Source organism: Solanum lycopersicum, chromosome 5 (genome assembly GCF_036512215.1).
Source record: "Solanum lycopersicum chromosome 5, SLM_r2.1".
NCBI lineage: Eukaryota > Viridiplantae > Streptophyta > Magnoliopsida > Solanales > Solanaceae > Solanum > Solanum lycopersicum.
In genome coordinates, this window is record NC_090804.1 from 67,914,597 (window position 1) to 68,120,797 (window position 206,201).

General features: G+C 33.5%; 20 protein-coding genes, 1 non-coding gene and 1 pseudogene across 56 annotated transcripts; 10 read left to right on the forward strand and 12 right to left on the reverse strand.

The window, feature by feature from the left end:
- Positions 1–2,948: 2,948 nt before the first annotated feature.
- LOC101255400 (receptor-like protein kinase HERK 1) lies at positions 2,949–5,516 on the forward strand. Its single transcript, XM_004239714.4, has one exon. It carries the CDS (start codon positions 2,949–2,951, stop codon positions 5,382–5,384), a length of 2,436 nt encoding a protein of 811 aa, XP_004239762.1. The 3' UTR covers positions 5,385–5,516.
- A 1,563-nt stretch (positions 5,517–7,079) lies between these two features.
- LOC101255099 (protein RDM16) lies at positions 7,080–11,360 on the forward strand. Of its 3 annotated transcripts, none has more exons than XM_069297585.1 (7): positions 7,080–7,711; positions 8,090–8,173; positions 8,251–8,374; positions 8,709–9,167; positions 9,257–9,451; positions 9,565–9,725; positions 10,360–11,360. In XM_069297585.1, the coding sequence occupies exons 4-7, from the start codon at positions 8,751–8,753 to the stop codon at positions 11,234–11,236; spliced, it is 1,650 nt and encodes a 549-aa protein (XP_069153686.1). In that variant the 5' UTR covers positions 7,080–7,711; positions 8,090–8,173; positions 8,251–8,374; positions 8,709–8,750; the 3' UTR covers positions 11,237–11,360. The 3 variants fall into 3 exon arrangements, with proteins under 3 accessions (XP_069153686.1, XP_010321364.1, XP_019069414.1); XM_019213869.3 differs by having other exon boundaries at positions 7,457–7,711; positions 8,256–8,374; XM_010323062.4 differs by having other exon boundaries at positions 7,130–7,711; positions 8,090–8,374.
- Positions 11,361–26,809: 15,449 nt separating this feature from the next.
- Positions 26,810–30,051, forward strand: ABCG13 (ABC transporter G family member 13). Its single transcript, XM_004239712.5, has 2 exons — positions 26,810–28,013; positions 28,091–30,051. Exons 1-2 carry the CDS (start codon positions 27,270–27,272, stop codon positions 29,597–29,599), a joined length of 2,253 nt encoding a protein of 750 aa, XP_004239760.1. The 5' UTR covers positions 26,810–27,269; the 3' UTR covers positions 29,600–30,051.
- Positions 30,052–32,275: 2,224 nt separating this feature from the next.
- On the forward strand, positions 32,276–33,406 carry LOC101254491 (stellacyanin). Its single transcript, NM_001366478.1, has 2 exons — positions 32,276–32,479; positions 32,993–33,406. Exons 1-2 carry the CDS (start codon positions 32,314–32,316, stop codon positions 33,382–33,384), a joined length of 558 nt encoding a protein of 185 aa, NP_001353407.1. The 5' UTR covers positions 32,276–32,313; the 3' UTR covers positions 33,385–33,406.
- Positions 33,407–33,974: 568 nt separating this feature from the next.
- On the reverse strand, positions 33,975–50,250 carry LOC101254205 (SAC3 family protein A). Of its 14 annotated transcripts, none has more exons than XM_069297592.1 (15): positions 49,840–50,121; positions 48,777–48,845; positions 46,854–47,235; positions 46,393–46,755; positions 45,171–45,611; positions 43,071–43,172; positions 41,647–41,744; positions 41,014–41,176; positions 39,456–39,950; positions 39,201–39,341; positions 39,005–39,064; positions 37,901–38,031; positions 36,684–36,817; positions 36,389–36,603; positions 33,975–34,534 (listed from the first exon to the last, which is right to left on the reverse strand). In XM_069297592.1, the coding sequence occupies exons 3-15, from the start codon at positions 47,043–47,045 to the stop codon at positions 34,433–34,435; spliced, it is 2,637 nt and encodes an 878-aa protein (XP_069153693.1). In that variant the 5' UTR covers positions 47,046–47,235; positions 48,777–48,845; positions 49,840–50,121; the 3' UTR covers positions 33,975–34,432. The 14 variants fall into 14 exon arrangements, with proteins under 14 accessions (XP_069153693.1, XP_069153696.1, XP_069153694.1 ...); XM_069297595.1 differs by having other exon boundaries at positions 41,014–41,173; positions 46,387–46,755; XM_069297593.1 differs by having other exon boundaries at positions 39,456–39,884; positions 46,387–46,755.
- A 1,178-nt stretch (positions 50,251–51,428) lies between these two features.
- On the forward strand, positions 51,429–55,325 carry LOC101253688 (serine/arginine-rich splicing factor RS2Z32). Of its 2 annotated transcripts, none has more exons than XM_004239708.5 (7): positions 51,429–51,536; positions 52,421–52,532; positions 53,183–53,222; positions 53,371–53,466; positions 53,894–54,090; positions 54,188–54,277; positions 54,704–55,325. In XM_004239708.5, exons 2-7 carry the CDS (start codon positions 52,426–52,428, stop codon positions 55,092–55,094), a joined length of 921 nt encoding a protein of 306 aa, XP_004239756.1. In that variant the 5' UTR covers positions 51,429–51,536; positions 52,421–52,425; the 3' UTR covers positions 55,095–55,325. The 2 variants fall into 2 exon arrangements, with proteins under 2 accessions (XP_004239756.1, XP_004239757.1); XM_004239709.5 differs by having other exon boundaries at positions 51,475–51,536; positions 52,951–53,222.
- A 3,866-nt stretch (positions 55,326–59,191) lies between these two features.
- LOC101253381 (MAR-binding filament-like protein 1) lies at positions 59,192–64,667 on the forward strand. 7 transcript variants are annotated; one of them, XM_069297598.1, is made up of 6 exons: positions 59,719–59,834; positions 59,917–59,972; positions 60,977–61,266; positions 61,371–63,315; positions 63,396–63,602; positions 64,124–64,667. In XM_069297598.1, exons 3-6 carry the CDS (start codon positions 61,004–61,006, stop codon positions 64,436–64,438), a joined length of 2,730 nt encoding a protein of 909 aa, XP_069153699.1. In that variant the 5' UTR covers positions 59,719–59,834; positions 59,917–59,972; positions 60,977–61,003; the 3' UTR covers positions 64,439–64,667. The 7 variants fall into 7 exon arrangements, with proteins under 7 accessions (XP_069153700.1, XP_010321358.1, XP_069153698.1 ...); XM_069297599.1 differs by lacking the exons at positions 59,719–59,834; positions 59,917–59,972 and adding an exon at positions 59,192–59,428 and having other exon boundaries at positions 61,374–63,315; XM_010323056.4 differs by lacking the exons at positions 59,719–59,834; positions 59,917–59,972 and adding an exon at positions 59,267–59,428.
- Positions 64,668–65,185: 518 nt separating this feature from the next.
- Positions 65,186–71,669, reverse strand: LOC101252881 (deaminated glutathione amidase, chloroplastic/cytosolic). Its single transcript, XM_004239705.5, has 9 exons — positions 71,468–71,669; positions 69,838–69,974; positions 69,410–69,538; positions 68,098–68,156; positions 67,132–67,244; positions 66,960–67,052; positions 66,564–66,666; positions 65,528–65,610; positions 65,186–65,451 (listed from the first exon to the last, which is right to left on the reverse strand). The coding sequence occupies exons 1-9, from the start codon at positions 71,642–71,644 to the stop codon at positions 65,413–65,415; spliced, it is 933 nt and encodes a 310-aa protein (XP_004239753.1). The 5' UTR covers positions 71,645–71,669; the 3' UTR covers positions 65,186–65,412.
- Positions 71,670–72,924: 1,255 nt separating this feature from the next.
- Positions 72,925–79,876, forward strand: LOC101252586 (peroxisome biogenesis protein 12). The gene is made up of 10 exons (XM_004239704.5): positions 72,925–73,256; positions 74,624–74,729; positions 75,113–75,261; positions 76,231–76,480; positions 76,862–76,971; positions 77,611–77,685; positions 77,932–78,018; positions 78,154–78,240; positions 78,951–79,088; positions 79,614–79,876. The coding sequence occupies exons 1-10, from the start codon at positions 73,149–73,151 to the stop codon at positions 79,683–79,685; spliced, it is 1,182 nt and encodes a 393-aa protein (XP_004239752.1). The 5' UTR covers positions 72,925–73,148; the 3' UTR covers positions 79,686–79,876.
- A 661-nt stretch (positions 79,877–80,537) lies between these two features.
- On the forward strand, positions 80,538–83,793 carry LOC101252285 (multiple organellar RNA editing factor 2, chloroplastic). Its single transcript, XM_004239703.4, has 4 exons — positions 80,538–81,221; positions 81,537–81,634; positions 81,723–81,788; positions 83,394–83,793. Exons 1-4 carry the CDS (start codon positions 80,812–80,814, stop codon positions 83,522–83,524), a joined length of 705 nt encoding a protein of 234 aa, XP_004239751.1. The 5' UTR covers positions 80,538–80,811; the 3' UTR covers positions 83,525–83,793.
- Positions 83,794–84,727: 934 nt separating this feature from the next.
- Positions 84,728–90,165, reverse strand: LOC101251985 (uncharacterized). Of its 2 annotated transcripts, none has more exons than XM_010323055.4 (4): positions 89,879–90,165; positions 87,456–89,353; positions 85,202–85,629; positions 84,728–85,074 (listed from the first exon to the last, which is right to left on the reverse strand). In XM_010323055.4, exons 2-3 carry the CDS (start codon positions 89,046–89,048, stop codon positions 85,246–85,248), a joined length of 1,977 nt encoding a protein of 658 aa, XP_010321357.1. In that variant the 5' UTR covers positions 89,049–89,353; positions 89,879–90,165; the 3' UTR covers positions 84,728–85,074; positions 85,202–85,245. The 2 variants fall into 2 exon arrangements, with proteins under 2 accessions (XP_010321357.1, XP_004239750.1); XM_004239702.5 differs by having other exon boundaries at positions 84,728–85,083.
- Positions 90,166–94,037: 3,872 nt separating this feature from the next.
- Positions 94,038–104,390, reverse strand: LOC101251680 (serine/threonine protein phosphatase 2A regulatory subunit B''beta). Of its 5 annotated transcripts, none has more exons than XR_741636.4 (14): positions 103,659–104,380; positions 101,773–102,015; positions 101,555–101,663; positions 101,229–101,328; positions 99,907–100,012; positions 99,617–99,707; positions 98,812–98,953; positions 98,182–98,329; positions 97,888–97,997; positions 96,302–96,458; positions 95,459–95,584; positions 95,202–95,365; positions 94,297–94,565; positions 94,038–94,099 (listed from the first exon to the last, which is right to left on the reverse strand). XR_741636.4 is itself a non-coding variant. In XM_010323054.4 (13 exons), exons 1-12 carry the CDS (start codon positions 103,806–103,808, stop codon positions 95,225–95,227), a joined length of 1,623 nt encoding a protein of 540 aa, XP_010321356.1. In that variant the 5' UTR covers positions 103,809–104,390; the 3' UTR covers positions 94,038–94,565; positions 95,202–95,224. The 5 variants fall into 5 exon arrangements, 2 of the variants coding, with proteins under 2 accessions (XP_010321356.1, XP_004239749.1); XR_741635.4 differs by having other exon boundaries at positions 94,038–94,214; XR_011221470.1 differs by having other exon boundaries at positions 94,038–94,214; positions 101,555–101,660; positions 103,659–104,182.
- Positions 104,391–105,187: 797 nt separating this feature from the next.
- On the reverse strand, positions 105,188–108,567 carry LOC101251184 (small ribosomal subunit protein bS6m). 2 transcript variants are annotated; one of them, XM_004239699.5, is made up of 3 exons: positions 108,343–108,567; positions 106,430–106,638; positions 105,188–105,787 (listed from the first exon to the last, which is right to left on the reverse strand). In XM_004239699.5, exons 2-3 carry the CDS (start codon positions 106,610–106,612, stop codon positions 105,515–105,517), a joined length of 456 nt encoding a protein of 151 aa, XP_004239747.1. In that variant the 5' UTR covers positions 106,613–106,638; positions 108,343–108,567; the 3' UTR covers positions 105,188–105,514. The 2 variants fall into 2 exon arrangements, with proteins under 2 accessions (XP_004239747.1, XP_019069417.1); XM_019213872.2 differs by having other exon boundaries at positions 106,430–106,655; positions 108,343–108,546.
- A 2,090-nt stretch (positions 108,568–110,657) lies between these two features.
- LOC101250891 (cysteine desulfurase 1, chloroplastic) lies at positions 110,658–120,016 on the forward strand. Its single transcript, XM_004239698.5, has 10 exons — positions 110,658–111,002; positions 111,657–111,790; positions 112,084–112,243; positions 112,407–112,593; positions 113,487–113,632; positions 113,706–113,778; positions 114,004–114,067; positions 114,830–114,929; positions 119,362–119,520; positions 119,680–120,016. Exons 1-10 carry the CDS (start codon positions 110,763–110,765, stop codon positions 119,848–119,850), a joined length of 1,434 nt encoding a protein of 477 aa, XP_004239746.1. The 5' UTR covers positions 110,658–110,762; the 3' UTR covers positions 119,851–120,016.
- A 466-nt stretch (positions 120,017–120,482) lies between these two features.
- Positions 120,483–124,297, reverse strand: LOC101250408 (uncharacterized). Of its 8 annotated transcripts, XR_011221471.1 has the most exons (9): positions 123,969–124,278; positions 122,997–123,174; positions 122,044–122,276; positions 121,833–121,952; positions 121,582–121,678; positions 121,448–121,497; positions 121,201–121,349; positions 120,964–121,049; positions 120,483–120,868 (listed from the first exon to the last, which is right to left on the reverse strand). XR_011221471.1 is itself a non-coding variant. In XM_004239696.5 (6 exons), exons 1-6 carry the CDS (start codon positions 124,140–124,142, stop codon positions 120,815–120,817), a joined length of 687 nt encoding a protein of 228 aa, XP_004239744.1. In that variant the 5' UTR covers positions 124,143–124,297; the 3' UTR covers positions 120,483–120,814. The 8 variants fall into 8 exon arrangements, 3 of the variants coding, with proteins under 3 accessions (XP_004239744.1, XP_069154732.1, XP_069154733.1); XR_011221474.1 differs by lacking the exon at positions 121,833–121,952 and having other exon boundaries at positions 122,179–122,276; positions 123,969–124,297; XR_011221472.1 differs by lacking the exon at positions 121,448–121,497.
- Positions 124,298–130,934: 6,637 nt separating this feature from the next.
- Positions 130,935–133,887, reverse strand: TFAM2 (protein LIGHT-DEPENDENT SHORT HYPOCOTYLS 2). The gene is made up of 2 exons (NM_001374372.1): positions 132,860–133,887; positions 130,935–131,702 (listed from the first exon to the last, which is right to left on the reverse strand). Exons 1-2 carry the CDS (start codon positions 133,093–133,095, stop codon positions 131,303–131,305), a joined length of 636 nt encoding a protein of 211 aa, NP_001361301.1. The 5' UTR covers positions 133,096–133,887; the 3' UTR covers positions 130,935–131,302.
- Positions 133,888–136,470: 2,583 nt separating this feature from the next.
- Positions 136,471–136,543, reverse strand: TRNAR-CCG (transfer RNA arginine (anticodon CCG)). Its single transcript has one exon. It is a non-coding gene; the product is annotated as a tRNA-Arg (tRNA).
- An 840-nt stretch (positions 136,544–137,383) lies between these two features.
- LOC101265029 (transcription factor MYB14-like) lies at positions 137,384–139,837 on the reverse strand. The gene is made up of 3 exons (XM_004240145.5): positions 139,492–139,837; positions 138,902–139,031; positions 137,384–138,112 (listed from the first exon to the last, which is right to left on the reverse strand). Exons 1-3 carry the CDS (start codon positions 139,622–139,624, stop codon positions 137,719–137,721), a joined length of 657 nt encoding a protein of 218 aa, XP_004240193.1. The 5' UTR covers positions 139,625–139,837; the 3' UTR covers positions 137,384–137,718.
- Positions 139,838–144,902: 5,065 nt separating this feature from the next.
- On the forward strand, positions 144,903–157,633 carry LOC101249825 (inositol phosphorylceramide glucuronosyltransferase 1). The gene is made up of 10 exons (XM_004239694.5): positions 144,903–145,910; positions 147,560–147,680; positions 148,484–148,669; positions 148,840–149,003; positions 149,705–149,812; positions 150,506–150,643; positions 150,726–150,833; positions 151,230–151,497; positions 151,578–151,701; positions 157,275–157,633. The coding sequence occupies exons 1-10, from the start codon at positions 145,668–145,670 to the stop codon at positions 157,414–157,416; spliced, it is 1,602 nt and encodes a 533-aa protein (XP_004239742.1). The 5' UTR covers positions 144,903–145,667; the 3' UTR covers positions 157,417–157,633.
- A 21,227-nt stretch (positions 157,634–178,860) lies between these two features.
- On the reverse strand, positions 178,861–183,499 carry LOC109120244 (phosphoenolpyruvate carboxylase kinase 2-like; annotated as a pseudogene).
- Positions 183,500–184,018: 519 nt separating this feature from the next.
- Positions 184,019–190,112, reverse strand: LOC101249363 (serine/threonine-protein phosphatase PP1). Its single transcript, XM_004239693.3, has 4 exons — positions 189,513–190,112; positions 186,479–187,038; positions 185,864–186,082; positions 184,019–184,357 (listed from the first exon to the last, which is right to left on the reverse strand). Exons 1-4 carry the CDS (start codon positions 189,685–189,687, stop codon positions 184,334–184,336), a joined length of 978 nt encoding a protein of 325 aa, XP_004239741.1. The 5' UTR covers positions 189,688–190,112; the 3' UTR covers positions 184,019–184,333.
- A 3,572-nt stretch (positions 190,113–193,684) lies between these two features.
- Positions 193,685–198,442, reverse strand: ETR7 (ethylene receptor 7). The gene is made up of 2 exons (XM_004239691.5): positions 195,700–198,442; positions 193,685–194,621 (listed from the first exon to the last, which is right to left on the reverse strand). Exons 1-2 carry the CDS (start codon positions 197,446–197,448, stop codon positions 194,079–194,081), a joined length of 2,292 nt encoding a protein of 763 aa, XP_004239739.1. The 5' UTR covers positions 197,449–198,442; the 3' UTR covers positions 193,685–194,078.
- Between the last annotated feature and the right edge of the window lie 7,759 nt (positions 198,443–206,201).

Genomic DNA, 206,201 nt, shown 5'->3' on the forward strand with positions numbered 1-206,201 from the left:
CAAAGTTTTTGAAAGTTGTGATCGTAAACATGACATAAATTCAATGTGAATATATAATAGTGTTATTAGGAGTAAAATAAGAAGTTTAGAATTAATATTTAAATATGTAAAACATTTTTTTTAATAATGATAGACTTAAAATAAAAGATAGTGACAATTAAGTATTTTAATCAAATAAAAATGTAGTTAAAATGGGCTAATCATATATTTTTTTTAAAAAAAAAGAAAAATATCAATTGAATTATGCAAAGAATAATGATAATAGGTATTATGTCAACATTATTAAAATAGATTCTCGAATCAACCAAACACTAAATAAAATCAAGAATTATTTAAAATTCTCAATTTATAAATATGAAGTTTCTAAATTCAAGCAATATTGCAAAAGAACCAAAATAGAAGCAAATCAAATTTTCTCTAGAAGTCATTTGTCCATATTAATAAATGACAAAAAATACAAATGAAATTAAATAACCACTTGTTATTATATGTTGCTATCAATTAGTTGTTTGGATTTTTCATTTTTGTGTATAAATAAAACGCGTTTTAGTAAGCATCAAGACAAGGACACATTAGCATATAGTCCATCTCCATTTGTTTGTTTCGGAACACAAATATTCAACATAATTTTATAAACGTCTATTTAACTTTTATTAATTTAATAAAAAAATAATTCAGTTATGTCTATGCATCAAAAGTAATGAAAATGTAAATTTTAATACTAAGTTGTCAAAATTTCTTACATAATATCAGATTCATGTAATACTATCTAAAAATAAATATTTCATTTTTTGACCTACTTAAAAAGAATTTAACGACGATTTATAATATGGTGAGAATAATATCGAAATTAGAAATTTTAACTAGAAAATTTCACGATAAAAAGTATGTCAACATGTTCAATTAAATCCCATTCATTAGTTATGCCCACAAATTTAAATATATCGATTTATTAAGTCTTGATTAAAGATTTATTTTTTAATATCTTTTTATATAATGGGTATATTGTCGATGTGACTTCCTATTGTAATTTATTACTCAAAAACTTAATATTTTTTGCTTCTCTTTGCGTGATACATAAAATTTATGACTTTAGTGCAATAAATTAAAATTTAATGGCCATGGATATATTAATTCTCTAAAATTATTTTTTGTTGAAGCTTACATCAAATCAATAAACAAATAAAATTAGTTAAGTAGGTGTGAACAATCAATGTATTTTTGACTAATTTAATGCATGCCCTTTACTTTCTACCAACAAAAAAAACAAAATTCTCAATTTCTTTTCTTGAAAAATTATTTATAAAAATATTTTTTTTTGCATGTTTATAAAAATTATTTATGAAGTAAAATTTTTGAAATATAATTGGATATGGATAAAAATAAATTATTAAATTTACGTAAATTTATAACAGACGCAATAAATTTATATATATATATATATATATATATATATATATATATATATATATATAAAATTTATGTAAATTTAATAATTTTTTTTATCAATATCCAATTATATTTTAAAAAATTTAGTTCATATATATATATATATATATATATATATATATATATACACACACACACACACATAAAATTTATGTAAATTTAATAATTTTTTTTATCAATATCCAATTATATTTTAAAAAATTTAGTTCATATATATATATATATATATATATATATATATATATATATATAAATTTATAACAAACACGATAAGTTTATCTTCTAAAAGTTTTTATTTCAATTAAAAAAAAATTCAATTATTATTTTAAATCATAAATTATAATTATTAAAATTTCTGATTTCACCGCTATATTTTTCGATAATGTACTATCATTTTCAAAGTCTCACATGTAACATGAGAGGCCTTATCCTAATAGCTGTTATCCTCTTTATTTTTCTTTGTAGCTTTGTTCATAATTCTATGCACCAATTTTGCCTTTGACTCTTAAGTTTATTTTATTATTTTAAAGTTCCTTTTAAATTCTTCCTTAGGAATTCTTCAAACACTATGTGCCACTTTTAACAAATATCAAAATAATTTATTTTTTTTTGCTTTCACTTTTTTGACTTTTTCTTAAGGTAATTGCATTCTTAGTCCTTTAATTATTAATACATTTTAATTTTAATCATTAAAATATCTAGCTGAACATATGTGTTTTTTGGTCCTTTTGTATGAGAAATATGTGATACATAGACTAACTTTTGAACTATATTAACCTAAAAAAAAATGGAAATATAAACGAGGACAATAAAATGCTTAGTGTAATCTCACAAGTGAAGTTTGAAAATGATAGATTGTACACAAATTTTACTCCTATTTTAAGATATAGAAGAACTGTTTTTTTTCTTTTTTTACAGACCTTCAACTCAACAAATAACATATCGATTAGAACTAAGCACAACGCATAGATAATCGCTAAGTGATTCATTAAATTAAGAAGATAAACGATCTAAGCGACTAAACTAAAGGTTAAATGTGCTTAACTAGAAATTTCAAGGATTAAAATCTTAATTTGTTGATATTTGAGGGACTAAAATTGCAATTTCCTTATTCTTAAAAACATAATCTTGCTTGTGTAGTTTGTGTTTTTCATCAATTTTTCTCATACACCAAATTGAACATAGAAATATATTTTTTCTCTCCATTTCTTAAAATTAGACTTCCAATTCTTGAATAATAAGTGCAACATAATTACACAAAGTTGACAACTTTTTTGTTTTTTCTTCACTTTTCTTGAAAATTTAGTCCATTTGGTGGTGTTGGGGGTTATTGATATCACATATAAAGTTCATTTCAAGATTCCAATTTATTTTTTTCCAATTTTTTTTGAAAGTTTAGTCCATTTGGTGTTTTGGGGTTCTAGTGAAATCAAATTTTAAAGTTCAAGATTTCATATTTTGAACAATGACTTAAAAATTGAGTCTTTTTTTTTAGTATTATGGATTTTGCAGTACTTCATTTGTTTGTTTTGGTATTGTCTGTGTTGTGTTTGATGATATGTGCCTTAGAGTTTGATCCTGTTGATAACTATCTCATAAACTGTGGTTCATTTGAAAATATTACTATAGGTGATAGAGTTTTCTTGGCTGATAACTTGAATTCCACTCAAAGGGTATTTGTTAATACAACTCTAGAGTCTATTCCATCTAGTTATAGTTCAAATCTTTATCAAACTGCTAGAATTCTTAATGAGAAATCGAAAATCAAGTTTTCGATCAAGAAACAAGGGCGCCATTGGATTCGCCTGTATTTCTATCCGTTTTCGTATGGAAATTTCAATCTAAGTACTGCTAAGTTCTCTGTTTCTGTTCAGAACTTCACTTTGATCAAGAGCTTTGAATCATTGAGTGGTCCTTTAGTAAAAGAATACACTTTGAACATTACTAGTACTAGTCTTGTTCTTAAATTTACGCCTTTTTCTAACTCGTTTGCGTTTGTAAACGCGTTGGAAATCATTTCACTTCCTGATGAGCTCATTCCTGTTGGTATTGGAACTGAAAGTTTGAGAGAACTAGCTTTAGAAACAGTTGTGAGGGTGAATATGGGAAATGTTGCAGTGTTGCCTCGAAATGATACCTCGTGGCGATCTTGGGAATCTGATGAAAGATACTTAACAAGTAGGAATCTTTTTCAGTTTGTATCGAGGATACAAGCTGTGAATTACACACGAGGAGGGCCTTCTAGGAATATCGCCCCTCCATCAGTGTATGGGACTGCTACGAGGTTGCAAGTGGATGATCCCGGTGTTTCTGTAAACATCACGTGGTTGTTTGATGTTGATCCTGGCTTCGACTATTTCATCAGGTTCCACTTTTGCGACATAGTAACTGGCCACAATGATCCAAACAAAGTAGGTGGCGACCATGAACTATTGTTCAATGTTTACATCAATTCCCAATTAGCTTCGAGGGACCTTGATCTTAAAAAGAAGACATCAAATGTCCTTGGTTCTCCGTATTACATGGATGTTGTTACAAGGTTAAAGAACACTCACAGCATTGGCATTAGCATTGGTCCAGCAGGTGTAGATAATGCATATCCGGACGGCCTCCTGAATGGTCTCGAGATCATGAAAATAAGCAATGTCAAGGGAAGTCTTGATGCCTCAGACGCTGAGATTCAGTCCTCGGTGCCTACTTCAAAGAAGACTAAAACATGGTTGATCATTGGATCAACTATTGGAGGATCGATCATTTGCATCGTTTTGGTTGTGGTGTCTATTCTCTTTTGCAGAAGTAGAATACGGACAGCTGCTGATGACTCAACAGAGGAAAATCATACAGCAGTTGGAGCCAAAGAAGCATCTATCGTTTCCAAGTCGAATATGGGGTACCTGTTCCCTCTTGTAGCAGTCCAGGAAGCAACCGATCACTTCAGTGAAAGCATGATCATAGGCTTTGGTGGTTTTGGAAAAGTTTACAAGGGAATTTTGAAGGATAACACAAAGGTGGCAGTAAAGAGAGGATTTCATCAATCACAACAAGGTCTTGCCGAGTTCATGACTGAAGTCGAAATGCTGTCTCAGTTTAGACATCGCCATTTGGTCTCACTGATCGGTTACTGTAATGAAAAGAATGAGATGATAATCATTTACGAGTACATGGAGAATGGAACTCTTAAGGATCATCTGTATGGTTCAGACCTTCCGAATTTGAATTGGACACAAAGGCTTGAAATTTGCATAGGATCAGCAAAGGGACTTCACTATCTTCATACCGGTTCTCATAAGGCAATCATCCACCGAGATGTCAAATCCTCGAATATACTTTTAGATGAAAATCTCCGGGCTAAAGTTTCTGATTTTGGACTATCGAAAATTGGTCCAGAAATTGATCAAACACATGTTAGTACTGCAGTGAAAGGAAGTTTTGGATATCTTGATCCAGAGTATTTGACAAGGCAACAACTAACCGATAAATCTGATGTCTATTCCTTTGGTGTTGTAATGTTTGAAGTCCTCTGTGGAAGGCCCGTTATCGATCCCTCTCTTCCTAGAGAATCGGTAAACTTGGTTGAATATGTGATGAAATGTTTAAGGACAGGAGAATCAGAGGCAATCGTTGATCCTAGGATTGCACACGAGATTACACCAGAATCCCAGATGAAGTTTGTAGAGACTGCTGAGAAATGCTTGGCTGAATATGGTGCAGACCGTCCGACTATGGGAGAAGTTTTGTGGAACTTGGAATATGCATTGAAACTTCAAAAAACAACACGAGAGAACGAGTTATCGGATAATCAGTTGGATGATAGTAGTGTCTTAAGTACAGAATACAGCATGGGAAGTATGGCTGATCTTGCTGGTGTTTCAATGAGCAAAGTTTTTTGCCAAATGGTAAAATCTGAAAACAAAGACTCATGTGATATATGTTAGGATAAAATGCAGGTACATCTAATGAACTCTGCTTATGTAATGTATATTTGTATTCTCTTTTCTTTAGATTTCTATGTTATATATAACAGATACTTGTGTTGCTTCAATTGATTTGAAGCCGCGGTTATACTATACGTACATAAATTTTTCATTAGAGAGGCTAGAGTGTACTCATACCTTTTCCACTACCTCGTTGAGATAGAGAGACTGTTTCCGAAAGACCCTAGACTCAGGTAAACATATATCAAAGCAAATTTGATGTTCTTTTACTATACTTTCATAAAGTCTCCAAGATTATGCAAATATGAGATGAACCTTTGTTAAATCATTTTGGCTTCTAAAGTTAAAAAATAGTTCTTGCTATAACTCAAATGAACTTTTCATTCTTGGAATAGTCATGGGATCTCCATGAATATAATTAAATCGTATTTCATTTCGAGGTCTATCTTTCTTTTCCTTTTTCGTTTGTTTCGAGAAATCTATTAATCAATTCCGGGAAAAGGGTCTTATATACCCCTTAACTTTGTCATTTAAAGCTGATATACCCCTCGTTATAAAAATGGCTCATATATGCCCTTACCGTTATACAAACGGCTCACATATACCCCTGCCGTTACAAAATGGCTCACATATACCCTTCATTTAACGGAAATTAAAAAATTAGTTTAAATTTATATTTGTTACTTCTAATTTTTTTCAAAAAATTATTTAGGGGTACATATGATTCTTTTATCAAAGTTCAAGGTATATTTTAATTTTTTTCATACATAAATTATTTTTTGACTTCTTTTATTATAATTATTTGAGTTTCTTATTCTTATTTTGTTTTTTCTTTCATTCCTTAGTTTAAAGAAAAAAATTTAAACTATTTTTTTTTGTGTGTATTTTAATTTAATTTCGTATTCGAAGAAAAAATTTGGTCATCTATACTAAGTTTTACTAGAATATTAGTGAAACATAAATAAATTTGATTATCAAAATAATATTTATAAATTAGTCATTAAAACAAAAAAAAAGTGAAAAAAATTATGTTTGACAAGGATTAAATTTACTCATATGGGATTATATTTTTTAGAAAAAAATAATAAAAATTTAGATTAAAATTATTATTTTTTTCATTTCCGTTAGAGGAAAAGGGTATATGTGAGCCATTTGTTTACAAGTAGGGGTATATATGAGCCACTTTTATAACGAGGGATATATCAGCTCTAAATGACAAAGTTGAGGATTATATCAGACCCTTTTCCTATCAATTCCAATTCTTTCCTTTTCTCTTCTTTTTCGATACATATGTATAAATTTTGTTCATGAATTAATAAAAATATGCAAAAGCTTTATTTGCCTATATCATTCTATGAGTATCTTCCTTTCTACGTATGGCATCGTCACTCACTTTAGTGACATTTACTCATTCAGAACTTAGTGACCACATGTCGTTTTCTTGTCGAAACATGGCGATCACGTGTCGTTTTCTCAATCAACGTAACGATCAACACCCTTTTTTTCGTATTCAAAATTAGAAATTTATTACGTGAATAAAATATAACAAATATACTATTGAATTCCCTTTGTCATAGCCTTCATTTTAGTTAATTTTTATTAGACAAAATTTATTAATTTCATAGTAGTATATATTTATTTATTTATTTATTTAAAAATATATAAGTACTTAAAACCCGACCCATTAGAGCGCCAAATCTCAAATCCATAAATCAGTACGAATTTGAAAGAAAAAAAAATTGATAATGGAGAGAGAAAAATCGAGTAAGAGAGAAAGAGGATCCAGGGACGGCGACGACGACGATCACCGCCGTAATCGCCACCGTGACGAGGAGAACCGAAACCGGTCCGATGATCGGCGACGTCAAGAGAGATCGATTGAGCGTGAAGGAAACAGAGATGTAGGTCACGATCGCGAGGATGAGAATCAACATCAATCCGATGATCGGCGACGAGATTGTGAGAGTGAAGGAAGCAGAGATAGAGCTTATGATCGTGAAAGGCGTGAGAAATCACGTGATCGCGATAGACGGGAGAAATCGTTTGAGTTGGAAGTTAACAGAGAGGGTTCAATGGAGAGAAGGAATTCGCGTAAGAGGAAAGATAGAGGAGAGAATGTGGATAAGAGGAATGTCGATGAGAAGAGAGCTAGGGATTCGGAGGTTAAGAAGGATAACCTGAGAGTTGGCGATGTGAAGTTGATGGATAAGGAAGATGTGGAAATCGATGAAGAAAAGAAGGGAAAAGGATGTGAAATGAGAACTGTGAAGGAAGAACCGAAACCGGAGCCCTATGACGATGGACAGGATGTTGATACCATTGATACTGTGAGTTTTTTTGTTTCAATATTGTTCTTCCAAGTTGTATATCACATTTACATTGTTGTGTTAATTTTACCTATGTTTGTATATGTCTTGCTTAGTTCTTATTGTCATGCACCTTTATTACTGGGATACGATGCTGCATACTTCTGCATTGTCTTTATGAATTACATTTCCTAGTTGTTGTTGAAATTGCACACAAGGGTTGTGGCCTCCCTTATGATGTCTTAAGAAGTCTGTAATCTGGTTTCTTTTTTATTTTATAGAGCTTAACTCGACTAGTCTGGCACGTCTTGTTTCTCAGTTGCATGTTATTGTATATACTATTGTTCCTTTCATCAGGATGTTTGTCCTGATTTATGTATTTGACTTTCTTATTTTCAGAGTGTAGCAATGGGATCATTCAGTGCAGCATCAAGGACTTCCCCTGATAAACCTTTGACTCTTAGTGATTCTCCTGCTACCAAGGTATCTTCAATTTCTACCACAACTGAAAATAAGGGAGTTAATATTAACAAATTTCATAAGGTTCTTGGGAAATCTAGTACAGATGGGGCAGCTCATGACACTGGCAAGAGTGCAATCTTATCCATTGATGCTAAAGGAAATGCATACGAGCTCAAACAAAGGCATAAAGTGCTGAAAGAAAAGCTTAAGAGGATTCCTTTGGTAAGTTTTGCATCTAAACACACAGCATATTTCTACAGTTTGTAACTCTGTTCTCCTTTTACCTTGGCTCCCTATTCCTATCTTGTTCTTTAGTGGGAAATGAGAAGCACTACATGATTAAACCTAAGTTGCTCGGACTCTCCAAATATGTTGCCTCACCCGACATCATTTTTGAAGAGCCCGAGCAACTTAGATTAAAAGTACGCAGAAGGGCCTTAGATAGAAGAGCTTCTTCTTCTTTTTTTTTCCTTTTCCCTCCTAGGTTTAAGGGAAGCCTCCTTTGTTTTGTCAAAGATCTTAAACTGTTATTTATGTCCTCTTTTAATTTCTGTAGTTAAACAAGGGTGCCAACTCTACGAGAGATGGAAGTTCACAAATGGGTTCCAGGGAGAGCCTTAAAGCCCATTCAACCAATGTGGCAATATTGCCACCACCAGTTGCATCTTCAAATGCAGAGATATTACCCACTCCAGGTTCAGCACGTAGCACATCAACTATAGCTACCACGGTATCTGCAAATATGCTACCGAGTAGCTTGCCTCATGTTGTGGGCCTCACAGCACAGAGCTATGAAGCGATAAAGCGTGCGCAGGAGTTTTCTGCTAAGATTGAATTCCGGCAGGACCCGGAATGTCCCTCCCTCATTAACATGTTTCCTGGGCAAATGCCTCCAGAGGTTACAATTCAGCCAAAACTTGCTAAAGCCCCTGTTCTTCGTTTGGATGCATTTGGCAGGGAAATTGATGAGCAGGGAAATGTGGTCAATGTGCCTAAGCCATCTAGCACCCTTAAGGTATGGCCCATACATGTTCAGGCCATCTTTTTTAGTATTTCTATATTTATTCAAATTTCTTGTGGTGCTGACTTTGGGTTGTTGTGCAGGTAAACATCAATAAGCAGAACAAAGAGAACTTCCAACTTCTCAAACCTGAACTTGACATTGATCCTGATAAAAATCCTCATTTTGATCCGAGGATGGGCATTGACAAGAACAAAATATTGAGGCCCAAGAAGATGTCATTTCAATTTGTGGAGGAAGGTAAATGGTCCCGAGATGCAGAAATAATCAAGTTAAAGGTACTCCATGATTTGTTCTCGTTGTATTTTCTCATTCTTTTGTGATTCTCTCTTTATTCTTCTTATTACTCTTAATTTGGTCTTATTAACTATGAAATTTTTGATTTTTCAAGAGCCAATTTGGTGAATTACGAACGAAGGAGCTGAGGACAAAGCAAGAGCAATTGGCAAAGGCAAAAGCAGAGCCTGACATAAATCCAAATCTTATTGAGGTGTCAGAGAGGATTATCACCAAAGAAAAATCAAAGGAACCAATCCCTGATGTTGAGTGGTGGTAAGTTGTTACAATCTCCCTTCTTGTTACTTTTTTTGGTCTATCATGTGTTTCCCCCTCCGGTGGACCCTTCATCTGTCTCCTCACTCGATGTTGAAGCCACTATGCGTTGTGTTTTTAGTGAGTTCCACAGATGGAAGTGGATCTTGAACACTACTGGTCTTGTGTCTAATCATTGGACTGATAATTGTTTTGATGGATCTGTGTCCTGGGTGCTTCTAGTCTGTGTACATCACTTATAACGTGACTTCTCTCCTTGATGTGGTTATGGTCTCTTATCTTGGCACTATCCTATCTGCCACACTTCACACACTCTGGATGTGTTCGTGTGATGTGAATTTCTCTCCCTTTTTAACATAACCCTCGTTTAAGAAGAATCCTATAAAATTGACATCTGCTACTATCAGCGGTCCACACAACTGGTATTGTGCAATTATTATAATGTGATTGGAAGGACTTAACTTTTCCATATTTTATTCAATTTACATGATATGTGGATGATCCCATGCCCCATGGTGTGATCTCCAAATTTCCTTTATAGCTATGCTTACCTTGTTTTAATCTTCTTAATTCCGAAAAATGATGACTTTGACTAGACACCAAGTATTTCTTGTTTCTTCATCTGATATGCCAGGGAAGCTCCTCTGTTACGATCTGGTGCTTATGGTGTTATGGTCGACGGTAACTTAACTGATGATACATTGAAGATGGAGAGGATCACCATTTATGTGGAACACCCCCGTCCTATTGAGCCTCCTGCTGAACCTGCTCCACCTCCTCCACAGCCATTGAAGCTGACCAAGAAGGAACAGAAGAAAATGCGCACCCGGCGCCGTATGGATCAGGAGAGAGAAAAGCAGGAAATGATACGTCAGGGCCTGTTAGAACCACCAAAACCAAAAATTAAAATGAGCAATCTTATGAGAGTCCTTGGATCAGAAGCCACTCAGGATCCCACAAAGCTTGAAAAGGAGATTAGAAGTGCTGCTGCTGAGCGAGAGCAGGCTCATATAGACAGAAATCTTTCTCGGAAGCTCACTCCTGATGAGCTTCGTGAGAAGAAAGAAAAGAAACTCTTTGACGACCCAACTATTGCGCCAGAGACAGTAGTTTCAGTATACAGGATCAATGACCTTTCACACCCTCAATATTGCTTCAAGGTCGATGTCAATGCACGGGAGAATCACATGACCGGGTGTGCGGTTATCTTGGGAGATATAAATGTGGTGGTAGTTGAAGGTGGTAAAAAGTCTATCAAGCGATATGGGAAACTAATGCTTAGGCGAATAGATTGGGCTGCTGCTGTTAAGAAAGAAGACGATGACGAAGATGAAGATAAGCCTCTCAACAAGTGTGTGTTAGTCTGGCAAGGGACTGTTGCTAAATCGAGCTTTCGTAGGTTTTTGGTTCACGAGTGCAGGACTGAGGCTGCTGCTCGTAAGGTCTTTGCTGATGCTGGGGTTCTTCATTACTGGAATTTAGCTGTAGACTTCATAGATGATGAACTTTAATTTCTAGGGAAATCCTCACTTTGAACTCGAATCTCTAGACATTTTGTTTGACTGTGTCACACTTACATGGAAGACATTTTCTGCGGTTCAAGACATCGGAGGAATAAAACAGTAGTTCAAGACATTTTCTTTAACTCATTACAGAGGTCCTTATAAAGTTTTTTTGGAATTTTGTATTGATGCTCCAAGACGCTAGATCCATAAGCTAATACACACAAAAAACAAAAAAAAGTTGCTTAATTCCTAAAAGTTGGCTCGTAAACAAAAATACGTCTTAAAATGGTGGGATTACATATAATTGTCATAACTCAAATTACATCCTAGACGTGACATAACATATAAGACCCCGAAAGGTTATGCACAAGCCACTTGACATACATATATACAACATCATAGAGAAAAGTGAAAACCATGAAGACATATAAGTGGAAGTACATCAACGTCTTGACAAGCCCTCTATTACATCAAAAGAGTGGTTGAGACGTAGCCCGTACACCACATACACGATCTGAAAATGAAAACATAAGGATAGCAATAAATGTGGCGTTGTCCTCGAAGTATGAGGACTCACCAAGTCTTCAAATTCTCCAAGGGCAACTAGCTCGAAGGGAAGGAGAAAAAGCGCCACACATTACATTATTAAACAATGTAGGCACAAGTATACATTAGTATATGGAACATACTAAGTATAAGGGATATGCACAAAGATGAAAACATGGTCATAAACGGACATAATAGGAGCACATGATATGCATGACAAACCTAAACGTAGTAAAACTTATAAAGAATGTCCATTGCTAGGGTCTTAACGGACATCCATGAAAAATTTAAGCAAAAACAAACTGTAATTCCATATCACCAAAAATTCATAGCCCACAAAAATCAACAAAATGGGGGTTTACTTGCTCTGGGCTCGTTTGACTTTGAAAATGGGTTTGTTTGTTTGTGGGAACCAACTGACTCCATTGCAAAGGTCTTAACTGACGTCCACGAAAAATTTCGACAAAAAAATTTGAAATTCTGGATCAACAAAAATTCGTGGACTAAAGAACACTTACCTAACCTTGGACTCATTTGACCTTGAAAATGGGTCAGTTTGCCTGTGGGGACCAAATGGATCCATTGCTAAGGTCTTAACGGACGTCCATGAAAATTTTCACAAAAAAAATTCAGAATTCCGAATCACTAAAATTCATGGACTATAGCACACGAAAATCGTCAAAATCGGGGTTAACCTGCTCTAGGCTCATTTGACCTTGAAAATGGACCGTTAAAACCGCTAGGACCAATTGACTCCATTGCTGAGGTCTTAAAAGACGTCCATGAAAAATTTCGGCCAAAAACAATCGAAATATCGAATTATCAAAAATTCATGGACTATGCACATGAAAATCGCCAAAATATGGGTTTACGTGCTGTGGGGCTTGTTTGCCCATCAAAATGGGACGGTTGGCCCGTGGGGACACCCTGACTTATTTCTAAGGTCATACCATACGTCCACGATTTTTTTTCCCAAAAAAATAAGAAAGTCTACATCACCAAAAATTCATGGAGTATAGCACATGAAAATCGACAAAATAAAGTTTACGTTATCTGGCTAGTTTGACCTTGAAAATGGGTTGGTTTTCCCATATGGACCAACTAACTACATTACTAAGGTCTTAACGGACGTCCATTAAAAATTTTGGCGAAACAAGTTTGGAATTTCGGATCACCAAAATTCCATAGACTATAGCACACAAAAATTGAGAAAATGGGGATTTACCATCTCTAAACTCGTTTTACCTTGACAATGGGTTGGTTTGTCGTGGGGGTCAAGTGGATCCAATGCTAAGGTCTTAATAAAGGTCCATAAAAAATTTCGGCACGAAAAATCCGTAATTCTGGATCACCAAAAATCCATAGACTATAGCACATGAAAATCAGCAAACTGGAATTTACTAGCTCTGAGACTCGTTTGACCTTGAAAATGGGTGGGTTTGCCAGTGGGACCAAATGATTCCATTTCTAAGGTCTTATCATACGTCTATCAAAATTTTTGGCAAATGAAAATTTGTAATGGCGGATCACAAAAAATCCATAGACTACAACATCCAAAATCGGAAAAATAGAGGTTTACTTGCTCAGAGGCTCATTTGATCTTGAAAATGAGTCGGTTGGCCTGTGGGGATAAACTGACTCCATCGCTAAGGTCTTGACGGAGGTTCATAAAAGTATCGGCAAAAAAAAACTGGAATTTTGGATTATTAAAAATCCATGGACTATAGCACACCAAAATAGGTAAAATGGGAGATTTACCTGCTTCGGAAATTGTTTAACCTTGAAAATGGGTCGTTTGGGCCGTCAGGGCAAACTTTCTCCATAACTAAAGTCTACGGACGTCCACAAAAAATTTGGGAAAAAAGAAGTCAAAATTCTGAAGCACCAAAAAAAGATCATGGACTATAGTACACAAAAATTAGTGAAATGAGGAGTTTACCTACTTCGGGGCTCGTTTGACCTTCAAATGGACCGTTTTGGCCATCAGATTCAACTAGCTCCATTGATAACGTCTTAACGAATGTCCACGAAAAATTTGGGGAAAACATACATCGAATTCTATATCACCAAAAATCCATAGACTATAGCAGATGAAAATTAGCAAAATAGGGGGTTGGTTTACCTTCTTTGAGGCTCGTTTGACCTTCAAAATGGGTTGTTTTGACCGTCAGAGCCAACTAGATCCATAACTAACGTCTTTACGAACGTCCAAAAAAAATTGGAAAAAAAGACGTCGAAAATTCTGCATCACCAAAAAAGATTGTATAATATAACACACAAATATCGGCAAAATGAGGGGTTTACCAACTCCGAGGTTTGTTTGACCTTCAAAATGGTTTGTTTTACCGTCACGGCCAACTAGCTCCATATATAACGTCTTAACTGACGTCTACAAAAAATTTGAGAAAAAAGACGTTGAAATTTTGGATCACCAAAAATCCATAGATTATAGTACTAGAAAATCGGTAAAATGGGTATGCCTGCTTCAGGGCTCGTCTGACATTGCAAATAGGTCATTTTGGCCATCAGGGAAAAATGACTCCATAGTTAATGTATTAACTGATATCCATGAAAAATTTGGCAAAAAGACGTTGATCACAAAAAATTCATGAACTATACCAAACGAAAATTGATAAAATGGAGATTTTATTTGCTTTAGGGCTCGTTTGACCTTCAAAATGGTTTGTTTTGGACGTGAGGGTCAATGGCTTCATAAATAACGTCCAAAAAAAATTTGGGCAAAGAAAACATCGGAATTCAGGATTACAAAAAAATTGTGAACTAGAGCACACAAAAATCGACAAAATTAGGGGTTTACCTGCTCCGTGGATCATTTAACCTTCAAAATGGTCTGTTTTGGCTGTCAGGTCCAATTGGTTCCATAGATAACCTCTTAACAAACGTACATGAAATATTTGGACAAAAAAGATGTCAGAAATTCGGACACCAAATTTCATGGACTATAGTACATGAAAATCAGCAAAATGGGGTATACCTGCTTTGGGGCTTGTTTAACCTTGAAAATGGGTTTTTTGGCCGTCAGGGCCAACTATCTTCATAGATAACGTCTTAACGGACGTCCCTAAAAAGTTTGGGCAAAAAAGACGTCATAATTTCTGATCACCAAAAATCTATAGACTATAGTACACGAAAATCGGCAAAATGAGATATATTGACTTCGGAGCTCGTTTTACCTTGAAAATGAGTTGTTTTGATTGTTAAGGTCAACTGGCTCCATAGCTAACGGCTAAACGAACCTCCACAGAAAATTTGGGAAAAAAGACGTCGTATTTCAGATCACCAAAAATCCATGAACTATATATAACACATGAAAATCAACAAAATAGGGGGATTACTTACTTCGGGGCTTGTTTGACCTTCTAAATGGATCGTTTTGACCGTCAGGGGACACTATATCCGTAACTAACATCTGAACGGGAATCCACAAAATATTTCAGAAAAAATGACATCTAAATTCTGGATCTCTAAAAAAATTGTGGACAATATAGCACACAAAAATCTGTAAAATGAGGGGTTTACCTGCTCCAAGGCTCATTTGACCTTCAAAATGGTCCATTTTTGCCATTAGGGCCAACTGACACAATTTACAACATCTTAGCGTACGCCCACGAGAATTTGTGCAAAAAATACGTCAGAATTCTAAATCATAAAAAATCCATGGATTATTGTACACAAAAATCAGCAAAATAGGGTATACCTATTTCGAGGTTCGTTTGACCTTGAAAATGGGCCGTTTTGGTTTTCAGGGCCAACTAGTTCCATAGCTAATGTCTTAATAGATGTCCACAAAAAATTTTATCGAAAAGGACATCAGAATTACGGATCACCAAAAACCCATTAATTATAGCATACGAAAATCGATAAAATAGGGGGTTTACCGACTTAGGGCTCATTTGACCTTCAAAATGGGTGATTTCGATCGTCAGGTCCAACTGTCTTTACAGATAACATCTTAACACACATCCACGAAAAATTTGGTCAAAAAAGAAGTCAAAATTTTGGATCACAAAAAAAGATCATGGGCAATAGCACACAAAAATCAGCAAAATGAAAGGTTTACCTACCCTGGGACTCGTTTGACCTTCAAAATGGTCTGTTTTGGCCATCACGTGTAACTACACCCAAAGATAATGTCTTAATGAACGTCCATGAAAAAATTGGGCAAAAAGACGTCGGTCTAAAAATTCATGGACTATGACACACCAAAATCAGCAAAATTGGGTATACCTGCTTCGGGACTCGTTTGACCTAAAAATGGTTTGTATTGACCTTCAGGGACAACTGACGCAATGGCTAACGTTTTAACGGATGTCCACAAAAAATTTATGCAAAAAAGACCTTTGAATTCCGGATCACCAAAAATTCATGGACTATAGCACACGAAAATCAGAAAATTAGGGGTTAACCTGCTTCAAGGCTCGTTCTACCTTCAAAATAGGCCATTTTGGCTGTCAGGACCAACTGTTTCCATATCTAATGTCTTAACGGATGTCAACAAAAAATTTGGGCAAAAAAACATTGAAATTCTGGAACATATAAAAAGATTATGGATTATAGCACACGAAAATCAGTACAATGAGGGGTTTACCTGATCGGGGCTCGTTTGACCTTCAAAATGGTCCGTTTAGCCGTCAAGGTCAACTGACTCCATAAATAACATCTTACAGAACTCGACAAAAAATTTTGGCAAAAAATACGTGGAGATTCTGGATCACCAACAATTCATAGACTGTAGCACACGAAAATCTACAAAATGGGGAGTTTATCAATGTCGGGGCTCGTTTGACCTTTAAAATGGATCATTTTGTCCATCAGGGCCAACTTGCTCTATAATTAACGTCTTAACAGATGTCCACAAAAAAATTTGACAAAAAAAATTTGAAATTTTGGATCACCAAAAAAGATCGTGAACTAGCACACGAGAATACGCAAAATAAGCGGTTTACCTAATTCGGAGCTCGTTTGGCCTTTAAAATGGCCAGTTTGAGCGGTTAGAGACAACTGGATCCGTAGCTTAACGTATTAAAGAACGACGACAAAAAATTTTGACACAAAAAAGTCAAAATTTTGAATCACAAAAAATAAACGTAGACTATGGCACACGAAAATTGACAGAATGAGGACTTTACCAATTTGGGTGCTTGTTTTACCTTAAAAATGTTCTGTTTTGGCAGTCTGGGACATATTTCTCCATATATAATGTCTTAACGTAAATCCACAAAAAGTTTGGACAAAAAAGACGTCAAATTTCGGACCACTTGGCTCGTTTGACCTTCAAAATGGTCTGTTTGGGACGTCTGGACCAATTGGCTCCATAGTTAATATCTTCACAGACGTCTACCAAAATTTTGGGAAAAAAATGTCGAAATTCTGGATCACCAAAGTTCATGGACTATAGTACACGAAAATCAGCAAAATGGGATATACCTTCTTTGGAGCTCGTTTGACCTTGAAGATTGACCGTTTTGAACATCAAGGCAAACTGGATCCACAGCTAACGTTTTAACGGACATTCACGAAAATTTTGGACAAATAAGACGTCGAAATTCTGGATCATCAAAAATTCATGGATTATAGCACATAAAAATCAACTAAATGGGGGGTGTACCTGCTATTGGGCTTGTTTACCTTTAAAATGGGTTGGTTTGGTTGTCAAGGCCAACTGGCTCCATAGCTAATGTCTTAAAGTAAATCCACAAAATATTTAGGCAAAATAGACTTCTGGATTTTGGATTACCAAAAAAAGATTGTTGATTATAGCACACCAATATTGGCAAAATGAAGGGTTTACCTGCTCCAGGCCTCGTTTGACTTTCAAAATGGTTCGTTTTAGCCGTCAGGGGCAACTACATCAATAGATAACATCTTAAGGAATGTGCACAAAAATTTTAGGCAAAAAAGACGTCAGAATTTTGGATAACCAAAAATCCATGAACAATTGTACACGAAAATTGGCAAAATGGGGTATACGTGTTTCAGGGCTCGTTTGACTTTGGAAATGGTTCGGTAGGGCCAACTGGATCCATAACTAACGTCTTAACGGATGTCCACGAAAAAGTTAGGCCAAAAAGAAGTTGAAATTCTCGATCACCAAAAATCTTTGGACTATTGCACACGAAAATCGATAAAATAAGGGGGGTTTACCTACTCCAGGGCTCGTTTGACACTCAGAATGGGGGTTTTGGACATCAGGTCAACTGGATCCATTTCTAAGTCTTAACGGACATCCACAGAAAAATTGAGTTTATAATACGACGGAATTTTGGATCACCATAAAAGATCGTGAATTATAGCATACGAAAATCGACAAAAAGAGGTATACCTGCTTCGGGGCTCGTTTAACCTTGAAAATGGGATATTGTGGCTGTCAAGACCAATTGGATCTATAGCTAACATCTTAATGGACGTCCATGAAAAATCTGACAAAAAAGACATCTGAAATTTTGGATCACCAAAAGATCATGAACTATAGCACACGAAAATTGGCAAGATGAGGGGTTTACCTGTTGTGGGCTCGTTTTACCTTCAAAATGGTCCGCTTTTGTTGTCTAGGCCAACTGACTCCATAGATAATGTCTTAACGGACGTCTATAAAAAATTTAGACAAAAAGATGTAGAAATTCTGGATCACCAAAAAAGATCGTGGACTATATCACGCCTACGAAATCAACAAGATGAGGGGTTTACTTGCTTTGGGCTTGTTTTACCCTCAAAATGGTTTGTTTTGCCTGTCAGGGCTAACTGGCTCCATAGACAACGTGTTAATGGACGTCCACAAAAAATTTGGGATAAAAAGGTATCGGAATTCTTGATCCCCAAAAATCATTGGACTATAGTACACAAAAATTGGCAAAATGGGGTATACCTGCTTCGAGGCTTGTTTGACCTTGAAAATGAGTTGTTTTCGCCGTCAAGGCCAACTAGGTCCATAGCTAATGTTTTAACAGACGTCCATGAAAAATTTGGGCAAGAAAAAATGTCAAAATTCTGGATCACCAAAAAAGATCGTGGACTATAGCACACGAAAATCGACAGAATAAGAGGTTTACCTGCTTTGGGCTCGAAAAATTGAGAAAATTTACTGATTCCTATCAAGCACACATATTTTAGAAAATTTATATTACTAATACATACGGAAAAATCAAGATTCAATGATTCTTGTTTAGTGAAACATAAAATACATAAAAGAGTGATATCTAACTTTCGAAAACAATGACTATCATTTATTTCAGAAAATTCATGAAATAATGCGCAAAAAAAAAAGTGATACTCCCTTCGTCTCATTTTATACGTCACCTTTTGGATTTCAAGAGTCAAACAAGTTTATCTTTGACCATAAATTTTCGTAGATCTTTTAAACATTTTGAATTATCATTTATTGTGACTCATAGTACTTTTTACGTAGTTTACAAATATATAAATTTCATTTCAAAAAAATTGAAGATTCCATGCATAAATTTCTGATTAAACTTAAATCATTTGACTCTCAATACATAAAAAATGTCATATAAATTGAGACAGAAGAAGTATAATCTCCGAATTATGTTCTGTGACACACAAGCTCCAATTAATGATGTTCGCCTTTTGAAAACAATGAATATCATTTAATAAATTGTCGTCAACGTAACCACAAAATTTAAGCTTGACTCTACATATATTCCAAAAAAACTTAAAACCCAAAATCAAGTCGATAATCAAAATGTAAAAAATACAAAATTACTAACTTAATAACTCGATACTGATAAATCAATAATAATATTTTTTATTTAATTTACCAATTAAATCGATTTTTGCACACGCCTAACTAAAATCTATCCAAATTCAAACGTAGTCTTCCTCGTGATTCCTTTTTTTGGGTATACTTCACGTTTCATTTCTAGAAAATCTTATATATTGATTTTTATTTTTATTTTTATTTTTTGTATATGATCCATACCTTCTAATAAATTGTTCAACAAGTTTGATTTATCAATTTTATTTTTTCTACATTTAGCACCTTTCGTGTTTAAACATCTTAAATAAAATCATTAAAGTCAAAACTCAAAAGAAAACAAAAAAAAAACTATTCTTTCAGTCTGATATTTGATGCTCATATTGAAGCACTGATTAAATTCGATGCACCGCGAGTGCTGGCGGTCCTAATAAAAAAAATCATATTCATGACTCAAACTCGTGATTCCTGATAAAGGATGAAGTAGTCCTATCACTGATCCGTAACTTATGTTGGTTTAAAAAATAAATTTGGTAACATGTATCCCATGCATGAAGAGTATAAACACAAATAAAATTTTGCCAATACTTTGATGTTGCGTTTCATAATGCACATAAAAAGTTTGTTTTTATTTGGTTGCTTTTTTCTTGAATTTCAATGTGTGACTTAAACTTTCGTACTATAGTGTATAACCTACTTTTTTTGTATATACTAATTTTCTTGATAACTTGAGGAGAATATATATAACCCTTCTTTGAGAAGTCGTCGTAATAATGTAAGTTAAAAATAAGGTTTGAAAATAAGTGAATTCAACATCGACTATATATAATTATAAAAAAATTAAAGTTATAACGTATATAGTATAATTTTTCAACGAAAAAAATTAGATAATCACCCTTTCACTTTAACTTGTAATTGAAACTCTAGCTCAGCGTTGCCAAAAAAAATTAAAGAATTTTAATCAAAAATTCAAATTTACGCAATTCAAATTTAATCAAAAATCTAATGCAGACGCCGAACTACACTTACGTTGCTACAAACGTGGATGGATAATTGTAAGAAGATATGTACGTAGTTCCATGCATGTTTTTAATTTTTGCATGTGTTGGAGTTGAATTTTGATGAAATACTTTTATTGTATAGTTGAAATCAAATCAAAAAGCAAACTTGTTAAGTATCATGCCGTGGCAAAGTCAGAAGTTTCATTAAGAATTAATATTTAATAAATAACTGTACAAAATTTATATAACTCAAGCGACTTCATAAAGATATCGAAAATATTGGAAAAGTAAAAGAATACTAAGAGAAACAATTTTTTTTTTAAAAAAATGACTTAAGAAGTTAGAGAATAGTATATATTATTCAACTATAGACAATTTAAATTAGTGCAACAAATTATTCAATATGAATTATTTTTTAACGTTATAAAAATGTTTTCCATAAGAATTTATAATTTGGAAGTAACAAAAGCCGACTTAATTATTGGTCAAAATAAAGGATGAGAATACAATAATTTTGACAAGACTTTCCACCAAAAACATTTTTTGTTCAATGATTTGGTATTCAAAATTTATTAATCTAATTATATTGAAATCTCATAAAATAGACTTTCGAAATTTAAATTCGATACATTAAAGTTATAGCTTTTGAGAAATATTTATATAGTATGTAAGTGTTTTTAAAATCTTATTATACATTTAATTGTATATAACAAACATTGCTTGATAATTTGGACCTTTTGCGTTTTTTTTGTGTGGGGGTGGGGGGTTAACACTTCTCACACTTCGGAATAGAGACGAGATTTGAAGTTAATGAATTCTAAAGTTGTTATTTAACATAAATGTATATATATGTATGATACAATTTTAATTTTTAATATAAATATAAGATCTATGTAATTCGTTACAATACGCTTCTAAAATTCTATAGTCATACACTTGAGTTGGAACCATAATTTGAAACTTTAAAGTTTTAAATTCTTAAATAATTACCTTAGATGAGTGTTAGTAATTGAGTTTTAAATTAATTTTATTTTATTTAGTAAGCTTTTTAAGTGGGCGGAGCCACCTTGGTACAAGGGGCTCCTTCGACGGAATATTATGTTATTTATACGTGGTTAAATTAATATTTTATATATATATAGTAAATATCGAATCCTCTTTGGCTATTTCATCTGTTTATTTCTACGAATTTTGAATCCCTTATTGAAAATTCTGAATTCGTCATTTTGATCATGACCAATTAATTGCACTAATAATAAAGAAAATTACAAGTTAGATAACTATAAACTCATTAAATATATTCATCCAAAAAAAGCCACTCCATGCATGTGTTAAGAGTTTGAATTTTGATGTAACACTTCTTAGTTGATGAAGTATGAATATAAATTCAAATATAAACTGCATTTAACCCTTTTTGACTTTTTTCCTCTATAGGTGACGGTGATAAAATAGGGTTGGCTTCATTTATTGCACATATATATTAAAAAAAAAAATTATAAATTTTGTTTTACAATATACTCTTCGTCCGAAATTATTTGTCATGTTGCGCTTATCGAAAGTTAATTGGCCAAAGTGGAAGAGAAGAAAATGGTAGAGAGATTCGGCATGGTGCTCACTGAACCTCCGTAATATCTAACAACTCGAGTCTATGTCGGTCATATAGAACACCAACACATAGTTTGACTAATTTTCAAAGGTAAAATAAATCACATTAATTCGATATTTTAAACAGAAAAATCAGATATTCTAAAACTACATGAAAAGTACTATAAATTACAACTTTTTTGCATATTAATATAATGAAAAAAATACATCTTAAAATGTTAGTCAAAGTTTTTATAGTTTGACTCTTAAAATAGAAATTATGATAAATAATTTCAGACGGATGGAGTAGTGTCTTTAAAGTTATGTTGATTTTATTAGTAGATGTATTTTGATTGAATTAATATGGAAGAAAAAAATATTTGATACTTATATTTAGTCTTCGATGAAAATTTATTTTTATCATGTGTTTTTTTCAGTAGAGTGGGAAAATCATGTTTTATGTATAATAAATTTTTTTTATTGATTTGAGATATGAACTTTATGTACTTTATGTGTTTCGCGTTAAAATTATTTAATTTTTAAATAAATTTAATATCGATATTCTGAATCCGTCTTTGAACAAGTAATAATTTTGAATTGAAAATAATTAGAAATTGCCACATAAAAGAATATGTAATAAGTTAGCTAGCAGATCGGTTTATCTGTAATTTACCTAACAACTTTTCGTGACTTCAACAATATTTATATATATAGCAACAAAAATATCTTTCATTCTTTAATTTAAACTTAAAATTGCGATATCTATATTTAAAAATTTGAAATTTTAAAAATGTATTGATCAATTTGAAAAAAATATCGATATAATATATGAGCATTTAGAAATTTCATCATCCGAAAAAAACGTCTCGAGGGTTAGAGAAGAGAGGAAAAGTGTATATATATATATAAAAGAAATTAAATTAATTGAAGGCTATAGACTATAGTTTTTTTTAAAAAAATATTTTGTGGGATCTTTTAGATTTATGTAAATATGGGTATCACATGTTTCTTTTTACAATATCTAACAAATATGAATATATTGGTCCCATAAAGTGAACGCAAATATGAAATTGTTCTTAAAAAATATCTTTGTAATTGAAAAAAAAAAGAATTATTTTGAATCGCAACGCCACAAGTTATTATTTTAGCGGACGTATTTGGATTTCTCCTCTTCGTTGTTAGTATAAGAAAATGCAAATGAATTCAGAGATAAAAAATTATGACATATTCAGTATAATTTCATAAATGAATTTAGAGAAAGATAATGAGTATATCGTTTTACGCGCGTGTCTTTCTAAAGATAAATTGTTTCTATCAAACTAAGTATTATGACTTATTTCATTACATTTATGTAGTAATATTAACAATTAAAACATATACAATTAAGTGTTACTATATTTTTAACAAATTAGAAAACTTTCTAAACTCATGCATAAGGTTAGTTAAATAAGAATTAAAATAATAATTATTTTTGAGACACATTTTTTAAATAAGAATTAACAAATTTAAATATTTTAGACACAATAAATAAGAATTAACAAATTTAAAAGTGTACTTATTTTTGGATAATATTATCCTAAAATAAATAATAAACACTTATTCCTTTAAAGGATACTTTAATACACAAAAATAATTTTTATTACTAATTCAAAGACACTTATTTTATTTAATTACAAAAAAAAAAAAAAAAAGATTAAACACGCATTCAATCTCTAAAATAAGAATTTTATTTTTATTTAAAATCAATTTTTATCCTTTTAAAAGATCACTTGATTATATACATGTATAATCATTATTATTTATATTAATATTACTATATAATATAAGAGGTTAGAAAAGTAGTTTTTCGTCAACATGTATTTGACTAATTAACAATTGCACTTTCTCTTAATAGGGTAATTTTTCATGCCCTTTTTGTAATTTAATTACTCCATTTTCTTATATTTTAACTACAAAATAATTTATAATAAACTATCGGTAATTAGTATTTAATATTCATGAGAATAGAATTGGAAGTAACATACATTATTTAAAAATAACGTCAAAAATCTGAAGAATAAATTAAATTAATACATATAATATATATTTATACACTTAAAAATTTCATCATCTGAAAAAAACGTCTCGAGTTAAAAGAGAAATGAGGAAAATGTTATAAGTCAATCCTGAGACCTTGGTTTTTCCTCCCAATGTGATGATATATATATATATATATATATAGCATATGAGCCGTCTAACTGGACATTCAGACATTTATCTAACTGTCAATTAGACAAACAACAAACATGCCTCATAGACAATATATGGATAGCTCATAACTATATATCAAAATATATATAGTAGTAAAAATCAATCTAACGATACCTCAAATCAATATTAATTTTTAATAAATTTCAATTTTATTGGACTTGTTTCATTCCAATTATTGAATGTGATTTGTGTTAATAATATGGATGAATTAAATTAATTGAAGGTTATAGACTATAGTTTAAGAGAAAAGTATTTTGTAATTGAAAAATTTATGAAATCATAGGATTCACATGTTTCATTGTACAATTTCTAACAATTATGAACTATTGGTCCCATAAATAAACATGTACGGAATTGTAAAGGAAATGTACCAAAGAAAGTCAAATATACTCCCTCCATTCGAAATTGTTTGTCATGTTGTGTTTATCGAAAAATATATTCTCTCCGTCCGGAATTGTTTGTCATATTGTGCTTATCGAAAGTCAATTTAGCTAAAATTTAAAGGTAAAAATTCAATATTTTAAACAAAAAAAAAATAGATATTCTAAAACTATATGAAAAGTGCTATAACATATTAATATGATGAAAAAACTCATCTTAAAATGTTAGTCAAAGTTTTATAGTTTGACGCTAAAAATAGAAATCATGAAAAATAATACCGGACGGAAGGAGTAATATTTTCGTAATCGAAAAAATTTATATTAATTTCAAATTAATATTACAATAACAAAGTGTATATACTTATAAATATTTAATTAATTCTTAAATACATATACAAGATTTAGATTTTTTTTTTTAAAAATGCTCATATTTGGTCCTCTAACTCTAAATCCTCCTTATTTGTATGGTATATGATATAGATATTTTTCACCAAAGTTTTTAAATATGAAATTTGAGATAAACATTTTATTGACTAAACATTTGTTAAATATGTAAAATAAGTACAAAATTATGATATGATTTTGACCATGATCATCAAGTACAAATTTATTTAAATAGCATGATAAACCTTTTTTTAGTGGGGGTCTACATAACTATAAATGGTAACAACAAATTATTAGTCTAATATAAATAAGTTTGTTCTATTAACCACATAGTTAATCAACTTCTACTCAAGTATTATGACTTATTTCTTTACATTAATATAGTATTAATATTAACAAAAAAAAAAGTATAAACCCAAATAATTTGCTATCGCTACAAGCTCTCTGCAAACCACAATCGCTACAATCTTTGCAAACCACACAGGGAATGTAAACCGCACTATGCAAGCAATACATGACTAGCTCGACTCAAAAGATATTAAAAAGAATCGATCCAGATCATCCAATTTTTTTAGTACTAATCAAGAACACTTATTTTTTTATTTATTTTTTCAAAAAATGGAAACTTCATAAATCAATTTTGGCCTTATTTTATATAAGTAAAGCAAAGCAAAGATTTCATATGAGTGATTGAATATCCAAATAAGTATTATTTATGTAGTAACTTATAGTATGAGATCATCTTCATTAATTCATGCTTTATTTTTCCACCAATAACTATTTTTTGGCAAAACAGTAGATAACCACCCATACCTACTTTCATACAAAAGTATTCTTGTGACCAAACTTCATCCAATCACATTCTTACACGTGTCCTCCCCCACCCCCCACCCCCCCCCCTAGGGGTGAAAAAGAAAAACCAAATGTGTAGATGTAAAGAATTAGGAGATATAGGTCACCTTACTACTTATTTCAACTCCATTCCCCTTACCACACAATTAATATATATATATATATATATATATATATATATATATATATATATATATATATATATATATATATATATTTTAACAAATAGTATAGGATATTACTATTAATGTGAATTGATTTTATTATATCAAATATCAGTATTTTAGTTAAAATATTTTGATTTAATATATATCACTTTTATGTTCTTAATATTAATGGTTATGACGAGCTGATAAATATATATTATGTTTAATTAATGTAACGATAATTAAATAAGATGTTTTAATAAGAGATAAAAGATAGCTATTTAGACAAATATATACTTTTATAATTATAATTAGGATTATTAAGTATTTCTCTTAAAAACACAAAATTTAACGAGATGATTTTTAATAAGAGATAAAAAAAATGGCTAATTTAGATAAATGTATCTTTTTATGATTAAGAGTATTAAATATTTTTCTTAAAAAAATACAAAATATATATTATGGAATGGTAATCAAATGAGATCTTTTAATAAGAAGAAAGCTAATTTGGACAAATATATATATTATTATGATTAAGATTCTTAAATATTTTTCTTAAAAAGAATACAAAAAAAATAATTAAAAAGTAAAAATATATAATTTGGACCAAATATAGTAAAAAATTGAGATATATATCCTTCTTTTAATAGCTAACCCCTACCCCACCATGACCTATATATAATAATTTAATATGTATTATGAACATTAATTAAATTATATATCAAGATCATAAATCTTGGTCTATATATATATATAGCAACACATCAAGAAACCAATCAATATCTCAAACTCTTTTCATTTGCTTTTCTTGAAGAGAAATACAAAGAATTATTTTAATAGTTGTGGGGGCTTTGAAAATTGTTTTTAGACAATCTATTGAGTCTCTTTTTCACACACAATTTGCTTACCTACTTTCAATCTACTACAAAAAAAAAAAACTATATATCAATTACACTACCATAAATTCCCACAAAATTCTTCTCATTTCTTACCAATTGTTCTAATGTTTTTTTCTCTATAACCATACACCAAAAACTTCGAATTATTATATAATTCGTCGTTTAACCAAGCATCTCATCTTAACATCAGAATTGAATATTTTTTGTCGATAATTTTGAATTATATTTTTTAGAAAAAATCTTTATACTGTCAGTGTGACAACGGATGTCAAGGATAGTGGCGGAAAATATGTTACAAGGGGGAGAAAATGTACAATTTTATGATCAAAGAGTACAACAAGCCATGGAGATGTCACAAGCAAGCGCGTACACTTCACCCACCCTAGGCCAAATGCTAAAGCGCGTGGGAGACGTGAGAAAAGAAGTCACCGGCGATGAAACTCCGGTGCACCGGATTCTCGATATGAGTGATACTCAAAGCATATCATCTCACTCTCTTCCTTTTGTTCTCTCCTTCAACAACCTCACCTACAGCGTGAAAGTCCGCCGGAAAATGACTTTTCCGGCGATGCTCCGGCGACCGGCAGCCGGAGTTTCCACCGGCGATCCCGTCCCCGGAGAAAACTTGTTCACGAGGACGAAATTTCTCCTGAACAATATCTCCGGTGAGGCTCGGGACGGCGAGATAGTCGCCGTCCTGGGTGCATCAGGGTCGGGGAAATCGACCCTGATTGATGCCCTCGCGAATAGAATCGCGAAGGAGAGTTTAAAAGGAACGATAACATTGAACGGAGAGCCGCTCGATTCGAGATTATTGAAAGTAATCTCAGCATATGTAATGCAAGATGATCTTTTATATCCAATGTTAACCGTTGAAGAAACGTTAATGTTTGCAGCTGAATTCAGACTACCACGAAATTTATCAAACTCAAAAAAGAAAATGCGAGTCCAAGCTCTGATCGATCAATTAGGATTACGAAATGCTGCAAAAACAATCATTGGCGATGAGGTGCGTTTTTTAATCTTTCATCAATAGAGTGATCGTGTTTTTCTTCTCAAAAATTTTAATAATATTTTTGAAAACAGGGTCATCGTGGTGTCTCTGGAGGTGAAAGACGCAGAGTTTCAATTGGAATTGATATAATTCATGACCCAATCATATTGTTTCTAGACGAACCAACTTCAGGTCTTGATTCGACTAGTGCATACATGGTGGTGAAAGTTCTACAACGAATAGCTCAGAGTGGTAGTATTGTGATCATGTCGATCCATCAGCCAAGTTATCGAATTCTTGGACTGTTGGATCGAATGCTCTTCTTGTCTCGTGGGCAAACGGTTTATAGTGGTTCACCTATGAATCTCCCACATTTTTTTGCTGATTTTGGTCACCCAATACCAGATAGTGAAAATCGAACAGAGTTTGCCCTGGATCTGATTCGCGAACTAGAAGGGTCCCCTGGAGGGACAAAGAGTTTAGTTGAGTTCAATAAAACATGGGAAAATACTAAAAGGAGTAATGAAAATTCTGAAATGTTAACACCAACTCATGGATTGACATTGAAAGAGGCGATTAGCGCGAGTATTTCAAGAGGGAAGTTGGTTTCAGGGACGACGAGTGATATTCATACTAGTCCAGCATCAATGGTTCCAACATACGCGAATCCATTTTGGATTGAAATGGTTGTCTTGTCCAAGAGATCATTTACGAATTCTTGGAGGGTGCCAGAGTTATTTGGTATCCGTCTAGGGGCAATCGTGGTCACCGGGTTCATCCTAGCTACAATGTTTTGGCAACTTGATGATTCCCCTAAAGGGGTTCAAGAAAGGCTTGGTTTCTTTGCATTTGCTATGTCAACAACTTTCTACACTTGCGCGGACGCGTTGCCTGTGTTTCTACAAGAAAGGTATATTTTCATGAGGGAGACTGCTTATAATGCTTATAGAAGATCTTCCTATTGTCTATCTCATGCTCTAGTTTCTTTACCAGCATTGATCTTTCTTAGCTTTGCATTTGCTGCTATAACTTTTTGGGCTGTAGGCCTTGAAGGTGGATTTTTGGGGTTTTTGTTCTATTTCGCGATAATACTAGCCTCTTTCTGGGCCGGGAATTCATTTGTAACGTTCCTCTCCGGTGTAGTTCCTAGTGTAATGTTAGGTTACACCATAGTGGTCGCGATCCTAGCCTACTTCCTTCTCTTCTCGGGATTCTTCATCAACCGCGATAGGATTCCACCTTATTGGATATGGTTTCACTACCTGTCTCTGGTGAAATATCCTTACGAAGCTGTGTTACAAAACGAATTTGATGATCCAACAAAGTGTTTTGTCAAAGGGATTCAATTGTTTGATAATTCACCACTTGGTAATGTGCCTAATGCATTGAAGGAAAAATTGTTGAGTACAATGAGTAACACATTAAATGTCAAAATTACAAGTTCAACATGTGTTACTACTGGGGCTGATATATTGGTTCAACAAGGGATTACTGATTTAAGTAAGTGGAATTGTTTGTGGATTACTATTGCATGGGGGTTTTTCTTTAGGGTTTTGTTTTACTTTAGCTTGTTGCTTGGAAGTAAGAACAAGAGAAGGTGATAGAAACTACACCTCGATCGAAAGTCGTGAATTCAGAATTTGAATACAGATCGTGTGATCAATCAGAGGTGAATCTAGAATTTGAATACAGATCGAGTTACATCCATTGCTTCTATCATAGATTCATCTTCGCACGTGCCAAGGGTTGTGTTTGAATTGTAAACAAGGATGTTTGTTTTTTCTTTTCTTTTTTTTTTTTAAGTAACAATGTGTGTGTTTTCATATCTTTTTACTTCAAGTACGTTATACGTACTTTTTTATTGTAATAGAATAAATGTAATATTTTTTTGACAGTCTAGTGAATTGATTATCGCTTCAAAGTCGATGAGTTTAGAATTTGAATACCGATCGAGTTCAGGCTTGAGACATGTGATATAGAGATTCACTACTTCTAATTAAAGGGTTGTTTTTAAATATTTGTAAACAATGAATTAAGTTGGGATTTATTTTTATTTTTTGTAATGTGTTTTTTAGATTTATTTGTTTATTTTGAAGGTACTCTTTCATTATAGTTTTATTATTTTATTTTATTTTTTGACAATTTGACTATATTATTATTATGTCAAAAGTTTATTTGGTGCAAAGTAGTTGGAATTGAAAATCAAGACAAGAAAAAGAAAGTTGCTTGCTTGAAGCAAATAGTATTACCCATGCACATGTAGGTCACCAAATTAAACTGTTAATTTAAAAAAATAATTTATAATCTTATATTACAGTTGACACGTAAATCATTTTAAAAAAATTAAAATTTTTAGAAGATAATTTTCATAAGTCAATAATCTATCAAAAATAATTTATCGATATATTTATCAAAGACAAATTTAAGGTCTTCATGCATATGTGTTACTCTTCGATTCTCACTTATAAAATGATTATATTATTGTTATTTTATAAAGTACGACTTGACATGACATTTTAACAATTTTTTTCTAATTTTCTTAGAAAAATCATAGAATGTACTACATAATGCACTAATGAAGTTTGGAAATTGGTAGAATTTTTATTTTATGCAACTTTATTTGTTTGTAATTTTCCCCCACACACCACACAATTATAAATATTCTTCTTTGTATTTTGTTTTGCATTTATCTCCTCAATTTTCATGATTGTACCTTTTGGGGGTTTGTGGGGGGGGGGGGGGTACCCTTGTCCAATACATAATTTGCTCTTTTTTTTTCATTTATTAATAAATCAATATTTTATATATTCATTGAAATATCACATTTTATTTGATATTATAATTTCTTATTAGTCTGTTTTTTTAAAAAAGGATAGATTTTTAATATTACTTTATTTAATATTAAATTATTATAACCATACAAATGATATAATTTATAGCATATTTAATTATATTAGCAACATTTATATGTTTGAAACTTTTTGGTCATATGTTTATATTTATTGTCCACACTATATTTCAACATCTCAAACCAGAATATTTCCAGGCTGGAGTCACATGCAATATTATTGATTTTTTTTGTTGATTTCCTTTCGCGATATACAGTAGCGTACGCAGAATTTTACGTAAATAGTAATAGTTACTATCGTAACTTAATTTCTTGTAGCATGAGGTAAGAGTGGGCATCATATGGAGTAGTATGGTATTTGAAAGTTTTAATACTGTAATAACGATATTCGATTTTCAAAACACTATGTTATATATCAGTTTCATTCGGTAAATGTCTCATTATACTAACAATATTCAAATACAATTCAATCAAAATAGAGTTGTTAAAATTTTAACTTTTAAACATATATTTAGTTTATACTAATTATACTAGGCTGCATATTTGTTAATATGTTAATAATTTACGTATGTATATATATACGATACCATATGTCATAATATTGAAATTTTTTATATGATATGATATAATAATTTGATATATACCATACTAAGTCCACCCCGTCATATAATGACCTTTCTATTCTATAAAACATGTGTAATAAATAAGATTTACTGCACGTATAATGAAAGAAATATATATATATAACACAAATTAGTTGGATTAAATTTCAATTATTTTGTTTCATTTTAGTACATAGGAGTCTTTTAGTCATTGTCATAAACTTGTAATATATATCAGTAAAAAATGCAAAGAATACCTAGTGGCAAAGAAGTTAATTAAATTTTATAATGTCAGATCGAGTCTATCGAGCTTAAATAAAACGATACGAACAGTGAAGACTCGACTAAACATCATACGTACTTACTTTAGAACCCAACAAAGTAATAAAAAATGTTGAATCCACTATTTGGTTGATAAATTCTTTACTAGATGAAACCATAATCACATTTTTTATAGACAAAATAAAGAAATCAGATCTAGTTAGGTGTTAAACTACCCTTCTAAGAAGTTCATCCATTCTCAACCACTCAAACCTAAATAATAAATTAAGAATAATCCACATTAGTCCATCACATAACTCATTTCTAATCAGAAGTTTCATGTTCGAGCTCTTATATGAAGTTGCTTTCGTTAGGCAACATTTTGTCCTAAACTTTATCGCAGAAATCGTAGTCAGACCTCAATACGAATACCGGGTGGGAACTAAGCTATATTAACTAAATAATCTTTTTAATCTTTATGTAGTTATTAGTTAGGTAATCTAATCATAAGTCCACCTATAATATATAGTTGTATATATATGTGTGTGTGTGAATATGTTATATATGTCCATTTAATCATCTTTCTTTTAATAATAATACAATTATGGCAAAGCCTCTTCTAAATTTTGTAGTTTTGATTCTAATTAGTTTAATTATATGTTCAAGTTCAGCTACTAACTACATTGTGGGTGATAATTCTGGCTGGGATATTAGTACTGATCTTGATACATGGTTACTAGGAAAGAAATTCAAGATTGGAGATGTACTCGGTAAGTATCATCGATCATAATATTCTAATATCAGTTTAAGTTATACACGCTAATAGTTTTTTTCTAAAAAAAATATCAACTCAATTTTACGGCCGTAATAGGTTATTACATAAGTTTTACTTCTCGTAGGTCAACTTAGCCAGATATCGTAAATGTTCTTGAAAAAATAAGGATAAAAAATATCCACTCAACTCAACAAAATATCTTAACTTTTAAAATCTTCATAGCATTTTCGAGCATTTTCGATAGTAAATCATCTCGTATTTGTCCTTGATTATAACGAAGCTCCAACATGAAATATAATGGAGGTAACTTTAGATCATAAAGGGCAAATTTGGACTTCTTTTTTGAAGTTTTTTGCCACGTGGAGTCCATCCAACCCACATTGGAGCTTGTTAAAGTCAAAATACAAATACGAGACGATTTACTAACGACAAGAGTATGAATAACCCTAAAAAAGTAAATTTGATGATATCAACAATCACATCGATTATAATTCTTCTTTTTTTGCAGTGTTCCAATATTCATCGCTCCATAGTGTGTCCGAAGTAACGAAGGAGAATTTCATGGGGTGCAACACAAGCAACGTGCTCGATTCGAGCAAAAATGGCAACACAACTTTCATATTGACAAAGCCAGGGGATAGATACTTTGTTTGTGGTAATAGGTTACATTGTCTTGGTGGAATGAAACTTCATGTAAACGTAGAAAATGCAGATGGTGCAGCAGTAAGATCGCCTGCTGCTGCACCATCACCAGAGGGAGGGGCCTCATTTTCCCCTTCTTCAAAGAGCAATAATCCATCATTTGTGCCTAATTTTGCTTCCTCTAATATTCATGTTAGATTGGATTCTATGATACTTGTAATTCTTGGTCTTTTGTTGTTTACAATTCCACTAGTGTAAACTTGAGGATTTTCATTTTTCATTATTATCCCTATAGTTTGTTTATGTTTCGAGTTGAAAAAAATTACTATAATTTATCTTTGTTTGCGTTACATATTAGTCAATATTTTTCACAAATTTTACGAACAAAAGCTCTTATTTTCACATCTTATTCCTCACCTTAACTAGGATGAAGAAAATGTTGTTGACTAGTTTTATATAAAAGAGACAAATTGCTACCAAAGGAACCAAGAGAAGTAGAGAAAGGTAAAAGTTTAGTCCCACATTCATACACATTAAAGCAAGTGACTTGGTGACCAAATCTAATTAATGAAACAAAATATATTGATTAAACCTAAATTTATATCTACTTAACCTACCAATTAAGAATCTAGATTAGTCGAGCTAGTTGAAGTTAACTGGTCCGACTAATATAGATTCACACCTGCCCATTAAGAAGTATTCATTCACAAAACTCAAAACCCGAAACCTGTAGTTAAAAGGGGAAGAAATCTTATCTTCCTGCCACACCTCTTGATGGTTGGTTCCTTCCATATCATTCAATCATTTATTTCACCTTTTCTAGTAAAGCAAATATGAAGACAGGGATGGAGAATAGAAAATGGTTATTATTAAAGCTTGTCGAACCCTAACATGTCGGATCAACAAAATCGGTGAATTTCGAATCACCTTATCTTACAACTGCAGGCTAGGTAAGCAAATATACATCAAATTCTGGATCCAAACTACAGTACTGGTAGCTGTTGCTTATGATTTTGGTCCCTCTATCTCTATGTATATTGCTGTCTCTAAAAGAATCAAGAATTCCCCAATCAGAGATTTAACAACAGGATTGAGCCATTACACATACATCCCCCAGACCATTAGAAACAGCTCCTTGTAGTACACGTTTTACAATTATCCGACTTTTGTATTGTTATAAATCAACGAACCTTGTCGAGTTCCAGTATGAATACCCAGGACAGAATTTACTTTACCCTTGTATCTGGAGCAGCAGCATTGTCCTAGCATTGGATCCCCCACCATTGTCACCAAATGAATGAGGTTCCTATGCCAGATTTCGTGTCAAAAAATCATTAACAGCAAGACTGGCATCTCCATGTGACACAGCATCTTCAGGTTCTGGCATATAGAGAGTTGACACAGATGCCTGCGCATTTAAGAATAAATGAACTGTGAGTGCATAGCATTTCATGGAAGGAAAAAAAAAAAGAAGAGAAACCAAAAGGAGCGAACAAAGTTTGGACCAAGTTAAGGTGCTAATATAACATACCCTGATCATAACAGATCTACATAAACAGTTGCTAGAAGCATTCAGCCATAAAGAATACCCCTGTACTATTCAAAAAGGTCTAAAAATACCCCTCCTCCACCTATTGGGTTAAAAATACTCCTCAGTCAACCTTTTTATTGGATCTTTAATTTGATTTGGGTCAAGGAATGGGTTGTGTGGGTAGGAGAAAGTTTGGTAGGTTGGAAATTAACTTTATCCAATAGAAAGACACCACATAATAATTATTCAATTCTATATAAGTTTAAGTGTCTACTTGTGCACATCCAAAGTTAAAGGTCATAATTGTCAGCTGACGCCGAGTTAAGGGTCATGTTTATTTATGTCATTTTAATATGGGGTCCAGCATCGAAAAATTTGAATTAGAATGGGTCCTACTCTAGTTTTATGGTAAATGAACCTTGGGCTTAACTCAACCCCAAAACCTAACTCATGCGGGAAGATTGCCCAAAACCATAAGAAGAGACCAAGGACCCCTTATCCCGCCGATGTGGAACTCCAACATATTTATTGCACTCTTGGTTCATAATCTAGGTATTTACTTCATAATAATTATATTATTACCTTTACTTTCTAGTTCACGTTGTAGTCTTTATTTTGATAATTACAAGAATCTATTTGATGTTCAAAATAACTTCTTTGCGAGTCCTCTAATTATTCATCATTGTTTAATTCAATTATCATAAAGATATCTTGGTAAATCAACGTAAGAAGTTCTATCAAGTTCCATTACATGGCTAAATTCTTTGACTATGCATACAATTTCTCAAAAAAACTACATATATAACTTGAATACAAATACCGCTCTTTCTTCCCTTAAAAGTGTAATTGATTTGGTAATGAAATGTTGAAATATAGTCGATCTAATATGTGCTTGGAGGTATATTGTCATGAATTCAAAAAACGGCAAAAAATCAAATTAAGCGACAAAAACTGAAGCGACAAAAAAACCAACTAAATTGGTTTGGTTTGATTCCAGCATCTGAAAGACTGACTTAACTGGTTTGATTTCCTTTTAGAGGCAAACCAACCCAAAACCGAACCATGAACACCAATACCAGGCACCAACATGATTCAAGCTAATGACATGTGAACGATTGATTGCATGACCACGAGTGAACATCATTGAAAAGACTAGAAGGCTTTACAAAGTTTGATCTAGAGTTGCGGGGTTAGACCAATATTAAACCATGGTAGACCAGTGTTAACTGGGAGCTGACCCAGATTTGACCATTATTAGAATTTCTAGGACGGAAAGCATGGCTCCACACGTCGCACTAGCCCGAGACTCCTTTTATTATGTTAGCACTTCTATTATCTTAAGTACTTGGACTTGGGCCCAAGCCCATTGTTTAGCTAGTAGTATTAAGTCAGAGTACTGTGCATTTTTTACCCAGTTTTGGATGATATGTTTGTGAGGCCCTATATAGAAACCTTTTGGGTTCTTAAAGAACTCCTGTAAATTTTATATATTTGGATCAACTGTTACATGATTAGGATGTAAATATTTTCATATACTAATTGTGGCTGAATTCTATCAATTTGGTTCCTATATCCTATCTTTCTATCTCGTCTTAAGTCCATTCTTATTTTCTTTGTGGATTTTTCTTGTTTGCTATTTCTTTCCGTCGTCACCTATCGACACATCCATACCATGCTACTTGTAGAGTGGTTGGCATTAAGTACTTCTGTATAAATCAGGAGGCAACGCACCTTTGCATCAAACTGCATCTCTCCAGGATTATCGGAAGTGAGGCATGCGCCATGGGCTTTCAACCATTCCACACAATCCTCAACACCATCTGTGTCCTCACTTTCTTCACTTGTGAAGCCTAAAACTTGGGCAATGTAGGTGACCGGAACAGTAGGCCGATTCGAGCGAGACATACATCTAACTGCCGCATATCGCATTTTATCAGCATATAGATCTGCAAAGACAAGTACACATCATCAATTTTAGCAAAATAAATGCAATAGCTAAAAGTCCACCATTAGGAACAGAACACACCCATAAGACACGTGTTAAGATTAGGAGCTGTCTTGTATAATCTGAAGTAGGCAACATAGTTTCCAGTGGACACAGCTGCTCGAACTGACAGAGCATGTTTAACAGCATCGTTCTGTCTAGCCTCTGCTGGTAATCTGGAAAAGGAAAATGCACAACAAAATAGATTAACATTGCACGTTTGAGAAGAAGGGTTTTTCCAGTTTGTATTAAACATTTTTTGAGCAGATTTTCTCAAGATACCAGCACCCAGGTGTATGGAAATTGAAGCCAGGTATACTATGAGTTCGACGAAAATAATGGATTAGACCATAGAAAGACTACAATTCACTTTCCCTTTGTGGCCCTAGTATTACCTTTTGCAATATAAAATAAACTCATTTGAGCTATGGACTAAATGTTGCGACATTTGAGATTTCTATTCAACTTGAACATAAGTTGATGCCCTTTTTTCTTTTCTTTTTCCTAGATTCAATTGAAAGGAAATTTTCCATATTCTCTTCACACTCTCTGTCTTCTGCTTTCTCCCCCCTCACTCCCTTCCTTACTATCACACCCCCCAAAACCCATCTCTTCCCACCCTAAGTCTATCTTCTTTTCTTTTTTTGGGTTTTCTTCCTTGCATAACAAATCAAGATGAACAGGGGAATGGACACACTCCTAAATTAAGCACAAGCTTAACTGTTCTGATTTAGCCTAAACTTTGACAAGCTTATGTTCATATTAAGGCCAAAAATGAAAAGGTAATAAAGTTTTGCATAGAGGTCAGGAATTAAAATGCATAAGTCTAACTGGCCAGTGAATAGTCATGCAAACTCATGAGTCATAACTAGCAAAAGGTATGAGTTGGTGATCCACACTGGTTGAACCTGTTGCATAGCTAAGTCATAACTAGAATGAATAAACCATAGAGGATTTGTCAACATCTGTCTGCTGCAATTTAACCTCACAATCATCCTCAAGGTTGCAAAAAGCAAGGATGTCACGGATGAAATTATTTACATGCAAATCTTACTAGATTGCCTCTTCTTTTTTTCTTCCATTTTGCAGTTGCAGATGCCTAAAAAGGACTAACCAGAGGAACAGCAAAAGTACTTTGGGTGCTTGTAAGCCAAATGATAGAATAGAATGGAAGCAGACAAATAAGCAACACGAAAAGACTTGCAGAAGTTTCACAAAAAAGAAAGCAAGAAAACCAGTATAGTAAGTAGCTGACTGACCTAGACAACGCTAATAGCAGATCTCTGTTGTTACTAGAGTGCAAAAGAACACAGAGTAGATTATATGCAACAAATTCCATATCACATCCCTTTATTCCTTCTGCATAAAGCGTTTTTAGCTGCGACTGACACTGCATATGCCAGAACTAAGAGAGTAAGTAAGAGTAACACTCAAGCAGAAAAACCAATGATGTCTTCGCAGCAAATTACACATTTGTTCATGACATGTCCAAAAACTTTGATCCCAACGCAATTCAATATTGCAATTCTGCCAGCATGTACTCATTTAAAACAAGAAAAAGATTAAAAAGTTTTAAGAACACATTAAGGTAATAGTTCAGAAAAAAAATTCCCAACACAACCTCACAATTTTAGAGCGGAGGTGGGGAACATCTACTATTTCTTTGATCAAAATACATAAGCAGCTATAAATATAAATATTACTGCTCAGAACACATTGCTTCTCTGCATGTTGAAAAAGACCAAAGGAGGACACTAGCAGAAAGAATCTGCATCTAGAAAAGAAAAAGGATATAGGTGAAGCTGGAAAAATATGGGCAGTCATCCAATCCAGCAATGCCTAAGTACTAATAAAGCATCAGGAAGGAGTGACCCAACATTAGTAGTAAACAACAACAGACAATATGTCATTTATGTATCCAAATATTTCAAAATAAGGACTTATTTGTGGCATAAAGGAGACCATTCTTATACCAGCAGTGAACCCCAGAAAGGGCTGTAAGAACTATAATGGCAATACTAACAAATAATCACATTGCATTGTACCAGCTTAACTCCCCTTGCACGTGCGGGCGTATAAAAGGATTTGAACCATGGAAAAAGGTATCATAAATTTTGTCCATAGAGCACCAGAAACATTTCACCCTGATATACTTAAAGTTCTGGATTGGAAGTTCCAGTAAGGGATTTCACTCTAAACTAAATTCTATAAATTAGTTCATAAACTTGACTGTAAAAAGGATCCAGCATTCAATAACATTAAAACAAAGAAGTGTCCAACTGAACTAGCATACAAGAAACTTCAGAGAGGGATTAAGATTCTAAGAAGTTATGACTGAAAGTTCCCACCATGGGAAGGAGTACCTGATTAAATTCCGACAAGTCCCCAACTTCTATTGCCAACCGACCATGTGTTTCATACACCTAAAACAGAAGGCAGGTAAGGAAGATATTAATAAGAAAAAATAATACAACATCGATTGTAAAGAAAGTTCATATGATGATGAAAATTTTATGTCTTGTTCCATTTGAATAGTGAAATTAGCACAAGGAAATATACCTTGACTGTTAACTCGTTGCGTATGCGTTGGACTGTAAGATCTTGCCGTATTGATTTTAACTGATCACATTTGTAAAGGTAGTTCTTCGGAGAACTTTGAACCATTTTTAATGCTTTTTCCAAGACTTCTTCTGGTCTCACCTGCAAAGGCAGAATTACCTTTGAGAAATCATCAAAACTTGCGAAGTGAAAATTGCCAATAGATATGCATTCCCCTTGAATTTCAAGTAACAACAGAAAGAATTAAGAGATTACAGTTGCAGGGTCAGGTGCAGAAGTAAGACGTAAGTAGCGTTTCTCAATTTCCTGGCAGGTTCCTTTGACAGTAAGAGCATCCCAATCAATATCTTCAACAGCACAGTTACCATTTTCCTCAATGTTTCTACTAAGCACCAAGGCAGTAGCCCTCCTTGCATACACATTTCCAGCTCCTCCATTTCTGGATCGATTATCATTAGCAGCTATGCGACTTCCATGCCCTCTCTCAAAACGCTTTGATCGATTTTCACGTCTCTTTCTTTCCTCTGGTGTATCTGCCGCTGCTCCTGCAGCAGATTTATAGGCTGATTGACTTCGTTCCTTATCACTATCACTGGATGCTTCACCGTTATCTGTCACATCCATTTCATCACCAACACACTGCCTCTTAGCTGGCCTAAAGACATCAGTTTTGGGGGTTTTCCGCTGTGGTAAAGAAAATTTCACATGACTCGAATTATTCACCTTGATATCTAACTTTCCACCTGAAAACTGTATGCAATCACTCAGATGAGAGACATTTTATTTGGTCATAAGGATCTGGTAACAAACTGATGGAAGCCAAAAGATTAGAACACCCCAGGCTTTAAGAGTTAAGTAGCACTAAGCCAAAAAGACAAGTATCAGATAATGTCAATCTCATGTAAGAAGAATCATAGCTGGGTCAGGACAGAGTTCACTAGAGTACCTAAAACAACAATTTAGCACCCCTTGACACAGTAATAGATCCAATGCGATCTTGCCTAAGAAGCCGCTTTGGTTCATGCGATGCAAAGGAAAACATAGTATGCTGCCTAACCCAAAAAGTACCCGATGGTTGATTCTACTTGTATCATACTATTATGCTCTAAGAAACCTGGACGAATAGCCTGTTTGACCAAACCTTAGGGAGGCCAAAATGCGTATTTTTCTAAAAAGTGCTTATTTAGAAAAGAGTGCAAGTGTTTGACTAAGCTTTTGTGAGAAAATAAGTGCTTTTGTGAGTAGCAGAAGTTGTTTTTCATACACTTAAAAAACTAATTTCCCCAAAATTGCTTCGAGAAAAGAACACTTAGAAGCACTTTCAAAATCTTGGCCAGACGCAATTTATTACTCAAAAGTGCTTTTTAAATTTACTGGCCAAACACAAACGGCTTCTCACTAAAACTTAACTTTTTTGAAAAGCACTTTTCAATATAAGTTGATTTTAGAAGCTTGGCCAAACAAGCTATAGGAGAAAAGTTTTTTCATGAATTATGGAGGATTCTAAGAAAATATGTTGTGGACAACATTACAATCTCTGACACAATAAGTATGTTAAAGAACTAATAGAATTGAACATATTTTTTGGTTGATACTATGCACATTTAGATTAATCGATCACCAAAAAATAAGGGGAAGGAGACAGATAGAAAGTGAAGTCATGAAGCTGGAGAATCCTGGTGCGGATAAATAAACACTCAGCAACCTAGACCACCTCTTTAGATTCTTCATTTCAAGCAAGAGGCTGAAGTTGGTGAAAAATGGAAAGAGATAACTGTATAACCTTTTATCTTCAAAGGCAGAAAACTATTACCTGTTTATTCCAACTCCCATACTTAGAAGCATCAGGAGTGACTGATGCAGGTTGGACCGTTGGTTTCTCCACTTCTAAAGGCTCCCACCTACTTTTATATCGCCTACTCGGACTTCTCTTACTTTTTGGAGATGAAGAAACTGGTGCTGAGAATATTACTCTTCTGCATAGAAAAGGAAGAAGTCAAAATAGTCCTTGAATTTGACAAAAGATATCTAACTGTGAGGGAAAATTCATCAGCATAAAGGGGAAAAGGCTCATGATTATGTTCCCTAATCAGGGAAACTACACTATATACGCAGAAGTGTTTTGCTTTCAACTGTTAAACAAATACTTAAGCAAAGTAAAAAATGAATGGGAAAAGGGAGGAACAAGAAGTTTGTTTCTAACTACTGAGGCAAAAATTATTAGATTTGCACTTTGCACTAGCTGTAAGATAACTACCATATGCTAGGTGAAGTACAAATGCATAGACGAGATACAGTAATTGACATTCATGCCCTATGACAGCTACTTTGGTAAGTCACACGTGCGTGCATTGTATAGATTATTATATTTAGATTTTTGTGTGAGCCCACAGCATGTGCATGCATAAGGTTTGCAGATCAGTTTTGGGAAGACTAGATAGCATACTCCTTCTTATCAGCATCCACACTGGACATGGGGAAAAGAGGCTCGGTGTCCCAGTCTCTCGTATGAAGTGTACCGTCAGCAGTTGCCTTCGTGATAATCTGCAGATTATGGTACATTTAAGTAACAGAGGGGGCAAGGAAAGAACCATGCATCAACAGAATGACATATCATTATAGTACAAGTAAATCAAATGTTAATCAATTAATATGACTCATTATGTTGCAAACAGCTCAAACATTACCCAATGATACTCAGCATTAACATTACTGTAGATGGGACGCAAAATAATAGCTATAGTTATATAGAAGAGCAATGGAAGGACGACCGTGGCTATGAAGAGTTGTACAATGAGTAATACAAATTGTACTATGTACTTGATCATATCTTATTTCCTTACCAATTGCCTCTCGACACGTGTAATATACGTGGGTCCATTCTCTTTTATATCATTTCAATTTATTGTCCATTATAAATTTAAAATATCAAGTCATTATCAGTTTCATTCATATTTTGTGGACCCTATTTGTCATTCAAGCTTCACTAAATGTCATCAACATACTATATGTTCAATCAAATATAATAGTAATATTTTTTTTATTTGGTCCAATAATTTTTCTTTCAAACTTATATTATATGCAACTATAATTCATTTTTAAAAAAAACTCTATTAAAAGACATTATCAATTAAATCTAGATAGAAAACTTACAAACACATCTTATGAATGAAACTACATGTATTGATTTTTCACTAGACATATAAGTGACACAAATAGTTTTAAGCATTTATCATTGAGCCATGATCAAAAACTTTGAAACTAATATTTATCATGCAACAAAACTAAAACATTATTCCAGTAATAAATTACATTTTCATCTTTAAGATAGATACCATAAACGTATTTTTACTCGAAGTTCTATTATTTTGTGACGTACAAAAAAAACACTAAACAGAAATGTTGTTATGTATTAGATAAATATGGTTTTATTATTATTTAATAAGAACAATAAATTACTTGACTTAATATATTAATAGCTTATTAAATTTGCCAGTCAATTCTATTTTGATGTAGTGCTAAAAACCCATATGTTATGTACTATAAAAATGTGTATTCAAGTAAGTTATCAGTTTCAAAAAAAAAATGTGTATTCAAGTCTCTAATTCTATTTCTTTCTAAATTTTCTGGCAACATCATCATTGATGCCACTTCTCTTTTTGAGCCAGATGAGTGCTCCTCATTCTATGTTCTAGCAATTCATAACTAGGAAGTTACTCAATTGCTGCTTGCTAAACTGGCTATAAAGCATTATTATCTCCATACCATCTAAAAATTCTTCATTAAGTCTCGAATAATATCTATGCAGCTCATTACATGGCAAGAACTGGAAAACGACCGAGAGAAAATCTCAAAAATACACTAAGATACCTCCTTCATGACAGCTTGGGATGCCACCATTTGAGTATCATCCTTGCAACGAGCCAAAGCCCTTTCAACATAACCACAAAGTGATTTAGGAAAAGTATCAGGCTGCAGACAACAGAAAGATCACTTTAATTAAGCACGGAATAAATAATCTGACATTAATTTGATGCAATGCAAGAATAAATACCATGTTATGACATGTCACCATTATCCCAATTCCCAACTATTAGTTACCACTAGAATAAAATACCAAGGTTTCTCAGATTGTGTGGCGACAAAAGTACAGAACACAACCAAGGAGCAGTATTTCATCAATAAAACCTAACAGTTGAACTGTCAATCATAACAAGATAGAAGATTGCAGCGTCAAAGTATCATATTAAAAAAAGCTGCTCCTTACTCCTTAATAGTTCAGCAAAATCAGAAGTCCTACCAATATCGAAATTTCCTGTACAAGTGATTAAACCAAGTTGACACAAACCTACCAGTTTAGCCATTAATAACTATATCATTGTTTCAACATCAACTTGAAAAAGAGAATCCCAAACTGAAAAACCCGTTAAGAGTATTTCAAGAGAAATAATTGCAGACTCACACAGCTTTAACTTTTTCCCAAGTGAAATTCATGTTCAAACACAATAGACTTCCAGATAACCTTTTCCAACTTCCATCTCAGATTCTTTTTTTTTTAACTTGAACCAAATATCGTCACCAACATTAGTAATTAATAGATTTAACTTTAGCAAGCAAGCATGTTGCTTTTCACTTCAGAAGTTGTAACGATGTCGACCGTGAAAAGGTAAGTTGGCTATTTCTATTCTCACAGCTACACCTAAAAGATAATGCAATAAAAGTTCAAAAAAACTCTGTCCGGCTTTTACCATAATAGAATATACATTTACACAGAACTCGCAGACGTCTCAGTAGATTTGTTCACTAGACACATTTAAATGACCAAGAAAATGATTATAAAATAACCCATCTTCGCCAAGCTTGGAATGCAATTGTTTTATCCAAAACGAACATGTGAGCTTATCCACATGCGACTCATTGGAACAACTCTGAAGGTTTTCCTGATAGACCAATGGTGGTGAGTGCCTTTAAAAGCCCTAACTACATCGTATTAAAGAAATACACAACCTACCACCCAAGCTACTGATTCACTGGTTATCAAAATATCCTCTGCATAACTATTCCGCCAATATCACCCATAATATAAACCTTCCTTACTAAAAGCACATAAATCAGCGAAAATATGGAACTCCAGAATATTAAATTAGGTTAGTCTTGCTAGTATTGATAAAATGATACCACACCAAATACACTTGACAAGTCACTTCCCAAATGCACTTCTACATATTAGACTAATGGAGTTATTTAGAGGGCTATATTAGTACTAGATCATTCTTGTCAAGCGCATAGGATCATTTGCTTTAATAGGATTTAATTAGCATCATATCATTATTTTTGAAGAAAAACTTTGGCAAGTTATATGAGAAAGGTCCTAAGAGGTGCTACTCAACCAAGGGTGTAAAGAAGTCTAATCAATGCATATATGGAAGTTTAGAGAATGGCTGGCCCCTCCAATTGGTAATTTGGTTTAAGATGAAGTGAGTTGTTTTGTTAATGGCACCAAGTAGATGCAAATAAAGTACAAAAGATAGTAAGCATGAAGTAACACTTTTCTCAAAAAAAAAAGATAGTAAGCACACAAAAGAGTTTGTTAGCTCCATTCGAATATGTACTCCTCTCGAATTCGTTAATGCATTGGGGTTTTCGAATTTTCCCCTACAAATTATCCATAGTGACTACTCATAACAAGCATCACTTGACCAATTCAAAGAGAATCTTATAACAACATACCCGGTGCAATCCCCTAAGAGGTGGCTGGTCTAAGAGAAGCTTACAACAAACATAAAGGAACACTAGCACAGATATCTTCTAATTGACTATCAAGATGAAAGACTATCAAGAAGCAAGTGAAAAATCTATCATCTTAGTCAAGCATTTGAACTTTGTCCGTCAACTATGCAAAGTTATGTTACAAAACACAATTTATGATTGCATGTTTTACTGAAATGATCAAAGTTAAAGGTGTTTAACCTTGAGAGCATTCTCTGCAGCATTAGATGATACTTTTTCATTAGTTTTTGGTAAGGAAACGCTGACATATGCAGGTTTGGCCGCTGCATTAGTTGTAGAGCTTTGGATATCCAGCTTTGGTAAACCCATGGTCAATGTTGAAGTTATTCTAGGGTTTGTGGGAATCTGTAGTTTGCTAGCACTACCTGTATCGCCTGGTGTAACAGTTTGCTGCATAGTGGGCAAGGATGACTGATAATTATAGGGCATCTGATAAGAGGCTTGATATTGTGTGCTTGGTCCTTGGGGACATGAAGAACTTTGTTGAAGGTTTTCATGAGAAGGGGTTATGTCTAAAGGCTTTTGACCATAAGACTGTACTGGATCAGGCTGCTGATTTTGGAAAGAGGGAGCCCAATGTTTCCAGTAACTATCATGAACGTTTCCACCTACAGCAGGAGACTGACCCAAAAAAAATTAAAAGTTAAGTTCATTAGGCAAATCAAAAAGAACTCCACACATAACATGAAGGGAAAGAGAAATGAAGTTGCTTTTCTCAGTGTACTGAGTATTGAAAAGCAAAAAAAAATGAGGCACTGACTGCAATGACAGTAGATAACATCTCTTCTTCTGTGAGTAGCTGGCACTCAACAACTCGCACAAGATAGAAGTTGAATATCCAGACTATCAAACGTATAATAAACACGAATGATATTTAGACAGCAGAGTTAAAAGAGCATACAAGGCATTGCTTACCAGATCTTTAGCAGCTTGTTGAACAACAGAACAACTAAAATAGCAAATTAACCTAACATGTGAGTGTGATACATGATTTATCACCATCTTTTCCGTCTCTCTGATTGCTTAACATGGTTTTGAATTTTAAGAGGATGTTTGGATGGACTTATTCTAAGTAGTTTTAGGCTTTTAAGCTCTTCTTTATTTTTGGAGGTGTTCGGGAAAGAAGAAGTGCTTTTAACCACTTTCTTTTAGGCTGAAAAAGCACAAAAACAAGCTAAAAGCCAAAAGGCTATTCCAAACTTATGGCTTCTAGCTTATAAGCTACTTTAAAAAGTCTATCCGAACACCCCCTAAGTGAATTACATGACAACTGATATTCAAATAGGAGTCTCGACGCATGCATAAAAGTTATGTCTCTACGCATGCATAAAATTATCTATTATAAGTAAAACTCCAACAGAGTAACTCATTTGTGAATTGCATGTAAAGGAAAAACCTGCACCGCAGACAATGCGGGCAAACCAGATTCTGGCTTGCCAGGTGGAGCATGAGATGCCGGAGCCTGGACACCTGAAGCTGGGTAACCCGCCGGAACAGGGCAACTCAGACTGGATACATTAGAAACGGAAATATTTTCTGTTCCAGGAGCACAGGGGACATCATTTTGTGTATGGTTGTAATAATCGGCCCATTGCTTGTACTGTTGTTGATACTGTGAAGCAGCAGGAGCTGTGGTAGAACTGTATGCGGCATTTGAATCAGAATTGTAGCTTGGATACTGATGGGAAGTGTATGTTGCATATTGTCCTTCATGCCATGCGTTCGTCTGGTTATTGTAAGCACCACTTGTGTAACCTCCAGATGTCTGGTAATCACCAGGATTGTAGTAAGTGCTTGAATAACTTGCAGGCCCAGCATAAGACCCTGTATTCTGTAATGAGGAAAGGGGCTGATAAGGAGCACCTGTATTTTGATATGCTCCTGATGGCTGAGGATAGGATTGATTAGGTTGTTGTTGATAGCCATTATAGTAAGCAGCATATCCTGTATTGTTGTATCCATAAGGATCAGTACTTTGATAGGTTCCATAGCTACTGTAATCCTGCTGTACATTTGTGGCACCGGAACTTGGTGTAGTAGCACTAGCTGCAACATTCAATCCATCTTGAACATTCCTTGAAGGCGGTGCAGCTTGTTGGTCATGATCATAACCAGAATGTGAGACAACTCCATTTTCCCTGGCATAGCTATCTGCAGCATGAGCGCTCCATGGTGCAACTGTAGAATTTGGAGGGGCGTAATATGAAGACATGTGATGTTGGTTTGGATCGACAGCCTGATGATTCTATATAGGGAAAAAAAAGGATTTAAAGTCATATAATGGGAAATCAACTCACCTATCCAGAACAATTTATAGCAAGAGCAGTACATGATAAAGTTGCAGAAGAATAGTAAATATAAGCAAGTTAAAAGAGTTGGTGGCTGAAAGAGGAGAAGCATTTAACGCTTTCACCATTCGAGTAAAGGAAACATTTAATCAATCAACATGTACAACGACCAAAAATTATACATGTAGTGAATGTCTATCCATAGAAGGCAAGAGCACACAGTTTCGGCTCATAAGAACCAGTTTCTCAACATAAGGATAGTCGGTAGTCAATGCATCAAACATGACCTTCACAAAATCTATCTACATTGTTGCCCAAGTATCTCCACGATAAACATAAACATGACACATACCAATGTAAGTAAAGCCTTTCATACTTGTATTGATGGATAAAAGCAGACAAGGCATCTTGATTTACTACTTACAAACATCACTAGCACAAGACAGTCAATTGTGTCTCTCCAGCATCAGAGTGACTTGTCATAGCTACTTCATCAAGAACTCTGACTTTTGTGTATCTCATTACTAACCATTAACAAGTTGTACATACATTTAAATAAGGCAGTTTTACTAAGTGAAAAGTCAAACGACTTTTTCTTTAAATTTAAAATTTTCAAACAATTATTTATTTATTTTTTCGATGAGAGTGGTGTCCGGACCAGCTTTCGAGCACCTCGACTAATTCCACAAGATATTTGTCATCTCCCACCCACAACAAGTTAGATAACTCTGTCCACCAAGGCTAGGACAGATGGGAAGAGTCACTTAGCGATTGTTTGGTCTGCACTGAGTTCTGAACCCGAGAACCTCAAGGTTCTCAACCACTTTATTGACCACTAGGCCACATCCTTGATGCTATTTTTTCAAACACTTTCAAGTACTTCATAACATAAAATCTTGTGATTTCTACTGCTTCTTACAGTTTCTAGATATACAAATGTTAAATAAAATACTCTGAATCGATGTCCAAATTCATACGGACTATTAGATGACCAATGGAAGATCCAAGTACAGGTTTGTGGGTTCAGTAGAGCCCAAAGGTTTGCAGTCGAACCTTATATTTGTGTGAGAACAGGTAGAAATAGAGTTAGATGTACAGTTTAGAACTCATCCTTCCACTCAAAACCAAGTAAAACCAACAACACTTGTGTTTGGAATCTCCCACTATGCTTTCCCACATAACCCTAACACGACAATTCTTTTTGGTATTGATGGAGTAAATATATAAATAATATAAGAAAGAAAAAAACAGCAGCAGCACAACTGAAAGCCTCACTTCTCTCAGAGAAAGGGAAAAAACTAAAAGCTTTCAATTACATTGGGGCATCATCCCGCCATTATCTTATGTCATTTTGACACCATCATCACAATTTACATATATTAAGTATGTTAAAAAATAGTTGCAACAAGCAGAAATCTATTTGGACCATAATGACATACATTTTTTTCCAGAAACGAAGTTTGCATAAGAGAAGAGGAAGTACAATTCGAGTGGTTACCTCCTGTGAACTGGGATCCAAAGTGGTCACAGTGGCACTTCCTTGATTCATCATCCTCTCATTAACATCCTGCTTAACCAAACATTTCAGTATTCAGATATCTATAACAAAATCACCACAACACACAAGAAAAAAGATAGTCATAAGTTGAATTGCAGCCTAATGGTTACAACTCCACCTTCTTACATTCATAGGTGGTTCAAATCCCACAAAAGGATCCTTTTCTACACTTCTATCCCAACTATTTAAGTGCCCATCCCTTACTCCAGCAAATTTTATGCAAGAAAGAATTTAACCAGGACTAAAACTGCAGCCTAATCATTACATCTCCACCTATCTATGTCACAGCTGCAGGATTCCAAACCTACAAAAGTGGTTTCTACGTTTCTATCCCAACTATTTAAGGGCTCACCCCTCACTCAAAAATACTTCAAAAAAACAAAAGAGAACTAGAATTGCAGCATATTATTGCAACTCCACCTACCCATCATTACATGAGCAGGTTCCAATCCTATTTGCAAGACCACCTTCAACAACAATAACAACTATGCCTCAGTACAAAACAAGTTGAGGTCCAGTATGCTTTGGATCCTAACTATTACATGTGCAGGTTCCAATCCCACAAATAATGTACTCCTTAAATATCATCTTGACTATTTGCAAGTCAACCTTCAACAACAATTTACGACTCGGTACCAAACAAGTTGAAGTCATTATCTAACAACTAAAGAGCTCATATATCATCCAGCATATACTGATACAACAAATCAGTTAAACAGCAAATATCCTCCTTCTACCCATATCATAAGTGGTCTTCATCCCACTTGCACAAAATCCCCAACACCCTTAACACATCCAATAAGCATTTACCACCACAAACACTTACAAAATGTCAAATTACGGATTTGTCCATTCACCATGTTTATAGGTCCAAAAAAATGGGGAAAAAAACTAGCTAGACATGGAACTACAGCTGCAACTTTGCCTACATCAATCATACTTTCTAATCTCACAAAAAAAGGGGCTTTTTCTAATAAATTTGAGCAACAAAAAAGAAACTAACCAAAATCTGAACAAATTGAACAGCTTGAGCCTTCAAGGAACAGAGAAACAATCAACCTCGAACAAAGCAGCACCCTTATATGTATTACCAAAGCAAATTGAGACGAAAAAAAACAAAAAAAGATATGGAAAAAATTGGGAAAAAAAAAACAGAGAACGATTAGCAACGAAGAACGATTACAGATATCGATTTGGTAAGGAACTACAGTATAATATATGATTCGAAGCACAGAATTATTCAATGTTAAAGAAGAGATTTTTGATTTATGAAACTAACGTCGGTAGAGAAAATGAAATACGGAGATTTGTGTGTGTATATATATGGCGTAACTTGATTTTCAGTCGAAAAAAAATTCAACCCGATTGACTTATTCGGGTCGTAATTTGTGGGGGGGGAGGGGGGGTCGTGTTTGAGTTTTTTTTTTTTCGCATTTTAGATGTTATAATATATGATTGAGTCGAGAGAGGATGTATTCGAAATAATATTTTTATCATAAGTGGATAAGTAATCTTTATTTATATTATAATATATATCCTTCAAGTCTCAATTGTGTGACTGAATATTAATATGATGTTGTTGTGTAATATATGGTTAATTTATTGATTTCGTAAATCTGAATTATGAATTTTTAACATTTTTGATTTATTATGTTTTCTAATTCAATTTTTTTGAGATAAAATGTATGGTTTTAGAATAGATTATATATAACGTTATTTATACGAAAGACACTTAATCAATACAACGATTAAAAATTCTCATTCATATTATGCAATTTTCGCTTAGAAGAATAATTGAATATCACAAAAATAAATGAGATGAGAAAAATGAACATTGACAAAAGCTTTTAAATAGCTACAATAGTACCAAATATAATAAATACAAATCGATATACATGAATAAAGTGAAGGAAGGCGCACATATAATTTGCAGATATATTCTTTTTTTTTTTAATTGTTTTAGTGTCACGTGTTAATTCATGCGTTTTATAAAAGAGATTGTCAATCACGTGTATAGTGAGAAGCTATCCTTAATAAATGTTTGACGTTCAATTAGTCAGATTCTTAGTTTATATATATAAACAAAATAGTACTATAATTTTCTATTGTCTGAGTTTGAGTGAGAAATACATCAAGATTTTCGTGTGTTTACTCATAATGCTTTTGTTTTTCGTATAATGGATCTTGGCTCGCACTTTATGGAATTTCCACTGGGAAAAGAATTCAAACATTTCTTATGTACCTGTGATGGAAAACGTTTGAACTCTATCTCTTTTCTTTTCATTCTATTTTGCTTTCGTTCTCTTTCTTATGAATTGTTATCAGAAACGGTAGACTGCGCAGAAAAGGATTCAGGTGGAAAAGCGTATACCTTCTCTATATCCAACAACAACTAAATAAACGATAAACTTGTAATTTCTTAATTTCGATATAGATTAGATGAATACATCAAAATCGAATATTCGTGCATTCCGATTTCCGCCCGAGAGAAGAAAAAAGAGGAGGAGGTTTCACATTTGGGAGAGAACTCAAATGGGCTTAGAGTTAGAAGCCCACTCCATGAAAACAACATAACAATAAGCCCATAGCTGTTGAGGCCCAAACTTTAGTATATAAATCAGAGAGAGACCACTGTGCTATACTCTTTTGAACGAATTGGATCTAGGGTTCTTACATTTCTGTGCCTTTTTCAATTTTCAGGTAAGCGATTTGCGATTCAAAACCCTTTTTTCTCATATATTTTTGATAAAAATAGCTTTCTTCATCATAATATATGTGCCTGTGCATAATTCATCTAGAAATTGGTATTAATTCCGAGTAATTTGGATGAAATTTTGTGTTTTTTTGACTCGGAATATTCCGTAAAGAGGTGTTTTTTTTGTTACTAGTTTTGTTTTATGTTATATAGATATGGCGTTTGTGCTAAATTCATTTGAAAAAATGTAATTGAGCTGTTTTTATTATATACGTGCTAATTGGGTAGTTTCTTTTGGTATGATGTGCATTTGTAATATGTATGTGCTTTTTGACTTTGAAAATTCATTCAAGATGCCTTTTTTGGTTTTAGTTTTGTTTGATGTATATTGAGCTGGCATTTTGTGCTAAAGTGATTGGAAAATAGTAAAGGAGTTATTTTTATGTTCAAGAGATCATATAATATGGGAAAGGGGCTAATTTGGTAGTTACTTTCAGTGAAGATGTAGTGGTTTGATGAGATTTTGTATTATATGTGTTTTTTGTAGTTTCGTTTGATGTTTTATTGAGCTGGCATTTGTGTTAAATTCATTGGAAAAAAGTAATACAGCTATTTTTAATGATTAAGAGATCATATAATTTGGGAAAGGAGCTAATTGGGTAGTTTCATCCGGGAAGATGCGCTATCATGAAATTTTGTATTATATGTTCCTTTTTGACTCGGATAGTTCATTCGTTAGGCATTTTTTTAGTTCTGATTTCGCTTGATATTTTATTGAGCTTTCATTTGTGCTGAATTCATTTGGAAAAAAAAGTATATGAGCTAAAAACAAATTTATGTTAAGAGATAGTATAATTAGGAGAGGAGCTAATTGGGTAGTTTGTTTCAGAGAAGATGCCGCGGTATGATGACAGGTATGGTGGCACACGCCTATATGTTGGACATTTGTCTTCCCGGACGCGATCTCGAGACTTGGAGGACGTCTTTAGCAGATATGGGAGGTAATTTTTTAACCATTCATTACTTTTATGCAGTGATCGGAAAGTTATTGAAATTTGAGTAATTGAATATTGAGATTCCAAGAGGATAAAGATTGAGCTTTTAGTTGTTTAATTTTGTTAGTGGAATGAAATACGCCTAAGTAGAGTAGAATAGATATAAAAGATTCATATGGTTGATCTCAACTTGTCTGGTATTAGGTGTTGATTGATTGATTGCTGTACTTGGTGATTATTTTATTGTGATCATTTTTTAGAAATGATGTTGCTTCTAGTAGTTCACAGTCTTTGTTCTTTGGGGGTGGAGATGAGACACACTAGTCGTTACAGTGACCTTTGTTTTATTTTTTTAAAATTTGTAGAAAATGTGAGAGCAACACCCCGTGTCTTGGTGTTTTTAACTCGAATAATGTTTATGAAGGTTTCTATGTTTTTGCCCAATCCGGAGGTTTGTGGTGGGAGGTTGCCCTTGATGAATTGGTTCCCATTCTTGCGGAGTGTGGCGATTCTTTCTATAATGTTATTGCGTATTTTTTTGATGGAAATGGCACAATCCAAAAAGTGGTGTTTAGTTCATCTTTGAGGGGCGAAGTATCAACCCTTTGGTTCTTATGACTTGATGGCCTTACTGTTTCTGGAACCCATTTACGCAGAGTACGTGATGTGGATATGAAGCGTGACTATGCTTTTGTGGTACGCCTTTCTTCTTCTTCTTTTTTTCCTTTTCTGTTCACTTCTTCATTAATGATATTTCTTAGGGTTGTAGGGTGATCATCTAATCCTTGTTTCATATATTTGTGATTTAAGCTTCTTTCTTTTCTTCATATACTGCTAAATCTAGGAGTTTAGTGATCCTCGAGATGCCGATGATGCAAGATACGGCCTAAATGGGCGAGATGTTGATGGAAGTCGTGTTATCGTGGAGTTCGCCAAAGGGGTGAGTAAAAGTTTGGATTTGATATGTGTTCGTAACTGCAATATGCATAGTATCTTTATGTTTTATTTTTGCAACTCTAGCAAATTACACTCACATGGACATGTGCATTTTGAATATCAATGCAAAAAAAGAAAAACCAAAAAGAATTTCAGGCTTTATGCCCAATGAGTGGGAAAATATGGTGGAACTCGATTATTTCCGAGATGATGCTTCAGTTCTCAATATAAGTATATTACTCTACAATTGGCATGTCACAGAGGGGAGAAAGAAGATCTTGGTTTATCACTTTCGTTGAAGTAGTTAAGTTGCTTCAAGGATTTGTTTTCTTGGTATTTTGAGGAGTTATGCACGCCTTAATCTATCTAATGCTTCAGATTGGTTAAACAAAAAGCTGTCCTTTTTATGTTGGAGTTTACTTGCATCGCAGGTGCCTCGTGGTCCAGGTGGATCTCGAGAGTTTGGTGGCAGAGGTCCTCCTCCAGGTACTGGTCGTTGCTTTAATTGTGGAATTGATGGACATTGGGCTCGAGATTGTAAAGCTGGGGACTGGAAGAACAAGTGTTACCGCTGTGGAGACCGAGGTCATATAGAAAGGAACTGTCAGAATAGCCCCAAGAAATTGAAGTATTTTCCTAGTTGCCACCTTATTTCACCCTGTGTATTTTTTGATGTTCTAGTATACTTTAATGATTAAAGGTTATTATTTGTTTTTGAATGACAGACGTGACCGAAGTTATTCCCGCTCACCATCTCCTCGGCGTGGAAGAAGCCGCAGCCGCAGCCGCAGTTACAGCAGAGGTCGTAGCTACAGGTCTCCCCCTTTGCTCCTTTTTGGAATGCGCTCCATTTAGCTTCATTGAGAACTTCTTATGTGTTGAGATTCTGAATTGGCATTGCCGCTCATGGTTACAAGGACATATCCAGTGAAACCCCACAAAGTGGGGTTGGGGAGGGTAGAGTGTACACAGTCCTTAACATTGTCAATCATGGCTGTGAAGTTGAAATAATACTGTGGATAAGTAATTGAATTTGTCTTTTCATAGATGTATTATGTGGATAACATATGAAAGCTTGTATTGTTAGAGCTAGAAAGTGTCATTTTAAGTGCTAACAGATTCTGTTTATCTCAACTAACTGGCCTTTGTGGGATTAAAACATACATATTTGTTCCCGTCACTTAATCTATCTATACAAATAAACAAATTATTAACATATATTGTGTTTGATTTCTTTGCAGCCGATCCAGGTCTCCTGTGAAGAGGGACCGTAGCATTGAGCGTGAAGAAAAGAGATCAAGGAGTCCTCGCCATCATAGGTCATCACCACCTCCATCAAAGGGAAGGAAGCACAGCCTTTCACCTGATGAAAGAAGTCCAGTAGAGAGAGGTACACCATCACCAAGGGATGATAGGGCAACCAATGGTTCTGACCGCAGCAGGAGCCCTAAAGATGATGTTAGAATGGATGAACGCGGAGATATTAGCCCTGTTGAAGAAAATGGCCGTAGTCGCAGCAATAGCCCCATCCATAGGGAGGACAGAAGCCCAGTGGAAGACGGTAGCCCAACAGGTGACTATGAAAATCATGGTTCTCCAAGGGGTTCTCCAAGGGGCAGTGAGTCACCCTAAAATGTGCATATGATACATTGTGGCAAGTGAATGTTTGACTCACAACTATGCATATGATACTGTCAGTGTGGCAAGTGAATGTTTGACTCACAATTATCTCATCCTTGCACTTTGATTTTATAGTACTTTTTCCCTATATTCGGAAACCATGTAATTGATTTTTCTTAGAATGACCGGAATTTGAAACTGCCTTGCACATGCTGTGTTCTATTTATGAGATTACATTAAAAACTTGCTTGGTGTTATGTGTTTCAGCTTGAGTTTGGTTGGTATCCTCGGAACTCTATTTGAAAGTGATGTAACTATGTATGTCACTTCCTACATACTGTACCAAAGCATTCACCAATTGTGAAGTTGAAACGCAGCAACTGTCGTGAATTTGAGATGCATCTGGCAGATCAATTGGATATACGGTAAGACTTGTAGTTGTGTGTGTTATTTGTGTTGCTGTCTTTTGATATCTTTTGATCTGGTGTGGGGAGTGGCAGATACCAGAATGATTACAATAGACTGGTATATACAGGGGTGTGTATGTTATTTGTGCAGCTGGCTTTTGGTCTTTCGATCTGGTGTCGTGAGTGACAGATACCAGATCGCATGATTACAATGACTTCTGGTAATAATATGTTAACCAGTCTGGGGAAAAATCATGTCGAAATTCATGACATAGTACTCGTAAATTTGTTTTGAATATCAGTGTGGATGTTGTGTTGTGAATATCAAAGAACTCTGAGAGAAGCTGTTAGTATTTGGAATTTGGTTATGTATAGTCAAATATGTGCTAATACAATTTGTAAACCATAATCCTTGAATAGAACTGTTTGTTGTTATAGGAGAAGCTGCTTCATAGGGGCAAGGCAACTAACTAGCTGTCCTTGCTCGGAAGCTTGGATTTTCACTAAGGAGATTCTCATCAATATATAAAGAAAGTGATACGAAGAAACTAATATAGGATCGAGAGGGGGGATTTGTACTATGAAAGTGTCACTAAATATGTCAAAAGTTCAATTCGAACCCTAATTACTAAAACTTGATGTGGCTATTCTAGAATTTAGAATTCATAAAAATCCTAACGATATGTCATTACAAATGTAGGTACAACTATTCAAGGAAGTAAACACCAGTACATAATTTTTGCTATATTATTGATGTATTATGAAGTTATTGTATAAATTATATATACAATGTAAAGCTATTCAATACATATAAGTTGCTCAACATGTAGATCACTAAAACAAAATTTAGTACTAATAGTAGTAAATAATCAACACACATGATTCCCAATTCATACATGAAAAGGCACCAAAAGCAAAATAGTCTAATGATAATCATCATCCCATGACAATACTTCAAAATGCTCGAGAGTATTGTCATGAGACGTGGTGAATTCAGAATTTGAAGTTTATAGTTTTTGAATATGAAGGAAGAAATAATTTATTTGGTTTTGGATGAATCATATATTCATGTTAGTGGAATTCTTAACACTAATGCAAAAATTTTGGCCAAAGCTATTGAATTTTATCGAGCTTGTAGCTAGTACTCTAGCTTCGTCTTTGCATGTCATTTTTTTTTTGTACAATCAACTAGGGTTCGTTGACCCCATTGCTTTGTTGGGAAATTTATTTTAGACATGGTGTGGTCCATCCATAATAGGCTAATTAGATGATTATTGTATTATTTATCGAACCTATAGTGAACAAAATTATCAAATTCTGGTGTTAAATATAAATAAATAGTTCTAGATATTTTAACTTTGATTAATAAAATTATTTATTTTTATCTATCCTGAATCTAATATATGATAAAATAGAAGTAAATTTACTCAAATAATATAATTATATAAAAAAGAAAAATTAGAGAGCCCATCATGTTGATAAATAATATGATATTAGTGTGGAAAAGCTAAAAGTTAATTAGTCATTATTCAAGGCTTTGCATCATTATGCATCACAAAGGAAGAACATGAACATACATAATTGCCAAATGCTCCTTCCCACTACCTTATCTTTCTCATTTTATTTATACTCGATGTTCGATATCTATATTGAGACCTAATTAAATTTATATTTTCGTTAAAAAAAGTTTTATATTGTCGGTAAAAACTGAACCGTTCTCTAATAAAGATTGATGACACCGCATCAGAGAAACTCAAATTTAAAATCGGTGAAGAATAAATAAATTTCTACCACTCTATCACAGATCGTTTGGACTTTCTTTTGAACCTTTATTAACTTTTTTGCATGTTTCTTGGAACTAATAAATAAAAATATATTTAGTGAATACTTGAAGTTTAATGTTTTAACGAATAAAGTGTTCAAAATGAAAAGCTATGTACATTAGATGATAAATTATTTTTTTTTTTTAATCATATAAAACATAGATCAGTTAGCATGCTGGACCATACATTAATTATATTCCACCATAAAACCTAATAATATATTGTGTATATTTTAAAAATATGCTCAATCAAAAATTTAAATGAGCATTTAATAATATCGATTTAAAAATATCATTAATCAAAATTTTTGACTAGCTTAAAATCAAATGAATCACATATATTTACTAACTATTTTCATGATATGAATTGATTATAAACCTTCCACGAAACATAAATTTATTCACTAAATAAATAAAGTGATCATCGTTTTATTTTCACTTTGTCTATCGTTTTTTTCATTATTAATTGATCGTTTTCTAAACTAAGCGATTACGCTCTTTTAGATTTTCGTTTTTTTTATTTTTTCTAAAAAGATATCGTGTAAAGAACATAACATGTTCTTTTTTCAACCCCTTTTTTTTTTCTTCTACGCTCACTCTATCCGCTAATTCTTCAGCCACACACGGTACCATGAAATAATCGATAACAACTTCAAAAATAAGTGATCATACTTTCTTTAACTTTGTCAAATGCTTTTTCTCACTAGTCGATTTTCATAAAAAGAAACGATGCAAAGAACATAACATGATTCTTTTTTCAACTCCTTTTATTTTCTTCATACATTTATCTCTATCCACTAATTCTTCAGCCACACACGATACCACGAAATAATCGATAATATCTTCTAATATGAGTGATCATCCTCCCTTTTAACTTTGTCAATCACTTTTTCTCACTAGTTATAAATTGTTAAAAAAGATGAAAAAAAAACATTTTCTTTTTATTCAACTTTTTTTTTTCATACCATCACTCTTTCCACTAATACTTCATCCACACATAGTACCACAAAATAATCGATAACATCCACTAGTTTAAACATGAATAAAGATAGTTGTTTAAATTCTAAGTACACTTCAATTGTACTAATATAAGTCATATTATAATATGCTTTGTAGGGTTGTACAAGTCAAATCGTAAAGTCAAATCGAAAAAACACCACTTTATGATTTGGTTTGGTTGATTTGACAATTGAAAAAAAACACGATCACTCTTGGTTTGATTTGGTATTTGGAAGAAAAAAAGTTAAATCAAATCCAAACCAAACCGACACACATATATATTACTTGTTTTTTTATAGAGAAAAAAAATACTATTTTGCATACAATCTATATATTTTTGATCAGTTTATAGTTTACAATTTGAAAAAATGCATAAGTACCCCCAACCTACGCTCGAAATTCCAGACACACACTTATACTATACTAAAGTCATATTACCCCTTGAACTTATTTATAAATAATTTTCTACCCTTTTCGTCCTACGTGATACTAGCTTGAAGAAACGCGCTGGACCGACAAGATAGTGTTACGTAGGCTGAGAAGGTGTAGAAAATTATTTATAAAATAAGTTCAAGGGTAATAGAACCTTAATATAATATAAGCATGTCACTGAGATTTCGAACATAGATCGGGGGTACTTCAAAAATACTTGATAAAGAGTGTTACCCTCCGAATGAGTTCTTAATCGACACAAGTCCAAATTAATCCGACTCTAATACGAATATTGACTTCGAATGAAATTTTTTAAAAAAAAATAAGAAAAAAAAGGTCAAAGACGCTCCAAATAAGGCCCACAAGCCCAAAAAAAGCCCACTATTTCCAACCAAAAAAGGAAGAAAATAAAACGTTACTTTTATTTATTCGGCCCCGCTTTCTCCGCCACATTGAAATTTTAAAAACTTTTATTTGGACGAAAATACCCTTCATAATATATCAAAATTCCCTCTAAATACCCTATTAGTCCAAAAATAACTGGACTTAAAAAAAAATACAGTATTTTCAAGAATTTTCATACTAAAAGAAATTCTCTATCGAATTATTCTTTGATTCTTCTGAGTTGAATCGCATAGATTTCAACACCCTTTTGCCGGCTCTTACTCTGTCAACTGTTTGATTCAGTAATCTCTCTATCTTTTTTTTTTTTTTGGGTTTTACTGTATGTATTTTTTTGCAGTTTTATATACATATATGTGTTCTTTGTGTTCTGTAAGTGTTTCGTTTGGTAAAGTTGAGTGGAAATGTTGATTAAAATTGAATTTTGATGTGATTCTCAAGATGGGATTTTTTTTAGTTACTTACCATTAATGGTTGTAGACTGATTATCTGTTTTTTCAGAAGGATTTGGTAAGTTTTGAAGTTCTTTGAATTGATCTTGTGCTGTTTGTTTGTGTACTTTGTTGATTTTCAGTAGAGGGGTGATTTCGAAAAGTTCAGTTGTATAGCTTCTTGATGTGAGGTTGATTGGAAAGGGTTTATCTAGGTTGAGAAATGCAGATGGATGATGTTTGATATTGGGATTCAAGGGTTTGTTCGTTTTCTTTTATGTTCTACTTCTTTTTGTTTTTAGAGGGGATATCGGAAACAACGTCTTTTATCTCTATGGTAGGATAAGTGGTGCATACCGTCTGCCTTCTCCAAACCTCATTTTGTGGGACTACACGGGTATGTAGTTGTTGTTTGGTTTATTGATATGTGATGATTGCAATTTGAGGTGGTAATTTATGTTTCATTCTTTGGTGTTCTGATATAATAATTGATAAATTTGTGAAGTTCTTTTAGTTATCCTGTCTTAAATATGGATTATTAATAACAGGTGGATTTGAATGATTAAAGGGTGTTTCTAGGGTTTAGGGCCAGGGGTAGTGTGGTCTTTTATGTTAAGGTAGACTATCATTGTAGATTGACAGAGTGTGCTCATTACTGTTCCTGACACTCATGATTTTTTAAAAATCAAGAGTAGGAAACAAATTGATTGAAATATGTAGGGGTCTTTTGAAAAATTTCTTGCTTTTTAAAAAGGGTTGGTGAAATAAATGTTCCATTTGCTTCTCCATTGCTAAAACTTTATGGTAACTTATGTTACACACAGCAAGCTAATATGCTTTTACATTTGCTGCTTTGTGTTTGTTAGTGCTTGAAAACTAACTGATCCACTTGAGCCTCAGCACTAACAGGTAAAAAGTTGTTTCTTGGTTGGTTCAATGATGGATTCTCAGACAGATTGACCATCTAAACATGTTGAAGAAAGAACATGTATAAGAGATAATCTTTGTTTTTTATTTTGTATGTTGAAGAAGAACCATACAGAAGAGTTCTCTTGCTTTGTCTTATAAGTATTTATTTAGCTACAATATTTGTATGAATGCCTGATTGGTGAGTACATGGTTGTTTGAGTGTTTTCTGGTGGTTTTCTTGAAATTCACTTGTTGTGTCAGTTTCACAGTTGAAAGATGTTCTGATGTGTGTTAGAACTAAATCTCCTTTTGAAGTTGTTTTGATGTTAAAGATTAGCATAGCTGACCGTAGTATTTCAGATTGAGGTGTAGTTGATTGATTGATAGTTAAGGTTCAGTGTAGTGTTGTTTCAATATCTCTGCATACTCTTTAACTAGCCTCAATTAGGTTCTTTATCCTTTGAAATCTCATGGACTTGTTTGTATATGCAGATTAATGTACAGTGTCCATAAATAGAGATGAAGAAATTCTTCTTTTTCCGGACATCATCTAATGATGCAAACAACCCTTCACCACCATCAAAGGAGAAGTCATCTAACAGTATTGACAAATCACAAAGCAGTAAGGAGGCTTCTTCTCCAAGTCTTAGAAGGAGTCTTTCATTGTCCTCTGGATCCTTTTACGACAGTGGGTCAGGAAAAAAGAATTTCAGGGATCCAAGCAGATCTCCATGTCACAGTAAGAAAGTTCATCCTAAGAAATCTGGTCGTGATTCATGCCGGTATGCATCTCATTTTCTGTTGCTGCTTTTTCACACCTACACTGATGCTTTAGTTTGCATTTGCTTCTTCATAGTAATGACAAATATTTCATAACTTTTGTCAGTAGTCGTGCACGTACTCCTGAGAGGCAACCCCCAGATAATTTCTTTCAGAGACATGATATGGAAAATGGTTATTTGGTAAGGAAGCACAGTTCTGGTGCATCTTTCAGTACACACCACTATGATCCATCAGAGAGCTCTTCTCATAGCTCCAGTAATGTCTCTAGTAAGGTTTTAGATCGTTATATAGATGGGGAGCAAGAGCAGGAAAAGAGGGCCTCAGCTAACCTCTTTCCTTCGGAAGATGATCTTGAGATTGGGTATGCCTGCACACAGCTGCCTCCAAGAGTTCACCTTACAGCTCCTGGTTCGCCACTACCTGATGTCAGGAAGCAGAGACCAACGTCTCAATCTTTCAGAGAAACAAAACCATCTAAACTTTGTTTTACGTCTGGAGAGTTGGGTGATACAGGTTTTGAGCATGAATCTCCGCGAAAACTTGCAAAGAAGGTGGTTGAGAGGCTCTCTCAGTCTCGGTCAATGGCAAAAATAAGTTCAGAAGATTTTGATTCTGATGGCCCAATTACTATTGAAGATATCTACAGTGGAAATCTGAGTAGATGTCCAAGTGTATGTTCTGATGGTGTTCCCCGGAAGAGCTGTTCAGCAGATGATCCTAATGCTAGGACCTACGAATATCACCACGAAGCGATTCCAGGCCTTGATGAGAAAAACTATTTGGGAATGGAAGACAATTCAGATTTGGTACTATTGAGAAAACTTAAGGAAGCTGAGGAGCGTGCTGTGCTGCTCTCAGAAGAGCTTGAAGATGGAAAATTTCTTCATGGCAGAGGCCTTAGTGTTCCAGTGTTGATTCAGACTATTAGAAGCTTGACAGAGGAGAAGTTACAAATGGCTGTTGAAGTTTCAAGCATGCTACAGGATCAAGTTGCTGAAAGGGCTTCTGCTAAGGAAGAAGCCAGACGATTGCAGGAAGAATTAGATTCACGGACACGAAGATTGGAGATGGAGAAGAATGAGTTACAATCAGCTCTGGAAAAGGAGTTGGATAGAAGATCCAGCGAGTGGTCTCTAAAACTAGAGAAGTACCAAATTGAAGAACATAGACTCCGTGAAAGGGTGAGAGAGCTGGCAGAGCAGAATGTCTCTCTACAAAGGGAAGTCTCTTCATTTAATGAGAAGGAATTGGATAATAGAAGCAAAATATCATTCTCAGAGAAACAACTTGAAGATTTGTCTAAGAGAGTTGAGGAAGTGTCTGAGGAGAATCAAAATCTAAGGCAGCAGCTTTCTCAGTTACAAGAGGAATATCGAGTAGCTCAAGATGACCGAGAATATGTCAGGGAAAACTACCAGGAAAAGGTTAAAGAATGTGAGGACCTGCACAGATCTATTGCTAGATTGCAAAGGACTTGCAATGAACAAGAGAAGACAATTGATGGTCTGCGAGGATTTTGTGAGGATGTTGGCAAGAAGACTCCAGCAAACTATGATAACCAGTTGGAGAAGTTGCAAGTAGAGCAAATTAGATTGGTAGGTGTGGAACGTGCTCTAAGGAAGGAGGTGGACTCTTTTCGGATCCAGATTGATTCTCTACGACATGAAAATATTAGCTTGTTGAATCGTTTAAGAGGCAACGGAAAGGAGGGTGGGTTTTCAACTTTTAGGCTAGATCAGGAATTATGCAATCGTGTATGCTGCTTGCAAAATCAGGGGCTTAATATGCTGAGGGAGAGCAGCCAGCTTTGTGGAAAGCTATTAGAGTACACAAAAGAAAATGTGAGACAAAATGGGGGAATTGATGGTCAATTCTTAATTGAATGCAATGTAAAGATCCAGGGTTTTAAGAGGGGAATTGAAACTCTGACAAGCAGCTTGCAGACGGTGTCATCTGTGATAAATGAGAAGTCCCACCCAGTAAATTCAGATTCTCAGCCATCTAGCAAGGGTGATGCATTTCACCAGCAAAACAGTCAGAAACCAGATGTAAGTTGGTCCTATTATTTTGCAAGCTGCCTGGCATGCTCATGTGATGTTGATTGACCCTTTGTTTGGTGTTGTTTTAGGAAATTAAGCAATCAGAGCTCAAATCGGAGACTTTGCTGACAGCTGTGTTGAGGGAGAAGCTTTATTCCAAGGAGATGGATATAGAGCAACTTCAGGCTGATCTGGCAGCAGCAGTCAGAGGTAACGATATCCTCAAATGTGAAGTTCAAAATGCGCTGGACACTCTTTCTTGTGCCAAACACAAGTTGAAAGATCTCGAGCTTCAGGTAAGTAGGGAATATTAAGATTTTGCAGCAACGGAATATATGTTTATTTTTCTTCAGCTTTGGATTTCTCATCCTCATATATGATAGCTTGTTTACATGTTACTTTCTCTGCCTTAGCTTTTTACTTATTTTTTTACTTCTAGGTTCATCTTTGTTCTATGTTTTCTTGGTGGAATTGTATTATATGAATATCTAACATGTGAACAGTCTCTGCTTCCACTGTGGTAAATAATGAGAAATAATCCAAGGGGAGGAGAAGTCGATTAGAGTGTTACAGCCTAGGATGTCCAATTGCTGCATGTCATAGATACAGTATCCAAATGCATACATAACAAAGCTCATTATCATGAGCTAGTAGAATAAGTAAACTGAAACTCATTGTGTGTGTGTGTGAGGAGGGTGGGGGTATTGGTTTAACTTCTATCTAAGCTATGAGTTTGATGTGAATTGCTGAATGAAATGTTATTTGTGTTCTTTCTCAGTCTTTCTTCTTTTTTATGTTTTATGGTTGATTCTGGCAGATGATAAAAAAGGACGAAAATATCAACCAGCTCCAGAATGATTTGCAAGAATGCATGAAGGAACTTAGCCTCATGAAGGGGATACTACCAAAAGTATCTCAGGAAAGAGATTACATGTGGGAGGAAGTTAAGAACTACAGTGAGAAGAACATGTTGTTGAACTCTGAGGTCAACACGTTGAAAAAGAAGGTAGAGACGCTCGATGAAGACATACTTATGAAAGAAGGTCAAATCACAATCTTGAAGGACAGCTTAGGCAAACCTTTCGATCTTCTTTCAAGTCCTGATTCTACTAGAGAATTCCTGTTGGAGTGATCGATCCCCCCAAAGTATAGCATTTTGTTTATTTGACTAGTGTTCATACTTACTTCTTGTATACTTGCTGGTTTTACTCTTTCTCCTTTGCCTTTTACTTTGATACTTGTTACATAGAAAGTTTGCTCACCCCCCACCCCCACCCCACCCCGACGAATCTCCAATTCAATTTGTAAACACTTCTTTTACTTGTGAATTGTGATCAAGACAATGAACTTCCCTTGCCTCATTTGTTTTTTTGTACAGTATTTGGCTGCTTTTTCCTGGAGATGTATTTGATTTATTATTACAGGTGATATTCTACTTGTGTTGGGGTTTTCCAGATACTAAATTGGAGATAGTGTACAACAACAATCCTAGATAGATACAGCTCATTAAACATACAAATTAACTTCTCATTGATGTATTCTTTCACTAAGGTTGAGTTTAAACCTTATGTTAATTTTTTTTTTGTTCCTAAATGGATTTGAAAGAAAGAAAAAGTTCCATATATTTGACGTGAAGGGGAAACTATTCATATTTGCTCATGTCCAAGGTTTCTCAAATGTCTAGATATACCTTTTGTTCACCAACTTGCATGTATCTCGATTAATTCCATGGGGTAGCTACCTTTCCACTAATACATGTACCGTCTGTTCACCAAGACTTGAACAGATATGAAGAATCACCAAGTGTTGTTTTGGATTTTTAACTTTACCACTTCTTTTTTTTCCTTTTCACCTTGAGTAGCACAAAATTCAGGGTCACTGCGGTGAGAAGGATAGCTTTTATTCATAATGCAGATATGAGAATTCATTATCAGTAGCTGCTACTGATAGACAGAGGGATATTATGTTAAATGTATATGTAAATATGATAACAACCACATGATTAATGCCTTATGCCCTCTTTAAGCAGCATATAAACAAACGGACCGATGTTTGGCAGCAACGTTTGATTGATACAACAGTTACAGAATGACATACCCCGCTAACTCATACAGACTGATTCCAGAACTCAGCAGGCTTGCGATGCTGAAAAAGGGAAAAGATTCAACGCTATATGATAAAAAGAACAACAAAATGATATACATTTGCAGACTTCTCTTACCTTACACACTGGCATCTTTGCTCGGACTGAATCTATTAATGAGAAGTCAATATCTGCAACAGTAATACCTGTTGACGATCGATCTAAAGCAGAAACAAGAAGACAATGAATTTATGTACACTTGATAATCTGGCTGTTATGAACAAACGTGTAAACAGAAAAGTTCTATGGTTTTTCAAGACCGGACATGCAACACTAAAAGAGCATGTCAGTAAAGAAAGAATGAAGCTGCTTAATGTATATATCACCATGAAAAGGGAAAAAAAGCTGTTTTCCTTTTTTAAATATTAAGGTGGATATGTGAGAACCACAATCAAAATATACAAAATTGAGAAGTCTACTCAACAAAAAGAACTTGGTGATCTACTTCCAGTGCGTTGTCCGTCATTCCTCATATAAGACCCTTTTAAGTGGAAACAAATCCAGGAATTAAATTTCACACTCCATTGTCAGCCAAAAGGATAGTGGCCATCAGAGTTCATGTGTAGTAGTGTTTTAAGTGAATACTTACAGAAATTAATCATGAATGTTGTTCCTAAGCTAAGCAAAGCTTCCTCACACCAAATTTTGCTATTAAAGTGAAAAACTTAATGAGGCTTCCATGCAATTCCATTAGACTTTCAGAACTGTTAATCATGTGCATTAAGAGCTTGACATAACAGAGAAAAAAGAGAAATGATAGTGCTTGAAGAGGAGAGGGAATCTTAGTAGTTGAGAAGGTCGATTAGTTGAACTTCCACACATTGTTGGTGAAAGTTCAATTCCCACATTTTAATCATCTCCTCCTATGTATTAAAATAAAGGGAAAGAGGAGTGGGGGCAAGAGCAAAGAAGAATAAATTCCAAAATTACATGTTACAGGTGTTATTCCTATCACAGATAACAATGTTAAGAAAATACTTGAACTGTCTATCTAAAAGAAATGGTCCACGAATACATATTTCAAAATAAATCCAAGCTGAAGCCAAAACAATTTGTAAAAAATCAGATACTGGTTTCCATAGCAGCAAAACGCCTAAATATGGAATTAAATTACCTGACAAGCGACCAACTATTGTTCCCCATGGATCAATTATTAAAGTATCTCCATAACTTTCCCTTTTATCATTATGCTTCCCTGCTTGAGCGGCAGCTATGACCTGTTAATAGGGGTTTAGCATAATTATCCACAAGGGACACAATGGGGAAAAGGCAGAACATAATTGAGTTGATTTCACCAGAAATCATAATTGAGCTAGATTTCACTTAAATCATTAACCGGGGAGAGAAATTTTATGGTTGCACAAAACAGACAGAACATATTGTTGATTCCATGAAATTTAAGGCTGTACAACTAAATATTTGCAGTTCCAATCTAGAAAAGCATCATGAATAACCAAATCGTGTTAAAACAAACAGGTCAGAATTGAAATAAAACCGATAATTGCCATACATAACACTGTGTTTCAATTGCACGAGCACGAAGAAGAATCTCCCAATGTGCCTGACCAGTTACCGTTGTGAAAGCAGCAGGCACTAACAAAACCTGCAACCACAGGAATGTATTTTCACTAACTTATTATTTGCTCTTGGAGAAAGAGAAACAAGAGGGGAATCCATAATACCTGTGCATCATGATTGAACCTCAGTTGTTGATACAACTCAGGGAATCTTAAATCGTAACAAACGGTGACACCTAAACGACCGAAGGGGCTGTCCACCACAACAATATCCTTTCCTATGAGATTAGTGAAGGAATTCATAAGGAAAAAGAAGTTAATTTAGCTGATTATTAAATTCTAGACATGATTAATTAAAAGAATGGACCACTAGAACGTTCCAGTGCCAAGCAACACTCAAGACTGATTAATTGCGTGGCCATCTCATCGAAGAGTTACTAGAGAGAGCACACATTTATTTTCTTAATTATGTATCGACACGCTCCCTCACATGCCAAGCACGTTGAATTATTTTTTTTTGATAATGGGTGGTGGTGATACTCAAACTCAGGTCTGCTTTCAGGTATAAGTGTGTGGCCATTTCTTTTAAAAGGTCAAGTTTCATTTTTAATAATGCTAAAAGGTTAAGCATTTAAAGAGAACACACTTTAATTTTTTTAATTATGTTTCAACAAAGACAATGATCTATTTTTTAAAAAAAAAATAAATTGGTAAATTCTATTCATCAGCATTAAGGGCATGCTGGCCACTTCCAAAAGAGAGCAATTATAAGCTTCTTATCAAATCTACAATCCGATTGGCATCTTCTATATGAAGTTGTTTACACCAAAAAACTAAAGATAGAATACAATTCATTTTACTTTATGTATGGAATTGGACAAGGAAAATGCTACAGTATAAATTTAAGATAGTCCATGTTTCAACTTGGACCACTATTACTGACATGTCAAAAAATTCTGCTAATTTTAATGGTAAAATCACATATCTTTATTGCATACTATTCAATCTAAAACATACTAAACTAACTATTACTCAGAAAGCTTCGCTCATACAAGGAAACAACTTTCAAGAAGCTACGTCCAGATATTGTCTAAGGGAAATAAATGTTAGCTTAGTTATTGTGTTTCCTACCAGCTTCAGTGAAACTGCTCTCTTTATAAACTGCACCTCCAGGAACATCCACGTCAAATCTATAAATAAAGCATAAACCACAATTAGCGTTGTAGGTAGATGGAAGTGCAAAGGGTCATCTTGCATTCAGATTGTTCTCAGTGCCTCATACATTAAAATTCTGGAAAGCAAACCTAACACAATTGGACTAAAAAAGAAATCATGGCCTGCAAAGCCTTTCTTGGTCATAAAGTTAACATCTGTTAAAAATTGTTAACACTTAGAAAATATATCCATCTGACTTGTCTATCATCCCTTGTCTAAAAATTCGAGAAACTTTTGTCCTCTAAATAGTTTGTTAAATGTTTTACATAACAAATGCATTATAAGTGGTCTTTACTGGTTAGCGGATAACAATATGCATATATAAACACAAATTCCATTTCAAACCATTGTTTTATAAAGCAATAAAGAAATGTAATCTATAAAGCAATAAGGAAACGTAAAGTAAAATAGTTCTCAGATATCCTATCTGACTCTATGAGGCTATGCGTGTTAGTATTCTTTATTCGCACAGACTGCTTCCATACCTTATCTCAGGTTACCCCTTAGTGCGGGTATGGGGCCCTTCGTCAGCAGTGGTTCGTTTAGCAAGCAGTCTTATTGCTTGAAAGCACACACAGCACAGGGCAAGTTAAGAGTTAGAATTCCCCGACTCCGTTCCTATTTATTAGCCTTCTTTCTACTTCAACATCAACTTCGTTAGCTAACTAATTGATCCTCGCCCATCTTTGGCTGCCTGTTAGGAGGATTATGTTGGACCTATGCGATCTCGTTACAACGTTCTTTTTTTTTACAGAGATTTCAGCACAGATGCTTCAATAACTCAACATCTAGAAATGATGGTGTGATGCATTCATTTTGCAAGAATTTCACTTCTCTTAAAAGCCAAATGACCATGATATCTGGTATTTTAATAGAGTAATAGATTATTCAATGCTCGTAGAATATGGCATAAGACATGTAGCTCTTGAACGTGTTCTAGAGTTGCCTGGATATTAAACCAACTCTAGCTGTCCAGCATTATTTCATAAATTGGCTGACCTGTTCAAACCAAAACTCATACAGCTTATACAATCAACCTATTAATTCTCTACCACCCATACTGCTTCACTTGATATAATATTACAACCTCACATTAGAAACCCATGGCAATGATACTGACCAAACAGAAGCACAATGTTGTTTATTACTAACAGTATGAAAGTACTAAAAAACTTATGTATGACAATCTTAGTCTAACGTCTAACAAAGTCAAGTTTAAGAGTCTTACAGATGCATCTTACTGTATGTGCTCCTAATATTTCCATTATCATCAATGAGAACATGAGTGTTGCGCAAGTGTGCATTGTCACTCCCTTTTTCTTGGAATCCTCCTAGAGACAACCAAATATTTGATTCCCTGCCATTAATGGCAGAAAAGATGTCATTTGACTGAATCCACTAACACTCACTTCAAGTTCAGGAATCACCGACTAGCTATCAGGAAGAGAAAAAGAGAAAAAGACAGTAAAAGTCAAACATAAAAGGGAGTAATATGTTGTTAAGAGTAAGCCAGTATGTTGTCACATAGTCATAAAGCATTGAACAATGCCGAATAAAGAGAGAACAAGTTGTTAGGACAACACATATTAGCACTTCTAAAAACAGGATAATGTGCATTAGATGGAGAGAAAGCCAACTTCTCTCTCATGGTCACACCTTGCAAGAGAGCAGTAGCCTTTCATAATAGGTCCATCTAGGGGCTCAGCAATTTTAAGACTCTCTCCCTCTAGGTCTCCCACAAAAGAGAAATTTTCAGGAAAACATAGCAATTTTGCCCCCGCTGAAGCTGCTTCCTGGGATAGAAAATATGATATAGCAAAATAGTGCAAATATCAGTACCAATCTACATTAATTATTAAGAACATTTCAGAAGCACAAGTATGTCGCTGACTTCATTTACTCATAACAGAAAAATATGAAATATTATAAAAGATAAAAACATAAGCAACGTTAAGATATATTCCCACAACTACAATAATTCGTAGGAGCTGATAAGGATACTGTTCACGCGAATTATTCTGTATTGGATCACTCGAGAGATTTTACTTTTCCATAGCAATTACTGCAATCCAATTTAGACTACCGGCTTGCAGGTAGTTTCATTGCACCAACTCAATGACCAGTGTTGTTGAAGTTTTCAATTATTGGGAACTCATGCACATATGAAGGAACAATTTAACATTTCAAGAAACTAGAGTTGATAAGTTGAAAAAATGGCAATGTTCACAGCCTTTTTCCCAGCCTGTACTCACAATAAATACCAGCCTTTTTCTGGACTATCCCACGGCAAAAACAGATTTCATTTTCTTTTCTACATTTCTTCTATTCGAAGAAAGAAGGGAGAAAATCTGTTTTTTTTCTTTTCAAATAGATGACCCAAATGCTTTGGGATTGAAGCAGACTTGTAAAATTGATTAATGCATGTGATTCGTGAAGTGCGAGTTGCTCTGGCAAGAGAAAAGTTGCTCCAACAACATCACTAGCTAATAAGAATCAAGCAAAAAAGAAAGTCACCATCTTTGACCAACACTGCCAAATCATTTTGCTCCATAATCTAATCCTAACGAACTTTTGCAACTTTAGATGTAAGTAATCCCAAAAATTATCACCAAATTAAGCCCCTACAAATGCAGCTCCACTGAATCGTTTCGCAAATCCTAAGTCGAACAAATTTCTTCATGAAATAATTTCTCTAGAATATCACTAGACTTATGAGAATGAAGTTAAACAGCAAGTAAACCATGTTGAACAACATCCCCAAATCATTTTCCTCTATGAATTACTTCTAACAAACTTGATCAACAACAAAACAAAACCTTCCTTTAGTTCGAATATAGATCAAACTGAAAATTAGCTCCAAATTAAGCTCCTACAGAGCCAACTTCACAAAAATCATTTCACAAATCCTAACATCGAATACGTCTCTTCATGAAATAATTGCTCTAGAATATCACTAGCCTTATGAGAATGAAGTAAGACAGCAAGTCAACCATGTTCACCAACATCCCCATATCATTTTCCTCTATTAGCTACTTCTAACAAACTTGATCAACATCAAAACTAAACCTTCCCTGAGTATGAATATAAATCAATCTGAAAATTAGCTAAAATTTTCAGCTCCTCAAATCCAGCTTCACGAACCGTTTTGCAAATTTCATAATGGATTCATAATTACTGTAAATAATCCAAAATTTATGTAATTTTAAGCTAACTATCAATGTAAACTAATGAATATGCAACATTTGTATATCAAAATTACAATGTAAAATATGGACATCGGAGGTACCTTAACGAGGCGAGAGCAAGTACCGAAATTGACGGCGAGGTTATTGACGGAGGTCATCTGAGCGGCGGCGATTCTGACGGAGTTGGCCATAGCTATGGATTTTCCGGCGCCGGTGGAAGCAGAAACCACGGCGAACTTATAAGTGAAGCTCAATTGTGTATTCAGACAAAAATTCATCACAACTGAAGTGAGCTTTGGCAAAAATTCATCACATTAGTACCATAAAGTTTTAATTTATGTTTCTTTAGTACCAAATGTATATTATTTTTCACTTTAGTCCCAAAAAGAATTAGATGTATTTATAAACTCGTAAAATATATATAACCAAGTTTTTCATGTTCGAACGATCGAATTCACTAGGTTTATATTCTAAATAAGGAAAAGATCTCTAATAAATTATTTTCCAATTTTAAAGCTATCGTTCTTTATAGCTGTAATTATTGTCATGAATATTTTTTTTGTCAAGAAGTATACATAATACAATCTATAGCATAAAGATCGATGTTTGAAATGTATAAAAATTAAAATTTTGTAAAGGTTTATATTCTCTCTTTCCTAGGTATGTAATCCAATCCCTCTCGACTATAGTATGAAACTGGGAGGTAAGATTCATTTACTACATTTTAAATGAGTAATCGTACTATGATTGTTTAACAAATATGGGCCCAAATGCTACATTAAAATGAATTGTTAGCGATCGTTAAACATTTTTTTTATGTGGATGACTATCAAATCGAATCGCATATTTTGAAATATGTCGTTATATCATACACATATATATTTTTTTTTAATGTTCACATATATGTCTAAATATGGAATAGTCATTTGAACATTTTTATCCAAACTACTCTCTCCCATTATAGAAAAATCATCACATCTGAATCCAATGCGATTACTCATTCTTTCAGACCAAATACTTTTCATCCTCTTCATAAATTACTGTCTCTCCAATTAACTAATCGAAAACAAGTTCTCCGCATTTTTCTCCACAACCTATTGGGTATTATCAATAAAAATATCATCTCTTATTTTTATCAAAAACAAATTTTAACTCATTTCTCAATTATTCATAATAGTTTTTCCCCCGTCATATGTGATTGTTTCGTTTATAATAAAAAAGGAGAAAAAAGATATATATACCCTGAACTATCGTAAATGGTACGTAAATTTTCTCCGTCATACTTTTGGAATTTATCGTCCAAAAATTAAAGCATATATACCCTTTATACTAATGAATATACACGTGTCATAATCTTGTCCACAAATTCGACATTTATCAATGGATAAGATTGTGCCACATGTCCCTATTTAGTCTTTTGTTAGAGTGAATGACATATGTATTCTAATTTTTTAACGACAGAAATAATAATGTTTCAAAAATATGACGAAGGGTTTGTACATATTATTTCCGATAGTTCTAGTTAATTAAGGACTACCCAAAAAATAAATGTAGTAGTATGCAACAACATAAGAAGTAGTGTCCCTAAAATAAAATAAAGAACAGAAAAAGAAGGAACCAAAAAAAAAGAAGCAGCAGAAGAAAAAACTGTTCTTTATCATCTTCCTTCTTCCCAAAACATCTCAATTTCATCACTGAGAAGCAAAAGAAGAAGACAATCGGAGAAGCAGAAGCAGATAATCAGTTGAGAGGATAAGCGTTTTTTGTTGTTGTACAGAAGAGATGTTGTTTCAAGTAGGAGGACAAGGGACTCGTCCTACTTTCTTTGAAATGGCTGCTGCACAACAGTTGCCTTCTAGTCTTAGAGCTGCTTTAACTTATTCCCTTGGTGTAAGTTGCTCTCTTTACTCATTTACCCAAATGGGTTTTCGAATTTCATATCAATTTTGTCCACTGTTTCAGTATTTTGTTAAAAAATAAATAAATTGGGGGAGTGGATTGTATTGTGGTGAATCGAACCCTTACCGAGCAAATTAACTGAGATACTATAATTCCCATTTTGTATTTATGATAAGAAAGACAACACTAGGTGATTTTTTCGCATTTGTTCTAGCCTTGGTTGACAGAGTTATGTGGTGACAAGTATCATGTGGAATACTATGGAGAATCAGGGGTCACTTTAATTTTGTTTTTGATTATTAATTTTGATCCTACAATGGGAGAATCTAAAAAGCTGCTCCTTTTTTCTCTGTCCTGTGGTTTGATACCGTCTAGCGTTAGTTGAGGTGTGTGCTAGATAGGGAGAGACTATGGTCCAAGGGGGGTGTAATGGGTATTGAGGATTTGTATAGTGGAATTCAACTAGTTTAGGATTGAGGGGTGGTTGTTTCTTACAATACAATTATTAGTATTGCAATGAATGAATCGTGATTAATATTGAGGATTTAGCGTAATTCATTTAGTTTGAGATCGAGGCATAGTTATTACGATCGTTGCTGTGCAGCTTTATTTAGTAGATTTGTCTTAAAAGATGATATATTCGTATTAGAATGAAATGGATCCAAGTGGAATATAAAGGGTATCGAGAATTTGTATAGTGGACTAGTTCGGAATCGTGGGGTGGATTTGATTATTGTTTAGTTGTACTTATTACAAGTGTCTTAAAAGACAGATTTATATAAACAACATATCCACTGTAATCCCACAAGTGGGGTCAGATAAGGTAGGATGTAAGCAGACCATACCCCTAGCTTTGTGGTGTAGGGAGGTTGTTCCTGAGCTCAAATTAGTATAAACATAAATTATTAGTACTTGGAAGAAAAAGGTCCAAGAGGAGTGTAATGAAATATTGATGATTAATATAATTGAATTCAACTAGTTGGAATTGAGGGGTGGATTTTATTGTTGTTGTGTATCAGTGCTTATTAGATGTGTCATAAAATACAATTATTAACATTGAAATGAAGTGGGTCAAAATGGAGGGTAACTAATATTGAGGATCTAGGGTAACTCAACTAGTTTGAAAACAAAGGATAGATGTTATAATTGTTTTAGACTTGTACTTAATATATATATCTTAAGAGAAAAATTACTAGTATTGGAATGAAACAACACACAATGTATATAGAGCATTTATATTGTGGACTCCAATTAGTTTGGAAACGAGGCATCATTGTAGTTTGTTGCTGTTGTTATGGTTTAACTGTAGTTATGTGATGTGTGATGGCTAGTGTTAATTGCTGCTTGTTTGCTTGCAGGTTTTAGCTTTAAGAAGACCTTTCATCCACAAAATTCTAGATTATGAGGATGAGTGCTTTGCTTTGCTTACGCTAGTTCTTGAAACTCATAGCTTACGAACTACAGGTGCTTATTTATCTTTCCAAATACTCCTTCATACCATAAAGGATGACTGGTCGCTGTATGCGACTCAAATGATCTAAGTTTAGGCAGTACTCAGATGTTGTTCTGAATATTTCTTTTTCTAACATAATAATTAGTAATGTACACACGGTATAAAAATACTGAAGTCACATTTTTCATGTTTGAACTTATTTTTGAAATGCATAAAATGACTGCAGTTTTTGACTCTTCCAAAGAGTAATGCTGAGTATCTGTTATTGGGTCTAGACTAGTATTTTCTTTTTCATCCATTCATGTGTGTAGCCTCTGGTACTATTCTGGTTAAAGGCTGAGCTAATTATTTGCTATAGTTTTAGCAAATTCATTCCTTTTTTACTTTTTCTCAGATGGGTCTTTTGCTGAGTCTTTATATGGTCTGCGAAGAAGGGCAGTTAACATAAAAGTTAAGGGTGATAACAAAGGTCTAGACGCCAGAGAAGAAATTAATCACACTGGGTTGGAGAAGCGCCAAAAAGTTCTTTCAGTTGTGTTTCTGGTAATCTCTTACACTTGAACACTCACTTATTGATCCTCAGGGGATTAAACTGTTATACTTTCTATTGGCATATAAATATCTGACAGGACCGAAATATTCTTGGGAAACATAGGATCCAAAAGTAAATATACCGGATGACTATAACATATTCTTAACTAGTTTTTATTACCTAAATAGATTTTTCCCTCCACTTTTTCCTATCTTTCGATGGGTCTGCTTGGCTTCCAAAGGTTTGAAGATTTTTAGAAACAACTTCTTCCCCTGTGATTTTAGGCCACCTCTTCCCTTTTATCATCTTCATTTACTATGATTCCACACCTACGGACTTGCACTTCCGGAGGTTGACGTCCGGTCATGAGCAAACCATATCAAGTGACCTTATCTCATTTTATCTTTGATGTGTGCTACTTGGACCTTCTGCTAAATGTTGTCATTTTTAATCTTATCTAATCTTGTATTGACAGAACATTTATCATATGGTAACACTCATATTGTCAATATGTTGGACCTGTTTACTTAGATTTTTCCACACCTCCCAGCCTTGTAAACCTTCTAAGATTGAAATCCTAGAATGAATTTTCCCTACTCCCTGTACATTTCTGTAAGTTTTTCAGTAGAACGTTGAAGATGTTTCTAGATGTTGCATAGAGGATTTGACAGGTTTGATTTGTCTGATAAAATACAGTTGTTACTTGTTACCTTGGTTGAATAGAAGACTGTCCCTTTTCCATCTGTTGCAGAAGCTTACTTTACTCCCATCTACTGGAATAAAATACCTGGAATTGTTAGTGGGAATTGGAAGTCATCTGGCTTCCTTTCTGATCTTCTAATTGTTTCCATGACTAAGGCTATATAGCATCTAGTATGTGTAAAGCTGCGACTTCAAAAATGATTGCTTGAATCAAGTTTTGCTGAAAAGTGTACTGCTTTTGCTAAATGCAATGACATAATGTTGATGTGCTTCTTTAGGTCATATTGCCATATCTCAGATCAAAATTGCATTCAATCTACAATAAAGAAAGAGAGGCTGCTCTTCAAGCTAGTTTATGGGGCACTGAGGATGAGAGATTTGGTGACACTGACTATTTTGATGGAAATGGAAACTCCATAGTTTCAACAAGCAGTTCAGATACAGAAGAATCAGTTAGAGATCGTTTGAGAAAGAAAATCCGTAAGATCGTAGCTGTTTGCTACCCATGGATACATGCTGGAAATGAAGGTATATATAGAGTAGTTTCTGACTTGTGATTATGACTATGCTCCTGGTTTTTGTGTGTACTGATTCTGTTTCACTATTTGAAACGAGATGAATTAGGTAATCCTGTTCATTCTAGTCATGCATTAATCTCTCATGCCACCTCTAAATGGCCTTACCACCTGTCAAAACTCAAATGTCAGGACGACCCAAACCTTCATGGTGAATCTTGAGCAATTTCATCTGAAAATGTTGTCTCCCCTTTATGTGTTTGAGTTCTTAGTCCTGTATAAAGTAATTTCTCATCAAAATAAGTAAACATTATTTGCAACGCTGTCCTCTTTAGTGAAGATTTTAAGCAGGTCTTGATGTCATTGTTCACCTTCTTGTGTTTTTTTCCTGCAGGTTTATCATTTGCTTACCAGCTACTGTATTTGCTGGATGCTACTGGATTTTACTCTCTAGGACTCCATGCCCTTGGCATTCATGTCTGTCGGGCTACAGGACAGGAGCTGGTATGTTTGCAGACAGATTCATGTTAGTATCTGTCTAGGTCTGAGAGGTGTTATTAGTTGGTATCAGAAGTACAAAGCCTTTGGAGAAATTGTAATGCCTGGACTATTAAAAAATACACGTAAGGTACCAGTGAATCAGAATAAATTGCAAGAACTTTTAGGTACCCTAGCATGAAATTCTGAAAAATTAATGAACTAGTGGTACAATGTTAGTTGACTCGATATGTTGGTGCCTAATTTTACTGTGTCTCACCATCTAAATGTGTTACAAATGATGTTAAATCTCTGTATCTGAATAATCGATTGGATAATGTAATTTTCTGATGCGTGAAAGTTCCTTTCAGAAACTTCAACATTGTAGATAAGTCAGTTGAGAACTTCAGTTCTTTTCTGGTATGATTATGATTCTCATGCTTACCTTATAAAAGAAAAAAGTACTCTTGAGGAAGCAGTGCTTTAAGGCACACCCTTCATATTACCTTGAATCACTGGGTATAAGTTTCAATTTAAGTCTTTATTTGAAAGTTTCAATTTAGATCTGTATCTATCTCTCTTAACCAGTTCAACTTATTTATTGGGTAATTCCTCTTTTATAAATTTTTGTTATTTATGATTTTCCTATATGTGATGTCAAGATAGATGGATACTTCTTCTAGGATTTCTAAAATAAGAAGCCGTGAACGAGAGAGACTTCGTGGCCCTCCTTGGCTAAAGGTCTGTGTTCATCCTGTAAATCTCTTTTCTGTATTTCTATTCTTATCCTCTTCCTTCTTTTTTTTTTTTGGTGGAGGGGGGATATTTGGAGCAGCATTGTAATGTTAGTTGGGACTATGTGATTTGGTATTGATTTTACTTCTTAGTTGAGGTCCCCGGTACTTGTCCCAAAAAAAAAAAATGGAGGTGCACTGTCTCTCTAGCCAATATTCTGATTTTTGTTCTTTGAATCCATTAACATCTCAGGCAGTACAAAGTGCTTTACTAAGTTGTGCATATGGAGTTCTTGACTATGCTCAAACTGGCCTAATAGCGGCAGTGTTTTTCTTTAAAGTAAGTGTTGTTTAGCTCAATTCCTGCTGCTTTTCTAAATTGTTCCCTAGAGAGATCATTTTTCTTCTCCAGTTTTGTTGTGCTCATGTATCGATACTATGATTATATTTCCGTTTCTGTCTTCAATGTACTCAGATGATGGAGTGGTGGTACCAGTCAGCAGAAGAAAGGATGTCAGCTCCAACTGTTTATCCACCCCCACCCCCTCCTCCACCTCCAAAGGTGAGTACATTTCCATTTGGGATGGAGAGGACTAGTCTTGCAATTTACTGTTTTGAATACGTCCCACTTATATTTGTTCATGGTTCTTATTGGGTGAGAAAATACATTTGGTACTTGGTTACAAATAGATGTTTAGACTTTAGCTCTGAAAAGTGTCATCTAATACATGTTTTTTGCCTTTCTCCATTCAACCATATTCTGGAACTTTAATTTGTGGTCACTCATCTCCAACTTGTCATTTACGCCAATCCATTTAAGCAGTTAACAGGAGCTGTAGTCAAGGATCTAATATGAACATGAGTTATGTGTTAATTGATATTGTGCATTCTGTATGGGAGAGCATTACCGTGCCTATATAAATGATTGGACTTGGCCAATAAAGTCTCTATCTTGTATAAAAACTCTCTTGCTTTGGCATTGTTAATACAGTTTGTATAAATTAATACCAGTATCTGAGCCAATTACCAATTGGAAGCCGGCAAGATGGTGACAAATCATAATTTGTCTAAATCCTCAACTAGCAAATTAGTGTTAGCCTCCTTTGGAAAGTAACAACTTTTACAAACTATTTCCTGTCTTGGTGAAATGTGGATCTCGAGAAAGTTCTTTCCGTCTTGGTCTTAAAACTAGTTTCGTTATGCATGGATGAAGTAGTTTATTTCTTGTATTCCTGCATAAATGCTTATGTGTAATGTTTTTCATTTAAGCAGGTTGCGAAAGATGGAATTCCACTACCTACAGACAGAACACTGTGTCCTTTGTGCTCACAAAAGCGTGCAAATCCCTCAGTGGTGGCAGTTTCAGGATTAGTCTTCTGCTATTCCTGCGTTTTCCGATATGTCTCTCAGGTGAAATTTCAGAATCAGTTGATTGAATTCGTCTGGGAAACTAAATCATAATGTCTGTGTTAATTTGGTTTCTTTATAGTTAATATTGCAATAATTCCCCCCCCCCCCCCCCCCCCGCTAATTGCAAATGGAAAATACCTGCAAGTACAATAATTTAATTTTCTGGTATGTATTTAGATTTTATCATTGTCAAGGAGCTATTCCTATGACTATATACTACTTTTTCCTTTTTGCTAGCTTAAGTAGAATCGCGGAACTGATCTGTCTAGACTTATTCTTGATTCCTTCTCTTTTCTTAAACGAATTCAACTTATATATACTAGCATGAAGTAGTTTTTACGCTATCAATGTACTTCAACTCGTTGTAGCAGGTTATGTGCCTTATATATAGGTCTCTAATTCCACTTATTATGGATGGTTATCTGATTATTTTACACTGTCAATACGTCGAGGTTAAACTCTTTATGAATATATTCGGTGATTCTCTTACACCGTCAATTCACGCTCTATTTTCTTTCTATGCAGTATAAGCGATGCCCTGTGACGTTGATGCCTGCAACTGTGGATCATATCAGAAGACTATTTCATGATGTTTAATTTGAACTTCTGCACAGGATCTGAAGGGATGAATAATATAGGAAAATATGCTCTAAATTGAGACTCTGAGTGACACATTTTTTTACCTAGGCCTAAATCATGGCATTAGTTGAGTGTATTCCACTTTTACATCATTGTTGTAGATCAAACTTTGGAGTGCAAATAATCACACAAAAAATAATTTATCCGCATCTGGTGTTTACACTAAATTACTGTTACTCGTTCTCGTTGGCCCTTGTATGGCATGAAGTATTTCAGTGATGGAACTGTAGATCGACACAGTATGAATTGAAATTCGAGTAGTATGTGCCTTTTAGTGAAGTATATTTGTCTTGTATTTAGGTGCATTGTACGTAGTCTCTCCGCGAATGAGAAAGAAGGTCAGGGGAAAAAACACGTTTTCTCTTTGCGAGATCTGAAACTAAGAGAATGTATAGCAATTTATGAGTCCATAGGATTGAACATTACACAATGTTCTCTTGGTAATAGGCAACAAAAGACTTTTTAAGACATGTTGGATGGAAAGTGTGTAAAGTAATTAAGCTATTCATGGAGTGGAAAATATTATTATGAGTTGTAGTCGAAGAGGATTTGATTATTTAATCTTGTAAACTAATTCAAATCGAAAGAGATACGAACAGAGAGGAGTAACCAATCGATAAGAGAAGATGAAACTATTCCATTTCAATATAGGTACGAGAAACGCTTAGGGACAATGAAGTGGTTACGACGAGAAAGTAAATGAAAAGCATGTGAAATAATTTTTGATATCGTGTTTATTTAAATGTTAAGAAAATATATGATCTAAATATTAACAAAGTGAATAGAGAGTTATGAGACGAATACATCACTAACAATTTTTTTAAATTTATTCGATAAGCATGTCGATCAAGAATATTCTATTTTTCTACTTTAGAAGTAAGAATAACACGTCTACATATATTTTATCGTATTCACGTTATACTACGTTACGTTATTATTATTGTGATAAAATAATCGAGATACGGATAAATCGACTCAAAAAAAAGTAATAGAGAGTATTCACTATAGACTAGAGCAATACCCCTTACCCCCAATATATACCCATAAACCCTCAAAACCCTCAAAACTCTCAAAAACTTCATCAATGGCCTCCAAAATCACCAAATCCATTTCTAGAACCCTCTACACTTATCGTTTTTCTACTCGTTTCATCTCCTCCGCTTCATCGCCGTCGATTACTCAACCGCCGTCACTTCCTGCCGTCGGATCTTCACCTCAGCCGTCATTTCTGCTCTCACACTCCCTTCTACCTACCAACCCTAATGGCCTCAAGCCGTTTAGCCTCAATACGGTACGGTTCAGAGTTAACCGGTCCGGTAGCTCTCCTTACACTCCAGGAACCGGGGACCGAGCTCCGACTGAGATGGCACCACTGTTTCCGGGATGCGATTACGAGCACTGGCTCATTGTTATGGATAAGCCTGGTGGAGAAGGAGCTCATAAACAGCAAATGATTGATTGTTATGTCCAAACCCTTGCTAAAGTCCTCGGGAGGTGATAAAAACTTTATCTTTTTAGTTAAAAAAGTAATTTGACAGCTTATACTCCATCATGGTCATGTACATAACCATTATGTTTTTTAGTTGAGTATGTTAAAAGAGTTGATTGACTTTTAGATATTGTTAGTGTTGGTTTTCTTGTAGGGGGAGAGTATAAAGTGTGTCTAGATGGACTCATATGTGTTATTCTGTTTATGTGATGCATGAGTTATTGAGGATTTATATAACCTACCCTGACTAGTTTAGGATAAATGCGGAATAGTAGTAGTAGCAGTTATACTTATTCATGTAGTCTCTTTTGCATGTGTAGTGAAGAGGAAGCAAAAAAGAAGATTTACAATGTCTCTTGTGAGAGGTACTTTGGTTTCGGATGTGAAGTTGATGAAGAGACTGCTAATAAAATGGAAGGTCTGTTGAAAATGCTTTACTATCATTATTTTTCTTGCAATAGCCATCAGTGAATTAACGAATTGACTTGGAATGTTTGCTGCAATAGGTTTGCCAGGTGTTCTGTTTGTGCTGCCTGATTCCTATGTTGATCCTGAATACAAGGATTATGGAGGTACACATTCTTTTAACAATTGTTTGCTCTTTGTTTGGCAGTAGATTCATGTTCCATAAGGAGGTACACATTCTTTTAACAATTGTTTGCTCTTTGTTTGGCAGTAGATTCATGTTCCGTAAGGTATTAAGAGTATGACCCAATAACTAGAATCAAATAATGTATGAAAGAAGTCTACTCTTGCTTAAAGTTTCTTTAAATCGCCTTTATCATTTTTCATAATTCTGTCCAAAAAATAATCCAACCCTTAATTAGAATTGTTAACTCTATGGTTTGTCTCACCAATATGAACATCATTCAGAGGCAACAAAACATAGATCAATGTTGGGTTCTTTGAAGAATATAGACGTAGTATCTGTGGTTTCTTTTACATAATGAAGGTATGTTAGCAAGGCCAAAGAAGATCTTGGAGGGAGTATTATGTGTAGAAAGACTAGAAGAACAACCTTTTGATTGGTAGGCTCTACGAGTTGCTTGGAGATATAGTTAGAATAATTGGTAGTGGAGAGAAATTTTTAAAGATGTTTACTAAGTCAAAATAAAGAAATGACATATTTTGAAGATTTAAGTACTTGGATGATACAACTGTTTTTTCCGTAGGAAGTTGTCAATTTTTTGGTGATAGCTCAAAGCAGGAATAGGTCTAGTGAATTAGGAGAGGATATATTATCTATGGGTAAAGGATTGGTATATTTGAGCATGAAGTTCCAATCATCTGCAGCAGTAAGTGCACTATCATGCAAGTTTTTTAAAAATATATGAATTCACAATGCTGACGCATCTGCCTTAGCATACTCATCCACTTAGTAGTTTGTAGAACATGCCTTTAGAAGGATGGATTTATCGGGTGTCTAGGAGGGTATATAGCCACCCATTTCATAAGAGGGATATTAATTATTGCCAAGATGCCTTACGTCCTTATCTTTAACCCATTCACATCTTGCCCCTAATTAGCTTGCCATGCTAAGCCAAAAAAATATCAAATTTTACTTTAAACCGGTACAATTCATGCGTGTTACCTTGTGACTGTTTCTCTTGAACTTTTCAGAAGAGGTTCTTTGTTTCCTACTAATGGACTGATATTACCTAGAAGTGTTCTGATTTTGAAGCTTCTAAATTTTAGGAGGCTTCCCTGTATTGGCTGCGTTTAAGGGTGTGGTTTTTCTTACTTTAATGAGCTTGTAACATAATGAGTTTGATCAGGCATTTCTATCTGAAAATTAGGCTGCGTAGGGTTGAGGCGAAGTTGTTGTCATTGTATTGTATTTTAAGTTCACTCTCAGTTCGTGAGTTAAATGGTTTCTTCAAGATCTCCTCTTCTAATTGCGAAAAGTACAGAGATCGTCTTACTGGAAAATAGCAAATACCCCCTCCCCCAGAAGAAAAAATTAAGCAAGTCAAATTGGTTCATAGGAGAAACTGTAACGTCTGTGACATGGCCCTCCTGATTTTGTCTTGTTGCATTATTATTGTTCATTTGGCTCAAGGGTTTAGATTCATGTTGGTAAATACTAGTATTAACCCTTTATTAGCTCTTATTCCAATAACTTCGATGACCGATGTGTATGATTTTGCCATGACAATGATCTTATATTATCCTTGCAGCTGAACTTTTTGTCAACGGGGAGATAATTCAAAGATCACCTGAACGACAGAGGAGAGTAGAGCCTGTCCCTCAGCGTAACGACAGAATAAGACCCAATAGATACAACAGGCGCAGAGATAACATGCGATGAATTATATCAACGCAAGGAAGATTCAGTGGGTTTGACTCGTATTGCACGGTTGTGTGGAAGTTCATGTGTTAGAAAACTTGATACTTTTGTTTCCTAGTCGGAACATATCTTTAATCAAACTATGTGCCTGGATTTGCTTTTTATTTCTCATTTCGAACCAGTAGTCCTTCATCTTCTAAGTTGTGAAGACTTATCTTAAAATTTCCCAGATGTATATACTACTATGAGATAATTTTTAAAATCTAGTACTATTGTCTGTGCTAATATAACATTTTGTCAGTGAAACCTTTCAGTCTAAGGCTCTGCATTTTGTGACCGACGACTTGGTATAACTCCATTTTCCTATAACTAGTTATTGTGTGGAGTTATTGCCAAACTGAAATGGCAAGGGCCATTCTCTGTGTGTTAACTAGCCCAAGGTGAAAGTGGCAGCTACTATCTTACGTTAAGGGGATTCAAGATTTAGACGTAGCATTTTCTAAATAGAAAATGCTTTCTATTTTCCACCGCCTTCTTTGCTTTGTTCCAAATGAGTCTCAAGGCAAAGTGGTTTGTTGCCTACTTTACCTACTTGATGACTTTCTCCATTCCATCACTTCTTTGCTTGTTCCAATAGAGTCTCAAGGCAAAGTGGTTTATATGCCTACTTTATCTACTTCACGAAAGGGAATGAATGTCTACTTTACCTATCTCATGAAACTACTTGTAGAGTCGCAAGGCAAAGTGGTTCATATGCCTACTTCACGAAAGGGAACAAATGCCTACTTTACCTATTTGTAGAGTCGCAAGGCAAAATGGTTCATATGCCTACTTCATGAAAGGGAATAAATGCCTACTTTACCTACTTGTAGAGTGTCGAGGCAAAGTGACTCATAAGCTTACTTCATGAAAGGGAGTCAATGCCTACTTGTGGAGTCTCGAGGCAAAGTGGTTCATACGCCTACTTCATGAAAGGGAACGAATGCCTATTTTACCTACTTGTAGAGTCTCAAGGCAAAGTGGTTCATACGCCCAGTCTCGAGGCAAAGTGATTCATACGTCTACTTCATGAAAGGGAACGACTACCTACTTTGCCTACTTGTAGAGTCTCGAGGCAAAGTGGTTCATATGCCTACTTCATGAAAGTGAACGAATGCCTACTTTGACAAAAGGGAACGACAATGCTGAGGACAAGCATATATAGCACTACATTTTAGCAAAGCATTTCAAGAATCAAGATCATTATAAAAGGAAAAAAGAACTCACAAGCACACTAGGCTGTTTTAAAATGTAAAGCTCTTTACAAATTTAATCTGTTTTGGCCAAGCACAAACTAATCTCCTCTTTCAAAGTCTACAAAGAAAGAAAAATCTTTAAAACGATACGACTTGTATGTCACTCTCATGGTACTACTACTTCTCTATCAGTCACCCAGGAGTAATTAAACCTTGCAAGGATGTCCTTGTTGATTCACACGGGATTACACATGCCCCATGCTACTCGGGTCAGACCATAAGCTAGTGATAATCTCGCCAAGAAATCTCCGACTTGAATCCGCCTGATGTACTTAGCTGGAAACACTAAGAAAATGATGTTTTGTAAGCTTTCACATTAATTTATAGTACAACAATGGCAGATGATAAATACTCTGATACAAGAAAGAGGCAAACTCATAAAACTTGCACCGAGGAGCTTTACCTCTTCTTTCTATGGTAAGTAGGAGAGAAGAAATCCTGTCGCTGTTATTCTTCAACATCCTCACTAGTCTGCTGCCCATTCTCTGGATTTCTAGGGGCACTATGCTTTTTATGCTTCTTGCTCCTAGCTTTCTTGGCTTTCATTCGGCGTTTTTTCTCATTTGCATCAACCCAAGCATAATCTGAAGGTATACGGAAAGGGTCAATCTCATCCTGGAAACTGTGGTTTTTACTGTCGCTAGATAGCTCATCACGGTTCCCCTTCATCCATGAAATCCATGATGTAGAGCCATCAGATTCCTTAGACTTAGCATCTTGGAAATTTGTAGGACTTGAAAGAGGGGTTGAAAATTCGTCCACTGGTTCGAGCTCTTCAAATTTTGTAAATGTAACAAGAACTCGAATTGTTGGAACAATAGGGATAGCAACCTGAAGTGCAGTAGACTCTTGTAAGTTACAAGGAAAACTTCATCATACAGTCGCATAAGAACGCAGTTCAATTACTATCCATCAAAATTATAAGTATGAATGTCAACTGGAATGAAGGAATAGTTTCCCATCACCAACTATGATACATGCAAAAAGTACGAAAATTGAGATTCTCTGATAGATCTAACAAATTATGGTTAGGTTGCTACAAACCAAATTTAGCTTCTTACAACGACCATGACCTTGAAACTTTTATCCCAAATTGTACTGGTTATAAATTTCATGGATATAGTCATTATTCACTTAACTTTCATTGCACTAAAGTCGCCATACCTTTTTTTGACAACCGTGGTCTTAGGACAAACATGCACAACTCAATTAATTTCATGGGGTATTTGCTGCCTTCCACCAACACAAGTATCACACAACTTTGTCCAGCAAGACTTAGACAAATGGGAAGAAATAATCTAGTATCTTTGTAGCAAACAAGTCACTCAACTTTACCCAAGTATCACGTTAAGTCATTAGAACTAGGAGGATTCAAACAGAAACCTTTTATATCATACTTGGGCAAAGTTGAATATATTTTACCAACAAAAACATTAGTTTCTTTTCTTGATACTTGGCGGAGTTCTTTTGTTACAAAAGAAATAGTTTAATGACTTTGGTGCAATAAAATAAAAGTTCAGTGGCCATTTGTGAAATTATCCCTAAATTGCATAGTGATTATATACTCTGTTTTTGATATTGCAATGATAATTATTTAAGCTTATAAGATCAAGTCCATATAATAATTTAAAACTTATTTTGCCATATGGACGATTTACAAGCCAAGACATAAACTATTTCAGATCCCTATAATAAAATGTTGGATATCTGATGATAATATTAATCAACTGACAAATACTTTGAGCATCCACTACATACAATTACAATCATAAGAGGAATCTCCACTTCCATTATTCAGCAAAAAGTCAAACATATCCGGTTTAGCCATTTTTAAGCATCTTATCAGGTCAAGAGTAACAGATTATCAATAGATTTCCACATTATCAGGCAATCCCTTCTTTCTTACAGGTGATAAGTAAAATAGTTCTATAAAAGCAGCAGCAGGAAACACACAATATAATCACAACAAGAGTCAGAAAGAGCTGTTTTTTGATGCAGAGGCACAAAAAACTCTTAACATGACATATGCTCAGGATTATGACCTCAACAAAACACTTTGGCGTTCTACATTAAATTTGAACATAAATCTTTTGGTAGGTTTAGGGAGTTATTAGATTGTATTTGCTGCAAGCACAGATGAGCAGCGAGAAACAATGCTATATTAAGTTACAGGAACTTTGTTTTTAAAATAATGGCAGCTTATGGGAACTTACCTAATAACACATCAAGAAAACTTATTAATGTATAAAGGACAGGTCTTTCTTAGTAGTTAGTAGTCACTAAACCATGATAAAATATATCCTACAGAGTAACAGTAACCACTATCAGATGAATATGTTGGAAGGTCCGTCAGATAACTATTGACAATGACAACATGATCCTCAATTTCCCAGCTAAATTCAACTGTCTCAACTTGGACAATTGCATTTATGAGGTGATATAGTAGTATAATGAAATCTTTTACTTGATTAAAAACGAAACCCCCCACCCCACCCCCACCCAAACCCAAAAACACACACCACCTTCGGCATTTGACTATAAGCCATGTAGAGAAGGGAAACGACAGAGCAAAAGTACTGAAGAAAGCACAAGAACAATAAGAAGAAAATGGAAAAAGAATAACAAGATAGATCCTAGAGAGAGTGAGAATCAAGTACCTTGACAGGAAACGTGCCAGGAGGTAATTTAGTAGTTAAAAGCTCCCTTAATCTTCTGACAGCTTTAACCTTGTTGGCTAGAATGTCAAGCAATGGCAACAGTTCTTCTGTTTTCAGTGGGAAGTCCGGTGTCAACCACAAAACAGGTCTTAATCCTTTTTTATACTCACTTTCGGTCTTGGGCTCCCCTATGGTTCCTTTCTTCTTTTTCTTCTTGCTGCTCTTATCTTTGTTCCTTTTACCATCCCCAGAATCCTCCCGAGCAACTTCAGATGATGATGCATGATTGTCATTTGGTCTCAGCTTGCTATCCTCTGGGGCCAGCTTTGAGAACTTCTTTACAAGCTTTGAGTCTTCTGAATCATCACTAGTGTCTTTGGGGCCTTTTTTGCTCCAACCAAACCAACTTTTCTTCTCCTTTGTAACACCATTGGATTCACAACTCTGAAATGAACCTCCATCAGAGTTTCCATGGAAATCGTGACCTTCAGGCTCTTCATACTCACCAGGTCCATCTGAATTGCCCATCTGAAGTGCAGAATCTAACTGCATTCTTTCTTCAGCTGTTAATGCATCATCATAATCATCGTCACCACCATTCACTACTTTCTCATCATCATTCACTGTAAAGAGCTCCTCATCAGTTATAGCACCAGGAACGCGCCTTGATTTTACACTGACCATGACATTAAGCATATCATACACCTTTGCCTTCCATGTACCAACCATCTCAGACCTCTCCTGTCTCCTCCAATTTAAGTGGGGAATAAGCTCCGCCTGGGTGACATCAATGCCTGGTCTATACATATTTGTTTGGGACATCAAAGCTACCTCACGAGCAACTTCAGCTTCTGATGGTTGCACACCAGCTCCCTCTAACGCATTTGTAATCTCTTTCTCCTTGTGAGCAAGCACAATCAAAGAACCAGGACTCAAAGATCTGTTTCCATCTTCTGATGAATACCCTTCTCCAAGAAAGAGGAAAGTTTGATCTGACCGTTGAATGCGGAACCCATCAAATCCTGCAAGAGTCATATCTGCACGAAGATTAGAACCCCGTTTCCAAATCCGGTAAGTGTCTGACGGAGCAATCCGTCCAATGAATGGTATTACCGAGCTCTCAAAGTGAAAGGTTATCTCCATGTAGAAATCACGAATCCGACCAGCTGAGGCAACAATCCTAGGAAGTCTACGGCACCACTTGGCCCAGGCAAGGGGCTGATAATGCCTAGCAATAATCATAGCAATATTCTCCTCCTTGGTACACACTGCTTCCTGGAGAGCACTCCACCCATTCTCATTCTGAAGGCTCCAATCAGCACCTGCAGCCATTAAAATCTCAGCTGAGACAGGATCCCTCATCCGAACAGCAAGGTGCAATGGGGTTTCACGACCAGGAACATCCCGCCTATCAATTACTGCAGAAACAGAATCTGCATTAAGCTCAGCAGCCAGAGACTCTGTCTCAGTGTTCACTTCACCAGCCTTGGACAGTTGAGGAAGGTCAGCAACTATTCTTTTCAATGTAGCATAGTCTCGCTTAGCCACAGCCAAATGAGCTGGACTGTGAACGTACTTGGACCAATCTTCCATTGGTTTCTCTTTAACTCTACCCTCTTCCTTACAAAAGTACTTGGAATAAGCTAGAATTCACCCATCTATAACCTCAAATCATATATGACTCTGTCACCGACCTTCAATTAAATCAGTTATCTTCTTAAATCTTGCTCAGAATTGGAACTTTAGGATTACCCAAGATCAAAGAATTGATTTTTTCTTGGATTTTCACTATAGATGTCGGCTTGAGCTCCCACGTACTTCACCAATTACAGCATTGCAAAATTTTCTAAAACACAAACACCATTATGCCCTGAACTCCAGTATCACTAAGCTCAAATCTGAAAAAGGAAAAAAAGTAAATTCATCTCCCTCCCCAAGAAAAACAACAACATACCCAGTATACTCCTACGAAGTGGGGTCCAAGGAGGGTAGAGTGTATGCAGCATACCTTACCCCTACCTCAAGGGCAGAGAGATTGTTTCCGATAACACTCAACTCGAGAAAAACAGTCCACTCCACAAAAAATAAGATTATAACTATTCCAAACACACATCTAATTCCTCTTTAACCATGATTTTTCTCAAATCTAAAAAAAAACATAACAATTATAGTACACTTTTTATGCAGTTTCTAAGCACAGATTCTATTTCAAAAACTCAATTAACAAAGGGACATTATACACTCATCGATCTAACTCCACTTTACTGCTTCAATCTTAGCAACATAATTCAACAAATAAATACCTAAATCATATAAACACATACAAAACCCAATAAAAACCATTACAGCAAAACCCAAATCATACATACATCTTATAAAAACAAAATACACACAAAACCCACAAATAAAAACCAAAACTTTACCTGAAAAAATCGATTACAGCAAAAAAGGGGGTTTGTGCCGACGGATTTCCAAGATTTCTCGAAGGGGGGGTAAAAAAGGGATTTTTTTTTCGTTATAGAGAGAGAAAGTACTAAAAAAATTTCTACAATTTCTGCCTCAAATAGCAAATGGGTTTTACTTTCTCTCTCTAGAATTGATATGTATGTATAGATTTCTGCAATTTTCTGGTTTGCTGCTATACCTTACTGGCTTTTTTGTGTACTGTAGTTTTGCTGTTTCTGTACCTAAATTTAACTATTTGCCCCTCGATTTTGCACTAAATTACGGAATTGCCTTTTTGCTAATTTCACTGTAAAGCGCGTGGATTACTTTTTGCTGGACCCAGCGTGCTAATGACTCTACGAGGGTATTTTCGGAAGAATAAATTTCAATAGCCGATATATAATGTGTGTTTATTGATTAAATTAAATACATATTTAAATCATATAATTAATGAGTTTATACTAAACTATTAAATTTTTGTCAATTCGTAATAAATATTTTCTCTGTTCGGTATTATTTGTCATGGTTTCTATTTTTAGAGTCAAACTATAAAAATTTTGACTAACATTTTAAGATGTGTTTTTTCATCATATTAATATGCAAAAGAAATTGTAATTTATATTACTTTTCATATAATTTTAGAATATCTAGTTTTTTTGTTTAAAATATCGAATTAATGTAATCTAATTTACTTTTAAAAATTAGTCAAATTAACTTTTGATAAGCGCAACATGACAAACAATTCTGGACGGAGGGAGTATGTTAGTTCCATCTTAAATTTGGTATATTTTCTTCTTTTAATTGGTCATGAATTAAACCTAATGAATTTCTAAAAAACGAAAAGTAATCTTATCTTTATTAGGTCTGATAAAAATTTTTAAAAAAATCTTGTGTTAATTAGAGAGTTTTGTAAAGCTCATTAAAAAGTAAACACTTGTTATTATGATTTTTCCATTTTTAAAACTTGAACATTTAAACTCAAATTCTTATTCTAATTAAGATTACTTTTATATGGATAATGAGAACAATTTCATTTATCATAGCCATTGTTTATGGTCAAAAATTGAATTTTATTTCATCTTTAATGAATATAAAAAATTCCTTTTTTGCCTAACTTGAGTACTGAATCTATTGATTAAGTCATTGGATGCTTTTTAAAGGAATTATTTAAGACTAACTAATTCCAATAATGTCAATGTTTCTCCATTTTGTTATTTGGAAAAAAAAAATTATTATTTAATAAATAAATTAGGTGAGGCATTAATTAAATAAGTAAACCTTAATGAGCCAACTAAGCTCTCACATGAATCTAGTCATTAAAGTTGTGTATTTGGCAAATTCCAAATGAATATTTAAATGTTTTCAATAAAAAGATAATGTTGTATTTAATGTTAGATTTGAATTTTTTTATTAAGAAAATAATTAGATATAATATTTAAAACGTTAAAGATATAAACATCGAAAACCCTAGAGTAAAAATATTTCTCTATTTGTTATCTTCTCCTCTATTGCTCTATAGGGTTAACACTGTGGAGTTAGCTAGGTTCAATTTTGACTATATCTATATGGTAAATAAAGAAGTTTAAAACTAAATTATTCTTAAATATAAGATATATCTTTTCACTACTATGATCAAATTTGTATCTTTCTTTTCAAGGTGTTATGCGATAATATATTCAATTTAACTCAATAAAGTAATGTTTGAAGAGAATATTGTGGTAGAAAATTTATTTCGAAGAAGTGTTTAAAATGTCCCTTAAGTATTTGAATTGGTCAAAATTACTCTCCATCCATCTTTCGCTCCTAAAATACCCCCGACGTCCATCTTTTGGCTCAAAAATAGTAAGTAATGTTTGAAGAGAATATTCTGATAGAAAATTTATTTCGGAGAAGTATTTAAAATGTCCTTTAAGTATTTGAACTGGTACAAAATTACTCTTCATCCATCTTTCACCCCTAAAATACCCCTAACGTCTATCTTTTGGCTCAAAAATAGACTGTGTTAACAACAAATGTATTTGTGACACCAAAGGTGGATAGAGCGTAGTTTTGTACCATATCGAATAGTTAAGAGGCATTTTACACCCTTCTCAGAATTTATTTTTTTATAGAGTATCGGCTCATGAAATTATGAATTTATTTCAATGTTTTTCGATGTATAAATAATTTGTGCACGTGTGTGTTTCACACGTGACATAGTTGGGACAAAATTGATAACTTTTTGGTTGAAGAACCAATCAAGTTGGTTCTCAAAGGTTAGTTTGTATTATATTTGTGGGCCTTTTTACCCCACAAAAAAAGCTAATGTCTGGTACATTTTGTTCTGGATTTTGTGAGACCTCATGGGCTTATTTAGAGGCCCATATGTCTGTCAGCTCACTTCTCTTTCCTGGCCCACTTTTGCTTTTCCACGACACGTAAATATTTACTTGCACTCGATGTTTATTTAGTAAGAATACGTATCACTTAATCATAGTGAAGGGACAAACTCTTGTATGCATAACACAATTTTTCATTCATTTGTATGGTGTAAACATCGAAATGAGTAGGTAAGCCTTTACTATGCAAAAATAATGGTGTTTCCCTTCCATCTCTCTCACACACACTAAGAGGCGAAGATACATTGAATCAAATATAGTGTTATCCGGTACAATCTCGTTAAAAGAATTTGATTTATATGTACATAAAATAAGTACTCTCGAAAGTTTTCTTTTGATGTATGTATAAACCTTAAAATTGACAATGCTTACACAAAATCTTGTGTACAGAAACAAATCACACTCACACACAACAGTAATCGAAACTCAATCTTCATTCTATCCAAGAATCAAGAATTTATAAACGTAAAACTTAAAGAGTCCATTTCTAATCGTTCAAAGGTGATCGATCAGTTGAACACTTTTTTCTTTTTTTTTAAAGATAATACTTTATTTATATGATCAAATATATATATATATATATATATATATATATAATTTAAATTATATTTTAGTAAAAATTTTGATTGACAAATAGAGAGTTACAAAAATAGGACATGCACAGAGAAGCACATGCAATGCTGCCTAGGTATGATTGGTCCCCTCTAGCATGTGAAAATGTTCTTAATGGACAGTGTTTGGAAGCTTTTTTAATCGGCTCTTTCAAAGTACAAACCGTAACAACACAACTTTAAATATGATCTAAAATATCTTATAATTATTATTTTTAAAAAAAAAAAATTCAGAAGAATAAAATAGTCATTTGAAAATGTTACAATATATGATATTTAGTGTCAACCAAACCCTCTAAAATTCGTTAGGGGATGTTGAGTTCGTTGGCATTAATAGATGATTTTATTAGCTAAGCTTCGATAATAAGTTTACTAGCATTTTAGGAAACTTTATTTGTTGGTGAAGCGAACCCTCTAAAATTCATCTATCTTTTGAGCTAAGGGATTATCGAAAAGAGCTACTCTATCATAGAGGAAGACCTACGTATATTTTATCCTATGGACCCATATATGGTTTATTATTTCATTCAATGTTTGTAAGTGTTTTATCATATTACGACAATTTTAATCTTTAAGTTCAAGGTTAAACCTAAACCTGTTAAATAATGACAAAATCTTACATCGATGATTAATGAAATGAGTGGACTCCTAATAAGACTTGCGTGATCCCCCTCTCTTTGAGACCTAAATTAGACGTAAGATCTAATTTCACATGATATCAGAGCAAGGCCCATTCCACCCGATGTTGGGAACCAACCCCAAAATCAAAATTGCTTAAATTGCCCAAACACCAGATGTCTCACATTAATGGAGGTATTAAAGAGTGACAAAAGTCGTATATAGATGGTTAATGAGATGAGTGGACTCCTTATAAGGCTTGAGCAATCCTTCTCCCTTTGAGCTAACTTTTGAGATGTGAGTTAAGCCTAAGACTAATTTCACAAAACCCAAAACTTCCCATTTTTTGAGGTATGAATTAGACCTAAAAACTAATTTTACAAAACCCAAAACTTTCATCTTAATCAGAACTTGAGACTGACAATGTAAATTAACTCAATTTATAATTGCTCAACCAAATTCAAGGGATAATGAATGCTGATACTAGAACAAGTTTATCAGTTGTGACTAATAAATCAACAGAGTGCCAATTGACAGCAAAATTATGGCTTCAACATCCAAGTGGGAGGACAAAGAAATAGAGAAGAATATCCTGCAGTCCAGAACAAAACTATCAAAGATTCACAGAACACAAAAAGCAGATAACATGGCACATTGGCACTCACTACACTAAACCTCATCTAGACAAAGAAACGTATCTGAAACCGCTGAAAATTGGAACAACAAGAAATAATTAATAACAGTGATTTGTTACAGCAAAAGAGAACAAATGTGGAAGTTCTGAATTACCAGAAGGTACATTTATCGTCAATTGGTCATGTGCCAAGCCCTTGATAATTCATGTTGGCAGTTTTCAAGCTAGCATGGACAGATACTTCGAGAGAGTGCTCCGTGTAGACCAAACAAAATTTCCTCTGTGGCTATCTCAAAATAACATCTTGGTGGAACACAGAGATCTCTAAGAGCAGCTTATCCAACATTCATTTCTGAGCAAAATTCACTTTTGCAGCTCAAAATTCAGCTTCAGATGAAGTTCGCTGCATGCACTTCGCTGGAAACTAGTACAGATTTTAAAAACAGGAGTTCAGCCTTCTGGTATAGCTATACCCACATTATGGCCAGGGCCTTCCAGATTCACATATTTAATAAGTGTAATAGAAGTGATCAAAATTGTAGAAGACCACACCGTAATAATAGGTGGCCAAATTAGCTAAGCTAAAATAAACACACACATACCAAGATATGTACTTGTATTGCAACTGAAAATGAGATCAGAATGTATCTCCTACCACTTGGCTACGAAATAGCTTTAATAAAAAGGGATTCGCATTCACCTGGGTAGTCAATATTTTTGTTATGAATTCAGTTCCATCTAGCATTCTATATTTTATGCTCAAAATATGTATTTTCCTCATCTTATTATTTAGAAGGCGGTATCATGACATTAAAGTAAATTACACATTAATAAAATACTTTATGGTTCAGCGATGGTTAGTATCATCCAAAGGGCTTGTCACCCCAGGTGTTTATACAAGTTAAGTCGAGTACTAGCCTTCTAGAAGCTTCATAATATTAAAGAGTGGATATTTGAGTTAAAAACCAGAGAGATCTTGATAAGAAATACTGTTTCACAGACCTATCCATCTACAATATGTACTGGTTGAAGGAGATGTAATAAAATGGATAGCCCATACCTTTCCACCTTGCCAACTGAAACTTAAAAAGGCGCCTCAAGTGATTCATCCCAGACATCTGCACTTCCATTGGAGGCATCCTCTGCATCTTCCTCCATTGAGAGTCTAATATATTCCCTGTGTGCAAAGCGATCCCACTCGGTCAAATTCGGATTCTCGCGTTCCTGGAACAAAAAGAAAATCATATGAACCATTGATAAGAATGATTAAGCAATGTAGATCAAGCTCATTTACTTATTTACCAAACGTTAACTCACTTGACGTATAAGGAACGGGTCGCGGGTTTCAAATGCCATGAACTTATTAAGGTTAAAGAGAACATTAAAAACACTGCTGGATAGTTTATTTCCCTTCAAGTCGCGTAATGCAAAATAACTTTGATCCTGCAAGTAAAGAAGCTTCAGTGTTATGTATCATTCTGAAAATTAACCCAGATGGTACAATTAAAACATTATATATTGTGCATCTACTCAAACAACAAAGAGTTGAAGAATGACATAACTTGTTTCAGTTGGTAAAGAAATCGCCTACTCCTTTCCCAAAGGAATCATATATTTAGGGAAGAAAACACATCTGCTGTATTTCTTATTTCCGCATGACCATTGACTAAAGAATTTACATAGCACATTGGTTTACTGATTCACCATCAAGAAGACAAAAAATCTGCCTGCTAACCTCCACCAGAGCTTAAAAAGAAATGCTGTTCACTAACTTTTCTTTTATGACAAGGGAATCTTGCAGCCGCTACCCTTTGGGTGCGCACAGGGTAAAACCCCACTCCTATGCAATAGCTCGCAAACCACACTTCGACCCAGAAGGAAAACCCCTTGCTTTCACTGGCCAGGGGTTTGGAACTTGAGACCTCCAACATGGAAGTCCCAAGGCCCAAACCACTGGGACAATGCAATTCACTAACTTTTAACTACTACATCGCCTTCTTTCACATAAAAAAACATTCAGACAATGCAACTTAAAACTTCCAAGTTAGGTACCAAAAGAGGTCAACTAGAAGTGTTCTCTCATTACAGTAGAAAAAGCATTCATAGGACACAATCACACAACATGATAAAGATATTGAACGTGAAAAAACTGATGATTACCTCTGGATTAATCATGTCAACCATCTGGCACAAAATATCCTCAAAAAGCACTGGCTCTTGGCCCATGCATTCCATTCTATGCAACTGCTCCTCATAAAAGAATTGCATCTCATTCCTAGTCAGAATACTATTTCCATCCAAATCTATGCATTTGAACCTGCCCATAAAATAAATTTAGATAGAGAGAAGGCTGTGGTTATAAGTTAATACTTGTTCATGTCCCACAACTATACAACTGAAATTTTCTGAAGAGGACTCATCATGTTATACTATTATTATTTTGCCTAAATTCTTGGCTGAAATGAACAGAATTCAAGCATACAATCCTAATGCAAAACAATCAGCTAAATGGTCTTCCCTGACTATCATGATTATCCTGATATACTCTAAATCTTCAAAATGAAACAAATCAGCAATTTGACTTCCGACTCATTAGCATTCAAATACCAAGAAAAGCTAAAGAACAACTAACAAGGTTAGCAGAAAGGATGATAAGGAAGAAGACAGAAGAGTTTGGATGACTAGGCCCGCTTGCATTTTCTGGGTACAGTGGACATAGAAATCAGAGATACTTTGAAGATACTGCAGTATCAGCTTGTAAACTGAAATATCAACGTCTGTAATTTTTTGTTTATTCTTGGATTTCTTTTGGTATGGTCGACCCCAACTTGTTTGGGACTGATGCATAGTTGATGGATTTCTTTGGTGTAAAATATTTGATGTGTAAGATCGACACATTAGTTGACTTCTCAGTTCCCTAAATTTTGAGGGAGCTTGAGTTATCTAGTTGGTACTTGGATTTAATTTTATTTGGAACTGAGGAATGCAACACGAGTAGATGGTACTTGGATTAAATAGAACTAATTTGGTCTTTTTCTTAAAAAAAGAATAAAATAAGGCGCTAAAACGGTATTGGTTTTGTTTTGTTATTATTTTTCCCCACCTTTCCACAAAATAGTGTGTGTTTTTGGATTAGTGGATTAAGGTCCGGGAAACAACCCTTCAACTTCTTCTTTTCTGATAAAACAAAAAAACTGTTTTACGCAGAACAAAAACAATTGCTGAAAACAAAAAGGAAATATAATCTAAATGCAACAAATATATGGCTAGAACTAGAAGTAGATAATTTGCAAGGAAAATCTTATTCATACTCGTGATATCCTGGTTAGCACAAGCATATCAACCTTACAAACAATAATAGCATACACTTCCAAGTACCAGCCTCTTAGGTGATCCCAGATGCTATAAATTATTGGAGAGCCGATTTGTCTTAACCTAAACAAAAGTGCTTTTGAAGACTTACACCAACATCTCACCTCCCATTCCTACTCAATAAACTAGGAAAGCACAATACAGAAGGAAGTCATTATCCAGCTGCAGTCATAAAATTGGCATGGATGGTGGAAATCAGTGGCTCCTTAAAGAAAGAACATTACTAACATAATCTCCGCTCAGCAGGAAAAAAATTCACAAATGATCATCTTCATAAAAAAAAAAATACATATGCTCTATTACAGAATAATCAGGAGGAAAGTAAAACATTTTCATGGAACTTGAAAAGAGTTTCATGTTAATCCTGAAATTACCAGTACTCAAGACCAGGCTCTGACGTTTTATCCTCCTCTGATAATATAAAGTAAACGAAGTCTTCATAACCCATCTTTCCTTCAACTTTACTTGTAAACTTCCTCGGAACCTGACAAAACAATTGAACATGCTTATCTTCTCTCTACTAATCAGACACCACTGAAGGGACGACAGAAAATTAAAACATAAACTCTTTATAACGTGATAAGCAAGCATTCTTAAAATACAACAGTTTATTCATTATTGCAGGGAAAGTAAATTGAGAAGTGACTGAGTACATGGAAGACTCAAACCTGAGAAAATATTCTATCAACGATCCTGTACGTAAGGGCATGATTGCCATATCGAATGAGGTTCTCTTTATCAATCAGAAAATCATGATCAGTATCGAGCTCCCAAAACTTGCAATATATCACGTAAAAGTGTTCGTAAGAAAAGTATCTGCAGCAAAAAATAAGGTGCTCAAAGATGCAGCAGAAGTATTTACTTAATTGGAAGAAGTAACAAGAACTTGCCCAAAGTTATCAGTAAGAATATGTCAAGCAAAAGTCAGCAGAACAAACTCTAAAAGGTAAAGAATGTGAGAACCCAGAGTTTTCAAAGTGATCTGCAAAACATTGTGATGTGCTTTAGTAATGTCAAGCTCCCAAAAAGGATTTTGCTAATCAGTGATATATACTGCACCTTTTCTCCTCTCTTCTTTCTTTGACTAGTAAAAAAAGAGACAATTTCCTACCACCACCACTTGCCACATAAACATGCTTGTATTCAAAACACACGACATTAGACATTTTGATGGCGATGAAACAAGAACAAATGGCATCAAGTGAAGTAAAAGACGTGGATCTCCAAAATTTCCCAAAAAGCAGTTTGTATATTTTTCCATGTCTGCCTTAAGTCGATACTGCTGCAAATGTATTTACCTAAGGACCTTGTTAATATCTTCTTCTTCATCTGCATGTTGCATTGCAGCAATTAGGTCAGAACGCTTCAGCTCCCTGAGGGTAAGATGACCATCACCCAATCTATTCACGTAGAAAAATATTCTGTATATTACAGTTTCAGCTGGCCAATGCAAGAAAATTAACTGTTACAATAGAGTTTAGTAGTTTGAAACCCCTCTGTGCACAAACAAGTATTTAAATAAGATGTATTAGTCCACCTGTAAAAAACAGACTATCTACTACTACGTCCCTAAGTCCCAATAGGGTAAAAGGTTAGCAGTTACCTAAATTAGTTTGAATGGGACTCCTTTATAGAGAGCAACTTAAGGAAATTTCAAGTCTTTGTTAGATGAGAAATGCAGGGAATTAGAGTTCTCATGCTTGACATACCAAAAGCCCAGAAAAGGTAATTACTCCAAGTGAGATATCACAACTAGGAACCCTTAAATCTTTATTGCCTTTCTTCTCAACCACAGGACAGGGAGATGAGTAATACAGCACACGTGGTTCAACATATGATACCTGTCCAGTTCATCCCAGACACTCCCACCTCACTGAAAAATTTATAGCAACAACCACCATACCTAACTAGGACCCACAGCACTTCTAGTTTTTTGCTATGGTTAAATGTAACATCTCAAGATAGAAATTAATAGGGAAGTCTAACAGAAGAGCTTACTTAGGACAACGGTTATATACATCACAAAAAACAATGACGATTTCAAGGACACAGAGAGTTCTGCATGCATTAGCAATTAATGCTATGTAATATTGAGAAGGGTACCATATCGCTCTTGAAATTCGGGAGTGTTCCGTAAGAACTCTAAACCAGGATGTGTTGCCAAAAGATCTCGAAGAACAGGCTTGAAATCATCCTACAATCAAATTGCTTGAAGTTTCAATTAACGGAAGGAAAAACACAAAACCACAACCTTTCTGTTATAGAGAAGTTGCCTCTTTATAATCATGAATAATCAGACAAAATTTTAGCTCTTTTGAGATAGGATGAGTGAGAAACTACAAAATAATGTGATGAGCCGCTCAAACAAATAAAAAACAAACTAGAGAGTGCACCTGTATCAGGTGTTTGAGATCTGGCTGCTTCAAGATTGTGTAAATTTGGGTTGCTATATCTTTTGTCAACATGTTTCCATTGACCCAGTAATCAACAAAGACATCCCTACAGCCATGTTAAGCAAATAGCATCAGCAAATTCTCTTTCAAGTAGTTTCAGACATTACTAGAAAAAATTAGCACTAAATGCTCAGGTATACTATGCATCAGCATTACTAGTACCCTATATCAGGTATCACTTCTGAGTTGGTCTTTCTCTAGTGTTAGTAGTTTTAAATAAACACAGGAGAGGTGTAAGAATATTTTTTCAAAGGTACAGATGTGATATAAGTTCACAGGGGAAAGAGTTCCAGATACAGACCAAAAGAAGCTCTTTAACTTGAACTATTGAAGGAACAACTGGTAAAGATCATCAGTTCCTAAAACAGATTTTTTACACCACGAACATAAGTTCACAAGGTGTACTTCAGTTAAAAGAAAGAACTCTCCAGAATACAGCATTTCCCATCTAGTCAAATAAAATTCCAAGATGTGAAAGGAATGTTGGAAGGTTAAAAAAAAGTGAACATGTCCATTAAGGCACCAGTCACTTAAGTGGGATAACAATTACCAAAATGCAATACTATTTAAGAGAAAATCTTAGGATAATATTATTTTATTGTATGATCAAACTGTTTTATATTGTTTTTATGTACCACACTAATTCCTTTTTCTTTGGTTTTCTCGTCTATTCAATTTTTAGAATATAAAGGAGGATGAATATGCATCACACCCATCTCAAACTAAAACTGAGGCTGCTAAAGCAAACAATCCATAATAACTATGTTCTGTCACAATGCAACAGATCTGACTAACTTTAGAACCTCCAAAAAAAAGATAATACACTTCATATGTTTAAGGAAAAAACTCCAATCAAATAATTTTTCGCCTACACAAAATCAATTAAATCATGTCTTAAAACCTCTGCACGGACAAACCACAACAGTCAGGAAAGAAGTTAGAATTTAAAGATAAATCAACTATTACTGCAGAGAGTAACTACAAGATAAACTTGAACTTCTGAAGGGAGCTACTACAGTACTAGAACATCAATCGAACTTCAAAAACATATAGAAGGATATCTGTTCAAGAAAATGGATTCTTATATATCATAGAAACATGTTAGAAGAGGACGAAGAGACATAGAAAGATGTGAAAGGAAGAAGGATGGCCTTCATACCATATTTTCATTTCCACTTTCTGAAGGTGCAGATGACATTCTAGGAAATACCCAAAAAAGTTAACAGATCATCTCAAGAATTCAGAAGAAAGATGACAATTACCTTGTTATGATGCCTGTTTGACCAACATCAATCTTCCTAAAAAGAACAGTGGAGAAGAACGATGGCAACTTGCATATTTCCTTAGTAATTGGTTTGAATTCTGACAACCAAGGAATAGAATGTCAAAATGCACACATAAATAATAAATTAATAATAAGTCGCATCATGTGGAGCAACTGCTCATAGAGCATGGATAAATAATGATAAACTACTCTTTAAGTATCAAGACACTTTTTCTAATAAAAAAAATGTGTGATCCAGCTTAGTATTATGCTTATATTTGGATTATTACCCGCCCCGCCCCAAGAAACAAGGGGAAACCTTACCATCCATTTGTAGTCCATCCGTGTGACCGTAGAAAAACTGGTTTATTCTAAACAAGCAGCGTTCCTTCAATTCATTTGTAGGTGGACGGCCATTTTGAAAATAGAACTGCTATCATCATATGCATTTGATAAAAAAAAGCAGAAATCTTCACAATATGTCTGTGCAAAAAAAAAAGAAGGAGGCATCACACTAAATTAGTTATGCAACATTTCCATACCTGTGGTATTAGCTCCTTAACAGGCTCGTTCACTAATTTCAAAGGGGATCCTAACATAGAGGGGCCTGCCCTGGGTCTCGTTGTCCGCGGCGAACCAGATGAACTTCTTGGGGAAAGCGGAGGGGTACTTCCAGCCGGAAACATAGACGGCAAAGAACTGCTTGTCGCTACATTTGTGCTGGAAGAAGCTCCAGTCGCGCTCAAGGGTCCACCAGCTTTAGCATTATTAAGCAAATTTTTCACCTGCGTGTAGTGAAAAAGATTAATTTCAATTTGCCAATCAACCTAAGATCAACACCTATATTTTAAAGAAACGGAGGGAAGATGCACATATCGCTTCTATTTGAAATAATGCAAGGTAGACAGCACAAAGCATCATAGGCCCCAGTACTGAGAAAAATTCACATGGATGTTCAAAAGCCCACCAGGTTCAATGTTCATTCTTAAAAGCTCAAACACGTGTGAACATCCAAAGCACCAAAAATACAATACAATGCTGAACATCCTCAAGCATTACTATCACAGTTGTTCATCACCAACAATACAAAATTTACGAAGATTTTCCATTTAACCAGAGCACCATCACATCTCCATCATCCTAGGAAAGCTTCTCAGAGACGGTAGTTCCACGAACATGGTGATTCCATTATCAGCGACTGAAAACAAGTTGTAGTCTTATATGCATATTATTATTCAAACTCTGAGCAATGTTGGATTTTTGTTGGTAAAAAACAAGAGTACACTCAAAAAAAAGAAAAACAATTGATCCCGGAGATCCAAAGAATATACTATCATAACAAAAGTAGAAAAAGAAATCAGAGAAAGAGCACTGAATTGCAACAGACAGTTGAAATCTTTCTTCTACGCTCCACACAAAAATGGTTAATCGTGGTGCCTTCTAATCATTCCTCACCATAGAGGACTTGACAGTACATTCACTAAACATGATACTTCACTCAACAATCAACATAATATACTTACATTCTCATGAAGTCAACATATTATAGTAGTTAAAATCACTTCTGTGAGATACAAGACAGATCATATAGGAGCACATTATGATGCAATAATGCACTAACTTGAAAGTACAGCTTGTAACTACACTTAACAATATTCTTGGAAAAAAACAAAAAATGCCTTGTCTTCCTGGTACTTCAGCATGACTAGGGTAAAGGGTTGCGGGCTGGCGGGAATCGAGATGGCAATCCAACCAGTTTGAATCTATGAGCCAATTGGGGGTAGAGTAGCTAATTCACAAGGGAATTATCAATTATACCAACCACAAAAATTTCAATTTCCCTTTCACTTCTTTTCCAACTTGTCTTTCTTCTTTCTTTTATTAAAAACAGTGGTATCCAGGACAGCTTGTGCACACCTCGACTAATACCCAGCCAGCTCCCACCACCAGGTACCAGTAACTCTGTGCACTAACGCTACTAGGAATAGAAAGATATCACCTAGTGTTTTTATTCTACTTCTAGTGGACCTCATGGTGTTCAACCCACTTTAAAGACCAGCAGTCCACACCAAGGTGCATTCCAACTTTGTCATTTTGGCTACAATGTTACTTAACATGAATGTAATTACTAATGCATCAAAAAACACAACAAAACAAAAATATCAGCAAAATTAAGCACGGTGGAACTACGTAAATAGTGCTAACACTACTGGTAAGAAGGAAGGTCCAAGTATGACCACCACACATATTTCGCAGGGAAGCTAGACTCAACTACCAACTAACCTTCTACCTTATTCCACAACATCCAAACTCTCCCGAGTCCTACCTAAGGTCATGTCCTTGGTAAGCTCAAGATACTACCAAAATCTAATTCCTAATACACCATAAAATAAACAAATGATTAGCAAAATAGGCACTGTAGAACTACCAAAGGTGCCGTGTCCGGGAGCGATAGCCATTGATCAAACAGCTTCTGGGCAACAAAAGGGTTATCCTTGATAGCAAACGACGAAACATCAGGAAGCTGCAACAGTTCAGCATCAAGCCTCGCTAAATCACCAATTAAATCCACATCCATTCTTTTTACCCTCTTCAACTCTCTATGCAACGAAATCAATCCAAATCCAAATCCTCAAATCTTCCAGAACTTTCCTTATCATCAAACAAACCAAAAATACGGGCTTTCACATCACCAGAACGTCGCTTAAAGTAATCAATTTCTGATTATTATTTTCGAAGAAAATGCAAAACGATTTTCCAAATTGAGTATTTCGTTCTAGATCCTTCTAGATTTATGAAATCGGAGATGAGATTGTATTGACGGAAAACAAATTCTAGGAATTTGAATTCCGATTGAGAGATCGGAGAAATGGAGAAATTTACAGAAGCTCGAAACCCTCGAAGCAAAGTAGCATTTGTGTGTGTGAAGGAGGAAATGCAAAATGCTAAGTTGTGTAATAATTATGTAATTATATATCTAAACTCAAAATTTCGTTTAGACACTCGAATTATAACTTCCGATCGAATATCTAAATGAATTTTATTTAAATTTCAGGTAAAAAATTAGGTTTATCTGAATTCACATACTTTATGTGTTATATCGTATGAGTCATTGAGACTATATCTCTTTTCACAAAAGATATGACCAATGAAACGAATCAGTTAGTCATTTTGTATCTATTGAAATTTAAACATGAGACGTTACATCACTAAACCATAAAATCTATCCATGTTTTGGTCTCTGTTAATTTGTTTAATATATAGTTAACATAACTGGTTAATAAATGTTTGAGAATGTACGAATTTTTTATAAATTTTGAATTATAACTGTCTAATAGGAACATTTTATCACGTGTTCAAATGTTCAATTGAAGTAAACAACTGTTCAAACATCCATATAAATTTTAATTGCAAATTTAAGAGATTGTGATTTAATTATGTTGTTTTATATGAGTCTAACTCATTTACAACAATATCATACACAATGAAATTCCATTAAATGGAGTTTAGAAGAATAGAGTGTATACAAACCTAATCATTATTTTGTGAAGGGAAATTGTTTAACTCATTTGTATAAATAATTTTATTCATCAAAACTTAAATATATGAAATTTTAAAATAAATTAACTAAAATTGTATGTTATATTTCTCATGAGTTTCATCTACTTATTCGATCATTAGGCTATATGAGACTTTTGTTTAATGATGAAGGGACCCGAATGGGTGTGATACAGACAATCTATAATGAAGGAACCCGAATGGGTGTGATACAGACAATCTATAATGAAGGGACCCGAATGGGTGTGATACAGACAATCTATAATTGTAAAGTGATTGCTTCCACGGCTCGAACGTGTGACTTTTAACTTTTCAATTGGCATGATCAACGACCTTCACCAACCCTGGGTTGATAAACAAAATTTGATTTTATAACACAATAAAACAGGACATAAAAAGTGTAATAAACAGGGTGACATATATTCACTTATTTGGTGTAAACACATTCCAGTATCCACCAAAAATGGATCAATTCACTACTGAGCTTTGAAATCATACAATGAACTTAACTAATTTGTTTGCAAACTGGATTATTCTAAAATAAATTATTCTGCATAACTAGATTTTTAGGCAACAAAAGGCATGCACTACAAAATCGTTGGCCACAAGACTCCACGTAGCTTTTGACGAACAATATCATGTTCATTGAGATGGTACGACGAGTCTATGACAGCTGATCAAATTGAGAAAAAAGGGTGTGAGCACAGAGTGAAATTCATCAGCTTTCTAGACTTTGTTTGTCTCGGCTTCATTGGTATCATACTCGTCATCGTCATCGTCCTCATCATCTTCTTCTTCTTCTTCTTCCTCATTAATGTTTCTCCTGAACTTGCTTAGTTCAGCCTTGCCATCATCATCTTCACCCAACAAGTCAAATCCAAATTTGATGTCTCGATGCTTAACCAAAAGCCAACGGAGCAAGCGGTCTTCTTTGTTCAGGTAATGCAGCTCATTGTTTAAGCTGGGTGGTGTCATCACTGTCATTTGCATCAGTTGACCCTAAGAAAGATGCAATATCCTTAAAAGTTAGTAACAATAATCTAATACCGACAGAACACTTCTACTTAAGTTTGGCAGACTTCTTTTTTACTTTTTTTACTGCTTTGCAAATATACAGAAAAGGAATACAGAGGTGTGGTCATCGCAACAGTGCCTAAACGAATTTAGAGTTTAATTTGTCATGCACCAAGATATTGGAAAGCAGTACAGGAAAAAATATGAGTGGAGCTAAACAACTCTCTAACAGCAGTTAAAGAGATTAATTCTTAAAATGCCAGACATAAAAGTGAAAAATTTAAGGGCTAAAGGTCAGGTGACAATCATATTTAAAATGTTCTACGAATACTTTAAGGATTTACCTACAGTCCTTGACAAATGCATTCCCAACAGACTATACTTCTGTGGTGGTTTCTTTGAATTGATTATATCTAATTTTAAATCTTTTTTACAATCCTCAAGATGCATAGGATATTCCTAGTATTTTAGAATTCTTATGACCTACATAGGAGATTCTTTCTTTTGAAACTTTTGGATGTAAGTATTACTAGAATACTCCTTGTGTATTCTTGTCTATAATACAAGTTACCTTTCTAAAAAAATTATAAGATTACTGAAAGTGAAAGGATATCAAGAGAAACACACCTGATAGTATCTTCCATCTAGTTTCTTAATGCCATAACCCAGTTGAACAGTTCCAAATGACTTTAAATCTGTAAGGACCCCATTTTTTCGATAGACATGCTTCCCAACCTTTGCAATGAGGTCCATCATAGCCTCCTTCTTTACATGGGGTTTCAGTAACAGCATACAGTCATATAGAGGCATCTTTTGTCTTCTCTTGATTCAACCAACTTCAGGAATCACAGAACTGAATTACGTCAAATCTTGGAAAATGAAAAACTACGACAAAATGCACACTGCAGGTAATCAAAGCCAACTCAACCAAGAAGTTCCCTCATTGAAGGAATCATACTCCAAAATGTTGTAACACATTGAGAAATTTTCTTAGTAGCACTGAAGTTGGAAACAGTTTTTAGATAGTAATATTCTTTTAAAGTTCAGGGTACCCCATGGTATACAAGTCCAGTGCTCTAAAACTTATTGAAAGAGAAGGAAAAAATATTTTGAGAGTACAGGATGCTATGTTCTTCTGATAACGCAAAAGAAAACAAAGAACACTTTGTTCTTCTGATAACACAAAAGTAAACAAAGGACATTTTGTTCTTCTGATAAGCAACACAAAGGAAATTCTCAATATGTTTGTTCGAATTATCCTTGAGACACACCTGAGACTTGAGACAGAAAGAGTAAAACAGACGCATAAATGGGAATGTGACAAAACACATATAAACAAGGAAAAATATCAACTCCCAATAAGGATCCGCAAAAACACAATTCTAACCTCTTTTTTTAGACATTGGAACATTACCTAACTTAATTTTCCATGAAGCAAACTAACCCAAGAACCACTGGCTACCTATCTGAGAAAGATGAATAGCTAAGCACTCAAACCCACCCACCCAAAAAAAAAGAACAAGAGCAAAACAAGAACAAGAATAAGTTCGCATGAATTTATAATGTTTTAAGGATAAGAAATGAACATTAAATGTAGTATCTTCAATGAAAACCAAGATGGGTTTGATAGCCACAAAATCTGAATTTCTGTATTTGATAACTGATCTCATGTTCAAAGGAAAAGTCATAAGATTTCAATTCACATTTTAGAGTTACTGTAATGAGCAGTAATTAACCATACCAAACTACATTTACCCTCCGCTAAGAAGTGACTGAAGTTTTGTGGTTTGCATGAACCAATGGGATGAATTGACAAATTATTACATGGAAAGGCTCAAATTATTACTTGCTCTTGCTTTTGGTTAACTTAGGATGTACTTCCAAAGATTTGCCCGAGACTCCACAATTTCTGAATGACATGAATATAGGATTAATCTTACGATTTGCATTATGTATCGAAAACACTTGTCAACTAACCATCCTTTCATGAAAAGTCACGTGCTTTCAAAAGACACCTTTTTTAGACATATCATTTCCAAAATTTTGGTTGCAAAGGTATCATCACCAAGACGGAACGCAGGGGTGGAGCCAAGTAGGGCCAATGAGGTTCATCCGAATCATTTGGCTGAAAATTACGTTGTTTATACATGATTAAAATTACTTTTATGTATATATGGTTGATGTTGAACCTACTTTGACTTCTCTCTGAGTTTACTTTCCATATTTTGAACCACTCAATGAAGATACTAGCTCAGCCACTTACTGAATGGATGTAAAAATTGTTAACTACCAAATACAACAAGATGAACATAAATTTCAGCTGTCAGTAACTTCATATCATTGCTAATTAAACTATTTCAGTTTTCCTTTTCCTATCAATTTTAGTAACTCAAAACCGAAGTATTTGCATTTGCATGAGAATTTTCCTTACCTGTGCATTGCTTCTACACCAGAAAACTAAGAAACGTAGCAGATAAAAACGGAGAGCTGAGGATTGTGAAACTACTATACAATGAGATAAAGAAAGATAAACCGAATACCTTCAACAGAGATCGGCGCGTTTTCGAAGTCGCTGGAGATGAGATCGGCGCGATAGAGAAGTCGCCGGAGATGAGATCGTCGGAGATGAACTTCACTGGCAGTACAGTGAGCTCAGTTCTTGCTGCTAGGGTTTTACTTCTTGTTTGAAAGTTATATTAACCCTCAAACTTTTAAGGAAGTTGCAATTTCATCCATCTATTTCTAAATTTTCGTCCATAACACCCATATGCATATTTATTATTTGTGTTACTTACAAAATATTTGGTTCCAAAAAGATTATTTTAAAATTATCGGTGATAACTCGATTAGCTTAATATTTCAAAACTTTAAACTTGAAAATATACAATTTGAAGTTTGAAACGTGTTTTAAAACATATTATTTATTAATCTTTAGAATCTATTATTGAATAATTGATATACGTTATATAATTTATATTAACAGTGATTTTATAAGTATGTATATTGAAACTAAAATATATAAATCACATTTATCTTCACAATTTATAAGTTATATATATTTCTGTTGCAATCAGGGGCGTCTCGATACCTATAAGTATTTTTTAATAAAAAATAAATTATATTTTGTCTTTGTTTTAGTTTGTTTTAAAATATTAAAGAATGTTTTTTTTTTAATTTTATCAATTTTTAAATTTAATTTTTACATAACATGTTTAAGATCACAAGATTACAAAATATTTTAGTATATATATAGTTTGAGACCATGAAATAGATAAAGTGTTTCATTAAACAAAAAAGAAATGACTTTGAATTTCAAAAATAAAAACTAATCCTCCTATTTGTATTTGGCTTTATGCCACAAATTAACTTGAGCATCCACCGGTTGCAATTCATAACATGCTTAAATTGTATTTATTAATCACGATTATACGTATTGTTATAACTAAATTATGTATATCTATTATTATAAAAAATGATAATATTTTAACGATAACACTAATGATTCAAGTCCTATCGTATCTATAATGTATAAGTCATTTGTCAATTGCAATCCACAATAAACATAAATCATATTTGTTCATTAGATTATATGTATTGTTAATCAATTATAGGTCGTGTTAGTATTAAATTATGTATGCCGATAATTATCAAAAGTAATAGTAGTATTTTAACCATAAGTAGATTGATCCAAGATCTATGGCATTAAAAAAAAAGGAAAAAATTAAAATTATCTTTGAATAAACGAAATAACTTAAATATATCTTTAAACTATATTTTGACTCAAATGTATCCGTCCAGTCAAACTATTGGTTAACATCTATTCTTTTAGTGAAAAGAAGTATCACACGTGTGTGGATGCCACATGCATGTCAAACAGAACACACTTTCGTATAGACGACTATGGAAAATGGTCAAAGCTATCCTTAAGTTATTTGAAATGGCTTAGTTACACCTTAAACTATATTTCGATTAAAAAATACTCTTCTCATCTAACTATTGGACCACACTTATCTTTCTGTTTAACAAAAACATCCATGTATGAGCTAAAATGCACATGAACTCCACATGTACACGCCAAAGACACCTCGTCTCCACTGGATGACTTAAAGTCTTGATGTCACTCTTGTATACGTAATCGAATGATGCAGATAAATTACAATTCGATTAATATTTCAAATACAATAAAAGTATCATTCTCATGCATGATATAAACAAACTAATTTTAATTAATCAATTAATAATACATTATTATTTTAACTTTTCTTGATAAATTAATTTTATTCAAACACATCTTAGTGAAGCTTTCTTGTTGATTCAACACAAGACCGCAACACAAGACCAAATATACTTATCACCGAAACTTTAAGCACAAGGAAGAAGACTTTCTTCGTGGTAACTAAGATTCGCCATATCAACATGGGTGATTTCGCTAATGAGGAAAACTTGACGAACATCTGGGATGACACATTTGATTGCTATTACATCAACAAAAACCTAGCAAGTCTTTATAGATTTCTTAATTAATTCTTTTTATCAATTATCCTATTTTTGTTGAAGTTTTGAGTTTTTGAGTTTTTGTGGTTCATCAGTTAAAAGTTGGCTATTTTATGTCATAATCGTTAAAGAAAAAATTCATTCATATCATTATTGACATGTGATCAGTTATAATTCAGTCACGTTTTAAAAATATTAATTCAATTAAATTTAATTCAATTTTTTTCAAAATTATAATTTTTTATTAAAAAAATTAATAATGTGATCGAATTATATTTGATCACGTGTCAACAATGATTTTACAAAACAAAAAATGAGTCTTTTCTAAAAATTTAATAACATACTTGAGTTTTTTTCAATTATAAGATTTGGGGTCGAGTCCTAATTAAGTAAGGAGTTTAATGTAATTTCAATAAAACAAGGCAAGGATAACAACGTGTAGTAGTTGCAGTTCACACAGCCGACGATGATAACAACGACGACGCCGATGGAAGGCGCAATGCTGAAACTACCGTGTCTCCGGTCGGTTAGCCGGAACACTAATTTCACCAATCGAAGCTCCAATTCGTTCCCATGGAGTTACCGACGGTTACATATTTCAGCTTCAGCATCAGCATCAGCTTCAGCTCCATTAGTAGAAGGCCCGAAACTTGGACCCGGTTCGCTAGGGCATATCACCCGTTCCGACTTCCCTATACTTCACCAGGTCCTACCTCTTGCCGTTTTATGTATATATATGGAATTTGTTTAGCTGAATTTTGATTCAGCTTTTGACAGTATGGAAGAATTTTGGTGTTTGAGTTTTTTGGGAACTCAGTTGTTGAGGTTTTGGAGAAAGTGTTAGAAACTCAATTTTCAAAAAAGTATTGTGCAATGGTTCTTAAAAACTCTTGAGAACTTTAATTTTGCCAAAACTGTTTTTGCTAAAAACTCAGCAGTGCTGGAAATGCGTGTTTCAGTATACGCCAACTTCTTTGATGTGTGTATATGTTATATGATACATTTATCAGCTTAATCCCCAAATAGATTGTATGAATTCAATGTATTTATTGTGATTTGTCATTGTAGCCATTCTTTTTTCTTATCCGACTTTGAGACTAGCTGTGCTTTTGCACATAGGCAGAGTTAAGATCCTGTTGAAATGCTAGCATAAAACTATTATTTTGAGTGCCATAAGTAAGCTAAGTGGAAGAACCTGATACTCTCTTAGTAGGCATTTTGAATGAGTTGGTCTAGATTTGAAAAAAGTAGTATTTGAAGTTGAAGGTGAAAAAGTGTATTTGGTTGATGTTGGGTTACAATGGAGTTGATGTCGTAGGATTTTATGTTGCATGGAATGATATGAGGGTGATATTTGCAGGAGATAAATGGCTTGAAGCTTGTATATTTGGACAATGCTGCAACTTCCCAGAAGCCAAGAGCTGTGATCGAAGCTTTGCAGAATTATTATGAAGCTTACAATTCCAATGTCCACCGGGGCATTCATTATTTGAGGTACTCATCTTGAAAAGATTTCTATTCATCATCTTTTACAATTGCTATTGTAAAATCTACAAGTTTGCTGGAATTTTATTTTATCTCTCCATAAAAGATTCATTTCAAATTTTCTTTTTATAGGCTTGTGGTTAGGGATCTTCCTTTTATACGATTATTATGTACACTATGGACTTGAATACATACAAAAGATTCATAGAACCCAACACACTAATTTAGGATTGAGGCATAGTTGATTGATTGTTTATTAGATATGCGATATTGACTAGTTTGTATTATCATTTCGAACCAAGTGCAAAGGCGACAGATGAGTATGAGTCAGCAAGACAAAAGGTGGCAAATTTCATTCACGCGGCCGAAGCTAAAGAGATCATTTTTACAAGAAATGCTACTGAGGCTATCAACTTAGTGGCTTATTCTTGGGGACTCTCAAACTTGAAACCAGGAGATGAGGTGTATTTTCTTTCTTCGAAAGCTTGATATTTGTTTAATGTCTGCAGATAGTTATTTGAGAGAATTGGATCATCCATTCTCTTAAAGTTTTCTAGTAGTTGTGGTAGTTACTTAGATATGCTGCTGGTATTTGACTACAAATTGCTGTATGCCAACTTTGCAGATTATAACCACAATAGCTGAACATCACAGTGCAATTGTTCCCTGGCAAATTGTTGCTCAAAAGACTGGTGCTGTCCTGAGGTTTGTAAATTTGACAGAGGATGAAGTTCCAGATGTAGGGCAATTAAGAGACTCTCTCTCAAGCAGCACAAAACTTTTGGTCATGCATCATGTCTCGAATATGTTAGGTTGGTAGATAGTTGTTCTATAGCTTACCACTAATTTTGATTTCTATATGATAGAAGGATCTTGTGGACCTACAATTCAACCTCTATCTTAGTTTGATGGAATACTCGAGAATAAATGGCGCTCTTAGTTCAACTTTGTCAAAACACTCCTTACTCTGCATTTATATTGACCTCAAAAGGGAAAAAAGTGGTTAAATTGCTCTTTCTGTTGCATGAGCCACTCCTAGTTATTATGTCATTCTCAAATCTCAAAAGAACTACTGGTAGTCATAGTCAGAAAGAAACTAATAGAAACTGTTGCAGAATAACAGATTTAATTTCAACTTCATATACTGATACGGAAATAGTAGAAATGAACCAAGCTCGTCTAGAATTTTCCTAGACCTAGTAAAGTCTTTTTAAGCGTGGATCAATTATTGCATAAAACATGCAGGAACTGTTCTATATCAGATTCTCTTGACTACACCTGCTTTTCATAATTTTCAAGTTTGTGGCCCTCTCTGATTTAGCTGATATTCTTAAAAGGATTCTTCATTCCGATTCTCCCTTTTTCTGTTGCTTAATTGAAAGTTGATTGGGAATAGAACAACTGAAAGATAATGATTAGTTTTGTATGATATATCGGAATTCTGGGAGGGATTGCCTCTTCACTTATCATTTTATATTGCTCTTGGTGAAACTTGGTGAAAAAAATATAGAAGTAAGCAAACAAGTAATTCATACACTTGGACCTGTGAGAAAAAGAAAATGAAAGCTAGCAAATACTTCATGGTTGAATTTGACTCTAAAAAATCAGATAGACTCTCTCTTTGTGCATTTAATTTCCCATATTTTTATTCATCTGTTTCTTGTCCATTGGTCTCTTCTTAGTGCTACCCCCATTTTATATGCAGCTTCTGTTCTTCCTATGGATGAAGTCATAAGTTGGGCACATGATGTTGGAGCAAAAGTGCTTGTAGATGCTTGTCAAAGTGTCCCACACATGGTGGTCGATGTTAAGAATCTAGACACTGATTTTCTTGTTGGTTCCTCTCATAAGGTTAGGACAATGCCATGTACTATATAAGTGGTTCTCCATTGAGTAGCAGAAATTGAGGTTAAACGTGCTTCAGATGTGTGGGCCTACAGGCGTTGGATTCTTGTATGGCAAGAGCGAGATCCTTTCTGGCATGCCTCCTTTCCTTGGTATGTGAATTCCCCTTAACTTTGATTCTCAAAAAGAAAAGTCAAAGCCAAGCATCGTTTACCGACATTGCGCTTTTCAGCTCGGGGTTTTTGTACTTGATAAATCTCATGCCATGTGTAGAATGATTATAACATATTTAAATGTGGTTTTATCATTGATTACTTATCAAAAAAAGATATAATCACAGTTTCTTAACTTTTGTTCCCCCGTCCCTTGAATTACAGGTGGTGGCGAAATGATAGCTGATGTGTATTTGGATCATTCCACTTATGCTGAACCTCCTTCGAGGTTTGTTTCTTTTTCCCATGTTCCTCTTAGAATTTTCTGGCAATACTTGACAACTAGTTAGCTGTTCTTTTGTCCATTCAAGCTGAACTGCATCCAATGCCTGCCTTGAACCATGATCCCAGAATCTTATTGAGTTGTTATGATTTGTTTATCTTCTTTGCCATTTTCATCATCTCTAGATATCACTACCATTACATCTAACCTCAAGCTGTGTTTCTTGGATCCTTTTCTTGCTCCACTTATATTGAATACAGTACTGTCTATTAAATATAATATCACTTATCGGTTGCATCGTCAAGATAGATCAACTTGGAAACTTCATCTTCCCTTCATTGTTATTGGTTCTTATTACTGTTGAGGAAATGTTATATCTTGATTCTGTGATTTAGACTTATGCGCAGACTCCCGCACTTCTCAGAGCTATTTGTCCTCATCTTCATCATTTCTGAGCATTATACTATCCTTCTGTGTCTTAATTTTTTTCTCCTATATAATTTTTTCCCTTTGGTCTTGTGGGGGATATGCTTTAAATTCTATATGAGATATTGATAATCAAAGCCTCTATGCTGGTGACGTTGATTAGCCCTTCTCATCTTATTAAGTATGTGTAGATTCTTTTTAACTTAATATTGGATCTGAAAATAATAAATGGACCTGGATTTTCAGTGTTTTGGCTAAAGCTTAATCAGCTACGAGTAATTTTTAAATCAAAGTTCTCTTCTAAGTATTATTTTCTACCCCTTTTTTTGTAATTGGGATCAGATTTGAGGCTGGGACTCCCGCAATTGGAGAAGCAATTGGGCTTGGAGCTGCAATTGATTATATTTCTGAAATTGGCATGCAACAGATTCATGATTATGAGGTAGACCTTTTATCGCTTAACCTCATATTCATGAAAGAGATATACTTTTACATTTGTGAAATTAATATATCCGTTTACATTTTTGTTTGCTAATTTCCTCCTTCTATATGCTAGCATCTAGATTACCTATGCCCCCCTCCCCACCAACCACCCCCACACAAATAAATAACAATAATAATAAAAGGTTGCACACAAATTTGTATGAGGCAAAAAATGCGCCACACTTTTGTGCAAATAATGCACCAAACATTTGTGCAAACGACGGAGAAATCAACGTTGCTAACACCCATCTAACGTCACCCAGGATGCCTTATGGCAAAAAGAGGAATATCACCAACAAGAAACGAGAGGTGAGGTTGAGCTAAATGAAAGACTTACATCCCAAGAACCTACTACCATTGAGGCGAGTGAGGATGATGTGGAGGTTCTTCCCAAGGATGTGTTGCTCGGTAGAGAGTGGGCCACGAAGGTTAATGCGGCGATTGACACTGTCGAGATATTTGGCCAGCAGGTAGGGAAAGTAGAAGACACTCTTAAGCGTTTTTAGGGGCATACCCTTGAAGAGATTGAAAGCATCTGAAATGACTTGGATGGGCATACACAGACTGAGATAAGAGACTATTGAGATAGAGACGAGGCAGACCATGGCTACCTTAGAGTGTAAACTCATGGAGGCGATATGCACTATCGATGCCATGAAGGCAAATATGGAGGCAGTCGAAGAGTAAGTCAACACTGGCGTGATTGAGACCGCATGAAATATTGTCGTGACGGGAGAGGCAAAGAGCGAGGCTTTCACACTACTAGTGTTCAAAGAGGTTTGTGATGTAGAAGAAGTAGAGAATTTTCTTTGGCACTTGGAGAACTACTCCCAACATGAAAATGTAAGGGACGGCGATGCAAAGATCAACACTGTAGTGTTCTACTTGTTAAAGATTGTCATGCTATGGTGAAATGATTGATGCTAAGAGAGGTTTGTGACTATTAGCACACGAGATTAGTTCAAGTGACAGTTTTTACCAAACAATGTTGTGTACAATGCAAGAAGAAAACTTAGAGAGTTAAAACACACATGAAACATATGGACTACGTCAAGGAGTTCACGACCTTTACACTTAACGAGAAGTATGACAAAGACAAAGATTTCTAAGGGCACTGATGATGACATATTGTTCCACTTTATGGTTGAGTTGCGAAATTGGGCTAAGCAAAATTGCAATGCTGACAAGTCAGGAATGAGAAGTATGACAAAGGCAGAGGCAATAATAAGTCAGAGGATGGGCTAAGGGTGATGGAGATTGTGATAAAAGCAAGGAAGTGTATCAACAACACCACAAGACTCGGGGCACCTACAAGTTTGATAATAAAAAGTCAATTGGTCGTCAGAGCTACACAGAAAAGAAATCATACTCCGAAGGAAGGGATGCTACATATGCAGAGGCCCACATTGCTTCAAATAATTATCCTGACTTAAAGACTCTGCGCTATGGTGCATGAACATATGGAGAGTGTGCAAGTAGAGAGTTTAGTCCCACAACTCAATTAGGATTGATTGGACTATGTGGAGTCATCACAAAGTCAACTAGCCACTTCACGAGAATAGAAATTAGTGAATGTGGACTTTGTGAACAATAAGCTTGCTCGTGCATTGGTTGACACTAGAACAACTCATAATTTCATGATCAAGTATGCAACAAAGAGACTAAAGTTTAAGCATACCCCAACTGATTCTCGCATCAAGACCGTGAATATTGATCCTCAAAGTGCTCATGGTGTTGCCATTAGTATTGGTGCGAAATTGGGCTACTGGAAAGGTACGACAAACTTTGCCATTATAAAGATGGATATCTTTGATATGATTTTAGGCAGGAGTTCTCCACACAATGTCATACCTTGATTAACCCCTATCGCTATTGTCAATGGGTCATGGGATGAGAATGAGCTTGTATGGTGCCAACTATTGTTATACCACAAACAGAATCAAGCACAACTTTAGACTATACAACTTGTGAAGGGGCTCAAGAATAAAGGGTTGATGTTCTTGGAAACCATACAAGTTTTGAGGGTGACAAAGACAAAAAGCCATTGTCGCGTTCCACGTCCATTAGAAGGGAAAATCATCGCAAGAAGCTCCATGAAAACGATATGAAGACTTGTGGCTATTCATAGATAGGACACAAGAGTTTTCATAGTAGTAAAGTGACGTGGTCGTCACAACATCAAGTGGGAGAAAGTATGACGACCTGTCGCATCATTACGCCATATGGAACAGAGTTGCCCATGTGGAGGGCTTACATAGGAAGAATGTTAGTTCACAGTGGAAGATTCTGAAGATATATGGAGATACCCCTTGGGAGACTTTGGAATTCCATGGCTTACATGGAAGAGCCTTGGAATATTCTAGTTGTGCAGAGTATTCTAGAGAGGGAACTTATTTGTAAATATGTAGGGACTTGTGTAATAATTATTGTCTACAGTTTAGCTCCTAAATTAATAATATAAATAGATTGACATTCGTTTGTAAATTAATCAAGCAAAAATCAATAAACTTCTCTACAACACACTTCTTCGTTGCAATCCTCTTGTGTTCTCTCTACCATTCTCTTAGTGATTCCTAGAGTCTTAGGCTGAACTTGACGCTGCAAGATGGTGACAACCCGCGCAAAACGTGAGCAAGTTGTCAAGTATCCCACGTGTACTTAGTAAAAAAACTAAGGACGTGATATAAGGACATATATTTTGAACTAACCTCCATGAACAGTCAAAGCCTTTATTCAGACGCCATATTTGAATTTCTGTACCTTTGATATTAGCACAATCCACCTTCGAGTGTAATTTTATATATATGGTTATCTTTATTTTTCAGTCTTTTGCTTGTTTGCTCACATCATTCCTGTTTGATATAGATTTTGAAGTTTAAACTTGAACATTTGAGTTTTTAAAGTTGTATTTGGGTATGCATTTTAGTTGATTTTTTTAAAAGTGTTGTGAGTGGAAGCATGGATAGCCTAAGGGTAAATCTAGTAAACCATTTGTTTTAGGCCTCAAAATTTTGAGGCTCCAAAAGATATGACTTTTCGTCGTTACCTAAGAATTTTTATCAGGAATGTTTTATATCTTTTTACTAAGCAAATCAAAGATTTATATTGATAGATAAATATTTTACATCAACATCCAACGTGACGTATATTGAACAAATGCCTAACAATTAACTAGAACTAATCCTAACTTTTATAAATAATAATATTACTACGTGAAGTTAAAAGCTTAATGTCTTTTAAGAATATACTTTAAAAATAAGTAGTACATAAGAATCAAAAAAAGATAATAATCCTAAATTAATAATAATTTGTGTATGTATGTATGTCTTTAAGACCTCTTATTATAATTTGACTTTAGGCCACTAATTTTATTGAGATTTCTTTGATGGAAGTCCCAAAAATTGGCACAACTAACTCTATCGGGCATGGTTGTTGTCACTTAGGGTGTATATGGTATGAAGGAAAATGTTTTCCATGGAAAATGTTTTCTTGGAAAACAAGTAGATTTTGGACTTATTTTCTCATGTTTGGTTGGTGTGCAGAAATATTTTCTGAAAATGATTTTTGGTGTTTAATTTATGAATGAAAAATGTTTTTGAGGAACATCTTTTATTTTTACTAGAGTAGAAAATAATTTATGAAATTGAAAATAATTTTTAAAAATACTTTTTTTGGGGGTAGTGGTGGTGGGGTTGTGGGGGGATAGTGGGGGTGGGGGCAGGGGGAGGGGGTAGAAGTGAAAAAATAAAAATTTGAAATTGATAGTATTTTTAAAAAGCAAAAATAATTTTTTGGGGGGTCGGGGTTGGGGGTTGAGGGGGCTGGTAAGGGGGGGAGTAGGGGGAGGTAGGAGTTTAAAAATAAAAATTTAAAGTTGAACCTATTTTTAAAAAGCAAAATTAATTTTTTGGAGAGGGTGGTTGGGGGGGAGGGGAAGTGGTTAGGGATCGGGTTAAAAAATAAAATTTTGAAATTGATAAAATTGATGTTTTCCAAAAAAAAATTATTTTGAAATTGGAGGAGACCTTTGGAAAATGTTTTCCTTAATTTTTTAAGGGCAGTCATTTTCCTTAATTTTGAGGAAAATGAGTTGATTTGGAAAACATTTTCCAAAACTTTTACCCCAACCAAACATGAGAAAATTGGAAAACATTTTCCTTCGTACCAAACACTCTTAATGTTGATTAGTGCTCATCTTTAGAATCATGTAGAATATGGTGAAATTAGTCAATCAACAACAACATTCCAGATATATTATTCTTTACTATATTTCAGTTCATTTTAAATTGTCGGTGAGATGAAATTTTAATGCAAGATAAAAATGTATAATATGAATTCCAATAATGAATGATTTTGGTGATACGTCTCCTCATTTTCATGTTCTTTCTCAGATGGAGTTAGGTAATTATTTGTATGATCGCCTCTCTTCTGTATCTGATGTTCGAATTTATGGGCCTGCACCTTCACGAACCGTTAAGCGAGCTGCTCTTTGTTCTTTCAATGTTAAAGATATTCACCCTACTGATATCGCAACCTTCCTTGACCAACAGGTATGGGAAATAAACCTCCATCCTACCTCTTGCATAACTACAATTTTTTACACTTACAAAAATGGGGGGGTGTTTGTAAGATGGTCCACTTGAGCACGTATCCTATTAATTAGGATGTCGTGTAAATGAGTTATTTCTAAATAGCAACGTTTTCTGCAGCATGGTGTAGCGATTAGATCAGGTCACCACTGTGCTCAACCTCTGCATCGACATTTGGGAATCAATGCAAGTGCACGAGCTAGCCTTCATTTCTACAATACTAAAGACGACGTTGACAAATTCATCGATGCACTCAAGGACACAATCAACTTTTTCACTTCTTTCAAATGAAGGTATGTTTATGTTCTCTAGTGTACCTTAAGGCACATGTAACATAAGTAAAAAACTTATAATTATCTCAATTTAAAGGTGTGATTCGTGAATAAATTGACTTCAAGGAGTTTGAATTATTGTAAATTAGGTACTAATATCAATAACTTATTACGATTCATTTCAATTGTTTTGGCTTTAGATTTCATATATACTTTTACCATCAAATGTCATTACGATTCATTTCAATTGTCATGGTATTAGATTTCATATATTCTTACCCTCAATCATTGGAATGGTCTACTTTTCACTTGTTATTTTGAGCCGTCAACATTGTATTTTTGATCTTGTTATTTGTGTCGCTTAATAACTATAATAAAGGCGCAATAACCTAGGAGATTCTTGTACTTTAGTTTCGTTTATAAGTTAGACCCTTGCTACTTTATCAAATATAACACTTAAACTCAATGAACCACTATTTTTTAAACCCCTCTGAGCATTGAACGAACTTAAAAGTCGTTAAAATAATTGAGTTGGATAAGTGTGTGATGATCCATAACTGCAATTTGCATACCTTACAAATAAAACCAAAAAACCAAGTACAGGAATCTCTCGAGTCATACCGCCTATAATAAATGATCTTGCAATTTGCATTTGATTAACTAAAATAAATTGTCATAGCATTTTATTAACTCGACACTAATAAGTCGAAAGCATTCCCCTCAAGTTAAGATCAATAAAACAGAAAACTGCATGCACTTTTGACTAGATACAACCTGACTGTACTAAACAATGTTAATACATTAATTACACAGACTTGTGAATAAGACTTATAAATAACAAGGTGGAGATCTCTTAGCTAAGATATCAGCAGCTGATGCATAAAAGCACTGATAATAGAAGATTTGATAGGCTGAATGGTACATCTATATTCAGTGACTGGCGTTACACCCTACTACTAAGCGATACTCGATAAGTTTGGCGATCACTTGTGCAATACGCTCTTCTTTGGTGACTTTGCTTTCTTTGGAGACGCATTCTGCCACAACATTCAACAAGAATAACTCATCAGTGCAAGCCAAAATTTGGAACGCAAATCGTATGTGGGCTTCGTTAGCGAGAACAGACACTGACCTTCTGTCTTGCCAAAGCTTCATAGTCAATCCTATCTTTCCACTTACTCTTCCGAAGTTGAACTGGTCGGTTCCCAACATACTTCCCTGAAATCAGAAAGATTTTACCTTTGTCACTAAGGGATTCGAGTTCAGTGGGATGTATACTGCCGGTTAAATAACTATGACAACAACAAATACATCCATTTTTCAAAGAAGCCTAAGAAAACCACACTGCTCAAGGTCAAATACTCTTAACTGAAAGTTCCCCTTGTTTTCGTTTATCTAATTCGACTTCAACAGCACACTCCTAGTTGTTGTGATGCTGTGTCATCCAGCAAGTCTTCTCGCATTGGGGGAGGGAGGGGTTTGCAGATAACACTCTTCCGTCTGGCCAAATCTTTTGACCTTATGACATCAAACAAGGGATAGAAAGAGACCCATAAGGCATCAACAAACAGAATAAACAAGAAAAATTTCAGATCCATTTGGTTATCATCCCATACCATTCCGGTCTGGTGATCTTCAAAGATTTTTAATCGTCCCTCTTATCAAGCTATGCCATTTAAGACATCGATTATATTAATGTAGCAGAAGCAAAGTAGAGACTATGCCTTGTAAACATCGAAAGACCACTTACCATTCATTTCTTTAAGTGCCACGACAAGGTCTGAAGGGTTGGAAAAACTAACAAATCCATATCCCTTGGTCTTACCAGTCCGCTTTTCTCTCACAACCTGTCATTGTTACATTGTTAGAAACCCTTAAGGACATTACAAGAACGATGAATGTACTAAGCAACATTCTTCAGTTATGTGCTAACATGTGCATGGAAACTGCCAACATATGCAGTCTACGCAACAAACAGAAAAAGAGAAGAGCGCTACATACACATGCTGAGGTGAGGAGTACAAGTTTGGTTCCATCCAAGAGCCCATATTCATGAATGTCTTGAGATATGGACAAAAACGATAATAGGAAGAAAAATTACAGACATGAAGACCTCCAGCCCTTCATGATCATCATCAGAAGTTGTCAGTTCGTAACGATAACATGCCCAATGTAGTCACACAAGTGAGGGTAGGATGTATGTAGACCTTACCCTATTTTTGTGTGGGGCAGAGAGGTAGTTTCTGATAGACCCTCGGATCAAACGACATGTAACTGACACAAGTCCATGTATGACAATTAAAAGTATCACTATTGGAAGAGATGAAACGATTCTAGAAGAACTTACCCTAGCCATGTTGAAGGAAGGAAATCTCGAAAATGCTTTTGACAAAACATCATCATTCACCTCATTCCCAAGGTTACCACAGAATAGCCGAAAATCATCTGCATGACCCCAATCCTCAACTTAGTCAGCCAACTAATAGAATTGAGTCAACTACAACCATCTTAAAACAAAAGCCAACAATCGAGCAAACAGAGCACAAGATCAAGTGCTAAAGAAGTCATATGGGGAAGTCAAACAATCATCATTATAGTATTTGCTTCAAACTATATGCTACTTACACTGCAGCATTGGCCTCAAAAGAAAAGACTTCCCTCCTCTCTACCGAAGACCTTTGGAAAATATAGAGAGCATCCACCCGGTATATGATAAAATATTTATCAATACTCAGTTCTTTCAAGTCGCGTGAACTATGATCGTTGGTCATGCATCTCCCTTCCAAACATATTTATTTCTATTTCCCTAAATGATCAGATAGGTGTAAGGTGACATTCACCATTCATAACTGTTTTTCCTTAAATTTCCAGACTTCAACTGCATGGTAATTTATTGGTTTAGTGCTTCCCCAAACTCCAGATCTACAATTACACGGTTATCCAGAACATCACAGCTTTGGTATTCTTATAAGCACTGCCATAACCCTTCATAAGAAGGTACTGCTTAACTCAATTCATGTCTAAAACTATCCAGAACTCGAGGAAACCAAATTGGAACAACTACACTAAACAAAATCAAGTCTATTAATTGGGTAAACACAAAATTTAACCATTTGACACAAATTTGAATTGGAAGAAAGAATTTATCAGAGCAAGCGAGCTTACTCTCTGGCCACTCTGCAAGAGTAGGATCTTCCCAAGTCTGTCCTGCTGCCTTTCGAGGCACAGCTTTCTTTTTCACGCCAGCTTTTTGCTCAAGCTCACTGCTCGCAAGTGCAGCTTTCACATTCTCAATTGCTTCGGGCGTGATTGTCTGTGCAACTCTTTCAAATAATTGCTGTGTCTGTCCATTAGAATCAGGCACGTTAGACACATTGCCAAGAAGATCTTTTTTCGAGAAGAACAAATTGCAAGCTTTGAAAAAACATATGGATAAAGATGTACAGGGGTCTACTTCAAATACTTCAATGAAGAATATTCTTTTCCCGTTGGCTTGCTAATGGGGAACTAAGCAGATCATTTTGATCATATAATTACACAGTACGCATACATTCATGTGTACACATATGATGGTATGAACATACCAAACCAACATATCTTAATAAAGTACTATCAATTACAGAAGAAATAACATTGGCATTATACATAAAGTAACCACTCGAACTTTAAGAGTACCAGTCTAGACACCTCAACTTGGCCTCACCAGACAACTAAATAGTCGAACTTGTTCCCCCTTTCTCTCGTATACGCCCAATGCTAATGTGACATAAAATTTTTGAAAATGTCTAAATAATCATTTAGTAAATTGGAGTGTTCAACCGACACAATGGAGACGCGTTCTACTTCGGGTGTCTAGATGCGCATACTCAAAGTTTGGAGTGTTGAGTTTCCGTTGACGCCAATTTTGAGTGTCTATTTACGTATTATTATGCTCATAATATTAAGATTTTTACATTACATGTGAGTAAACAATGCTATCTGAAAATTTAATTCTGTTTTTTTCCTCCCTATCTCAGTCCAGGTCAGTTCATCAAGAGTAAAATCAATGTAATTATTAATCTACAAACAACAGATCGAATTTGTTATATAAGAATCAGTTCTACCAAAAATAAAAATAGCTGAAAATTGATATATTACCTGTAAATACTGAGGTAAAGAGTAAACGTCGGGAACAGCTGCCGGAGCAGAATAGACAGGAGGAACAACGGGAGGAGCAGAGTACGGTTGCGACGGTTGTTGTTGGAGATGTAACGGCGTCGGAAAGTATGTGCCGTCCAAGTAATTGTACTGCGACGAAGTCACCGTCGACATAGTAATTACCGGTGGACGGAAATGAGAAAGGAAATTTTCCGATCGGTGAATTTAAGGGCTTGTTTGGATTGATTTTGCAGCGATAGTAAAACGAGTTCATTACATTCATTATAAATTACTGAAAAAGAACCATTGAGGAGAATGTGGAGTGTTCTAGAAATATTCTTTCCATAAAATCTAGAAGAAACCAAAAATGAGAATAAAAAAAAATTAACTTTCACGTATAACAAATATAAAAATTATATCCGTAAGTTATAATTGTAGTTTGCATAATTGTGCTTATAGTAAAGATAAATATGTATATCTCACTATACACATACGAAAATCAGTTGTATAATTCGTTATACATCTACATAGAAAATAGTGGTATAATTTGCTATACATATACGAAAGAAAGCAGTTGTATACAAAAAAATTAATTGTACAAATCTGTGTATGTACAAAACGAGAAAGAGAGAAAGGCAAAAAAAATATATAAAGAAATATTCGTATTGTATAATTATAAGTGTATAAGACGAAGATATATGTATTTGCATGTGTATATACAATTTTTTTCTCGATTTATATAAACAGAAACACAATTTATATATTTCATTTTCAGTTTGTATAAGTGAGAGAAGCGAATGTGGCAAGCGAGGTCTGAGAGATAAAAGAGAGCGGAACGAAGAGATCTGTATATACACAATTTTCTCTCGCTTTATACAAACACAAACACATTTTACACACTTGTGTTTGTATTAAAACGAGAAAGAAGAGCGAGATTGCCACCAAAACGAGAGTGGTAAACGAGATTCCACCAAGGAGAGAGGTGAAAATAGTAATAATTTACTATAGGGTATAATTAAATCAAACTATATTTACAATATTTAATTTGAATTTATAGTTTATTATCACATACAATTTTTCTTTTATAGATAGAATATAGGATACAATATAGTTGAGAGTGGGCTATAGGCCCATATTTATAGGCCTCCAATGTATATCGAGAAGTAGGCCGAATTAGTTAATAGTAGTATTTGGGCCTCCATGTAGCTGCCCAAATATAGGATACAGTGTAGTTTGAATCAAAAGATGGAAGTCGGAGAAAATGCTTGAACTTTAGTCATATACGAACGAAGTTGAAGAAAAACTAGCTTAAGTATGGCAAAAACGACTTATTTCCAGCCACATTTACCTGAAATTCAATATACGAAATTTCAGTTATGGTGTCTCGAGTTATACTTTGTCAAAACTAGCTTTAAACACAAGATAAATACGTGAAAAATGAAATTCATTAATTTCTAGAATGATGTATAACATTACTTGCAAAAAATAATATATAATAATAATAATAAACTAAAGTTATATTACTAGTAGCTACTCTTTGATTAATAATAATTGTATAGAATGATAAACTAATAATGTAAAATAAATATAGTAGCTACTCTTTGATTAATAATAATTGTATAGAATGATAAACTAATAATGTAAAATAAATATAGTAGCTACTCTTTGATTTATTTGTGTTCCATAGCAAACTGTTTGTCAATCCCTCTCTCCCTCATATTCTCGCTCGCCACTCTCCCGCTCTCGCTCGCTTATTTCTGTCGCTCGCCTCTCTCGCTTTATACAATAGAATTGTATAAATTGTGTTTCGAATTGTATAAAGCAAGAGAAAATTATATAAACGCATGCAAATATATATAGCTTCATCCTATACACTTATAATTATACAATACAAATATTTCTCTGCCCAAGTCTCTTTTGTCTTTCTCGTTCACATTGTATATAATATTTCTTTTTCTCGTTTTATATACAATTCGATTCAATTGTATATTCCCTGCACAAGTCTCTTTTTGCTTTTTTCTCTTTCTCGTTTTATACAAATTTAAATCGTATATAATTTCTCTCTTTCTCGTTTTATACAACTCAATTCTATCTTTTTTTACTTTTTCATTTTATACGATTCAAATTATATATAATTTATCTCTTTCTCATTTTGTACAATTCACTTTAATTGTATATGTATAGCGAATTATACATATATAAGTTTGCTACGTAACACAACTATGCAAACTTTGCTATAACATACAAATATAAATTTTATGTTTGTTATATGTGAAAGTTACCCTAAAATTAAACTTCTAACTTTTTTTAAAAAAAATTATTTATAGAAATAAGCGAGGAACAACTTTTGAAGTGGTGTGGACCACATTTTCCCCACACCAAACAATGTTCTTCATTTATACAAAATAATTAAAATTCCCACCTCAAAATACCAAAAATATTATTATAAAAAAATTAAAATAAAGTGTTATAATTATTAGTACCCCTTATATAGCAAACATACGATAAAGCCAAAGATAGAAAAAAAAATTGCTATGTAATTGTACGGACAAAAGGATCATGAAGATCGAACGGTCTGTATTAGTCCACGTTTCATCATGCCAAAGGTGAAGCCGTTGATTTGGGTATTTTTAAAAAACGAGCCGACAAGCAGTACAAGCTGACACGTGGGAGATTAGACAAGTTGTGTGGGGACCACAAAGAGTACGTGTCAGCACAGTACAACACGTTACTCCCGTAATTTACGGGAGCTATATTTGTAGACAGCTAAGCCAGATAGCCGGAGGTTAAAAAGTTAAAATGTTTTAAACCGTCGAGATTGTGATATCGTGGTAAGTAATTATTTTTTATTATGAAACAATATTTACCTCAATTTTTCATGTCATAAAAAAGCTAACATAATTTGACCTTTTTTATTTAAAAAAGTGTATATATATATATAACTACGATAATACAAAAGAATTAGATCGAACGTATTCCTTAAACGGGTTAGTAGACAGAAGTATACAACGAAATTACCATACTGGGCTAGCTAGTAGAGATATCTCCGTTCTTGGTAAATTCTTTTGCACTCTTAATTAGTGATTTCAAAATTTGAATGGTGAATAATCATCTTTGTTAGGAAATATTTTAATTTTTATGTGAAATTTTTCAATGTGTCTCTAGATTAATCAGGATAGAACGCATAACAAATGAGATATCAATAAAAATAAATATTAAAAATATTTCTTTAGAAGAGGAATAATCTAAAGTCATCAACGTGTATTGTGGTATAGTGATAGGATTGTTCCTTTCTTAACTAAAGATCTCGAGTTTGAATCTTGAGTATAGAGAAAATCCAATTGAGAACGTCACCTCAAAATGAATCCTGCATTATGTAATTTAGATCTAATCGATACTCCAGTCAGGGGCAGAGCCACCTTGAACGAAGGGGGTTCATCCGAACCCCCTTCTGCGGAAGAGTATATGATTTATACATGGTTAAAATAACTTTATATGTATACATAGTAGATATCGAACTCTCTTCGGCTACTTTATGCGTCTATTTCTGCATATTTAGAACTCTTTTATTAAAAATTCTGACTTCACCTATGACTCCGGCATGAACTTCGAATACATAATGAGTAGAAAAATCTAGTGTCTCTGGAGAAAAGCAACTCCATTCTTTCCCATCCCCACCTCTTTGCACAAATTGTCTTCATGTCATTGAATTGTGAAACATTTTTGTAGTCATGAGGTGATTCAACATATATATATATAAATGTTGTAGCCTCACACTATATTTATACACAATTTGTAAAAAAGTATATCTCACATTATGAAAATTATTTATGTATTTTATTGCTCAAATTAACACATGTGACATGACTTATCTTATGCTTGATCTTCTTCACATGTAAGATTTGATATAACTTGTTGAACTTATCAAATTCAAAAATATTCTTAATAGGTATTTATTATTTTTCCGTATAAAATATTGTAAATTTAAAGATATCCTTCTAAAGAAAATTAGGATCGGTAAATAAAAATTAAAGAAAGAAGTAGGAGTTTTATTTTTTTTAAAAAGATAATTTGGTGAACTAATAGTGTAATTTTTTCTTTTTGATTGTTTAATAATTATAGATCTGTCTATAATTATTTTATAAGTGATTTAATAATATAAAAATATTTTTATATCATAAATACATAATAAATTATAACTCTTTGACAAGACACCTCTATCTTTTGTCTGTTTAATGGAGTCTGCATATAATTATTGGAGCACATCATATTTTATTCCTATAAAATATTCATTTTCAAGATTTATAGTAGTAGGATCTTGCACCAAAACAAGCTAATTAGCCAATTTCGAAAGAACATTCTCATGAGGTGATTAATATATTAGACTTAAAAAAAAAGTTGATACACAAAATATCTCGCGTTAATAAAATTCAGGGAAGGCTGAAGGGTTACGATACTTTAATAAAAATAATTTTTAACGGTAATAAATATTGACATTTATAAAGAGTGCTAAAGTCTTTACTGTATTAGTTAAGTGTCATTGAAACTAACGTCGCTAAAGACTTTAGTAACATATACAAAGAATGCTAATTGCTGTTAAAAATACATATTTAATAACAATTAAAAATTAATTATCGCTAGTAATCATTTTTGATATAGTACGAACACTTTAAAGGTCATGATATCAAACAAGCTATTTTTAATATAAATTATTAATAATCGTTCGAACCATTTAATTTAATCTTATAATTGATAAATTACGTAAAATAATTTTATCATTTCTTCGAGACTTATATTCGAATTAAGGATGTATGAGCCCTATTAGCAAAGAAGTGAGGATTAAAATAATTGATATTAGTAAGTTGTCATATTCTAAAACTTTTATAAGATCTCAAAGGATCTATACTAACAATATTTAAATCTCAAATCAAGATATATATGTGAGATTTTGTCTTTTAGTTTAATAATAGATCTAGTTTCATTAAATTATATATTATAAGTCAATACCTAACTAATATTCTGTTATCCACTAATATTCTAAATTTGTCCTCAATTAAAGAACCAAATTAGTTTATTGTGATACTAAAATTGCACCAAATAAAGAGGTGGTGGGGGAGCTATACAGTTTATATAAAGATTAAATAATCAACTTTCCAAATTAAGTAAATAAGAATCTATGCATTTCTTTATTTTTTAATTTAAAATTCGATATTTACATTAGTTCAATATAATTAATATGTAGAATCGGAGAATATGAATTCAATTTTATACATATCAAAAAAAGGAAGGTAATTTTGATGTTTTTAATCATTAAAGAATCGTATGAGATAAAAGTCTCATACACTATTTTAAAATTTAATATTTAAAAATTATATCGTGAATAATTTAAAACGTGAAAACAAAATCAAATGAAACTTGATCATTATGAACAAATTCATAAATTCCACAATGAGGTAAATTATGGTCCATTATAAACACGATTTCATATTTATTACCTCCATTTCATATTAACTAAAGTTTTAAGCTGTCTCACGCCCTTTAAGAAAAGTAGGTTAAGATATAAATTGAACATAATTTTTTATTTTTATACATATTAATTTTTGTAAAAAATAATTAAACATTTATTAAATAACTAATTCTAATACTGACTTAAAGGATAAAATTGAAAGAATATTTTAAAAAATACTCTTAAAGATTGAAAACTTAAGTTAATCCGAAAAATGAAAAAAGGCTTAAAACTTAAGTTAATATGGAATGGAGGGAGTATTTATAATTAGGGGTGCGCATTCGATTTTTCAATTTTCGGTTTTGAAGAAGAATAACTCGATCCGAAACAAAGCAAATTTTGTTTGGTTTAATTTCTCTCTTTACGGTTTAGTTATTCGATTATGTTAATAATTAGAAACATAATCAAAATTATATAGCAATTTAAATATATATAACGTGTGTATATATATATTATTTTTTAAAATGTGAAATCAAAACTGAAAAATCAAACAAAGTAAATTATTAATTAAAAACTAATTCAAATTAAAATTTGATATAATTTAATTTAGTTTTTCGATTTAATAACTTTTATAATAAATAGTTTCCTTGCATTACCATGACATAAAATCATATATGGGATAATTAAAGAGATTAAACTAGTGGTCATTGCATAGGGGAAGAATCTTTTTAAAGCAATCATCGGGGCATTTAAGTTATATAAATAGTAAATAATAATAATAATAATAATAATAATAATAATAATAATATATATATTTTTTAAAATAATAATATTATAAACTATAGCTAGCATTTAATTTGGAAAAGAAAGGACTAAAAATATGTACGTAAACTACTCCATTATTCAATAGACAAAAGCTATTATGATTTCTTCTGTTAGTAGATGAAATTGCATTTATCATTCACTATTTGTTTATATGCATATAGTAAATGCAAATATGAAGTTTGATTTTGATTATTGTATTAGTCAGATTTTCTGAAATATTATTGTCGTTATGTCAAAATTTTAAAAATTCATTATTTCTAGTCTTATAAACTTTTTTAGGAGTTTAATTCGAACACCTAATCTTGCCTTAGAAGAACAACTAATAGAAAAAATGTATATATCGATTGAGCATAGATTAGTCTATTCAGGCTGTAACTTTTTTTCTTTCAAAGAGATTATCGAGTTCAAGTTCTCTTCGAGAGTGAAATATATATTGTAGTGTGTTTATGCAAAGAAATGCTCAATTATGTGGTACAATTAGTTCAAATTCGAGCAACTTTAGGATAAAGATTTGAAAATTCTAATCATAATTGTCACAATTAGGTCATTTAAAAAATAACTAAAACTAATTAACGATACATATATAAAATGAGAAATTAATTAGCTGAAAAATAAAATTGATTATCGCAACAAGTTAAAATACATATATACTATAAAAATTTCTATAAGCATATTTGAAATAATACACCACAATATTTAGTCAATAATTAAACCATTATGATTATCTGTCACAAATAATTAACAAATAACAAACACTTGATTATAATATGGCCTTATAATATAGAGAGGATGCATGCAAACTCATGTCCTAATTTTACATTATCCTATATAACTAACATATATAGTTTTTCTAACACTAATGTCAACTAGACAATTATTTAATAAAAAGGTGCGCATTTCAGTACACTAAGCTCCCACAACATACGCTAAATTTGGTGAAATTCATATCGATCACATAATTGGATCTTATCTACACATAATTACTCTTGCATTTCTATAAGAAATTGTTTTTGCAGTTAGCCAGAATCTCTTGATCACCATTCCCTCGTCTACACAATCGCTCTCAATTACCATTTCCAATATTTCCATATCCGCAAAAAGTTGCACATGTACCTGTACCACACCCATCACCACCACCATCAATCACTGTTATTATTTTCGACTTATTATTATTTGTTGATGATGTTGTCCTCTTCCTCTTCTTTTCATAACTAACCCCTCTTGATTTAGATTGAAAATCCCTCACTTCTCTTAAAAATAGCCTCACATTTCTTGAACCAAATGGGTTCATTTCTGGCTTTCCACCATTTTCTTCGTAAGCAGCTCTAAGCCTACCAATTAGTGCATCAAGGCTCCCCCATGCTTGCCTTAATGGACAAGGACAAGGTGCTGGAGGATTTAGTAGCCCAAAAAATGGACAATTTTGGTTGTGGACTTTAGTTTTACCGAACTGGTCCAGATATCTGTTAAAGACATAATTAAATAAATAAAAAATTAATGATAATATCACCTTAAATGTTGCAACGAAAAATGAGGGGGGGGGGGGGGTAAATTAAATGAAAGTGTTGATGGAAAACATTTTCCAGAAAAATAAGTTAATTTTTAATGTTTGATTATAAGAATATTCAAGGTTCTTTTTTAATTCTTCTTGACATTTGTTATTTTAATATAAATCATTTTTGTTCTTAAAAAGATAAAGTTCAATAAGATTCAATTAGCCGAAATGAACTTATAGGTTCACAGAAGGGAAAAGATAACTTCGTTCACTCTTGGGGATAGTAAATTGAATAGAGTAATGTAATTTTATTTTATTTTTAGAAAATAAAGTTAATTTTTAGATTTTGATCATATAATATTAAAGGTTTTTTTATTATTTAGAAGGGACGAAAATGACTTCGCTCACTTGCAAGCTAAAGTACATCAAATGAAAGTATGACATTCAATTTTTTAGCAAAGTAAATTTAATGAAAGTGTAACATAAATTATTTTTCCAAAAAAATAAGTCAATATTTAGTTTTTATTTGGGAGAACAATAAAGTTTTTAATATTAATTCTATAGGGAGAAAATGAAAATAAATTGAATAAAAATGTGATAGAAAACATTTTCTAAAATAATAAGTCTAATTTTTTAGTATTTGATTTTTTTCCAACCAGAGTGGGGAAGATTACTTCCCTAACTTTTTGAGTGTGTCATGTTTCTTCACGGAGCGGAGTTACTAATTGTGTATTCGATAAAACTCAATAATTTTATCTTCAATTATATATTTATTTTTTAAGAATTTTTTCAAATATTTATAAATTTATTCAAAATTCATAAATTTAAAATTTTAGCTCTGCAGTCATTCATGAACCGTTAATTTCATATCAGATCAAAACATCATCATCAATATTTATAAAAAACTTGAATTTTTCATGAAAACACAATGTCTACCATTAATATTTTTTCAAAAAAGAAAATAAAAAATTTCTATCCAATCAAACATTTTCTTTTAGAGTACAAATCATTCTCCAAAAAACCTTTTTTTTTCCTTCAAAAATTACCACTTTATCCTACAAAATAACAATCCTACGTCATAATTTAATCTTTTAGACGAGAAAGCCACAATTTAACAAGACATACCTGAGAAATTCCAGGATATGTGCACTAGTGCACTGAGGAAGTGAAAGAGGGGGTTGGTGGTTTCTGACATACTGGCAAAAAGTGTTCCAATCGCGACGTTTCTGATTCTCATATCGACTCAACGGAGGAACCGATGACTCAATCATGGTTGTACTGTTGGCAATAAAGTTTGTACCTTGAACCATGTTGTTGCCAGATGTAGTGAAATTATTTCCTTGTGCTGTGACAAAATCCATTTTTTTTTCACTTTCTAGGGTTTTCTACTTAGATCTTATAATGGGGTTTTGAAGAAAATTTTTTTTATGGAATTTATAAATCAAGAACCCCTTTTTTAAGGTGAACTGAAGAAGATTGATTCTTGAAATAGGGAGGAAAAAAACAGTTTTGTGCAGTTATTATTTATTTATTATTAGGTACAAGTTAATAATGGATTGTATTTATTTCAGATATTGGTTAGTAGTAGTAGGAGGAAATGACAAAAGGACAATGGGGGAATTTATTGTGAACGTACCGAGGCTGAGCCGAGTCAAGTTAAGTTGAATTTAATTGAATAGAATCTTGAAATCTTGAAAGAAGTTGAGTTGGTTAAGTAAAAAAGAGAGTATGCAATCAAATCAAGCCAAGTCGAGCTGAACTGAAGTAGATTGAATAATATCAAAGATGTTGAGTTTGTAAAGTAAAAGAGAGATTAAAACATAACCAAGCCGAGCCAAGCTGAACTAAAGTTATAAATCTCGAAAGAGCTCGAGTTTGTTGAGTAAGAGTAAGTAAAAATCAAGCTAAGTCAAGTCAAGTTGAAGTTTTAGATTGAATAGCTAGTGTTATATATAGAGATCTTGAAATAGCTTGAATTTGGTAAGCAAAAGAGGAAAGAACAAAAGCTAGTTGAATTCATGAGTCGAGCTGAAATGAGTTGAACAGTATACTAAAGTCATCGAAATCTTGAAAAGAAGTCAAATTTAAATAAATAAAAGAAAATAAATTCAACTTAAACTAAATCGAACCAAGTCAAAAATTACCCTAAAAATGAAGTTGATGAGATTTTCATTACAAGAAAAGGGGTAACAAGAAAAGAGGAAGAGGGGACATTAGCCATATATGTGTGTGTAGAATTATAAAATTATTATTATAGTAATAGAAATTGGGAAAAGAGTAATGATTGATGATAGTGGCTTTTGAGGAAAGAGGCTATTTTTGCAAGAAAGGGAAAGCTTTAATTTTGGTATTAATTTGAAGTGATTGGAGGAAGCAGTATTCTGTCTGGAAAAAAGTATATATATATGTACTACCACCCTAGTTATTGCTATAAGTAGCTTACTCGCTCTGTCTCAAATTATTTTGTCGTATTTTATTTTTAAAAGTTAATTTGAATAGGAAATTAAATTCAAAAAAATACTACTAAGAGGTCTTTTCATTTCTATGTGTATGTGGTGGAAAAAATATACGTTAAGATATTCATCAATGTTCATATGATAACTCTCAAAAAGTTAAATATGATAAATATTTTAAAACAAATTAAATTGTGTACCATAGCAACAAACTAGTGGAGTAATAAGCAGTGGTGGAGTCAGATTTTTCATGAAGGATGCTAAAAAATAAAAAATATTGCTAATGAGATTTAAAAACATGAGCACCCTAAGCACCGACTCTTACAAGACATATATGATATAACGTAGCTATACCCTTGGTGACAAGTATTTTTTACCCCCTTTAATACAATAATTAATCATTTTATTGAGACTTAAATTGATTCGAAGTCATGATGTCATGTGATTCGTTGAAAGAGAAAGTGTTTCTTATTATAATTTTTTATATTATTATTTGAAGCTCGAACAAGATAACTGCGATCAAGTGGTAAGTGATATTCCTTGTAAAACCCTCACTATGGGGTATTCCATATCTAATTTAAAATCAAACATTAGAAAACTTTGTGGCAATGTATTATCTTTAATTAATCTAAAAAAATTGAATATTTTTCCATAACAGAATTTTGTTTTTCAGATTTATTTTGTCTCCAAGTTTTAATTCTTCTTTCATTTTTATTAAATTTCTGAAGTTTTTAAATTTCGAGTATATGAATTTCTAAAATTTAAATCAAATTTATTAAATTTTATCGAACTCCTAATTTTCGCTACAACACAATAACTCTTCAGGTGCGACAACTATATATGGCCCACACAATAAATTAAATTAATTCAATCGAAAGCTCATATCTATTAGAAGTTGAATATATACAACAATCTCAACCTTCTAATCCTCAAAATTTTAAGTCCAAAATTATGGAATTTGTCTACTTTTTCATCTCCTATTTAATGATAGAGTCAACATATTCATTAATAACAAAGTCAAATATAATAAAGAACACACACATATATGATTTTAAAAAATCTATTATATATATAATGTAATTTTTCTTGAAAAATATTTCAATTGATATGTTCTGATTTAGGGTTACTTAATCACTTTGTATCATCTAAAATACCAAAGGAAAGAACTATAACTATTTTTATCATTACATCTCTGTCTCAAACAAGTAGAAGTCTTGATTTTAGAAGTGACTCATTAAGCTCCTTTTAGCCAAGTATATATATATATAATTGAGTTCGTGTAAGAATCTCTTGAAACATAACTCGAGTTATAACTTATAAGGATATGGTTTTTGAGCTCGTGCAAGAATCTCTAAAAACAATACTCAAGTTACTCGTAAGAGAGTAAATATAGTGCAAGAATCTCTAGAAACAAGACTCGAGTTATGACTCATAAGAATGGTTATTGAGCTTGTGCAAGATTTTTTAGAATCAAAAATCGAGTTACTCGTAAAGATGGTAAATTGAACTTGTCCAAGAATTTCTGAAAAACAAGGCTCGAGTTACTTGTAAAAGGACAGTGTTTGAGCTCATGCAAGACTCTCTAAAACAACAAGGCTTGAGTTACTCGTAAGGAAAGTAAATTGAGCTGGGCAAGAATCTCTAAAATCTAGGCTAGAGTTACTCGTAAGAAGAGTTATTTAGCTCGTGCAAGGATCTCTTGAAACAAGATTTAATTACTAGCAAGGATGGTAAATTGAACTCGTCTAAGAATTCCTAAAAACAAGGCTCGAGTTACTCATAAATAGAGTGATCATATCTCTAGAAACAAGACTCGAGCGGTGGAAAAAACTTATGATGGTAAATTGAACACGTCCAAGATTCCTAATAGTAAATCAAACTTGTCCAAGAATTCCTAAAATCAAGGCTCGAATTACTCGTACATAGAGTAATAAAGCAAGACTCGAACGGTGAAAAAATTTAGGAAGGTAAAAATTGATCTTCGTACAAAAATTTCTAAAAACAAGGCTCGAATTACTCGTAAATAGAGTAGTATCTCCAGAAACAAGACTCGAGCGGTGGAAAAACTTAGATTAACTCGTCCAAGAATTCCTAAAATCAAGGCTCGAATTACTCGTAAATTGAGTAATATCTCTATAAAACAAGCCTTGAGCGGTAGAAAAACTTAGAATGGTATATTGAACTCGTCCAAGAATTCCTAAAAATAAGGCTCGAATTACTCGTAAATAGAGTAATATGTCTATACAACAAGACTTGAGCGGAGGAAAAACATAAAATCATTCACGTTCACGGTGGGACTCGAACCCACAATCTCCCGCTCCGGAGGCGAGCGCCTTATCCATTAGGCCACGCGAACTCTTTGTTCTAAAAATCACTAGTTTTTGTATTAATCTTTTACCAGTAGTAGTAAACTCTGGATTCTCTCTTGATTGAAAAAGACGAGATTGTACGAGGAGAAAAAGACTTAAGTCGATACATGAAAATAATAATTAAACTACATCCACATATTATCTCAAGTTAATTTTACTCCTTAGCTAGTGTGGGTATTAAACATTACTCCATCAATATCGTTTTTGTAAACGGAAAGAGATTTATCGATCTCCATGAAAATAATATTCACTATTGCTTACGATATTTTTATTTACTCGTCTTGCTACTTCAGAAGGAGAGGGAATCAACAAGAGAGGATACCAATTATTTAATTTAGATATGTGCATGGACATCACTAGAATTTTAATAAATATAAAAATTCGTTTAAACTATGCAATGAATTTAATAATAACTAATATAAAGGTAGTCTACTCAAACTTTAAATTCTGAATTCATCTATTTAGTATTTATTTGATATCCTTGCTTCAATTAGCATTTAAGCATAATGTTATTATATTATCTTTTATTTTATTTGTATTCTGTTATTTTTCAATCATATTTTTTTCCTTGCATTACTACTTCAAAAACATTTCTTTTGAGCCAATCGAGGATATATAAAAAGCAATCTTTTTATTCAATAAAAAGATAAACAGAAGACCACGTGTATTCTATCCTCCTATTCTCAAACCTCACTTGTGAGATTACGTACTGGGTAGGTTATCATTGTTTTTACAACATTTTCCTCATATCCTATTATATGCGTGTTTTGTAATACTGTCATATTTTACATATATTTAATTTTACTCAACCAAGCACACATAACAAATTTATCTTTAATTTCTTCAATTTTATTAAAAAAATTCACAACCTAATTGATTACATACTACTAAAATTATAAATTCCAACAACATCTCAAATAAATAGATGATAAATATAAAAACACATCTCGTGGAATTGGAAATACAACTCTCATAATTTAGTAATTAATTTAGAGGGGGGGTCTAGAGCGATATCGATGAGTTCAACTGGACCTCGGCCCATTAAGACTTTCACCTCAAACTATATTGTATACATGTATCACACGAAAATTTCAAATGTATACATAATAAAATCACGCTTATTTTGTGAACGTACTGACTCTTGATTTTGAAATATTCGCTTCTAACTGATCTCATCAGACGCGTTGTTTCCCGAACTCATGAGGACGTTGTACCAAAAAACCATATCATTGTTGAAACTAGTCATGTCCTTGTGTTCATAATTTGTTGAATATTGCATGTTCTCCTCCTTGTTTGATTGAATATCTTCTTGATAATGACAATAAGTTGGATGATAGGCAACAATATTTTGAGAATCTTGATAATAATTTGAAGAAATTATATGATGCTCATCAATATTTTGTGAAGCATTTGTTGTTATTTCATCTCTTCTCTTGGTAGTTATAGTAGATGCTAGATTATTGCTTTGTTCCAATCTTTTCTTCAAGTGAGTATGCCAGAAATTCTTGATTTCGTTATCTGTTCTTCCTGGCAGCCTTGAGGCAATTGCAGACCATCTAAAATTAAGAAATAAATAGGAAATAGTCACATTTAGTTTTTGGTATTAAAATATCCACATTACTTATATCGATTTTAATATCGAAAGTCAAATATTGTATAACTAATTAATACATGTATTATAAGTTATACGAGAGTTTATATGTATAGAAAGTGGACTAAGAAATACGAATTGTATATTATATACATGGATAATATTATATAATTTTCGATGTTGATTTCATATTTTTTCGATATTTTTCCTATTTTTTATTAATTTATTACTAATTTTTTAAAATTTTCGAATTGTATATTATATACATGGATAATAGTATATATAAGGATGAAAATGCTCTTACGGACCATGAGAAATTCAAGTTGATTTTCACATAAATTTACTCAACCTAATATATATTTATTATTTAAAAAAATCACCTTTTGTCTTGATTTCAATTTTCTTCAACAAAAAAAGATATTTTTAATAACTTTAGTTGATCGATACTGAGAAATCCACTCTAGGCAAAACAATTCATGTATATACACCATATAGCAATACTTGTATAATTTATTCTGCGCGTAACAATTCTCATACTATTAATCTCTATACAAATAAATTAAATCATATATTACAATCCGATATAACTAATATATCCAACCAAACGAGCTCATGTATATTATTCATACATGAACAAGAAACTAAGAAGAAGGCCACAAAAAGAAACAAGGTGATAATTTATTTATATATATATATATATATATATATATATATTATAAAAAATTACTATATATGAAAATAAATATTATTGTACCTGTTTCCAAGAAGTTGATGTAGCTTAATGATGATTTGTTCTTCTTCCTCACTAAAGTTTCCTCTTTTAATATCTGGCCTTAAGTAATTTGTCCACCTTAATCTACAACTTTTTCCACATCTTAATAAACCTATAACAAGTTCAAAATAAAAATAAAAAAATTAGTGATTATAAAATCATAATCAAGAAATAATTAACTTAATTTGAACCATATATATTATAACTAAATTATAAGAAATTGAGTACAATGAAAATCAACAAATAAATTCTTCAATGATATGTTTAAGAAATCAATTTCTAATTTCAACGAGTTGAGTATGATTGTATCTTTGATATATTGTTATTGTATAAAAAAATATCAATTATTAAGAACTATACAGACTATAAATTAATTCGTTTAAAAATAATCTTTTTTATGATTAGAACGTAAATTTATAAACTTTTCATTGGAAATAAGAAATTAAAATATTTCAAAAAATTAAATGTCTTGGACAAAGAAGTACAAGAAGCACAAGAAAAATTGGAATTTATTTATTATATTATTTATTTATTTCAAAAAAAATAATAATTAAATCAAATTAAAAACTCACCTGCTTGTTTAGGAAGTGCCCTCCAATTTTCATGTCCATATTTTTGAATAAAATTTATCAAAATTTGATCTTCTTCTTGAGTCCATGGCCCTTTCTTCAACCCCATTTTCTCACAACATGGAGCTCTTACCATTTTTAGCCACTTCTCTCTCCTCTTTCTCTCTCTAGATAAAATACAATATGAAAAAAAAATAGGCAACTATAATTAGTACATATAATAAAAAAAAAGATAAAAACGTGGAAAAGATGGTCCAATTATTTATTTTCTTTCTTATTTTAATATAATTTTGGACCTTTTATTACTAAGAGATTTGGCATTGGATTTTTCTCTCAAACTAATTATTACATATAAAGAAGGTTACTAATTATTATTTTATATAAAGAAAGAAAGTAGTAGTTTCCTTATTGAGTTTAATAGTCTGTTTGATCAAGTTGTCGTGATAATAATTGTATTTATTTTGATAAAAAAAATTTTACTAAATTATAGCTTACATTACTAAATTTGTAAAAATAATTTAGTTTCCTTGATATATGTTTTTAATCATAATAGCTTAAATTATACTTTATCATTTTTTAAAGATGGTATAATTTGGAAAAATTACCTAAATATACTTCTCATTTTTATCATAATTTCTAAAATTTTCTATCATTTAAAAAAAAAATTCAAAAATCCTCTATCAGATACATTACTCTCCTCTCGAATACATCCCTCAACTAGGTATTCGGAAGTCTAGTGGTGTCTTGTACATCCCTCTCCTCTCGGATACATCCCTCACCTATGTATCCGGAAGTCCGGTGATGTATCCGAAACCCATATTTTAAGAAACTTTTGTATTGGAAAAGAGTAGAAAAATAATATAATTATACTAATTTATCCGGAAGTCCAATGGTGTCTAATACATCCCTCTTCTCTCGGATACATCCTGCACCTATGTGTTCGGAAGTCCAGTGATATATACGGAAGACTAATGATATTTTCGAAATCCATAAAAATTTTAAAAAAATTTGTAATTTGAAAAAGAGTAGGAAAAATAGATAATTATACTATTTTTTTGTTAGCTATATACATTTTCTCATACAATTTCTTGGTTGCTTCATTGGGCTGCAAAATGTCCCTTTTAAAGTCAAAATTTACGTGCGGCCCGGCCCACAAAGTCACATATTTTCTAAAGTGTCCAACAAGTATGTCACTCAAGTGTTCTTTTTCTTCTAGGTGAAAAAAAATATATGGTGTTTTCTTCCCTTTTTGCTTTGAAATGGATTTTGGTAGATTTTATATGATGATTATATCTTTTTATAAATGAAAAAAATCCACAAAAAGCTATTGCTTGTTTGATCAAGCACCCCTTTTTCATGCTAAGTGGCTTACCCAACATGGGATTTTATGTAATTATTATAATTATACGTAAGCATACACTTAAATTTTAATTTTCAAAGTATCTATTTAGATACATGAAATATAGTCTTTTTTGACAACTAAAACGCTCCTACTTTTTTCTTACTGTGTTTCGTGAATATCCGATGCTGATTTGACACCTAAAATTTTAGAGATTTTTAGAATTAATATGATCTCGTTTTGTAAGTTGAAGTGTTCAATTGACACAATATGAAAATGAGTTGAGGTGTTTACATGTACCTGAATCCAAATTTAAGTGTTTGCTTGGGTGTAACTATAGTTTACTCAAACATTACAATAACAACAACAACATACTGTAATCCCACAAGTAAATCTGAAGAGGATAAGATATACGTAGATATTGTCTCTACGTGGTGTTAAGAGGATTTCATTTTTTTTATAGATCCTTGATATGTTTGAATCTTCTTTTAACTCTTTTGTGTTTCCTTCTTACTATCTTTAACTTCCTTTCTTAAAAGTCTGATTTAACCATTAAATTCAAGATATAAAAAAATCAGCTTGAACATCAAAATATTATAATATGTTAAGAATCTTGACATGAGTAGTTTAATTAGATGACTAGATGAGGACCTTAATAGGAAAAAAAGAAGAAGATAAAAATAAGATTTAGGTCAATTTACAATTATCAATCTTTTGACTTGATTATGTACTATAAAATGTCTATATATATGACTAAACAAAAAAGTAGATCCATCACCCTCATTAAAAAAATCACACACACAAAACTATTTTTTTAGATTTTGCAAATCTTTATTTTTGCCGACACTAAATTTAATTCAACAAAGTAAAGCTTACCTAAAAGACTTTTTGATATTATGATAGTTGACATCTTGTTTTTTAGGATCGGAGCTAAAATATAATTTATAGATCTGATTGAAGATAGTTTTATTGTGATTGTATTTCATTAATATTGTATTTCATTAATATTGTATTTATATTTTGTTCAACTCAAATATAATATTGTCACATAAATTACTTACGTTGGACATTTAAAATATTTATTTTGTTTGAGTTAACGTGTTTGATTGAAACTTTATAGAGTAGATAAAAGTTTTTTCAAAACGTGAAAAATATTTCTCTTATAAAGTGTAAGATTTTCTTTCACTTTATATAGTGCAAAAAAAAAGTTTCACTTTGTAAAGTGCAAGAAAAAGTTTTACTTTATAAAGTGGAAGAAAAAATTCGGTTATATATTAAAATACATGTTATGATACTAACAAAAAACATTTAGAAAATTAGATAAAGTGAAACTTTTTCTTCCACTAAGCTTATTTTATTTACGTACTAAAATAGTGACTTATTTTGATCACTTTTATATTTTTGACTTATTTAGGTTCCGAACTCTAATTGGATTGGACATCTAAAACATTTATTTTGTTTGAGTTAACGTATTTTATTGAAACTTCATAAAGTAGATAAAAGACATTAAAATTATCATAAAGTAAATCGCTTAGTAACTTTTATTTAAATAAATTATAACTTTTAAATTCTGATTCAATCTTTATAAATCGAAACCTAAAAAGATAGGACACTTTTTGAGATTTCATTTGAAAATCAGTGCACTTATTTGTGATGTCATTGCTGGCACATTTTTGTAATTTAATTAAGGTGGGGGAGACAAGATAAATAAGAAACACTTTTTAAAAGAATAATTATGTTGACATTCATGCACGAAAGTACAAAAAATGTGCTAGTGAAATTAAAAAAGTTTACAACTTATAAATTTTTTTAAAAATCAAATATCTCATCATTTTGATTAATTTTTTTATTTATATATTTGACTATTTTCAACCTTTTTTCGCATGATCTGCATAATTATCACTTTGATTATTTTAAAATAAATAACAATATTCAAATCTTAGTTTTAATTTGATGCTTCAACTAATTTGATTAAAAAATCAATTTAAATCTACATTTCATTAATCAATTTAAATCTACATTTCATTCACAAACATATCTAGGATTTAGCGATGTATCATGATCAATCTAATAAAAATGAATTTTAATTTTTTTAAAATAAATAATTTAAAGACGTATCATTATAATAATCGATTAAAACTTTTATTTAATTTTAGCTAGACCAAATTCAATAAATGGAGTCCGGTAATAACATTATGAAATTGAACTCATATGGCAGAAAGCAGAAGCGGCGGGTACGTCTGTTCGGGTTCATTCATGTCCAATAAACTTCAAACAAAAGGAGATTCGGGTATCAGAGTTGAGCGGACAGGCGACGAGAGGATGGGGGGAAGAGTAAAGACAAGACGAAAGCAAGAGTTCCGAGACTAATGACGTATACAATACTTGAATTCTCGATGTAGATGCTACGGAGTTGGTTCTCATCCTTCAGAGACTACGAGTGTAATAAGAACATCTGTCGACAAAAGAATCACCCTAAGATGATCATCTCGTGGCTATTGAGAACGAATGAAATCAGATGGTTCTATTTCTCAATCTTTCTGACTTGCCACCGGATGGATTGCGCTTTTCTTTCCCACCGGTTTCAGAGCGTTGTTTTCAACCCCATGAGGAGTCAATCAATGCACGATGAGGAACTACCGACCGGTAACCAATTGACGTCGGATTCCGGTGAAGCGAAAAGCGCCTTTACCTTTAGCGACAAAGAGCCAGTAGTGGTCCCCTCTCCCTTAGACTTAGAAAACTCTTAGTCTTGGGGTGACCCGACGAGAAGGACCGAAATTGATCTCAACAAGCTCCCAATTCCAGATGCCGACACCTGTCGGTGTTGGATAATGGAAAGAAGGTAGAATTGCTCGGGACCTAGTGACCGATTCTTTTTCTTTTATATAGGTAGGGTTGGGCAGCGACTCTACTCCTTGAAGTGAAGAATCGAAAGTCGTCGTTCGTTAGACAAGGCTCACGTGTTGTGCATCTGTGGTTTATCGACTATCCTAAGCAATTGAGCTAGTGTAATTTTCTTATTTTATATTCATTTTAGCATGCAAATTATTCCAAAGCTTAGTCAATATTCAAAATTTATGTATAAGTTAAAAGTATTATATAACAACTCTATATTTTAACATATATAGTCTCTATACTTTGACTTTGTAAATTAAGGTGTTTATCCACCTTGTATATATTTTAGAATCTATGTGTGTCAATACAAGACAAATAAGAATAAAGAATTACTTTTTAATATTTTTTTTTTAAAATTAGTACTTGATTCAAAGCTAAAAGTAAGTTTCCTATTTTGTTTTTAGAATATTCAATATAATTCGGATTCATTTTCTTATTTTTTATTTTAATATATTAAAAATCTTGTAATAATATATATGCATAAAAAAGAAAATCAATCATTGAAGCTTTGTTATATACAACATGTAAAACAATAAGCAGAATAGTTTTAGTTAGAAATAAAGATGAATATGATAAATCATAACTTAATTTATTATTTTCAGTTCAAATAACTATATATAAGTATACAAAAAATATAAAATCTATAACAATAAAATAAAAATTCTTTTTAATTCATTACTAAAATAATCCTCGATTCATTCTCTAACTCTAGAAAATCAACATAGCACCTTGTATCCTAGGTTTTGAATAATTAATTTCAATATATATTTATATAAGTGCCAACTAAGATAATGTAGAATAATACTATTTTGTAACCACAAAAAAAAAAAAGAAAAATATTGCCTTGTATCCCATATCTAAAACTAAAATTTTCGGGATCGTATGTGTAGACATATATCTTAGGAGAGAAATGATTAGAAATGAAATCACGAAGGAAAAAGTTAAAGCGATTTTCATAGCTAGTAAGACAAAGAAATTAAAATTGAGATGATTTAGATTTGTAAAGAGGAGGTACACATATGTGACATTGAAAAGGCGTGAGAGGTTGACTATAGTAGGCGTTAGGAAAGGTGTAAGCCGAAGAAAATTCAAGGGAGTTGATTAGACATGACATTACTTTAGATTATCGAGGACATGATTTTAGATAAAAATGTGTAAATGTTAATGATTAGAAATTAGAATAAAAGATTATATGTAGCATTTTATATATTGCTCTATGTGTTTTTTATCTTGTTGTTTTACTATCGTATTTTTCTTACAATCCTACTTCAAAAATTTCTTTGAACTAAAGATCTATCGAAAACAGTTTCTCCACCCCACAAAAACAGGTGTAAGATCTACATACATCCGGTCATTTCAAAACTTTATTTGTAAGATTATACTAGACATATTGTTACAGTTATACCAACATGATAAACATATTTTGCATAGCACAAAGTATTCGATAAACACATTTCTAATTAAATTTAATATTCCTACTGGACTTCGATTAAATTCGAATTGGACCGATCCTCTCAACAAAATTTATTCTATTCCATAAATATAAAACTTCTTATCAAAAATTTAAGGGTCAATCATTTCATCGCAGTCCATATCGATTAATATCATAAAATCATAAGGTGATTAAATGATTTTTTTTTTCATTAGGCCCTAAAATAATATTCTTTTTTCTTTTGAAATTTTTTTTTTTTTTTCTTCATTCTCACGTAGTGTAAAATAGCAACTGTAGAAGTTTCAAAAAATTTCTTCACTGAGGAATCAAGAACAATAATATACTAATCCCCAATTTCAATTTTTTAAATTTATCTCATATATCACTATTCTACTACCATTTTCCAGTAAAACCCAGATCCATTTTCCCCTTTTCTGCAAAGAAATCAGAAAAAGATCTCTTTTTTAAGCTGAATTCTGCTTCAAAATTTGTTTTTTCAGATTTTTTTCCATGAAAGAAATTGATTTTAGACATGGGTTTCTCTTTTTCTTGATGTTTTTATCAAGTAATTGGGTTATTGGAGCTATCAAATCTCAATCAACTGAAGAAGCATATGTTACCCTTTTATATGGAGATGAGTTTTTGCTAGGTGTTAGAGTTCTTGGAAAGTCAATTAGGGATACTGGGTCTACTAAAGATATGGTTGTTTTGGTCTCTGATGGGGTTTCTCAATATGCTAATGATCTACTAAGAGTATGTACTTTTGTTACTTAGTTTGAGCATTTACTTACATTTTGGTTCATTTTTGTATAGTTTAGCTTTTTTGGGATAGCCGTCGTGTTTGTGCCAACTTAAGCTTATCGGACTACTGCTAATTGCCATCAGTTAGGGTAACTTGTAAACTGAGGCTTGTACATATGGGATTTGAACCATGGACCTGTTGGTTCTTAATCCACTTTATGAATGACTAGGCAACACCCTTTTGTGTTATTTTTGATTAGTGTAGCTTGATGAATAATTTTTAGCTGCTGTTTATTGTTCTCGAGCTGGATAATGAAGTTGTGTTGAAGTAGATAGATAACTAGTGTGAAGATAGTGTAACAAAGGTGGAGGCTTATGGATTTGGGATTTTCGACTAATTCCACGAGCCTGCTAGCTCCCACCAGCCAGAGTAACTTGTACACTGAGGCTTGGACATATGAAATTTGAACGTAGAACTCGTGGTTCTCAATCCACTTCATTGAGCACTAGGCTTCACTTGCGGATGGGTGCTGATTTTGCTTAGTGTAGTTTGATGACTGCAAAAGTTTAAGTTGCTGTATAGTTGTTTTCGAGCCGGATAATCGTGGAGTGTTGCAGTAGGTAGATAACTAGCGTGAAACTAGTGTAACAGTGGAGTTAGGATTTGAAGCTGCTTACTTGGGATTCTAGTCGTGTTGGGTTACTGAATACTAAATTAATTAATATATACAATATCAAATGAGGTTCTTAAGATAAATGACAGATTTGAACTAAATTATTATGTTTTGCTGAACATGCTTACTATACTCTAGCTCTGCCCCTGTAGTATAATTATGATGAATCCACTAAAAGTTGTTATGTCAGGTTCATGAACTTTCATTCTATTAGAAACCAGATACATTTCATTCTCTCCTATCTAAAAAACTATAAAGGGGCTGATAAAACCTAAAAGTGCAGAAACATTATTTTACGTTTGAATGGTTACACCAAGCAAAAAGGTTAAGTAAACAATTGGATTTCATAATGTGCTGGAGTTGGAATGCCATCAAATATTTCATTGAAATGAACATGGACCACATAGACCATAACCCCCAAGAGGGCGGCCAGGTGATCGAAGAGTTGGGAAGCAAGTTGGAATCTTGATAGAGACTTCTCTGAGTTAATTATTCCCCATCAGCCCACTCCTTGGTGGACAAAGTTAATCATATCCTTACTGGTGGGAAGTATCTGGTGGACTAGTCGAGGTGCATAGAAGATAGACCGGAGTCACCGAACATCTTTACTATAAAAAAAAAGGACCATCCTCACCTATAGGATGGACCTCGGATGTAGGATTAGTGGTTTTGGAGTTCTAATCATCTTGGTCAAGGAGTTGGATGATAACCTTGGGAAGCAAGGTTGGAATTCCAACAGAGGCTACTCTATGTTAATTCTTTCCATCTTCTTAAGACTTGGTGGACTGCTGGAACACTTGATTCTCAGCAAGTCCTATAGTCTTCTCAGTTGAACTAACTGTTATTTTACATTGAGGTTTTTTCCCGTGATAATCTTTTTAGTTGACCTAGTTTTATATCTTTAAATTTGTGTTTGACGCTAAGGCATTTCTAGACGTGGCCTATGAATCTTATTGAAGGATTTTGTATTTGTTTCTTTCTTTGCAGGCTGATGGTTGGATTGTGGAAAAGATTAGTTTACTGTCAAACCCAAATCAAGTGAGGCCGAAGAGGTTTTGGGGTGTTTATACAAAGCTAAAAGTATTTAACATGACCAAGTACAAGAAAGGTAATTCTATATCTTGGCGCTTGAATTCAAGTTTGGACACAAAGGATGAAAGAGATATGACCAACATTTCAATTTGTTTTGAGTGCTTTTCAAATTCATTTAACTGAATTGCTTGCCTTCTTCTCCATGAAGGGCACCAATTCATTTCCTCTTATATGATAGTTGGTACAAATAGTTAGTTCTAACACCCTGGTGAGTAATTTCATGCTATTCCTTTTTCATGGTTTCTTTCTCCAAGCTTAATTCATTCATTTGAATGTCATTTAGGGAACAAGCCTGTTTTAATATTGATGCAACTAACTGTCCATTTTGGTATATGCTATTGTGCATCTCAACCTTGAGATACAAACTAATAGAGAAAGTTGTAGATGAATGAACAATAGCTCCGGCAAAGAGAAAGAGAAACAGGTTTCAGTATCTACCAGTATGCATCTAAACAATGATACAGAAATTATTGTAGAAGTTGTAAATGAATGAACAATAGATCAAACAAAGATAAAGAGCAACATATTTATTATACTCAGGCTTCGGAAAACTTATCCACTCAGGTTCTTCAGAGGCAATGACAGCCCGACACCTATTCACCTTAGCTTTGTATAATTAAGTCATGTCTTTCTTGTACATAATTAAGGGAAAACAAAAATTTTGCAGAGAGCAGAAGGCATAAAGCATAACGTGTTTTGATTTTAAATTTCTTAGGCAGATAAGCATTTTCACTTCGGGCATCTTTTTATTAAGTAGAGGTGCACACAGTTTCTGAATTCTACTCCTTAATGTTGGAATTTCTCCTTTTATTTTTGCAGTGGTATATCTTGATGCTGATACTATTGTAGTTAAGAGCATTGAAGATCTATTTAAATGTGGGAAGTTTTGTGCAAATTTGAAACATTCCGAGAGACTAAATTCCGGAGTAATGGTGATTGAGCCATCAGATGAGGTTTTTAAGGATATGATGAGCAAGGTGACCACTTTGCCTTCTTACACTGGAGGTATAGTATTTCTGTTAACTGTTCAATTCTAAGATTATCTCCTCTCAGTCCAACCTTTTACTCTTGTTAGCTTTCATTGTGTAGTTCTAACAATAAAAGTCTTCCTATATTAGTTGATGATTGTTGAAAATGTTTCTCTTTCTCCCGATGCATTCTTTTCCTGCTGACAGGTGATCAAGGTTTTCTGAACTCCTATTATGCTGGGTTTGCTAATGCACGTGTTTATGAGCCAAATCAGCCTTTAGATGTCCTAAATTCTAGAAAGGTCCCTGAAATGGAGAGACTTTCTACTCTTTACAATGCGGATGTTGGCCTTTACATGCTTGCTAACAAGGTTCGTCTTTTGAGTTCTTTTACCTGTCGTGTGCTTGATGTTTTTTTTTTTTTTACTTTTATTTTGTTATTGTCGGGGTATTTTGTCGGGGAGGGGTTTGGGATGTGCTTTGGCTTTTGGATTGAATTTTTGAGAGAAATTATTCGGATCTGGGAGGCAATGACTTTAAATGGACTTCTTTTGCAACATGTGGTGTTTCAACTTTGCATTATTCCCTGGGCTTATTGTGGTTGCACAGTAAAATTATCCCGAAGAGACTACATATTGATGTACCATTCATGTTTTATCATTGGAAGTTACTGTGGTTTTGTTTGCTTAATTTCATGCCTACCAAGTGTCGACAACTCTGCAATCTTAATGATACATATAACTATATTCTATACAAAGAAGAACTATGCCAAGAAATTATATGGTCTGGAGTGGAGAAAGTTGAACCATAAGTCCATAACCATTTAGGGAAATGTTTTGTGACAAATACATGGTGTAATAGAAGTCAGTAAGAAGGAAGTCTTGAATGGCAGGAACAGGTAAGAGGTTCATGAGAAAATAAATTTGAATATTTCATCTTTGATAGAAAAGGTTAGCTTTAGAGTATATGGTTAGAACAGAAATGTCTTAGCTGCAACAGCTAGATTTTCCTTAAATCCATTTTAATTTGTCCTTCCTTGCTCTGACTTTTTTTTGCTTTGGTATATTTGTAGTGGATGGTCGATGAGAAAGAACTCCGAGTTATTCATTACACACTGGGACCGCTTAAACCATGGGATTGGTGGACATCTTGGCTGTTGAAACCTGTTGACGTATGGCAGGTATTTTTCTTCTCCATCATACTCTAGTCACTGCCTGCAGTCATTTTACATATATCCTATATAGGGGTGTCAAATGGGCGGGTTGGACTGAATTTGAGCGAGCCAAAATGGATTGAGTTGATAAATGGGCGGGTTATTGACCCACCCAAAAGGTACTTGGGTTGAAATGGGCTAAAACCACTCCATAACACCGCCCTGCCCCGCCCTATTCTTACTAAATTTGTTATTCTTTGTTTGTTTTCTTATAATTTGTTCAAGTACCTACTAAGCTTTTTTCTCCTTATATTATGGTTGTACATAACATATCAAATAAAAAATAATCTTTCTGAAAATTTAGACAGTTTCTTATCGATCAATTTGGCTTGCATATCTGCCAGTTTCTACATTGGGCTAAATTAAGCGGGTCAAAATGGGCTGAGCCAATAAAATAAGCGGGTCATGAACCCACCCGAACCTAAGCAGGTTTCATGGATCATGATTTTATGAGCTGAGTTTGCCACCCCTAATCCTATTTTTTTCTTCCTAGCTAACATGATCCACGGCTCTGTCTCCCTATCCAGCATAAACCCCATTTTGTGCACTTGGCTGCTTCCGTCTTGAAGATGACATCACAAGTTGTATATTAGTGTGCAAGAGAGGATTTTGCTCGAGTATCTCTAACAATTGAATGACCTTATGTTCGCTTTTCTGCAGAATGTTAGGGTACGTCTTCAAGAATCTCTACCTGGAACTGGAGGGGGCAAAAATCCTAGAGATGAACTTCTTGTCAAATTTCTGTTTCTGGTTCCATTGCTTCTGATGGTTTTTTCTTACTATAAGTCATGTTTACAGGTCAGCAATTTTAATTTCATCACTTTAATAGTTTTTAGCATCTTAAGTATCTTTCTTATTGAAAAATGATTGCTGTCTGCAGACACGATCGCTATTTGACCACATTAGACAGCTATACTACAAGATCAGAGCTGGATGTGTCCTAGCTTATTCTTCCGTTCCTTCATCCTCCATTCTTTCAGATCAGCAGGTATCTCTACCCCTTCCTGTTGATTTTGGAACTTTGACATCCTGTTTTTTTATTCATTATTGTGCTGAGGGTCTATTGGAAATAGCCTCTCTATCTCCTAAGATAGGGGTAACTTTGCGTACACTCTACCCTCCCCAGACCCCACTTGTAGCATTACACAGGGTATGTTGTTGAAGTCCTGTTTTCTGCTCTTTCCCTTTTTAATCTGAAGAGATTTCGAAATAATGAATCGCCTCTCACGTCTTGCAGAATATATTTCAGTTATATTTCAACCATGACTATCTTTTGCTTGCAAAGTTGTTGCTCCTATTTCTAATTTTTTTCAATTCATGATAAGCTTATAGAGCTTGTTCTTAGATGATATTATAATGAAACAAGTTCACAAATTGTTTGCAGCCAAAGGTGCCTGCATTTCTGGGTGGGATATCTGTATGTGTCTGTTTTGCTGCTGTTCTGGTGTCTCTTGGGCTTTCACTTGTAATTATCCCCCGCCAAGTAATGCCGTGGACCGGTCTTTTCCTGATGTACGAGTGGACGTTTACACTTTTCTTCCTTCAGTTTGGAAGTTATTTGTACTTAGTTTATCAATGGGGAAAAGCTGTGGCAAATCGAGCTGGACAATCTCGGGCCAATTCTACATCTTTGGACCATGAATCTGGAAAAGGTTGGTCGATGTAAGATCAGTAGTTTTCTTTTTACTAAATTTGAGGTACGGTTTTTCATTGGCGTTTTCTTGCCTTGTAGGTCATCAGCGGCAGCAATCATGTTGTGACATTGCTGCGTGCTACTATGGGTTAGGGATGGCATTTCTTGCAATTTTAGCCCCCGCATTGCCTAGTATTTTCGGAATCACTGCTTTGTTTTTGAGGTACTTCTGATATTTCTCTGCCCCGCATTTTAAGCAATTCACTGTGCTTTACATATCATCTAATAGTTGTGTGATCTGAATCACACAACACTATTTAGTGTTTACTTGCCTTGGATCATGGTTTTGTCAAAAAACTTGCATGTTTTCGCTGAGTAATTGTCTTAAGTTAGGAGCTTGAATTTAGTATTCATATATGGCATGCCGAAGTCTGTTGCAACATCATGATTCAAACAGATTTCCATATGAATAAGGAACAATTTGTTTGAAGGGGATTCTCTTGAGACCATTGGATGAGCACAACAACAACCAATCCTGTGTAATCCCATTCCCACAAGTAGGGTCTGTGGAGTAGGTAGAGCGACTGTTTCTGACCAAATGATGAGCACATTGAATAAAAAGATGAATATTAGATACTGCGAATAGGACACTTTTGTCCCCGAAGAAAACATATATCCATTATCCAAAGTAGGTCAGATCATTTTTCGGTTAATAAACTTAAAAGATAGTTTACAGTAGTCACCATTTTGGTTAAACTTTATGCTGTCATTTCCCTTTAAGAGTTAACAGTATTGAAGAGCTCAAAGTTGTGCAACTCTTAAACACTGTCATTATAAACCATTTTCTACAAACGTAATGGCTTCACACAGATGGCCTTCAAGTGCATTGTTAATTCTCACCTATGTTGCTCGGATCCTCCATAATGCCGCTGGATCTGTTTCAGTATACATGTCATCTGGCGGAAAATCTTGAACTTTATGCTTGATTCTATGTGTGAGAAATATTGGAGAAAAAATTATTGAATTGCGTATCTAAATTGTTACATGAAGACCCTATTTATAGACACTACATTGGAAACCTTTTCCAACTAGAATTCCTATTCTTATTTCTATTCTAATTCCTATTCTAAGTAAGAAATACTTATTCCTATTCTAACACTTCCCCTCAAGCTGGTGCATACAAATCATATGCACCTAGCTTGTTACAAATGTAATTAATACGAGGACATGTGAGAGACTTGGTGAACATATCTGCAAGCAGATCCTTTGACTTCACAAATTTTGTAACAATATCTCCCGAGATTATCTTTTCTCTGACAAAGTGACAGTCAATTTCAATGTGCTTAGTCCTTTCATGAAACACTGGATTTGATGCGATATGAAGAGCCGTTTGATTATCAAACACAAGTTCCATCTGATCAATTTTGCCAAATTTTAGTTCTCCCAGTAACTGCTTGAGCCAAATTACCTCCAACTAAAATACAATATCTGGATGTCAAACGTCTGTTAGAGGGTGATCCTGCCCAATCAACGACTCTATATCCAATGATATGCTCATGACCTTGATCCTCAAAGAGTTGTCCTCTGCCGGGGGCTGACTTTATATATCGAAGAATACGAACAACTGCTTCCCGATGACTATCACAAGGGGAAGTCATAAACTGACTTACAACACTCATGGGAAAAGAGATGTCTGGCCTAGTCACTTTGAGATAATTCAACTTTCCAACAAGTCGTCTATACCTTTCAGGATTACTAAGTGGCTCTCCTGTCCCGGAAGAAGTTTAACATTCGGATCCATCGGTGTGTCAATAGGTCTACATCCCATCATTCCTGTCTCCTCAAGAATGTCTAAGGCATACTTGCGTTGAGAGATAACAATGTCTGATCTAGACTAAGCAACCTCAATACCTAGAAAATACTTCAATCTGCCAAGGTCTTTAGTTTGAAAGTGCTTAAAAAGATGTTGCTTTAAATCGGTGATACCATTTTGATCATTACCGGTGATAACAATATCATCAACATAAACAACCAAATAGATACATCGACCTGGTGCATAATGTTGATAAAACACAGAGTGATCAGCTCCACTACGAGTCATGCCAAACTCCTGAATTACTGTGATGAACTTCTCAAACCAAGCTCGAGGAGACTGTTTTAGACCATAGAGTGACCTACGCAATCGACATGCAAGGCTACTAGACTCCCCATGAGCAACAAAACCAGGTGGTTGCTCCATATAGACTTCTTCCTCAAGATCACCATGTAGAAAAGCGTTCTTTATGTCCAAATAAAGAGGCTAATGACGAACGACAGCCATAAATAGAAAAAGACGAACAAATGCTATTTTAGCCACAGGAGCGAAAGTGTCACTATAATCTAGCCCAAATATCTGAGTATACCCTTTGGCGACAAGGCGAGCCTTCAGTCGATCAACCTGATCATTTGGACCAATTTTGACTGCATAAACCCAATGACAACCAATAGTAGATTTACCTGCAGGAAGGGAGACAAGCTCCCAAGTACCACTCTTATGTAAAGCAAACATCTCATAAACCATAGCTTGCCTCCATCCAGAATGAGAAAGTGCTTTACCTGTAGTCTTAGGAATGGAAACAGAGGACAAAGACGACACAAAGGCATAATGGGGTGATGATAGACGATGATAACTTAAGAAGGTATAATGCAGGTTAGTATTTCGAGTAGATCGTATACCTTTTTGAAGTGCAAGCGGTGGGCTAGGTAGAGGCAAGTCCGCAGTAGGAGTAGGGTCTGGCGCATGACATGAATCATCTGGGACTAGCTTTGGACGTGGACGACGATGATAAGTTAGTAGTGGTGGCACTGCAACTGGAGATGTAGACGGAACTGTAGATCCCTCAAAGGTTGGCACAGGTAAAACTTGAGGTATGGGTAAGACCATAGAGACATCAGTATGATAAGAAGATGTATAGTAAGGCTGAGACTCAAAAAATGTAACATCAGCGGACATAACGTATCGACGAAGATCATGTGGATAACAACAATACCCTTTTTGAACTCTAGAGTAACCAAGAAAGACACATTTGAGGGCACGAGGAGCTAATTTATCTTTCCCTGGGCTAAATTATGAACAAAACATGTGCTCCCAAAGACACGAGGGGGAATAAGATAGAGATGTGACTGAGGAAACAATATGGAATGTGGAACTTGATTCTGAATAGATGAAGAGGGCATTCTGTTAATTAAATAACAAGCTAAAAGGATTGCATCGCCCAAAAAACGCAGCGGAACATGGGATTCAATGAGAGTGTGAGCAGTCTCTATGAGATGCCTATTCTTTCTTTCTGCAACACCATTTTGTTGAGGAGTGTATGGACAAGATGTTTGGTGAATGATTCCGTGGTGAGACATAAATTGCTAAAATTGGGATGGTAAGTATTCTAAGACATTATCACTACGGAAAGTACGAATAGAAACACCAAACTGATTTTGTATTTCAGCAAAGAAACTTTTTGAAAATAGATTATAACTCAGAACGATCTTTCATTAAAAAAACCCAAGTACATAATGAATAATAATCAATGAAACTAACAAAATAACGAAATTCTAAGGTGGAACCGACTCTACTAGGATTTCAAATATCAGAATGAACGAATGAAAAAATAGACTCTGAACGACCCTCAGTACTACGAGAAAATGTAGCATGAGTGTGTTTACCAAGTTGACACTACTCACAATCTAATGTAAATAAACTAGACAAAGTGGGCACCATCTTTTGCAGTTTGGATAGACTCAGATGTCCTAGACGTTTATGAATTAGATCTGGGGAATCTGTAACGGAGCATGCTGTCAAGGAATTTGAAGAGGTAAGATAGTAAAGGCCTTGTGATTCATGTCATGTTCCAATCATCAGTCCCGTACTGCGGTCCTATATAATCATCGAAAAAAGTTATGCTACAATGTAGGGATTTCGTCAAACGTCTAATAGATGCTAGATTAAAAGGAGAATCAGGAACATAAAGAACAGAGTCTAGGGTGACAGAAGATAGGGGTTTGGCTGTTCCAATCCCTTTTGGTTTTGTCTGGATCCCATTGGCTAAAGTAATAGCTGGAAGAGATTGCGAATAAACAATATCGGATAAAAGTGATTTATTACCAGAAATTTGATCAGAAGCCCCAAAGTCCACGAGCTATGTTCCAACAGTACTAGATTGCGACACACAAGCAAAAGAATTACCTGTGACAGACATATCAGGTTGTGCAATCGAAACTACTTGTGGAGACGTTTGCTTATTTGCATGATATTGAAGGAACTCATCATATTCTATCTGAGCAATATGAGCATTATTGGATGGTTGATTAGGTTGAGCACCATATGCTACTGGTGGAGATGACTGTTTACTTGCGCGATTTTGAAGGAACTCATTATATTCCTTTAGAACAAGAGGATCATAACTGGGTTGTGGACCATGCAAAATATGACATATGTCACGAGTGTGTTCAAACTTATGACAATGACTACACTTGAATTGAGGTTATCCAAAACGTCCTCCCCCTCGCTGATTTTTCGTTGACTGATATGTACGCTTTTCAAAGGTTTGAGATGTGAGAATCGAGGAGTCAACAGTGGGTGATGAAACGACTTTGTGACTAGGAGCTGCCGCAAGACGAAGGAGGCGAGAGAATAATTCATCGAGTGTAAGAACTGAGGGCTAGCTAAAATCTGATCACGCGTAGAATCATTCTCAGTTTGAAGTCCAGCAAGCGTAAGAACTAGAAACAATGTTTGTCTATGTCCTTGTTGTTTTTCCACACCTGTATTTACTGGCATCAACGTGTCGAATTCCTATATGACTGCATGTACTTGTCCCAAGTAAGTAGACATATCAGATTCTTGTTTCTTTAAGTTGGTCAATCGAGATATCACATCATAGAATCGAGAGATGTCATTAGTGTATAAAGCACGCGCCTTTTCCCAAACACGTTTGGAATGGGCGAAACAAGGGCATCAATCTGGAATCAATCGAACGCCATAGGAGACTACATAATTGAGCATCTACTTTCTCCCAATGTGCTTTGACTTTTGCATCTTCCTCAGTTTGAAATGATTATAGGGCTAGAATTTCTAATCCCTATATTTTAGAACCAAAAACATTACATCCAAAAGACATTATGCTAAATTTATCTCAGGAACAACAAAAAAATCTTGATTGTTGAGATCTGATCGTCGGAATATTCAAATCTCGAAAAAAATTTGTCGGAAACAGCCTGAAAATAGTCGGAACCCTAATTCCGGCGATCGAATCTGGTCGGAATCAGAAAAAATTACATAGTCAGCCTCGAAATGAAGAGGCAACTCAGATAGAAAAAAAATTATCGAAAAAACTAGATGAAAAAAGTCACACGCGCCGGCGCGTGTAGCACTAGTTTCCGGTGGGGATGACTGAGCTTTGCTCGCCAGAAAATTCCGCAGCTAGTGGTGGTGTCAATTTTATGAAAACAGTGATGGAAAATAATAATTATCCGGATAGCAACTAGTTTACCGGAAAATATTAATTTTTTGAATTTAATTTTTTTTCTCACAATTGCCCTGATACCATATGAGAAATATTGGAGAAAATATTATTGAATTGCGTATCTAAATTGTTACATGAAGACCCTCTTTATAGACACTACATTGGAAACCTTTTCCAACTAGAATTTCTATTCTTATTCCTATTCTAAGTTAGAAATACTTATTCCTATTCTAACACTATGTGTTTATGTCTACCCATTAATAGTCAAATAACTCTCATATATATTTTTCACCTACAGGTTAGGTTTGATGGTCGTTGGAGGCCTTGTTTTGGCGTCATTCATGACATATGCTGCGGAGCATCTATCGATAAGATCGTTTACAAGGGGATTTGAAGAAAAAGATATGCACAGGAGTAGAAGTATATGTTTCTTTTGCTGATTGTGGCATATTCAGGTATCAGCCACAACTAATTTTAGCTCTTTTTCTTGCATTAACAATTCTTTTTGACACTAAGGTGTAAAATATGCTAGTTTTTCTTCTTCTTCTGGATTTCACAGTTTCTTATTTTAGAAAGATTGAGGTGTAATTCTTTGTAAAGTGTATGTATATGATTGTTAAAATATAACCAATGTTAGAATATCTGATGTTCTTTTCATGTTCTCAAGCATTGTTGATAATTTACTTTGAGACATTGGACAAGTAGAGAAGGGTCTTGTGTCATCGATAGCCGGCCGGTCTATCTATTGGGTGGGGTTTTCTCGATCTACTTGTGACTTAGTGGCCAATGAAGCAGTTGAAATTCATTGCAAATAAAGGTCCAAATCTTGAAAAGACAAATAATGCTGATGATATCTTTCCATGTTTTGGTGTGCATAGTTACCATATATTTGTGTTGGTGGGAGGTAGAAGTACTCGATTAAATAGTTGAAGTGTGCAACACGGTTGTACAGAAAAATTGGAAATGCTTGTGTCACAACCCGAAAATCGAATGTTAAGGTACTCATCTCATTCCACCAAGACATGTCAGTTTAACCAACACTCAACAAGGTAGAAGCGGAAGTAAGAAAGAAATTAAGTACTAAGCATAACATAAGCATGCAGAACTCATAACATAACACAATCTTTTCCAATATTTGGTATCACATGTACAAGTCTCGTACAATCGAGTCAAAAGAAATACAAGTCTGAATGTTTTTATATCTAAAGTAGATCAAGGACATAATAAAGAGTAAGTGATATCGTTGTGATGACAACAACTACCTCACGAACTCCAGAAGCAAAGTTTAGGGCGAAGATGTGAGAGGATGATCGAGACAATCCGAGCTTGTAACCTACACCAAGTGTAGAAAGCAAGGGAGTGAGTATCAAAACAACAACAATACTCAACAAGCATCCCAAGTTTAAACCTTAGTTAAATAATACTGAATACAAGTACCTTGACACACCATCCAAACCTTCACATAGTATAACCTGCACAGAAAATCAGAACCAACCCAGTTTCACATGTAATGGAACAACACCATATCGATAATACACCATAAATCACATATCAAAGTTTCAATAACATCATTACATTCTTTCATATTCAAATAATCACGGACATAACACTTATTCATCATAAAAAAATTCAATTTTTTTTTATGAGTGCTCCAAGGTGCTAGATCTATGAGCTAATACACACGAAAATTCAAAATAGTCGGCTAATTCGTAAAAGTTGGTTCTAAATGTGAAATTATGCCTTGAAAAATAGTGGGACTATAAACAATGTTTCCCTAACTCATTACGAAGATCCTCATAAAGGTTTTTTCAAAAATTCTTTTTAGGTGCTCCAAGGCGCCAGATTCATAGACTAATACACACAAAAATCAATAAATTCGCGTAATTTTTAAAAGTTGACTCATAAATATGAAAATATGCTTTAAAAATGGATGCTTCCCTAACTCATTACAAATGTATTTATAAAAAAATTTAAGAATTTTTTTTGGGTGCACCAAAGCGCCAAATCTATGAGCTAATACACACAAAAAAAATGAAAAAATCATTATTTCCCCTTTTGGTCTTTGTTTGAACTTGAAAATGCCAACGTTTGCCTCTCTGAACAAACACGTTCCATTAAATAGGTCGTCACAAGCGCCCACAATAATTTCACTCCGAAAACCGCGGTGCGAACATATCACCTAAATCTATGGATTATAACACACAAAAAACGGAGAAATTCATATTTCCTTTTTCGAGCCTAGTTTGAACTTTAAAATGCCAATGTTTGTCTTACTTAACAAGCACACACCAATAACTAAATAATAACAAAGGTCCTCATAATGTTTTTTTAGAAATTTTTTTGGATGCACCAAGGTGCGAAATTCATGGGTCAATACAAATGAAAAATAAAAAAAGTCGGCTAATTGGTTATGTGAAATCTCGACTTGTTTTTGGGCGAATTTTTTCATGGACGTTTGTTACAATTTTATTAATGACGTGAAATGGTCTTGATGGGCAAACAAACACATTTCAAGTTCAAACGAGCCCAAAGCAGGAAGAACCAAATACCATTTTTCATGTGCGTCCATGGATTTTTGGTGATACAAGATCCGAACTTATTTTTTGTTGAAATTTTTCATGGACATCCGTTATGACCTTATTAATGAAGTTATTTGGTCCCGAGGGACAAACATATACATTTTAAAGTTAAAATGAGCTCGAAAGTGAGAAAAATTGAATTTTATCATTTTTTTCGTGTGCTAGTTCTATGGATTTTTCGTGATATGAAACTTCATCTTGTTTTTGGCTGAGATAATTCATGGACATCTGTTACGATACTATTGTTGACGTGGGTTGGTCTTGAGGGGCAAACAGAGACATTTTGATGTTCGAACAAGTCCTAAAGCATTAAAACTCGAATTTAATTATTTTTTGTGTGCTCTCAAAAAACTTTATGAGGACCCCCGTAATGAGTTTTTGGAACCACCACAATACTCACATCATTTTTTTCATACTCATGACTACTTCATTTACATATCCATTTTTTTAAAAAAAAGTTGTCCAAATTCTCCATTTTTTTGTGTATTATAGCGCATGGATATGGCGCACAGGAGTACCCAATTTTTTTGTGTATTATAGCGTGTGTTCACGCCCGTTTTCACATTTACAAGCTCTTTCTTAGATATAATCCATATTTCCTAATTTTTTGTGTGTGTTAGACCATGAACTTGACGGCCTGGAGCACCCAATATTTTTTCTCCAAAAAATTATGAGGACCTCCTTAATGAGTTGGGCAACTACCACGTATACTCAAACCATTTTTTACACCTATTCTACTTTTGCAAGCACTTTTTTTTTTATATATATTAACCTAATTTATCAATTTTTCATGTGTTATAGCCCATTGGTCTGGCTTCCTAGAGCACTCAAAATTATTTTTTCAAAAAAGTTTATGAAGACCTCCGTAAATGCGTCGGAGAACCACCAATGTATATTCACACCTTTTTTTTCATGCTAATCACCGCATTTACAGATCCCATTTAAAGAAATTATCCAAATTTTACGTTTTAGCGTATGCTATAGCCCATGGATCTGGGTGTCCCGGAGCACCAAAAAATTTCTCAAAAAACTTTAGGGAGACCTTCACAATAAGTTGGGGAACCACCACATATAGTCACTCCATTTTCTTAATTACATCTCCGCATTTACAGGTCCTTTTTGTAGAATTTATTCAAAATTTTCAATTTTTCGTGTGTTCTACATAATGGATCTGGCGCACGTAATGAGTTGGGGAACCACTACATATACTCACACCATTTTCTTCTCGATTTCCGCATTTACATACCCTTTAAAATCAATTTAAATTCCTTGATTTTTCGTGTGTTGCAGCCATGGATCTTGTGCCTGGAGCACCCAACATTTTTTTTCCAAATAACGTTATCATTACCTCCTTATTGGGGAACCACCACATATAACCACACCATTTTTTATGCCCATTTCTTTATTTACAAACCGTTTTTAAAATTTACTAAATTCCTAGATTCTCGTGTGCTATAACTCATGGATCTAGCGCCAAGAGAACCCAATTTTTTTCTCAAGAACTTTATGAGGACATTCGTAATGAGTTAGGGGAACATCACGTATACTCATACTACTTTTTCACATCCATTTTCACAAATACATTCCCTTTTTTTTAAAACAAAAATTACTCAATTTTTTTAATTTTTTGTGTGGTATAGCTCATGAATTTGACACCGTGGTGTATCCAATTTTTTTTCAAAAAACATTATGAGGACCTTCGTAATGAGTTTTTGGAACCACTACAATACTCGTACCATTTTTTTTCACGCTCATTACTACTTCATTTACATATTTTTTTAAAAAAAATTGCCCAAATTCTTCATTTTTTTGTGTATCATAGCCCATGGATATGACGCACCAGAGCACCCAATTTTTTTTTCAAAAAACTTTATGAGGATATTCGTAATGATTCGTAGAACGACCATGATAGTCGCACCTTTTTTTCATGCCCATTAACGAATATACATGTCCCTTTTTTTAAAAAAATATCCAAATTCCCTGATTTTTTTGTATGTTATAGCCCATATATTTGGCGCATCGGAGCACTCAAATTTTTTTTCAAAAAACTTTATGAAGACCTTTGTAATGAGTTGGGAAGCCACTAGGTATACTCAACAATATTTTTTACGTCCATTTCACATTTATGGGCCCTTTTTAAAAATTACTTAAATTCCTCAATTTTCGTGTGTTATAGCCTATGAATTTGGCGCCCCAGAAGACCAAATTTATTTTCCTTAAAAACCAATAGGAGGACTCCATGATGTATTGGGAACCACCAAGTATACCCACATTTTTTTTCACGCCTATTTTCGCATTTACTTACCTTTTATAGAAATAATTCAAATTTTTTTATTTTTCATGTGTTATTGCCCATCAATTTGACATATTGGAACACCCAATTTTTTTTCCTCAAAGAACATTATTAGGACCTCTGTAAAGAGTTGGAAAACCACCAAGTATACTCATGTCATTTTTTTCACGCCCATTTTCATATTAAAAAGCTCCTTCATAAATATTATCTATATTCCCCAATTTTTTTGTGTTATAGACCATGGATCTGACGGCTCGGAGCACCCAATATTTTTTCCCCAAAAAAATTTGTATGGATCTCCTTAATTAGTTAGGAGAACCACCACGAATATTCACACCATTTTTCACGCCTATTTTCGAATTTACAAGAACTCTTTTTTTACATATAAACCAAATTTATAGCCAATGAGTTTTGCACCCCAGAGCACTCAAAATTATTTTCTCAAAATTTTATGAGGACCTTCGTAATGAGTTTTTGGAACCACCACAATACTCGTACCATTTTTTTCACGCTCATTACTACTTCATTTACATATTTTTTTTAAAAAAAAATTGCCCAAATTATTCAAATTTTTGTGTATTATAGCCCATGGATATGGCGCACCGGAGCACCCAACTTTTTTTTCCTCAAAAAACTTTATGAGGACCTTCGTAATGATTCGTAGAACGACCATGACACTCGCACCTTTTTTTCATGCCCATTAACGAATTTACATGTCCCTTTTTAAAAAAAGTTTTCCAAATTCTTGATTTGTTTGTATGTTATAGCCCATATATTTGTCGCATCGGAGCACTCAAATTTTTTTCCAAAAAACTTTATGAAGACCTTTGTAATGAGTTGGGAAGCCACTAGGTATAGTTAACAACATTTTTTACGTCCATTTCGCATTTATGGGCCCTCTTTTCAAAATTACCTAAATTCCTCAATTTTCGTGTGTTATAGCATATGAATTTGGCGCCCCAGAAGACCAAATTTATTTTCCTCAAAAACCAGTAGGAGGACCTCCATGATGAATTGGGAACCACCACGTATACCCACATCTTTTTTTCACGCCCATTTTCGCATTTACTTACCTTTTATAGAAATAATTCAATTTTTTTGATTTTTCATGTGTTATTGCCCACGAATCTGACATATTGGAGCACCCAATTTTTTTTCTCTCAAAGAATTTTATTAGGACTTCTGTAAAAAGTTGGAAAACCACCAAGTATACTTATGTCATTTTTTTCACGCCCATTTTCATATCAAAAAGCTCTTTCATAAATATTATCTATATTCCTCATATTTTTTGTGTTATAGACCATGGATCTGACGGTTCGGAGCACCCAATATTTTTTCCCAAAAATTTGTTGTATGGATCTCCTTAATTAGTTAGGAGAACCACCACGAATACTCACACCATTTTTCACGCCTGTTTTCGAATTTACAAGAACTATTTTTTTACATATAAACCAAATTTATTAATTTTTTGTGTGTTATAGCAAATGAGTTTTGCACCCCAGAGCACTCAAAACTATTTTCTCAAAATTTTATGAGGACCTTCGAAATGAGTATTTTGAACCACCACAATACTCATACCATTTTTTTCACGCTCATTACTACTTCATTTACATATTTTTTTTTGAAAAAAATTGTCCAAATTCTTCAAATTTTTGTGTATTATAGCCAATGGATATGGCGCAACGGAGCACCCAAATTTTTTTTCTCAAAAAACTTTATGAGGACCTTCGTAATGATTCGTAGAACTACCACGATACTCGCACTTTTTTTCATGCCCATTAACGAATTTACATGTCCCTTTTTAAAAAAAGTTATCCAAATTTCCTGATTTTTTTGTATGTTGTAGCCCATATATTTGGCGCATCGGAGCACTCAAATTTTTTTTCAAAAAACTTTATGAACACCTTTGTAATGAGTTGGGAAGTCACAAGGTATACTCAACAACATTTTTTACGTCCATTTCGCATTTATGGGCCCTTTTTTAAAAATTACTTAAATTCCTCAATTTTCGTGTTTTATAACTTATGAATTTGGCGCCCCAGAAGACCAAATTTATTTTCCTCAAAAACCAGTAGGAGGACCTTCATGATGTATTGGGAACCACCACGTATACCCACATCTTTTTTTCACGTCCATTTTCGCATTTACTTACCTTTTATAGAAATAATTCAAATTTTTTTATTTTACATGTGTTATTGCCCACGAATCTGACATATTGGAGCACCCAATTTTTTTTTCTCAAAGAACTTTATTAGGACCTATGTAAAGAGTTGGAAAACCACCAAGTATACTCATGTCATTTTTTATGCCCATTTTCATATTAAAAATCTCTTTCATAAATATTATCTATATTCCCCAATTTTTTGTGTTATAGACCATGGATCTGACGGCCCCAAAAAAAATTATATGGATCTCCTTAATGAGTTAGGAGAACCACCACGAATACTCACACCATTTTTCACGCCTATTTTCGAATTTACAAGAACTCTTTTTTACATATAAACCAAATTTATTAATTTTTTGTGTGTTATAGCCAATGAGTTTTGCACCCCAGAGCACTCAAAACTATTTTCTCAAAATTTTATGAGGACCTTCGAAATGAGTTTGTTGAACCACCACAATACTCATACTATTTTTTTTCACGCTCATTACTACTTCATTTACATCTTTTTTTTAAAAAAAAATTGCCCAAATTCTTCAAATTTTTGTGGATTATATAGCCCATGGATATGGCGCAATGGAGCACCCAAATTTTTTTTTCTCAAAAAATTTTATGAGGAACTTCGTAATAATTCGTAGAACTACCATGATACTCGCACTTTTTTCATGCCCATTAACGAATTTACATGTCTCTTTTTAAAAAAAGTTATCCAAATTTCCTGATTTTTTTTGTATGTTATAGCCCAGATATTTGGTGCATCGGAACACTCAATTTTTTTTTCAAAAAACTTTATGAAGACCTTTGTAATGAGTTGGGAAGCCACTAGGTATACTCAACAACATTTTTTCCGTCCATTTCGCATTTATGGGCTCTTTTTTAAAAATTACTTAAATTCCTCAATTTTCGTGTGTTATAGCCTATGAATTTGGCGCCCCAGAAGACCAAATTTATTTTCCTCAAAAACCAGTAGGAGGACCTCCATGATGAATCGGGAATTACTACGTATACCCACATCTTTTTTTCACGCCCATTTTCGTATTTACTTACCTTTTTATAGAAATAATTCCATTTTTTTTTATTTTTCATGTGTTATTGCCCATCAATCTGACATATTGGAGCACCCAATTTTTTTTTATCAAAGAATTTTACTAGGACCTCTGTAAAGAGTTGGAAAACCACCAAATATACTCATGTCATTTTTTTCGCGCCCATTTTCATATTAAAAAGCTCTTACATAAATATTATCTATATTCCCCAATTTTTTGTGTTATAGACCATGGATATGACGGCTCGGAGCACCCAATATTTTTTCCAAAAAAAAATTATATGGATCTCCTTAATGATTTAGGAGAACCACCATGAATACTCACACCATTTTTCACGCCTATTTTCGAATTTACAAGAACTCTTTTTTTACATATAAATCAAATTTATTAATTTTTTGTGTGTTATAGCCAATGAGTTTTGCACTCCAGAGCACTCAAAACTATTTTCTCAAAAAACTTTATTTGGACCTTCGTAATGAGTTTTTTGAACCACCACAATACTCATACCATTTTTTTCACGCTCATTACTACTTAATTTACATATTTTTTTTAAAAAAAAATGCCCGAATTCTTCAAATTTTTGTGTATTATAGCCAATGGATATGGCGCACCGGAGCACCCAAATTTTTTTTTCTCAAAAAAATTTTATGAGGACCTTCTAATGATTCGTAGAACGACCATGATACTCGCACCTTTTTTTCATGCCCATTAAAGAATTTACATGTCCCTTTTTAAAAATAGTTATTCAAATTCCCTGATTTTTTTGTATGTTATAGCTTATATATTTGGCGCATCGGAGCACCAATGTTTTTTTCAAAAAATTTTATGAAGACCTTTGTAATGAGTTGGGAAGCCACTAGGTATACTCAACAACATTTTTTACGTCCATTTCGCATTTATGGGGCCTTTTTAAAAATTACTTAAATCCTCAATTTTCATGTGTTATAGCTTATGAATCTGGCGCCCCAGAAGACCAAATTTATTTTCCTCAAAAACCAGTAGGAGGACCTCCATGATGAATTGGAAACCACCACGTATACCCACATCTTTTTTTCACGCCCATTTTCGCATTTAATTACGTTTTATAGAAGTAATTCAATTTTTTTTTTATTTTTCATGTGTTATTGCCCATTAATCTGACATATTGGAGCACCCAATTTTTTTTCTCAAAGAACTTTATTAGGACCTCTGTAAAGAGTTGAAAAATCACCAAGTATACTCATGTCATTTTTTTCACGCCCATTTTCATATTAAAAAGCTCTTTCATAAATATTATCTATATTCCCCAATTTTTTTGTGTTATAGATCATGGATCTGACGGCTCGGAGCACCCAATATTTTTCCCAAAAAAAAATTGTATGGATCTCCTTAATGAGTTAGGAGAACCACCACGAATACTCACACCATTTTTCACGCCTATTTTCGAATTTACAAGAACACTTTTTTTACATATAAACCAAATTTATTAATTTTTTGTGTGTTATAGCCAATGAGTTTTGCACCCCAGAGCACTCAAAACTATTTTCTCAAAAAACTTTATTTGGACCTTCGTAATGAGTTTTTTGAACCACCACAATACTCATACCATTTTTTTCACGCTCATTACTACTTAATTTACATATTTTTTTTTAATAAAAATGCCCGAATTCTTCAAATTTTTGTGTATTATAGCCAATGGATATGGCGCACCGGAGCACCCAAATTTTTTTTTCTCAAAAAAATTTTATGAGGACCTTCTAATGATTCGTAGAACGACCATGATACTCGCACCTTTTTTTCATGCCCATTAAAGAATTTACATGTCCCTTTTTAAAAATAGTTATTCAAATTCCCTGATTTTTTTGTATGTTATAGCTTATATATTTGGCGCATCGGAGCAGTTTTTTTCAAAAAATTTTATGAAGACCTTTGTAATGAGTTGGGAAGCCACTAGGTATACTCAACAACATTTTTTACGTCCATTTCGCATTTATGGGGCCTTTTTAAAAATTACTTAAATCCTCAATTTTCATGTGTTATAGCTTATGAATCTGGCGCCCCAGAAGACCAAATTTATTTTCCTCAAAAACCAGTAGGAGGACCTCCATGATGAATTGGAAACCACCACGTATACCCACATCTTTTTTTCACGCCCATTTTCGCATTTAATTACGTTTTATAGAAGTAATTCAATTTTTTTTTTATTTTTCATGTGTTATTGCCCATTAATCTGACATATTGGAGCACCCAATTTTTTTTCTCAAAGAACTTTATTAGGACCTCTGTAAAGAGTTGAAAAATCACCAAGTATACTCATGTCATTTTTTTCACGCCTATTTTTATATGAAAAAGCTCTTTCATAAATATTATCTATATTCCCCAATTTTTTTGTGTTATAGATCATGGATCTGACGGCTCGGAGCACCCAATATTTTTCCCAAAAAAAAATTGTATGGATCTCCTTAATGAGTTAGGAGAACCACCACGAATACTCACACCATTTTTCACGCCTATTTTCGAATTTACAAGAACACTTTTTTTACATATAAACCAAATTTATTAATTTTTTGTGTGTTATAGCCAATGAGTTTTGCACCCCAGAGCACTCAAAACTATTTTATCAAAAAACTTTATGAGGACCTTCGTAATGAGTTTTTTGAACCACCACAATACTCATACCAACTTTTTTCACGCTCATTAATACTTCATTTACATATCTTTTTTTAAAAAAAATTGTCAAATTCTCCAATTTTTTGTGTATTATAGCCCATGGATATGGCGCACCGGAGCATCCAAATTTTTTTTCTCAAAAAACTTTATGAGGACATTCGTAATGATTCAGGGAGTGACCACGATACTCGCACCGTTTTTTTCATGCCCATTAACGCATCCACATGTCCTTTTAAATTTTTTTTATCCAAATTCCCTGATTTTTTGCGTGATATAGCCCATATATTTGGAGCATTGGAGCACCCAAATTTTTTACTCGAAAAACTTTATGAGGACCTTCGTAATGAGTTGGGGAGCCACTACGTATACTCAACACCATTTTTATGCTCATTTTTGCATTTATAGGCTCTTTTTTAAAATCACTTAAATTCCTCAATTTTCGTGTGTTATAGCCCATGAATTTGGCGCTCCAGAAGACCAATTTTATTTTCCTCAAAAACCATTATAAGGACCTTCATGATGAGTTGGGAACCACCATGTATACCCACATACTTTTTTCACGCCCATTTTCGCATTTACTTACCTTTTTTAGAAATAATTCAAATTTTCTGATTTTGTTCATGTGTTATGGCCCATGAATCTGACACACTGGAGCATCTAATTATTTTTTCTCAAAAAACTTTAGAAGGATCTCCGTAATGAGTTGCGAAATCACCACGTATACTCATATCATTTTTTCACGCCTATTTTCATATTTAAGCTCTTTCTTAGATATTATCTATATTTCTCAATTTGTTTGTGTTATAGACCATGGATCTGACGCCCCGGAGCACCGAATATTTTTTTCCCAAAAAAATTATGAGGATCTCCTTAATGAGTTAGGTAACCACTACGTATACTCAAAATATTTTTTACGCTTATTTCCGCATTTACAAGAACTTTTTTTGACATATTAACCAAATTTACTAATTTTTCTAGTGTTATAGCCAATGGGTCTTACACCCTAGAGTACTCAAAACTATTTTCTCAAAAAAGTTTGTGAGGACCTCGTAATGAGTCTGAAAGTCACCACATATAATCATACCTTTTGTTTTCACGCCCATTACCATATTTACAGATCCCATTTTAAGAAATTATTCATATTTGCACATTTTTTCGTATGTTATAGCCCATGAATCTGGGCGTTTTGGAGCATCCAAAATTTTTCTTAAAAAACATTAGGAGTACCTTTACAATAAGTTGGGGAACCACCACATACAGTCACATCATTTACTTAATGACATCTCCACATTAACAGGCCCTTTTAGTAGAAATGACCTGAATTCCTAGATTTTTCGTCTGTGCTACATAATGGATCTGGCACACGTAATGAGTTGGGGAACCACCACATATACCGACACCATTTTGTTTGCTCGATTTTTACATTTACATACTTTTTAAAAATAATTCAAATTCCTTGATTTTTCGTGTGTTGCAGCCTGGATCATGTACCGCGGAGCACCCAACATTTTTTTTAAATAACGTTATCATTACCTCTGCATGGGGAACCACCACATATAACCACACCATTTTTTCATGCCCATTTCTTTATTTACAAACCGTTTTTAAAATTTACTAAATTCCTAGATTCTCGTGTGTTATATTCACACCTTTTTTTATGCTAATCACCGCATTTACAGATCCCATTTAAAGAAATTATCCAAATTTCATGTTTTTTCGTACATTATATGGATCTAGGCATCCCGAGCACCCAAAATTTTTCTCAAAAAACTTTAGGAGGATCTTTAAAATAAGTTGAGGAACCACCACTTATAGTCACACCATTTTCTTAACGACATCTCCGCATTTACAGGCCCTTTTTATAGAAATTATCCAAATTCTCTAAATTTTCGTGTGTTCTAGATCATGGATCTGGCGCACGTAGCATCCAAATTCTTTTTCTATAAAAACATTATGAGGATCTCATAATTAGTTGCGGAACCATCACATATACTCATACCTTTTTTTTTGCTCCATTTCCACATTTACATGCCCTTTAGAAATAATTCACCTGATTTTTTGTGTGTTACAACCATGGATCCTTCGCCACGGAGCACCCAACATCTTTTTTCTCATAAAAACTTTATGATTAACTCCACATTGGGAACCACCACACATAATCACACCATTTTTATGCCCACTTCTGCATTTACATACCTTCTTTAGAATTTTCTAAATTTCTAGATTCTTGTGTGTTATAACTCATGGACCTAGCGCAAAAAGCACCCAATTTTTTTTCTCAAAGAACTTTATGAGGACATCTGTAATGAGTTGGGGGAACACCACGTATACTCATACTACTTTTTCACACCCATTTCCACAAATACATTCCTTTAATTTTTACAGAAATTATTCAAATTTCTAAATTTTTTGTGTGTTATAGCCCATGAATCTGGCACCTTGGAGTATTTAAACTTTTTTTCAAAAAACATTATGAGGACCTTCGTAATGAGTTGTGGAGCCACTATGTATACTCACACCATTTTTTACACTCATTTTCGCGTTTATAAGCATTTTTTAAAATTACTTAAATTTCTAAATTTTTGTATATTATATCCCATGAATTTGGCGCCCTGATGTACCAAATTTTTTCCCTAAAACCATTTTTAGGATCTTCATAATGATTTGGGGAACCACACTTATATCCACATCATTTTTCACACCTATTTTTGCATTTACAGGCCCTTTTTCAGAAATAACCCAAACCTTCAGCTTTTTCGTGTGTTATAGCTCATGGATCTGGCGCACTGAAGCACCCAATTTTTTTCTCAAAGAATTTTATGCGGACCTCCGTAATGAGATAGGAACCATCACGTATACTCATATCATTTTTTTTCACATCCATTTTCGCATTTACAAGCTCTTTCTTAGATATTATACATATTTCCCAATTTATTTTTTGTGTGTTATAGACCATAGATTTGATGCCCTGGAGCACCCAATATTTTTTTCCCAAAAAAATAATGAGGACCTCCTTAATGAGTTGGAGAACTACCAACTATACTCCATCATTTTACACGCATATTTCCGCATTTACAAGTACTTTTTTTTTTACATAATAACCAAATTTACCAATTTTTCGTGTGTTATTGTCCATGAATCTGACACCCCAGAGCACCCAATACTATTTTCTCACAAAAGCTTATGAAGACCTCCATAATGAGTTGGAGAACCAATACGTATACTCACACCATTTTTTTCACGTTAATTACCGCATTTACAGATCCCATTTTAAGAAATTATCCAAATTTCACATGTTTTAGTATATTATAGCCCATAGATTTGGGTGGCCCAGAGCGCCCAAATATTTTTTCAAAAAACTTTAGTTTGACTTTTACAATATACCGGAGAACCAACACGTATAGTCACACCATATTTTAAAGTCATCTTTGCATTTACAGGCCCTTTTTTTTTTATAGAAATTATCCAAATTTCTCAATTTTTCGTGTCTAGATCATGCATCTGGCACACGTAACACCCAAATTCATTTTATCAAAAAACATTATGAGGAGCTCGTAATGAGTTGGGGAACCACCACTACATATACTCACTTCATTTTTTTGTTCCATTTCCGCATTACATGCCCTTTACAAATAATCCAAATTCCCTGATTTTTCGTCTATTACATCCATGGATCCTGTTCCCCAGAGCACCCACCATATTTTTTTCAAAAAATTTTATGGGTACCTATGCATTGAGGAACCACCTCATATTCACACCATCTTTTTCATGTCTATTTCTGCATTTACATACTTTTTTTAGAATTTACTAAAATCCTAGATTATCGTATGTTATAACTCATGAATCTAGCGTCCTGAGTACCCAATTTTTTCTCAAAGAACTTTATGAGGACCTCCGTAATGAGTTAGGGGAACAACATGTATACTTATATTATTTTTCACACCCATTTTCACAAATACATTCCATTTTGTAACAGAAATTACTCAATTTTTTTGATTTTTGTGTGTTATAGCCATGAATCTGGCACTCTGGAGTATCCAAATTTTTTTTTTCTCAAAAAACTTTATGAGGACCTTCGTAATGAGTTGGGGAGCAACTACGTATACTCACACTATTTCATTACGCTCATTTTTGCATTTATAGGCCCCTTTTTTTTCCTAATTTTCGTGTGTTATAGCCCATTAATTTGGCGCCCTGGAGCATCAATTTTTTTCTCTCTAAAACTATTATGAGAACCTGCATGATGAGTTAGGAAATCACCACGTATACCTACTTTATTTTTTCACACCCATTTTCACATTTACTGGCCCTTTTTTAGAAATAAACCAAATTTTCTGATTTTTCGTGTGTTATATAGCCCATGAATCTGACGCACTGGAGCACCCATTTTTTCTCTAAGAACTTTATAAGAACCTCCGTAATGAGTTGGGGAACCATCACGTATACTCATACCATTTTTTCGCTCCCATTTCCACATTTACAAGCTCGTTCTTAGATATTATCCATATTCCCCTATTTTTTTTGTGTGTGTTATAGACCATGGATGTGACGCCCCAAAGCACCCAATATTTTTTTCCAAAAAAATTATGAGGACCTCCTTAATGAGTTGGGGAACCACCACATATACTCACACCATTTTTCACGACTATTTCCGCATTTACAAACACCTTTTTTTACATATTAACCAAATTTACCAATTTTTCGTGTTTATAACCCATGGATCTAGCGCCTCAAGCACCCAAAACTATTTCCTCAAAAAAATTTATGAAGACCTCCGTAATGAATTGTAGAACCACCACGTATTCTCACACCATTATTTTCACGTCCATTACCGCATTTATAGATCCCATTTTAAGAAATTATCCAAATTTCACATTTTTCGTTTGTTATAGCTCATGGATCTAGGTACGCCGGAGCACCCAAAATTTTTCTCAAAACACTTTTAAAGGACCTTCAAAATAAGTTGGGGAACCACACGTATAGTCACACCATTTATTTAACGCCATCTTCGCATTTACATGCCCTTTTTTTAGAAATTATCCAAATTCTTTGATTTTTCGTGTGTTCTAGATCATGGATCTGGTGCACGTAGCATTCAAATTTTTTTTCTAAAAAAACATTATGAGGAACTCGTAATGAGTTGGGAACCACCACATATACTCACAATATTTTTTTTGCTCTATTTCCGCATTTACATGTCATTTAGAAAAAATCTAAATTCTGTGATTTATTGTGTTATAGCCATGAATCTTGCGCCCCGGAGCATCCAACATTTTTTTCTCAAAAAAACTTTATGAATACCTCCGCATTGGGGAACCATCACATATAATCGCACAATTTTTTCATGACTATTTCTACATCAACATACTTTTTTAGAATTTACTAAATTCTCATATCCTCGTGTGTTATAACTCATGGATCTAGCGCCCACAACACCAAATTTTTTTATCAAAAAATTTTATAAGCACCTCCGTAATGAGTTGGGGCAACACCACATATACTCATACTATTTTTTCACACTCATTTCCACAAATGCATTTCCTTTTTTTTAAAAAAATTACTCAGATTTTCCGTTTATTCGTGTGTTATTGCGCATAATTCTTCTCAAAAATATTTATGAGGATATTCGTAGTGTGTTTGAGAACCACGACGTTAGCACATGAAAATTGATAAAATTGGGAGTTTACCTGCTCCGGGATAAGGTCTTAAAGGACGTCTATGTATATTTTTGGCAATAATAATCTCAGAAATCCGGATCACAAAAAAAGATAGTGGACTATAGCACTCAAAAATCGGCAAAATGAGGGTTTTACCTATTATGGGGCTCGTTTAACCTTGAAAATAGATCGTTTTGACCTTTTTGGAAACAAGCTCCATAAATAAATTCTTGTCCATGTAAATTTTAGCAAAAATAATCTCAGAATTCAGGATCACAAAAAAAAATTATAGCACATGAAAATCTGCAAAATGGGAGGTTTACTTACTCTAGGCTCATTTGACCTTGAAAATGGATCATTTTGACCGTGGTGACCAACCGGCTCCATAGTTAAGGTATTAATGGATGTCCTTGTAAATTTTTGTCAAAAATAATCGTGGAATTGTGAATCACCAAAAAAGATTGTGGATTATAGTACACGAAAATCAATAAAATATGGATTTACCTACTCTGTAACTCGTTTAACCTTGAAAATGAACCATTTTGACAACCGAATCCATAGATAAGGTCTTAACCGATGTTCATGTACATTTTTGATAAAAATGATATCGAAATTTCAGATCACCAAAAAAAATGATAGATTATAGTTCACGAAAATTGACAAAAGTGGGGTAGGGTGGGGGTTTACCTGCTCTAGATTCGTTTGACCTTGAAAAAAGGTCGTTTGGGCGTGGTGAAAAACCAGCTCCATAGATAAAATCTTAACGGATGTTTATGTAAATTTTTGGCAAAAACGATCTCGGAATTTCGCATCAAAATAGGGAGTTTACCTGCTCTAGGGCTCATTTGACCTTAAAAATGGGTCATTTTGGCTGTGGTGACAAAGCGGCTCCATAGATAAGTCGTAACGAACATTCGCATAAATTTATGGCAAAAATTATATCAAAATTTGAATCACAAAAAAATGATAGACTATAGCACACGAAATTTGGTAAAATGAGGGCTTTACCCACTTTAGACTCGTTTGACCTTGAAATTGGATTGTTTTGACCGTGGTGACCAACTGGCTCATTAGATAAAGTGTTAATGAACATTCATGTAAATTTTTAGAAAAAACGATCTCGAAATTCTGAATCACCAAAAAAGATGGTGGACTACAATACACAAAAATCAGCAAAACGGGGGAACCCCCTGCTCTGGGCTCATTTGACTTGTAAAATGGACCGTTTTGACCAACCAACTCCTATATAAGGTCTTAATAGTCGTCTATGTAAATTTTTGACAAAATTAATCTCAAAATTCTGGATTATCAAAAAAGATGATGGAAACATACAAGAATTAAAAAAAATAGGGGCTTACCTACTTTGGGGCTCAATTGACCTTGAAAATTGTCCATTTTAGTTGTTGTAACCAATCGTCTCCTTTAATAAGGTCTTAACAAAAGTTCATGTAAATTTTCAACAAAAATGACGTCGAAATTTTGGATCACCAAAAATTTCATGGTTTATAGCACACGAAAATCGACAAAAAAGGGAGGGTTTACCTGCTCTAGGCTCGTTTGATCTTGAAACTAGGTCGTTTTTGCCATGGTAATGAACCGACTCCATAGATAAGGTCTTAACGAATGTCTGTAAATTTTTGGAAAAAATGATCTCGAAATTCTAGATAACCAAAAAGGATGATGGACTATAGCACACGAAAAGTTGTAAAATTGGGGTTTATCTACTTTGAGCTCGTCGACCTTGAAAATAGGCCGTTTTGGCCATTGTGACAAGTTGACTCCATAAGAATTTTAGGCAAAAATAACGTTGTAATGTTGGATCATCAAAAATCTCACGGCCGTCCATGTAAATTTTTGACAAAAAATACGTCGAAATTCTGGATCACCATAAAAGATGGTGGACTAGAGCACACAAAAATCGAAAAATAGGGAATCACCTGATCTTGGGCTCGTTTGACCTTGAAAATTGATCATTTTAGCCTCGGTGACCAACCGGCTCCATATATAAAAGTTTAACGGACATCAATGTAAACTTTTGGCAAAAATGGTCTCGAAATTTCGAATCACCAAAAAGAATAGTGATAATCGCACACGAAAACTAACAAAATGGTGGATTTTCCTACTCTGGACTCGTTTGACCTTGAAAATGGATCATTTTGACTGTGGTAACCAACAAGCTTGATAGATAAGGTCTTACAGATGTCCATGTAATATTTTGGTAAAGATGATCTTGGAATTGTGGATTACCAAAAAGGATGTTGACTATAACACACGAAAAATTGACAAAATAGGGTTTGTACCTGCTCTAAACTCATTTGACCTAGAAAATGGGTCGTTTTGGTCATCGTGACCATTCGGCTCTAAAAATAAGGTCTTAACGGACGTCCATGTAAATGGGGGGTTTACCTACTCTAGTTCAATTGACCTTGAAAATGGACCGTTTTGTCCATGGTTACCAACCGGCACCATAGATAACGTCTTAACGAACGTCTATGTAATATTTTGGCAAAAAGAATGTCGAAATTCTAAATCACCAAAAAAGGATGATAGACTATATCACACGAAAATTGATAAAATTGAGGCTTTACATACTCTAGATCCTTTGACCTTGAAAATGGGTTGTTTTGGCTTTGGTGACCAATTGGCTCCATAGACAAGGTCTTAATGGATGTCGATGTAAATTTTTAGCAAAAATAATGTTATAATTTTGGATCATCAAAAATCACATGGAATATAGCACACAAAAATCGGTAAAATGAGGGTTTACCCGCTCTAGGCTCGTTTGACCTTGAAAATGGGCCGATTGGTCTTGATGATCAACCAGCTCCATAGATAATGTCTTAATTGACATCAATGTAAATTTTTTGGCAAAAAACGTCTTAGAATTTTGGATCACCATACAGATGGTGGACTAGAGCACAGAAAATCAACAAAATGGAGGATTTACCTTCTTTAGGCTCGTTTGACCTTTAAAATGGGTCCTTTTTGCCGTGGTAACCAAATGTTTACATAGATAAGGTTTTAAAGGATGTCCATGTAAATTTTTGGCAAAAATGATCTCAGAATTTCAGATCACCAAAAAAGGCGGTAAACTATAGAAAAATCGGCAAAATTGGGGGTTTACCTGCTCTAGGGCTCATTTGACCTTGAAAATAGATCGTCATGGTCGTGGTGACAAACCGACTCCATAGATAAGGTCTTACGTTCACATAATTTTTTAGCAAAATGATCTCGAAATTTTGGATCACCAAAAAATATGGTGGACTATAACACACGAAAATCAGTAAAATAAAAGATTTACATGCTCTACGGCTCGTTTGACCTTGAAAATGGATCGTTTTGGCTGTGTTGACCAACCTAATCAATAGATAAAGTCTTTATGGGCGTTCATTTAAGTGTTTGGCAAAAACAATCTCAAATTTTGAATCAACAAAAAAGATGTTGGACTATAGCACTCGAAAATTGACAAAATGGGGGGTTTACCTGCTTTAAAGCTCGTTTGACCTTAAGAATGTTTCGTTTTGGTCGTGGTGACGAACCAACTCCATAGATAAGGTCTTAACGGACGTCCGTGTAAGGTCTTAATAAGTTTATAAATTTTTGGCAAAAATTATCTTAAAATTCTGGATCACGAAAAAATATGGTCAACTATAGCACACAAAAATTGGCAAAATTGGGGGTTTACCTGATCTAGGGCTTATTTAACAGTGAAAATTGATCGTTTTAGGCGTAGTGACCTACCATCTCCATAAGATAAGGTAATAATGAAAATTCATATAAATTTTTGGAGAAAATGATCTTGGAATTCCAAACCATCAAAACAGATGTTGGACGCACACAAAAAATTGGCAAAATGGAGATTTACCTACTGTGCGCTTGTTTGACCTTGAAAACGAGCCGTTTTGGTCATGGTCACCAATCGGCTCTATAGATAAGGTTTTAATGGACGTCCTAGTAAATCTTATAGCAAAAATGATCTCGGAATTCTGGATAGCCAAAAAAATTGTGGCCAGTAGCACACGAAAATCAACAAGATGGAGGGTTTACATTATCTAGGCTCGTGGACCTTGAAAATGGGACGTTTTGACCGTGGTGACCAACCGACTTCATAGATAAAGTCTTAACAGAATTCCATGTAAATTTTTTGCAAAAATGATCGCAGAATTTCGAATCACAAAAAATGATGGTGGACTATATGATATGATAATTGGTAAAATAGGGGGTTTACCTACTCTAATGAGTTGTTTTGGCCGTGGTGACAAATCGAATCCATAGATAAGGTCTTAACGGACGTCCATGTAAGGCCTTAACAGACGTCCATGCAAATTTTTGACAAAAATGATCTCAAAATTCTTGATCACAAAAAAAATGTGGATTACAGCTCACGAAAATCCATAAAATTGGGGGTTTACCTGCTCTGACTCGTTTAACCTTGAAAATGACTGATTTGGTTGTAGTGACCAACCAGTTCCATAGATAAGGTCTTAACCAAAGTCCATGCAAATTTTTGGCAAAAATGATCTCAAAATTTCAGATGACCAAAAAAGATGGTGGACTATAGCACACGAAAATCGATAAAATAAGGGATTTACCTGCTCTGGGCTTATTTGACCTCAAAAATTGATCGTTTTGACCGTGATGACAAACCGACTTCATCTATAAGGTTTTAACGGACGTCCATGTAAATTTTATGGCAAAGATGATTTCAAAATTCTAGATTACCAAAAAAAATGGTCGACTGTAGCACACAAAAATCTGCAAAATGGGGGAGTTACCTTCTCTAGGGCTCGTTTGACCTATGAAATGGGTCGGTTTGACCTTGGTGACCAACATGCTCCCTAGATAAGTTCTTAACAGACGTCCATGTAATGATTTTGTAAAAATGATCTCGAAATTCTGGATCACCAAAATTGATGGTGGACTTTACCACATAAAATTTGGCAAAATTGGGGGTTTACCTGCTCTGAGCTCGCTTGACCTTGAAAATGAGTCGTTGTGACCGTGGTGACTAATCAGCTACATAGATAAGGTCTTAACGAACGGCCACATAATTTTTGGCAAAAGTAATCTCGAAATTCTAGATCACCAAAAAAGATGGTAGACTACACGAAAATTGACAAAATAGGGGTTTACCTGTCTGGGCTCGTTTGACCTCGAAAATGAACGATTTGGGCAGTGGTGACCAACCGACTCCATAGATAAAGTCTTAACGAACGTCCACGTAAATTTTTGGCAAAAATGAAGTCAAAATTCCAAATCACCAAAAATCTCATGGACTATAGCATCCGAAAATCGAGATAATAGAGGATTTACCTACTCTGGGACTCGTTTGACCTTGAAAATGGATCGTTTTGATTGTGGTGACCAACCGGCTCCATAGATAAGGTCTTAACAGACGTCCACGTAAATTTTTGACAAAAAACCTTAATCTGCAACTTTCATACCCATATATCTAAAGTCTATGTTATGTCTAATCACCTTTCTCCAATGCATCTTTGATTCACCACTAACTCTCCTCATACGGACCCACTATGTCCAACCTTTCATGGATACATCCATCAAATTGCATACTATTTTATAAGGTCAAAATCTCATTGTTTCAAGATTCATTTCTAGAAGAGATTCTCAAAGCACACTTCTTCATCACTGACTCCCCACACAAAATATATGCAGTGAAGATAAAGATTCATATAAGATGAGCAGCAAACTTTATACATTTATGTTCTATTTTATACAACACCCCAAATAAGCACAAGTTCTTTCCACTTCATATATAAAACTTTTTATTTCTTTTACATAAAGGAAAAACTCATTATCCTCATATATATATATACAATCTTTTATTCTAGATTCTCCTCCACAAAGCAAAAATCAAGTACTAAATAGGTAAGTTTTAGACTGGAAATGGCAAATGAGGAGAAGTTGTTGTTGAAGTGTGTGATCATCTCATTTAAAACTGTGATCACACTTGTATTTACTCGATATTCAACATGGCTCTCTCGTAGGGAGCCTCATTCGTCTCCTCAATTTACCAAGTTTGTAAATCTTTTTCTTTGATGGCGAGTGATGATAAGACTCGAACCAAAGACCCTTCTCTGATCTGATACCAAGTTCAAATGTGTATGACCTTCTCATCTGAAAGCTTCAAATTTAAAGAGAGTTCACATTTATTTACTTGATTATATCTTCAACCGTTATCGTTGAGTTTCCAAAGCCCAAAGGTGCATACTTTCCACTACTTAATCTGGTAGTTTATATAGGATAGCTAGAAAATATAGTAATTTTACTTCAGGTTAAATCAGCCATTGATGTTGTTGATCTCTCCTACATTAATAACCCATGGATGCCCTACATTTAACAAGATAGAAACTAAAATAAAAGTTCAAGGTAAACTAAAGTTGGAAAGAAGTTACCTTCTACAAACTACAGTGAAGAAAACTTTCCACGGTTGATGTATCGTAGCAGATAATTCATCTTATTTTAATGGACCATTTTCTTTAAGGGGAAAGATTTTATATTCAACCCTGAACTATGTGAAATGGTCTAAATATTTCCTTCGTTAATAGTTTGGTAATCATGTCCCAATTATTACAAAAGCGACCTAAATTTTCACTTCTATGTGTCCCACGAGTAGTTAAAAACTATGTCACTCCTTAGGTTGTATTGAAAGGTAAACAAAAAACAGTTCATCAAAATTAGAAATTTCCGAGCACTAATTGACTCACGATTTTTAACGAGGAGGATAATAAGTCCGCCACTCTACCTTTTTGACTAAGTTCAGATTCGTGAAGTATACCTCATCTACACATATTGTGTATTGTGCTCTTACAACTAGACCAGAACAGGGAAAACACAAAACAATTCGACATAACGAGAGTACTTTGAGTGAGAGAGAACAACATACTTAGAACTTGTTCAGCTGAAAATCTCCTGGAAACATCTTTACATATCATTTTCCTCAGAAAATCCTTGCTTCAGTTGAAATCGATCGGAAAATTCTTGTTGGAAACCTTAAATTTCCCCTAAGAACAGCTTCAAATGTCTCAGTTGGAGTGTCACCATAAAAAGGAGGAACACCAGAAAGCATAATGTATAAAATAAAACCAGCACTCCATATATCAAGTTTCTCATTGTATTTTCTCCCTAACAACACCTCCGGGGCAACGTAGTAAGGCGTCCCCACCACACCTTCCATCATTTTTTGTTGCATCCCACCACTCTGCAGATCTAAAATCAGCAAGCTTCAAATAGTCCTGTTTATATAAAAGCAAGTACTGTTCAGTGTCAAGCAAGTTAGAGACTACTATATGAATCATTACTGTTCATGTCGCATTACATGCATATAATGGGCAATTATCAACTGGAAACGGGCAAGATAGTGATCAATCACAACAACAACAATCTATCCAGTGAGGGTAGAGTGTACGCAGTAACACAGACCTTACTACTACCTCGTTGAGGCAAAGAGGCAACGCTGTTTCCGAAAGACCCTAAGACTCAAGTGCACTAAATTCAAGTACAAAGAACAATAAAACATAGCAACTAATACGATGAATCAACAAAATAGAGCGATAATTGAAACACAATAAACAATAACAAATAGGAGTATAGGACCCTAGCTATATAAGAGTCAAATCTCGGACAATATAAATCTCCGACATAACTATAGTCAAATAGATATTTGAAGATAAATTTTCAAAATCTATGATCGAACCTTAGCTATATAAGAGTGTCAAATAAACGAACTAAGCTGAATTTGAACAGTCAAAATGATTGAAATTAACAAACGGAATCATATTTTCATGGGCTAATTTTGTTGTTACTCAGTATACACTACCTGAGAATCAAATAGGACATTATCGGGTTTAATATCGCAATGAGCCACCCCCAATTTATGACAATGTCCGATTGCTGAAACCAATCCGATCAAAATCAGAGCAGCAGATTTCTCCGACACAACGGCCCATTAGAAACCCTCTCGTATAAATCACCGCCGGAACAGAGCTCAGTGATTATATGAACATAATTTTCATCTTCATAAACTTTATACATTTGAAGAATGTTCGATTTTCCGGTGAGTAATTGCAGAATTTTAGCCTCTTTATTGAGACATTCGCGGTCCGTAGAATCAATGAGGAAGTTCGTTTGAATCGTTTTGCAGGCGAAAAATTGATCAGTTGATTTAGAAAAACACCGGTAAACCGTACCGAATCTTCCCTGACCGATTTGTTCATTCATCTGAAGTTCATCAATTTTTAAGCTCTCAAACATTGTTAATGGAGTTTTAGAGAGAGAAATCACATTGTTGATGGAGTTTTAGAGAGAGAAATTTTGGTGGCCATGGTTATGGAGTTTTTTTTTTTTTTGGACTAAAAAGAGTGATGGTGTATATATAGTAGTAAAGAGAATATTTAGTTGGAAAAGAGAGATTCAGGGGTTCTGTTACTTTTTTTTATTATTTTCCGTCTAGTGTTCAGTATTCATTTTGATAGTAAAAAGTTTAACGTTTTCGAATAAAAGTGGTTCTTTACCCCAAGGCTCGAATTCGAGAGGTTGAGACCTGTTTAATAGCTAATTACTAGTAATGTATATAACTTGTTGGTTCTGTTCTGTTTTTTTCAAACAAAATGATAATCAAACCAAATACTATCGGATCTTAATAATCTAAAACCAAATCAAATCAAAATCCAAATTAAATCAATTTATTTAATTGGCTTAGTTCGATTTTTTTATTTGATTCCAAACCATGAACATTCCTAATTCTGCAGGTGAACCAAATGATGTCGTAGTATATCAACTTTTCCTCGCTCCGTTGTGTGATGGCATGATCCATGACTAGTTGTTTGGTCCCTCGAATTTAGTATTATACATAAATAAATATTCAAATTTGATTTTAACTGAGAAGTAAACATTTAAATTTGAGTATGTACATCTAAATAGTTTAACTCATTTTTATTGCGTCAGTTAAACGCGCAAACTAATAAAATGATCATCTAGACGCTTTCAAAATTTCTGTATGAAATATCTACGAGACACAACAAAAACAACTTGAAATATAGCATGATACATGAACATCACGCTTCAAAAGCTTTTCCGAAACGTTCTATGTGAGACAGTACACGTAAATTTATTGTGATCAACCTAGGGAATTGAGCTAAAACTCATGCCATGTGGTTAGTTATTGGTGATCTCGAAGTACCAACAAAAAAAATTTCTACCAACACCAATAGCACAAAGTTTCATGTTGCATGCATGTCTAAAACCTGGTTTATTATTTATTTTTTTTTAGTTTTTCGTCATATTTCAATGAGCCCAGTTATATTTGAATTCGTATCCAAAGTTTTAAATTTAAATTTACATTGAGAGTATTAAATTGGAGTATCTTATTTATATTTAAATCCAATTAAACTTAAATTTGTATTGAAGATATCTATCGTCTAAGGACATGATTGCAACAAATTTTTGATGGAGCTCATATTTAGACCATTTTATATAGTTCAAGAGCAAATATTACATATATTTTTTAAAAAAGTATTAGATCCACCTATGTAAACCCATTACCTTCATGTTTTTTAGTTCTTATATGATGTTTGAATATTTTTTTTACATCATTTATCGAAAGTTTTACGTTTTTATGAATTCTCTATCTGAACTATTACGTATTTAATTTACTTATTCTAAATATTTAATCAATATACTCATCAACAATGAACTTCGTGGCTACCCAAATCAAAAGTGTAAGTAATATTTTCTCATATCAAATTGAGTCAGGTGACATTGACATATGAACCTAATTTACGAGAATTTTTATTTTATTCCTAATTAGACGATACATATATTTAATCAATAGACTTTAATATTTATTCTTTATTTTTTAAAAAATGAAAAAATAGGTGACAATTCTAACGACGAAATAAAAAGATACATATTACACTTTGATAAGCTATCGTTTATCTTAATGTATAAAATAATGGGTAATTTTTTCCACTTTATTGATGAGGACATATTAGTATGTATACAAAGCTAATTATGGAAATATCTTTTAACAGAAAAATAGTTATTTTAAAACGAAAATTTATTCATCACTCATTTTTTTTATTTAAAAAAAAACAATTTAATAGCCCATGAAAAAATAAAAAACGAAATTTTCACTTCCAACATAAAAGAGGGAGAGACAAGAAAGAATGTGGTACAGCGGATGAAGTTGCTCCTCCTATAATCAGAGTCCTCGTTACTAAGTCCCGTATGGTGGTAGGGAGCATTTCCCCCAAAATGAACCCTAAGTAACGTGAATCCAAATTAATCAGAATCCCATATAACCAGAGGCCTCGTTACTAAGCCCCGTATGGTGGTAGGGAGCATTTCCCCCAAAATGAACCCTAAGTAACGTGAATCCAAATTAATCAAAATCCTATATAACCAGAGGCCTCGTTACTGAGCCCCGTATAGTGATAGGGAGCATTTCCCCCAAAATGAACCCTAAGTAACGTGAATCCAAATTAATCAGACTCTACTACGATACCACGCACTGAAAAAGAAAGCAAGAGAGAGAGACTTGATAGGGAGCATTTCCCCCAAAATGAACCCTACGTAATGCGAATCCAAATTGATCGGACTCCAATACAATAACACGCACCGAAAGAGAGAGAGAGAGAGAGAGGGGTCATTACCATGTATTGGCTTAGTTGAACAAAATAAAGAGATGCTTTATAGCTTACAATTTGAGCTAAAAAATGAAGACCAAGTATGGTTTTGCACCATTTTCTCATACTTTTTTACACATCCACCATGGTTAAAATGATCATCAAGTTTTGGTAATTCATCTATTCACTATATAAGTAAAGACTTCTATGGCAACTTCTGTAGTTGGCTTGGCTCTCATACTTTCGACATTAAGAAACGACTGCAGTAAACGGTAATTTCAAGAGCTTCAACAGTTCTTTGCTTAATCCCTGCTTCGTGAAGCTGCTTCTCATGCTTTGGAATTAAAAAAGGACTGCAATGAACATCAATTTCAAGCGTTAATAATTCTTGCTTGATCCCCGCGTCAAGCTATTAAGAAAGGACAGCAGTAAACACATAGTTACAAGCACTGAATGCTCTTGTTTAAGTACTCTAATAAGTTTAACAAACAGACACATTTATGTATTTTACCAGCAATATCAAGACGGACAGACAGACTAAAAACACATTCAAAAGAAATAGCCTTTTAAGATAAACTTGCCGATGTAACAAAGGAAACATCAGTTAAAAAGAGGAGAGGACAATCTTATTCCTTGTTTTCCCTACGTGTGTGTGCGTGTGTGTGTAACTATTCCATCGGATATCTGCTGCCTCCCACCAGTATAGGTACTGCGTAACTTTGGTTACCAAATATATAGTTACTTTTGTCTCTGTTGGCTTCGAAACCTAGCTTCACATGATGTTCACCCACTTTACTGACCGTTAGGTCACCCCTTGAGTCAATAAAGATAGTGGGAAATCTAGATGCCGTAATGCCCTCCTATAGACCAGTAACTAGAATCTAAAACTGAGTTAGAAAACTAAAGATGTTTCCAACATGAGAACGCTTATATAAGCTGAAAGATAGTGTAATCATTTCACAATCATAAAGAGTTAGATGATCATTTGAATGTCTTTACTATCACAGGACTTGTAATTACCGGGACCGAATATCATCAACGTTAAATCAAGCACCGCTGCTTATTTCAGTGCCAAGAAGCAGCACTGATGAAAAATTTAAGCTCCTAGAATGTGTCCTACAAACTAATAGCAATGTGTCACCCAACAATTACATGTAAATGTGTAAGTTTGATTTTTCCAGATTTTCCCACTAGATAATAGATAAACAGCTTTAAGAAGTTGACATAGTTGTATTTTTATATAAAGGAGAGCTCACTCTTTGTTTAAATTTGTAAGGTGAGTTTTATTATGGAACTTCAATTTCTGAGGGAGACCTACTAGAAAATTAGCACTCATGACATGTTTTCATATTGCTGAAACTTATACCTAAAGGCAGACTCGGAAACTTATTGCTGAAACTTTGGAGATAATGTTGCATGAGCATATTCAATCTCTCTTTGAACATGTAACTCATGCTTATGGGGAAAAAAAAACTCCCAAATCAATCATCTAATAGCATTTACGTAAAATCCTCCCGAAAGCCCATCGATAATGATAGAACAAAGCACATTAAAATAAGTCCATTAAATGGTGAAAACATTCTCTATTTGAAATTTAATATGTAGTAGGAAACCTCGAGTATTGGAAAGGCAAGTTGTCCAATGCTCAGTTGCTTGGACTCCCCAAAAATATTGTCACACCCATATAGGATCCTTCAAAAATGCAATACTTTTGGAGGATCCGATACGCACCGAGCAACATCATTTTTGAAGAGTCCAAGCAACAAATTCAATTTATAACTTTTCTCCAAGTCTGAAATTCCAACAGAACCAAAGAGCTATACAATTTCATGTCTATTAAACTATATTTATTTATTTACCTTCATTCCAGTAGGAGATCCGGGTTTAGCAGTAGTTGTACTTCCAAAGCTGAATTTGGACTTCTTGTCGGCAGGTTTTAATATTTGAAAGGAGCACATTAATGTCTCATCTACGCTCATCATAGCGCCAGCATTGTCAAACTCTCCACAATAATTCGGTGCAGAAAATACAGTTACAAGTTGCCGATTAGCAAAAAACTCGTACCCGTCCTCCACAACCTGTAAGAACTTTAAAGCATTAGGAGATTTGATTGAAGTATGAAAAGAAGGAACCTTCCATTCAACTTATCGAATTTCACTTATTCAGACTAATAGAGAGAAGAATCAGAACAACTGAACAAACTTTTGAACCTCGTGACTGACCATTTCAACACACACACAAAAAAATGAATATTCAGACTATATATTACTTTTTTTTAATAACCATGGTGTCAAGTCCAGCTTGTGCGCACCTGAACTAATTTTACTGGTTACCTGCTGCCTCCCACAAGCACATAAACCGGGTAACTCTATCCAACCATAGACTATATATCAATTAACAGATCACTGATCAACTGACTATAAGCCTATGTACACCTAAATACTGAAGAAAAATTTATAGCAGTGGGATTAAACCTGGTGTGCACGGCAAATAAGATCCAGATCATGCTTCTCAAGAAATTCTGTCACCTTGTCTGCACCAAAAGTGTATGAAACTCCCCGATCATTCATTCCCCATCCCTGAACATCTTTACTAGGATCAGACCAAAGCAAATCACAGAGCAAACCAGCATCTGGCACATCAGTTGGGCGCTGGAGACCTCTAATTTGGTCTAAATGGTTCAAATCAGGAGAGAGGCCTCCATGCATACATAGAATCTTTTCATCTATTAAGGCAGCGACCGGAAGACAATTGAAGCAATCTGTGAAGATTTTCCATAATCTCACATTAAATCTTCTCTTACATTCATCATAAAATCCGTATATGCGGTTTATGGAAGCACATTCATGATTTCCCCGAAGCAAGAAAAAGTTTTCTGGATATTTTATCTTGTATGCAAGTAGAAGACATATAGTCTCTAAGCTCTGCTTGCCACGATCAACATAATCCCCTAAAAATAAGTAATTTGATTGAGGAGGTAATCCACCATATTCAAAAAGCCGCAGAAGATCAGAATATTGACCATGAATGTCACCTGAAAGTCAACAGGATAAACCATCAAACAGACATTAAGCCACCAACTTTAGTGCATATTCCAAAACATGCTTTTCCTTATCATAAGATTGACTTGATCATTTTTCAGAAAATAATTACTTTTTCTGCGCAGAAGGAAAAAGAAATAATAAGCACCACATTGAAGCAAAATATTTTACACACTGAATGCATAAAATAAGTTCATGAAATGTGAGCTTTGCATATGAAGTCCATACATTCTAACTCTTCAATCTAAATGCTAACATCCATTTTAAAGTTTTGAAATGTCACAGGAAAAACCGATGAACTAAGTGCTTCGTTATCCATGAAATTATAAGGGGTATTTACGGATGTCTAAATTTTGAGGTTCATTCCACATGAAAATTGACACATAAATACCTTACAGATCATCAGTAACCGTCAGCCAAAAGAGGTTGCTTGGTCAACTACTTATATCTCTAGTTCTCTACCGAATAATTGCCAAGAGTCTTATTTTATACATGTCATATCAATAGAACTAGCCTGTTCTTGGAAATGGTCAGTCCTAGTTTGCCTCATCATGCTTTGTAATAAATCCACAACAACCAAATCGGACTTCACTCCAGAATCAAATCTTCAGTTATTTGGCCAGAAATAAAATCTTAAAAGTAAAAGAAAAGGCATCAATAAACTGCATATGAACAGATCATCAAAATTCACTCTTTTAAGTTTTATGGTTGTGTACAAGGCTACAAGATATGAACAAGGCAGAAAGAGGCACCATAAATCCTAGGTGCTAGATCTAATAATACCAGCAAGTTGGCATTGAAACCAATCAAATATCAAGAGATGTCTCGTCCTTCAAGCTACAGATACACAGTGCCTACATATTAATTTTAGAAGTACATCAAAGACTAGTGAAAAATTGAACATCCCAGTCTTCATTAGCTTGCAGACGTGCTAATTTTACCTGAATTTGTGTAATGGAGCCTAGAGGTTAGAACTGAGAAAAAAGGTGTGGGTGGACTAAGTTATCTCATAAGCCTACTCCATCTAGGCTCAAGTAGCTCAATATTTTTTTTTCCAAAATCAAACTCGCTCATCGGAGTAGGGAAAACTACAGGTTTAAGAGGCAAGCTGAAGAGAGTGAGAAGAAAACTAGATTTCTCAGCAACTTACGTTTAAAAATAAACAAATAAAATATGAAGAATACACAAAGTGAGACAGTAAAAGCCAACCGATGCCCAAGGTTATCCAAAATGAAATTGAAGATATGAATTTGAATAAAATATAATAAGGATTCTTCCATTTTTACATCATGGACTCATAAAAGCAATCAGTGCCAAATACAACTTCAGCATGATGCAAGCTATTGACTACAGAATACTTCACGTTAAAAAAATTAGGGCGGGTTATCTAAATCATCCATTCCAATGATAAACAGTTCCTCTTTAAGGCAAAGTAGGGGCTCTCTAAATATTGCACCTATTCAGCACAAGCATACAAGGACTCCTGTCAAACGTTAGACTTAATGTAAGTGTAACAACACAAAGGAAACAAGATAATCAGACAAACACCTATCCAGCGGCACCAGGACTTCATCAGACCCAACAAAAGCCAAGTGAATTATTGAAACGACACAAAACATCAGAATACAAATACAATCTTCTCCAGCGAATGGAAAAGACAACTTCAGAACAAATTAGAAACCAAAAGTTTGTAAAACCATGATTTACAGAGGCAAAACCAGAATTAGAACTTTATGGGCTATAAATTCTAGGATAATAAATTAAGTGCAACTAGGTTATGAATATAATTTTGTACATGTTTAGTAAATCTCTAAATACAAATACAATGTTTGGACTAAAGTAATCGAGTTTAGCCAAACCCGTAGGGAGCCTTTTAGCTCCGCCCCCATGATTTACACCGCTATTCAAACACATGACAAAGGGAATTAATTCTGAAACAAAAATCAATAACTGATAGGTTTTTCAGTTCAATGCAGTAAGAGCTAAATTGATCAACAAACACGATAAGCCAAAGAAAACATGACTATAGACGAGAAACAAAGTTATTTAATGAATATTCATTTGCCTCGACCTACTCATATCAAACCAAAGTAACATAGGTTTGCTTCGCGAAATTTCAACAAACAACTATGCCTCAATCCCAAACAAGTTGCACTCAGCTACATGAATCTCCACTTCTTTATTTAAGCTCATTCCGTATCTTTCACGAGTTTTTCAAAAATACACTAAATATTTAGTGAATAAATTACATGTAGCAGATAAAAATACAAGCATCAGATATCCATATACATACCATGTAAACATAGACCAAAAGCAAATAATCAATCTTAGCAACTAAAACAAAAACCCCATCATCTAAAAAAGTCAACTTTACAATAAACAAACAAACTCAAACCTCAAAATAGCTGCAAAAATATAACTAGTTACTGATTAATCAAGAATCAAGTATTAAAAATTGAAACTTTACCACAAATCTTGATGGGGGCTTCAAGTTCCAACAAATTAGGCTGTCTCAAGAAAGTCTCTTTAGCAACCATACACAACTGCTTAATCTCAGCCTCAGTCAACACAACTTGCTTCCCTGGTTTACCTTTTACTTCAAGAAGCCTAGTTATAATATCATCCAACACATTCTGGTCCATTTTTTTTCAATTTTTTCAGATTTTCACTCAATTTTTTGACCTAGTTGTGTTGATGAACAAATGGGGTTTTAGTATTTGAGGGTGCAGACTTTTGTATAAGAAGATTGATGGATTCCCTAATTATTATTTTTTTTCTTCTTCTATATATGGGTGGTTGCTATTTGAAGAGTGGTCAAAAGGGTGTCGTTTTGTAGTTTATAATGTGTCGTTTTGGTGAGAATCTTGAATCATTCTTGTTCTTTTAATCAGGCCACTAGCCATTGATAAAAGATTAAAAATCCCTCAAAATTGAAAATTCTTTTTCAATGGAGGAGGCAATTTGTTTTGTTATATACAGAAATTGTTAGGTCATAACAAGGGGGTGGGGACCATGATGGATGAGATGATATTTTTTTATTGAGTTCAGTTCGATATTTTAAACTCATTAGTTCTACTAATTTAGTTTTGTGTCAGATAAGCTTATTAATTAAGGACTAAACTTTTCGTAAAGAACATCGTTAGGGTTTGAACTTTGAGATTTTTCAATAAAATGAAGATATAGTATTCCTTTTGTCTAAATTTATGTGAATTTTTTTATTTTTCGAGAGTCAAACAAATTAAGTTTGATCGAAAATTTGCGCGTGAGACCTTCAAAAAAAATTAAATAAAATTTATATATTTGTAAATTACGTAAAAAGTATAATACGTCACAATAATTGACAATTCAAAATAATTAAAAGATATAGAAAAAATTTAGGTTAAAATTGACTTATTTAAATATCAAAATTCGAAAAGTGTCACATATATTGAGATAAATAGAATAATTATTATAATATATCATCTGATGATAATTTGTGTTACGCTGCATCAAAGAAAGAATTTCTGCTTTATCACGAAGTCTCATGTTATTTGTTTTTTGATCTCATAAAACATGTTGGTATTAAAACTCTTTAGTTAAATTTAGCTTCATATTGGATAGATGTTAGTTCCATTATACATGTTGCAAGGATTAAACATATGAGTTTGCTTTCGTAATGAGTTGGACGTTTTAAACATTCATGATTCAGTTATGAATGTAAACGATTGAGTGAGAGAAAGAAATTTGATTGTTTTTCCTTCTAGTGGTTCAATTTCTTTTATTATATAGTATTTCAAGTTCTGAATATGAAGATAAAGAATTCTTCAATAAGATACATTCTCTATTTACGCATTAAGTACATGAATTCGAATAATGAAGTCAATAGGATAGATTCCGTTAATGACAAAAACTTAAGTAAATACACCAAATTAACAAATATGGAACTGTTAGTCATAGGAAGAGGAACAAACATCAAGGATATTTTGGATCTATTTATAATTAATCAAAGATATCAAGATTATAAAAAATTGATAATCCTTAATTAAAAACACGCGACTTCAAATAATCGAATTAATGAATTTCGTATGCTAAGTACTTAGAAAAAGAAGTGGTGGTGGATTCACTTGTAACGAGAAGTAAGAACACATGTATTTAAAATAAATTAAGAAACGTATAATACATATGATATTTTAAATGAAATAATTGTTTACTGTTAGTCAATTGAACACTAAATTAGTTAATTTGATACAAACACTAGATGCGAATAGTTATTTACCCTACTCGACAAGTGTGCCTCACGGTAAGTAGGGCCCACTTTAGGTGGTAGGACCATCTAAATATATTTAGAATAATTATTTTACTATAACTACACATTTTTCTACACTTTCTATATCTAGATAGTACCAGAAAATTGCAAAATCCCAAAAATCAATTATAAAAATTTTAATAGGCCCATAAATAATGCAAATGTAACCCAAAAATATATGTAACTTTATTGGGCCGAAGCACCACATCCAATTATGGATCATAGTGCCCACAAAGTGTGCAAATAATTTGAAGGACCACTATTTAAAACATAAATAATGTTTGTATATATTAAAATAATTAAAAATATAAAAGAATTTTGAAGTATGCTATTTTATGTAAATTATAGATTATTGAAAAAAATAATTGAATGAAGTTTCGTGAAACTATTTTTGGTTCTTAAATCTTTCGAATAATTTTTTAATAATAAAAATACTGAACCTCTTTGTATTCTTTTATCTTTGTGAATACGATATCAATCTCATAATAAGCTTAGAGAATTAATTAAATATATTATTATAGTAATTATTGGCTAGTAAGATTTCACTCGAACACAAATAACAAATATCGTAGTGATTTTGCTTTCACATGTTACAATATTTTTTAAAATTAAATTTTTTTTAAAAAAGTTCACTTAGACAATTAGGTAAATTAGTTGACAACTTGACAATTAGTTGTAAATCATTATGCTTTGATCTAAATGTCGATATGAATAGATTTTTATTAATGATAAATATCTAGTGAAATATATAAGAATTTAGATTTAATTATTTTATAAATGATTTTTTGATTATATAAATAATTAACTTTTTTTTTTATAGTCAATGTATGTAATTATATTGTTTCTTACGCGTACTCATGAAAGCAATTCTTGTCTTTTATTCAATTTTCAAACACATTGGAACACTTATTTCTATATAAAATTTAAAAAAATCAAACTTTATGCATCATTATGTCAACAAAACAAGTATATTATCATTAATGTCATTTTGAATTTTTCCTAGAAATTTCCCATTGTGGAAAGTGAACCCCCATTGCCCTATATATATATTTTTTGCTTCATGTATTTACTAATTACTATTATTTCACGAAATTTAAATTAAGTATCTCTTTCGAACGGAGAATTTATTCTTCTGATTCGTATTATAAAATTTGATTTTGATATTGAGTTCTGGTGAATCTGGCTGTTAATTTAAGTTCTTCTTTTGAAGGTCAAGATTTTTGTTACTAATGAAGATCATAGGTATTTATTTTCTTGTTATTATGTTCATTTTACTACCTAATATTGTTGTCGTAGACAATAAGGTTGTGTGTTTTGCCATGGGAAGTGTTGAGCCACCGAGTCACGACAAGAGAGCGGGTCTAAACCCTCCACCACCTCCTAAGAGTTATCCCCCGATCCATTGGAAGCAATCGAGATTCATTCCCCCAACCCCGCCACCACCAACATCATGTTGATCTATGACAGCGTACATGAGATTTTATACGAGTGATATTGATTTATCGTCATAATTTGACTTGTAATAAGGACTAAGCTTTACCCTAGTATCCAATTGTCGTGGATGGGTTGGTGGGTGGGTGAGGTTCATCCCCAAAAGATACCACCAATATCGTAATAATTAATGATATACATGCGAGTGATGTCAATTTATCGTCATAATTTGACTTATAATAATGAATACCTAATTGGATGGTCTCACTAGCATTCTTTTTGTAGCTTTATGCACACAAGATTTTATGCTAGTGGTGTCTTTTACTTATTATAATATTATTAATTTGTAGATATGAAATGTGCCATGGCACTATTTTATATTTTAAAGTTATTCTCAACCATCAAATTCAAAACGTCCAATATATTGTTTCATTATTTTGCAAGTCACGTTTAAGTATATTTTGTTGATAGTGCATGAAAAAAGATAATTGCACAATCAAGTACAAAGTAATAACAAATAAATCTCTATAACAAATATAAAATAGTAAGCAAAATATGTCGATTGTAATGAAAAAAAAGATACTACTACTTTGTCTCTTTATTGGTGAACACAATGGTTTCTAACTAGAAAATCAAGAATCAATTCGAATTTAAATCTTTAACATGTCGATGATTTTTAACCATAAACATTTAACCTAACCAAACCCTTTTTTTCATCTTCTTTATTCTCTTTTCAATATCTTTCTAAACTAATAGAATTTGAAACAAGAAGTAATATGAATTCTACGAGTAGGAACAATTTATTTTTTTCGAAATAATCAACCTAAATAAACAATAACTATTGTATTAATAAGTGCATGACGTATGTATACTGGCTAGAAAAATAAACAATAACTATTGTTAGACAGAAAAAACAAGGAATATTGCGGTATACAAGACGTATACCAAAAAGTAGAGAAATATACTAATGAATGACAAATTGATATATAGGTTATATAATATAAACTCTACAAACTATAAGGTTAGCAAGAAATTGATTCGTTTGAATATCCTTCGTCGAAAAATTATACTGTGCAACTAGGGTAAAAACATTCTTTTCCTGTGTATTTGTATTTTGGGATCCCTTCAATACAAAGAGAAGCTTTTAAAATGGCTTTAGGCCACAAGTTTGAATCTGTTGTGTGACATTCTTGCATTTTTTTCGACTCACCATAATGGAAATCCTGGCTCTGCCACTGAGTGAAAGTTCGCGGATCAGAGTACAGGCTCGGGACAGTTTCGTCAACTCCACGTTCGTTTTTTTTCATTGGTATTACTTTAAAAGCCTTCACCAGCTCTTTGTAACACTCTTTGAAGCTCTTCAGCCATTCCTTGCAGGAGAACAGGCTTTCGTATGAGACCGTTGATTCCAACCTGTAGACATCTGTCCCATACTTGTTGCTCTGAAGTAGAAGATAAGGCTATGATCAACGGCCAGCTACGACTGTGGAATTTTCGTACCCTTGTTGTCACTTCAAATCCGTCCATTTCCGGCATGTGAAGATCCAAAATGACAACTTGGATGGAAGTTGTTGAATGTCCCATTGCACTTAGGCACTGAAAACCAGACGAAACAGCAATCACTTGGCAGCCTAGTTTTTGAAGCAGTTTTTTGGTTACCATTCTGTTAACGTCGTCATCATCAGCAAGTAGAACTTGGAGGCCTTTGAACGTTGAGCTTGAGATCGCTTGCTCCAAAGGATGTACAAGCTCAAACATATGTTTTCTGAACGATGACTGTTTAAGAAATCGGAGAATAAGAGTCATCTTTTGTGCATGGCCATCGGTATTTGAGGGCATCCATACATTTCCCTGCATCATCTGCAAATTAAACAGATTAAGCATAATATAAATCGACTCACCAGTTCAAAAAGACCATAAGCTGCATCGAAGGGAAAATGAACTTTTGAGTTCACGGACAGGATAGCTGCTACAAGAACTAACAAAACCATCGACTTCCTACGAGAGTTCAGTTATAAAAACCAAAACAAACATAAAGCACATATTCTAAATTTTTGTGATCTTGTTAAGGTATAGGAAAACACTCAGCCACTGACATCTCAAGATGCAAAGGTTCAAACGGAAAATAAAGAAGAAATAACAAGTACAAGCACCTCGACTAATTTCACGTGGTACCTAAACTTTCCTTTTTATTTGGAACTACTACATCTCTATTTTGGTGATTCTTTCGACAATGACACTCGAATGTAGTTTTAAAATTGGAATACAAAGTGCCTGTAACAGCACTAGCTTATGCTTTTATCAGAATAGAATTGGACATAGGTATCTAATTGTGGATACTAACCATAAAGAAATAACCAAGAGGGTCAGGTCAACATAGAATGTTTTGGGTTCTTGGACTCTTCACATGTTTAGACTTTTTCTTGAGTGTAAATTTCGATCACAACTCGAACACAGATTTAATCCTTAAAAATCAAAGATGCTCTCAGGCTGAACTTTTGTTCTACGAGATTTTCATCCTAGTAATAGCCATTTTGAAAATGTAAGTTACTTCAACATGAGGCAGTTTTGGTGTTTTTAAAGATAACACTTAACAGGAACAAGAATTTGACATTGGTCAAGAATCTTGGATCAGCCTCGTTTTTCATTCATGCGCTTCCGTTAATTAGAGTTTCTTCATATATCTAGTCGATATTTACATCTAATTCATCAAACAATCAAGATTAGATTATGATGTGATATAAACCAGTAACAAATATTTATGCAAGTCAATGCATGGTTGAATTCAACGAGTATATATGCCAATGTAATTCCAAATGACTAACACAACCAGGAATTAATGAGCATAAATCTTATTAAGGTTCGGTAGCTTTAATCACCTAAAGTATTTTAAGCTAAGAAAGACGTAATTTAAAACACAAAATGATAGTATGCTCACTTGAACAAGCTTTTTGCACATGCTGAAACTCATGCCTTCCTTTAACTCTTTGCTGTTGTACCTCTTTCCGCCAAAGTGAGAAGTTGAGATTGAGCTATCTGTTTGAGAACCTCCACGACTAACTTCAATCTCAAATTTTATGGTAACATATTCATCAAATACGCTATGTTTTCTTGCTCCCTGAAGCTTATCATTCCCGCCCTCGATTCCACTCTCCAGAATAACCTTGAATACAACGGAGCCCCTTCCGGAGCTGATATTCAATAGATGTCCCACCATATGAAGTATAACCTGAAACGTTCTCTTCTCATCACCCATCACCAGATTAGGTAAAGAATTGGGAACATCCGTGGAAAAGCGAAAGCCCTTATAAACACACAGGCACTTAACAAGACAAGAAGCCTCTCTAATCAGTGAATGCAGCTGAAAGGGCATCATTTCTACTGGGAATCTCCCTTCGTCTTTGTCGGGTATATCCATTGCATCGTTTATTAAATTTGACAGCACGGTGCTTGTTCTCACCATTGTGTCGATTATAATCTTCTGATTAGAGCTTGTGTTCTCATCTTGAAGTATGGAAAGCAATCCCAAAACCGAGTGCATTGGCCGTCTCATCCCATTGTTCATTACCTTCTGAAACGAATTCCTTGCCTGGCTTGCCTTCACAGCATTCTCCTTAGCCTGTTGCAGCAAACCATTCCTCGCTTCTAGTTTCTCCCTCATTAATTGTGACTCTTCAAGAACTGTTGCGTGGGATAGGGCCACAGCCACCTGATCAGCAACTACTTCCACTATCTCCATCTCATTATGGCTACAATCATCATTTGCACCCGGAATAACCAAAACTAAAATAGCATATCGAGTGTCAACCAACTCAGGTGTCCCACCTTTGAAATCCGAAGCACAAAGCAACGGCATCCTAATCGCTGCAACAGTACATGGCTCACCAGGCCCTCCACTGCTTGCAGCTGCAAGAACCGAATCTTGTCTTAAAATTCTCACTCCTTTGTTCTTTGTTATCTCTAACACATCCGGATCATCAATCGGAAGTGAACGATGGTATTCTACAGCAGAACCGGGACTTAACCCGTGTGTCAAGTTCATCAATGACCTATCCTCATTTGGCATCCAAACAGCACAATTCTGCAGATTCAATGTCTTTGAAAGCTCAACTAAAGTAGTATACAATATAGTATGTTTATCAAGCGACTTTCTAATCTCACGTGTCAGCATTCGGACATGAGTATACACTTCTTTCTGTTTCTTCATCATACCAACCTCTTGATCAAGCTCCAACACATTTTGAGTCAAAAATAGTTCTCTAACCTTAACTTTAAGTAGCATAGGGAACAAAGTCAAAAGGGTAATTGCAGTTGCACAAGAAACAAGGGCGGTTAGGATTTTCGCAACGGTTAAGGACATTATCAATTGGAATGAAGGATGAGCACTATAAGTCAATCCATTGAGCAAATGAGTCAATCCACATAGAACTATGAATGCAATGAATTGAACAAGAACCCATTTGAATGGAACATCAGAGCAACTAATAAAGTAAAGCAACTCGAGTGGAATCGAAAAATAAGCAATTGCAATCAAGAAATCACTCACTTTTTGGCAATCAAGAATGGTATGTATATTCCAAAAGACACCCTCTTCATCACAGTTACAATTGGAGAACTCACTATCAGTAGCTATAACAGATATTATGAACAAAGAAATCAAGAATCCCACAAACAACCACCTTAACATAATTATATATCTATAACCTGGAAAAGTCCCAAATTTTTGAGTTTTTCAATATGTCCACTCAATCAACATGAAAGGCAAATAACCAGTAACATCTCATTGCCAAACAGAACATAACAAAATATGATCTTTCACATTTTTAGATCTAACAAACTCATATGCCTCAAGATCCAACATACCCATCTCACCAAAGCACCAAAATTTTCAAAAAAAATTCCCTCTACCTCAATTTTTTCTTCTTCCTTTTCACTCCAAGAACAACAAATTCTTAAAAATTAACTTAAAGCTCTAATCTTTGAACAAAAGGGTAGAACCCCAAATCCATAAAAATGTAATCTTGGAAGAAAAATTCCAAGATTACCTTCTTCCTCACTTATTCTTTCCCCCCTTTTCACACTCCAAGAACAAGAAATTCTCAAGTAAAAAAAAATATGGAAAACTAATAAAAGAGCATAAAGGTCTAATCTTTACACCAAAACAGAAAACCCCAAAATCTAAAAGATGATAAAAAGCAATATTATTTGAAGAAAATCAATTTCAAGTGAACTTCAATTACTATATATAAAAACCCCACCTTTCACATAATATATTCAAAATCTTTGTACAAATTATCAAGAAAAGAGAACCAAGAAAGGAAAATGAAGTAAATTAAAAAAAGGGGCAAAATTAAAAAATACAAAAGATTTTTGCATTTTTTATTTTGGGACCCACAATATGAAGAGAACCTAGACATTGTTCCATCTTCCATTAAAAAAAAAAAAAAAACAGTATTCTTTGAAAAAACAAAGGGCTCAACAAAACTACTTTGCATTATTCAAAAAAAGGTTTCAATTTTCTTTGGTATTGGGCTTGAATTATATTAATTTTTTTTTCATTAAAGTTCAACTTGTTATATATCCAATAATTTGATGACTCAATACAAATAGACAACATTTTAAATAATTTTTTATTTGAATCAAAATGTGCTAGTATAAGATTTCTTTTAATTCATTGTTTTATTTTCAATAAAGGGTCTGAATTTAACATATAAACAATTTATTTATCTTTATAACATGCTTATCTATATTCATGATATTCTATTTTTGCGTAGTATCGATCCATAGTGAAATATTTCACAGTTGAGTCTTTTTTTTAAAATTAGACTAATTTAGTTCAAGATTTTATATATTAGTTTCTCTTTTGAACTTATAGCATGTATGCCGACGTCTTTTAAATTTATTTAATTTGATTTCTGTATAAGTACTTTTAAAGAGTAATATTCATGTTTGATTAATTATTTTAAAAACATTTTTATTAATATCTGAACAATAATTTATGTTTGCCTAGAATTTCGAAAGTATTTTTTAAAAAAAAAAATATTTTTTAGCTTTTGAGTTTTTTTTTTTTTTTTGTTAAAGAGAATACATTTAATTTTCTAAAAACTTGATTAAACATATTATAAGCTTTATATGTCATGTCACAATGTATAATCCAATCTTCAATCTATCATTCCATCTTTTGAATATATTGACACTATTATTAGTTGTTGAATTAAATCAATTTCAAAACTATTCTTGATTTTATATAACATTAATAATTTTGGGTTAAATAATGACCCTAAAAAGAGATATTTGTGTAAATCAATTCTTTTTATTAGTAAATATCATATTTATTTAAATTATAATACATGAAATAAAACAGTTGATTACTTTTTTTTGTTAGTTGGAAGAAACTAATTTTGGAAACAAGCAATTGTTTCCATCTTTTTCTTAGCTACTATTCTATCCCTCCACAGTTATTTGACAGTTATACTAAAAATAAATATTCAAAATTAATTATCAATTCAAATAAAAAAATAATAATTAGTCGTTTATTTCAATTCTGTCCATAATGATTACTCCATTTTAAAAAATTGAAAAATTATACAAACTTTTGATATTTTTAATATAGTAAAGTTATATTAGTCAAATTACATCTTTGTATTAATTTTTTTTAGAAAATGCTTAACCTTTCCCTGATAAACAATTGTGGACGAATTAAATATTTATGTTTTTCTCACCTTTTTCACTTTTTATTAACAAACACCCCCCCCCCCCCTTAAAAAACAAACTTTATTATTTAAAAATTGCAAACTTTAATAAAAGCCAAAAGTTTCAAATGTAATACGTGAATAGTTTTGATGGAAACGTAATGTAATATCCTTTTTTAACCTAAATATCAAAAAATAAATCATTTTTTATCGGATTTGAAGATTACGAATGTCATTGTTATTAATATTTATAAACTTGATATATAGAGTTAGCATTTAATTACATTTTCGCTAACTCGATCAATCTAGGGCTAATTAGAGTAGATTTAAATTTTTTTAGTATGTATATGAATATACGATTATCTAATTAAAATGAATTTACACGATCGAGTAATTTTGAGCCAAAAATAATTACTTGTTATTATATTTTTTTTGATTGTAGAATATTATTTTAAAATGTTTCATCAGTATATAAAACTTTGAAATTTTTTTTCGTATATATCATTTTTCTAACACAATTTTGTATTAATTGTTAAACATGATTATGTAGAACTAAGGCAAATACATTGCATCTTGCATGAACTTTAATTTCCACAACTTGACCTAAGCAATGAGATAAATAAAAATTCTGATTAATATTTTACTGCCTCCTTTTAGAGTCAAAATATAAAAATTCTGATTAATATTTTAAGATTTATTTTTCATTATATTGATATATTCAAAATTGTAATTTGTAGTATTTTTCGTATAATTTTTTAATATTTAAATTTTTTATTTAAAAAAACATCAAATTAACATAATCTAATTCAACTTTAAAAAATGATCAAATTAATTTTTAAAAAACGTAATATGATAAATAAAAGTGAACCTTCGCACCACTTGACTAAGTGGAGCTAGATAGAAAAAATTGTAGATCGAAAATCTTCAATCGTTTTTTAAAATAAAAATATTTAAGAAATTTTTATCTTTGTCGTTTCGTTATATATCTAACTATTATTAGTAGAATGATTGCATGATATTAAAAAGCCCCACGAGGTCTAATCCCTAATTATACAATGATTTGATAGTGATTAGTCAAAACTCTCAACTTTCAATGTCAAATGTAAAATATCATGGCTGCTTACTTTTAAAATGACTTACAATACTCTTCCGTCTTAAATTATTTGTCATAATTTTATAAAAATTATATCTCAAATTATTGTATATAAAAAATTTATATTTATCTAAAGGGTATAAAATATTAACAAAAATTTCAAAACGGTATATAAAATTTTATATTAATCAAAAAGGCAAAATTGCTGGAACAAAAAAAAATCACATTTTGCAAAATCGTTGTAGTAGTAGCGATTTTGCTTTTTCCGGTGAAGGAAATCACTGTTGTTCCAGCAATTTTACCGTTTTGTTTAATATAAAATTTTATATACCATTTTAGAGTTTTTATTAATATTTTATACCTTTTAGGCTTCAAACTCAATATAATTATAAGCTATTCAAAAAATAATATTCAAATTGACCATTTTTCAAGCTATTGTTATACTATTAGGACAACCACTAATAATTATTAAAACATGAAAATATTGGTTTTAGAGTCGAGTAATTAAGAGTTAAATTAAATTAGTACAATTAATTTTTTTATAACGATATCGTTTATTCAGATGGATTTTAATAAACTTAACTACTGTTATACAACAAAATATTGTTATAGAAGAAACAATCAGAAAAAGGTTTAACTGTACCAAAAACTCCCTTAATACTCTCTAAAATATTTTTCGCGTTTCGCTTCTTAAAAATCAATAATTAATATATATTATTAAAACTTAAATTTATTTCAAAAGTGTTATTTTAAATTGTAATTTTTTTCATATCAATATGATAAAAAAATATAAATACTAATAAAAAAGAACAGAAGGAATAATAACAATTAACTAAAGCTAACAAAACCTAATTAGCTAGATTATTTATCTACTAAATCATATAAGTAATTGTAAATATGGTTGATTATCCAAATAAATAGATTTAATTAAAGTGGCTTTTAATTAATATCTGAAAGCAACATTGGAGTAAAAGAATAGAAAAAAAAATGATAAAATAGCTAAGGCGGCTTCACATTAATTGATTAATTTTTTAATTTTATTTTTTGGAATTATTTGATTAATATATATTATATACTTCAAGAAGCCACCTTTTGCTTTTTATCTTTTATCTTTTAATTAATTTTTCTCCCATAGTTAGGCTAACTAAGAAAGTTTCACTTCAATTAAATATTTATTAACTCAGCCTAACCATGGAATAAAAAAGTTACATTTTATCCCATGTAAAATCAAACACATGTTTTATGACATATCTCATATATATTTTCAATCCAATAAAAATAATCTTACTAATAAAAAACATTACTATTTAAATTTTCTATTATAATTTTCACAATATAATCGCAGTATAACTTGTTAGTAAATCGAAAGCCAAACTTCGAGCAACGTCTGGAGACTTCACTTATTATTAAAATAATTTACTTATATGTTTAATATATTTTTAAATAATTAATAATGTTTATAAAACATTTTGTGTATGTGTCACTTAATTTTTCTATTTTTCGTAGGAAGTTTCATTTCAACAAGTACACATCAACTCATTAATTTTAGTACTATAAATACATTTCAAGTTCACTTAAAATTGTATATTTCTCACATATATTATATGTATCCAAATATTTCAAAATTCCCTTTACTATATATATAGACTATAGTACAAATGGAACAAGGCAATAAAGGGAAAAATTCTAGTAGAAAAAATTATAAAGAAAAAGAGCCAATGAAGGTAAAATATATTTCAAGTCCAATAATGGTAAATGCAAAAAATGCTGATGAATTTCGATCGATCGTTCAAGAACTCACCGGAAAAAGCCCCGAGAGGGGCGGTGGAATAGGCGGTGATGGTGATGATGGTGGTGGTGGTTGGCCTAAAGATCATGATGGAGTTGAGTACAATAATTCAAGTAAAAATAATATATCTATGAATATTGATAATAATGATGAATATTTTTGGAAACAATTTTCAGAGAGTTTATCTGTATTTCAATATACAGATTATTAGTATAATTATTTTAATATTTATGTTCACCTTTTTTGTGGGAATATGATGGAAATTCTAAATAAAATAAAATGAGTCCATCATTATATTATATATAGCAATAAATCCAATATGATACTTTCTATCTTATTTGAATTATTAGTTTGTTATTGTAACGTATGGAGAATTTTATGTATATACGTATATGTTTTGATATGAAATTTGTGTTGGAATTATATAGATATTTGCTATGTGGTTTAATTTGTTTTATTTAAAAAGTATTCTCCATAAATTATAAGTTTAATTTTGTTTTTAAATGAAGTGGTGTATTAAGGCCAAATTGTGTGATCTATTAGAAAAGTAACATTCATAATCATTTTTAAAAAAATTATCATGTATTAATACATACGATAAAAAATCAAATTCATGACCATGAAACATAAAATATATGATGTGAAGTCATTATAAATAAAGTGAATATTGATCACCAGGCCATTTTAGAAAGACCTATCAAATTTAGGTTAAACAAAGTTCGTCGTCAAATTTAGAAAAAATTAATATGTACTAACACATATAGTAAAAAGATCTAATTTATGAATTTGAATTTCATAATGTTGAAACGTCGAACTAAATAATGATAGTCATGACGAAAATAGTGAGTATTGATCACCAGGTCATTTTGAAGCACCCACATGATTTCAGGCCAAACAGAATCCACGACAAAAATCTAACATATACTAATACACACGAAAGAATATCATATTTGTGAATTCGAATTCATGACCTCAAAACATCAAAATAAATAATATTAGTCATGACAAACATAGTGAGTAGTAATCACATTATTCAATTCAAAGAATCGACTATATATTAGGTCAAAAAGAAAACACAATCTAATTTAGAAAAAAAAAATAACATTTATTAATACACATGAAAAAAGTTAGATAGCTAACATAATGAGTAATTTTAATTACTTGTTTCAATTGATAGTATAATACTAACTTGTCAAGAAATTTATTACAACATTTGGAATGTTGTACAACTTAATTAAAAACTTGTAATAAGCTTTTTTTTACCAAAAAAATATTATTCTAGTTAGTCAATACTGGGGTGCTACATATGTTGTTTGCCATTTATACATGTCTTTAACTTTTTGGAAACTACTATGTAACATTGAGTGACATGAGTTTATATTACAATTATTGTATTACATAATACAATTGGTCGATAACTAGGGCAGAAGACTGGTCGATAATTAGGACAGAAGACTAGTACGTAACAGAGATAGAACTAACAAAATTTTGATGATTCATCGTTAAATAGGATTATCTGTTGTTTTTGTGACGAACCTTAATTTTTTATTTTTTATTTTTGACAATGTGTTAAGTGCATGGAAGCTTCATTGACAAATATCATGTGGAAAATAAAGCAAATGTTTCAATACAAATTCAAAAATCAATGTCATGTTGCTTCAAATTAATGTCTAAAAGAATAGAAAAATGGTAGTAGTAACTTATAAAATTGATATAACATATTAAAATACACCGATAATATAAAAAGAATTATTCTATCGATACATAATTTTTAATAAAAAAAATAAATAAAAGAATCATCAATGGTACTAGAACTAAAGTTGAGCATCTACAATCTTGGAGTCACCTAAACTTTGGAGAATTTACAAAGAATTATACATCCTAATTAAATCCCAAAAGACATATATATTAAATTCAAGAATGATTTAATTCTTGCTTTTGGGTATTATTTTTTTTTTTTTCAGAATTTAAAGTTCTAATATTTTGAGCCAACATGCATCTTCCTTTTTTTTTGCCACCAGGAATATTTGTGCATGGATTTGCACCTTTTGATGGACTTGAACCTCTTGGAAGTGATTGCAATATTAAAAATTGTTGATCTTGTTTTAATATCCTCATTCCACTTACATTATTGTGTAAGTTGAACAAAATAATGGTCGATATGACGAAAACGATTTTGCAAATTTTGCAATAGTTGTATTGCTTGAATGTCATTGTTGAGATCGTGTTTAGAAAAAAAAAAGACAAGAATACCCTTGATATACAATCAGAGAATCTCCCTTATGGAGTTTTAGTTGTGAAAACAGTCTCTTTGCAAAAAAAACAAGAAAGCCCTAATGTGTGTATATGTTCACTCTTTCGAGCACCTGTAAACGAGTTGAGAAAATCTTGTTGAAAGCAGGAACGTACTAAAATTTGTGACGATTAATTTGGTGAAGATTATAGATAAAAGTGAGTACTCTTGTTTCTTTTATTTTTTAGGAAGAAGAAGGGATTGGTGAGTGAATAATGGAGATGAAGAATATTGTGTAGTGATTTATATATATATGCATAATCTATACTATATACTATATGGTGTGTATATATGGGAAAATGTGGGGAAATTGACTTGAAGAAATCCGCGGTTTGAATAGTTTGACAAAATATTGGTTTGGTAAAACGAAAACACGTATACTTGAAATTTCAGCACCTTTTTTTGGGTTGTGTGTGTGGGGTGGGGTGGGTGGGGGCAATTAGTCACATACATGTAATCTCGCCATCTATTTTTATTTGTCCGATATTGACTTGACGCACTTCTTAAGAGATGATAAATAGATGATTTTATCGTAACATATGTGACTACAGTTTATTATAGGATAAAATAGGTATAAAGTGACTCTTGATTTTCTAAACTGAATCGTCAAGAGTAAATATTTATGTTTGGCATATAGACCAGTAAAAGTGAATAAAGGGAGTATACAACAACAACATATCCGGTGTTGTTCCAGGCCATTTAGGAAGAATAAAATATACACAAATCTTAAAATGAAATACTTATTTCTGATAAATCCTCGACGCGAAAATAACAATTCAAATATAAAGGACAAGGTGTACGTAAACTTTGTGTATAAGAGAGGAATAAGTCAGTCCAGCTTGGCCTCATGTGCTTTGACACTTTATGTTTGGTGGTCAACCTCGATTATTTTAATAATTTGATTAGAAATGTAGACTCAGAAAATGATTAATGTCAAAAGAGACACACATATAATGTAGTTCACAATGAAAATAGTTACTAGTACTTTTTTTTCTTCTTGTACGGATCAATCCATATATAAGAAGCTAAGTGAACACAAACAAGAAGATGTGTTTGACCAACGAGGTTCGTAGTGTAATAGATATGATCCTTTTTATCTCTTAGACAGAAATTTCGAGTTTAAAAATAAGTATAGAAAGGATTTCTATTGAAAAATAATTCTTTCTTAAAAGAGCATTATACAATTCAAATTCAAATATCACGTTAACGTGATATCAAACACTGAATGAGAAACTATATGAAATTTTCTTTTCATGATTGACTAAAAAGAAATGAAGCTTGTTGGAAAGTTAGTTAGCATATTACACGTGGGAAAGTATATTTTTTGACTATTAATATTTAATAGAATATAGAAGTATATTTTACTTGGTCATGAGCTAATTGCACTTAACATGGCTTGAAAATTAAGCATTTCAATAGGATAATAGTAATCTTCTCTTTGGCATAAAGTCTTTGACTCGTTCATGCTTTCCAAGCAACTCCACAACTTCAATGTATTATTCTTGCATGATGTTTTTGGAGGCGGAATGATCTGACAGACTCTCATACTTGTTCTGATTTATCATTTCGACCC

Bases quoted from the DNA above. Each gene is read 5' to 3' on its own strand.
- LOC101251680 (XM_010323054.4), bottom strand. From the start codon at position 103,808: ATGGATGTGGATTTAATTGGTGATTTAGCGAGGCTTGATGCTGAACTG. The intron at 102,016-103,658 runs GTAGTTCTACAG...CACTACACGCAG, and splicing joins TCCCGGACACGGCACCTTTG to GTGAAAAATTTGCTTAATAA. The intron at 95,585-96,301 runs GTAATCATCAGT...CTTTACTTGCAG, and splicing joins TTGACATGATTAATCCAGAG to GATCAAAGTTATTTTGCATT.
- LOC101254205 (XM_004239710.5), bottom strand. From the start codon at position 48,830: ATGATGAATCAAGGAAGTGCCACTGTGACCACTTTGGATCCCAGTTCA. The intron at 45,612-46,386 runs GTTTTTCCTTTA...TTTTTGGGTCAG, and splicing joins CCGCATTGTCTGCGGTGCAG to TCTCCTGCTGTAGGTGGAAA. The intron at 36,818-37,900 runs GTCAGTCAGCTA...TTCCTTTTCCAG, and splicing joins CTGCTATTAGCGTTGTCTAG to ATTACCAGCAGAGGCTAGAC.
- LOC101255400 (XM_004239714.4), top strand. From the start codon at position 2,949: ATGGATTTTGCAGTACTTCATTTGTTTGTTTTGGTATTGTCTGTGTTG.
- LOC101250408 (XM_004239696.5), bottom strand. From the start codon at position 124,142: ATGTCGACGGTGACTTCGTCGCAGTACAATTACTTGGACGGCACATAC. The intron at 122,277-122,996 runs GTAAGCTCGCTT...GGGGTCATGCAG, and splicing joins TCTTGCAGAGTGGCCAGAGA to ATGATTTTCGGCTATTCTGT. The intron at 120,869-120,963 runs GTCAGTGTCTGT...ATGTTGTGGCAG, and splicing joins AAGCTTTGGCAAGACAGAAG to AATGCGTCTCCAAAGAAAGC.
- TFAM2 (NM_001374372.1), bottom strand. From the start codon at position 133,095: ATGGATTTTGTCACAGCACAAGGAAATAATTTCACTACATCTGGCAAC. The intron at 131,703-132,859 runs GTATGTCTTGTT...TGTCTTTAACAG, and splicing joins CATATCCTGGAATTTCTCAG to ATATCTGGACCAGTTCGGTA.
- LOC101254491 (NM_001366478.1), top strand. From the start codon at position 32,314: ATGGCAAAGCCTCTTCTAAATTTTGTAGTTTTGATTCTAATTAGTTTA. The intron at 32,480-32,992 runs GTAAGTATCATC...CTTTTTTTGCAG, and splicing joins CAAGATTGGAGATGTACTCG to TGTTCCAATATTCATCGCTC.
- ABCG13 (XM_004239712.5), top strand. From the start codon at position 27,270: ATGTCAAGGATAGTGGCGGAAAATATGTTACAAGGGGGAGAAAATGTA. The intron at 28,014-28,090 runs GTGCGTTTTTTA...TTTTGAAAACAG, and splicing joins AAACAATCATTGGCGATGAG to GGTCATCGTGGTGTCTCTGG.
- LOC101252586 (XM_004239704.5), top strand. From the start codon at position 73,149: ATGTTGTTTCAAGTAGGAGGACAAGGGACTCGTCCTACTTTCTTTGAA. The intron at 73,257-74,623 runs GTAAGTTGCTCT...GTTTGCTTGCAG, and splicing joins CTTTAACTTATTCCCTTGGT to GTTTTAGCTTTAAGAAGACC. The intron at 76,481-76,861 runs GTATATATAGAG...TTTTTCCTGCAG, and splicing joins GATACATGCTGGAAATGAAG to GTTTATCATTTGCTTACCAG.
- LOC101249825 (XM_004239694.5), top strand. From the start codon at position 145,668: ATGAAAGAAATTGATTTTAGACATGGGTTTCTCTTTTTCTTGATGTTT. The intron at 147,681-148,483 runs GTAATTCTATAT...TTATTTTTGCAG, and splicing joins CATGACCAAGTACAAGAAAG to TGGTATATCTTGATGCTGAT. The intron at 150,834-151,229 runs GTATCTCTACCC...AATTGTTTGCAG, and splicing joins CCATTCTTTCAGATCAGCAG to CCAAAGGTGCCTGCATTTCT.
- LOC101255099 (XM_010323062.4), top strand. From the start codon at position 7,130: ATGGAGAGAGAAAAATCGAGTAAGAGAGAAAGAGGATCCAGGGACGGC. The intron at 8,375-8,708 runs GTAAGTTTTGCA...TAATTTCTGTAG, and splicing joins AGCTTAAGAGGATTCCTTTG to TTAAACAAGGGTGCCAACTC. The intron at 9,452-9,564 runs GTACTCCATGAT...TGATTTTTCAAG, and splicing joins CAGAAATAATCAAGTTAAAG to AGCCAATTTGGTGAATTACG.
- ETR7 (XM_004239691.5), bottom strand. From the start codon at position 197,448: ATGTTAAGGTGGTTGTTTGTGGGATTCTTGATTTCTTTGTTCATAATA. The intron at 194,622-195,699 runs GTGAGCATACTA...TTTAATTTGCAG, and splicing joins TGTGCAAAAAGCTTGTTCAA to ATGATGCAGGGAAATGTATG.
- LOC101253381 (XM_010323056.4), top strand. From the start codon at position 61,004: ATGAAGAAATTCTTCTTTTTCCGGACATCATCTAATGATGCAAACAAC. The intron at 63,316-63,395 runs GTAAGTTGGTCC...GTGTTGTTTTAG, and splicing joins AAAACAGTCAGAAACCAGAT to GAAATTAAGCAATCAGAGCT. The intron at 63,603-64,123 runs GTAAGTAGGGAA...TGATTCTGGCAG, and splicing joins TGAAAGATCTCGAGCTTCAG to ATGATAAAAAAGGACGAAAA.
- LOC101251184 (XM_004239699.5), bottom strand. From the start codon at position 106,612: ATGCCTCTATATGACTGTATGCTGTTACTGAAACCCCATGTAAAGAAG. The intron at 105,788-106,429 runs GTGTGTTTCTCT...CATCTTTCTTAG, and splicing joins TAGATGGAAGATACTATCAG to GGTCAACTGATGCAAATGAC.
- LOC101251985 (XM_010323055.4), bottom strand. From the start codon at position 89,048: ATGGAAGATTGGTCCAAGTACGTTCACAGTCCAGCTCATTTGGCTGTG. The intron at 85,630-87,455 runs GTACTTGATTCT...ACTGCACTTCAG, and splicing joins CTGGCACGTTTCCTGTCAAG to GTTGCTATCCCTATTGTTCC.
- LOC101252285 (XM_004239703.4), top strand. From the start codon at position 80,812: ATGGCCTCCAAAATCACCAAATCCATTTCTAGAACCCTCTACACTTAT. The intron at 81,635-81,722 runs GTCTGTTGAAAA...TTGCTGCAATAG, and splicing joins GACTGCTAATAAAATGGAAG to GTTTGCCAGGTGTTCTGTTT. The intron at 81,789-83,393 runs GTACACATTCTT...TTATCCTTGCAG, and splicing joins TGAATACAAGGATTATGGAG to CTGAACTTTTTGTCAACGGG.
- LOC101249363 (XM_004239693.3), bottom strand. From the start codon at position 189,687: ATGGACCAGAATGTGTTGGATGATATTATAACTAGGCTTCTTGAAGTA. The intron at 186,083-186,478 runs GTTTAATCCCAC...AAGTTCTTACAG, and splicing joins TTATTTGCCGTGCACACCAG to GTTGTGGAGGACGGGTACGA. The intron at 184,358-185,863 runs GTAAATAAATAA...TGTTCATTGCAG, and splicing joins GATCTCCTACTGGAATGAAG to TCCTTTTTTAATTCCAAAGC.
- LOC101265029 (XM_004240145.5), bottom strand. From the start codon at position 139,624: ATGGTAAGAGCTCCATGTTGTGAGAAAATGGGGTTGAAGAAAGGGCCA. The intron at 139,032-139,491 runs GTGAGTTTTTAA...AACTTGTTATAG, and splicing joins GGCACTTCCTAAACAAGCAG to GTTTATTAAGATGTGGAAAA. The intron at 138,113-138,901 runs GTACAATAATAT...TCTTAATTTTAG, and splicing joins CATCAACTTCTTGGAAACAG to ATGGTCTGCAATTGCCTCAA.
- LOC101250891 (XM_004239698.5), top strand. From the start codon at position 110,763: ATGATAACAACGACGACGCCGATGGAAGGCGCAATGCTGAAACTACCG. The intron at 111,791-112,083 runs GTACTCATCTTG...TTTCGAACCAAG, and splicing joins CGGGGCATTCATTATTTGAG to TGCAAAGGCGACAGATGAGT. The intron at 112,594-113,486 runs GTTGGTAGATAG...TTTTATATGCAG, and splicing joins TCATGTCTCGAATATGTTAG to CTTCTGTTCTTCCTATGGAT.
- LOC101252881 (XM_004239705.5), bottom strand. From the start codon at position 71,644: ATGAATTTTTGTCTGAATACACAATTGAGCTTCACTTATAAGTTCGCC. The intron at 67,053-67,131 runs GTATTATGGATT...CTGTGGTTGCAG, and splicing joins GGTTCAATCATGATGCACAG to GTTTTGTTAGTGCCTGCTGC. The intron at 66,667-66,959 runs GTATGGCAATTA...CCCTATTAACAG, and splicing joins CAATTGAAACACAGTGTTAT to GTCATAGCTGCCGCTCAAGC.
- LOC101253688 (XM_004239708.5), top strand. From the start codon at position 52,426: ATGCCGCGGTATGATGACAGGTATGGTGGCACACGCCTATATGTTGGA. The intron at 53,223-53,370 runs GTACGCCTTTCT...TGCTAAATCTAG, and splicing joins AGCGTGACTATGCTTTTGTG to GAGTTTAGTGATCCTCGAGA. The intron at 53,467-53,893 runs GTGAGTAAAAGT...CTTGCATCGCAG, and splicing joins TCGTGGAGTTCGCCAAAGGG to GTGCCTCGTGGTCCAGGTGG.